The sequence below is a fragment of the Schistocerca gregaria genome, chromosome 3, assembly GCF_023897955.1.
Source record: "Schistocerca gregaria isolate iqSchGreg1 chromosome 3, iqSchGreg1.2, whole genome shotgun sequence".
Taxonomy (NCBI): domain Eukaryota; kingdom Metazoa; phylum Arthropoda; class Insecta; order Orthoptera; family Acrididae; genus Schistocerca; species Schistocerca gregaria.
Window position 1 is genome coordinate 382908863 of NC_064922.1, and position 256742 is coordinate 383165604.

The 256742-nt window shown below is 40.8% G+C and overlaps 1 protein-coding gene across 2 annotated transcripts; it reads left to right on the forward strand.

Moving 5' to 3' along the window:
- The first annotated feature begins 30488 nt into the window (after window positions 1-30488).
- Window positions 30489-227406, forward strand: LOC126355018 (condensin complex subunit 3). 2 transcript variants are annotated; one of them, XM_050005161.1, is made up of 24 exons: window positions 30489-30850; window positions 30929-31111; window positions 38230-38367; window positions 69551-69638; window positions 99782-100009; window positions 105169-105310; window positions 108148-108339; window positions 122547-122657; window positions 122823-123036; window positions 137645-137806; window positions 158165-158305; window positions 159251-159361; window positions 173140-173245; window positions 177132-177307; window positions 184828-184945; window positions 187266-187471; window positions 187564-187728; window positions 192025-192357; window positions 192965-193063; window positions 193357-193458; window positions 205105-205203; window positions 220897-221094; window positions 221698-221810; window positions 227019-227406. In XM_050005161.1, exons 1-24 carry the CDS (start codon window positions 30734-30736, stop codon window positions 227152-227154), a joined length of 3678 nt encoding a protein of 1225 aa, XP_049861118.1. In that variant the 5' UTR covers window positions 30489-30733; the 3' UTR covers window positions 227155-227406. The 2 variants fall into 2 exon arrangements, with proteins under 2 accessions (XP_049861118.1, XP_049861119.1); XM_050005162.1 differs by lacking the exon at window positions 205105-205203 and having other exon boundaries at window positions 30560-30850.
- The last annotated feature ends 29336 nt before the right edge of the window (window positions 227407-256742 follow it).

Sequence of the window (256742 nt, forward strand, 5' to 3'; positions counted from 1 at the left end):
ATATGCACCCTACAAAACGTAGAACACAAAACGCTTTCTGATGTACCACACTATTCTTACCAGAACTGAAGTGGGTGAACACTACTGCTACCTAGCGGATAGCATGTAAAACTCGAGAGTGTGCTCTTTCCAACAGTACATTGTTCAAACACATATCTCAAATAACATAATTGTTACCATTAAAAAAAATAGGGTGATTCTTTATTATACACCCTGTATTATTCAGGGTGGTGAGTGACAAAGTGGATTAGCTGATCCACATTTTGATTCTCCAGTGACAATTTTATACACATTTAATTAAAATGTAGCACAATGTTCAGTATTGTGTGGTAGGATACAAAACCAGTGATTCAGTGTTGGAACAGTGCTGAGACCATCAGCATTCACTTTGTTCATAATCAATCAATGAAGAAGAATATTAACCTGTTAAGGAGAGTAATTACACTAAAGGCAATAATTAGGAATTATGCTTGATGTGGCAGGAGCCCAGATACATCGAATCAGAATAGTGTTGTCACATAGATCTTGGTATTCTAACATCAGTCTGTCAGTAAATACACATGTAAGTAAAAGTCAGAGGCTACCCTGAAACAAGTGAGTATTAAGAAGAGGAAACTACAAATTCTTGGCATGGCCAGACAGTGTAGCACAAATTTTACAAGCCAACTGCACACCAACCACTTTCCATCCTATGTGACTACAGCAACAGAACAATTATTGAACAGTTAAAGAACTACATCTTACCGTGTAATAAACGCATTCACTTCAATATCTGAGTTGCTACCAGCGCTATAAACATTAACCAAAGCAAAACATACATGCCACTCAACATAACTATTGCCAAATACTGTGTTTCTATATGCTTAACCATCACTACATGAAAGGGCTGTAATATCTTACGCCACTTACTCTGTATATATATCTTTGAACCAAGAGCTAACAAAAATTTCTAGTCTCATATTCCTGTTCTTCAACCTCAGTTTGTTTGGATTTTTGTAAAGAATAGAGACAACTTTAATTTTTTTGTATACCTGTCTTGTCACTATAACAAGCTATCATGGCCCACTTAATATTTATATTAATGTGTTCAACTTATGACAGGTTTGAATAATGTGTTGTAATAACTTGCTGCACTACCCTACCAAGCAGAATTGCTTAAATTTATGTGCAGAGGATCCTGACACAAATCCAGTAACTTGCTTGACATTGTGCAGTTGTGAGAATTGGTCTGTGGCTTCTACTCTCTCTGAGTCACTACAGATTCCTTCCCCTGAAGCTATATGTCCTAGAAACTTCATAGAAGAACGTGGAAACTCCACTTTCTGAGGATTGACTGTCAGCCCTGCTTTTGCTAACTGCCTGGACACCTAGTGCAAGTGCTGTAAATGTTCATGAATTGAGCTACTATAAATCACAAGATCATCTATATAATGGAAAACTTACTTAAATTTTGTATTGTAAAACACAGTATCCATCACGTGCCATCTATGTAGCCAATCCAAAAGGTACAGGACTAACTTTGAATAAGTTCCAATTCATGATGTACATGGTAATCTTTGAAGCCTCCTCCAAAGGTATTTGATTATAAGCCCTCACTCCCTCAAACTATTTAAAGCATCAATGCAAATCTGCTAGCGAACTGATTTCAGTATCACTTTTCTGTTCAGTTTGTGGTAGTCTGCTACAGAATGCTGCCCACCATTAGATTTAGGAACCAAGAAAATGGAAGACTATGGGGATTTAGATAGTTGAATTACAAATTGTTTTAGAATCTCTAACCTTCACCCTTAGTTGTGACAATCTCTAGGTTGGTTCATTGACTGGAACCTGATGCATTAATTCGATCGAATACTCTAATAATCTGATAACCAGCAATTGGTCAGTTAATACACACGAAAATTCTCTACACACTTCCTTGATTTTACCTTTCAGAAATTCGTCTAAATGAGCTAAGCGATCATCTAATGAATCTGACTTCCCGACATAACACACACACATCTTAACTCTGGGTTCCTCATAAGCCACCACCATTGTACCTCTTTGCCTGTGCTGGAAAAACTGAAAAATTCTTTATAGCCTAAATTTAAAATGAAACTTCTGGCTCTACCAAATGGGAATTATGTCCACCTTTCCAATGAAGCCAGACCCCAAAATACAGTCGTGGTTAAATTCTCAATAACTATCATCCTGACCTTCCAAGAGAACTTTCCAAAAGTCACTTTGATTTGTAAGTAACCTTAGATGATTATTTTCGACTTATTAGTCATCAAATATCGTCTGGTAGCAACTTCCCCCACTTACAGATTCCCTTATGCTCCATAACAATTTTTATAATTAACTGTCAAGGTCGTACTGCATACAGCCAAAAGGCACGCTATTCAGCACTGTAGATACAAATGGCAACGTGGAATCTCTTCATCCTGAGTCGCACTAATTAATTTCTCTTCCCTGAATTCACTTCTTTCATGTTCCTGCTTACCACAGATCCAACAATTATCTTACGTGAGCTCCTAGCTATCTGCTTTGTGAATCCCAGATTCCTTCATGTGCCTTTCCATGGAAGCCTTACTCTTTCTGTTTCACTCTAACTCATTACTCCTCTGAGCTCCATCTTTTTGTATTGGATACCTCCGTGCAACATCACAAATTCCGTGGGTTGCGTGTGACTCACACTTCACCTAACTGAGCCCGTTATGTAGGGATTTGATAAAATACCATGTGCTGTCTACTCCTGGGATTCAATCCTCCAGACATATGACTCATTATCTGCTCTTCACTATGAGTCAGTTCCAAGATTACCCACTTTTCTTTTAACTGCTTACATTTACTTTATTACTGGCTTATGAGTCACCTGTTCACGCCCACACTGCCGATAAATCAACTCTTGCAAGGCCCTGGGCAGAATAAACTGGCAGATTCTAGTTCTAAACTGTTTCCAGATACTACTTTCTTGTATTGTTTGCAAAACTTCATTATGCCAGTTATCCTTTACTTTATCAGCAATCAGTCTCAAGGCATCTAAATCACTCATTTCAATGGATCTTGCTCTGTTTTGAAACTCCACCGTAAATTATAAAAATCAGCTGAATCCCATGAAAAGTGAGACATGCATTTAGAATTTCCTCTAGTGGGTTATCCAGCACAAGCAATATCTGAAGTGTTGTTTGCCTCGCATCACTATTTTGATTTCACTAATGACCCACTGTCAAGGACCCTTACTGTTGTATTACTGGTCTGGAACCATTCTTGAATAGTATAACTGTATCTTACTAAACCCTGTGCCTGTTCCTTGTCCACACCCACGAGTTCATTCTATCCAGATAATGGTTAAAATCTGCTTGCTGCCTTTGTATTTGATTCAGAAAGCAATTATACTCACTTTTCAGTGCCTGTATCATTTCCTCAAATGCAGTACTAATTCTAGTAAGTTTTCCACACCACCACTATTTTGACATACTTATTCAACCAACTCTCACACAGGGCCTTTAGCCTCTAAATTTTGTTAATGTATTTCACACAGAAATTCTCCATGTCTTAAATACGCCTAATCATTTACATCACCAAGCATTCTTAAAATAACAAGGGTATATATAACAAGAAAATGTTGAAATGTGTGTGAATTCCTAAGGGACCAAACTGCTGCCTGCGTCTCGTGGTCGTGCTTTAGCGTTCTCGCTTCCCACGCCCGGGTTCCCGGGTTCGATTCCCAGAGCAGTCAGGGATTTTCTCTGCCTCGTGATGGCTGGGTGTTGTGTGATGTCCTTAGGTTAGTTAGGTTTAAGTAGTTCTAAGTTCTAGGGGACTGATGAACATAGATGTTGAGTCTCATAGTGCTCAGAGCCATTTGAACCATTTGAAACAAACTGCTGAGATCATTGGTCCCTAGAGTTACACACTACTTAAACTAACGTAAACTAACTTATGCTAAGAACAACACACACACCGATGCCTGAGGGAGGACTCAAACCTCTGACAGGAGGGGCCACACAGTCTGTGGGATGGCACCTCAAGCTGTGAAGCCACTCCATGGTGCAAAGCAACGAGAAAAACATAATCAATCAAGCTCGCTTTGCTACCAAATGTGGTGGTAGACTGACTCATAGGAAAAACAAAAGGGTGGAATCGACTGGTTGAATTAACAGCACAACGATATTCATTTATTGGTAACACATGAGTTTGATTTCATTTACAGTGTATTACATTCCTTAATCTCATGAAAATATATCCCTAAAAGAAATAATGACAATGACAAAGACTAGATAATTAAAAATGTGCAGTTAATTAAGAATATGTTCAGTATTATAGCATTAAACAACAAGTTGCTGCAGCAGACTCAAAACAGCAGTTACATTCATACATAGCATTACCCCAAAATTAAAGATCCAACAAAACACTTGCTATGATGTTCAAAATTTAGCATCATGTTCAATATTATATCATAGGAGACAAACCAGTGCCTCAGTAGCAGATCAGGATAGAACTGACAGCATCAATTTTTGCTTTGTGCATAATCAAACAATGAAGAAAAATATTAACTGACTAAGGAGAATAATTACAATAAAGACAATAATTAGGAACTATGCTTGTCTCGACAGGAGTGCAGATATTTCCAATTAGGCAACAGTTTTCACGTAGGTCTTTGTACTGGAACGTCAGTCCACCAGTAAATACACATGTAAGAAGTGGTCACAGGCTACCCTGAAACAGCTGCGGGTTAACAACAGGGCACTAGAAATTTTTGGCATGGCCAGACAGTATAGCACAGCTTGTACAAATTTAACAAGCTACTTGCACACTAACCACACTCTGTCCTACGAGACAACAGTTACAGAACAACTATTTAATATTTAAAGAACTACATCAAAATATCTGTCCGGTTCATAGAAGGTATAGGTAGCCATGCAACTATCCATCATGTGATGTCTGTTATTTTATAGTACCACAGGGCAAAATGTGTCGTCAAATCCATGAACACTGTTTAAATCGCTCGTTTGGCGCAGTCTGTAAATGGTAACTAGAAAATCGCGATATGTCCATACCGAGACACAGTACCTGTTTCAATCAGAAGCAGAAACGGATTAATTTCATGACCGAAACTTGAGTAGACACACTCTAGTTACTGGCACAAGTTCAGGGTGCACCGCTTCAAGACTTCACACTACTACAGTTCCGAGATCACTTAGTATCAGTGGCCAGACTGTAGACAAACCTCATTGGTGGCTTGTGGAAGAGTTCTTCCCGAGTGAGCAAAACAACTGCCTTTCCTCTTGTGGCTCTGGTCAGTGACCAGCTGATCTCTTCTGTGTTCGGTCCAGTCCCAGATAAACACTTCCACCACCACAGAAGGAAGAGCAGAGACCACTACCGAGCGATGTGGCGCAGTGGTTAGCACACTAGACTCGCGTTCGGGAGGACGACGGTTCATTCCGAGTCTGGCCATTTAGGTTTTCTGAATTTTCCAAAATCACTAAAGCTAAATGCCGGGATGGTTCCTTTGAAAGGCACCGCTGACTTCCTTCCCCATCTTTCCCTAATCCGATGAGACTGATAACCTTGCAGTTTGGTCTCTTCAACCAAACATCCCAAGCCCAACAAACCACTAGGAAGTATAGACTGTTTATAAATTAACTGTATAACCTTTCATTATCAAAAGCGTAAATAACGTACAGAAATCCAGAATGAGATTTTCACTCTGCGGCGGAGTGTGCGCTGATATGAAACTTCCTGACAGATTAAAACTGTGTGCCCGACCGAGAGTCGAACTCGGGACCTTTGCCTTTCGCGGGCAAGTGCTCTACCAACTGAGCTACCGAAGCACGACTCACGTCCGGTACTCACAGCTTTACTTCTGCCAGTATCCGTCTCCTACCTTCCAAACTTTACAGAAGCTCTTCTGCGAACCTTGCAGAACTAGCACTCCTGAAAGAAAGGATATTGCGGAGACATGGCGTAGCCACAGCCTGGGGGATGTTTCCAGAATGAGATTTTCACTCTGCAGCGGAGTGTGCGCTGATATGAAACTTCCTAACAGATTAAAACTGTGTTCTACAAGGTTCGCAGAAGAGCTTCTGTAAAGTTTGGAAGGTAGGAGACGGATACTGGCAGAAGTAAAGCTGTGAGTACGGGACGTGAGTCGTGCTTCGGTAGATCAGTTGGTAGAGCACTTGCCCGCGAAAGGCAAAGGTCCCGAGTTCGAGTCTCGGTCGGGCACACAGTTTTAATCTGTCAGGAAGTTTCATATCAGCGCACACGCCGCTGCAGAGTGAAAATCTCATTCTTGAAACATCCCCCAGGCTGTGGCTAAGCCATGTCTCCGCAATATCCTTTCTTTCAGGAGTGCTAGTTCTGCAAGGTTCGCAGAAGAGCTTCTGTAAAGTTTGGAAGGTAGGAGACGGATACTGGCAGAAATAAAGCTGTGAGTACCGGACGTGAGTCGTGCTTCGGTAGATCAGTTGGTAGAGCACTTGCCCGCGAAAGGCAAAGGACCCGATTTCGAGTCTCGGTCGGGCACACAGTTTTAATCTGTCAGGAAGTTTCAACGTACAGAAATGTTTGATACAATACTGAATGTATATCTTCAAGTCTTATTCCGCCTAACACTATTAGTTCCCGACGTCCCCAGTAGGTGGCATGCCTGTATGTGTAGTCCCAACAGTCATCATGGAATCGTATAATGGGAGAGAGTGTATGCAGTGTTATTTATAATTTCATGGATCCAAATCCGCAACTACAGGTCAGAGACAAACCATATCTAACAATCGCTAGCTACCACATACAAAAACTATTATTATTCGGTAGAATCGTTTCACCAAAATTGGCTGTGTATCACGTAGGAAGCCGGCTCAGGGTCGGCCAGCAGTTTCTCATTTAGCAGTTGAACAACCTTGGCAGTCGCAGTCTTACATTTGTAGTCTGGGTAAATCAACGAGGTGCGCCAACTTCCAACTGAATATGCCTAGTATTGCAGTGTGGGAAGTATTACGAACTGCCTGTCATTCAAACCCTACAAAGTGGAACAGTTACAAGTGTTAAGAGGAAGTGACAAAAAAAACGAGCTGAATTTTGTTTAACAAAGTGGAGACTAAAGATGATTTTCTTAATCAAATTAGGGTCCGGTGACCAAACCACCTTCCATACCTGCGATAAAGTGAATCGGCTTAGTGTTCGGATTTTAGACGATCAGAAATGACGTCACATAATCGAACAAGTATGAGACTCACCGAAGTTAAATGTTTTTTGCACTGTAAGCTTTTACAAGAGTTAAAGTCCTTCCTTTTTTGCCAAGTCAAATGTAACTTGTATATTGTACCTGGATGTGCTTGAACATTATCTAATGGTTCAGTTACAACAGGATATTGGCACAGAATTTATTTTGCAGCAAAATGCCGTGCCATTACACTATCATCGTGAAGCTGTTGGGTATCTCAGTAGGAACTTGGATTGGATGTGGTGAACAAAATTCTGAACATTACAATCACCTTATTTAAACCCAAGGACATCTGTGTATTGAAGACATTCAAGACAGAGTGTTTATTCCTCCACATCCAAGAAACATCGACAACATAAGCAGTTGCCACCATACACCAAGAGGTGCTTCATGGGAGTTGGCAGGAAACTGATTACAGATGGAACATGTCCTGTGCTACAAGAGGTAGCTATCTGTTCAATTTAGATACTAGCAGGCATTCTGGATTCAATACTACATCAGACTTTTCTGAAAGTTATTTACCTTTTTCATAAGTAAAGATTACGTTTGTATAACTAATTTATGAACACACTTTACAGTCAACGAATGTTTGCTAATATAAAAATAGGCAGTTGTATCGCATACACCACAATTTGTAATTTGTATTGTTGAGGTGCTCACTACTGAAAGAAAAACATAGCAACGGGTTCCTACAATATCGATTCACCACATGGTGACCTTGTTTTTCCTCCACTTCTGGCATGCTGAACCTCAGCTTAGCACTGACAAGTAATAGAGCCTGTATACTTATTGAAATATATTATTCAAAGTGTACAGAAGGCATTTCAACGAAACTGTTTTTCTTTTTACAGAACTTATGTATCTCTAAAAAGTACCTGTGGATTCATGGTTAAAGAGAGGCACTTTTGGGGAAGGAAATTATGGTAATTAAAGTGGTACAGATACCACTAAAGAAGAAATATATACACAAACCAGGATTTCTTCAAATGATAATATTAAAGAACATGTGTCCCGTACTAATAGACTTAAACTGAAGCACGATGAAAGGTATTTAAAATTTGTATTCCCATGTATGGGCGAGTCAGATGCTCCTACTTCAGTGTGTCTTTTATGTCAAACGAAAACTCGCAAACAGTTCTTTGTCCTCAGCCAGACTTCTTAGGCACTTAGAAAAAAATGTGTCCTCATCACAAAGGAAAAAATATTAATTTTTTTAAAAGACAGTGTGACTCAATAGTAATCTCTAAACATCAAATAATTACTTTTGCAAAAAGTGAAAAAAAATGTAACTGAAACTATTAGTGTGTAAGTTACCATATGGGAACTAACGGTGAAGCTCAGGCAACTGGAGAAAAATTGACTGAGCCATGTGTAAAAGACATAGTATAATGTCTTATTAACGAGCTGACTGCCAAAAAGTCTATGTGTTACAATTATCTAATAATACATTTCAAGACATATCAAAATTATTTGTGCTTTAATTTATCAACTTATTTTTAATTTGCAACTCAGGCTTTGCAGTCAGTATGTAAATGTATGAAGTCACTGATGTCACAGGACTAGATGTACTACTAATATTTATTCGTATATATTTGCTGGAACTACTACAGACGATTTACCCATGGGAACATATTTACATGAAAAACAAGCCAGAGAAGACATATTTAATTGTATTAGCGATACATTATGAAGCATGAGATCGCTTGGGAGAAGTGTATTGATATTTTCAGAAATGGGGCGACAGTTATGATCGGAAAAACGAAGAGAACTCTATCATGTACAGTGCAGGAAGCTGCAAGGGCAACCAGCAGTTGCTGTATTTTGTATAGGCAAGCTCTAGCAACAAAGAAAATACCAAATGGTTTACAGTGTCTTGTGTATGAAGTAGTAAAAATAGTGGACTGTGTATGATTTCGAACACTGCAGTCCAAATTGTTTAAAATTTTGTGGACAAAGCAGATAGCTAACACAACACACTTTTATTGTACACAGAAATGAGATCGCTATCCAGAAGCAAACTACTGTTGAAGCTTTATGAACTTTGTAATAAGTTATTGGCATTCTTTAATGTACAAAATAATTTATTACAAAATTTTATCGAATTCTTTAACAATCTTTTATAGTTAATAAAAATTACATATCTGGCACACAATTTACAAAAAGCAACGAAATTAACTTTTCATTTCGAGAAAAGAGTGTCACAATTTCTAATACAAGAGATAAAATTGCGTCTTTTGAGAAAAATTTGGAAGTTTGTATTTTTTCAGTTTTAAGGAAACATTGTTGTTTTCCCACTTTACATCAATTTTGAAGCGGGTGGGGAAGGTTCTAAGCTCTGTTCAAAATATTTTCCAAAGATGAATCAGGAGAATTCCTGGCTTCAAAACTTTTTTGTAGCAGCTAAGCCAGCAAGCTTAAATACAAAGGAATACAAAAAACTCTGATTTAAACAAAAAGCACAAAGATTAGCCATAATGTATTCTCAGGACGAATTTATCCGAAGAATATGTGAGTGTACAGAAACAAGCCATTATTTTTTATAATTATTTACCATTGCATATTTAAGTGAATCAAGATTTTTGTATTATACTGGAAAGAAGATAAAGTTCAGGAACAGGCTTGATTGTGCACCAGATATTAGATTTCAACTTCCTACCATTGTACCTGATAACAAGATGACTTAAAATTTAAGAACAAAATCACTGAAGTCATGGGAAAGCTTATTCCACTTTGTTGTCATATGTTAGGGACAAAAGAAACTAAATAGATTTGAAATAAATAATAAATTTGCTTTTATTTTTTAAATTTCATTTTTATTTCTGCATAATTTGTTATGATTTAAAACTGAAAAAATCATTGAATAAAACAAGTTTGTCTCATTTTTAGAATTTTACTCATTTTATTAATCTTCAAAATAAATAAGATTTTCCATCAATGTACCAGTATTCTTAGAGTGTTCCATCAGAGGAAAAGTTTGAAACCCCTGTCTTAGAGATTAAATGTATTGACATGCAAGTATAAATTTCTTTGAATCCCTGAAGTCAGAGCTGCAAGATGTTCCTTTACAACTTATCACAATATTTTCTCTATACTCACCTGTATAACAAATCCTTTAATTTTAATTTTATGCACATTGCAACAAAAATTATAGCATAGGACAGCAGTAAGTGAAACTATGATGGCAGCTCTGTGTTCAGGAAACGAGGGAGATTTGCAGGTGAAAAGCAGGGGGACTTTTTCGGTTATGTCTGCAACGATTTTTTTTAATTGCATTTTCCTTGTTTGCCGCCTGGTCAACTGCTATTTTTGTTTCTATTAAAGAATCATAAGCAGCTGTCTTCTGAGCTCAGTCACAGTAATTATTGGTTACAACATTCCACAAACATACATGACTCCTGTACAAGTTAATAAATTCTGCAATGAAATCCATAAAGAACTGAAGGAATCCATCTATTTTAGAAATCACTGTGTATGCAAAGACGAGACACACTGTACGGAAAAAACAACTGGTTTAAACATGTTTTGGGTGGGAGACATGGGCCGATGTCCTGTTCATACATCCTGATTTGATTGCACAGATTTGATTTGCACCCACAGATTTGAACAATTTTCCTCAAACCTCCAACTCACTATTTTGCACATATCTTAAAATTGCGAAAATCATGTGTCCATATGCTACAATATGTTTGCACAGATGGATGTGTTGCAGACATTTGCACAGATGGATCATTGCATGTGGATCATCTTTGAAGCCATCATCAAATGGAACAATTTAGCTAACGTTGATGTGGCATTGTATGAGTACTGTGATGTCACTGCTATTTCACGTTGAGGAGCCAGTTCACCATGTGAAACACAAAAAAGTTATGTGATATTTCGAAAATGTGCCGTCTATAGTAGGAACAATAAGAAGCAAGAACGCTCTCAACATCACAAACAGAATTTTAGACATGCCGTTTTGTACTTGACATGTTCAACTGAAGCCCGTGGTTGGTTTTATGTTATAACTTACACCCTATGGGTACAAATATATGATGTTTCTAACCACCAGCACATTGGATCTCTAGAGAACACTTCTTTACTGGTATAATTTGTTGAAATAAAATGACGAGAAACCTGATATTGGTGGTTAAAGAATTTTTGCATTAACTTATTTTCTTGTTATTGCTCGCAACGTATAGAAGAAAGCTGTTTTAAGGCAATGGTACATTGAAAATTCACCAAAAATGTATTGTGCTTGGTTGGATTTGTTATAAAAAAAGTCAGTTAATAACACATTGGCTATGAAAGCCTTCAGAATACCCCAACCTAACGTGCAAGGTTACTCATTGTAGAACTTAAGCGTTGCGTAGTTTGGAGTGACACCACACTACGAAACTATGGGTAGTGAGTTTCTTTCAAACCACTCACGGCCCCTCTGTTTCAGCTAATGAAAACTTAAATGGGTGAGCTAGCATAACAAAGAAATCCGTCTTTTATATTGTTGTGATTGGTTGGAGTCATCCCTTGTTATTGCATCTGAGTGTCTTGATTTATGATAAACAGAGGATTGCAACTTATTTTCTGTCCTCAATTTTCATTTCACACCGTTTCTCTAAAGTGAATTTAATACTATGGTACAGCTGCTTATAAATTATGCACACAATTATATCGTTTACTTAGGTTTTGTTGATAAAATAGTGCTTTGTAATGTAGGTAATAGCTTGAGAATGACGAGAATGTTCGAAACTAGTCACTAATAAAAATATTTTATGCAATTCTGACAGAAACTTTAATTAATAAATTACAAATAATTATTCAGTCACTGTGCCAAAATATCACAATTTCAATTTAGATCAAGAGTAGCTTTAAATTTCTAAAGGCACAAATGAATTTTGTGTGTCTACTTTATTGTCACATTTACACTTTTGTGCACATCCACAGCGATATACATCGCTGTTGTAATGTGAGTGCAATATCTGTGACTTGAACAGCTAGATGATTTTTGTCTTTGGTGTTGTATATGATGTGTGTTTTACCTGTGTACATATTCTTCCAATAAACTGTATATTGTATTCACAGTATAACTGACTTCCACTCACTCAATATCTAACATAAACATTTATTTTAATTATAATAAAATTAAAACACCTTCAATATACTGACTGTTCTGCAGTTATATACACTTGAGCAAGTTCATATTCTCAGAACTCAATTTCATCACTTTGAAAGATGCTACACTACTTTGTAACAAATAAGTAATTATAAGGAATTACTGAAGGCTAGGATGAGGTTCCTATCACAAAATTTAAGAAAAGTTTTGCTAGTTGACAACATATTTATGACAGTAGCAATTCAAGTGCCTAAACAAACCTTTCAAGAATTTTTCTGTCACATGAACGACAGCATGATGAAAGTAGATCAACCCAGCGGCAGTTGCAGAAGCTCTAGGACGGTGGTGAGGCAGATGTAGTTGGCCAGTACACTTTCGATCTTCAATTTTCTGACTGGCATGACAGTTAAGTCGGTAGGGCTATTCGCAGGGCACTTGACTATTCAATGCTATGGTGAGGGGATGCATGTACAAGTTTCCATTGCCTGTGGATACAGGGCTTAAACGCCAATTCATACTAGCCATCATGCCACATCACATTAATTCACTTAGCCCAGTGCCGAATGGCGAGAGTGAGATTGTGAGCTCCCATTTGTGATACAAAAAGTCAGAGTATAAGGAACTAACAACGACAGAGTTTATGAACAGCCAAAGTAAACTTCATAACGTTTGATCTTGGTCATTTTTTGGGGTAAAGTCGAATATTCATGTCGAATTCATCCATGCATACAGTATCAGCACATGCAGAAAGGAGATTATGTCAAGAGGTAATTTCTTATGTTCAAATTCATAAACAGAGTATGATTCATCAATTGATAAATAACTTTCGTGAAAAAGGAAGAGTTCTCTTGACAGAAAACATAGAAAACCCCATACAATACTCACAGAAGAAACAGTGTATAACACTGGGCATCCTCTGGAAAGGTCTCCTAGAAAATCAGTTCGACTTCTTTCTCAGTAAACGGTAATTTTCTATAGCTCTGTCCAAACAGCTACAAAGTTGCTGAAGTTACAGTTCTGTAAAGTAAATGCACTGCAAGAACTTAAACCAGGTGACCCTGCAAAAAGGTTGCAGTTTGATGAACGAATTTTGAGTAGGGTGCATAATGGAGAAATTGATCCTCACCTAACTTTCTTCTTGGATGAACCACATTTCCACTAAAGCATATATGTTAATTCACAAATTAACCGTTATAGGAGTTCTGCAAAGCCTAATATAATACACAAGCACCCTGCATGATCAAAAGATAGGAGCCTAGTGCACTATTAGCAATGAGAGAATTATAGGCCCTATTTTTCAGCAAATAGTTAATTGTGATAAATGTGTGGAAAAGATATTGTGGCCTGTTTCAGCCAATTAATGAAGAGAGAACGTTCTTTCCTGACCTTTCAGCAAATCTCTGTGGCAGCATATACAGCCAACTTCTCATTACAGGAAATTCCTTATGTGTTTCAATATAGAGTTGTCACTAACAACATATGGCTTGCTCATTCCCCCAATTTAACTCCCTGTTGTTTTCATCTCTGGCTAATATTAAAAGAGATTCGTTACAAATCACATCCACACACTTTAGATGAACTTAAAACTAATATTCGTCGATAAATTGCTTCCATTCCTCAGAGGGAACAGCAGAATGTACTATGTAATTTCCTAAACAGGTGTTAGAAATGAAACTTCCTGGCAGATTAAAACTGTGTGCCCGACTGAGTCTCGAACTCGGGACCTTTGCCTTTCGCAGGCAAGTGCTCTACCAACTGAACTACCGAAGCACGACTCACACCTGGTACTCACAGCTTTACTTCTGCCAGTATCCGTCTCCTACCTTCCATACTTTACAGAAGCTCTTCTGCGAAACATGCAGAACTAGCACTCGTGAAAGTGCTTATCTGCCAGGAAGTTTCATATCAGCGCACATTCCGCTGCAGAGTGAAAATCTCATTCTGGAAACATCCCCCAGGCTGTGGCTAAGCCATGTCTCCACAGTATCCTTTCTTTCAGGAATGTTTCGCAGAAGAGCTTCTGTAAAGTTTGGAAGGTAGGAGACGGATACTGGCAGAAGTAAAGCGGTGAGTACCTGGCGTGAGTCGTGCTTCGGTAGCTCAGTTGGTAGAGCACTTGCCTGCGGAAAACAAAGGTCCCGAGTTCGAGTCTCGGTCGGGCACACAGTTTTAATCTGCCAGGAAGTTTCATATCAGCGCACACTCCGCTGCAGAGTGAAAATCTCATTCAGGTGTTAGAAATGTTTGACCAACAAAGGGAGGCAGATCGAGCACCTTCTTGCTTAATATACATTAGTAATTTGATTTTACTTTTAGATGTTTGTGTTTTGTGTGTTAGGAATAACTTATGCCACAAACTATACTATGCTGCTGACTTCCTGTCACCCACATCATGGGCAAAGCATGTAGTCTTGCCATCTAGTTACATGCTATTCAAGTGGCAACATTAACAGTTGACCACTCTGCATTTATAAGGAAATAAATAGAGACTTTATCTCATTCATTATAATTTTTTCTAAGGTAACTAATAACACTTCATGAAACAAATATCCAAATCCTCATGGAACGTTTGCAATTTGGCAGAAAAATAAAGCTCAATAATAAAATAAAGATCAAGATGACACAAAAGCTCAGACTCCACTACCACAAAATGTGTGAGCGTGGTGAAAATAGATTAACTTCCAATGTTAACAGACGATGAGTCAACAAAACTTTCTTCCTGAGTAACCTTGATATGATTGTCAGCGCGAATGCCCTCATTTGAAATGCACTGTTGAATGCCGTGATGTTACATGTCACGATGTGATGGTCTAAAACACTATTACATAGGAGCTCTATGATGGCCAATGTGAACTGGTCTTATCAATGTGCCCGGACGAACCGTTGCATATGCACTAAGGAGATTTCATATGTCTCTACCCTAATGTTGGGGAGTGTCTCATGCTAGTAAAACACCTGGCTGCATTGACGTTTTGGAAACGTCAGAAACTGGCATCACATCACTAGCTATTGCACACTCCTGGCTGCAACGACAGATGAACAGCTAGTGCAGAAATCTATACTCGAGTGGAATCTGACTGTATATTCATATCTATAAGATTCTTCCTCTTTTCCTCATTTTGATCCCTGAATTGTCAATGGACACTAAACAAATTAGCGAGCTAATGAAGAGAAAGTATGGTGCTAATTTCATTTCAGTTGTGCTTACGAACTTTCGCCCGACAGAAACAAAGCATGTAATTGCTATATTTGTAACATATGAGTGACCCTTTTGTGGAAGTACACTCAAGATGAAAAAGCAGTCAACGTTTGTCGTAACATGCATGGTCATGTTAATTATCATTGTACATTAAATACTGAGAAATGTGTTAGTACTGAAGCTTTTCTCACAAAATTGATACAACAAGATAATACTGCCACATTGGGGATTACTTTAAGTACATTAATCGGATATTTTAAATGTAATTATTACTGTATGCCCAAAAATTACTTTAATGTTGTATAATTATTTGTCTAAACCAAGTAAAAAGACCTTCAGATTTTATAAACTCTTCTGTGTTAGCGCTTTGTTATGACACGAAACTCTCGTATTTTTTTAGGCATCTGTTTCACTGGAAAAAGTTCATTGACATCATCCCAGTGACGTTAGAACTACAGTATTACGATTTATTCAATTTAAAAGCAAAATCTAGATTACTGCCATATAGTAGCTGCTATCAGTAGCTCTAGTGGAATGTTGTCTATTCCTGGAGCCCTTTTTTTCCTTAGGTCTTTCTGTGATCTGTCAAATTCTTCATACAGTATCATATCTCCCATCTCATCTTCATCTACATCCTCTTCCATTTCCATGATATTACCTTCAAGTACATCGTTTTTGTATAGACCTTCTATATTCTCCGTCTATCTTTCTGATTTCCCATCTTTGCTTAGGACTGATTTTCCATATGAGCTTCTGATATTTATACAGGTGGGTCTGTTTACTACAAAGGTATCTTTAATTTTTCTGTAGGCAGTATGTATCTCACTCCTAGTTGTATACACCTCTACATCCTTACATTTGTCCTCTAGCCATCTTTGTGTAGCCATTCTGCACTTCCTGACAGTCCCATTTTTGAGTCATTTGTATTCCTTTTTGCCTGCTTCATTTACTGCATTTTTATATTTTCTTTTTTCATCAATTAAATTAAATATTTCTTCTGTTACCCAAGGATTTCTACTAGCCCTCGTCTTTTTACCTACTTGATCATCTGCTGCCTTCACTATTTCATCCCTCTAAGCTACCCATTCTTCATCTACTATATTTCTTTCACCTGTTCTTGTCAATAATTCCCTAATGCTTTCTTTGAAACTCTCTACCATCTCTGGTTCTTTCAGTTTATCCAGGTTCCATATCCTTAAATGCCTACCTTTCTTCCATTTTTTTCAGCTTTGATCTATAGTTCAGAACCAATAAATTGTGGTGAGAGTCCACATCTGCCCCTGGAAATGTCTTACAGTTTAAAACCTGGTCCCTAAATCTCTGTCTTACCATTATATAATCTATCTGAGGCCTTCCAGTGTCCCCAGGTCTCTTCCACATATACAGTCTTCTTTCATGATTCTTAAACCAAGTGTTCGCAATTATTAAGTTATGTTCTGTGCGAAATTCTACCAGGCGGCTTCCTTACCCCCATTCCATATTCACCTTCTCTCGTCTGTTGGCCGTCGTAATTCACTTTAAGCCACTGACAAATCTTTAACACTGGTACACAGATGAATATCAATCCCCTCCAAAAATAAACATATAAATACACAAATACACACACTTTAATTTGCACTTTACTTACTATTTTTTCACTGAAGGTATCTCATGTGCATATGGGTTCGATATTCCGCACAGAGCTACGCAGGATGCTTGCACAATAGGCCGTACCTTTGTTATTTCTCTTTCACGTAATTTTTTTTCTGTTCTACACTTTTTCTTCTCCAGATCTCCTGAAGGTGTGGTTTTATTGTTGTACATGCAAACGAATTCATATAGGCATTAATATTTTACAACAATTAGGCACAAACACAATTACATTCATTACAGTAGAATGCATCATATTGATGGGCCCCCAAAGTTGCGGCGCCAATCCCGCTTCTGTCGGCCGTCGTCATTTAATATATTATTTATTGGTAATGTTAATTGTTGCTGATTCACGTGGTGGGCCTTAATCAATATATTTCATTTAATTTTGATTTACAATTAAATTGTATTGTGAAGTATTCCTTTTTAACAATATTAATCTTAAATTATTTGTTAAGTTAATGAATGTTGGACTAGCTGAATCTTAAAACATGAGCAGATAAGTTGAACAATGGAATACACTTTTCATATTAATTTCCTCGGCTAGACAGTTCACTTTCAAGAAAAAAATTTTTAGTTATTATTTACAATTGAGGCCCACACACTCATGAGAGTATTTTTTCTTACCTCCGATAACCATTGCATTGTAGTCGGAGTCCTGGCTCTGGCTCTCGGCTGTTGTACTGAAAATAAGAATCTTAAAGCTGCGTAATTCCTGCAGCGTCAGGTGACTGTGGAGAAAAATGTATATTATATTAATAGAGGGCGAGTTTTTAGCTTCCCCTAAATTTTATAAGTTAATATCGCCACGTAATGGCGTCGTTGGCTGCATCGGCCGCTGCGATTGTTGAACTGTAAATTACTCAAATGCAGGTTAATTCAAAGGAAGACGGACATGAAATCGGGATCACCTCTTAAAATTAAAAGTGAACAATGATATTAAATCAATATATTATTTGCTTAATTAATACAAATATGCTTACATTTGCCAGCACTCGCAAGATGTCTGTCTACATGCAACTAAGATAAGAGAAGAAGTGAAGACGACTAAAAAATTAACAAAAGAGCGTATCTTGTCGTCTCTTTAGATCATTTTGTTATATTTCTTTGCTCTCGAAACTTACACAGAGAAATTATTATAATACGGATACATGAGAAAAATATATATTATTCAATTTTTAAATGTGTCTGCATTATAAATACTGTTTTTTAAGTCTTTTCTTATTATTTCGCTGGGGACGCTATATAGCCCCCCAAAATGTTTATGTAATAAAAAATGTTCGTGTTTTTTGACATAAATTTTTCCTATTTCATGTCCACAGTGTCCATACGCAGATTTTTTCCTTTACAGTCTACATATGTCACATAGTATGCTTTTGTCATTGTACTTAATGATGTTTGTTGCATAAAGTAATACACATGGAGTTATTTACATAACAATATAATACACAATTGCTTACGAATATAGTCACGTACAAAAGAAAAGGACATATAATACAATTAGTTTGACAGTTACATTATGACCTGTTACATTGGTACATTCATTTTGGTTGCTTCTTTTTTTTGGGTTGCAGCTTATGCAGTGTTCAAAAGCATACAATTACGAGTTAGTCCCAGGGGTGTCAACTGTTCGCTCCCCATTTGGGGCGGCCACAGGGAAACCCTGGGGAAAACCTCGGCAGAGCGACAGACTAACTGCTTTGGTTACTTTTACTTAATTCTTTCTGGGATGTCATTGGAGTACAGGATGTACATACGTTACGAACAATTTTTCGTTGCACTATGCAAAGAAATGAGGTCATTATAACAATTAATATATCGTCGATATTGATTGCAGTGTCGTTGATGATCTACGCCGTGGCGTTTAGCTCGCGTCGGCGCCGGTTGGTGTGTTCGGTGCTCGGCATTCGCGGCTGCTGTGGAGAGGTCAACGCCCGCTCGACGCCAACATGTCTCTCGCCGTCGCAGAACGTCAGAATCAGCTGATCGGCTGCACCATTGGCGATGCGTTTCTGTCTCGGCCGGGCGTGGCGGAGTGGGATGATATCCGCCCCCCGCGCTTGTTGGCAGGAGTCAGCTCTGCTACGCATCTCCGACGTAGTGCATGAAACATACACGTAACCAACGTAATATTTCCCTCCCTCTGCAGATGGTTACGCTAGTGGGAAAGAAGCATATATTAGTGGGGCAGTTGTTGTTAAGTTTTCGCCAGTTTCCGAGTGTCAAGACAGCATTGTCCTGCAGAATACATTACATGGATCTTCTCCCGTGAATGCAATTTTGATGCGATACTGTTACTATTACAGTTTTTTTATAAAACTGTTTGTTTTCGCCCCACTCGCAGGTGCTGGTGAGTGTCCCAATACGAGCTTAGCTCAAACATTCGCCGTTTCTGCGGTCACTGTTTTGCAACAGTCCACGCATCGCATTCAAATCTCGCATTATTGTTCTCACTGAAATTACAGTCTGTCCCAAAAATATTGACTGTGGGTTCACTTCACGTTAACAGTTCACATTTATAAGCAAATTCACAGTTTTTCGTGCATAATATTGGCGTATGGCGTCTTCACCACTGTTGAACGTTCAATACTAGCACTTCACTGTCCGTATCACAGTTTCACCTTCACAGTTTTTGACACTCCTTAAAGTAACTGTTTTGATTAGTCCACAAACATTAATGTATTTCAATCAGCCTGAACTGGATTTTGGCTCTTGCTGGATTTTACCTGTCTCTCGCAGTAATTACCTCTTTCCATTTTCCATCAGAGTCGTGTGTGCCTTCAGGCTTTTGACTATACAATTGTATTTCCATCTCATCTGAAGTAAGTCCTCATATCATGTCTGCCCACTCATTGTGTACTTACCCTCCAGAGCCAGGCTCGACTTTATAAAACTTTGCCTCTCGCATTATTTTACACATTTTGTAATCTACGCCTAGCGTGCAAGTTCCTAGATTAGTGTTACATTTGAGACTTTTGTTTGCATGATAAATTCGTGCAAATCTCTGCCTTAGCAGATGGCAATATATTTTAACAGTGCTTAGCGCTAGTCACTTTTACTAATTAGCTTTGTACCTTGTCTATAACACATGAAGTACCTTAGGTGATGTACACCCTGCACTCATGTTGTATAGCAAATTATGATTGAGCATATTTCAGGATCGGTATAGACACAAATACATGGAATAACATATACACTAAAATATTGAATTTCGTAAATTTCATTACTACTACAGTTCAAAAATATTAATGACAGATTAATGAAAAATTCTTTCATCATTACATGCTGTTGAATTTTTAAAAAAAATATTTTTAAAGGATTTTTTAAAAATGAAATTTTTAAAATATTCTTAAGCCTATGTTCATTTTTCTTTAAAAAAGCAATTGATTAAAAATACTATTATTCCTTAACGTCTACGAAATTGAATCTCACTAATCTTGTGTGCCTCATTGTCTTTACCTGTTACACTAAAATCTAAATATTTACACACAGAAAAAAATACGCTCTAAACTTAACCTGCTACTCACATGTGTAAAAGTTGCTCTGCTGAGCGACGTCTTTAAATCGTTGTAAGTATTTTTTCTTATTTGCTTCGTAACTGCCTCCTTCTTTGACCACAGGATGGTGTAGTTTGCGTAACAGAAAGTATCGTGAGGTACCACTTCGATGTTATAGGTGTAGCCCTCGATAACACCAGGTTTTTCCGAAAACACACTTTCTTAATCTGTAAGTAGCTGAGTCAATTCGTTTTGTTGTGCTTCAGTCAAATGTTCTGACTCCATGACTTTCATGGCTATCAGTTTCCTTTTTTGCACTCTGTCTTCAGTAATAAACTCTTTATAATATGCTTGTCTCGTACTTAAGTCAGAAAATAAATTCATTACCTGTATTCCTTCGAATCTAGACCGAAAGCTCCATCAATATTTACCATGCACTTCCCGTGTCCTCAACAATGGCACAATTACACGTCTACCCTCATTCATAAGGCATCCTTCTCGCACAAGAGGTCAATTTTTACGTCCCTCTGGCGTAACAATTCCATCCCCAGGATGCAAGCAACACCTAATCCCTTAACTACTAGGAACGAGCTTTTCATTGCTTCATTTCCTACCGTAAACTCGACTTGCAACTGGTGCTTTAAGATATGAGATTGTGCACCTACTGCACCTGTTGCACGACAATTCTTTATTGGCAATACTGGTATTCTATTACTTTGACTCAAGTACTTGTAAAAATTTGCACTCATGACATTGGTTGATGCACTGGCATCGACTATTATCTGTATTAGTGCTCCGCACATATCTGCTTGCAATATAGCCTGCACAACACTTTTGTCGGTTCAGTTGCATTTCTGCAGTATGTCTACAAGTTCCTTTTATATTTTTATTCCCTCATTGTGTCTCAGCATACAAAGTTTATGGCTGTCATCTGTGAATGTGCCCTCTCTACACCATCCTGCAGCCAACGACGGAGAATGTATTGTAGCTGTCTTTAGTTTAATGGATGGACATTAGTGGGTTGACAGTGGTCTGTCACTTCCACTAATCTCACATTGTGTTCCTGGTTGTTGTTGTTGTTGCTACGTTGGGTTTGCTGTCCTGCCTCCCCCATTGTGTATTTTGATACTGAGTATGGCTCTGGTTTTGCGGTGGTCGGTTGTAACTTCCTGACATGTTCTGTGACGGACCTGGGTTGGCGTTCCATTGTGGTGCTGTGTTTTGTTGCCACTGTGGTGTCGATTCATTATAACTACGCCACTGGTTTCGGTTGTTCCGTCATTGCGGATTACCGTTACCATTATATCCATTAGCCATGCGTCCATCATGATGTCTCTTCCGATTTTGACGATTATTGCCGTTATAACCATCCCATTGTTTGTGCCTCGATTCTGTTGCCAGTGCTCTTGCCTACTCCTGTTACCATTTGGTACTAAGTTACTACCGTTACTGTTGCTGCCATTGTAATCGGCTTTTTGTTGATTACAGCTTGCATGGTTCCACTTGTTTTCGGTTTTCATGTCTTTGATCAATAAGTCAACAGAATCCACTATTTCCATGAATTGTTCCATATCATATTCCTGCACATTGATGAAATATTTTTTAATTTCACTGGGCAACTTCATTTTTGTTTATCTGATTATGTCACGATCGGACATGGGGTCGTCCCAGTACCTGGTTTTGATTTAATACTTTTCAAAATATTTGTGTAACGTGCCCACCTTAGGATTGTACATTTCTGGTCTGTACAACTCCTTGCGTAGTCTTTCTTGGACGCTATCAGACCAGAATTTTTCCAAGAAAGCAGCTTCAAACTGTTGCATCGTTAGACATTTTTCGTACACATTGATGGCCCACAGTGCCGCGTCACCTTGAATAAAGAAGATCATGAACGGTATTTTTTGTCTTTCTCTCCATGTCCTGTGAAACACATTCCTGAAGCTCTTAATGAATACCACAGGGTGAACATTTCGGTTTTTGCTATTGAAGGGTTGGAATCTCCTATCTTTTATCACATTGTCCTCCTTCTTGCACATCTGATAGCTACCCCCTGTGGTATGCATTTCTTGGTGATGTGCGCTGCACGGTATCACATATTGTCCGTGCCAGTAATTCACATCAGTTTGCAGTTGCGCACTCGCACCCTGCATACCGTCTGCGTTATTATAGTCATCAGTACGCGGAGTCGGATTCAGTATCTGTCCGTCACTGTTTACATTGCTTTCCAACACAGACAGTCTCCGCGCGACCTCCTGTTGCCAATTCGGCAACTCTGCTGTCACACGGGATTTGATCTGTGTTAATTCGGCATGTAGTGCGGCAGCGCTAGCGTCAATATTTACACTCGCGGCCGCAGTCGCTTGTTCTGCAGCTGTTTTTACATCACTTTCAATCTTTGCAAATATCTCGCTATCCTTTACTTCTAGCCTATCCTTAAATTCTTTTTCGACTTTTTGAACTTGCACCTCCAAATATGTATCAATACTTTTCCATGCGTCTATCTCCGAATTATCGACGACGTTGGTCAAAGTCTGGACATTGTCTTGAAGCCTAGCCTGCGATATCTGTAATTTTTGCATCTCGCCGGCTAAGCTTTGCACAAGTTCGGGTATTTCTTTGCAAGCATCCTGCTCTCGTCAAGTTCGCCTTGGATAATGTCTAGTTTAGCTTCACTTCGCTGTTCTTGCTCAATGAGCTTTTGCGTTAATTTTTTCTCCTGCTCATGTAGCATCTGAGCGAGTTTTTTGTCTCTATCTTTTTCCCTCTGTTCTGACATTCTGTCTTTTACCCTTTTTTCTGTTCTCTTTGTTGCTCTTGCTCATAGAGCATCTGAGCAAATTTCTGATCTCTCTCCCTATGTCTTTCTTCTAACCTGCACAGAAATTCTGCAAATGGGTCTGCAATCGGTGAGCATATTGGTGCCTCGCTTAATCTAGCACTCGATTGCCCCCCCCCCCCCCCCTGCCCAGGCAGTGGAGTTGTTGTTATTCTATTCTGTTCTCCTGTGGAGCATCATTCATTGTCCACAGATCCTCGCCCCCCACCCCGGAAATTATTTTATCCAAGGCAGTGGCTTGGGATTTGTTCACGTATTGCAATTGATCGTCACTTTCCATGTTAACAGAATTCTGTTCGTCTGGTATGGATACTTTAGCTTGTCCTATCTTACCCATAATATATTCACTTTAAGCCACTGACAAATCTTTAACACTGATACACACATGAATAATTATTCCCTCCAAAAATAAACATATAAGTACACAAATACACACAATTTAATTAGCACTTTACTCACTATTTTTTCACCGAAGGTATCTCATGTGCATATGCGTTCGATACTCTGCACAGAGCTACGCAAGATGCTTGCACAATAGGCCTTACCTTTGTTATTTCTCTTTCATGTAATCCTTTTTCTTTTCTACACTTTTTCTTCTCCAGATCTCCTGAAGGTCTAGCTTAGTTGTTGTACATGTAAACGAATTCATTTAGGCATTAATATTTTAGAACAATTAGGTACATACATAATTACATTCATTACAGTAGAAACTATCGTATTGATCGGCCTTTAAAGTTGCGGCGCTAATCCCGCGTCCGTCGGCCGTCGTAATTTAATATATATTATTTATTGGCAATGTTAATTGTTGCCGACTTACGTGGTGGGCCTTAATCAAAATATTTCATTTCGTTTTGATTTACAATTAAATGCTATTGTGAAGTTCTCCTTTTTAACAATATTAATATTAAATTATTTGTTATGTTAATTTGAAAAAGAAATAAAAAACATAAATCCAGCTTATTACATCAGCATAAACAGCCATTGGTTAAGAATTTTCAACAGTCAGCAGATATTTTAACTCTACCCAATTTTAACTCAGTCAATGTGAAATGTCAGCTATCTTTATTGCATCAAAATAGAGGACAGAAATGAAATTAATTAATTAACTATCTGCATAGATGAATTAGAGTCTTCAAACCCACCTGACATGATATGGGTCTCTGAACATCATGTGACCACTGGTATAGAAATTTTAACTGTTACAGGCTTTAGGTTAGCGTCTCACTTTTGTAGACCAGAAATGGAGAAAGGAGGAGTTGCCACATTCATCAGGAACTGTCATAAATTTAAGAACATAGACATTCATAAATTTTGCCTAGAACAGCATATGGAAGCATGTGCAACGGAATTAGAATTTCACAAAAAATCTTTCATAATATTAAGTGTATATCGAGCATCTGCAGGTAACTTTAATCTGTTTGTAAATCACCTTGAAGCTGTACTGGCCCATTTAACAACCAAAAACAAAGAAATAGTGGTTGCTGGTGATTTCAATGTAGATTTCCTTAAAGACTCTCCCAATAAGAACTTATTTGAGTTAGTAGCACTATCATTCAACTTAATTCCCACTGTAAAGTTCCCCACTACGATAGCCACTTGCTCACAAACAGCCATTGATAATATCTTTATAGAAAAGTCCAATGAACAAAATTATATTACAAAACCAATAGTCAATGGCCTCTCAGACCATGACATGCAGTTCCTTCTGTTAAATGTTAATAATGAACAAGATATAAAATCTGTTAAATCTGAACTCAAGAGGGTGATCAATAAGCTAAAAATTGATTATTTTAGGACACTCCTCAGAGACATTCACTGGACTGATGTTTACAGTGCTCATGGCATGAATGAAAAATATAACACTTTAGCTAATAAAGTGTTTACCTTATTCAAAGTTAATTAAAGAAGTTGATTTGAGCTAAGTAACTTATTAAGCTATCAGTGTAACCAGTCATTTATCAGTGGAATATTTCCTGAATCGCTGAAATATGCTGAAGTTAAGCCACTGTTTAAGAAGGGAGATAAAGAAATAGCATCAAATTACTGTCCAATTTCACTGTTGCCAGCATTCTCAAAAGTTTTCGAAAAAGTAATGTACAGTCGGCTTTATAACCACCTTATCTCAAATAACATACTGGCAATGTCACAGTTTGGATTTCTAAAAGGTTTCGATATTGAGAAGGCTATCTACACTTACAGTGAAAATGTGCTTAATTCATTAGACAAAAAATTGCAGGCAACTTGTATATTTTGTGATCTGTCGAAGGCATTTGACTGCGTAAATCACAAGATTCTTTTAAGTAAATTAGGATATTATAGTGTAACAGGAAATGCTGCAAAATTGTTGAAATCTTATATCTCTGGCAGGAAACAAAGGGTGTCATTAAGAAAGAGACATGTATCAAGCTATCAGGCATCATCCAACTGGGAACTAATTATATGTGTGGTCCCACAAGGTTCCATTTTGGGGCCCTTATTTTTTCTTGTGTATATCAATGACCTTTCATCAGTAACTTTACCAGATGCCAAGTTCGTTTTGTTTGCCGATGATGCAAACATTGCAATAAATAGCAAATCAAGTGTAGTCTTAGAAAGATCAGTAAATAAAACATTTGTGGACATTATTCAATGGTTCCTAGCCAGTTATTTGTCACTAAACTTTGAAAAAACACACTACATGCAGTTCAGAACTTGTAGGAGGTGTCCCACGAGTATATGTCTAACATACGATGACATGAAGATAGAAGAAGTGGACAGTGTTAAATTCTTGGGATTACAGCTTGATAATAAATTCAATTGGGAGGAGCCCACCACAGAACTGCTGAAGCATCTTAACAAATCTCTGTTTGCAATGCGAATTTTGTCAGACATAGTGGATATAAAAATGAAAAAGCTGGCATACTATGCTTACTTTCATTCCATAATGTCATATGGGATTATTTTTTGGGGTAATTCATCAAGCCAAGCTAAAGTTTTCCAGGCACAAAAACGTGCAGTAAGAGTTATATGTGGTGTGAACTCAAGAACATCCTGCAGAAGCCTGTTTAGGGAACTAGGGATACTAAATACTGCTTCCCAATATATTTATTCCTTAATGAAATTTGTCATTAAAAATATATAGCTTTTTCAAACCAATAGCTCAATTCATGGAATCAATACTAGAAATTAGAATAATCTTCACAAGGATTTAAAGTCACTTAGTCTTGTACAAAAAGGTATGCATTATTCAGGAACACACATGTTCAATAACTTGCCAGCAGCCATAAAAAGCTTAACAACCAATGAAATTCAGTTTAAGAGAAGCCTAAAGGATTTATTGGTGGCCAACTCCTTCTACTCCATTGACGAATTTCTCAGTAAAACCAACTGATTTGTATATAAGTACAATATAACTTCTGCACAATTTCAGTGCAGTAATGTGTTCATTGACCATTTGTCTGTGTGTGTGTGTGTGTGTGTGTGTGTGTGTGTGTGTGTGTGTATGTGTGTGTGTGTGAGTACAATTTAACTTCTGCACCATTTCAGTGCTGTGATGGGTTCATTGTAATTAAGTATTATAATAGTTGTATTACATGTTTATTACCTTATAAATAAGTAAAAAACATTTTAATTTTAAATTCAGTGCAATAGTATTTGTAAAATGACTCTTTCATATAGTGTTCATTAAAAAATGACGATCATTCCACTTAGGACCTGTGGAATGGTACATTAGCTTATTTGTTTTAGTTGTAAATATTTGTCATGTATTGTTGTTTTTATGACATGTTCCACATCCTGGAGGACCTCCTCACTACAGATCAATTGGAATGAAAGTAAATCTAATCTAATCTAATGAATGTTAGACTTGCTGAATCGTAAAAAATTAGCAGATAAGTTGAACAATGGAATAAACTTTTCATATTAATTTTCTCGCCTAGTCAGTTCTCTTTAAAGCAAAAAGTTTTTAGTTATTAATTACAATTGCGGCCCACACATACCTCACAAATTGGTAAGAGATGGAATGGATCCCCCGTGGTACACAAAAAAGGTCCGAACGCTGTTGCAGAGGCAACGGAAAAAGCATGCGAAGTTCAGAACAACGCGAAATCCCGAAGATGGGCTAAAATTTACAGACGCGCGAAATTTGGCACGTACTTCGATGCGAGATGCCTTTAATAGGTTCCACAACGAAACATTGTCTCGAAATTTGGTAGAAAATCCGAAGAAATTCTGGTCGTATGTAAAGTACACAAGCAGCAAGACACAGTCAATACCTTCGCTACGCAGTGCCGATGGTACTGTTATCGACGACTGTGCCGCTAAAGCGGAGTTATTGAACGCAGTTTTCCGAAATTCCTTCACCAGGGAAGACGAATGGAATATTCCAGAATTTGAAACACGAACATCTGCTAGCATGAGTTTCTTAGAAGTAGATACCTTAGGGGTTGCGAAGCAACTCAAATCGCTTGATACGGGCAAGTCTTCAGGTCCAGATTGTATACCGATTAGGTTCCTTTCAGATTACGCTGATACTATAGCTCCCTACTTAGCACTCATATACAACCGCTCGCTCACCGATAGATCTGTACCTACAGATTGGAAAATTGCGCAGGTCGCACCAGTGTTCAAGAAGGGTAGTAGGAGTAATCCATTTAACTACAGACCTATATCATTGACGTCGGTTTGCAGTAGGGTTTTGGAGCATATACTGTATTCAAACATTATGAATCACCTCGAAGGGAACGATCTATTGACACGTAATCAGCATGGCTTCAGAAAACATCGCTCTTGTGCAACGCAAGCTAGCTCTTTATTCACACGAAGTAATGGCCGCTATCGACAATGGATCTCAAGTTGATTCCGTATTTCTAGATTTCCGGAAAGCTTTTGACACCCTTCCTCATAAGCGACTTCTAATCAAGCTGCGGAGCTATGGGGTATCGTCTCAGTTGTGCGAATAGATTCGTGATTTCCTGTCAGGAAGGTCGCAGTTCGTAGTAATAGACGGCAAATCATCGAGTAAAACTGAAGTGATATCAGGTGTTCCCCAGGGAAGCGTCCTGGGACCTCTACTGTTCCTGATCTATATAAATGACCTGGGTGACAATCTGAGCAGTTCTCTTAGACTGTTCACAGATGCTGCTGTAATTTACCGTCTAGTAAGGTCATCCGAAGACCAGTATCAGTTGCAAAGCGATTTAGAAAAGATTGCTGTATGGTGTGTCAGGTGGCAGTTGACGCTAAATAACGAAAAGTGTGAAATGATCCACATGAGTTCCAAAAGAAATCCGTTGAAATTTGATTACTCGATATATAGTACAATTCTCAAGGCTGTCAATTCAACTAAGTACCTGGGTGTTAAAATTACGAACAACTTCAGTTGGAAGGACCACATAGATAATATTGTCGGGAAGGAGAGCCAAAGGTTGCGTTTCATTGGCAGGAAACTTAGAAGATGCAACAAGTCCACTAAAGAGACAGCTTACACTACACTCGTTCGTCCTCTGTTAGAATATTGCTGCGCGGTGTGGGATCCTTACCAGGTGGGATTGACGGAGGACATCGAAAGGGTGCAAAAAAGGGCAGCTCGTTTTGTATTATCACGTTATAGGGGAGAGAGTGTGGCAGATATGATACGTGAGTTGGGATGGAAGTCATTACAGCATAGACGTTTTTCGTCTCGGCGAGACCTTTCTACGAAATTTCAGTCACCAACTTTCTCTTCCGAATGCGAAAATATTTTGTTGAGCCCAACCTACATAAGTAGGAATGATCATCAAAATAAAATAAGAGAAATCAGAGCTCAAACAGAAAGGTTTAGGTGTTCGTTTTTCCCGCTCGCTGTTTGGGAGTGGAATAGTAGAGAGATAGTATGATTGTGGTTCGATGAACCCTCTGCCAAGCACTTAAATGTGAATTGCAGAGTAGTCATGTAGATGTAGATGTAGATGTAGAGTTTTTTTTCTTACCTCCATTAACCATTGCGTTGTAGTCGGAGTCCTGGCTCTGGCTCTCGGCTGTTGTACTGAAAGTAAGTATCTTAAAGCTGCGTATTTTCTGCAGCGAGCGTCGGGCGGCCGTAGAGAAAAATGTATTTTATGTTAATAGAGGGCGAGTTTTTCGCTTCTGCTAAATTTTATAAGTTAATATCGACATGTAATGGCGTCGTTGGCTGCATCGGCCGCTGCGATTGTGGAACTGTAAATTACTCGAATGCAGTTAATTCAAAGGAAGACGGACATGAAATCGGAATCACCTCTTAAAATTAAAAGTGAACAATGATATTAAATCAATATATTACTTGCTTAATTAATACAAATATGCTTACATTTGCCAGCACTCGCAAGATGTCTGTCTACACGCAACCAAGATAAGAGAAGAAGTGAAGACGACTAAAAAATTAAAAAAGAGCGTATCTTACCGTCTCTTTAGATCATTTTGTTATATTTCTTTGCTCTCGAAACTTACACAGAGAAATTATTATAATACAGATACATGACAAAAATGTGTATTATTCAGTTTTTAAATGTGTCTTCTTTATAAATACTGTTTTTTTAAGTCTTTTCTTGTTATTTCGCTGGGGAAGCTATAACCTACTACTTTTCCTTCTCTTTCTTTTCCTACTATCGGATTCCAGGCCTCCACAACTATTTAATTTTCATCTCCCTTCACTATCTGAATAATTTCTTTTATCTCATCATAAATTTCTTCAAACTCTTCGTCATCTGCGGACCTAGTTGGCATGCAAACTTCTGCTACTGTGTTAAGAGTGGGCTATCTTGTATACAATAATGCGTTCACTGTGCTGTTGGTAGTAGCTTACCCGCGCTTCTCGTAAACAATGTAAACCCAGAAACTTATGTAAGCCCCCAGTTAAGAGTTGAGGCATTCTTCCTTTACCACGTGTTTATATTGTGGAGGCTCTATTTTTTTTTTTTTTTTAATTAACGCAATGAGCAAGGGAAAGCATTGTTTAAACATCGTCACCACAACAATGTTGTTGAGCTACTTTCAGAATGACAGAACACGCCCAGTCAGGTGTTCTCTGCACCCGGATGACTATGTTCACGTGATGTTAATTTCATGTCCGAAATGTCAGCTCAGCCAGGCGTTTCACTGGCGCGGAACATTCCCCTTAATGTTGGCAGTTCTGAAACTTTATTAATGTCGTTGACTTGTATGAAGTTCTTGAACTAAAGGCGGGAAGTGTGTCTATGGAAGTCTTTGACGAACGTTGTTGTTTGTAGAAAAGTTGTCTTTTCGTACTGTCATTTGTATACGTTTTGTTTACGATATGGGACCGAGGACTACTGTAGTGGACTTATCGGTCCGTGAAGTTTTCAATAATGCTCAGTTTAGCACGAGAAATCATCAAACTTTGGCGAAGACGCTTATACAGAAGTACAATGATGTAAGTTTGTGTTTTTCGTCATCACTGTTGTTAAAATTCACACTTCTGAATACTAAAAGCTTGAACTTTGTGAAACAGGAAGGGGAGACCTTCTGCCAAGAATTTCTTCAGTGTCTGAAGATAATACTAGTCCAGGATGAGAAGTCACCAGTTGTTGAACGTTCAGTAGATTTCGTTGCAACGTTTTGTGCAGCAATGAATGATGATGGCGAAGAAGAAATGAACGATTTACTGAAAATTGTATTCAACTTCATGCTAGAGGTAAAAATAAATCCTTTAATATACAGTCTCATAGCTTGGTCCGAGGAGGAACTTAATTTACTATGTTCTTGAACTTTCGTGAGCATTCACAAGGAATGATCAAAGAAACAACTGTAGATTTGCGATTGTAGCCAGATTTGTATTCTCGCTCCATGACTTGAAAAAGAAATGTTTAAGCATGATATCACTTAGCTCACTGCTCTTGTTTCAGGAAAAGCGATGAGTGGTGTATCATGTGACAAACAGCAGTCTAATTTCGAGGTCGTCATTTGTAATAGGTCTACGTGATTGAGGGTTTTATTGCAAGTAAACCGACGATTATGCCTGAAGTGTTTTGCAGATGGTGTCAGCATAGTTGTTTCTCCCTGTGGTACATAGATTGGTGACACTATTTTTCACATAGCCATGGGAAACTGGTAGTGAAATATGAAAAGACAGCCTATTCTCTTGAATGAGAGGTGAAATTGAATCTTTTGAACTTCTTTGCTCATTATTAATGGATCAAATGTAGTGAATATTGGATAGTTTGAATTTTGCTCATGAAAACACAGTTGGGTAGTGCACTGGGACGACACTGGACTTGTATTTGATTGAGCAGTTCAAATTCTTGTCTTGCCATAAAGATTAAGTTTCCACAATTTTATTAAATCACTCAAGGCGAAAGCTTGGCTTTACAAATCAGATGCCCTCATCAACCTTTACTGCATAATTGGATCTTTTACTGTTTTTGATTACCCTTTTGTCAACAAGGTGTTAAACCTTAGTCTAGCTGTACACCAGTGAGATAGTCTGTCTCAGTAATCACATACATGATTAAAAACACTACTTATAAGACCTGTAGAATTGCAGGCATGTGACAACTAAGCCAAATCGTGTAATGGAGTTGAAGTGTAGTAATAAAATACTTCTGTTCAGTGAAAGCCATAGGTATGGCTGTGCATGAGTCATTCAGATTTTATACTTGGACTACAGAGCATCAGCAATAGTCTAAAAAATGCTACATTTGGAAGATGTAGTGAAGGAAGCATACGATCTCGTTGGTGACTTCGTAGTGAATGACTTACTGATAGTTGTTGCAGGTGCTAATGATATTAACTAACGAAGAAGAAATTTCAATGCTACAGTTATGGGTGATGAACCATACAGTGCTGATATTATGTACAATACCATATTGATATGACAAGCCAAGTTTTACCAAATCTGTATTAATCCCGGTAACATTTTAATTGCTGGTATGAGTGATAATGTACATGTAATAAATATCAACCATCCACAACAAAGGTATCATTACAAAAACCTTGGGTTACATCTCAATGCAAGAGGAAAATGTAATGTGTGTAAAAACCTTGATTATTCAGTTAAATATATTTAAAAATAAATATATGTAAGAAATGTTGTTTCAGTTCAGAAAAAGGCTTGAAATGAGGTTGGAGTCATAGTGATCAGGCCATGGAATGCACTGAGGCTGTTACCCATCCTCTAGTCCCTCACAAAATTCCTAGCAGAAAAGGAAGACTGCAGAAGCTAGCTCATCAACTGAAAATATAACCTGATACCTCTTTGGTTTTTGCTAAGGTGATGCAAAAAACAAGCAGGCAGACCCTTGTGGCAGCTAACAAGCTTCAGTTTGTGTGTCCTCGGGGGCAAGAAAACTGTCAAAATGGAGTAATGATTTCTTACAGTTAGCCCCCAGAGAACCTCCTTTGTTACCAGCACCCAGATCCAGCACCATCAACAAGTTAGCAGTGTATCTGAGATAGCTGGCTTCAAGGAACATAAGACTTCACAAGGGAAGTTCTCAAAATGATAAACAACTGCAGAACAGTTCACTGCAACCATTATGTAACAATGAATCTTTTATTCATGCGTATAAAAATCATGTACTTAACAAATAAAATTGATCATCTGGGTATTCATTTTGGAAAGAATGAAAACAACATATTGTGTGTTAATGAACATTGGGTAGGCCTAAGGGAAGATCAGTCAGATTTGTGTATACCACTTGGCTTTGATTTAGTCACTGGTTTCTGTAGAACAACACAACAGCATAGTGGAGCTTCGATGTATTGTAGTAATGACCTAGATGTGCAATATAGTGTCTTTAACAGTGCTGATTACTGTACAAAAATGTGCCTGAAGCAGCTGCAGCGCTATTTCCAATGTGAAAACTCATATCAGTGCAATGTACTTCAGATAGTGACAGTGAATTATTTACAGAGGTTCTAGGAAAAATGGTCTTATACTTTGAAAAACTGTGCATGCGTATAATGTTAGCTTTTGGAGGAATAAACATTGATATAAGGCTAGCGACATGAAGCAGCTTTAAACATTGAATATGTTAAACAGATCACATGATCTATGTTGTTTTAATAACAATTCAACAAGGCTGACATCCTGTCTTGATGATGTCATCAGCAATTTTGAAAAACACCTATGTGAGATGGGGTTGTTCAATACTTATTCTTTTAGGCCATGAAGGTATATGGTTAAAATGAAAAATTAACAAGCCTATATTTGACTGCATCAAAGAAAAGTATGTTGGCCCAATATGCGATCAAAATATTGACAGCTGCAGTGACACAGTTGTGGATGATTAGATGGAATGACGTTTTGCTTGAGAGTGAACGTTGGGGATGCATTTGCAGTTTTTATCAGTGTGCACCGAGATATTTTTAAGATCTGATGTCCAAAGGCTCTGAAAAGAAATAAGGCAGCAGCCCAAAAATATGGCTCTACTTCCATCTTTAAGTGGTTCACACCCACTCTCCCAAGGTAGAACATAAATTATGATTTATTATGATAAAGATAAAGATTGTGCTGCATACAAAGCCACTTACATAAAGTTAAAGAGTAAATTCAGAAAAGAAATCTGGTTTGCAAAGTGTTAGCTAATGATAATTAGACTAATAAGTCCCACAAGTGTAAAACTGCTTGGCATGTTGTAAAGATTGAATTGGGAGAAGCAAAGAAAAAAAACGGTGATTATATTGTTAACATGACACCAAATGAATACAGTGCCTAGTTTAATTTTTCTGTCATCAGGTCCTCGATAGCAACTGAGTCGAACTACAAATATTAAAAGAATCCAAAGGATGCTTTCTTTTTCCTACATGAACACATTTCTTCTACACATGTGAATGGAGAGAAGACCAGTTAAATTATATAAAGCAATCAGTTGCAAAATTAAGTGATCCACTAAACTACTGTCCAGTATCATTGACAGATTTGTTGTAGAATCATAGAAAATATTCTGAGCTCCGACGTGATGAGGTATCTTGAACCATTTGACTCAGTACCACACCTATACTTATTGTCAAAAATTTTATCTTATGGTATATAAAGTGAAATTTGTGTCTGAATTGAAGAGTTTTTGGTAGGGAGGTTGCAGCATGTTATTTTGGATGGAGAGGTGGCATCAGATGTAGAAGTAACTTTGGATGTGCTTCGGGGAAGTGCATTGAGACCCTTGATGTTGATGTTGTATAATAATGGCCTTGTGGTCAATGTTAATAGTAACCTCGGGCTTTAAAGATGATGCAATTATCAATTGTGAAGTACTGTCTGGAAGGGGCTGGAAGTATTCAGTGAGATCTTGATAAGATTTCAGTTTGATGCAAATATTGGCAACTTGATTTAAATGTTCAGAAATGTAAAAGTGTGCTCTCCACAATGAAAAAAACGTAGTATTCTTATGACTATGATATCGGTGAGCACTGTTGATACTGGCCAACTCTGTGTGTAACACTTTGTAGGGATTTGAAATGAAATAATCACATAGGATCAGTTGTGGGTAAAGCAGGTGGTGGACTTCAGTTTATTGGTAGAATACTGGGGAAGTGCAATCAGTCCACAACGGAGTTTGTTTCCAAATCACTTGTGCAAACTGTTCTAGAATGTTGCTCAAGTATGTGGAACTTGTACCAAATAAGATTAACATGGACTATTCAAAGTATACACATGAAGGCAGCACGAACACTCACAGGTTCATTTGACCCACGAGAAAGTGTTAGAGATGCTAAAGAAACTGAACTGGTAGGCCCTTGAAGATAGATGTAAACTATGCCAAGAAGTCTACTAACAAAATTCAAGTACTGACTTTAAATGACGATTCTATGAATATTCTGCAGCCCCCTACATATTGCTCACATAAGGACCGTGAGGACGAGGTTAGAATAATTACAGCGCGCGCGCACACGCACACACACACACGCGCGCGCACACGCACGCGCGCGCACACGCACGCGCGCGCACACACGCACGCGCGCGCGCGCGCACACACACACACACACACACACACACACACACACACACACACACACACACACACACACACACACACACACACACAGACCGTGAGGACGAGGTTAGAATAATTACAGCGCGCGCACACACACACACACACACACACACACACACACACACACACATTCAAACTGTCATTTTTCTGGTGATTCACACATGAACAGAATGGGAAGAAGCCCTGATAACTGGTGCAGTGGAACATACCCTCTGCATGCACTTCTCGGCGGTTTGCAGAGTGTGGATGAAAATGTAGACCTGTCTGCTAACAAGATTCTTAGTGATTCTCAATATTGTTTCGGACCTGGTTTATCGAATGTAAAAACAGCAGAAAATATCATTTCATTCACTTTATCTGCATTTGAAGCCAGACCTTTGCTTTTCATAATTTTTGTAAATGATTTGCCCAGTATGATGCTATGTAAATCCATATTATATGCAGATAACACCACCTCTGTTATAGCTGATGGGCTGTTGGATACACTCGAGCGGGAAGGTGTACAATAACTCGGAATATCCTGTGTACGATTCAGAGTAAATGATTTACAAAACAACCTTCCTAAAAGTGTAAATATTCCTTTTGCCCTTGGTAACAATTACAACGGTAATACCACAGTTAAGCTTCTTGGTATTCATCTTGGTTCAGAATTATCTTGGGAAACTCGCTGTGTACGCACGAAGTAAGCCTGGGTCACATATTGGCTAAGTAAACTTAGGACTTGTATGACTGACAAGATATTGCTGAACTCTTTGTTACACATTGTTTCACAATGCTTTTATGGGGCAATTCGTCTGGAGTGAAAAGAATTTTCATCTGATAGAAAAAAGCCAATAGGTGGATTGTTGAAGTAAGAAACGCCATATCATGTAGGAAATACTTTAAAAAAGCTCAAAATACAGACAATTGGATCCCTGTTCATGCTCTGATGCTTTGTGCATAACAAGGAGAACAAAGACAGCCATGGACTGTGAGAGTCTGTTCATAAGTATGACACACATTAAAGGCAGTTGATGGACATCCAGTTACTAGACCAAAAAAAGAAAATAAAAGTTATATATAGATAAGGATACAATTATCTGATATGTTAACCAAATAATATAAAGAGTGGATCACTGAATGTCCTCAGAAATATCACAAGAAGGTGTTTTGAACAAAAAGCCTTCTATATCATAGAAGCATTTAAAATTTGTAATAAAAATTATCCAATTTTCTAAAACTGCTGAATGTTCCGACCACTGTATTATTTGACCTTTTCTTAAAATGTTTGTGTCTTACTCTTATGCTTTATTTTTGCAATGCATTGATACTTAATGATTCACGGATTCAAACATGTCTGATATATTTGTTAAACTATTGTTCTCAGTATGTGTGTGTGTTACATGTGCTGTTTCTCCTTTTCCCATTCTGGGTGATGAATTTATATTTAATGATAATTACATGTGTCTAGTATCAACCACATATATTCCGTTAACATGTTCAAAACATATGACTTATTATGCAGCTGTATTATGTGTGTAAAAAAATACATCAGTTGCATGGAAATGCTTGAAGATGGATCAATAAGTCAGTCTTCAATCCTGAAAAAAAATTGATTATTGTATGTATGTACAGTTTTTGTAATCTGGAAGTCACATGGAACAGAGACAATAAGTGTTTTGAGGTATAAAATTACTTTTGCTTTGTACTGGAAGTAACTTAGAAATTTTTGAATTACAACAATGCAGCACAAGTTGAAAGTGAAAGAAGATTATTACTCTTTGCAGTTTTTTTTTCATATCTGCCAGGTACCTAAATCATTCAATATTGTGTAACTAATTGATAGAAATACTGGTTTTTGAAAAATTGATACTGATTGTGGTGCATCATAAAAATGTGCTGTGTAAAGGCAACTGACACGATTGAGACATGAATGTGTAGTGTAGTTGGTATGAGTGCGAGGTTTCTTATCTTGGAATTAATGTTAGCTGGACGTATGTCCAGTGACAGTCAAGTCACCTTCATACACATTTTCCAGGGCTTTACTGTGATATTTGTTGTTTACATTGAAAAAAAGTATATACTGGTCTCAGAGAAAACAGTGTACAATTTCAGTGGATCATAGAATAATTATACACCAGAGGGGCTATTGATTTTGAGCTGCTGAAGATTGGCTTGTCACATAAAACCAGTTTAACATAGTTTGGAAAATAGCTGTTGTAGGCTCTGCTTCAGTATTGAACATTCGGACCTTTTCTTGAACATTAATGCTACAGATTCCCAATAAGGACAGTCATTGTTCACCTCTTATTGTATCATTGCGTAATGAGACCATAAGTTAATTTTACGTTAAGCATAGGAGGGAGACAAGAAAAGCCCACATCTCGTGGTCGTGCGGTAGCGTTCTCGCTTCCCACGTCTGGCTTCGATTCCCGGCGGAGTCAGGGATTTTCTCTGCCTCGCGATGTGTGATGTCCTTAGGTTAGTTAGGTTTAAGTAGTTCTAAGTTCTAGGGGACTGATGACCATAGATGTTAAGTCCCATAGTGCTCAGAGCCATTTGAACCATTTGGCGACAAGAAAAATTTACAATATTGGAGGAAGAGTGAGGAAAGCAACAAAGGAGAAATGAAATAATGTCAGCAGTCTTGCTGAAAGCTCGTACACTAAGTGCCTTACTATTTGTAGTGCATACCTTGCAAATGTACATTATGGTGCAGACATTACAAAATCCATGTGTTGTTGAGATTTGTAGTATGTAATATTAGGTGATGAACAAGTGTTTTAATTGCATCTTCTGCACTAATTTATGCCAGAGTTTTCACATATTTGTGCTGTTACAGCATCATGAGGCAAAGAACCAAGCTGTACGTTACAGAATCTGCCAGATGATTGACAAGATTATGAATCGATTAGGCCAAGCTGAGCTGGATGTCAATATTTGTGAGAAAATAACAGAGTGCATGCTGCAGCGCTTACTGGTGAGTTTAACTGAAAGTTGTAACATCTCATGAAATTAAGCTAAGCTGTGCAAAATTTATGCTCGAGGTACAAAATATTCAGTTTTTATTGTTTTTTTTTCAGTAGGCACTGTAGAATGTCATGATAACTGTACTGCAGTTATAATTAAATTTAAAATGAAACTAGCAGTGCCATCAGCTGAAGTAACATTCGTATGGAGGGGAAAAATCTCATATAAACATTAGTGAACATCCATTTGTTTTTAATGATAAGTGGCAGCACTATCTACTTTACTTGTGCACGGTTTCTGTAGTTCATGCATCTGCCACTGCAGCAGCACTTGTCATGTGAGATGTGTTAATCAAAGGAGAATACTAGTGTTTGGTCTTGCATCTGTTCATCTGTTACAGAAGTCATTTTAATGTTGATAATGAGATCCTTTTTTGGATTGAGGTGCAAAGCAAGAAATTTCTAAGACTTGATTTTGGTACAAAATAGACTATATTTCACAGTAAGGTAATATTGGTCCATGTTTTGGGTAACTTTGACTCAAAATAATTTTAGTCTGAGTTTTTGTTTATTTTGCTACTTACTATTAATTACATTAAAAAGTGTTGCTCTTTTAAATAGAATTCTATTCTGTCAAGGTAACAAGTATTTCCTGTACTAGTAAATGAACTGATAAAGGGTCTAAAATGGTCAGTGATCCAAAACTTAATCTTTGGGTTTGAAAAGTATGGCATTGTCCCAGTAAACAGGTGAAAGCCAATGAACAAAAATGAAGTTGACATGGTAGGAGAAGTGTTCTTAGAATTGGTAGAAAGGAAAAAGGAAGTAACTATCTATTTTAGATTTTACTCAGTTGATACTGAGATTAATTATTACTGGGAGGGTGTTGTGCAAAATAAACCAAACAGTCTCTAAAGAAACCTATTTTCTATTTTTGAACTGGACAGCTTTGCGTAATCAATTTTGTTAATAATATTAAATTGTATTACGCATTTAAAATGACTGATGACTAATAAAAAGAAACTAATTGGTGTTTTCATTGTTCATTTTCTGTCTTTAAAATTTAGTTATTTGACTCAAGTTTTGGAAATAAATGATTCGTGAAACTTTGGGAACTATCTATTAAATGTGATATTTTGTTACTTTACAATGTCAGTACATTTGTTAGGTTACTGTGATCAGATTTGAATGTGTGGGACAGTCACTCCAAGTAAAAGTAACATTCCAGAATGAGATTTTCACTCTGCAGCGGAGTGTGCGCTGATATGAAACTTCCTGGCAGATTAAAACTGTCTGCCCGACTGAGACTCGAACTCGGGACCTTTGCCTTTCACGGGCAAGTGCTCTGCCATCTGAGCTACCGAAGCACGACTCAGGCCCGGTACTCACAGCTTTACTTCTGCCAGGTAACATTGCTACAATTATTTGGAATAAGTCTTGCAGGCACAAAGAAGTTTATAAAATATGAAAACATCACAATGGTTTGGTCACACAAGAGGTAGCAATAAAAAATGAATAAATAAATATGAATATAATAGTGGGAAACATTCCACGTGGGAACGTACCAACCCTTTCGTTTGGTAAGTTACAGAATCTGTGCTTGGATGTAAATAAATAAATAGATACGTACAGTTTGCCAGTACCCTGTTAAGTAGGCTCAGCTTAGTGGATAAAATGGGACAATGTCATGCTAGCTTGACATTCATTCAAAGGAAATATTTGGTTCAAGTACACTTTTTGTGCTCGGCACACTTAAAATTTGAAGGTTGTGCAATTCCCCATTTTTGTGCTATGTGAGGAGAAGGTTGAGGAACAAAAAGTCAGCCATGACAACTATTCGCCATTTTGTGCCTGCAACAAACAAAAGTATACAGCATGCACTGTACTTGTTCCAGAGAGAAGTTATTTGTTAATTTTACTTAACTACCACAATAACTCGTATTTTGGTACCTATAAGTATGTAAACATGTTATTAAAACTTTTTTACCAAATTTTTGCTAAATTTTTGAGTTTTGTGATGAAATATGCTAAATATTATCACCTTATGTTTTCTTTATTTTTCTTTCATTATAAACGGCAGTGATTTGTACTAGAAAATATTTTGTTTTGGAGACCCTCTGGGTAATGTCTGAAAATTGAGCTTTTGAATACTACAGTCAATCATCTACAAACTGTTATATTTAATGTTTGATAGATTTTCATTTTTAAATGGCATACTTTTGCACATTTTGTAATATTTTCATTATTTATCTCAATCTAATCATAACCAAGAAGTTATTACAGCAATAGAAATAATTCAAAGGAAATTGTCTGTGCTAGTGGTAATCGTAAACTTGTAGTTATCACCTCGAAAAAAATCGTGATGCAACCATGAAACTTGATGATGGTGTTAGTTCTTCACTGCATATCTACCCATCACTGTGATACATGGTTCCCAGCAGTGCATGACTAGGACATCTTCATGGTAGAATTCTGCAGGGGGGTGGTAAAAGTTGCTGCATGCTATGTCAAGAGTGTATGGGGCTGAGGCAAAATTTGATATCCCAAAGAAGCAGCAAGTGTGACTGTCCAGTGCAAGTGTTGTCATGGAGCACATTCACACTGTTGCTGGCTACAGATATTACTTTGCAGTCAAAATGTGTTTGCACCACACTATAAACTGTTGGTCCCTTTTTCCCAGTTGGATATCTAAGGTAGGTTAGGTCCAGTTGAAAGATTTGCACAAAGTCATTGAGCTACTGTGAGAGTCCTGCAAAACACTCGGTATTTCCTTCCCTGATGATGGTTAGTCTTCTCCTTTCCTGGTGCTGGTGAACTCATATTTTCATCACTTGCTTTGTTCCTTTGTCTTGTGGTTATAGTCATACACCCAGTGTTCAACCATAGTGACTAGGCGACTATAAATATGTTATCTGGATTGGTCTGAGAGTTTCAACATTTACTGTGCTGCCTCAGTTCAGCAGGCTTTCGTAATGGCTGTAGGCAGTCGTGTTACATAGTGGTGGATTACTTCCGTCATTTTCAAAATGTCTTGCAAGATGCTGGAAACAGATCAGTGACAGATTTTCACTTTTTCTGCTATTGTCTAGGTTATGATATGCTTCTTCTTGTGATTCCTAGTTTCTCACAGATAGTCTACAACTTCATTTTTTGTCATTCAGACTTGTTTGATCATACTGGAAATGTCTGAACCACTTAACCACTGTTTCGTGTTATGGTGCCTTGTTGCCATTCACTTCCACAATCTCACTATAGGTTGTTGTAGCATTATTCCCCTTCAAATGCAGAAAACAAATTACCACACAATAATCTAATTGATTGAGTTGTTTTGTTTTGGCGCCTATGTAGCTGCATGCTACAGTACTGTGGTTTGGGGCTTTCAGTGTGTACTGGTACTAATGTGCAACATGGTATCAACTTTTTATATTGTACAAGGTGTTTATAAATGAATATTGGGGTTTTAACACTTTATTATATTTATTAAATTAAACTTACAGTTATAAATGATATGTCAAATGAAAGAGCAACTCACAGTTTTACCAAGAACCTTATAAATGTTTAATGTGAGCACCATTTGTCACATGGCACACACAGTCTATTGCCGAGCGCGGGATAGGCCACAAAGGGGCACAATGACAGGGCTTGCTTTGCATGGCATCCACTTTCACCCAACGTAATGCCATGTGATTTTTTTCCTTTGGGGCTTCATCAAGGATCGTGTGTATGTGGCTCCGCTACCAGCAGACCTCTCTGAATTAAGAAACCGGATTGAAGCAGCTCTTGCTACAGTCACTGAAGACGCACTTATCAATGTTTGGGAAGAACTCTGCTATAACACCTTTTGCTGCAGTTAAATGGCTACTTTCTGAAACATTAGAATAATTGTAGCACAGTAGGGTGCATAGACATGAAGATCTGACTGGATGCAGAAAGGCGTTATTGAGTTCGGGTGTTTCCAGTACCTCACAGTGAATGAAGTTAACCGCTTTATCTAAGTATCAATGCAGTCTCTCCAACAAATCTACAAGTGAATGATATAGCATTCACAGCCATCAACACTGTGTAACAACTGTGGTCATAAGGATCCCAGCTAACAGGAACAAAAGAAAAATGTCAAGTCATGTTAATGCCAATTAGGTTCAAAACCAAAATGAATTGCTGCCTTCCCAAGTTACCAAGCAGACATTGCAAAGGGAACTGCATGCGGTGGACAACTGGAGGGGCCAAAGTGGCACATAAAGCTGCATGCCATCAACAGGCCGAACAACACGAACTGGATACTAGCTGACCAGAGGTGAGTAGTTACTTGAGGAGTCAGAATTTTGCCTCTTTGTAAAGTATGCAGGGTGTTGACTGCACTATGGCACAGTATGTGGAGGGTGTATGTAAGGCCAGAGGTGATTCTGCAATGTTTTCGGATTGTTTTTATATATCACGAGTTGAGCCTACTAGTTTAGGTTGCTGTGAATATGAACCGGCATGTGCATTTCAACAGGTTTAACATCCCATCAGCATCGAGGTCATTGTATTTCAATGTTATTGGTTCTCGGGTTTTCTTGTTTTGTCTACATCTCAGTTTTGCATTTGGCGCGGAAACTCCTTTCTTCCAAGATAACAACTGCCTTGTTCACAGGGCATTCCTCATTTTACAAATATTCAAGTACCCTATTGCACCTCGATTAGTCTGCAAAAACACCTAATATTAAACTCTTAGAAAATGTCTGAAACTATTTGAAACAGTAGGCGAAAAAACAATTAAATCCCTGCAGTTTGATAGCTCCATGAGATGTAATCATCAGTGAGTGGCATCAACTAGATATGCAATATTTGAAGAAATTTGTGGGCTCTCTTCCTCCTCGAATTATTATCAAGGCTAGAGGCAGTGTTACATGGTGTTCGTGTGATGTCTCTTGGAGATGATTATACTATCCCCCCCCCCCCCTCCCTCCCCCCCTCTCCAGAGATTACATTCAGCTTTGTTTGGTATCACAACTGAACAGTGTAGTTACTTTCCACATGGCTGTAGTGTTCATTTGTGTCCAACTATTACTGTTGCCATAAGTAATTGAAAAATCTACTACAGTGTGAATTCTGATTGAATACAAAAAAAAGGTAAATCACTCACAATGTAGTCACATCATTGAGTTGTTAACCCTGTAACTGCGGATGATTTTCTGATGTTCCATAGCAACCGAAAAGGATTTGACAGGTAACTAACACCCCAGAGGGCTCTCCACTCTGGCCGGTTCGTGCATGGGGCCCCAGCCTTCGCAGCATTTTTTCCCTTCCGTGCTGCAATACCCAGACACGTTCCCTTGGGAACGTGTCTGGGTATTACTGGGAATGTTCTGCACTCTGTTGCTGATGTGCGAACGGTCTCACCTTCGTTTTTTGCTTCCTTTTCCTTTCTTTGTTTCCCTTCTCCTCTCATTCCTCCGTTTCTGCATTTGGAGATCAAATTGTTTCTTCTTTCTCCCTGTGCACTCCTGCACAGCCAACACGTCTGACACAGAACAGGTGACTGGGTAATGCGTAATTCCCAACCCTGGGTCGACAGGTAGGGTTCGCACGTACCCCCTGGTACAGGCCTGGGCCAGGGAGGGGTAATTGCCTGCGCTGTAACCTTCCCAAATTGCCGATTGATCCCTCCGTCAGGTGTTCGGGACGTGTGACCTGTGGTGTGAACAATCACCTAAGGCGGGTGCGCCCCCTTGTGAAGGGAGACCCCAGTTGGAAGGAGTGCACCCTCGGAGACGCTGGCAATCGTGGGGGATTTTCTCATGAGTCAATCATCTTCCTACTCAACTTCTACAAAACGTAGCCGCAACGAGGCTAATGATTTCAAGACCCTTCTCGCTGCATCACAGTTCCTCATGGTCTCACATATTGAAGATGGTCAGTCCTTCATCACGGTAAATCCATTTATTATTCAGAAAGGTGTAGATACAGTTACTGGCCCTGTGAAATCCTGCTCATTTATGGAATGGCACTTTGCTCTTGGAGACCACTTCTGATTCTTAAGCACAGCAACAGCTTGCTGCCTCGCTTCTCCACGTTTACCCTGCTTGTGTCTAGGCCCACAGAACTTTGAATTTTGCCTGTGGTGTAATTTACACCAGGCTGCTTGATGGGCCTGCCGAGGCCAACATACAATCTTACCTCTCTGATCAGGGTGTCATTGCTGTTCATCGTGTAATGAAAAAGGTGGATTCCACCTTAGTGCCTTAATAAGACGTCTTGTCGACACCCACTCATATGAATCACCTGTGGTAGGGATGCACACGAGGGCAATTGTCCACCTCCTTCTCCCCACTGTATCAACTGCAATGGCGGCCATGCCACCTCATCTTGGTAGTGTCCAGTGAGTGTGATGAGTGGGCTGTTCGAGATCGGGGTAAAAGAAAAGGTGCCCTATCCAGTTGCTCGCAAGTTACTGGCTGATCACAAACCCTGTGTTCTCCCCTCTGGTACCTATAGTTCTGTTCTTGCTAACACTCACTCCATGAAGGGCATGGCCACGCAAACATGCAACCTCCAATTCAGCTATGAGGTTGTGAAATCACTCAGTGTCAAGGTAGCATTGCCATCCCTCCATCCAGCTGTGCAACAAGCCGTCAGACTTTGGCCTCAAGGAGTGAAACCACCAGCTACACAACCGCTAGGCCAGAAAGGACAGGAGCACTCCTGTGAAGACTTCCTCCGTCCCTCCATACAAACAACACGAGAGTCTTCATCTAACCGGAAAGGCTCGAAGTAGTCCTCACGAGGCAAACGGTCTTCCCCTTCGCCACCTCATAGATACTCTTCGATGGTGTCAGCATGTGCTACCTTAGCCTGGCCAGCCTCCGTGTTGCCGGTGTGCACCAACAACCATTTTTCGGCATTGGACACCACAGTCCGACCACACAAGCAAGCCAATGCTTCTGTGGACCCTCTGGAGCAGGATCCTCCTGCTTCTGTGCCCTGTAGTAGTGCCTCTTCCCCAGCTGTTACTCAGCAGCTGCCAAGGTGACACCCCAACATCTCTTCCTCATGACTCTCCTCCAGTGGAATGTTCGCAGCCTTCGGTCCCACAAAGAGGATTTACGGCTGCTTGTAGTGTCTCCTTGTACTCTGCCTTCAGGAAATGAAATTGTGCCCTCGCGAAAGCTTTGAGCTTTCACTTTTCTTACCGATTCATTTTGACCTTCCCCCTGAGGTCAGCAATCCCTCTTATGGGGGCGTCGTGCTGCTGGTACGGGATGACATTCGTAGTCAACCCATCTCCCTGACTACAAATATTCAAGCTGTGACAGTTCGCCTTTTCCTTCCCCACCTGACTTTTTCCCTCTGTACTATATATGCCCCTCCATCATTTGCTGTCACCAGGGCAGACTTCCTTCAACTTATTGGGCAGCTACTTGTCACATTTTGGGGCTCAAGACTTTAATGAACATCATCCCCTTTGGGGTTCTCCCAGGACTTGTCAATGGATATAGCCTGTTCAGGAAATAGGTCGGTGGCAGCAGGTGACCCTGAGGCGTAGACTACCTCATTGAGTGTTTCATGCCTTCCCAGTCTCACGATCACGTCATCCTCCAGTGAAATTGTGGCAGTTTTCTCCACCACCTGGCTGAGCTATGGCGCTGTTAAGCTTTACAACAGCTTTCTGCATTGCCCTCAAGGATTCCTGGTTCCCTGCAACGCGGACCCCTGCCCTTTCGGCTACAGGGGTTATTACAAGAACTGTAGCGACTATAATAGTGTGTCAGGTGGAGTTTGTCTATGTCATGAACTCAGTATGTAGTGAACCTGTGCCCCTCCAAACTCCTCTTAAATACTGGGGCTACCACACATTTCAGTGTGGCTCATGGTAGATACTCGGCCATTGGTTTATCGATTTGCAGCCCAGGACTCCTCCCATCTATCCACTGGATAGTATATGATGACCTGTGTGGTAGTGACCAGTTCCCCATCTTCCTGTCATTCCCCTGGACCTGGAGTCATGTCCGTGGACATCTACACAGATGGGCTTTAAACAAGGCAGACAGGGAAACTTTCACCTCTGCTCTCACTGTTTAATCTCCTCCACACAGCAACATCGAAGTGATGGTTGAGCAGGTGACTACGACAATTGTTTCTGTGGCAGAAAACGCGATCCCTCACTCTTTAGGCTGCCCCCGGCATAAGGCAGTCCCTTGGTGGTTGCTGGTAGTCACTGAAGCAGTTACATGAATGGCTCTGTGCTCGCGTTTGCCAACTTAGCAAACGACAGAAGCAGAAGTGTTGGGAGGGATACATCTCGACTATCGGGTGCCGTACGTCACCTTCCCAAGTCTAGGCAAAGATCAAACGTCTTTTCGGGTACCAGACCCCAAGTGTTCCCGGTATTGCTGTATACAGCGTGTTATCTACTGATGCAAATGCGATTGCCGAGCACTTTGCTGGAGCCTGTGTGTCAGAGAATTACCCTCTAGTCTTTCATACACTCAAACGGTGGCTGGAAGGGAAAGTCCTCTCTTTCACTACACGCCACAGTGAATCCTATAACGCCCCGTTTACAGAGTTTCAGCTCCTCAGTGCTCTTGCACATTGCCCCGACACAGCTCCTGGGCCTGGTCAGATCCACAGCCACGTGATTAAACACCTCTCATCTGACTACAAGCAACATGCCCTCGTTATCTTCAACGGGAGCTGGTGCGGTGGCATCTTTCCATTGCAATCGCGGGAGAGCACCATCATTCTGGTGCTCAAATCCAGTAAAAAACTGCTTTATGTGGATAGCTATTGGCCCATCAGCCTCACCAACGTTCTTTGTAAGCTGCTGGAACGTATGGTGTGTCAGCGGTTGGATTAGGTTCTGGAGTCATGTGGCCTACTGGCTCCATGTCAGGGCAGCTTTTGCCAGGGTCTATCTACCACTGATAATCTTGTGTCCCTCGAGTCTGCCATCTGAACTACCTTTTCCAGACACCAACACCTGGTTGCCACCTTTTTTTACTTATGTAAAGCATACGACACCACCTGAAGACATCATATCATTGCCACATTGTAGGAGTGGGGTCTTTGGGGCCCGCTCCTGATTTTTATGCAAAACTCCTTGTTGCTCCGTACTTCCCATGTCAGAGTGTGTGCCTCCTACAGCTCCCCCGTATTCAGGAGAATGGTATTCTGCAGGGCTCTGTATTGAATGTGTGTCTATTTTCAGTAGCCATTAACGGTCTACTTTGCTCGAGCCTGTGCGTCAGGGAATTACCCTCTAGCCTTTCATATACTCAAACGGTGCCTGGAAGGGAAAGTCCTCTCTTTCACTACACACCACAGTGAATCCTATAACGCAGCTGTCAGGCCCTCCGTCTCACCTTCTCTGTATGCAGATGACTAATGCATTTCATACGGCTGCTCCAGTACTGGTGTTTCTGAGTGATGCATACAGGCGCCTTCAGCTTTGTTTGCTCGACCCATTGCAACAGTGCAGAGTTAGACAAGCGACAGGAGCTTTTAGGATGAGTGACAAGCATACTGGTGGAGGATGGAGTCCCTCCATTGAAGATCAGATGTCAACAACTGCTCACCAGTTACGTTGCACACATTCATAGCTGTCTTGAACAGCCTAATTACCGTAGTGTTTTCCCAACAACGGTGGTTCACCAACCGTCAGAGCTAACAATTTTGGTTCATGTGCGATCGCTTCTGTCTGAACTGGAATCCTTGCCTGTACCACCTCTCCTCGAGATCCATTCACATACACCTCCGTGGTGTAGCTGTAGGCCGAAGCTTTGCAGGGACCTTTTGCGTGGCCCTAAGGACTTTATTAACCCTGCAGCTCTCCACTGTCGCTTCCTCTTAATTCCTGAAGTGTTTCGGGGCCCCGAGGAATCGTTTCTTCTTTGTACTGACTCCTTGAGCAGCCTACAAGCTATCGACCCGTGATACCCTTGCCATCCTTTGGTAGCGTCCATTCAGGAGTCCATCTATGTCCTGGACAGGTCTCGTTGTTCAGTGGTGTTTGTGTGGACCCCAGGACACATAAGATTCCCATTCAACGAACTTGCTGACGGGTTGGCCAAACAGGCTACACTGAAACCACTGCAGGAGATGGGCGTCTCTGAAACCGACCTGCGTTCTGTCTTATGCCACAAGGTTTTTTCGGCTTTGGGAGTCGAAGTTTCATAACAGTATGCACACCAAACTGTGTGTCATTAAGGAGACTGTGAATGTGGGCTTCTCGCAGAGAATTAGTTGTCCTTCTTAGACTCCGCATTGGCCATATGTGGCTCACACATGGTTACCTCCTCTGTCGTGAGGACCCACCTCAGTGTCGCTGTGGCTTCAAATGACAGTCGTCCACCTCTTGCTGCACTGCCCACTTTTAGTGGCTCTGCGGTGGACTTTTAACTTTCCCAGCACCCTACTTGCAGTGTTAGGTGCCAGTGCCTAAGCAGCAGCTTTAGTTTTACGTTTTATTCGTGAGGGTCGGTTTTATCATTTGATCTGAATTTTAGCACATGTTCTTTGTCCCTCTGTGTCCTCCACACTAAGGCTTTCAATGTGGATGTTTTAATGTGTTGCAGAGTGGCTGGCTTCTCCTTTTTTATTCTCATGGTCAGCCAGCCATGGTAATCTGCTTTCTTGTTTTTAATCTCCTCTCACTGTTTCTTGCGTCCCTATGTAGTTTTCTTGCCCTGTTTTGTCCATTGTAGTGTTTGTTGTCCTTCTGTCGTTCTTCTGGTTCTTCCTTTTTCCTGTTACTGTGCCGAACGTCTTGTTTTCTTATTTCCATTGGGTAATTGTTCTACTTGGAACAAGGGACCAGTAACCTCTGTTTGGTCCCCCCCCCCCCCCCCCCCCTCCCCTTAAACCAACCAACCATTCCCCAATTTCCTGCCTGACAGTTGCTGATGATGTCATCGTGAACCTTCTTGCTATTTCCAACACCTTAGGCCACAATTTCCGGAAGAGTCTTAAAGCTCTTTCCACTATCACCTTGCCTTCCTCCATCGGAAAAGAGCGAAGGAGGCTTGGGCGATACCCTCCTCTTCTCCAAAACGTGAGTGCTACAATGCCATCTTTACTATGAAGGAGCTAAATAATGCTCTCAGTTCATCCTGATCTTCCGCCCCAGGGCGGAGGGCACATTTCCTGGATGCTGGCGTGAAGCTACCGTCATACCCATACTTAAGTCCGCTAAGAACAAAAACCTTCTTTCTAGCTATCACCCCATCTCTCTTACCAGCTGTGTTTGCAAGGTGATGGATCATATGGTTTGTACCCGGCTGGTGTGGTTGCTCAAGTCTTGACATTTACTAACGAATGCACAGTGTGGATTTAAAGTGCAGTTTTCTGCAGTTCACCATCTCATCACTTAAGGGTGTATACGACTTGGGACAATCGGGAGATCCGGGAAAAACGCGGGAATTTTTTCATCTGGGAGAAAACTGGGAAAAACCCGGGATTTTTTTAGAATTCCAGGAATGTTTCATTGTTTTAGTTTTCAGTTAAATTTTTGTGATTTTGACAAAGGATGTTACTGTATCCCGCATCTGTAGGATGCAGCAACAAAACATTAACAAGAGGAAGAAAAAGCGAAAATAAAACTTAAGTCGCCATGGAAATCCGCCATATACAACAACAAAACATAGTGCTCATACAAGAGTCTGCCAACAGCAAAGTGTGTCAAAGGCATTAGAAAGACTACTCAATGATTCATAACAGCAAATTGCCTCCGATGAGCGTGATGTGACAGCTGTTGGCATTAGATTCGTTTGAGCAGTTGCGGGCGGCTCTTGTGCATGCGCCATTGAGTAGCATATGGGTAGTACCTTCTCCCACTTGTGGCTACGGATGTGTGGCTGGGCGCCACTATCTAGTATTGGCCCAGTTCGGAAATATTGTAGATTCGGGGCTGATGCACAGAGCAGTCTGAGTTGTGGTCGGGAGGTGGGTAGTCTCCACACGACCTGTGTTTATGTTTAGTGATTTTGCTGTTTCCTCTTCATTTATTACTCTCACATCAAATGAAAACAAAACGGATTTCTGTGGCCGGGAGCTATCAAATGAATTGAATTAAAATACGTTCGCATAATTACGGAAGGCTAAAATGTTGTTGTTTTCAGGTTTTATTTCCACCTTTCTGTCAGTCAGGCATTAATCACCTTGCAGAACAATGAAGTTATTTTTGTCGCTTTGCTAAAGAGATTTGGCTTTTATTAATCCTTTGCACTGAGGCAGTCAATTTATTTGAAACAAAGTGTTTAATTTCACGCTGTTGGCTAGTTTCAACTGTTCACTGCATTTCAAGTGCACGTTTTCCATCTTCTAGCTCGCATGGCATTATGCCATAACAAAGAACCAAACATGAGATAATACAGTACTGGTACTCAAGAAAATTTACATCTGAATCTGGATATACGAATTTGCACTTTAAGCCCAATTATGCATTTTAGTATGGTTCACAAAATTCTGATGAACTTGATGTGTCCTCTGATGTCTTGTTTCTTTTGTGATATAGTGCAAGATCTTTTCATGTTTTACACGTACAAACATATGGGCTTCCTGTGTCATCGTAGCTGCGCAAAAGTGGTTTCATCTGTTATCTGGCACTTTTAGCAACTGCTGAAATAAATCACTTTGTAACAGGTCACAGGAAAACATTGCGGATAGTGGTTTGAAAAGTGTTACTTTCAAAGTAAATTTCCTTTTACACAAGATGAACTGTATGCGAGAATGTACGATGAATGTCTTAAATCATAGTGTTTGACTCTCAATTATAAATCAGCTCTTTGAGGATGACCATCTAGAAGAATTTCGAGCCCAGAAGATCAGACACATCATTATTAAAAATTTTACTGGCACGTTTGTGTGATATAACACACGCAAAAAAAATTAACATTATATGTGGAAGCTTAGCTTCTCTTGCAGCTTATTAATCTTAGAGACTACAATTATATGTGAAACCTCTGTTTTTCTTGTAGCAACACTATGTATATTAATTTAAACCATCAACTTTTCTTATTTGTGTGTTCGCGCTACTTAAGAGTGATCTTGCTATTGGCTGACTACATCACGTGTCCTATGCTGTCATCAGCTGGCAAGATCACGTGACAGGAGCTATGACTAGCTTACAAAAGCACGTTGCAATCTCGATTTCAATGCCTTGGAAAGTAACTTGCAGTGTTTGGAGGAATTTGAATTTATATCTTCGTAATACGAAAATATGCAGCGTACATGTTGCCGCTGCACATCAAAGATCTTTCCAAAACGTGTTTACCCCCCTCCCCGAGTTTTGTTTTCTAAAGTGCCGGGAAATTCTACGTTGGCATATAAAACCATAAACATTCAAGAGACTGATAAGTTTTACAGTGCCGAGGAAAAGAATACTCTCACATAAAAAGGGGACAAATGTAGTTTCATCCTGGAGAAAGTGTATTTTCAACTGAGAAATCCGTGAAAAATCTGGGAATTTTTTTTTCCTTGTCCATGTATACACCCTGTACTATGTCCACCCATGTTGTGAATGGTTTTCTGTGGAAATCCCAGACTGGCTGTGTTTTTCGATTAGAAGAGGACCCACGACACTAGTGCCTGCCCTGTTTTCTTCGGGTATTTTTACTACACCAAGTTTTCAAGGTGCATGTGGGTTCTGCCTTGTCCTACACCTTTGTCCAGGAAAATGGTGTGCCGATTTTGCCATCTATTGTAGTTCTCCACGGACCTTTTTCACTGAGTGGCGCCTTCAGTGCAGTCCTGATCATCTTTGCTCCTGGCCCATCGACAATGACTTCTGCTTTTCCCCTGACAAAACCGTCTGTATGAATTTCTGGTGACGCAAATGATTACTCCCACCATCTCTACATCTTGGGCCTGTTGCTCTTCCGTTCATTGAAACTACGAAATTCTTGGGGTTAATGCTAGATACAAAACTCTCTTGGTCCTCCCATGTGTCTTACCTGGCAGCCTGCTGTACGCGGCCCTCAATCTGCTACATGTCCTCAATGGTACTTTCTGGGGTGCCTATCGAACCACCCTCCTACATTTGTACCGGTCCCTTGTCTGTTCGAAACTCAACTCTGTCGCTGCACAAGCTCTGCTGGATGGTCCTGCTGTTTTCGTCGGTTGTAGACTAAATTTTAGTATAGATATAAATGATACCTTTGGTCATGGTAATGGATGGTTGACTGTTGCCATTGTTCAAGGAGGTACTGGAGTACCAAGTGTTCCCGGACTTGAAAGTATTGTTGACAGAGACATTATTGCTTTTCGTACTTACCATATTTCTGAATTGGCTAATAAGGATTTTGGTAAATCTGCATATGTTTCTCCTTCTTCCTTGTCATTGTATAACACGTGTTCCAACATTTCGACGGAATCCAAACTGATCCTCCCCGAGGTCCGCATCTACCAGTTTTTCCATTCGTCTGTAAAGAATTCGCGTTAGTATTTTGCAGCTGTGACTTATTAAACTGATAGTTCGGTAATTTTCACATCTGTCAACACCTACTTTCTTTGGGATTGGAATTATTATATTCTTCTTGAAGTCTAAGGGTATTTCGTCTGCCTCATACATCTTGCTCACCAGCTGGTAGAGTTTTGTCATGACTGGCTCTCCCAAGGCCGTCAGTAGTTCTGATGGAATGTTGTCTACTCCGGGGGCCTTGTTTCGACTCAGGTCTTTCAGTGCTCTGTCAAACTCTTCACGCAGTATCGTATCTCCCATTTCGTCTTCATCTACATCCTCTTCCATTTCCATAATATTGTCCTCAAGTACATCACCCTTGTATAAACCTTCTATATATTCCTTCCACCTTTCTGCCTTCCCTTCTTTGCTTAGAACTGGGTTGCCATCTGAGCTCTTGATATTCATACACGTGGTTCTCTTCTCTCCAAAGGTCTCTTTAATCTTCCTGTAGGCAGTATCTATCTTATCCCTACTGAGATAAGCTTCTACATCCTTACATTTGTTCTCTAGCCATCCCTGTTTAGCCATTTTGCTCTTCCTGTCGATCTCATTTTTGAGACATCTGTATTCCTTTTTGCCTGCTTCATTTACTGCATTTTTATATTTTCTCCTTTCATCAATTAAATTCAATATTTCTTCTGTTACCCAAGGATTTCTAACAGCCCTCGTCTTTTTACCTACTTTATCCTCTGCTGCCTTCACTACTTCATCCCTCAGAGCTACCCATTCTTCTTCTAGTGTATTTCTTTCCCCTATTCCTGTCAATTGTCCCCTTATGCTCTCCCTGAAACTCTGTACAACCTCTGGTTCTTTCAGTTTATCCAGGTCCCATCTCCTTAATTTCCCACATTTTTGCAGTTTCTTCAGTTTTAATCTACAGGTCATAACCAATAGATTGTGGTCCGAGTCCACATCTGCCCCTGGAAATGTCTTACAACTTAAAACCTGGTTCCTAAATCTCTGTCTTACCATTATATAATCTATTTGATACCTTTTAGTATCTCCAGGGTTCTTCCACGTATACAACCTTCTTTCATGATTCTTAAACCAAGTGTTAGCTATGATTAAGTTGTGCTCCGTGCAAAATTCTACTAGGCGGCTTCCTCTTTCATTTCTTAGACCCAATCCATATTCACCTACTATGTTTCCTTCTCTCCCTTTTCCTACACTCGAATTCCAGTCACCCATTACTATTAAATTTTCGTCTCCCTTCACTATGTGAACAATTTCTTTTATTTCATCGTACTTTTCTTCAATTTCTTCATCATCTGCAGAGCTAGTTGGCATATAAACTTGTACTACTGTAGTAGGTGTGGGCTTCGTATCTATCTTGGCCACAATAATGCGTTCACTATGCTGTTTGTAGTAGCTTACCCGCATTCCAATTTTCCTATTCATTATACACCTACTCCTGCATTACCCCTATTTGATTTTGTATTTATAACCCTGTATTCACCTGACCAGAAGTCTTGTTCCTCCTGCCACCGAACTTCACTAATTCCCACTATATCTAACTTTAACCTATCCATTTCCCTTTTTAAATTTTCTAACCTACCTGCCCGATTAAGGGATCTGACATTCCACGCTCCGATCCGTAGAACGCCAGTTTTCTTTCTCCTGATAACGACATCCTCCTGATAACGACATCCTCCTGAGTAGTCCCCGCCCGGAGACCCGAATGGGGGACTATTTTACCTCCGGAATATTTTACCCAAGAGGAGGCCATCATCATTTAATCATACAGTAAAGCTGCATGTCCTCGGGAAAAATTACGGCTGTAGTTTCCCCTTGCTTTCAGCCGTTCGCAGTACCAGCACACCAAGGCCGTTTTGGTTAATGTTGCAAGGCCAGATCAGTTAATCATCCAGACTGTTGCCCTGCAACTACTGAAAAGGCTGCTGCCCCTCTTCAGGAACCACACTTTTGTCTGGCCTCTCAACAGATACCCCTCCGTTGTGGTTGCACCTACGGTATGGCCATCTGTATCGCTGAGGCACGCAAGCCTCCCCACCAACGGCAAGGTCCATGGTTCATGGGGGGAAGAAAGAAATAGTATCAACATAAATTGAGAGATTTCCACTAAATAAATTAACAAATGATGGAACTTATCCCCCTTAGTACACAAAATGGGTTAGAACACTGCTGCAGAAACAAAGAAAAGAGCAAGTCAAATTTAAATGAATGAAAAATCTCAAAGATTGGCGATCATTTACAGAAACTCGAAATTTAGTGTGGACTTCAGTGTGAGGTGCTTACAACAGTTCCACAATGAAACGTTTTCTCAATACGTGGCTGAAAGTGCAAAGAGATTGTGCTTGTATGTAAAGTATGCCAGTGGCAAAACACGGTGAGTGCCTTTCTGCGCAATAGCAGTGGAAATACTATTGATAACAGTGCTGCAAAAGCAGGTTTACTTAGCACAGCCTTTCGAAATTCCTTCACCAAAGATGAGGAAGTAAATATTACAGAATTCTAATCAAGAACAGCTGCCAACATGAGTAACTTAGAAGTAGATATCTGTGGAGTAGTGAAGCAACTTAAATCACTTCATAAAAGCAAGTATTCTGGTCCAGACTGTATACTAATTGGGTTACTTTCAGAGTATTCTGCTGCAGTAGCTCCATACTTATCATATGCAACCCCTTGCTAGGTGAAAGATCTGTGCCCAAAGACAGGAAAGTTGCACAGGTCACATCAATATTCAAGAAAGTTATTAGGAGTAATCCAGTAAACTACAGGTCCACATCATTAATGTCGAGATGCAGCAGGATTTTGGAACATATATTGTGTTTGAACATTATGAATTACCTTGAGGAGTACACTCTATTGACACACAGTCGACACACATTTAGAAAACATTGTTCTTCTGAGACACAACTAGTTCTTTACACACATGAAGTGTTGAGTGATACTGACAAGGGCTTTCAAATTCATCCCATGTTTCTAGATTTCCGTAAAGCTTTGGACACTGTTCAACAGAAGTGGCTTGAAGTCAAATTGTGTGCTTATGGTCTATTATCTCAGTTATGTGACTAGATTTGTGATTTCCTTCCAGAGAGGTCACAGTTTGTAGTAATTGATGGAAAGTCATTGAGTAAAACAGAAGTGATTTCTGTCATTCACCAGGGTAGTGTTACAGGTCTTCTGCTGTTACTCGTCTATATAAATGATTTAGGAGACAATCTTCAGTTGTTTGCAGATGATGCTGTCATATATTGTGTGGTAAATTCATCAGAAGATCAAAACTAGTTGCAAAATGATTTGGGAAAGGTATCTGAAGGGTGCAAAAATTGGCAATTTACCATAAATAATGAAAAGTGAGAGGTAATTCACATGAGAGCTAAAAGGAATCCATTAAACTTAGATTACATGATGAATCAGTCATATCTGAAGGCCGTAAATTCTACTAATTACCTAGGAATTACTATTACAAACAATTTAAACTAGAAAGAACACACAGAAAATGTTGTGGGGAAGGCAAACCAAAGACTCTTCTTTAGTGGCAGAACAATTAGAAAATGTGACAAATCTGCCAGAGACACACTCTACACCATGCTTGTTTATCCTGTTTTGGAGGACTGCTGTACAGTCTGGGATCCGCACTGGATAGGATTAATGGAGTACATCAAGAAAGTTCAAAGGAGAGCAGCAGGTTTTTTATGATCGCAAAATAGGGGAGAGAGTATCTCTGGCATGATACAGGATTTGGGGTGGGCACCATTAAACAAAGGCAATTTTCATTGCAGTGGAATCTTCTCACAAAATTTCGGTCACCAACTTTCTCCTTGGAATGCAAAATCATTTTGTTGATGCTGACCTACCTAGAGAGAAACAATCGCAATAATGAAATAAGAGAAATCAGAGTTTGCACAGAAAGATATAGGTGTTTGTTTTTTCAGTGCGGTGTTAGAGATTGGAATAATAGAAAAATTTTGTGAAGGTTGTTCGTTGCGCCCTCTGTCAGGTACTTGTGTGATTTGCAGAGTATCCATGTAAATGTATATGTAGACACTAGGTACATCCTCTTTTCTTCATGAGGCACTGTACAGATTAAAAAGAAAGTTGCAAATACAAGGTGTCGTCTTTGATTTAACTAAGGAATTTGATTGGATCACAAAATATTACTGCAGAAGTTGGGATCTTATGGAATAAGAGTAGTAGCACAAATTGGTCCCTCTCATACTTCAAGAATAGACATCAAAAGGTCATTCTCCAGTGACTGGGGCATGTTTAAGTGGGGGGCGGGAAAGGGGGGGGGGGGTTGCCTTTGGAGTCTGTGAGTCTGTGCTGGGACCTTTTAATATGACAGGTGATTCTAAAAATATCTGTTTGTTGGTGACATCAATTTGGTAGTGAAACTGTGGGGTGCATCAAAGGCAATCTATGGAATAGTGCACTTAAAGACATAAATTCATGGTTTGAGGAAAATAAATTTCAACCAAAACTGTCATTTTGATTGTACAGAATGGGCATATGATTGGAGAGCCATGAACAGTCAAAATTAATAGGTGCTCAGTTGATGTTAAACTGTCACAGAAAGCCCATGCTCAGGATTGACAGTTGAAACTTTTCCATTGTGATGATGGAAACTTCAGTTCTGACTCAAAATCTCGAATTCCAATTTCAGAAAATGCAACAATACCTTTCAGAAACTGTTCTCCTTCTGTTAGGTAATGTTGAAGGAATTCTTCTGTGAGACTTTTGTGACCTGCTTTCTGCTCTTCTCTCAGTTCTCTCAGTTGCAATTTCTTCATGTGTTTTTCTTCGATCATCTTTGTAAATGTCATTAACAGTAAACTGAGAGATGTACTCTGTTGATGGTTTTTCATGTCTTCACTTGTCCTCAGCACTTACTCGATCTTCACGGAAATGAGCAGACAACCTTGATACAGTGCTACGATCTACTACAGTATTCCTATACACCTCTCTGTGTTGTAAATTTCTGTTGGGTTGTTTTCACATAGGGATTAGATTTTGGTGTAGGAATGCTGGTCACTACATGTAATCCGACCTAACTCGGTTTCAGCTTCCAGTTTAAAACTGAATTACTCATGACTCAGCCACACAAACCAGCAAACACACACATGGTCATCATGTCTAGTGTCTCATTCGCAACTGACATGAATTTCAAATTAATAACACCACCGTAATGGATCATTAGAGTAGTATGTGCAGTACGTGATGGTCCTACATGAAAATAAGTCTACTTTGCTGACTAATTTGCTTATGAAATAGGGCTTTATATTCTGTGGTAGTTCTTCCCATTTACAAAAAGTATTTTCGGTTCAGAAATGGATTGTTCGAGCAATATGTGGTGCAAGTTTGTGAACATGTTTTCAATCCCTGTTCCAGAGTTTGGGAATTCTGACATTGGCTTCTCAGTATGTTGCTAACAGTATGAGTGTATTCCCAAGAGTTAGTAGCTTTCACTCACTCAATACTAGGCAGAAATCCAAATCACACCTTCTTGACTTTGGTGCAGAAAGATGTGCAGTGTTCTGCTGCAGCCATTTTCAGTAAGTAAACACAGATATTAAAAAATCTTAGGAGTGATCCTTGTTTGTCAACTCTAAAAAGAAGAATTTTGTCATGGTCCACTTCCTCTGTTCTGTCAGAGTTCTTGGAAAAATTTAAACTAATATCTCTGTTACATTGTTGATTATGCAAATATATAGTCAGCAGTCTGTCACCTGCAGTGGATTTTATTTAGTCTGTTGTTAACTTTTTGGGTATTTATTTCATGTTCTGGCTTATTCTATGATCATGGAGATTTGGCCCTAAGTTCGGTTCTACGGAACTAGGCAGGTAAAATTAAAAAAACTGATAGCATGAAGTGAAAGTTAAGATATGGAAGAGGGTGTAATTGTGGGAGTATGTGGCAATGAGGAGTATGGGATCAAAAGATGGGTGTTTTAAAAAAATTTCCACCTACGTAAATCATAAATGTTGGTGTTAAGAATAAGATTTAAATGGCATGAGTTGTAGCAGTGATTGAAGTTGAGACTGCCCTCTGCAGCTTGTTCAGATTCTTGATGGTCACCTGTGTTCTTGGTCAAAGTTTGCTGGTTGCCTTTCATTTGGGTGAACAGCATGTTTGCCATTGTGCCCACAGAAATGGTTGCACAGAGGGCACGATTGCTCTCGCAAGTGCTCTTGCCTCTGATAGGGTAGGATGTGTTTGTGACAGGACTGGAATATTACGGTGCTGGGCAGGCTTTGGAATCTGGATTGCACCAAGAAGATTGGTTACCTTTTAAACGAGCCGTCACCAGGATGCTACCCACGATACTTCTTATCTTAATTATTTTCTTGTACTGCCACTATACTGATGTAGTGGATCTGCTATGCAGTGCCACCAATTCTTGCCATGTGGCTTTGTCAACTTTGCAGAGAGTTTAGGATGGGGAGAGAGTTTTGAACTGTTCAAGCTACTAAATAACATACACACTTTTCAATAACTCTTCTATGTCTCATCTCCTATGTATATTAAAATTTACGAGACTGGGTGTACAGATCTCTTGTGAATTCATGGGCCAGTATGTCACCTCTAAATTCACTCTTAGAGCAGAACAGACATTTCTCTTAAGTTAACTTGCCAGTGAATGGCTGGAAAAACAGTAAGAATTTTCATAAATTTTATGAGGGTCTGACTACATAATGAACTGTGAATACAAAGAAATTTTAGGACAATGAAAGTGCTTTAAGGATGAAGATTTTGGTATGAGAATAATCAGCACACGCTTTTGATAGTGATTCTTCCGTCAAAAATCAAAGCAGGTTATGAAGTTGTCACAGTATAACCATACATTCCGAACCTGATGTGCTGCTACCAGTGTCATCTTAACAACCACACCCGGCCAAATGTGTAACCTGTGATAGGAATGAGCACAATGACAATTGTCTGCCTCCTTCTCCCTGCTGTATCAGTTGCAGTGGTGACCGTGCCACCTTCCTCCACGATTATGCCGTGTTTCTCGATGAGCGAGCTGTCCGAGAGATCTGGGTGAAGGAAAAAGTGCTTTACCTGTCACTTAAAAGTTGTTGGATTGTCGGAAACCCTGAGTTCTACCACCTGGCACCTAACATTATTGTTCTTGCTACACCTGAGGCCTGACGAACACGGTCACACAGACGGGTGACCCCAAATTTAGCACAGCGGTTGTGAAATTGGCCGGCGTCGTGGTAGTGTCCCTGTCTCCTCCTCCAGCTGTGCAACGAGCTACCAGACTTTTGCCTCACGGGGCGAAGTCACCTGCTATGCAGCCGGCTGAGTGGAAAAGACAGAAGACTTCCAGTGTCCCTCCAACCAACCAACATCTGAGTCTTCCTCTGCCAAATGGAAAGGCTCCAAGGAGTCAAACGGGAACGGTACTCTCCTTTGCCGACTCGGAGGTCCTCTTCGATAATGCTGCTATGTAGTGCCTTAGCCCGGGGTGCCTGTGTTGTGGGCGGGCGGCGGCAAACATTTTTCTGCCCTGGACTCCGTAGACTGACAGAGGAGAATGCTGATGTCTCTGTAGATCTCGTGGAGCGGGGTCCTCCTGAGTCTGTGCCCTGTAGCACCGAGTCTTCAAAGGCTGGCACTCGGTAGTCACCGAGGTGACACACGTTCATTTTTTCCTCACTGTGACTACTCCAATGAAATGTTCATGGCCTACTCTGACTTGGAGCCTCTGCTTGTACTCTGCCTTCAGGAAACAAAATTGCCACTTCACAACTGCATTGACCTTACACATTTCTTCCTCATCCACATTGACCTTCCCCCTGAGGATGGCATTCCATCATGTGGGATGATGATCATTGTCAACCCATCTCCCTGACTATCCGGTTCCAGGCTGTTGCAGTCCATGTTTTCCTTCCTCACTTGACCTTTTCCCTTTGTACCATTTACATTCCTCTGTCATTCGGTGTCACCAGGACAGACTTCCTTCCTTATTGGGAAACTCCCTCACCCCTTTGGCTGCTCAGTGACTTTAATGCGCTCCACCTGCTTAGGTTCTACCAGAACCTGTCAGAGGTGTCCTCTTTGCTGACCTTCTCAATCACCTTGACCTCGTCTGTCTTAACATGGGAACACCCACATTCCTTTCAGCCTCCACTCGCACCTATTTGCATTTGAACCTGTCCTTCTGCACTGCCTATCTTGCTTATCATCTCTAGTGGTCTGTTCTCTCTGACAGGTACTTGAGTGTCCATTCCCCGTGTGCAATCTGTTTGCTGACTCCTACTCCACCTACGTGCAAAGGCAAATGGCAGATTTCGGAGGCCGACTGGAGGCTGTACTCCTCCCTGCCTACCTTCGATGAACATTATTTGCCCAGTAGCCATGATCAGTTCGAATCTTACAAATGTTATCCTTACCGGTGCATAACATTCCATACCCCACACTTACCGCGCCATATCCCGGTTCCTTGGTGGACTGAGGCATGCGGTGACACCATTCGCACGCAGAGATGTGCCTCTGCTCATTTTTAACTGTCATTCGTAATGGCAAACTGCATTCATTACAAACGATTGTGCGCACAGTGTCATCGCGTTCCTCAAGATAGCAAAACATCTAGTTGGATTTAATTTACTAGGTCTTTTAACAGTCCCACTCTCTCTTCTGTCATATGGGCCAAACTCTCTGGTCTGACTGTCGCAGAAGATGTCATAGTGGACCCTATTGCTATCTCCAACAACTTGGGCCACAGTTTTGTGGATGTCTGAAGCTCCTCCCACTATCGCCCTGCCTTCCTCCATCAGAAATGAAAGGAGGCGGCTTGGGTGATACCTTTCTCTTCTCAGAATAGCGAGTGCTACAATGCCGCCTTTACTATGAGGTAGCTAGATCATGCTCTCAGTTCATCGCGATTATCCACCCGAGGGCTAAACGATGTTAACATACGGATGGTGTAGCACCTTTCTCTTGCGGGCAAGCATTTTCTCCTTTGTACATACAACTGCATCTGGGCAGAGGGCATATTTCAGACACACTGGTGTGAAGCCACTGTCGTACCCATACCTAAGCCTGGTAAGGACAACACCTTCCTTCTAGCTACCACCCCATTTCTCTCACCAGCTGTGTTTGCAAGGTGATGGAATGTATAATTCACATCTGGCTGGTATGGTGGCTCGAGTCTCTCAATTTACTGATCACTGTACAGTGTGGATTTTGAGCACGCCATTCTGCAGTTGATCATCTCATCACTTTGTCCACCCATGTCATGAATTTCTGCAGAAATCCAAGACTGTGGCCATGTTTTTCAATTTGGGGAAAGCCTATTGAAAGGTATCTTTACAATTATGGGGTATATTTACAATTAATCTGAATATGGGGGTAAAGTGTGGCCTCAATACAACTGCCGCGCAAATGGAATGCAGTAGAATGTGTCACATGTCCCAGGTGGATGAAGCATGGAGTGGAATTTTAGAATGAGAGCGTAAACAAACATTTGGAAGAAGAACATTCACTAGATCTGTAAATAGCACACATGAACGAGTAATGTGAGTAATATGATGGTTGCTTTTGCCTGCAATCTATTAATTGCATATTAATTAACCCTAGAACTTTACTTTGAAGTCCCTTGCAAGGTCTATGATCTATGGAAGAGGAATGTTCAAAGGATGGTTTAATTATGAACACTTGCATTCACAATTATGAACACTTACGTTCACACACACTTGAGAGACTAAAAGGAAGGAAAAGAACTGAAAACCTTCACCACAGCACACATAGGTAGCAAGAGGGGCTGTTCCCTTGATTTCAACATGTGGGGTAAATGAATAAAATTTCTATTTGAAGTGAATTGCTATAAAAATGAAGCATAATTAAGAATCATAATTAATTCAAATACTCACCAGTGAAAGATCACTATGGCCTTGGCACCATAAACTTTCTTATTAAATCATGACCACGTGGTCCTCACAAACAAGTGTGCACAAAAAAAGCTATCAAGTGAGGCAAATTGCACAAAATTCAGCCATAAAATCATGGAAATCATAGCAATTTACCAATCACTGCACAGGGATACGAAACAAAATGAACTAAATCACAGTAAATGCAACATGGGTCCATGTGTTTAACAGTTGAACTGAACAATAGCCTACACCATCCCTGGTTTTTAACGCATTTAACACTCGCAAATTAGCAAATAAAATTTGTCACACATGATGATAAACTATGAACAATGAAGGAAGTATTTACTTTGACTAGGTTTGAAAAACTTACATAAAATACAACATTAGCTTCTCATCAAAAAGGCACACTTACCGCCAGTAGGTCTCCCCTGTCTCGCATTCGCTCTCCAATCAAAACCACTCCCTGTACCTACGGAAGTGGCCAGAGGTACCTGTATTGTGGTGCCAAACTATACTAAAGGTTCGTCCAAGGCAAACAGAAACCTCTTTTCTACCTGGTATGTGTTTCCTACAGTTGGCTGTTCTGACACAGTGGCAGACTACTACACTCCCATGAATCTGCACACTGAAATCCTTGCACACTCTTATTCATACATTCAACTGATTGGACAAGAAGAGGAAAGAATAGATACATTGAAATATACCACTTAAATGTATCAAACCTGTGTGTGTGGGGGGGGGGGGGGGGGGGGTTACTCCAACAAGTACAAATTACCTAATGAAATGTTAAAATGAAATATGGATAATATACTGTGGCCACCACAAACACCTCAGCTGCTCAGTCGTTTCCCTTTTCTTCTTTACATTCTAATCCTGCAGCCTTGACAATCACATTCGTTTTTCCACCGACAAAACTGTTTGTATGAATTTCTGGCAGTGCAGTTGGTTTCTTCCACCGTCTTTACCTCTTGGGCCTGTTGCTCTTCCATTTGTTGAAACTACAAAATACCTGAGGTTCATGCTCAGTAGGAAACTTTGTTGGTCCTCCTAGTTGTCTTACCTGGTGGCCAGCTGTATGTGGTTCCTATGTGTCCTCAGTGGTACTTCTTGGGGAGCAGATCAAACCACCCCCTCCGTTTGTACCCCCCTTCGGCTCTAAACTAGACTATAGATATTTCGTCCATGCATTTGCACATCTGTGCCTTTTACACCGTATCAGTACTATTCCACCTTCTTGATACCTGTTTACCTACTGGCGCCATTTACACTAACCTGGTTGAGAGTCTCTATGCAGAAGACGGCAAATTACTCCTGTACTACTGCTGTGACTTTCTCCACAGCAGATATGCACGCTGTTTGTCTGACATGCGTGGCCACCCATCCTACGCCTCCTTTTTTGATGATTCCTTTGATCACCAGTATGGGGCGCCTATCTCTTCTGTCACCTCCTTGAGTTTGCGTCCGGCTCTTGTCACAGCAGCTTAATTTCACGCTATGTGCAACTTTCCCGGTGGGTGTAAACCTTTCACCACCTTGGCTTCATGGGGTGGCCTGTGTTCACTTTGGTCTTCATTCACTTCCTAAGGACACTATATCAACCTTGCTCTATTGCCTTCAGTTTCACGACCTTCTCACGGAACTTCTCAATAGTACTTTTGTGTACACTGATGGCTCTCGGACTGACCGTAGTGTTGGGTGTGCCTTTGTGATTGACACCGGTGTTTCTCGGTATTGGCTTCCGGAACCCTGCTCAGTATTTATAGCAGAGTTCTTTGCCCTTTATTAGGCCGCACAGTAATCTGGCGATTGTTCTAACAATAAAAACAAATTTGCCAAGTGTTACTATGATCAAGTTGTCTGCGTATCCTTGGGAAAAATAGTATGTAGGATTTAATTCATCACCAGGTTCCGCAATAGTGGGAACAAAATCCCGCCTTGTGAACACCCTCCGGTAATCTTGATAACTATTTTCTGATTTATCATGGTGACTTCTACCTTTCTTCTGCTTAACAAGGCCTTATTTCATCTACTTATGGTGGTCTCAGTATCACACACTTCTGCAGCTCTGCACCATTAAATATCAGGAATGCAGCCATACAGAATCCATTTCTTCCTCTAATATTTCAGCCACATATCTCCTGGCCACCCTTGGAATGAGCCAAGAGACTGTTGGCACAATGCAGAAAGTGACCATATATGTTCCATCACAGTGGCACTATGCATGAGTCAGTGCCACAAATACTGTAGAGCAGGAAAGACATCCGTATTCGCAGATGCATGCTCACTGTGGTAGATGGGGAAACCACTCATGTGATTGAGTCATCCCATTTGATGATGGTTGTAATAGTCATTTTTTGAGTATTGCTTTAGAATTTAATACCTAGATTACAGGTGTACTACTTGACTTATACTTCAGAAAACATTACCTAATTAAACTCACTTAATGCCTTTATTTGGGAACCTCGTTCATTTACTTTATCTTCAGTTGAAATCAAATTAAATATTTCTTTTGATGTACAAATGATTACAAAGGCAAAATTGATCAATTCACATCATCATCATCATCATCATCATCATCATCAACAACAACATCAAACTTAGATGTGCTCTGCTCTGTAGTGAGCTCTTGCATAACAATAGCTGAAAAATCGTTATGTTAAATTTGCTTTCCATCGGCCATTGTTAAATCATCACACTTAAAATCTTTTTCTGTTTAACCTCTATCTGACTAAATGCCTATGACCGTTGTTCAAAAATGTGTCAGGGCTCTGGATATTAAAACATGATTCGCTTTTTTGCGTGTAGGAAACACTGTCTTGCACCCTTACTCAGCAACACAGTGGCAACTTCTCTGCCGTTTAATTTTAGCAGGGGGCCAGATTCCATGCTTCGTCTAAATTAAAGTAACTATCACAATTATTTCATGTTTTGCTAATGAAATCTCCACAGCTTCTTTGAAGACTGTCACAAAATGGAGGTAAGCAATCCATAATGCATGTGATTGGCGGACCTGGCAGTTTTTAATTTCGACAATCTATGGAACTTGGCCTTTTCTAAAATCCTAGAGAATTGGGTACAGTGTTCCTGCCACCGAATGTCTGTTGGTTAAAACTTAACTACATGAGAACTTTCAACATCTGCTACACAGGATGAATATCTGTCAAGACCCAGAGAGCTGGAAGTCTGAACATTCTGAGTCTGAACTGTGTTGTGGAGCAAACTAGTTTGATTAGGTAACATTTAGTGTGTTTTTTATTACAACAAAAGGAAATTTTTTTCCTGGTTTCTAGCCAGCTTCTTGAATTTTCCTTCCTGTTTAGTCTTGTTATCAAACATCCTGAATTTATAATTTTTCAAAGATATAACACATTGAAGTAAACTGTTTGGCCTCACCCCATGGGTTTGTCCATCACTTTTCCTGTTGATTGATGTGTATTGCACATTTTGTTTGGGAAATTTATATGTTAAATCTCAGCCGATTTTCATTCGGGTTGCAGCTACTGATGCAAACACAAGATCCATCCCAATGACAATGTTGCTTAGGAAATAGTCACTTTCATTGTAGTGTGGGTCAGATAATCTATAATTGTTGATCAGTCTGCTGCAGTATATGCATCTGCAGGACTCACCTTGTACAAAATTTGTGATATCTAGCATTCTGTCTATTAAATTGTCTTTGTGAATGAACTTTCATTGCAAGTTTGGTTTGGTTTAATTATGCCATGTGCCGTAGATCATTTTCATGATTATTTTATTGATATGATGTGGATTAAGTCAGATTAAAAGACACACACACACACACACACACACACACACACACACACACACACACACACACAAATAGTGATAATATTAATATTACTGAAATTTTTAGTTCTACATGTGCAATTACATTTAGAAGTACAACTTTTTTCCAAGTTCTGAAACAGAAACATGTCCATGGAATAAGAGTTTTCCAAAAGAAACTGTTTTAAGCTGGATTTAAAACTTGATATGCTACCTGCCAGACACTTTATGTTGTCAGGCAGATGATCAAAGATTTTTGTTGCTGACTAATGTACTCCTTTTTGAGCAACTGACAGCTTCAGTAATGTATAGGGAAGGTCATTTTTTTCCTCTGGTGTTGTACGTATGAACATCACTGTTCGCAAATTGAGATGGATTATTTATAACGAATTTCATTAGCGAATATATGTATTCTGATGGTGCAGTTAAAATACCTAACTCCTAGAATAGGTGCCTACATGACGTGCTTGGGTGAACACCACTAATTAATCTCACTGCTCTCTTTTGTGCAATCAATACTTTGTCTAAATGGTGAGTTACCCCAGAAAACTATTCCTTAAGACACTATTGAGTGGAAATATGCAAAGTACGTTAGGAGGCTGATCTGTTTAGTACCAAGACTAGCGATTATATGAAGAGCGAAAGAAGCTCAACTTAATTGTTTGAGAAGCTCAGTAATATGCTTTTCCTGTTGTCATCAATGTGAACACCCAGAAATTTGGAGAAATCTACCCTGTTAACTGAGCCTTATTCATATGCTACTTTAATTTTCAGTATGACTATTCGGTGTACAGAACTGCATATAGTGAGCTTCTTCAAACTTAACGGAGAGTCCGTTTTCTGAAAACCCCTAATAATTCTTTGAAAGGCATCCTTAACAATATCTTCAGCTGCTTTTTCTGGAATGAAATTTATTATAACACTCGTGTCATCTGCAAAAAGTACTAGTTCTGCTTTCTGAACGTTAAGTGAGAGGTCATTCACATGAATAAGGAATAGCAGAGGACCTAAAATTGAACCCTGTGGGACTCCCTTTGTGATAACTCCCCATTCAGTAGAATTTACCACCCTCCCAACATTATTTGTGTTATTCAGCACTACTTTTTGCTTTCTGTTCGTTAAGTGTGATTCAAACCAGCTGTGTGTGTAACACTCAATTCTATAAAACCTTAGTTTTTCTAAGAGTGTAACATGATCCACACAGTCAAATGCCTTGGAAAGATCACAAAAAATACCAACTGGCAATAATTTGTTATTTAGGGCTTCTACTATTTGATTGGTAAATGTGTAGATAGCATTCTCAGTCGAGTAACCCTTCCGGAATCCGAACTGTGACATGCTGAGTAAATTATTTTCACTTCAATGTGAAACTACTCTTGAATACATAACTTTTTGAATATTTTAGAAAATAAAGTTAGCAATGAGATTGGTCTATAATTATTTAAGTCACTCGTGTCCCCCTTTGTTATGAAGAGATTTGACAATCGCGTATTTCAATCTGTCTGGAAAAATTCGCTGTGCCAGCGAAGCATTACATATATCACTAAGGACAACATTTCAAAATTCTGTTAGAGAGTCAATCAACATCACATGAGTTCTTGTTTTTCAGTATATTTTTAATTCCCGTAATTTCAGTGGGGGATGTTGGTGCTATTTCTAAAGGCCTAAAGTTCTGGTATTACATTTTTAACACATTTTTTTTGTGTCTTCAACTGAACCCTTTAACCCTACTTTTGCTGCTACATTCAGAAAGTGAGAGTTAAAAATACTTGCAACTTGTGAATTATCACTCACATCATCATCATCATCATCATCATCATCATCATCATCATCATCATGATTTAGCTTTATTGCCATGGTATGCTGTGCACTGTCATGCTGCCCTGTCTCTCGTTTGACAATATTCCATATAGTTTTGCTCTTATTATCTGCATTATTAAGTTCTGTCAGAACACACAAGCTTCTTGACTTCTTAATGACTTTCCTTAAAATATTACAGTATATTTTGTAGTAAGCAAGTAATGCCGGATCCTGACTTATTCTGGCCTGTCCATACATTTCCCTCTCCATCTTACACAATATCTTAATTCCCTTAGTAATCCATGGCTTTTTTTGGAGAACGTTTCAGGAAAGGAACTCTCAAATATTGAGAAAAATTTACAGTGGAATAAATTGAATTTGGCATCAGTATCATTTTCTGTTTATACTTCATCCCATTCTGCCTCTTCTAGGCTGCTCTTAAAACTGTATCCTGTTCACATCAATAATCCTCACTGCCTTGTATGTACCTGCCTGGAGCCTGTAAGGTGGTGTGTGTGTGTTATTTCCATTAACTGTGCATCATGATCAGATAGCCCATTAACAACAGGGTACACATTGTTTCTGCCTGAGCACTGTCTATGAAAATGTTATCGATAAGTGACCTCGTATCCTGATGCACACGAGTTGGAAAATTCACAACAGATACTAGATTGAAACAATCAAACAATGCTTCTAGCTAATTTTTCCTATCCGTTTCTTTTAAAAAATTTACATTAAAGTCACCACAAACCACTAACAGCTTCTTTTTGTCTGACAGGTAGCTCAATAATGACAGGTGAGAATAGACAGAACGTGGTTTCTTGTTCAAACCCTGTTTTTGAAATGCACTTTTCATCAGCTTACTGTACTTGCTGCCAATGTGTGGTCTATTTCCATTTTTGTAAAATGACTGGATTATAAAGGGTGCAATTAACTGTGCAATCAGGAATCAGTTACATATTTGTTTTGGAGGTTACTGATAGTTTGTAACAGGATTCGTTACTCTCACATTTTTTTGTTTTTTATCAAATTTGGCAAATAAGAACAGCAGGCATAAATCAAAAGTGATGGAAGGGTTCCTTACCCAGAGACAAGGGTTATCTTTCTCTGTAAAAATGTATTAATAAAGTAATGCAGTAAGAGCAAATCTACGTTGTTCTGTTTTATGACAATATGCATTCACTTTATACACTGAAGTCCAGTATTTTTAAATTACTCATTAAAAAACTGACAATCAGCATTATGGATGTGTTAAACTAATAACTTTTTCACTGTTTGTCTAGTTAAATTACATTCTTATGTTGCATTACTCCTTGCTTGATATTACACAGGATAAAGTATCATCAGTGAGAGCAGAAGCAGTTAAAGCACTTTATCGCCTGCAGGAACCTGAAGATCAAGACTGTCCAATAATAAGAGGTAAGTTCCATGTAAAGAAAAAAAAATTAAAATGAGAAAAATGTGATGACATCCAAATCAAATTAAAGTTTATTCTCTAAGTATTGTTGCTGTTTGGGATACATTTTTTCTGTAATGGCCATTTGATGTTTTTATAGTGTTTGTGGACAAATTTTCTCTCTAATTTTTGATTATAAGATTGTAGGAAAAATATATATTTTAATGAAAATCTGACAAAATTATTTGTAATAGTTGTGTAAAAAGTTTTGTTTTTATGTGGGAAAAGATTTGTCTTTTGAGCGGGTATTTTAATTTTTCGTGGAGGGGACAAGGACAAACACAAAGTGGAAGCAACTGCATATATTTGATGGTTCCAGTTTTATGACAACTTTAGTTCATGCTAGTTTAGGTGGCTGTTAGATCAGTACAGGAGCCAGTGGTGACTCTATGGCTTATCCTGACAACATTGTCAAAAACAATAACAACTGACTGTCACCAAGACACCACTATGCAATTTGTGGTAATGTTAGAAACTAATAAAAGACACTGTTCGCTGCAGCGCGATGGTGCAATAGCACACACAGTGTATAGCACATGTTACACAAGTTCTTTTGGGTCATATCATGGTGATGAGTTACGGCATTGTAAAACTATCTCATTACATCCCCAAGTACAAGATAAGCCAGAAGTTGCACAATCTAAAATTAAAAAAATCCAATTTTTATTAATGTATTTGTAAAGTATACATTCACAATATACATTTTCTCATAGTAGATGCTGGGAATGTCCTCCATGTGCTGCAACATATGCTAAAACATGTTTCTTCACTTTCGCTGCTACGTTTTGGTTGGGCACTACACTTCTGTCGTATATTTCGTCTTCCATGTTGCACTTCAGTTGATTGTGTAAGAATTATTCTTTTAGGTATCACCTGTCAGATGCCTTAATGGAAAAAGTTGCGGGAGGGGGTCTAGGAGGCCACAGGTCACATAAAATGATGTGTTCCCAAAAGAACGCCAGCCGGTGTGGCCGTGCGGTTCTAGGCGCTTCATTCTGGAATCGCGTGACCGCTACGGTCGCAGGTTTGAATCCTGCCTCGGGCATGGATGTGTGTGATGTCCTTAGGTTAGTTAGGTTTAAGTAGTTCTAAGTTGTAGGGGACTGATGGCCACAGATGTTAAGTCCCATACTGCTCAGAGCCATTTGAACCATTTGAACCCAAAAGAACTTGTGTAACATGTGCTATACACTGTGTGTGCTATTGCACCATCGCGCTACAGCGAGCAGTGTCTTTTATTAGTTTCTAACATAGCTACAAATTGCATAGTGGTGTCTTGGTGACATTCAGTTGTTATTGTTTTTGACAAAAAAAATGGGCCTGTAATTATGTTGCATGCAATTGTGCACCATATTCTAACCTTCTCTTGACTATAATTGGGTCTTGTGGAAAACATTAGGATTTTATAAGCTCCAGTATCTGTTGTTTTGGCTGTTTACATAACTGCTTAAAAGGGAAACTCTCTACTGCACCCCTTTCAGATTTAGTTGTAAGAGGGCCCCATGGTCAGCCTGTCATAAACCGAACCAGATTAAGCATGAAAACAGGAAGAAGGTGTACTGGACTGTAAGGCAAAATATAAACAGTGAATGGTCCAAGAACAAGAAGTGCAATATAGAGAAACTGGCTAGAGAAATGGAACCATGGTCTAGTGGTCATGGTCTTGGACTGCCAAGCAGGCGAGCCATGTTCTAACCTCCCTTTTATCCCCCCCCCCCCCCCCCCCCCCCCTCCGCCCTCTTCTCCCATCATTCGCTGTTTGCTTTATTTAAATTTGTCTGTGTTGTGGTGTAAGGTTTGTTTGCGATAGCAAGGTGAAAGGTAGGGTTCTTTAATGTCAGTTGATTTTGCACAATTACTCTATTAGCAGCCGAAAGGAAGTAGCTTTTGAATGGGAATCGCAAATGTTTGGTGACAAGTGAACTGAATCCTCCACTGGAAAACATGTCTGGTGTCATGCATGGCATTAGTGACAGTACGTGTTTCGTATGATAGGAATCTCTTATCGACACACCTATTTTGTACGACTGGAAAGTGAGAGAGACATGACTCCTTGTCACACACACACACACACACACACACACACACACACACACACACACACACACACACAGCTAGCACACCTCATGCATGCAACTGCTACCACCAGCAGCTCCATTTGGAAAGCAAGTGTCATGTGAATAAAAATCTGGAGTGGGGTAACGAAGGGGAGGCATAGCAGGGTGTGGGTGCGGGTGGGAGAGAGAAGAGTGCTGTCTGGCGTTACCGTAGGTTGAGGCTGGGATAGTTTCGTAAGTGGAGAATGTATTGTAAGGATAACTCCCATCTGCAGTGTTGTAAGGATAACTCCCATCAGTGCAGCTAAAAAAAAGTAGGTGGAGGAGGAGAGGATTCTGATAGCTCGAGCAGTGAAGCAGCCACTGAGATCAGTCGCGTTATTCCCAGCTGCTCGCTGTACTGCAGATTAGTCTATTTTGCTCTTAGCCAGTTTGGCGGTGGCCATTAATTCATTCTGGTGGACAGCTGGTTGATGGTCATACCAGTATAAAAAGATATGCATTGATGGGAGCAAAATAAGTCTGATAGGTGGGCTGGATTGGGCAGGTCTTTCCCCTATGGAAAGGGATTGGGGTTGGGAGTGGCACAGGTATAAAATGGGCTCTTTCGGGGGTTGGGTGAGCAATGGAACACCACTTCAGGAGGGTTTCAGAGCATGATGATAGATAATCAAGGCCCCAACGAAGAATGTTGTCCAATTTTCCCAGTCTGGGATGGTACTGGATGATGGAGGGGAGGGGGGGAGCACTCTTTTGTAGCGGGTTCTTGGAGCCTCCCTCCCCCTTCCCCCTGTGTGTCCACGGGTTTGAATAGGTTAGAGGTATTCGTGCCTGTTGTAAGAAGCGACTAAAACAAGTCTCACATTTTCGATCTTTTTGATGGTCCCCTGTAGGGTTTGACTTCCATTTTTCAAAATTTTCCTGAAGAGTGAGCCAATTTGGAAAGGGTGCCTTACACAGTGCCCCATGTGCTGAGACCTTTCGCATCCTTTGTCGACGTGGTTCTGCACTTCGTCTTATTCTCCAGCTGTTGGGTGAGGACACCTTCCAGGGTGTGTTTTCCTCCATCCTATGTGCATTATCGCTTTCTGTGCTGTCAACGAAAATGGACTTCTTAGGTTGTTTGTGCCTGATATCCAGCACAGTAGCCAGTCCGTTGCAGTGGGGCTGCCATGTACCATGGTGGTTGTAGCCCCGTGAGTAGGTGGCATCAGGTTGGATGACATGCCAGGAAGTGTAGTACGTCACATCTTGCTGCTAAGAAATAGGACCCGAAATCGTTCCCCTCCTCTTCACACCCCCCCCCCTCCCCCCCTGGTCACACCATGGAAGGAACACCAGGCTAAGGATGGCAGCAAAGCTTATTGGGGAATATTTCTTCTCAGTGAAACCTCAGTTTATTGTCGAGCATTTGGAGAACAAGTTTGCAGAGGTGGAGGGCTTGTCCAAAATTTGATCAGGGTCAGTCTTGTTAAAAACAGCATCCTCTGCCCAGTCATGGGCACTAATCGCCTGTGACAAGCTGGGGATGTTTCTGTTTCCATCACGCCCCATAAGAGCTTAAATATGGTCCAGCGTATCATACAGGGTGATTCAAAAAGAATACCACAACTTTAAAAATGTGTATTTAATGAAAGAAACATAATATAACCTTCTGTTATACATCATTACAAAGAGTATTTAAAAAGGTTTTTTTTCACTCAAAAAAAAGTTCAGAGATGTTCAATATGGCCCCCTCCAGACACTAACAATATCAACCCGATACTCCAACTCGTTCCACACACTCTGTAGCATATCAGGCGTAACAGTTTGGATAGCTGCTGTTATTTCTCATTTCAAATCATCAATGGTGGCTGGGAGAGGTGGCCGAAACACCATATCCTTAACATACCCCCATAAGAAAAAATCGCAGGGGGTATGATCAGGGCTTCTTGGAGGCTAGTGATGAAGTGCTCTGACACGGGCTGCCTGATGGCCGATCCATCGCCTCGGGTAGTTGACGTTCAGGTAGTTACGGACAGATAAGTGCCAATGTGGTGGCGCTCCATCCTGCTGAAATATGAATTGTTGTGCTTCTTGTTCGAGCTGAGGGAACAGCCAATTCTCTAACATCTCCAGATACTGTAGTCCAGTTACAGTAGCACCTTCGAAGAAAAAGGGACCAAAAACTTTATTGGCTGAAATGGCACAGAAAACGTTCACCTTAGGCGAGTCATGTTCATACTGAGTTGTTTCCCGTGGATTCTCAGTGCCCCTTATACAGACATTGTGACGGTTGACTTTCCCGTTAGTGTGGAAAGTTGCTTCATCACTAAACACAATCTTTGAAACGAAAGATTCATCTGTTTCCATTTGAGCAAGGATAAAATCACAGAAATCGATTCTTTTAATCTTATCAGCTGCAGACAGTGCTTGAACCAATTTCAGACGATAAGGTTTCATAACTAACCTTTTTCGTAGGACTCTCCATACAGTTGATTGTGGAATTTGCAGCTCTCTGCTAGCTCTGCGAGTAGATTTTCCGGGGCTGCGAACAAATGCTTGCTGGATGCGTGCTACATTTTCATCACTCGTTCTCGGCCGTCCAGAACTTTCCCTTTGCGCAAACACCCATTCTCTGTAAACTGTTTATACCAACGTTTAATACACCACCTATCAGGAGGTTTAACACCATACTTCGTTCGAAATGCACGCTGAACAACTGTCGTCGATTCACTTCTGCCGTACTCAATAACACAAAAAGCTTTCTGTTGAGCGGTTGCCTTCTCAGCATCAACTGACGCTGACGCCTAGTCAACAGCACCTCAAGCGAACAAATGTACAACTAAATGAAACTTTATAGCTCCCTTAATTCGCCGAAAGATAGTGCTTAGCTCTGCCTTTTGTCGTTGCAGAGTTTTAAATTCCTAAAGTTGTGGTATTCTTTTTGAATCACCCTGTATTTCACAGGTACCTTCTTTTGCAGTCTGGCGATGAGCTGCTTGCCAATTTAGAGCAACGAGTTGTCATTTTGCCCAGGGCATCCACCGGAGGGATAATCAGGTTGCCACCGGTGCCTTCATCTTGGCCTTCGAGGGTGACACATTACTCGAGAAGGTCAAGGTGATGGTCACTGCTGTGATGTAGAGCCTTATATCCCTCCCCCGATGTGGTGCTTTAAGTGCTGGACGTTTGGCCATATTTCTTCCCGCTGTACTTCCAGCTTCACCTGTCGGGATTGTGGATGCCCTTCACATCCCAATACTCCATGTGTCCTGCATCCCATCTGCATCAATTGTGGAGAGCACCATTGGCCTTGCTCACCGGACTGCAGTATTCTCCAGAAACAAAGAAAAATAATGGAATACAGAACCCTGGACTGACTGACCTACACTGAGGCTAAGAGAAAATATGAGAGGCTACATCCTGTGCATATGCTGTCAACCTTCGCTGCAGCTACGAGAACGGGTCTACTACCTTACGTTCTGGTGCATACAGTTGGCTCTCTGAGCTGTCAAACTCCACCTGCCCCTTTGATCATGGGGGGGGGGGGGCACTTCCCACTCTGTTGCTCCTGCACCACCTATATCAGGAGCAACACCCCCCCCCCTCCCCCTCCCCAAGCACCAGGGATTTCAGACCCCACTTCTCAGGCAGAGGAGCATAAGTCTTCTTTGGCTCCTCTCGCCAGGAAGGGATCCTTTGGGTCACTCCCTTCCCAGGTTCCTATTAGCAGCAAAGTTGACAACTGCCAGTGGCTGAAGCAACCACAGGTCCTTCTCAGTGGCAGAGACTGAATCAGTGAAGCCCTCCCAGCTGGACAAAACCAAGGGGCAGCAAGAGAAACCCAAAAAGAAGACCCCCAAGAACCAAGGCACTGCAGTGGCACCCACACCACCAATACCTACAAGCTCTGTATCTTCAGTATGAGGTGGAGATTCTGGCATCCGCTGAGGACCTAGATCTTGCTGGGCCCTCGGACACAATGGATGTCAATTGCACAGATACTCATCCGGTGGCAGCAGGTGACGCTGAGGCGTAGACTGCCTCATTGAGTGAGTGTTTCATGCCTTCCCAGTCTCAGGGTCATGTAATCCTCCAGTGGAATTGCTGCGTTTTTTTCCACCACCTGGCTGAGCTACGGCAATTTTTAAGCTTCACACCTGCTTTCTGTGTTGCCCTCCAGAAAACCTGGTTCCCAGGAATGTGGACCCCTGCCCTTCGCGGCTACAGGTGATACTACAAGAATCATAGTGAATATAATAGTGTCAGGTGGAGTTTGCATATATTTCCTGAATTCAGTATGTAGTGAACCTGTGCCCCTTCAAACTCCTCTTGAAGCTGTGACTGTCAGGATATGGACGACGCAGGAAATAACTGTTTGCAACATATATCTCACTCCAGATGGTGCAGTATCCCTGAACATATTGGCTGCACTGATTGATCAACTCCCTAAATTTTTCCTACTTTTGGGAGATTTTAACTCCCATAACCTCTTGTGAGGTGGCACTGTGCTTACTGGCCAAGGTAGAGATGTCGAAAATTTGCTGTCGCATCTCGACCTCGACCTCGACCTCGGCCTCTGCTTCTTAAATATAGGTGCCCACACTCATTTCACTGTGGCGCATGGGCACATATTCGGCCATTGATCTCTTGGTTTGTATTCCTAGGCTTCTCCCATCTGTACAGTGGAGAGCACATGACGACCTGTACGGTAGTGACCACTTCCCCATCTTCCTGTCACTCCCCCTGCATCATGCCCATGGGTGCCTACCCAGATGGGCTTTAAACAAAGCAGACTGTGTAGTCTTCACCTCTGCTGTCACCATTCAATCTCCCCCACGTGGTGCCATCGATGTTGTGATTGAGCAGGTCACTACAACAATTGTTTCTGCAGTGGGAAATGCGATCCCTTGTTCTATAGGGTGCCCCCAGCAAAAGACAGTCCCTTGGTGGTCGCTGGAAGTTGCTGAGGCAATGAAAGAGCGTTGGCGAGCTCTACAGTGATTTACACAGCACCCTTCCGTAGAGCCCCTAATAGCCTTTAAGTGGCTCCGTGCCTTCGTTCACTAGCTTATAAAACGACAGAAACAGGAGTGTTGGGAGAGGTACATGTCAACCATTGGGTGCCATATGTCACCTTTCAAGTCTGGACGAAGATCAGACGTCTTTTTGGATACCAGACCCCAACAGGTGTCCCCGTTGATTGCGTGTTATCTACCAACACAAACATGATTCCAGAGCACTTTGCTCGAGCCTCAGTGTCGGAGAACTACCACCCAGCCTTTCGTACCCTGAAATGGCGGATGAAAACGAAAGTACTCTCGTTCACTACACAACACAGTGAACCCTATAATGCCCCATTTAGAGTGGGAGCTCCTCAGCACCCTTGCACATTGGCCTGACACAGCTCCTGGCCTGAATCAGATACACAGTCAGATGATCAAACATCTCTTGTATGACTACAAGCGTCATCTTCAACTGTATCTGGTGCGATGGCGTCTTTCCATCACAATGGTGGGAGAGCATCATCATTCCGGTGCTGAAACCCAGTCAAAACCCGCTTAATGTGGATAGCTACCGGCCCATCAGCCTCACCAACTTTCTTTGTAAACTGGTGGAACGTATGGTGTGTCTTCGGTCCCAGAGTCATGTGGTCTACTGGTTCCATGTCAGGGCGGTTTCTGTCAGGGTCACTATACCACTGATAAACTTGTGTCCCTCAACTGTGCCATCTAAACAACCTTTTCCAAACGCCAACATCTGGTTGCCATCTTTTTTTACTTACGTAAAGCATACAACATGACCCGGCGATGTCGTATCCTTGCCACATTACATGAGTGGTGTCTCCGGGGTCCACTCCTGATTTTTATCCAAAACTTCCTGTCACTCCTTAGTTTCTGTGTCCATGTCGGTGCCTCCCATAGTTCCCCCCATATTCAGAATAATAGCATTACACAGGGCTCTGTATTGAGTGTGTGTCTATGTTTAGTGGCTGTTAAGTCTAGCAGCAGCTGTAGGGCCGTCGGTCTCACCTTCTCTGTATGCGGTCAACTTCTGCATTTTGTACTGCTCCTCCAGCATTGGAGTTGCTGAGTGGCGCCTACAGGGAGCCATTCACAAGGCGCAATGACAGGCTACAGGCTCTAGCCCACAACTTTATTTTCAGCCGCGAAGTCGTGTGTCATGCATTTCTATCAGCATTACATCATTCATCCAGAACCAGAACATTACCTTAATGATGATCCACTTACTGACATGTCAATTCTTCGGACTGGTTTTTGATGCCTGATGGACTTAGCTACCTCACCTTCGTCAGCTTAATCAAAAGTGCTGGCAGCACCTAAATACCCTCTGCTACCTGAGCAACAGCAACTGAGGTGCAGATTGCTCTATGCTGTTGCAGCTCTACAGAGCCCTTATTCAATCTCCCCTTGACTATGGGAGTCTGCTTTGTGGTTCAGCGGCACTCAGCATTGTTTTTACTCGACCCAGTGCACCACTGTGGTGTTCATCTAGCGACGGCAGCTTGTAGGACGAGTCCAGTGACAAGTGTCATGCTGTAGGCCGGAGTCCCTCCATTGAAGGTTAGGCGTGCACAACAGCTCGCCAGTTACGTTGCACACATTTGTAGTTCCCCTGCAGATCTGAATTACCACCTCCTTTTCCCAATCACGGCAGTTCATCTCCTGCATCGGTGGCCCAGGTCAGGGTTTATGATTGCTGTTCGCGTCCGGTCCCTTCTGTCTGAACCGGAGTTCTTTCCATTACAACCTCTCCTCGATGTCCATTCACGTACACCTCCATAGTGTACACCTAGGCTGCAGATTCTTTTGGACCTTCGTATGACCCTAAGAACTCAACTAACACTGCGGCTCCCTGCTATCACTTCCTCTCGATTCTCAACATGTACCGGGGCCATGAAGTGGTTTACACTGATGGCTCGCTTGCTGATTTTCACGTGGGCTTTGTATAAGTTCATGGACATATTGAACAGCACTCCTTGTCAGATTTGTGCAGTGTTTTAACTGCAGAGCTGGCGGCCATATCTCGTGCTATTGAGCACATCTGCTCATGCCCTGTGAGTCATTTCTCCTGTGTATTGACTCCTTGAGCAGCCTACAAGCTATCAACCAGTGCTCATCCTTTGGTAGTGACCGTCCAGGAGTCCATCTCTGGCCTGGAATGGTCCCGTTGCACAGTGGTGTTTGTGTGGACACCAGGACACGTCGGTCTCCGCGCCAATGAACTTGCCGACAGGCTGGCCAAGCAGGCTATTCGGAAACCGCTTGGGGAGGTGGGCATCTTCGAAACTGACCTGCATTGTGTCTTACGCCGCAGGGTTTTTTGGCTATGGGAGACGGAATGACGTAACAATATGCACAACAAACTGCGTATCATTAAGGAGATTACGAATGTGTGGAAATCTTCCCTCCGGTCCTCTCGCAGGAAATAAAGTTGTCCTCTGCTGGCTCCGCATTGGTCATATGTGGCTAACGCATAGTTATCTCCTCTGTCGCGAGGACCCACCTCACTGTCGCTACGGCTCACCAATAACTGTCGTCCACCTGCGGACTTTTAAATTTCCCCGCACCCTACCTTCGGTGTTCGTTAATTCTGCCTCAATGGCAGCTTAAGTTTCGCATTTTATTCATGAGTGTGGGTTTTATCATTTAAGTTTTAGCACATGTCCTTTCTCCCTCTGGGTCCTCCACCCTAGTGCTTTTAGGATGGAGGTTTTAATGTGTTGCAGAGTGGCTGGCTTCTCCGTTTTATTCTCATGTTCAGCCAGCCATGGTAATCTGATCTCTTGTTTTAATCTCTGCTACATGTTTCTTCCGTCTCTGGTTTTCTTGTCTGATTTTGTCCATTTTAGTCTTTGTTTGCGCTTCTATCATTCTTGTGGTTTTCCTGTATCTTGCATCTGTGGTTTGTATGTCTCGATTATTTTACTCCCAGGTTTGTGGAATTATTTTAATCGGAACAAGGGACCTAGCAGTTTTGTTCCCCCCTCCCCATTTTAAACCAGTCAATCTTGGGGGGGGGGGGGGGGGGCGGCGGCGATTGGAGGATTGGAGAGATTGTTGGTCAAATGACATGCGTCTGGATACAAGGTCTACTATCTGTCTGTAAGGTCTTTAGTGAGACGTTCAGCATTTTGGGTACGGCAGTTTCTGTCACTGCAGATAAGCTTTCCCTGAGTGGCCAAGCTGTATAATTGGTGTTGAAGGGAAAACAGCTATCAAAATGCAGACACTGTTGCTCATTGATGGTTTAATGTGGACAGAGGTGCAGATGGAGCCATCAGAGTGGTGGTGGTCAATGTCCAGGAAGGGGGCACACTGAGTTTAGGACCAGGTGAAGGGGATGGGAGAGAATGTTTTAGGTTTCTGAATGGATGAGCGTGGTGTGTTTTGGCCCCTGAGTGCATATCATGAAGATATCGTCAATTATCCTGAACCAGACCAGGGGTTTGGGGATTTGGGAGGCCAGGAAGGTTTCTTGCAGATAGCACATGAGCAGATTGGCATAGGAGGGTGCCACGTCAGTGACCTTGGCTGTGCTGCAGATTTGTTTATATACCTTCTCTTTAAAAGAGAAGTAGTTGCATGTTAGAATATAGTTAGGTAGGGGTGTGAGGAATGAGGTAGTGGGTTTGAAGTCTGAACGATTTTGGGGGAATGTTCAGTTGCAGCAAGAGCATAGGTGTGAGGGATACCAGTGTATAGGGAAATGGCACCAACAGTGACCTGTAGGGAACCAGGAAGTCAAGGAATGGGGACAGTGGGGAGTCGGTGAAGTAAGTGTTTGGTATTTTTGACTTAGGAGGCTAGATTACTTTCAATTGGTTGGAGGTGTTCTCAATGAGGGCCGAAACCCATTCTGTGAGGACACAACTACCTTTTTTTGAGCTGCGTGGATAGGAATAATCCTTACAACACTTCTGAAATTATCCTGGCGTCAACCTATGGTAACCTACTGTCCCCACACCCTCCACCCAACAGTTTCCACCCCTCTGTCTTATCATCACCTCATTTTTCACGTCTCTCCCCCCCACCCCCCACCCCCAAGTGGCTCACGGTCCTTTTGTGAGTATGTGCGTGGTAAGCATGGGGCCCCCAAGTTATTGTAGCCTTCCTTCTTTACTGGTCTGCATTTCCTTTCCCTTCCCCTCCTTTTCTGTTCTTGATCTTTCCCCTCCACCCTCTCCTCTCCCTCTCTTGGTGTCCTTGTTTATTAGGGAAGTGAACTTTACCTAGTGTCTCCGGCATGTGCCCTCCTAATTTCTTCCATCTTTCCCTTCGTGTTGTTACCTGATGCTAGGGTATATAACCAGCACAGTAGCCAGTTCATGCAGTGGGGTTGCTATGTACCCTTTTGGTTGAGTCCCCTGGAAACACAAGGATCACACTTCTGATACCTGAGCTGTGACCATCTCATGTAAGCCTAGGAGTGGTTGCTTGTCATCCTGGAACATCGGAACTCCTGGCAATGGCTGCTGTGCCAGACGGCCCTTGCTGTGGCTGGGTGGCGCCCGAGGGGACAGCCTCTGATCGGAGTGGGTGGTATTAGGGCAGGCGCTATGCAAATGAAATGCATACGGGTCCACAACTCTGGCCGTTCTTCTACGGCCATCTCGTTGAATGAAAATGAATCTTTTAGTGCTCCTTCTTCTGCCCCTTCGGCCTTCCCTTCCATGGCTACCCCCTGGGAGGAGGGTCAGGCTCGTTGTCTAGGAGCGAAACCTTTCCCCCGCTATCTGGTTTGCACCAGGACTGATGGGGATACTTTTACCACTAACAAACCTTTATTTTTTGTGAGACACATTGAAGACAAGTTTGGTGAAGTGAAGTGAAAACTCTGAGCCAGATGTGTTCAGGTTCAGCTGCCCAGTCTGCGGCCCTTTGTGCCTGTGACCATCTTGGCACAATTCTTGTGTCCGTTACCCCCCCCCCCCCCCCCCAGACTTTGAATATGGTTCAAGGTGTAATTTTTAACAGGGACCTCATCCTTCAAACTGATGAGTAACTTATGACAATCTAGGATGATGGGGTGTTCAATTTGTTTGGCATGTTCAGAAGAGCCCAAAGGAAAATCAATTGATACTGGTGTCTTCATCCTGACCTTTAAAGGTCAAGATTATGGTATATCGATGTGACGTGAAGCCGTACATCCCACCACCTATGAGATGTTTTAAGTGCTTGCGTTGTGGACACGTCTTCTCGCTGTTCGCAGACCCCTCTCTGTGGTGACTGTAGACGTCCCACTCCATGAGGTGAGTTCCTGTGTGTGTTAATTGTCATGGCAATCATTCTCCACGTTCACCGGATTGCCTGGCTTATAAGAAGGAAAAGATGACACAGGTGTATAAGTCCCTTGATTGTCTCACCTACACTGAGGCTCGTAAGAAGTATGCACGTTCTCATCTTGTGTCAATGGCATCTGGCTATGCTTTAGTTACATCTTCACCGCTTCCTCCCCCTTCTTGACTCCAGTCCCGAACCCCCCCCCCCCCCCCCCCCCCCCGCGGTTTCCACACCCTTCCCTCCGGGTGCTGCTACCCCTCCCCAGACCGAGTGAGGTGCCACAGTGCTTAGCACAGTGGACTCACATTCAGGACGACGACAGTTCAATCCTGTGTCCGGCCATCCTGATGTAGAGTTTCTGTGATTTCCCTAAATCGCACCAGGCAGATGCTAAAATGGTTCCTACGAGAAGTGCATGGCCGACTTCCTTCTCCGTCCTTTCCTAATCTAATGAGACCAATGACCTCGCTGTCTTGTCTCCTCCTCCAAAAACAACCCAACATCCCCCTCCCCAGCCAGAGTAGTATTCCATTTCTTCAGCATCTGCTGGTCAAGGGCACCCCTCCTGGGACCCCCCTTCTTGGCACCGTCCAGGGCAAAGGTCTGCTACCACACGACAACCATGAGAACCACAGTCTGTGGGCCCCCAGGTTGCTCGCTCTCTTTCTGTTCCAGACCTTGCTGCAGCTGGCTCCTTTTTGCAGCACAGCCCTCTTCAATCTCAAACAGAAAAGAAGAAGAAACATAAGTCCCAGGACAAGGAGCATCTGGTGTCACCACCTTCACAACCTGACTCTGACGTGCTGTTCATGGATGTCACCCCTCCTTGTTGGTGACGGATGGTGACCCGGCGGCATGACTGGCTTTAGCCTGTTTACCTCCTATTTGAGTCATCGTTCTGTGGTTATCTAATGGAATTGTAATGGATATTACCATCACCTTCCAGAGTTGAAATCCCTTATTTAGTTTTACTCTACAGCTTGTGTGGTTCCACAGGAATCTCATTTTGCTGATGATCACTCACCAACTCTCTGTGGGTTTCATGCTTTCTGTTGAAATCGGGTCAGCCCCCTGCAGGCCTCTGGTGGTGTTTGTAAGTTGGTCTGTACAAATGTTGTTAGCACCTGGATTTCTCTTCAAGCTACATTGGAAGCAGTTGCTGTTAAGTCACAATTTGCAATCTGTATCTCCCTTCTGACAGGACTCTTACACCTGATGCCTTAACTGCCCTTCTTCAGCAACTTCCTCCTCCCTTCCTCCTTCTCGGGGATTGTAATGCCCATTATCCCTTGTGGGGCAGTGCATTTCCATCTAGCCGGGGTCTTCTCAGAGACCAGTTTCTCGCAGACCACGACTTGTGCCTTCTTAATGATTGCTCCCCTACCAATTTCAGTGCCGGTCATGGTACCTTTCCTGCCATTGATTTTTCTCTATCTTCTCCCTCCCTTCATTCCACTAGTTGCCATATGACTACCTTTGTGATAGTGACCACTTCCCACTTCCTATTGATTCTCTCGCTCCATTCCCGATCCCCAGTGGACAGATTACCTCTTTGGTCTTTCCAACGCGCCGATTTGCCTTTGTATACACTACAGGCCTTTTTTCTCCCTCTTTGTCGGGTTGTATTGATGACATCGTACGTGATGTGTCTAATGCGATTGTTCGTGCTGCTAGCCTTGCTATCCCACGCTCATCTGGGCCATTTTGCCTCCGGAAAGTCCCGTGGTGGAGTACAGCCATTGCCTTTGCCATCCGTGATTGCCGTTGAGCTTTGCAACAGCTTGAGAGGCACCCATCCGCTGCCAATCTTATTATCTCGAAACACCTTTGCGCCAAGGCCCATTACTTAATCAAATGGAGCAAACGGGTGTGTTGGGAACACTTCATTTCTTCCCTCATTTCTACTGTCCCTATGTCACATGTATGGGCTACACTTCGCTCTCTCTGAGGTTGCCTTCAGCTGTCTACCCTCTAGGGCCTTGCCCTAGTGTATGGCCTTTGATTCTCGTGGAACATCTTGTGACCCATTTTACAACAGCATCAGCATCAACCTCTTATCCTGCTGCTTTCCTTCCCCAGAAACAGCAGGCCGAAGCTTCCGCCTTATGTTTTACCCCTTGTTAGTCAGAATCTTAAAACGCCTTTTACTGAATGGGAACTTCTTTCCGCACTTTCTTCTTCTCATGATAAGGCACCTGGCTCAGATTCCATTCATAACCAGTTGCTTCAACACCTCAGTGCTCCACAACGACAACATCTTCTTCGGCTGCTTAAACGTATTTGGCTCCAGGATGACTTTCCTTCTCAATGGAGGGATAGCATTGTGGTTCCCGTCCTTAAGCCTCGTAAGAACCCCCTATTTCTCAAAAGCTATCGGCTAGTTAGTCTGACAAACGTTGTTTGCAAGTGACTTAAACAGGTGGTAGTCCAACGGCTCAATTGGGTCCTTGAATCTTGGGATCTATTATCTCCTTACCAACGTGGCTTCCAAGAGGGACGGTCTTCGATCGATCATTTACTTCACTGGGAATCCACAGTTCGGCAGGCTTTTTCCCAGCGCCACCATTTGGTTGCAACATTTCTTGACCTTACACTTCATGAGTGGGGTCTTCAGGGCCCACTCCCGATTTTTATCCGCCAGTTCCTGTTCCATCGGTCATTCAGGGTTCATGTTGGTACTGTTTTTAGTTCTCCACGGACTCAGGAGAATGGGATATCACAGTGTTCCGTACTGAGTGTACTTCTTTTCTTTGCTATAGATGGACATACGGCCTCCGTCAGTCCTTCGGTCATGACCACACTGTAACACCACCGCCTCTGAATTTTACTGTTGGCACTACACACACTGGCAGATGATGTTCAGCGGGCCCACACCTTGCCATCGGGTCGCCACATTGTGTATTATGATTCGTCACTCCACACAATGTTTTTTCCACTGGTCAGTCGTCGAATGTTAACATTCCTTACATCTAGCAAGGTGTTATTTGACATTTACTGGCATTATGTGTGGCTTATGAGCGGCCGCTTGACCATGAAATCGAAATTTTCTCACCTCCCACCTAACTGTCATAGTTCTTGCAGTGGATCTTGCTGCAGTTTGGAATTCCTGTCTCATGGTCTGGATAGGTGTGTGCCTATTCCACATTACGACCCTCATCAACTGTCGCTGGTCCCTGTCAGTCAACAGACAAGGTCGGCCTGTATGCTTTTGTATTGTATGTGTCCCTTTACGTTTCCACTTCACTATCACATTGAAGACAGTGGACTTAGGGATGTTTAGGAGTGTGAAAATCTTGCATAAAGCACCTAATATGAAAAAGTATGCTTTTGGGAGTGTCCGAATTCTTTTGATCACATAGTGTGAATGTTCTCAGAACCTTGATCCCCAGAACAATTATCATTGTTTACAAGAACAGTCTGCAGGATGAGCTTCAGCACTTGGTTTTTCAAGCGAATGAATATTTTCCGCAACAGGTACGTAAGGCGTAATGAATAAAACCTACAGTGGACATAAGGAGAAAGGAAGTTGAATCTGTGGCTTCCCTGCCATATGTGGAAAGCCTGTTGTCAGAAAAATGGCGGAACCTCACCAATCACAATGTGAAACTGATTTTAGGCCCTCCAAGAACACAGCAGCATATTCAGCTTCCGTCAAAGGTGCAATGCTGGGGTATACAAAATCCCCTGCAAGTACAGACATCCGTACATCAGGCAAATGCCTTGTGCAGTCCATGAAAGGTGTGTGGAACACTGTAGATACACGTGACCCTTACAGCTCAATAAATAGCCCGTGACAGAGCACTGCATCAACACTGATCACTGTATGGTATGAAAATGTTGAAAAGTGGCGAAATAAGCATTTGAAATAAGTTTTGTAAAGAATTAAGAGAGTTAGTTTCAGCTTGGGCACATGGAATTTGGAAGTTAAAATCACGGAGATGTCCCCACAAAACTCAAACAATGGAAAATCCAGGATGGGAGGTAACAGTATTACGAAAAGGAAAGTTGCTACTCACCAGATAGCACAGATGCTGATTTGCAGAGAGGCACAACAAAAAGACTGTCACAGATAAGCTTTCGGCCAATCTGGCCTTTGTTGAGAATAGACAGCGTGTGTGTGTGTGTGTGTGTGTGTGTGTGTGTGTGTGTGTGTGTTTCGATAAAGACCTTATTGACCGAAAGCTTGTTTGTCACAGTCTGTTTGGTGTGCCTATCTGCAACTCAGCATCTCCACTATATGGCGAGTAACAACTTTACTTTTCATTATATTGTTGAAGATGTCACTATAGTGCAGCTAATAGTGATGCGTAGAAATCCCAGCATCAATTGACAACAAAGCCACAGGTTTAAATTGTGCATACTTCTTTGCTGCCAATCAACATATCTAATGCTTGTGTATCTGTGGCTGCCTGCGTAGTGATTATGTGATCCATGGGTTTAAGAGGGTGGGGTGAGTTTTGTAGTGTTAGACTGTCAGCTTATTCTAAAGATATTAGGACAAGAAATATAATTTATAGGACTGCATGCCCGAAATTTAATGGATCCACACACATTCGGAAACCTAGATTTGGTGTATATTGGAGACAATGGTGGAACATAACGGATTACACAAAGAAAATGCATATGAACTTGGAATTGTGAATGAGTTAGTGGAAGAAGCAATAAATACACACATCAAAAAAGTTTTGCATTGTCTCAGTTCCCAGAAAATCCTGAAAGTAGAAGTTGACTACGGATATTGTATCACAGACACAGTCCCTTTGACTGTTCGGAGCTGTTACTAAACCCACCCAAAGGTGTAAACAACCATGCATGAGCAGCACCTATTAGACAGAGGGGGTCCAACAGCCGATCAGCTCCAGTCGTTCCACCAGGAAGAAGGTACATGGCCTGTGTTGTCTGTAGTTCAGCCATGCCTAGATGGTCAATAGCGCGGTTCGATCATGTCCGCATTGTTACTTTGTGCCAGGAAGGGCTCTCAACAAGGGAAGTGTCCACGTGTCTCGGAGTGAACCAAAGCAATGTTGTTCAGACATAGAGGAGATACAGAGAGACAGGAACTGTCAATGACATGCCTCGCTCAGGCCACTCAAGGGTTACTACTGGAGTGGATGGCCGCTTCCCACGGACAATGGCTCGGAGGAACTCTGGCAGGAACATCAACATGTTGAATAATGCGTGTCGTGCAGCCTCAGGACATCATGTTATGGCTCAAACTGTGAGCAATAGGCTGCATGATGCACAACTTCACTCTCAATGTCCATGGCGAGGTCCATCTTTGCAACCATGTCACCATGCGGTGCAGTACAGATGGGCCCAACAACATGCCGAATGGAGTGCTCAGGAATGGCATCACGTTCTCTTCACCGATGAGTGTCTCATATGCCTTCAACCAGAAAATCGTCGTAGACGTATTTGGAGGCAACCCGGTCGAACGCCTTAGATACACTATCCAGCCAGTGCAGCAAGGTGGAGGTTCCCTGCTGTTTCGGGGTGGTATTATGTGGGGCCGACGTACACTGCTGGTCGTCATGGAAGGTGCAATAACACCTGTACGATACGTGAATGCCATCCCCTGACAGTTAGTGCAACCATATCGGCAGCATATTGGTGAGACATTCATCTTCAAGGAAAACAATTTGCGCCCCCATTGTGCATATTTTGTGAATGACTTCCTTCAGGATAATTACATGGCTTGACTAGAGTGGCCAGCATGTTCTCCAGACATGAACCCTATCGAACGTGCCCAGAATAGATTGAAAAGGGCTGTTTATGGATGACGGGCCCACCAACCACTGTGAGGGATCTAGGCCGAACCACTGTTGAGGAGTGGGACAATCTGGACCAACAGTGCCTTGATGAACTTGTGGATAGTATGCCATGATGAATACAAGCATGATTCAGTGCAAGGGGACAGGCTGCTCTGTATTAGAGGTACCGGTGTGTACAGCAATCTGGACTACCACCTCTGAAGGTCTCGCTGTATGGTGGTACAACACGTAATGTGTGATTTTCATGAGCAATAAAAAGGGCGGAAATAATTTTTATGTTGATTTCTATTCCAATTTTCTGCACAGGTTCTGGAACTCTCAAAACCAAGGTGATCCAAAACTCTTTTGATGTGTGTATTTCACAAGATGAATATTGACTAACACAATTAAGAGAAGACATTAAAGAATGAAGGCCTAAAACAGGTCATGGGAGTATGCCAGTAACTGGAGAAATATTCCAAGCATTAAATGCCAACAAAACAATATCTTCTTCATTAGATCGTCAATGATGCATGAAAAAGAAGTCCCCAGATACAAAAAACATCTTTCCTCATATCAGTACCTAAAGAGAACGCATCAGTCAAATGTTAAGGCTATTGTATACTAAACTCACTAACCCATGCCTGAAAGAGAATACTTAAATAATTATTTATTAAACCAGTTCAGATTTTGAAAGGTGACTGAGTGAGGAAGGAGAGACATCTTATTGTGCAAACCCAAGGGAAGTGTCAGTTTGTAAATTTGGTGGCATAATGCAAAAACAATTCTGCAGATATTTACTAAATGGATCCAGAGAGCACAGATTGATGTCTGCTGTTTTCATTCAATGAATTTAGCTGCAGACATGTTCTTAAAAAAAGGCAAATATCAAATTATAGATTTGGCAGTACTTCAGTTTGGTTGGGTATAAGCTGTTCCATAAGATGAATATTTTTACCAAATTAGATAATTTTTTAAGAAATTTAAGAATTCTCTCTCTCTCTCTCTCACTCTCTCTCTCACTCTCTCTCTCTCTCTCTCTCACTCTCTCTCTCTCACTCTCACTCTCACTCTCTCACTCTCACTCTCTCACTCTCACACGCGCACGTACATGCTAACGCAACTCACACATACATGACTGCAGTCTCAGGCAACTGAAGCCACACGGGGAGCAGCAGCACCAGTGCTTGATGGGAGTGGTGACTGAGTGAGGGTAAGGAGGAGGCTGGGGCGGGCAGGCGGAGTGATAGATGGATAGGGGTGGTGGACAGTAAAGTGTTGCTGGGGAGAGCACAGGGACGAGGTGGAGAGAGGATAGGGCAGCTATGTGCAGTTGGGAAGTTTCACAGTGGGTAGGGGAGACTGGAATGGGAACAGGAAATGGGGCTGGATGGGTGAGGACAATGAATAATAAAGGTTGAGGCCAGGAGAGTTATGGGAACATAGGATATATTGCAGGGAAAGTTCTCACCTGCGCAGTTAAGAAAAGCTGGTGGTAGTGGGAAGGATCCATATGGCACAGGCTGTGAAGCAGTCATTGAAAAAGGATGTCACGTTTGGCGGTGTGCTCAGCAATGGGGTGGTCCACTTGTTTCTTGGCCATAGTTTGTTGGTTGGCATGCCCTCATAAAATGCACCACAGTGGTTGCAGCTTAGCTTGTAGATCACATGACTGGTTTCACAGGTAGCCCTCCCTTTGGTGGGATAGGTGATGTTAATGACTGGACTCGAGCAGGTGGTGGTGGGAGGAGGATGTATGGGACAGGTCTTGCATCTAGGTCTATAACAGGGATATGAGCGATGAGGTAAGAGGTTGGGAGCAGGGGCTGTGTAGGGATGGAAGAGTATGTGGTGTAGGTCGGTGGGCGGTGGAGTACCACTGTTGGAGGGGTGTGAAGGATAGTGCGCAGGACATTTCTCATGACAGGGCATGACAAGAGGTAGTAGGAATTCTGGCAGACTAAACACCTGATTAGTTCTAAAATTGCAGTCTCCTTCCTAGTCATCACGACCAACTACATCCCCAATCACAATTATTTCACATTTGGAGGCATTACCTACAAACAAATTTGTGGTATGGCAATGGGTATCTGCATAGCATCATCCTATGTCAACCTATCCATGGACCATCTCGAGGAATTCTTCCTAACCACCGGGAATCACAAACCCCTCACTTGGTTCAGACTCATTGATGAGAACTTCATGATTTGGATTGAGAGTAAGGACACCCTATCCACATTCCTCCAGAATCTCAGCACCTCCCCCATTTCCTTCATGTGGTCCTCCTCAACCCAATATTCATCATTGTTGACATCCACCTCAAAGATGGCTACATCAGTACCTCCACCCATAATAAATCTACGAACCTCCAGCAATACCTCCAAATTGGCAGCTGTCACCCATTCCATACCAAGAAGTCCCTTCCATACAGCCTAACCACCCATTGCTGACGTATCTGTAGTGATGAGCAGTTACTCTCAAAATATACCAAGGGTCTCACTCAGGCCTTCATAGACTGAAATTACTCTCCCAACATTGTGCAGGAACAGGTCTCACATGCCTTATCTCTCCTAACCCCCTTGCCTCATGGCCCATATTCCTGTAATATACCTAGATGAAAGACCTGTCCCATATATCCTCCTCCACCACCACCACCACCTACTTCAGTCCAGTCACAAGCATCACCTATTCCATTAGAGGCAGGACTATCTGTAAAAGCAGCTGAGATCTGCAAGCTAAGCTGCAGGCACTGTGCTGCACTCTAGTTGACCAGGACAACCAACATTCTATCTGTCCGCATGAATACATCCACAACCCAGGACGGTAACCATTTGGTTATGTAGGTTTAATACCTGCACGGTGGCAACCCCATGACGTGCAGGGATGCACTGTTGGTGCCTGTGCGAAAACCTCCCCATGTATTCCACGGAGTATGTGCCCATCGTGACTGGGGCACAGGGACTCTGAGCAACGGATTACTTGCCAGGTAGTTGTTACTGAAGCCAGGTGGTGTCCCTGGGGAGAGCCCCCATTTGGAGTGGGTGGCACCAAGATGAAGCTTCCTCCTGCTGATCGTCATACGACCCAGCAGTCTCTCCAGAAGGAAAGAACTCATTCATCGCAGAGAGATAGGACCTCAAATGTTTCCTTCCCTGGCTACGGTGTGGGAAGAATGTCCATAAGCTACAAGCAGAGAAGTACTCCTTCCAATACCTTGTTTGTACAAGGACAGATGGGGATTCTCTTTGGCCACAAAGCTTTTATAATTTGTAGATACTATAGAGGACAAGTTTGGGGAAGTTGCAGCCATCTCCAAAATGAAGAGGGTATAGATTTTGATTGAAATAGCATCCCTTGCCCAGTCTGGGTGTTCCTTGTTTGTGACATTTTGGATAACATTCTGGTGACTATTGCTCCCCATAATAGTCTAAACATGGTTCAAGGCATCATCGCCTCCTCTTGCAGTCTGATCAGCTGTGTGCCAACTTGGAGGGGCGATGGCGTGTGAATTTGGCCTATCATGTTGTAGGGGACCAAACGACAATATGGTTTGTATTGCGGCCTTCAGTTTCGCCTTTGAGGGTGATTCATTGCCTGAGAAGGTCAAGGTAATGGTGTACCCATAAGACATGAAACTGTATACTGCTTGCCCCCCCCCCTCCCCTCCCCCTTCTATCTCCACCACCACCACTCCCCCCTACGCAGTGCTTCAGATGTATGAAATCCAGGCATTTGTCTTCACGTTGTAACACTGGCCCAGTCTGTAGGAATGACTGTGACATGTAAATGTTCCTTGTGATCCTCCCCCTGTCTGCTTCAGCCATGGAGAGCACCAACCTCCATACTCACCAGACTGCACTGTGTATCAGAGAGAGAGAAAAAACTACAGGAATATAAGATTCTGGTCAGACTTAACACCCCAAGAGGCCAAGAAAAATTAAGAGTGTCTACATCCTGCATGCGTGATAGTGTCATATGCTACAGTTATCACGCCATAGGGCTTCACGATCTTCCTCAGTTCCCGAAACTAATCCAGGTAAGCCGTCTGTCATCCAAACCCTGTGAGGAGAAAGACGAAAATAAGTCTTTTAATATATAGGACTTACCAAGCGGGAAAGAGCTGGTAGATAGGCACAATAAATAAAACAAACACACACACAGAATTTCTAGCTTTCGCAACCGACGGTTGCTTCTTCAGGAAAGAGGGAAGGAAAGGAAAGGAAAGGAAAGATGAAAGGATGTGGGTTTTAAGGGAGAGGGTAAGGAGTCATTCCAATCCCGGGAGCAGAAAGACTTACCTTAGGGGGAAAAAAGGATAGGTATATACTCCCAACATCATCACAGCCGAAGCCCAGGCTATCCGTGATCTGAAAGCTGTCCGATCCATCATCATTCTTCCGGCTGACAAGGGTTCCACGACCGTGGTACTTGATCGTCGGGAGTATGTGGCTGAGTGACTGCGTCAGCTTTCAGATGACTCTACATACAAAGTTTGCCAAGGTAATCCCATTCCTGAAGTCCAGGTGGAGCTTCAAGGAATCCTCAGAACCTTAGGCCCCCTACAAAACCTTACACCTGACTCCATCAAACTCCTGACCCCACCGACACCTCGCACTCCTACCTTCTACATACTTCCTAAAATTCACAAACCCAAACATCCTAGCCGCCCCATTGTAGCTGGTTACCAAGCCCCCACAGAACGTATCTCTGCCTATGTAGATCAACACCTTCAACCCATTACATGCAGTCTCCCATCCTTCATCAAAGACACCAACCACTTTCTCAAACGCCTGGAATCCGTACCCAGTCTGTTACCCCCGAAAACCATCCTTGTAACCATTGATGCCACTTCCCTATACACAAATATCCCGCACGTCCAGGGCCTCGCTGCAATCGAGCACTTCCTTTCACGCCGATCACCTGCCACCCTACCTAAAACATCTTTCCTCGTCACCTTAGCCAGCTTCATCCTGACGCACAATTTCTTCACTTTTGAAGGCCAGACATACCAACAATTAAAGGGAACAGCCATGGGTACCAGGATGACCCCCTCATATGCCAACCTATTTATGGGTCGCTTAGAGGAAGCCTTCTTGGTTACCCAAGCCTGCCAACCAAAAGTTTGGTACAGATTTATTGATGACATCTTCATGATCTGGACTCACAGCGAAGAACAACTCCAGAATTTCCTCTCCAACCTCAACTCCTTTGGTTCCATCAGATTCACCTGGTCCTACTCCAAATCCCATGCCACTTTCCTTGACGTTGACCGCCATCTGTCCAATGGCCAGCTTCACACATCTGTCCACATCAAACCCACCAACAAGCAACAGTACCTCCATTATGACAGCTGCCACCCATTCCATATCAAACGGTCCCTTCCCTACAGCTTAGGCCTTTGTGGCAAACGAATCTGCTCCAGTCCTGAATCCGTGAACCATTACACCAAAAACCTGAAAACAGCTTTCGCATCCCGCAACTACCCTCCCGACCTAGTACAGAAGCAGATAACCAGAGCCACTTCCTCATCCCCTCAAACCCACAACCTCTCACAGAACCACCCCAAAAGTGCCCCACTTGTGATAGGATACTTCCCGGGACTGGATCAGACTCTGAATGTGGCTCTCCAGCAGGGATACGACTTCCTAAAATCCTGCCCCGAAATGAGATCCATCCTTCATGAAATCCTCCCCACTCCACCAAGAGTGTCTTTCTGCCGTCCACCTAACCTTCGTAACCTCTTGGTTCATCCCTATGAAATTCCCAAACCACCTTCCCTACCCTCTGGCTCCTACCCTTGCTACCGCCCCCGGTGTAAAACCTGTCCTATGCACCCTCCCACCACCACCTACTCCAGTCCTGTAACCCGGAAGGTGTACACGGTCAAAGGGAGAGCCACGTGTGAAAGCACCCACGTGATTTACCAACTGACCTGCCTGCACTGTGACGCTTTCTATGTGGGAATGACCAGCAACAAACTGTCCATTCGCATGAATGGACAGAGGCAGACAGTGTTTGTTGGTAATGAGGATCACCCTGTGGCTAAACATGCCTTGGTGCACGGCCAGCACATCTTGGCACAGTGTTACACCGTCCGAGTTATCTGGATACTTCCCACCAACACCAACCTATCTGAACTCCGGAGATGGGAACTCGCCCTTCAGTATATCCTCTCTTCTCGATATCCGCCAGGCCTCAACCTCCACTAATTTCAAGTTGCCACCGCTCATACCTCACCTGTCTTTCAACAACTTCTTTGCCTCTGTACTTCCGCCTCGACTGACATCTCTGCCCTTACTCTTTGCCTTTAAATATGTCTGCTTTTGCGTGCGTGCGTGTGTGTGCGTGTGTGTGTGTGTGTGTGTGTGTGTGTGTGTGTGTGTGTGTGTGTGTGTGTGTGTGTGCGCGCGCGCACACGTGTATATACCTATCCTTTTTCCCCCCCTAAGGTAAGTCTTTCTGCTCCCGGGATTGGAATGACTCCTTACCCTCTCCCTTAAAACCCACATCCTTTCATCTTTCCTTTCCTTTCCTTCCCTCTTTCCTGATGAAGCAGCCGCCAGTTGCGGAAGCTCGAAATCCTGTGTGTGTGTGTTTGTGTGTTTTATTCATTGTGCCTATCTACCGGCGCTTTCCCGCTTGGTAAGTCTTGGAATCTTTGTTTTAATATGTGCCTCTTGATACAGCTTTGGAGGCTGTGGCTTTTCAGGTAAGAGTCTTTCAGGATTTTACCCTCTCTAATGCTTATCTCCCTCAGATGATGGAGTGCCTCAGAATGTATTATCTGCATTAGTTTCTCAATGTCCTCCACCTTTCCTCATTTTGGGCCATTTCAATGCACACAACACTTTGTGGGTGGAACACGATCGCTGGCCACAGTAAAGACATTGAAAACTTACCTTTCTCAAGCCACGAGCAGCCATCTGGCGCATCCGGAATATCTCAAACATAAATTACCACACCTACCCAAACAGAACTTAATTTACATTTGCATATTATTACTTAAACCTAGTCTTTTGCAGTTCAATTCTCTGCCTTATATATATTTCTTTAAACAAAAACACACACACTCGCAATCTTAAATCATGAACTCCCATTGCCCATGATGTGCATTTGCACTTTTACACATGGTAGACAATATGTGGTGTGTCAAATGTCATAAAAACTGTTGGCCTTCTGCGTCCTCACACTCGAGGAGTTCCTCACAAGAGGGTATTTACATCACTGATGTGTCTTTGGGTAATCTGCACAAATTTTGTCAGAAACTAAACAAAATTCAGTAAATTGAGGTAAAGTTTGATGCTGCAACAGGAGCATAATTGTAGCTGAAAAGGGAGAGGGGGATAGGAAAGATTCTCCAAACAGATATCACATCTTCAGAAGGGATACAGAGATTAAGTGTAGTGGAGTTTTTATGTTAATGCACTATGAATATGCATTCCAATAGATTTTCTGTGACAGTGTGTATGAAATTCTTAGAAAAGATCGGCAGAGCAGTGTGGTGTGCCATGGAGCTCAATCCATGGCAAAGTTCTGTGATCATAAAACTTGGTAACTAAACACAGAACTGGATTTGACTGAGAGGTGTCATGAGAACCTGTTCTTGTTATGGATTTTAAGAAGTTATTGTCAATCAGAAGTTAAACCAGTTTGTAGTTGGAATAATAAACCCTTCTTAGTGAACCTACCAGCACCTGTTACTACGTAATAGCAATCATTTCACAAGAGAGGTGTGGTGAAAGGTGGGATCCTTCCGTAACTAGTAAGAAGATCATATCAAGAAGGAGAGAAGCTTTGCACTTTCAACCACAATATTGGCTGCTAATGGTAATAGAGGCATGACTGGAGGTATCCAATGGTGAGCACAGCAGGAGCCAACATCGTAGTTGCACGGCTTAGTCGACAAGTAACTCACGACGGAGCTACAGTGCCAGTGGTGCTGATACAAAACAGAGCAATGGCAACAATAAAAAAGCAAACATTACATTATGTCTACAACAGCAGTTTCTGAGGTTGACATTTCATCAGAAAGGAACTGAAGCAATTTTGCAGAGTGAGAAAGAAGTGGCAGATGAAATGTTAGTGTTTCTGCAGGTTGAGTCAGCGACTGCTCAGACAATGTACGCGAGGAGTATAGTGATGACTATATGTGCTTAACTAGTGAAAGTGATATCGAAATTGAAACGTGTGTGGAGCCATGTAGTTTATCGTCCTTGGTGGACAGGGAGCCACAAATCCTACCTCTTGTAAAACGTAGTAGAGAACAGTCGCTGTCCAAAGAGAAAGTTCTAAATACTTACATGGAAGGTCATCTGCAGCATCATAAAAGGCAATTATGGACAGGTTTTGAATAAGTCTGTAGCAATATGACTGGGGAATTGCATGAGAAAAACCAGATATTAAAGGGAGGACTAGGTGCACTTCTTACAAAAACTGGTGTTTGCACATTTCAAGGATGCTCGATGTAAGTTACAGGATGTGCATAACAATGACCTACTATGTTATGCACATCAAATTGTGTGTGGTATAGATTACAGTGATTTTGGGGGAAGCAGTGGCTGGTTGCATAACATCAAAAAGTGCCTCAAAATTTAAAGACGTAATATAACATAATTTCAACCAAAGCATCAACTTGACAATGTGCAGAAAACTGCAGAATACGCCCAAAAATGTATAGATGAAGTAAACAAACTTGTTCCATCATTCAGTAAGGAATTTGTTTTCAACTCCGACCAATCGAGATGCGAAGAGGAAATGTGCGTGATAGGAGGCCTGGAAACTAGAGGTACCAAGGGAGTTGTATCAAATCAACCAACATCAGTGCCTTAACACATTTTTATACAATTAAGCCAACTATTAATATGGATGGTAAATTGACTGGAAAGTTATTTATTGTGCTGCGAGAAGTTGGAGATGCTCTGCCCCCTATGATTCTTTCTTGTTTGCCTGATCTTGCAAAGACAATAGGGAATATTTACGTCGCAGTAAGAAAGAGTGGGAACATAGACATTTGTGAACTACAGCCATGGTATGTACGCTACTTTTGGCCAATAGCTGGTCAAAATAACTTGCTTTTGCTTCATTCCCGGTCTACGTGTAAAAATTATATTCCTTTAGAGAAAACTATCCATACTGAAAAGTGTGTGACATTGCAGATTATACCAACTGGATTCATCAGACAAATTCAGGCACTGGATGACCCCCACCCCCTTCCCCCACCTGGTTGCCTATAAAACAAATTTTGTTGCTACACATTACAGGATAGCCAATTTCATGATAAACCTAAGACAGACTCTTGAAATGAGGTTTTCACTCTGCAGCGGAGTGTGCGCTGATATGAAACTTCCTGGCAGATTAAAACTGTGTGCCCGGCTGAGACTTGAACTCGGGACCTTTGCCTTTCGCAGGCAAGTGCACTTGCATGCGAAAGGCAAAGGTCCCAAGTTGGAGTCTCGGTTGGGCACCCAGTTAAGACAGACTGTTTCACCCTCAGTTGTGGGCTATCACATTCAATTAATATTGTTCACCCTGTTACACCAATATGATTCTGTATACATTCTTTAAGAGGGAATACCTAGCTGAACGTCCAACGTCCTGCACAATTTGTAACTCCACGGAGTTTGTCTTTGATCTTGTTGGTGTCAACCTTTGTGATCACTGTGATGTCATTTTTCATTCAGTGTTCATGGTGCAAGTTAATGGTTTGCTTTGAACATTTCTTGAATGTTGACGATGTCCATTTTGTGAAGTGTGATACATGCATCTCAAAGAAGGATGATACCTGCACCTGCCAGACACTCATTTTCTATCGCCCTCCTGACCTGTGTGGCAAACCATTAGCAACTAGTATTTTCATGTCATAATTGTTAACACAACACTTTCAAATGAAGCTTACTAAAGATTGAACTTGTGACCTCGCACTCAGGGGATTCCTTGTTAGTTGAAGTATTCGGACTGATTTAAGTTTGGTCATTTCTTTAAAAAAAAGCTGTACACAGATGCTCTTTCAGGTCATAGTGACCCAATTAATATTAAGGACACAGTGCTTGTAAATCATTAAAAGTGCCTAGAATGTTAAATTTTAGTTCCACTTATTTATGTGTATTTGTGGGGGTTGTACCATTGCAAAAGTGTTTGCACCACTGTTCCCACAGAATTCCTGTACGTGCTAACTTATTTGCTCTTCTTTGCTTCTCGGTCAGATCTGCCATCAAAGTGTAACACTTGTGAGATATGAGAGAATAGTTTCTGTTGCATTATAGCTGGAAAGATGGCTACATGTTTCTGGATCCTCTGGGCTCTTTCTTGATTCATCATAAGATTTATTGTTACCAGCTAGTAATTATAGCAGTTTAAAATAGGCTCCATGTTTAATTTTATGTAATTCTTCCAACTCTCACCATATAAACTCCTTGATGCACAGTGGCAGTCATTTTCAGCTCATTTCTTTGAATATTGTTGTTAAGAAGAGTTTGAACATATTTAATATCATATACTCTGGATATAGCATATTTTGTTGAACTAGGAGTCAGATTTGTAATGTTTGCACTGGATGATCTTCCAGTTTGTGGAAAGTTTCTAAGCTCCACATCATATTTTCGTCTTTTGACTGCACCACTTGCACTGCTTGCTTGTCAATGTCTGAAGTGTCCTCTGAATAAGTTTTAGGGTGAATGCTGTTCTCAATGGTGTGATTTTCCTCTTCAGAAATATTCTCCTTACTTTGAGAAGCATTTACTAATGCTTCCACTTGCTCATCAGAAAGAAATCATTTCATCATGGAAATTACGTAAGATATGTGAACAGTTTCCACACTAAACAGTTGGTGACACGTTACTGGTGGTGATATTGCTGTATGAACATACTGACATGCACTGCTGTAACTTCAGTTACTTCAACAATAAGCAAAGACCTCCATTGTAATAAAAATCCATTAAGCATGCATTCCAGGTCTGTGAAAACAACCTTACTGCCAATTTTTTGTGCCTGTTGTGGATTTTTAAATACATAGATCATAAAGATCCCAGGGATACCAGTGAGGCAAGTAACAAATTAAGCAATAACAAGTGGGTTATTTTTTAAAGACAAATTCTATTCTGTTTCTTATTGAACAGAACAGCAGGGTGAATTGAACCCCTGGTAATGCACCCTTCACTAAACACCTGATGGCCTTATTTTTTATAATTTCACACAAATTGGTATATATGGCAATGTTTATATAGATTGCTACTTACTGTAAAGAAGACATGTCAAGTTGGAGACAGGCGCAATTAAGACACTTACATAAAGCATTCGGCCACCACCTTCATCTGCAAAAAGGGGGGAGGGGCAAGGACCCCACCCCCACGCACACACAAAACTGCCAACTCCAGCTTCTTGGGCCAGAATGTGTGTGCGTGTGTGTGTGCGTGTGTGTGTGCGAACTGAGTTTTTCATTTGACACCACCATAAGTCTTCAAAATGTTAACTGATATTGACCTACACTGGCCATCATAAGAACTGTACTCTGAAAGCAGCAGATGGTGATCAAAGTGACCCATGTTGTGAATGTGCCAAATGAAAGCAGTGTTGTCAAATATCAAATGAAAGTAGAGTAAAAGATTTAGTCAATTACTTTCGTCAGCAATAAAATGCCACTCTTTTGAAATGGCTGTATACTGTCTTGTAATGCTGCATTCTTTCTGTGTAATTTGGCTTAAGCCTTTGCCAGATGATTTCAATTTTTATTTTGTATTCATCTCAGGTTTCCATGGATGTTGCCCAAAAATGATAAAATGAAGTTCATCAAGCTGTTAGAATAGTGTCAGTCTTTCTAACACCCCACTGGTTATTCCTTTTACAGTTTGAGTCTATAATGTTCAAAATTTGTCTGTATAGGAATGTCTCTGGGATTTACTTCCAACTGTTATTTCTTTAAGTATACCATTTTTTTCCAGTCATGTAAATTAATAAAAATGTTAGTGTTTCAGTGGCATTCAGATTCTTGAAATTAATCTTTTTTTATTTTTTCTAGCCTTCTTGTTCCACATGGGGAGGGATCCAAGTGCTGATGTACGGACAAATGTGGTTCGAATTATTGCGCTGAACCAGGTCACAGTCCCTCACATTATTAAAAGAATACTTGATATACGTGAGACTGTGCGTTGTGCTGCTTATAAAACATTGTCTCGTATAAATCTTCGATCATTCAGTATTGGTCAGCGTGAACTGCTGTTAAACCAAGGTCTTCGTGACCGTTTTGGTAAGTAAGGTGGAGTTATGTTAGTTCAATATTTAATTGAATTTGCCACGTTAGGTGACCACTGGATTTGTACTTGTGAAGGATATTGATGTTCTGACACTCTGAGTGAGAGGGTCGATTTGAATTAGTTTTGTTGGAGGTAAGACTTCTCGATTCCATATCATTTTACATATTGTAATGATTACATTGTAATAATGTTACTGTCTTTTTTAAAACTCTGTTATCGTAATGGTGACTTGCCTGGAAAACCAGGAAAATTGGGAATTCTTCAAAAAATTGAATTTACTGTAAAAGCCAGGAAACCCTACAGAATTCTAGGAGATTATAGGAGAAGTGGAACTGTTTGTTGATAGAATGATATGGTGAGAATCATGGAATTATAGGTCATTCAGAGATTTTGCTTGAGAAACAATCTGTTGTGGATTCACATAAGACAAAAAAGTGCACTGAATTGTTGTAATGTTTGTTGCTTGATCATGTGTGCCATGGGTGTGCCTGCCAACCTTGGGAATCTTTGGTATGTCCATTGGTTCTTGGGTTCCAGATCTGCTTCCCATTGCATGATTTAGTGTGCAGTAGAGTGTAATGTGTGAGTGAGAGTTTGTCATGTTAAAATGGAGGGCAGCGTGGAGGGTAAAAATCATAGAGGGAGACCAAGAGATGAATACACCAAGCAGATTCAGAAGGATGTAGGTTGCAGTAGGTACTGGGAGATGAAGAAGCTTGCACAGGATAGAGTAGCATGGAGAGCTGCATCAAACCAGTCTCAGGAATGAAGACAACAACAACAACAATAAAATGGCCCTACCTCCTTCTTTTCTTTGATCCCAATCACCATTACTGTCAGTTAAGACTGTTCATAAAAAGTTGAAGGGCTTCCATAGTGGCCTACAAGTACACAGCAGATACTTTTCCCCACCTTGTCAATTAGCTTCTAAAACCCGAAAGTGCCTTACTGCATGTAATACGTAAAAGTTCTGTAGAAAAATGTTCACCAAAACACCTTATAAGCTGTTATTCACTATGCACCTGTTCATTTAATCCAATCCTAAGCAGACCATTTCCATCCTGAACTAATCTGTCTATCTCTGAAGATGCGGATTTGAACCATCACCCTCCTGAATGCGAACCACTGCACCAGTTCGCTCAGTGAAGACGGAGAAAAATTTGAACGTGTAGTTGGCAGTAAGTTACTATATGGCATATTACAAGAAAGAAATATTGAGTGAATTAAATTCAAAACAAGCATTGTTGGAACTCCAGTAGATGTTTATGGTAATACCAGCTGCAAAATAAAGATAAAAAGAAACAGTTGCGTGGAATGATAGGGTGGATTTACTGTGAAAGAGGAAAGATGAAGCCCTGAAAGCTAGAGATAAATGCATGCAAACAGTTCCAGGGTAAATAAATTACAACAGAAATACAAAGATCAGAAGGCAAAAGTGGAAAGAATTGTGGTTGAAGAAAAATAGTAAGCTAGGACTGATTTCACACACAAACTAGAACACGACAGTAAAGTTACTAATATGCTACTGTACCAACCATATATAAGAGACAATGAGTACTTAACAGCAACAGAAAAACCAGATGGTAAAATGGTTGGGGAAGAGATAGAAATGAGCAAAATCATGCAATACTATTTTGAAACCATGTACAGCAGAACAGGAAAATTCCCCAATGATGTAACCACACAGGTTCGTTTCAGTTGAAATGAAGAGCCTGCTCAAAAGGATCCAACAACATTAAAGGAAGTAGAAACCGCATTTAATAGAATAGTATTCTTGAAGAAAAGCAAAGAGACAGATTTTGATGAGGTCCGTTCAGACACGATTGAAGCAGCTGAGCCACTAGGAATACAGTGGCTTCATAGAGCTATAGCTACAACATGGAAGGACAGGAAAATTGCAATTGATTAGTTCTCTCTCTCTCTAAAAAAAAAACGGGGGGGGGGGGGGGGGAGGAATTACCTTATTCTGTTTTGGTTTCTCAATACTTGAAAAAGTACTTGAGGAAAAGCTAAGGAAAATAATAGAACTGCAACCACAGAAAGTGCAGTATGGATTCCAAGAACACTGTATGACTATATGTCTCAAAATGCTGGCTAGAAGAGTACAGGAAGAAGGGCAAGACTTTACACTTACCTTATAAGATTGAAAAAACTTGATAATGTCATGAGGAGGAATATATGTGAAAGCCCCAGAAAGAAAAAGGTACCTACTAGGCTTATTCAGAAAGTGAAATGGCTGTGGGAAGGCAGGTTGCAGTTGCGAACAGGTAGGAAATTCTGATTGTCCCAGTCAGCTAAGAGTCACCTGCAATGAACATCTAAAAGCACATGAATTAACAATAAATAAATCAAAAACAGTTGCTAAATCAGTAGGCAGAACAAGAAAACAAAAATAAGACTGGAAGGTACAAAGCTAAAAATAGTAGACAGTACAAATACCTTGGGTGCATCATTTTGAGCAATAAGAGGATAAATATATTAAAAACAAAGTTTCAAGACTTACCAAGCGAGAAAGCGCCGGTAGACAGGCACAATAAAATAACACACAAACACACACACAAAATTACGAGCTTTCGCAACCGGCGGTTGCTTCGTCACACACACACACACACACACACACACACACACACACACACACACACACACACACACACACACTCACTCACACGCACACAAGCAGACATTTTTAAAGGCAAAGAGTTTGGGCAGAGATGTCAGTCGAGGTGGAAGTGCAGAGGCAAAGATGATGTTGAACGACAGGTGAGGTATGAGTGGCGGCAACTTGAAATTAGCGGAGATTGAGGCCTGGTGGATAACGAGAAGAGAGGATATATTGAAGGGCAAGTTCCCATCTCCGGAATTCGGATAGGTTGGTGTTGATGGGAAGTATCCAGATAACCTGGATGGTGTAACACTGTGCCAAGATGTGCTGGCCGTGCACCAAGGCATGTTTAGCTACAGGGTGATCCTCATTACCAACAAACACTGTCTGCCTCTGTCCATTCATGCGAATGGACAGTTTGTTGCTGGTCATTCCCACATAGAAAGCGTCACAGTGTAGGCAGGTCAGTTGGTAAATCACGTGGGTGCTTTCACACGTGGCTCTGCCTTTGACCGTGTACACCTTCCGGGTTACAGGACTGGAGTAGGTGGTGGTGGGAGGGTGCATAGGACAGGTTTTACACAGGGGGCGGTTACAAGGGTAAGAGCCAGAGGGTAGGAAAGGTGGTTTGGGGATTTCATAGGGATGAACCAAGTGGTTACAAAAGTTAGGTGGACGATGGAAGACACTCTTGGTGGAGTGGGGAGGATTTCATGAAGGATGGATCTCATTTCGGGGCAGGATTTTAGGAAGTCGTATCCCTGCTGGAGAGCCACATTCAGAGTCTGATCCAGTCCCGGGAAGTATCCTATCACAAGTGGGGCACTTTTGGGGTGGTTCTGTGAGAGGTTGTGGGTTTGAGGGGATGAGGAAGTGGCTCTGGTTATCTGCTTCTGTACCAGGTCGGGAGGGTAGTTGCGGGATGCGAAAGCTGTTTTCAGGTTTTTGGTGTAATGGTTCAGGGATTCAGGACTGGAGCAGATTCGTTTGCCACAAAGGCCTAAGCTGTAGGGAAGGGACCGTTTGATATGGAATGGGTGGCAGCTGTCATAATGGAGGTACTGTTGCTTGTTGGTGGGTTTGATGTGGACGGATGTGTGAAGCTGGCCATTGGACAGATGGCGGTCAACGTCAAGGAAAGTGGCATGGGATTTGGAGTAGGACCAGGTGAATCTGATGGAACCAAAGGAGTTGAGGTTGGAGAGGAAATTCTGGAGTTGTTCTTCGCTGTGAGTCCAGATCATGAAGATGTCATCAATAAATCTGTACCAAACTTTTGGTTGGCAGGCTTGGGTAACCAAGAAGGCTTCCTCTAAGCGACCCATAAATAGGTTGGCATATGAGGGGGTCATCCTGGTACCCATGGCTGTTCCCTTTAATTGTTGGTATGTCTGGCCTTCAAAAGTGAAGAAGTTGTGGGTCAGGTGACGAGGAAAGAGGTTTTAGGTAAGGTGGCAGGTGATCGGCGTGAAAGGAAGTACTCCATTGCAGCAAGGCCCTGGACGTGCAGGATATTTGTGTATAGGGAAGTGGCATCAATGGTTACAAGGATGGTTTCCGGGGGTAACAAACTGGGTAAGGATTCCAGGCGTTTGAGAAAGTGGTTGGTGTCTTTGATGAAGGATGGGAGACTGCATGTAATGTCTCTGTAACATTTACATCAATAAGAGGATAAAGCATGAGATCAATAACTGGGCTGATTTTTGAAATCAGTCCAATTCTATTATCAAGTTTAGAATCTGTTCTGGAATGAACTAGTCCCCTTAAGATAGACCAACAGACCAGCACAACAACCAAACAGCTTGACAACAAACTGAAAGCTGCAGAAATGAAGTTCTTACAAACCCCAGAGAAATAGTGAGGACAGGATATAAAATGAAATAAGGAAATAAACTCGAAAGAAACTGACAAGAGCGTGTTTATGATTGTTTGGACATATCAAACAAATCGGTGAGTGGAGGATAGCAAAACAGTCATTATACACAAATGTGATTGGTAAAAGACCAGTAGAAAGAACAATGAAAAGATGGATGGGCCAAGTGAAGGAGGATATAGGTACGAAAGGAGTCAGCTGGGATAAAGTCTTGAGGAGAGATTGGTGCAGGAACTGACACAAGTGGGGAGCACTTGTAAACAATACCCAGGCAAATGGAGTGAAAAATTAACAATGACAATGAATGTAGACTTACTGCTTTTTTTTTTTCCTTTTGAAACTGAAACCAATGATTTTTTAGCGGAAATCGATGCTGCTTGTTTCTTAAGTTCAGTGTTAGTGTATTGTTTATTGACGAATAATAAGTGTACTTAGGGCTTCAAATGTTTTCTTTAACTGGAGTTTAAGTTGTTGTATATAAATTAAAAATTCTCAAACAAGTAGGAATTGTGCAGATTTTGTGTGTTGTGTGATGGACATATTACTAAACAAATGCTTGTTTCCTATCAGTAAAGTATAATTTAAAACTGTTTTCAATCCTTTGTGTGTGTCGTGCACTTCTTAATCAGTTATGAATTTGTCTAAACTTTAATGGCTTTTATTAATTTCTTTTTCAGATAAAGTGAAAGCTTGTGTGGTTAAAGAACTGCTGAATACTTGGTTTACAAGTACAAACAAAAATTTTATTGAATTTCTTACTGTACTTGATGTTGAGACCTCAACTGAAACATGTACCCTTGCACTTAATGTTCTTTTTGAGTAAGTACAGGTTTCATTAGCTTAAACCTTTGTATTGTTCTCTGTATCTCTGAGGCTCCTGCTTCCTTTTAGTATTTTAACACTTCAAACATTAAACAGTTCTTCTACTCTAACTTCATATTAAAACTGCTGTACTGTCTCTTCAGTTACATTTTACTTCAATTTGTGTTTCGAACTCACAGCTTCAGCTGTTATGCAAGTACCCTTGTTGTGATGTCAGTATGCTACACACACACATCTGTGAGAGTATAGTGTATTATTAATCACAGTTGAGAATTTGTGGTGGAATATATGCAGGCTTCAGTACTCTATTAATTATTGTATCATTGCCATTCTCAAAACAAGAAAACAGTTTCCATATTATAAAAAATATAGGCATAGATGGTATTAAAAAGTTCTTATTCTGACACAGAAAACACAATATTTAAAAGATAATGTTTTATTATTTTTCAAAACCATTCCAACATCAGTGAGCTTGGTTGCTTTTATTTGGCTGTCATTGAGTATAGCATTTCGAATTTTTTTCATTACTTTGTTAGTCATAGGTTTCCAGATCATCTTGGCACTCATAAACTTAAACGGGTGTATGGCCATACTTATACTCACCAGTATATTCACCAGCCCACTTCCAGTTACTGCCACACACAAGCAACTGTGTTTCTCTTCAAAATAATTATGAAAAGGATAGATTACTACTCACCGAAAACATTACATTTGAGTAGCACACAGGTGCAACAAAAAGCATGTTACACACTAAGCTTACAGTCAAAGCCTTCATCAAAAAAGAGAAAAATATATGCATATTCACATAAGCAAGAACAGCTCACACGCACATGATCGCTATTTCTGTCTGCTCCAACAAGAATTCAACTGTAACACACACTACAGGAGCAACAATATGGAGTGGGATGAAGGAGGAGGGGGGATAGCAGGGTAGAAGTGGGGGAGGGAGGGGGGGGGGGAGAGGAATCAGTGCTGTCTGGCACAGCATGCAGGAACTAGAGGTGTCTGCACAATAGTGCCAGGCACAGTGTTGGGAGGCTGGATTCTGTAGGGGACGAATGGGGGATGAAAAAGGACAGCAGAAAGGAGAGGAGCGTATTGGAAAAGAGCAGTGTACAATGAGGGCAAGGGGACGTGAATTGGAGGTGATAGGAGCGGGGGGAAGGGGGGGGGGGCAAAACAATTTGTTGGAGGATGTGGGGACACTAAGTTACCTTAAATTGAGGCCGAGATGTTTTGAGAGTAGAGAATATGTTTCAGGGATAACTCCTATCTGCACAGTTCAGAAAAGCTGTTAGTGAAAGGGAGGATCGAGATAACCCGAGTTGTGAAGCAGCCATCAAAATTAAGCGTGTTATGTTCAGCTGCATGTTGTGCCACAGGGTAGTCCACTTCGCTCTTGGCCACAGTTTGGTGGTGGCCATTCATTCTCATGATCAGCTGGTTGGTAGTCATGCAAATATAAAAATTGGAGGAGTGATTGCAGCAGAGCTGGTGTATGACTGGCTGCTTTTACAGGTGTCCCAGCCTATGATGGGGTGGGTACCCCTGTGCAACTCACACTGTTCCTTCTCATCAACCCTCATAGGATCTAGAATGTGCCTAGCTGATCTTTTCAACTTGCCACATCCCCCAAAACACACTATCAACTTTCCACCAACTCCACACCTTAAATGATCTGACTCTCTCTCGTTAACCTTTCGAACAAAATCCTCAGCCCCACAGAAGTTTTTTTATATTCAATGGCGTCACCCAAATCTAACAATGTTGGACTTGTCAAAGCCCTATTCTCTTTCTCCTGATCTCTGCAGTGGAAACATTCCTTTGTCACCAATATCACCAACCTAATCCCAACATCAAAACCCACCTCTCCCAGTGCATATTGTCATCCACCTGTGGTCCTGCCCCCCCTCTGACCTAGCCACCCCCTGGTCACCCTCCAGATATTTCTTACGTCAAATTTGGCCTCACCATCCTCTCCCCTTCCTGAGAACACCAACCTTTTAGCAGGAGAAAGAACAACCATACACAGCTGGAAAACATACCACCACCTTGTCATCCTACTTGCAGACTAAAAGTTCCACCACTGTCATCATGGATCGTATGTGTTTAGAAGTTTGGCTCTTTTAGTTAGTATTAACCAACCATTTTGTGTCCATCTAATATCGTAGTTTGCGTAAAAGAATTTTGCTGCTGTATTTGCTGTATAATAAAATAAAATTCTTGAAAAATGATCAGTATCCAGAAATGTCCACTGATCTGGTTTCAGCAAACACACTTGCATTGTGCAGAATTCATGTTGCCTCATCCTAGCAGCAAAAATGAACTACGAACTGCAGGTTTCACAATATAGTGAACTGAAACAAACAACTTAACTAATGTGAGATATAATGTCAGATGAGTGGAAGTTCACTTATAAATCCTAACATAGACAGTGATGTATAAATCACAACCTTTACGAAACTGCTTACAGAGCAAATTGAGAAACGTTCATTTGTGGTTTCAAAGTCTTGGAACTGTTGTGGTATTCAGAGTGAGAAACATAGTACACATACAGCACCTGCACTAGTTAACTTCTGATTAATTAGAGATTAGTCAGGCATTCTCTGTGTTACTAGGAATATGTAGTGTAAGAATCCTGATGTATGCCATTCAACTCTTTTGCAGATATGATCCTATGTCTAAAATACTATGTGTTTTATAACCATCTTTATATCTACTAATAAAACAAATGAATTTACTACTATAGTAGCTGATGCTTGTTGAGGATGAAAAATACTGTTCATTTAACTTTTTGTTATTGAAAAAGCATGTAATTTTCTGTTTTGTTACAGACATCAGCCACTGACAGATGTTATTAGTGGAGTGCCTGTGGACAGTGTTACCCACCTTATCCCACACGACAAACTAAACCCAGCAGTTTCATTTTATTGGCGTAGTGTGGCAGTTCACTTGCACAATAATGCCGCTGAAGACCTAGAGAAAATTGTTCCAGAGCTGACTCATTATTGTTCATACATAGCAAGGTGAGAGATCAGTCAGTAATTTTCAGGAAACTGGAATAGTCTAAAATCTTGTGGAATTCTAGAAGACTCTGGGAATTCTGAGTGAGACCGGAAGGAAGTGAAGTGTTCATTGAAGGAAAGAAATATACTAAACCATTTTGGTACAAACCACTCTTGAGGCCAGCTCATACATGACATGCCTGCACAAATGTCTGTGCATCTAATAAATCTCTGCATATCTCGTGTGTGTTCACAATATAGTTCCAATCTACTGCTGGCCTGCCACCTATTGGTATAGGAAAAACTTTCAGTGGCATGTACCAACCCTCTCACAAAGGATATTTCAGTTCAGGACATGAATAACGCAGAAAATTTTGCTGTGGCCTCTGTTCACAGCTAGTCTCAAAAATGTTAGTAAAATGTCAGAGGCAGAAAGAACAATCTAACTGGTCAATACAGCAGCTCCTAAAGCAAGGCAGTTTTCACATAATTTACTTTGCAAGTTAACACGATAAATGCAAATGGAGACGTACAATTATCTATTGATGATTGTAATTCCTTGTGGAACAAAGTGAAATACTTCTGTGAGGAGAGTAATTTCACCATACGAACAACTTATAGAGACATTACAATTCCTAGCAATAGGAAGAAGTTAACAGAGATTTAGAATTTTTGACAGCAATGTCCAAACAAGCATTAAACAATACGAGGCACACATGCTCTGTGGCAGTCCTGGAGGAGGATTTCATGAAATTGTGTAGTACATTATTTATGACAAGTTACAGATCGTCTTTTTACATGTTTGGAAGTGAAGAATAGAAATATTTTAGTGATAAAACAGAGTAAAGTATTTGTAAGAGTTGTCAAACATTTATGTATACAAGATATTTCTATTCTTCACTTCCAGAAAGATTGTATACATATATGTTTGGCAACTCTTAAACACACTTTACTCGGTTTTGTCACTAAAATATCAATTTTCATTAAATGTAACAATACGTTCTGAGCGACGGCCTAACAACACGTCCTCTTTCCACAAGATACATACTAACTGTTCACTTTTTTTAATAAATCAATTGTCATTTTTTTTAGAGTTCATACTCAAAGATTCACAACTACTATCGTTGCAGGCTAATAAATTATAGAAGAGGCCAATGAAGTATCTTTTACTTTGTTTATGAGTGTGCGGGAATTTTCAATTTTTCGTCTGAAGTCCATCAGCAACTTGTTATAAATAGAATATAAAACTCCATTCTGAACTATAGTGTGGATTCCACAGCATATATGAAGAGTTTTACTTGTAGCATTGTGGTAGTGAATTGTATAGTTCCCCTTTAACTCACTCTTATTAGGAACCTTATATTTCATTAGGAAGTAAACATATTGACACACAAGTATAAGTGTCTTTTTATCCCTAGAGAAAGTGTTGCAAGATACTTCATCAGCTTAACACCATATTACAACTGCATAATTGTGTAGAATAACTACTTGTAATTTATCTTTACTGCTGAAAAAGATTACGGCATAGGACAGAACTCCATGTATGTATGTTTGCAATCCTTTATTCATGTCTGCGTAGTGAGAGTTCTAAGCTGCCTGCTTAAATCAGTTGCTGTAATCATTGGTCTTGACTTTACACAAGCACGTGAGAGACCTATCTATTTCAGTAAGTTCAATAAAGAACTCCCTAAAGCACTGACACATATAAACCAATTTAGGTTTCATTTTGTACGCATAGATAAGGAACACTACAGTGAAAACAACAGTTGGTTCAAACACGTTTCACATACCAGATTTGTGGTGATCTCCTGTCTACATGCTATGATCTGTCTGTGCAGAAGTGATGTACACAGAGACTTGTGCAGACCGATTGTGTGTGGACTGACCTTTGTTTGGCTTCATAAACAATCGAATGAAATGCATTGATGTCTTGTTATCTTTGTTGCTCAATCACAGACCTGCCCAGGTAGCCTTGCGTTAACATGACCACTTTAGAGTCGGAAAGATGTGCTGGCCCTGGATTGAATCTGCCCAGTAGATTAATGATGATGAAGGGTCAGTGTACTGGTCAGGCTGTATGTGGCTGTTACGCAGTTTCCCACATCCCATTAGTTGAATACTGTGCTGTGTCCCTTGTTCTACGTCAGATATATGCTATGACTGCAAGCTTTTTGAACACTTTCTCGCACTTGCACACAGGATTTACTCTAAATGCAAATAGATTGGGTACGCTGCTTCTGTCCTGGGGGTGAATAGGAGGTTGATGAACTTCACTATTCACTTTAAACACTTACTCAGCATCAGCAGTTTAACCATGCACTCACTGACTGCTGGAATCTTTACTGGTGCCCATAGGTCTTAGAGGCTCCAAGTCAGTTTCCAGGGCATTATTGTAATTGCAATGATGTGTAACATCCACGTGAAAATTTATCAAGGAGCTGTGAATTTGTCATTCATACAAAACCATGGCAGGTTTTTTAATTAAAAAATGTAATCAGGAATGCATATTTAGACACTCATTTTGTAGATCAACAAAAAATATTCTAACCGGTTCCATTTACTAATTTCAGTGCAAAGTAGTATTTTTCTCACTTTTTTGCAGTATCCTGTTTAGAATTCACAATGACTAGAATGTGAAGAGCATTGGATGTGAAAGGTTGTAGTATGTTCCTGCAACAGTTTCTCATAAACGCTCGAAATGGTTGCTCAGTCTCTTTGCACTGCATGGAATGGTGAAGGTAAAAGTAACAATCACGTTCACAGTGAAGGCGAAAGCCTATACTACCTTTCACCACTGTTTACAGAACTATAAATAGTTTTTCTGTTTTGATTTCTAGCTCAGCCACAAACATCTCAATCAGTGCACTCAGAATATTTAAGCCATGGGGTTTTCTGTTCTGTTTCTATAGTTCATTAATTTTGCCAGTTAGGTTGAAAGTGTGTTCTACAACAGAGTTCGGAACAACCACTGCTTTATTCTGACAAATGTGTCTTGTGCACCTTTATTTGCCAGTGTTGCTGCATGCTTCCAAGTGATTACTCCTTTATTTTGACTTTAGAATGTATTTCATATTGAAAATTTCTTGTATTTTATTTGTCAGCATTAAAAAGAGATGGAATGTGAGGAGAGGCTGAAGGAGGAGAAATACTTTGTTGTCAAAAAGAATATTCGTGTTATTTTCTTACGCTGTAGAACAGCAGTCATTCACTGGTTCATTTGTTGACAGCTTCAGCTTTCATTCATTTATCCTTGGATTGCTTCTGCTACTTCTTGCACAATGCCTAAACCTTTGATACCTTTGCCTACAGCTTTTTTCCGCTCTAGTAACATCCAGCTGTTTTCCATTCATTCTGTGTTGCAGTGGCCAATATTTGACGAAAACACTTTGTATCTGGGATGTAGAAAGAATGTGCAGTTTTCATCCTGAGTAGAAGAAATTTTGGGAGGATTACACTTCCTCACACATCCTGTTGCATGATTGGATCATAGACTTGACTATGTGTGACACCTAATTCTTATTTCATACTGTCTAACAGTGTCTCTGCATTCACATAAAAGCCTTGCTCTTCGATCACATTGTTGGGAGATGGACAGGCTATCATTTTAACTGCATAAAAGTAGTTCACAAATTTTCCATCCAGAGGGTCTCTCCAGAAATGATCAATCTGCTTTACCTCATCACTGTATGGTAATTGCATCACACATTTGTAGACAAATTCTGTTTGTGGGACTCATGCATTACTGTACAATGTGCAGACAGCAAAGTTTATGCTCTTCACGGTATGCTGCCGGATATGATCATCTTCACTACATAATAATTCAGTGATCCATCTGGCCTCCACCTTCAGGTGCAATCACTGAGTGTAGTGAAGATGATCATATCTGGAAGAATACCCGTGAAGAGCACAAACATGTAAGATGGCAGGAAAATCTATGGAATCACTACAGACAGGAAAGTTGATTTTTTTTTTCCACAAATATTGAAAGGTGTTTATCCAGATGCTTGTGGCTCAAATTGGAGGTGGTACCAACCAGGTAACATTGTATTCTTTAAAGAAATGAACTCCCATGTACAAAACAGCTTCGAACATCTTATTACTTTACAAATGACTTAATGTGTTAAATGTAACAATATAATGAAAAGATAAAAAATCTACTCGCAAAGTGGCAGCAGGGGAACACACACACACACACACACACACACACACACACACACACACACACACACACAAAAGGGTTTAACTTTTACAAGCTTTCAGAGCCAGTGGCTCCTTCTGGCAGAAGAGTTGAAGTGGAAGTAAGAGGGGTGAAGGAAAAGGACTGGAAAGGTTTAGGGGAAGGGGTATAGTTCATAAACATCATCCAGAACCTCCAGTCAGGGGAGACTTACCTCCACTATTCCCACCGGTTGCCTCTCCGATAATGCTCTGCTGCTTGCAGTCTGGCTCCAGCTGCCAGATGCTGTGATCGTGTGTGTGTGTGTGTGTGTGTGTGTGTGTGTGTGTGTGTGTGTGTGTGTGTCAGTCCTTTTGTTGTGCCTTTCTACGATGCGGCATCTCCGCTATATAGTGTGTAGCAACTATTCATTTTCATTACATTGTTAGTCCATATTGGGTTTTATATTTTTTAATGTGTTTAATATTTGACATTAAGCATTTAACTCTGAGTGCCAGACAAACACCATAAAAAATTTACCCAAGAAGAGCATTAACAAGGATTTACATTTTAAAAATTTGATCCACTTATAACATTGTAATTTATTATTTTGATGTGTTTTATACAGTAGGTTTGTAAAAGTTCACCTTAACAGCAACAAAATATTAGCATTAATGTGGTCACCGCAGCTGACCATCACCCCATTAAGTACAAGTTCGATAGTTGGTGGTTCAACTTTCGTATGACTTTCTTTTAGTTTTCATGCTACCTCTTGAAACAGTTCTTGCCTGCTCTCAAGCACAAAGGTACTTTGCACACTGAACATGTCCACACAGTTTGGACTGGTGTTTTTCTTGAACTGCAAACTGCACATCATCTGCATGATTACTGAATGGGCTGATATTTATTGCTTTCATGGCAATATTTTTGTATGTGTGTTGTTTGGGTGCCTTGATCTGAAATGATAAATTATTTTTGTATGCAGAGGATGAAGCAGCAGCCACTGAAACTATTGTTAGAGCCAACAAACTTTTTTTTACAAGTACAGCTCTCAACAAAAGTCTTTATTGGAGAACTGATCCATTTCAGTCTTCTTGTGCATTATGAATCCATTTGTTACACTACAGTCTACAAAGTGAAAGAACAGACTCATCCAACAGTTCTTGCTTTTTCGCACTCTAGTGTAATCTGACTTCAGTTAGTCAAAATTATCCACATAGCTTATACTGGAATTGTAATCTTTCAACACTGGAGGGCAAGTGATAATCTGATGGAGCACATCACATAGAAAATATGTTGACTGCCTGTTATCCTTCCCTCTATAGATAACTACTCCATCATTGCTTATTCTGTAATCAAATACCTCTCTCTCAAGTTCATATTTCTTCCTGAGTTTTATCAGATTTTTCCTTCTGGAATTTATTTTTCCACAAGTGTACAGACCATTGGATTTTGTTCTTGATCTGAGAATATGATGTAAAATAATTGTCCATAAAAGTGATATAATTCTTCCCATGACAGTCACTGGTTAAATTTAGAACCACCTTCGAGCCTAACCCTACGACTGGAGACTATGAAACTTTTCGTGCAAAAATATCAAATATATAATAATTCATCACATGACATCCACATTTTGTACCCTCTCTTTATAGGTTTGTCTCTCATGCACTGTTTGAGAGATGATCTGCCTTTGAAGTTAACCATTGTTTCATCAATAGCAAGAATCTGATGTTGTGTGTAGCAATCTTGGAATTTCTTTTTGAAATGACCTAGCAACAAATGTAGTTCGTGTAGTTTGTCATAATTCTGTTTCTGAGCCGGCCGCGGTGGTCTCGCGGTTCTAAGCGCTCAGTCAGGAGCCGCGCGACTGCTATGGTTCGCAGGTTCGAATCCTGCCTCAGGCAAGGATGTGTGTGATGCCATTAAGGTTAGTTAGGTTTAATTAGTTCTAAGTTCTAGGGGACTGATGACCACAGATGTTAAGTCCCATAGTGCTCAGAGCCATTTGAACCATTTTTTTTTTTTTGACTGTTTCTGTCAGTGGCCACAGAATTATCATTGAGGTGCAAGTTAACCAGTAACCAATTACATCTTTTTACTAGCATTAACTTTGGTTTATAACTTTCACAAAGGTCTGAATCAGTACTCTACTAATCTCTGTAGCTAGGTTTTTAATGATTCCCATCTAAAGATTTATTCCAGTCAAAGTTTATATTTTGTGTTGATTAGTGGGGACAAAAGATTTGCCCTTGTGTGGTGCATGCTAATTGGTGTGAAACAATATGTTGTTTATAAGTGTTTCATCAAAAAACATGCAAAATATGTCAACTATCTTTAGGTTTAGTTTGTGCTTTGCTTGTGGAACCACACTGTCCAGTAAATAATGACACTTGGTCAACACTTGTTTCTTGATTTCATTTTATCTTGACTGTTGGTGGTTCAGTGAGTGGCACTGCATTGTTTTCACTTGTCTCATCGCTTTCATTGTTATCCTCAGTCACTACTGCTCAACAAATGACAGTAAATAATTCTAGGACTGGGTCATTGTCATCATTTTTGTCACTGTCAACACTGTTTTCACTAGAAGGAAATTCATCAAATAAAATTAGATAACATTCTTCCTCTGTTGTTCCTGTTTGGTGAGACATACTGGATGAAGAAGGATGGTTGTTACTGCCACTAACCATACAAAAATCTGTACACTCGCACACACACACACACACACACATATCCATCTGCACATACCAAATATGTGTGTGTGTGTGTGCGCGAGTGTACACCTGTCCTTTTTTTCCCCTAAGGGAAGTCTTTCCGCTCCCGGGATTGGAATGACTCCTTACCCTCTCCCTTAAAACCCACATCCTTTCGTCTTTCCCTCTCCTTCCTGAAGAAGCAACCATCGGTTGCGAAAGCTAGTAATCCTGTGTGTGTGTTTGTGTGTTTTGTTCATGTGCCTGTCTGCCGGCGCTTTCCCGCTTGGTAAGTCTTGGAATCTTTGTTTTTAATATATTTTTCCCATGTGGAAGTTTCTTTCTATTTTATTTGTATTAGATTACAATGATACGTGCCCTTGAAATACCTAGGTGAGAAAAAGTTAGCAAATGATAGAAATTATGATTAAAACTTATTTTTGGAAGTTACTAATTGCTCTCATTCCTAAAAAATGGATGAATAAATTCTGAATAATCAGCCTACCATGAATTACACTGCTCCTAACTCTAATACTTGCCTTACTTTGTCAAATCAGACTTCCTGAACACTTTAAATTATCAGACTTTCTACAGCTACATACATACTCCACTAGCCACTCTAAAGTGCGTGGCAGAGGTTGTCTTATACCGCTACTAGTCGTATCTGTTCCTGTTCCACTTACATACGGAGTGCTGAAAGAACTACTGTCTATGCACCTCCATATGAGCCCAAATTTTTGTATCTTGTCTTCATGGTCCTTGAACGAAATGTATGTTGGCAGTAGTAGATTTGTTCTGCAGTCAGCCACAAATGCCGGTTCTCTAAATTTTCTCAGTACTGTTTCATGAATTGAATGTCATCTTCCCTCTAAGGACACCCATTTGAGCTCACAAAGCATTTCTGTAATATTCTTGTGTTGATGGAACCTACCAGTAACCAATCTAGCAGCACACCTCGGAACTGCTTCTTTATATTCCTCTAATCTGTCCTAATGGGGATCCCAGATACTCTAGCATTATTCAAAAATGGTGTGTACTGTTGTTCTATATACAGTCTCCTGTATAGACAACTATACTGTCCTAGAATTCTCCCAATAAACTGAAGTCGACCATTCTATTTCACTTCTACCAACCTTCCTTCCTTGCTTGCTTGTTTCATATACCGTATTTACTCGAATCTTAGCCACACTCGAATCTAAGCCGCACCTGAAATTAGAGACTCGAAATTTAAGGGGAGAGAAAAGTTTTAGGACGCACCTCCAAATCTACACAAAGTTGGTCCATTGTAATATGAGTCACAATTAGGTCGAATAAATGACGATACAGTTACAGTAGCTTGTTTCGAATTGTGAGCTTAGCAGTTAAGCTTTACCAGGTAGCCATTGCTATGTGTCAGGCACTCCATCCGTATTTATACGGGCACCCTTCCTTTTTCATGTGCTTTGTCTGGTTTGAATTGATTGCTTATTTTTCTTTGATCTGATAAGTGCCATTCTCTTTGTTATAGGTGTTTACATCACTCTTAAGTTGAAAATGCAGTACTGTACTGTTTCATGCATTATTTGTCGCATTCAGATAATGAGTGTTTACGGTCTGTCGCCACTCGCGGCATGGCTCAAAAAAAAAAAAAAAAAAGCGTGACGAATCGTCTCATTAGCGAAACAATGGCAAGAGACTGCTATTCGTTGTTACAATGCTGCTCTCTTTGATAATGATCAGCAAGAACCAAATAATAAACTGCGTATGATAGATGATGTTCTGAACGAGAGTTTAGCGAAAAATTTTCTCCGTTTGGAAATCTTTGCAGACACCTCTTTAGTACATTACTTTCTGCACAGAATTTAGAGTCATCGTAGATTTGAAAATCTAGTCAATTGCCGTGCTTGTTTTCTGACTGTATCACTATTAGGCATACTGGCATAAGAATAATACGAATATAAACATCACATGATATGTATATTCTTCCGCGTTTGCTGTTGTCTCACTCTAATTTTGTAGTTTATTAGCAAACAGGATTTAAATGAGATAGCAGCAAACATGAAAGAATACATGGCAAAATGTTTATATTCGTATTATTCTTATGGTGAAGAGAATACTGCATGTGATTCACAATCCATAAAAGTTCCTATTAGCAACCATCTCTTCTCACAGGTAGGAAAGAATTCAGAACGTAGAGTTGGCCATATTGACAAACATCCCAAACAGTCTTGCCAGTCAAATTTTGGTAGTACATCTTCGTTGGATAAAGTATGACAATGCAGTGGTCGAAACTCAGGGCGGAGAAAAAAGCTCGTCTTCCACCTTTTTTTTAAAATTTATTTACTGATGCATAAGATTATATCTCATCTTGTATTGGATTGTACTGTATGGAACTGAGGACCGAGAAACGACGGAGAGGCTTTGTCCCTCCCTTAGCCCTCAGTGGTTCACAACCCAACAACAGGCTACAGCAGTCCACTCACCCCACCGCTGCCGCACACCAAACCCAGGTCACATCTGCAGAGTCATATATCTTTTTACATAATTTCAAGCACTGAAAATCCAGAATGAAATAAAAACTGAAATGTGTAGATTGGTACTCACTACATACCTGGAAGTGTTGAGTGGCAGACAGGCACATGGAAAGAAGATTGCTAGATATTATCAGCTGTCAGACTGAAGCCTGTCAGCTGTAGGCAAAACATACACATCTTCACACATGCGTGACTTGAAACACAAAACCACTGACATCTGGGTGCTAAGGTATGTATGTGTTTCATCTGCATCTGATGAAGCATTTAATCTGATAGTGTCCCACTCAAACATCCCTGATTTCAAGGACCCAGGAGAAAAAAAACCACCGTAGGTACGACAATGAAAAATGCACCACATTGTAGAGCAGCTCAAAGAATTTATATTCCCGCGTAAGAAGTGTCAAGTATCGTCACCAGAGTGTAGCTTGGTCACAGGAAGTGAAAATGGCAACTCCACAGCAGAACACGCAAGCAGTAGTGTGGTTTGCAGAAACAAAATCGCAGTTTACTGTGCAAAGAAATTATTGTCATGTGTATGAATGTGATCCACCTGATGTGAAAATAATTAAGGAATGGTATAGGAAGTTTCAGACAGCAGGAAGTGTTTCTGAATCATGTTGGCGGTGCATTTTGCGAAGTTTGAGAAGAGACAGTGGAGGACATCAGGCAAACATTTCTCAGAAGCCCATGTAAGTTAATTCATTAAGCATCTAGGCAACTTGATGTACCTCGATCAAAATTTGCATCGAGTAATTCACCAGCGTCTTCATCTGTGTGTTTACAAAGTGCAAATTCTGCTACATCTGACACCGAACGGCAAACCTTGCAGACAACAATTTGCTGTGGATATGCTGCAGTGTATTGATATGGATGAAAGCTTCATGGAAAGATGTTTATTCTCAGATCAGGAAACCTGTCATATATCAGAAAGGGTTAATAGGCATAATGTTCGGATTTGGGGTTTGAAAAATCTGGACGTTGTCATTGAGCATGTTCGTGATAGTCCTAAAATAAACGTCTGGTGTGGGCTAATGCACGACAGGATTGTTGGACCTTTCTTCTTTGCAGAACAAACAGTGAATGGGTCAGTGTATCTGGACATGTTGGAGCAGTTTATCTACCCTCAGATACAAGACTTGCAACCCAACATCATTTTTTAACAAGATGGAGCTCTGCCACATTGGTCAACAACTGTTCGCAAGTTCCTGAATAGGAAATTACCAACCGTTGGATCGGACACGGAGGACCCATTGCCTGGCCACCACGTTCACCTGACATTACGCCGCTTGATTTCTTCATGTGGGGATTCGTGAAGGACCGCGTGTATACGACCAAAATGGAAGATATTCCTACGCTGCGACATTGTATCAGTAATGTGATTGCAACAATAACAGAGGAATTCTTACAAAGAACTCGGCAAGAAACTGAAAATAGACTCAAATTCTTCGTGCTACAAATGGTTCAGATGTAGAGGTGTATTGATGATAAATAAATAAATTCTTTGAGAATCTCTACAATGTGGTGCATTTTTCATTGTTGTATCTACTGTGGTTGTTCCTCCCCCCCCCCCCCCCCCCTCCTCCCCCTCTTGGGTCTTTGAAATCAGGGAGATTTGAGTGGTATAGCCCGTCTTCTTTCAATGTGCCTGTCTGCCACTGAACCCCTGCTCTGTGTGCTGAGTAGCAACCTATCCATTTTACATAATTTTTTTGTTATGAGTTACATTACTTAATTTTAACTTAAAATGTTCTTTAAAATTGCCATATTTCTTTGTTTCGTTTTTGACAAAGTTTTTGTTTCATAAAGCTTATACGATTATTACCAGCATTCCTTGAATCTAAGCCCATACACATTCCCAGATACTGCAGCAATCCTCATATGTTGCAGTTAAGCTGATAAGTTATGACTGTATATTGATAATTGCACTGCACTTCATAAGAGCACAAGGATCTCCACAGTTCTGAATGTATTCATTTTTCATAAAATTATTCTAATATTATCCATCTTTACGATTACAGGTAGCACTTGTGAATATAATCATTTTCTTTGTTGGGAACTTGACTCTCTAAATGCGTAGCTGTGCACAACATTCCTCACATTTGTCTGTCAAATATTAAGTACAAATACTGATATAAATTAAGTATAACAGTATTGTTTTTCTTGTCATTCTAAATTATCTTCTCATTATTTGCGTCTGTATCATACAATCAATGCAGAAAACAGACCAAAAAAAACTGAAAAACTATGGGGGAAAACCAAAAAATTGACAGATTAAATATTTACACTTCGCAAAAGTCTGTTATTAAGTCACTGGGACAAGAATTCAGTGATAATAAAACCTCAGTAATTCTCTCCGAATATTTGTCATTTTTTTCCGTTGACTATATTGCCAGTAATTTCAAGCTCAGTGTCGCAAAACAGTAAATGCACTTAAAATTAAAAAATGCCATTCTGTTGTATTTAGTTCCATATATCGTCTTGTATCGCAGGTAGCTGAATGTAGAAGACATATGGGAACACCCACCACCTCTCCCACTTAACAATTCTTTAGATTACCTTTTATTATAATCCTCCTAACAAAGCAGCAAGAGGTTCTTGACAAAGCAGATCCCAATTTCTTGCTGTCATTGGCTATCAGGTAAAACATCATGGTGATCAGCACTACAAAGCTCACCATCCATCGAGAGAAGCTATACTACGTTATGACAGTATCATAGATTCTACTTCAAGCAGAAAAGTGACAAACGGTTTGATTTATATTAAAATAAAGTCAAAGCAAATACTACTGAAATAAAAATTTATAAATGTTTGCCAGAAATTGCTCAGGCAGGAAAAATGTCAGTATTACAGTTGGTTTTTGTAACTCTGAAATATGGAGGGAATTAAGAACTTTTTAAACTGTTTGTATTGCTCTGTGGGAAAGGTAGAGATTCCAGTTTATAATTGTTTCAATAGAAATGAAAACACACAGACTGAAGGCAATACTAAAGGAATGTGCAAAATTATTTACAGACTATCTGCAGTCGGACAACTTCACAAAAACAGGTGATTGATGCAATTGCACCATTGGCAGTCCTGTTCTGAAATTATCTTAGAACATATGCACATAGCTAAGGACATGATTCACGAAGAAGTCTGAAGGAAGCTTTAACTAGCATTGATGTCATGTGGGTGGTGACAGTGTAACAGAACAAGATGCAGACTATCAGTGGAATAAAATAACAGTTCTAAAATGTTTTATTTTAATAATGTTTACTTAGCTTGCTTCTTATCTTTGGACATTAGCACCAAATGTATTACCTATTTACGAGAATTCTATCTTTCAGCCTGCAGACAGTTGCTCTTATGGTCACATATTTATTTTGGTTTTATAACTTCACCTCTTTGTGAAATATATTACTACAGCATGCTAGTAATCAACTATAGTAATGTATGATAAGTAGCTCCATTTTATAACATAATTGTGTGTTCAGAAGAATTTTTTGGAACTGACGTTGGTTGTGAAAGTATATGGCAATACACAAATTCATTATCTGCTCAGTCCTCCTGAAACCATTCCAAATGTATATTGGTAAATTAGAAATACCCTGTATTAATACACGCCAATTTTCAGTATATTATATTTTGATTAAAATAACCTCGTGATTGACATTTCCGCATCAGCAAGTCAACCGGTAGGAATCAGCTGCCATCCAATTGTAATTTACCTTGACTGCCATGGAGTCGCAGTGATTCCTGGTTGGTAGTTATCTGTTGCTACATCTATACTCTCCAAACAACTGTGAAGTGCATGTTAGAGGATACATCCCATTGTCACAGTTGTTAGGAAGAATGATTGCGTAAATGTCTGTGCATGCTGTAATTAGTCTAATCTTGTCCTTGCACTTGGTATGGGAGCAGTATGTCGGGGGTTGTGATACAGTCCTAGATTCAATACTTAAAGGTAGTTGTAAAAACATTCTGGGTAGGTTTTCTCGAGATAGGGTGGCTGTTCAATTCTATCAGCATCTTCTTTATTCTCCCCCATGTGTCAAAAAACCTATTACTGCTCATGCTGCCCTTCTTCGTATCCATTCAGTGTGCCCTATTATAGTCCCATTTGGTTTGGGTGTGACTCCACACTTGAGCAAAATTGTAGGATGTAGGATATATGCTGATCTTAGTCAAGTGTGGCTGACTTTCTAGTGGCAACCTTACCCCAACCCCCCCACCTCAACACTGGATGGAAATTGGGAGGATAGAAATTGAAATTCTCTTCCAGCCGCCCAGCTCCGTGTTTCCTGCGATTTTCCTAAATTGCTTAAAATGGGACACAACAGATTTCCTTGTTTGTCCATTCTCAACTGGAGCTTGTGCTCTGTATCTACTAAGTTCGCCATTAGTGGAGCATTAAATCTCATTCTCCTCCCTTTAATCATTTTCAGATACGTAAACTGTGGGAAAACTTACCCTTACATGCCTTTGTTTCTCATAAAAGAACTGTAGAAGTGCCACGATAGATCACAACCTGATCAGTTGCTATCAAAATATCACTCCACAGACTGAGTTTTTTTTCATGTGAAATGTTACTGTCACTCAGTTACATGTTAGAAGACATTTTCATGCGGCTTTGCCTGCAGGTATGTAGGGTGGAAGTAGATCATATTAATATGTGTGTTAGAGTGTAAGATTGCAACTGTCACCAAAGGATGTCTTTTTCATACGGTTTGCAGAACATTGCACTGAGCAGATTGTAACAATCACCAGTTCATATAAAACATAATGTTTTGTTTGTTGGTAGTTTCACTTACTTTCCTAATGAATTTAACTGTTAACAAATATTAAGATTTAGTTTCTTAATAATTTATTTATTCGTTTTACATTTACTAGCCTTATGAAGAGCAAGGAAAGGGATCAGTGGGAAGATCATGAAAAAGAATTTATTTTGAAACAACTTCTGGAAATTATACCAGTCTTCGATCTTTCGGATGAGGCAGGCAGGTATGTAATTTGGTTTATTTGTAAGCTACGTTGCTCTTCCATGACACATTCATTTTAATGAACTACATGTCATAAAAAGGAATAAGAAACAATAATTGGTGCATAAGCTTCTGATTTGTTAGAAGATTTTTGTCCAGAAAACTAATTTTATGTGATGTTTTGTAGGGCTAACCTCAGGCAGCTTTTGTTAGATCTGCTCCTCAATGACGACGTTCAGGTGCCACTTGTGCCAGTTATTGTATCACTACTGTGTAATGCAATCCCTGACACATTTATCAGACTTCAGACATTGGCTGAGATTGTGTCAGAAATGCATGAACCTCTTACAGTTGTTTGTTCAGAAATGTCAGTAGAAGAAAAACGGAAGATAGAGATAAAAGTAAGTAGGTCTTCTAACGTCTTCCTTTCTTTCCTCAGATGTTATTTCTGATTATGTAGTAGCGATGCATACTAATAATATTCCACTATCTGTCTTAACCAATTGTATTCATGTAAGTATGACTGTATAACAACTGCTGGATATGTATTTTAAATATAATGGTCCTGGCAATATAATAATAAACCTACAGTCTCTTATGAGAGTAATAGTTCAGTTATACTACATCTTCTGGATTGGTTTGTCATGCAATGGCCACACCTGAATTACTCCTCCCCCATTCTCCCTCCATTTTCTTACAATTAAATCCTAAAATTTGAAGAAAGGGAGGGAGAGTCATAAATTACGTCTATACTTGCCCCTTTTAAAAGTGACAGTGCAGAAGGCATTAGAAGATTTTAAATATGTATGTTTATGTTGTTTAATTGTCCAAAATGTATTATCCAGTACAAGATTATGCCAGTTTTGTTCCGTAAAGGTTTAAAAAAAGACATTCCTGCCCTGAATGTAAGAATCTGTGTGAGCACCACTTTCCTTATCCTTTGTTACTTGAGACCCGGTGTGACTATTCTTGTGAATATACTGCATACAAATGAAAGGGACACTATTCACAACTTTAAAGAAGTTATTCATTCATTGCATCCACCTCTCTAAGGGGCTGGCACTGATTGCCTTGTCGATGACCCATGTGTTCATTTCCTGGCATTTCCAGTGAGTTTCCATAGGTGATAGGACTGGAATGGCTTTCACTCAGACTCATGATGCTATTTGAGGAGCTACTTGAATGAGAAGCTGTGGCTCCAAGGTCGAAAAGCTGACTACAACTGGAAGAGTAGTGTGCCAGCTCTATGCCCTTCCATACCACATCCAAATGACACCATATGGCAATGAATGACACAGCAGCCAGTTGGCATCTCACAGTCCACTGTACACGATGGTGGATTTTCCATAATTTTTGTTTATTCATTGCAGTAGTGTTGCTGCATAGCATTTTAAGTATGAGGCGTGTCTGTACAATAAGGCACCCTATATGAGATGAGTGGGCAGGACACCACAAGTTGCAGCAAGAAAATAAAAAGTGGATATTAAAAAAGCCTTAAGCGTTATCAGAAAATATTCTGTTACAATTAAATATACTGTAGAGAATAAGAAACAGGAAAACAACATACCTAGATAGATGTTATGGAAGGAACAAATGGATGTACACTAAGGGGAGAAGACAGCTGGACACTGGATCAAGTGGTGTCATCTGTTAGCACAATATACAAAACAAGAAGCAGCAACCAGAGATGAAAGATGCCTAGGAGAGCACAGCAAAGCAAAAATGACAGCAGTGAAACCCAGAACACCAATTGCTGCCTAGAAACAAGAAGAAGATATAAAAGGAGAAATAAAGAATGCAGCACAAAAATCTCTGGATCCACTACAAAGAGACATTGCCAAACCAGAAGGAACAAAGTCCATCGGGGAGATGGACATATCAAATTAGGGAGACACTTGATCACAGGGGGGGGGGGGGGGGGGGATGCTGGAAGGCAGGGAATGGAGGAAGACTAGACAAACAACGATCCAGGAGATTATGAATACAAATCAGACTAACACAAATTGGGCGGGGAAGGGGGGGGGGGGGCAGCAGCATAAGATAATGATGAGAAGAAGAAATGGACTTGAAAGAAGATGAGAAACAGCAGTGAAATATTGGAAGGAAACAAATTCGGAAACAGTATTTCTAGGAGTAAGGAAAATACAGAAAAGTCAACATAGATTCACCCTAGAATCGAAGAAAGAAGACTGATCTGGAAGAGGCTGTATGCAGCAAGATTGAAATAAAACACCAACAGAAACTGTATAAGAAAATTCCTAGAGAGAAGCAGTATTTGGAGAAATACTGAACGTGAAGAATTCTGCTCATGAGGAGAGTGTAGAATAGCTGTTCCCAGCCTTGGGCCACAGCCTACAAGTGGGTTCTGAGCAGCATTGCATTGGGCTATGAACACTCGTTGAGAGTCAGACAATATATATAAAGATTCCAAGACTTACCAAGCGGGAAAGTGCCAGTAGATAGGCACAATGAATAAAACACACAAACACACACACAGAATTATAAGAAAGAATATAATACATTTATTGCTATACATGGTCCATATTAATCTTTAATTATATATAATAGAGAAGTAGTTGTGGTCATACGGGGGTGCGTTTTTTTTTTTTTTTTCGGTTAATGTTTGTGATTTTTTCTTTTTTTCTTTAAATATTTGAATCTTTTTTTTTTTCTTAATTTTACAAATTTTCAAATTTCTTATTTTTTATTCCTAAAAGTTTTATTCTTGCTTGTTTATTCACATTTTCTTTGTATTATATGTAAGTTTTGTTAAACTAAATGTTCTTATTGCAGTAATTTGATTTAGTTATCAAGTGATTTTGGATTTAGCAATTGATTTTATATATATATATATATATATATATATATATATATATATATTGTAAATAAAATAGAAAGAAACTTCCACATGGGAAAAATATATTAAAAACAAAGATTCCAAGACTTACCAAGCGGGAAAGCGCCGGCAGACAGGCACATGAACAAACCACACAAACAAACACACAGAATTGCTAGCTTTCGCAACCGATGGTTGCTTCTTCAGGAAGGAGAGGGAAAGACGAAAGGATGTGGGTTTTAAGGGGGAGGGTAAGGAGTCATTCCAATCCCGGGAGTGGAAAGACTTCCCTTAGGGGAAAAAAAGGACAGATGTACACTCGCGCGCGCGCACACACACACACACACACACACACACACACACACACACACACACACACACACACACACACACACACACACATATCCATCCGCACATACACAGACACAAGCAGACAAGGGCAGAGATGTCAGTCGAGGCGGAAGTACAGAGGCAAAGAAGTTGTTGAAAGACAGGTGAGGTATGAGCGGTGGCAACTTGAAATTAGTGGAGGTTGAGGCCTGGCGGATATCGAGAAGAGAGGATATACTGAAGGGCGAGTTCCCATCTCCGGAGTTCGGATAGGTTGGTGTTGGTGGGAAGTATCCAGATAACTCGGACGGTGTAACACTGTGCCAAGATGTGCTGGCCGTGCATCAAGGCATGTTTAGCCACAGGGTGATCCTCATTACCAACAAACACTGTCTGCCTGTGTCCATTCATGCAAATGGACAGTTTGGTGCTGGTCATTCCCACATAGAAAGCGTCACAGTGCAGGCAGGTCAGTTGGTAAATCACGTGGGTGCTTTCACACGTGGCTCTCCCTTTGATCCCCTAAGGGAAGTCTTTCTGCTCCCGGGATTGGAATGACTCCTTACCCTCTCCCTTAAAACCCACATCCTTTCGTCTTTCCCTCTCCTTCCTGAAGAAGCAACCATCAGTTGCAAAAGCTAGTAATTCTGTGTGTGTGTTTGTGTGTTTTGTTCATGTGCCTGTCTGCCGGCGCTTTCCCGCTTGGTAAGTCTTGGAATCTTTGTTTTTAATATATTTTTAATATATTTTTCCCATGTGGAAGTTTCTTTCTATTTTATTTACATCATCATTAATTTGAACCCAACAATTACGTTTGTTATTGTCTCTATTGCATTTCGAAATCTTCTCTATCGTCTTACTTTCTCTTTTCGTTTGTACAAGAAGTTTCACTTTGTATTCATCTTCCATTTTTCCGTAATCTACCATACATTTTATCTTGCCTAATTATACTCAATAATACGTAATTTACTTCCAAACCATAACCTCAAATTTTCAACGCTTTCAACCTAACCGCTGCTATAAAATCCATTGTTCCAAGTTTACAAACATTTCGTGTAAACTCGTGAATACTATTTCACAGCTTCAGTTCCTTTCACCCATTACACAACCATCTCAGTTTTTTCCAACAACTTTCGTTTTATTTCCATTCCCGTTTTTCCCACATAACCGATCATTTTTTAGCAGCTTCCCACAGGTTTACACGTTATTATTTCTTCATCAAACAATTGTTAGCCTCATTCTCATAACCTGCCAGTACATAACCAGTACTTTGAACACATTTACACACATATTCTTCGAGATTTTATTAGAAAATTTTTTTCGAATTTTATTTTTTCGGAAATTATTTTTTCGAAACTTTTTCGAAAAAATTTTTTTCGAAATTTTCTTGAATTTCCCCACCCTTTAACGTGATCTGGAGACAACATAACTACCCAACCTTTGCACCCATTGTTGTTCACCAACCTAAGTTCTGCACATGATCAACATAGCTCATCTCAAACCAACACTTTTTCGGCATTTTTCTCACCTTTATCTCTCCCTATATAAATCTCTATTTACTTTCACTTTAACCTCATATTACCCTTTCCACCTACTTATACCATGTCAACCTCACAACATCCCTACAATGACCCCATTAAATTTTATTTACATTCCCTCCGCAAACATGCCTTCACCCTAGCCAGATTACGCTCCCATATTTTATTTACTCTGGCTTGTCTGACATTTGGCATTACTCCCAAAGACCTCACACTTAAAGTTCCCATCTCTGGCTGCAGTCCTTCTTTCCATCAGTCCTTATACCAGTTCCAAACAGCACAATCCATAGCCCTCACCCGCCTAATCCTTCACCTATACATCGACTCGGCCAATGAACACACCCGTCAACTCCTATCCCAAATCAAAGTCCTCAATCTTTCCTCTCCCACATCCACACCGGCTGTACATAGCATCCTCCTACAGGCCAACCGCAAATTAGAACAACATGCCACCCTCCACCTCAAAAAACTATCCAATCTCCTGGTTTCCCACCTCCGGAAAGGCAACTCTCACCCTCCACAACCTTTCCAACAAACGTCACAATCTGGAACCACAACACCCCAATTCAGTAGTTAACCTTTCCTCCAAACCCCTCTCCCAATCCGAAACCTCTGTCCTATCCAAAGGCCTCACCTTCAGCCCCACTCCCAGGTTCAACTAAACTGCCCTCATCAGAGATTTACTGTCCTACACTCGTAGTCTCTGCTGGAAATATCACTTTGCCACGAAGAAAAACAATCCTGATCCCACTCCTAATGATCCAACTCCCCAAGACACTATCCAAATTGAACCCTGCCTGCAACAGTTCCGTCCTCCATCACAGCGGGACCCACCTCCTCTTCCTCAAAATCACCCTCTCAAAACCTTCCAGGAATTTCTCACTTCCAGCCTTGCCTCTCAATAATTCTTGAAAAACCTTAATCCTACTCCCAACATCATCACAGCCGAAGCCCAGGCTATCCGTGATCTGAAAGCTGACCGATCCATCATCATTCTTCCGGCTGACAAGGGTTCCACGACTGTGGTACTTGATCGTCGGGAGTATGTGGCTGAGGGACTGCGTCAGCTTTCAGACAACTCTACATACAAAGTTTGCCAAGGTAATCCCATTCCTGATGTCCAGGCGGAGCTTCAAGGAATCCTCAGAACCTTAGGCCCCCTACAAAACCTTTCACCTGACTCCATCAAACTCCTGACCCCACCGACACCTCGCACTCCTACCTTCTACCTACTTCCTAAAATTCACAAACCCAAACATCCTGGCCGCCCCATTGTAGCTGGTTACCAAGCCCCCACAGAACGTATCTCTGCCTACGTAGATCAACACCTTCAACCCATTACATGCAGTCTCCCATCCTTCATCAAAGACACCAACCACTTTCTCAAACGCCTGGAATCTGTACCCAGTCTGTTACCCCCGGAAACCATCCTTGTAACCATTGATGCCACTTCCCTATACACGAATATCCCGCACGTCCAGGGCCTAGCTGCAATGGAGCACTTCCTTTCACGCCGATCACCTGCCACCCTACCTAAAACCTCTTTCCTCGTCACCTTAGCCAGCCTCATCCTGACCCACAACTTCTTCACTTTTGAAGGCCAGACATACCAACAATTAAAGGGAACAGCCATGGGTACAAGGATGACCCCCTCGTATGCCAACCTATTTATGGGTCGCTTAGAGGAAGCCTTCTTGGTTACCCAAGCCTGCCAACCAAAAGTTTGGTACAGATTTATTGATGACATCTTCATGATCTGGACTCACAGTGAAGAACAACTCCAGAATTTCCTCTCCAACCTCAACTCCTTTGGTTCCATCAGATTCACCTGGTCCTACTCCAAATCCCACGCCACTTTCCTAGACGTTGACCTCCATCTGTCCAATGGCCAGCTGCACACATCCGTCCTCATCAAACCCACCAACAAGCAACAGTACCTCCATTATGACAGCTGCCACCCATTCCATATCAAACGGTCCCTTCCCTACAGCCTAGGCCTTTGTGGCAAACGAATCTGCTCCAGTCCTGAATCCCTGAACCATTACACCAACAACCTGAAAACAGCTTTTGCATCCCGCAACTACCCTCCCAACCTGGTACAGAAGCAAATAACCAGAGCCACTTCCTCATCCCCTCAAACCCAGAACCTCTCACAGAAGAACCCCAAAAGTGCCCCACTTGTGACAGAATACTTCCCGGGACTGGATCAGACCTTGAATGTGGCTCTCCAGCAGGGATACGACTTCCTAAAATCCTGCCCCGAAATGAGATCCATCCTTCATGAAATCCTCCCCACTCCACCAAGAGTGTCTTTCTGCCGTCCACCTAACCTTCGTAACCTCTTGGTTCATCCCTATGAAATCCCCAAACCACCTTCCCTACCCTCTGGCTCCTACCCTTGCTACCGCCCCCGGTGTAAAACCTGTCCTATGCACCCTCCCACCACCACCTACTCCAGTCCTGTAACCCGGAAGGTGTACACGATCAAAGGGAGAGCCACGTGTGAAAGCACCCACGTGATTTACCAACTGACCTGCCTGCACTGTGACGCTTTCTATGTGGGAATGACCAGCAACAAACTGTCCATTCACATGAATGGACATAGGCAGACAGTGTTTGTTGGTAATGAGGATCACGCTGTGGCTAAACATGCCTTGGTGCACGGCCAGCACATCTTGGCACAGTGTTACACCGTCCGAGTTATCTGGATACTTCCCACCAACACCAACCTATCTGAACTCCGGAGATGGGAACTCGCCCTTCAGTATATCCTCTCTTCTCGATATCCGCCAGGCCTCAACCTCCACTAATTTCAAGTTGCCACCGCTCATACCTCACCTGTCTTTCAACAACTTCTTTGCCTCTGTACTTCCGCCTCGACTGACATCTCTGCCCTTACTCTTTGCCTTTAAATATGTCTGCTTATGTCTGTCTGTCTGTCTGTCTGTCTCTCTCTCTCTCTGTGTGTGTGTGTGTGTGTGTGTGTGTGTGTGTGTGTGTGTGTGTGTGTGTGTGTGTGTGTGTGTGCATGCGTGCGAGTGTACACCTGTCCTTCTGTCCTTTTTGTCCCCTAAGGGAAGTCTTTCCGCTCCCGGGATTGGAATGACTCCTTACCCTCTCCCTTAAAACCCACATCCTTTCGTCTTTCCCTCTCCTTCCTGAAGAAGCAACCATCGGTTGCGAAAGCTAGTAATTCTGTGTGTGTGTGTTTGTGTGTTTTGTTCATGTGCCTGTCTGCCGGCGCTTTCCCGCTTGGTAAGTCTTGGAATCTTTGTTTTTAATATATATATAATAGGGTGCTTCAAGGGTTTCACTTGTCCATTGTCAGTCATGAAGGTCAGCAAGTACAGAAAGAAATAAGAGTTGGAATGCCCTACTCGCTATCCTATACCACTCACAAGGCGGCGGTCAATTCTGTAATATCAAAACCTGCCCTGCTTTCTCATTTTATTTTTAAGCAGAAAGAATACTCCAGAATAGGCTGTTAAGAAGAACTGCCAGTATTTTTTTCAACTACTGAAAATTACCATTATCAAGCTACCAACATGAGCTGTCTAATTCAGTGTCTTTTCTTCCAATGATCCAAGAAAACCACATCTAGCTGAAAATGATGGGTCGTCAGCCATAAGCTTGTTCAGTTGAAGTGCCTTTCCTTTTAACAAAGCTCCAGAAATGAGATTCCTTTCTGTCTTGAGTGATCCACAAGAATAAGGTTTCATCGATGTTTTATATGAAGTCATAGTCAGTTTTTGATACTTGTGATGGCAGCAGAATTACAAACTAGAAGCATATAATTTCCTTAATCTTTTATATCTTTTACTGTCGTAAAATGAGAGGTGGTGATAAAGGTGCAGGAGCATAGCTAATAAACACAAAACTTATGTTGTATTATATGAGAAAAAGTTATCGAAACTGTCATTTTAACAGCTTCATTTGTAGCTCACGGTTTCGTTCTGTCTGAGAAGCGTGCTCATGGAACACTAGATTTGTGCTGTGTGTTGCTCATCGACACTTAGGGATCCTTCTAGATCAATGGAGATGATGCGAAGAACATGTACAGTTTACAATATTGTCTGCAAATTCGAGTGAAGTTTCTGTTGCCTTCCAAAATGGATTGCACGTAGTGCTCATTTTTCAAAAGCACACTCCGTTAATTGTCATGCCATGGAAAAGCACTTCTTGAAATATTCTTTCCCTGTATCTAAAACACACAGACTATAATATTTGATAAAATGTGCCAACAATGGATAAAACTAATATCCAGTGGATACAAAAGGCAATACAACTGATGTCTTTGGTAGTGGAGATTCTGGTGGTAAATTAAGCTCCCTTACTTGCATCGTGCAAAATACACTAGAAGATTGAAACCTACACTTCCACTTTCCTTCCCATATCACCCCCAACACTCTTATAATGAATTCCCCTTGAGGATCTGCAACTGCTTGTAGTGAGATTAAATGAAAATGTTTGTATACATAAAACATTGTACCTAGATTTTTTGGACTTTAACACAAATGTGTTTTCTGTCAATATCATTGACTGCATTTGGAAAGTTATGTATGTTATATAAACCATTTACAGTATGTAGAAAATCGTCTTCAAAAAGGCTCTTGCATGTGGAAAGGCTGGAGACAATCCCACGTTTTCATAATTGACTCCACAATTCAAAATGGTTTTGAATCCTATTGTGAACGTCAGGACGGTGTCTCAAAAAATTCTTCTGATTTCTACGAACATGGAGGAATTTTTGTTTCACCATCTGTCAACGATCTTTAAGAAATTACATTATTCCATTGGAAAAAGTCTGTAGTTACTCGTATTACATCGCTATAAACAAGGGAGTTATGTACAGTAACCACATGTTTGCTATTATTTGCCAATATCTTGTTTACATATCACAAATCCTTTATGAGAAAGGGTGTTGCGAATATTTCAGTCTTGTTTTATTGTCTGGGCATATCGGTCAATTTTCTACAGAGTGGAATGAGTTGTGGATGCCATCCCAAGTTTAAAGAGTAGTTCAGTATGTTAGCTATATTTGGTATGCGTCAATGTATGACCTAACATGCATCAAATGGAAATTTATAGTGACCTCTATTTTTCTTTGCAAACTATTAGACTTTGTTGCAGTAGTTTAATTAATTTTGAAATATCACAATAATATGGCTATTAATGAAATTATAAGCAGTTCATTTTGAAGCTGATGAATAAAGCTATGAGATGCATGACAATCAAATTTTTGTACCAAATAGACAAAGCAGCTCAGCGACAGCTCCACTCTGCTCTATTGTGCTGCCCCCCTAAAGTCCAGGATTTAAGCTGGATGCGGAGTGTGGGAGTTCATGGCTTCATGACTAAACTAACATTGTCCTGTACGAATAACAGCACAAGAAAATAGGTACAGTAGCCAGGCGCACAACCCACAAAACAAAACCATTTACACAATCAAGATCAAGAATGTAAAAAAATCAAATGTGTTGAATGTGAAAGTTTATATGTGGAGCAAACTGGTAGATGCTTCTCTGTCAGATTCAGAGAGCACTCAAAAATGAGCAAGAACTGTAAATTCTCTTTTAGTGCACACTACAAAACTACAATAATAACACCATCAGCATTGAGGAATTTATCAAGATACTATATAGGGCAGATTAATCAACGATCTAAACAAAATTGAGATATCAGCGTCTTCATAGAATGACCACAGCGTCTCCTCGGTGAACTAACAGACATCAGAAATAAAAATTATCTGGATTGTCTCGGATATCTACTCTAATGTGTTATAAGTTCACACTTTAGATGTGTAAACCTATCATGATTTTCATAATCCTCTCAAAAATACACTACATAAAACAGTGTCATGATTGATAATGCTCTACTGACTGTTTGTTCATTGATTAGTATACGTTTAGTGGTATTGTCCCTACCCAGCATCAGCCTGCATGTCAAAAATCTTTTAAGAATATGAGTATTGACAAACTGAAAAATTGATTGTATGTACTGTTAATCTCGTACAACGTTGTTCTTGATACTTGTATTAAGACTCGTAAGTGCGTGAGAATGGCCAAAGTACTGGAATTTCAACAATAAAATAAAAATGGTAGTAGGTAAAGGCAAATACGGTGTCATTTAAAAGAGCTATTCGGCAGGATTTGTGACTGGTTGTGAATTACAGAGCTCAAGACTGGTTAAGACTATGGAGTTAGTACATCTACATCCATACTCTGCAAGCCACCTACCGGTGTGTGGCGGAAGGTACCTTGAGTACCTCTATTGGTTCTCTCTTCTATTCCAGTCTCGTATTGTTCATGGAAAGAAGGAATTTCGGTATACCTCAGTGTGGGCTCTAATCTCTCTGATTTTATCCTCGTGTTATCTGTACGAGATATACGTAGGAGGGAGCAATATACTGCTTGACTTCTTCGGTGAAGGTATGTTCATGAAACTTCAACAAAAGCCCGTACCGAGCTACTGAGCGTCTCTCCTGCAGAATCTTTCACTGGAGTTTATCTGTCATCTCCATAATGCTTTCGTGATAACTAAATGATTATGTAACGAAGTGCGCTGCTCTCCGTTGGATCTTCTCTCTCTCTCTCTCTCTCTCTCTCTCTCTCTCTCTCTCTCTCTCTCTCTCTCTCCTATCAACCCTATCTGGTACGGATCCCACACTGCTGAGCAGTATTCAAGCAGCAGGTGAACACGTGTACTGTAACCTACTTCCTTTGTTTTCGGATTGCATTTCCTTAGGATTCTTCCAATGAATCTGTCTGGCATCTGCTTTACCGAAGATCAACTTTATATGATCATTCCATTTTAAATCACTCCTAATGCCTACTCCCAGATAATTTATGGCATTAACTGCTTCCAGTTGCTGACCTGCTATATTGTAGCTAAATAACAAGGGATCTTTCTTTCTATGTATTCGCAGCACATTACACTTGTCTACATTGAGATCCATTGTATTTTAGTAGTTTGTAATTCAGTGTGTTTAAGTGCCAAAACATTGTAGATTAAAGACAATGAGTCAACAATCCTTCTTCCTCTTCGTTGTAGTGATGTTACTGCTCAATAATAATAATAATAATAATAATAATAATAATAATAATAATAATAATAATAATAATAATAATAATAAGCATATATAGTAAAAGTAAGTGTGGTGTGTGTGCGCATACTGCAAAACCTCACAAGCAAATTTTGCAGCCCCAGGTGGTCACATGATGTAGTAACCTCCATCTCCCATCCATGAAGGAGTTTTTGTTTTTGAACTGTGTAGGTTGCTTATGAAGATACAGATGTCTAAAGAGGGCATCTATTTGCGACATTACATTTTGGTGACATCTATGAATTCACCATAAAACTGTTTACATTGTTTATGTAATATAAATATCACTGCTTGCTAATATATGTCCCACAGCTATGGAGAAAGGTGTTTGATGGTATTAAGGAAAACAAAAATTGAACCAATTCCAGATTTGATCTGTGCAGTGCAGATTTCTAGAATTGTTGTAGTAAGTACTAGAATTTCTAGAGTATTCTTACACCAAAGTTTAAATGTTAGACATTGTGTGCCATGCTAATCAATTCAAATTTCAAAGGTGAACCTGTAACAAGAAGTAGTAGTAATTCGGATGTCATAGCAATATTACAGTAATAATTAATAGTGCTATAGAGAATGGTCACAGAATAGACTAGAAATTTAACAGGATGCTGAAATGTAAAAGAGGAAGAATCTTGCAAGTCATGAACTGAAAAGAAGGAAACAAAAAGAACAGCAATGAAATGAAACGAAACATATGAGGAGCGAGAAGCACGTTCAGCTTCATAACCAAAGAGAATGAATAGCTTGAGATAAAACTTAAGACGAACCACGAGAAGAAACTAGAGAAGAGGCTTGAGTGAGACATTCAGCAAGCATTTGTGGAGAAACTGCTAAAGAAACAAGATTACAAAATTAAGTAGACTAACAGTGAGTGAAATAGTGTTAAAATGATTGAAGTTTGAGAAAGACTACACTCACAAGTGTGTGAACAGAATAGTGTAAGAGAAGTGCAGAGCAGAAAAAGCAATGCTTAGGATTTTGCAGGTGCATCATTTTTACGATCCCACTGAAGATTACAACGAATACATACATGTTGTCATTGACAAACTGAATCAAATGTATTGGTAAATACCTCAGAGTACTTAAGACTCTTTTTGAGGGTTAGAAAGTATGTCTGTGCGTGAAATACGAACATTATTAAGAAGTTAATGTTTACGGTGTTCTTGAGTGTTGTAGAGTAATTGGGAATTTTATCAGAAAACAGATGAAAATAAAGTGAAATGGGTCTTTTTGGATAGTTAAATAAGTAAAAGAAGATACAATATAAATAAAATGTCCACCTCAGTAGCTGAATGGTCAGCATGGCTGACTACCACACAGAGGACCTTGGTTTGATTCCCTGTACTGCAAAGAATGGCTTTTGTGGCCGGAACTGTTATGGGGTGCAGAAACCTATTATGTTTTAATTCCATGTTAATGCATGGGACATAAAAAGCCCAAGCAGCTGTCGAATCCAAACCCCAGTATTCTGATTAGTAATTTGAAATTCGAACAAGCAACTGTTAGAGAAGGAAAATATGGCTCATGACAGGTATGCTGCTAAGTTAATTACTTCGAAGAAATAGGAAGGAAATTTTTTAAATACTGTAGTTATATTTAGGTGATGGGGCTGCCAGAGATTGCTCTGGTTTGCACAACTGAGTGTAGAACAATTACTTTTAATTAAAAGAATGCGCTATAGTTAGTCCAAAAGTAGAGCCTTAAACAGACTTTTAAAAGGTAAGTAATTGAGGGGATAAACTGCTGACTAGTCATTTTCTGTTAGAAAGAGATGGTTATTTATTAAAGTGAAGAAAATATGTACATATGGTAATTCGAGAGATTCGAAAGATTGTTGCCTTACGACACCTTGCACATCATAAGTGGATAACTAAGTGATAAAGCATTTTTCTTAATTCTTCTTCACTCTTTTTTTGTTTGTTAATTTATTATTAGTAAAACAGAAACTTCTCAGCTTAAAAAGAAAATCACTTACCAAAATATATGTACTTGTGTTCTCTGTGTGGCGCTATATGGAATGTGGCAGAGGGTACTTAGTGAATTAGAAACATCATCCCCATCCCCTCTTTCTATTCATTGTACACAGTATGTTGGATGGGGAGGGGGATTTTTGGCACCTCTCTGAGTACATATTACCTTATATAATTCTTGCCTCAACAGATTCAAGCCAAAAAAAATGGTACTTTGTGACTTACACTGTCTCTCCCATTGGAAGGTGCTGATGACTTCTGTGCACTTTCACACTAAATTAACAAACTCATAATGAACTTTGTATCTGTTATTTAAGTAATCTCTACATATTTTATAAAATACTGCACATTTAGCAGATGACACTGAGGATCACCATATGTATTCTGGCTACTGTAGTTGTTTTCTGTACTTTACTGTTTTTGAGGTTTTCATGAATAATGTGTTGGAAGCATAATTATATAATCCTTTAACAATATGCTGTCTTATGCTTACATCTGGAGTTTACTTTTAAAGTAGGTGCTGAGAAGTGATCAGAATTATCTGCTGAAATATTGTAAGTTGATTTTTCTGGAAGGAAGGCTGTGATCACAGATGAATAAAACAATGGGACTTCCCATGACTTTGTAACAACGAAGTTTTCACACCATTTTTGTTTCATAATATGTTGTCACTTGTGTGAATGCGTACAAAATTCCAAACTTTTTGGAGCATCTTCCAGCGACTTCATCAGAAGATTGTAATAACACTATTACTGCAAGTTTTACTGTCAAAATGTGAATACTGCTCAAGATAATTTTTCAACATTGAAGATAGCAGTAATAGTTTATTCTTAAATTTTCGTTGATCATAGCTTTCTTGGAGTTGACAATTGGCTATAGATAGGCCAGTCTCTCAGTTTAGTAATGTTTGAGTGACTAAAGTTAACTGTGTACTCAATTTCAAAATTGTTGTGACACAGTGACAGTTATGCAGTCCTCCCCATTTTCTCTCCTCTCATGTGTGAGTGTGCACTTGCAACAATGCTACACCTGTGTTTGGATGTCGTATTAATCACTTTAGTTTACTCTACTTGTAATGAGTACTATATTAATGTGTGTAATTTACTCTCTACTTTTAAACTAAATATTGAAAGTTTACTCAGATGGCTGCTTATTGCATTACTCATTTCACTGTTAATTGCTTGGTACTACTACTACTACTACTACTACTACTACTACTACTGATTATTTCCACAGAGAGCAGAACTGTGTGTTAAACTTTATGAGCAACGGGAAATTCAAGAAGAGGCAATCAAGAGACAGGATTTCATGGAAGCTGAAGCTATGAAACCAGAGATTCAGGCATTAGAGAAAAGAATAGCTGAACTTACATCACAACCTGATGTGCTGACTCAAGAGGTGAGCACTACTGCAGTTGATGTAATGAAAACACTAATTTATATTTCTACATTACTATGAGAGTTGCAGACAGTACTTTGTTTTTAGTTTGTGAAAGTACTAGAGTTCCTAGTGTTTACGCTATTCTCCACATGCGGATCAGGCAGTTGTAATTTATTTCAACATAATATTTTTATATATAAGAAAAACATTCTTGGTTGCGAAATTTATTGTCAATGATGCATTTCACCCTTTTGGGGTGTAAAAGTAGCTGGAAATGAAACACATCTGTCATATAGCCATATAAAATGGAAAGTGGACGCAACAGTATCTGGATGTATAATCCATCTGTCATAAAACACAAAAAATGTAAGCTGGACATTGAACATACCAGTTGACACTGCCATAGTAGTACAAAATAGGACCATTCTTACAAAAATAAAGACAGTATGAGCCGCTTGCAGTACAGTGTTTGTTTGACATGCGTCTACATCTACATCTACGTAGATATTCCGCAAGCCACCGTATGGTGTGTGGTGGAGGGTACGCTGTACCACTGCTTGTCATTGCCCCTCCTGTTCCACTTCCAAATAGAGCGAGGGACAAACGGCTGTCTGTAGGCCTCCGTATGAACCCTAATTTTTTTGTATCTTATAGTCATGGTCCTTAAACGCAGTGTATGTTGGTGGCAGTAAAATTGTTTGGCAGTCAGCTTCAAATACCGGTTCTCTAAATTTTCTCAGTAGTGTTCCTCGAAAAGAACGTCACCTTCCCTCCTGAAGCATCTCTGCAACAGTTGTGCTGTTCGAACCTACCAGTAACAAGTTCAGCAGCGTGCCTCTGAATTGCTTCAATGTCTTCCTTCAGTCTGACCTGGTGCAGATCCCAAACACTTGAGCGGTACTCAAGAATAGGTCGCACCAGTGTCCTATATTTGGTCCCCTTTACAGGTGAACCACTCTTTCCTAAAATTCTCTCTATAAACCAAAGTCGACCATTTGCCTTCCTTACCTCAGTTTTAACATGCTCATTCCACCTCTTATCGCTTTGCAATGTTTTACCCAGATATTTAAATGACTTGATTGTGTCAAACAGGATGCTGGTAATACTGTATCCAAACATTGCAGGTTTCTTCTTCCTACTCATTAGCATTTACTTGAATTTTTTTCTACGTTTAGGGCTACCTTGTATCTTCCTTCCTACAGTCACTCTCACTCAACTTCGACACCTTACCATACACTATGGCTTTACCAGCAACCAACTGCAGATTATTGCTCATTCTGTCTGCCAAATAATGATGGCCGTGTCTGATGAACACTCACTGTCGAGGACAACATAGAGGGTTCTATTATTGAAGAAGTCTTCGAGCCATTCACATATCTGTGAACTTACTCCTTATGCTCGAACCTTTAACAGCCTGCTCTTTGCTAAGAGTGTGTTCACTTGGCCCTTTCAGATAACAATAACCAGTGTTTGTCATGGTACAATGCATGCATGCTACAGTGGTAAGTATAAACCCAAGTCACTGGTCATATACTCGCCGGCCGCTGTGGCCGAGCGGCTCTAGGTGCTTCAGTCTGGAACCGCGCTGCTGCTACATTCGTAGGTTCGAATCCCGCCTTGGGCATGGATGTGTGTGATGTCTTTGGGTGGGTTAGGTTTAAGTAGTTCTAAGTCTAGGGGACTGATGACCTCAGATGTTAAGTCCCATAGTGTTTAGAGCCATTTCAACCATTTGTCATATACTTACCCAGCAGATAGTTGTTACAAATATCAATGTTTCTGACTTGCTATGAATTTTCACCTCCCCCCATGAACCATGGACCTTGCCGTTGGTGGGGAGGCTTGCGTGCCTCGGCGATACAGATGGCCGTACCGTAGGTGCAACCACAACGGAGGGGTATCTGTTGAGAGGCCAGACAAACGTGTGGTTCCTGAAGAGGGGCAGCAGCCTTTTCAGTAGTTGCAGGGGCAACAGTCTGGATGATTGACTGATCTGGCCTTGCAATATTAACCAAAACGGCCTTGCTGTGCTGGTACTGCGAACGGCTGAAAGCAAGGGGAAACTACAGCCGTAATTTTTCCCAAGGACATGCAGCTTTACTGTATGATTAAATGATGATGGCATCCTCTTGGGTAAAATATTCCGGAGGTAAAATAGTCCCCCATTCGGATCTCCGGGCGGGGACTACTCAGGAGGATGTCGTTATCAGGAGAAAGAAAACTGGCGTTCTACGGATCGGAGCGTTGAATGTCAGATCCCTTAATCGGGCAGGTAGGTTAGAAAATTTAAAAAGGGAAATGGATAGGTTAAAGTTAGATATAGTGGGAATTAGTGAAGTTCGGTGGCAGGAGGAACAAGACTTCTGGTCAGGTGACTACAGGGTTATAAACACAAAATCAAATAGGGGTAATGCAGGAGTAGGTTTACTAATGAATAGGAAAATAGGAATGCGGGTAAGCTACTACAAACAGCATAGTGAACGCATTATTGTGGCCAAGATAGATACGAAGCCCACACCTACTACAGTAGTACAAGTTTATATGCCAACTAGCTCTGCAGATGATGAAGAAATTGAAGAAATGTACGATGAAATAAAAGAAATTATTCAGATAGTGAAGGGAGACGAAAATTTAATAGTAATGGGTGACTGGAATTCGAGTGTAGGAAAAGGGAGAGAAGGAAACATAGTAGGTGAATATGGATTGGGGCTAAGAAATGAAAGAGGAAGCCGCCTAGTAGAATTTTGCACGGAGCACAACTTAATCATAGCTAACACTTGGTTTAAGAATCATGAAAGAAGGTTGTATACGTGGAAGAACCCTGGAGATACTAAAAGGTATCAGATAGATTATATAATGGTAAGACAGAGATTTAGGAACCAGGTTTTAAGTTGTAAGACATTTCCAGGGGCAGATGTGGACTCTGACCACAATCTATTGGTTATGACCTGTAGATTAAAACTGAAGAAACTGCAAAAATGTGGGAAATTAAGGAGATGGGACCTGGATAAACTGAAAGAACCAGAGGTTGTACAGAGTTTCAGAGAGAGCATAAGGGAACAATTGACAGGAATAGGGGAAAGAAGTACAGTAGAAGAAGAAGGGTAGCTCTGAGGGATGTAGTAGTGAAGGCAGCAGAGGATAAAGTAGGTACAAAGACGAGGGCTGCTAGAAATCCTTGGGTAACAGAAGAAATATTGAATTTAATTGATGAAAGGAGAAAATATAAAAATGCAGTAAATGAAGCAGGCAAAAAGGAATACAAACGTCTGAAAAATGAGATCGACAGGAAGTGCAAAATGGCTAAACAGGGATGGCTGGAGGACAAATGTAAGGATGTAGAAGCTTATCTCACTAGGGGTAAGATAGATACTGCCTACAGGAAAATTAAAGAGACCTTCGGAGAGAAGAGAACCACGTGTATGAATATCAAGAGCTCAGATGGCAGCCCAGTTCTAAGCAAAGAAGGGAAGGCAGAAAGGTGGAAGGAGTATATAGAAGGTTTATACAAGAGCGATGTACTTGAGGACAATATTATGGAAATAGAAGAGGATGTAGATGAAGACGAAATGGGAGATACGATACTGCGTGAAGAGTTTGACAGAGCACTGAAAGACCTGAGTCGAAACAAGGCCCCCGGAGTAGACAACATTCCATTAGAACTACTGACGGCCTTGGGAGAGCCAGTCATGACAAAACTCTACCAGCTGGTGAGCAAGATGTATCAGACAGGCGAAATACCCTCAGACTTCAAGAAGAATATAATAATTCCAATCCCAAAGAAAGCAGGTGCTGACAGATGTGAAAATTACCGAACTATCAGTTTAATAAGCCACGGCTGCAAAATACTAACGCGAATTCTTTACAGACGAATGGAAAAACTGGTAGATGCAGACCTCGGGGAGGATCAGTTTGGATTCCGTCGAAATGTTGGAACACGTGAGGCAATACTGACCTTACGACTTATCTTAGAAGAAAGATTAAGAAAAGGCAAACCTACGTTTCTAGCATTTGTAGACTTAGAGAAAGCTTTTGACAATGTTGACTGGAATACTCTTTTTCAAATTCTAAAGGTGGCAGGGGTAAAATACAGGGAGCGAAAGGCTATTTATAATTTGTACAGAAACCAGATGGCAGTAATAAGAGTCGAGGGGCATGAAAGGGAAGCAGTGGTTGGGAAAGGAGTGAGACAGGGTTGTAGCCTCTCCCCGATGTTATTCAATCTGTATATTGAGCAAGCAGTAAAGGAAACAAAAGAAAAATTTGGAGTAGGTATTAAAATTCATGGAGACGAAGTAAAAACTTTGAGGTTCGCCGATGACATTGTAATTCTGTCAGAGACGGCAAAGGACTTGGAAGAGCAGTTGAACGGAATGGACAGTGTCTTGAAAGGAGGATATAAGATGAACATTAACAAAAGCAAAACGAGGATAATGGAATGTAGTCAAATTAAATCGGGTGATGCTGAGGGAATTAGATTAGGAAATGAGACACTTAAAGTAGTAAAGGAGTTTTGCTATTTAGGAAGTAAAATAACTGATGATGGTCGAAGTAGAGAGGATATAAAATGTAGACTGGCAATGGCAAGGAAAGCGTTTCTGAAGAAGAGAAATTTGTTAACATCGAATATAGATTTATGTATCAGGAAGTCTTTTCTGAAAGTATTTGTTTGGTGTGTAGCCATGTATGGAAGTGAAACATGGACGATAACTAGTTTGGACAAGAAGAGAATAGAAGCTTTCGAAATGTGGTGCTACAGAAGAATACTGAAGATAAGGTGGATAGATCACGTATCTAATGAGGAGGTATTGAATAGGATTGGGGAGAAGAGAAGTTTGTGGCACAACTTGACTAGAAGAAGGGATCGGTTGGTAGGACATGTTTTGAGGCATCAAGGGATCACAAATTTAGCATTGGAGGGCAGCGTGGAGGGTAAAAATCGTAGAGGGAGACCGAGAGATGAGTACACTAAGCAGATTCAGAAGGATGTAGGTTGCAGTAGGTACTGGGAGATGAAGCAGCTTGCGCAGGATAGAGTAGCATGGAGAGCTGCATCAAACCAGTCTCAGGACTGAAGACAACAACAACAACAATGAATTTTCACTTCCAAGCAACAACTTCATTCAAGCTATGGTAGATGTAAGAGTTGTTTGAACGGTTTTGTTGTTTCTGCTTTCAGTTCTACAACCAGACCTGTAATTGTTAACACAATGTTCTTCATACAGTTCAGTTGCAATATTTATTCAGTTATCTAAATTGAAGGGGGAAGGGGGAGAGTGGCTGCATCAGGTTTTCTTGAGGAATCAACGGCAGCAAGTGAAAATGTGTGCTGGACTGGTAATTAAACCTGGATCTCCTGCTGAGATAGTCAGTGCAGTTGTGATTAACACTGTATCCTGGTTGTGTAGTGCTTAGTGGAAATAAATAAATAAATAAATAAATAAATAAATATGGCATGGACAAAATCTAAATGTGACAGGTGACAAAAAGGGAAAAGTAAAAAACATTGAGTAGGTTAATCCAATGCTTCATACTGATGCATCTGTCACTGCATTGAGATGTATCAGACAATGATAAGAGATGCTCAGACATTCGGTAATGTGCCATGATGTAACAACCTCCCTTCCCCCTATCCCCCATTACTGCCTCTAAAATATAAGTTAGCAAAATTATATTGACCCAATCCCCAGTTCCCCTTCTGAATTTATGCCCATTGTCGTACAGTGGTGAGACTGGAAATTTGACACAGAAGTAATAGTATAGAAGAATTCTGGATGTATATCTCTGATAACAAAAATATTTATTCTAGAACTCTTAGTAATCATTAAAGAACGAAAATACTTTGCACTGGCAAAATGTTGAGGTCTGTTTATTAATGATGAGTAATGTACCATGTTATATGAGGTCTGTTCCTTATTTTTTAAGAATATCTACTCAGTTTATAATTTTGATGCCGTGTAAAGCAATGAATATAGCTGCTGTGAATATTAACTGGTGAAAATCTTATTTAAATGAGTGTACTATAAGTATAGATAGACTGAGAGAGAGGGAGAGACAGCTTGTGATGCTCGAATAAGTAAGTTAAACCTCAGTAAGTGCAAAGGAAACCTTGTGAGTAGTTTGGAACTAAATGCAACAGTGCAAAGCAAATGACACTTTGTGGCTGAGTACAGCTAGTTCACTTTAAAACACTTTGCTGTGGATATCTGCTTTAATGGAAAGGAAAGCAAAAAGAAAGCACACATTTCTAATATGTGTAGAAATTGGATATACGTTATACTCTCCTGTGATGTTCAATCTGATCCCCATTCTCCATCCACCACCACCACCGTCAGACTCTGTCTTCACGTGCTCCTGCCCATTCTCTCTGTCCATATCTTCCTTTCTATTTTCTGTGTCCATTTCCTCCTACCCCTCTGCCCATTTCCTCTTTCCCCCTTTCTCTGATCTTGAGCGTTGTTTATTGTTATTGCAAATTCATAGATAAAACTTTCCTGTTTGCTAACAATATTTTGATATTGTATATTTTAAATATATATTTATATAAATAATGATGTAAATAAAATAGAAAGAAACTTCCACATGGGAAAAATACATTAAAAACAAAGATTCCAAGACTTACCAAGCGGGAAAGTGCCGGCAGACAGGCACAATGAACAAAACACACACACACACACACACACACACACACACACACACACACACACACACAGAATTACTAGCTTTCGCAGCTGATGGTTGCTTCTTCAGGAAAGAGGGAAGGAGAGGGAAAGACGAAAGGATGTGGGTTTTAAGGGAGAGGGTAAGGAGTCATTCCAATCCCGGGAGCGGAAAGACTTCCTTTAGGGGGGGAAAAAGGACAGGTGTACACTCGCGCGCGCACACACACATATCCATCCGCACATACACAAACACAAGCAGACATATTTAAAGGCAAAGAGACTTTTTGCCTTTAAATATGTCTGCTTGTGTGTGTGTGTGTGTGTGTGTGTGTGTGTGTGTGTGTGTGTGTGCGCGCGCAGCGTGCGAGTGTACACCTGTCCTTTCTTCACCCTAAAGGAAGTCTTTCCGCTCCCGGGATTGGAATGACTCCTTACCCTCTCCCTTAAAACCCACATTCTTTCGTCTTTCCCTCTCCTTCCCTCTTTCCTGAAGAAGCAACCATCGGTTGCGAAAGCTAGTAATTCTGTGTGTGTGTTTGTGTGTTTTGTTCATTGTGCCTGTCTGCCGGCGCTTTCCCGCTTGGTAAGTCTTGGAATCTTTGTTTTTAATATATTTATATAAATACATATTAGAAATGTGTGCATTCTCTTTTCTTTCTTTTGCATTTAAACAGACTGAGCCCCAGCAAAGCATTGCTGAGTACAACTAGTACACAATAAAATTCAATGCATTTGCTTCATATTTTTGCAATTTAGTACCAGTTTACTCACAAGGTTGTTGCCTCAGCACTTACTGAGGTTCAGCTTAGTTATTCGTGCCTCTCTCTCTCTCTCTCTCTCTCTCTCTCTCTCTCTCTCTCTCTCTCTCTGGCTCACATTTGAAAAATAGTTGACCAGGCACTGGGTGGTTATGTACCCAGTACAACAGTTCATAATGGGAGGGACCTTCCCTGGTGTACAGTCACTGTAAAGAAACTGAGACTACTGCATAATAGCTGGAGATATGCTGAATGAAACACGTTTGGTTGTCGAGAGGGCAGTGCATGGAGCCTTCAGGGAATACCTTGGCAAAATATTTTCAAATGATCTTTCACAAAACCCAAAGCGATTCTGGCTGCATGTAAATGCTGTTAGTGGCACCAAAGTCAATGTCCAGTCCCAAGCAAATGAGGCAAGAACTGAAATTGAGGATAGCAAAGCTTAAGCTGAAATGCTTACCTCTGTTTCCAACCCCAATTTCACTCTTGTACCACTGAAAAAATGAGAGAAATAATTATTAATGTCAATGGTATGCAGAGGCAGCCGACAATGTTAACATTGAACAAATCTCCAGGGCCCAATGGAATCCCTATCAGTCTATATTGAATTTGCGGCTGAGTTAGCCCATCTTCTAACTAAAATCTGTCGTAGATTCCTAAAAAAAAAGTGGCAGTAGTTGGAAGAAAGCACAGGTCAGACTCATCTTCAAGGAGGGTAGTAGAAGTGATCCACAATGCTACCACCCAGTAATTATGAGGTTGATACTTTTAGAACTTTAGAACATATTCTGAGCTCAAACATAATGAGGTTTTTTTTTTAACAGAATAACCTCCATGCCAGCCAGTGTGGATCGATCATGTGAAACAACACGCAGTTTTCTATCGTGACATACTGGAAGCTTGGGATCAAGACAAGCTGGTAGATGCAGTATTTCATGATTTCTGAAAAATATTTAATTCAGTACCAAACCTGTACTTATTGTCAAAAGTACAATCACATGGATTACCAAGTGAAATTTGTGACTGGATTAATTACTTTTTGGTTGGGAGGATGCAGCATGTTATTGTAGATGGAGAGCCATCCTCAGATGTAGAAGTAAATTCTGGTGTACCCCAGGGACATGTGTTTGGATCCTTTCTGTTCGTGTTTATGTTAATGATGTTCCAGACAGAATTAATAGTAACTTCAGACTTTTTGCAGATGATGCAATTATCTATAAAATAACGAAGTAGTGTCTCGAAAGAAGCTGGTGACTGTCATGAAGGGGCGTTCATGGTCTACAACCAGTTTATGATATTCCTTGGCCATCATGGTGCCTTAGATGAGGTCCAGTAGACCCATGGATGTGCATGTGAATGTTCCCCATAGCATAATGGAGCCGCCACCATCTTGTCACCATCCCACAGTACAGGTGTCAAGGAGCTGTTCCCCTGGAAGACAATGGATTTGCACCTTCCCACCGGCATGATGAAGAAGGTGTTGGGATTCATCAGTCCATATAATGCATAGTTGGCAATTTGGTGTCAACTTTGGCACTTTCAGGGTTATCAGCTGCGGAGGCACATCATTAGAAGTGTTCTTTGTACTGTGTGTATACATTTTCACTCTGCCTAGCATTAAAGTGTGGTGTTAGTTCCGTCACAGTTCACCACCTGTTCTGTTTTACCAGTCTGCCCAGTCTATGACATCAGCTGTTCATTTTGTCCGGCGCATCCACTGGGGTCCAAGGGATAATCAGGTTGGCACTGGTGCCTTGATCTTGGCCTTCAAGGGTAACACATTGACCAAGAAGGTCAAGGTGATGGTCTACTGCTGTGATGTAAAGCCGTATATCCCTTCCCTGATGCAGTGCTTTAAGTGCTGGAAGTTTAGCTATATGTCTTAACAGTGAACTTCCAGCATCACATGTCTGGCTTGTGGATGTCCTTCGCGTCCTAATACTCCCTGTGACCCACCTCCCATCTGTGTCAACTGCAGAGAGCACCATTTGCCTCACTCCCCTGACTGCAGGATTCTCTAGAAAGAAAGGAAAATAATGGAATACAAGACCCTTGACCGGCTGACCTACACTGAAGCTAAAAGGAAATTTGAGTGCCTACATCCTGTACCCTCCCCCCATGAACCATGGACCTTGCCGTTGGTGGGGAGGCTTGCGTGCCTCAATGATACAGATAGTCGTACCGTAGGTGCAACCACAACGGAGGGGTATCCGTTGAGAGGCCAGACAAACGTATGGTTCCTGAAGAGGAGCAGCAGCCTTTTCAGTAGTTGCAGGGGCAACAGTCTGGATGATTGACTGATCTGGCCCTGTAACACTAACCGAAACGGCCTTGCTGTTTTGGTACTGCGAACGGCTGAAAGCAAGGGGAAACTACAGCCGTAATTTTTCCTGAGGGCAGGCAGCTTTACTGTATGATTAAATGATGATGGCGTCCTCTTGGGTAAAATATTCCGGAGGTAAAATAGTCCCCCATTCGGATCTCCGGGCGGGGACTACTCAGGAGGATGTCGTTATCAGGAGAAAGAAAACTGGCATTCTATGGATCGGAGCGTGGAATGTCAGATCCCATAATCGGGCAGGTAGGTTAGAAAATTTAAAAAGGGAAATGGATAGGTTAAAGTTAGATATAGTGGGAATTAGTGAAGTTCGGTGGCAGGAGGAACAAGACTTCTGGTCAGGTGACTACAGGGTTATAAATACAAAATCAAATAGGGGTAATGCAGGAGTAGGTTTACAATGAATAGGAAAATAGGAATGCGGGTAAGCTACTACAAACAGCATAGTGAAAGCATTATTGTGGCCAAGATAAATACGAAGCCCACACCTACTACAGTAGTACAAGTTTATATGCCAACTAGCTCTGCAGATGACGAAGAAATTGAAGAAATGTATGATGAAATAAAAGAAATTATTCACATAGTGAAGGGAGTTGAAAATTTGATAGTCATGGGTGACTGGAATTCGACAGTCGGAAAAGGGAGAGAAAGAAACATAGTAGGTGAATATGGATTGGGGCTAAGAAATGAAAGAGGAAGCCGTCTGGTAGAATTTTGCACAGAGCATAACTTAATTATAGCTAACACTTGATTCAAGAATCATAAAAGAAGGTTGTATACATGGAAGAATCCTGGAGATACTAAAAGGTATCAGATAGATTATATAACGGTAAGACAGAGATTTAGGAACCAGGTTTTAAATTGTAGGACATTTCCAGGGGCAGATGTGGACTCTGACCACAATCTATTGGTTATGAACTGTAAATTAAAACTGAAGAAACTGCAAAAAGGATGGAATTTAAGAAGATGGGACCTGGATAAACTGACTAAACCAGAGGTTGTACAGAGTTTCAGGGAGAGCATAAGGGAACAATTCACACGAATGGGGGAAAGAAACACAGTAGAAGAAGAATGGGTAGCTCTGAGAGATGAAGTAGTGAAGGCAGCACAGGATAAAGTAGGTAAAAAGACGAGGGCTAGTAGAAATCCTTGGGTAACTGAAGAAATATTGAATTTAATTGATGAAAGGAGAAAATATAAAAATGCAGTAAATGAAGCAGGCAAAAAGGAATACAAACGTCTCAAAAATGAGATCGACAGGAAGTGCAAAGTGGCTAAGCAGGCATGGCTAGAGGGCAAATGTAAGGATGTAGAGGCTTATCTCACTTGAGGTAAGATAGATACAGCCTACAGGAAAATGAAAGAGACGTTTGGAGAAAAGAGAGCCACTTCTATGAATATCAAGAGCTCAGATGGAAACCCAGTTCTAAGCAAAGAGGGGAAAGCAGAAAGGTGGAAGCAGTATATAGAGGGTCTATACAAGGGCGATGTGCTTGAGGACAATATTATGGAAATGGAAAAGGATGTAGATGAGGATGACATGGGAGATGCGATACTGCGTGAAGAGTTAGACAGAGCACTGAAAGACCTGAGTCAAAACAAGGCCCTGGGAGTAGACAACATTCTATTAGAACTACTGACAGCCTTGGGAGAGCCAGTCCTGACAAAACTCTACCACCATCTGGTGAGCAAAATGTATGAGACAGGCGAAATACCCTCAGACTTCAAGAAGAATAAAATAATTCCAATCCCAAAGAAAGCAGTTTGGTAATTTTCACATCTGTCAACACCTATCAGTTTAATAAGTCACAGCTGCAAAATACTAACGCGAATTATTTACAGATGAATGGAAAAACTGGTAGAAGCCGACCTTGGGGAAGATCAGTTTGGATTCCATAGAAATGTTGAAAACACGTGAGGCAATACTGACTTTACGACTTGTTTTAGAAGGAAGACTAAGGAAAGGCAAACCTACGTTTCTAGCATTTGTAGACTTAGAGAAAATTTTTGACAATGTTGACTGGAATACTCTCTTTCAAATTCTGAAGGTGGCGGGGGTAAAATACAGGGAGCAAAAGGCTATTTACAATTTGTACAGAAACCAGATGGTAGTCATAAGAGTGGAGGGGCATGAAAGGGAAGCAGTGGTTGGGAAAGGAGTGAGACAGGGTTGTAGCCTCTCTCTGATGTTATTCAATCTGTATATTGAGCAAGCAGTGAAGGAAACAAAAGAAAAATTCGGAGTAGGTATTAAAATCCATGGAAAAGAAATAAAAACTTTGACAGAATTACAATGTCATTGGCGAAGCTCAGAGACGGCAAAGGACTTGGAAGAGCAGTTAAAAGGAATGGACAGTGTCTTGAAAGGAGGGTATAAGATGAACATCAACAAAAGCAAAACGAGGATAATGGAATGTAGTCTAATTAAGTCGGGCGATGCTGAGGGAATTAGATTAGGAAATGAGACCCTTAAAGTAGTAAAGGAGTTTTGGTATTTGGGGAGCAAAATAACTGATGATGGTCGAAGTAGAGAGGATATAAAATGTAGACTGGCAATGGCAAGGAAAGCGTTTCTGAAGAAGAGAAATTTGTTAACATCGGGTATAGATTTAAGTGTCAGGAAGTCGTTTCTGAAAGTATCTGTAGGGAGTGTAGCCATGTATGGATGTGAAACATGGACAATAAATAGTTTGGACAAGAAGAGAATACAAGCTTTTGAAATTTGGTGCTACAGAAGAATGCTGAAGATAAGGTGGATAGATCACGTAAGTATTGAGGAGGTATTGAATAGGATTGGGGAGAAGAGAAGTTTGTGGTACAACTTGAATAGGAGGGATCGGTTGGTAGGACATGTTCTGAGGCATCAAGGGATCACAAATTTAGCATTGGAGGGCAGTGTGGAGGGTAAAACTCGTAGAGGGTGACCCAAGAGATGAATACACCAAGCAGATTCAGAAGGATGTAGATTGCAGTAGGCACTGGGAGATGAAGGAGCTTGCACAGGATAGATTAGCATGGAGAGCTGCATCAAACCAGTCTCAGGACTGAAGACCACATCAACAACAAACATCCTGTACGTATCACATTGTCTTAACACTGCTGCTACAACAGCTCTAGACCATCACTTCTGACAACTCCCGTCACCTCTTTGAGCCGGAACACTACATCTGCCCCCTTGATGGTGGGCGTGAGGTCACTTTCCTCCCTATTGCTTCTGCACCACCTACCTCGGGAGCACTGCCCCCTCTCAAACCATTGTGGACTCAATTCCCCACTTCTCAGCCAGAGAAGCGTCAGTCTTCTTCTGCTCCTCTCACTAGAAAGGGGTCCCGTGGGTCACTCCCTTCCCAGGCTTCTACTAGTGGGAAAGATGACACCCGCCAGTGGCTGAAGCGCCCAAAAGCAGCTGGTCATAGGGCTTCACGATCAGCCTCAGTGCCGGAGACTGAATCACTGAAGCCCTCCCAGCCAGAGAAACCCAAGGAGCAGTGACAGAAATCCAAAAAGAAGACCCCCAAGACCAAGGGAATTGCAGTGGCTCCCACACCACCGCTACCTACAAGCTCTGTGTCTGAGGATGAGGTGGAGATTCTGACCCTCAGACACAATGGTTATAGACTGCTCAGGAAATAAATCGGTGGCAGCAGGTGACCCTGAGGCGTAAACTGCCTCATTGAATGTTCCCTGCCTTCCCAACCTCCTGATCATGTTATCCTCCAGTGGAATTGCGGTGGTTTTTTCATCATCTTGCTGAACTACAGCAATTGTCAAGCTTTACACCTGCTTTCTGTGTTTCCCTCCAGAAAACCTGGTTCCCGGCTATGCAAACCTCTGCCCTTCGCGGCTACAGGTGATATTACAAGAATCGTAGCAAATATAATAGTGTGTCAGGTTGAGTTTGCATCTGTGTCCTGAATTCAGTATGTAGTGAACCTGTGCCTATTTAAGCTGAGGTTGTCTGGATACGGACGATGTAGGAAATAACTGTTTGCAACATATATCTCCCTCCAGATGGTGCAGTACCACTGAACATATTGGCTGCACTGATTGATCAACTCCCTAATCCTTTCCTACTTTGGGGAGATTTTAATTCCCATAACCTCTTGTGGGGTGGCTCTGTGCTTACTGGCCAAGGTAGAGATGTCGAAAATTTGCTGTCCCACCTCGGCCTCTTAAATATAGGGGCCCACACTCATTTCAGTGTGGCACATGGGCACATATTCGGCCATTGATCTCTTGGTTTGTATTCCTAGGCCTCTCCCATCTATACACTGGAGAGCACATGACGACCCGTGTGGTAGTGACCACTTCCCCATCGTCCTGTCACTCCCCCAGTATTATGCTCATGGATGCTTACTTAGATGGGCTTTAAACAAGGTAGACTGTGTAGTCTTCACGTCTGCTGTCACCATTCAATCTCCCCCACGGGGTGCCATCGATGTTGTGATTGAGCAGGTCACTACAACAATCGTTTCTGCGGTGGGAAATGCGATCTCTTGTTCTTTAGGGTGCCCCCGGCAAAAGACAGTCCCTTGGTGGTCACTGGAAGTTGCTGAGGCAATGAAAGAGCATTGGTGCGCTCTACAGTGCTTTACACAGCATCCTTTCGTGGAGCCCCTAATAGCCTTTACGTGGCTCCGTGTCCGTGTTCGCTAGCTTATAAAACGATGGAAACAGGAGTCTTGGTAGAGGTACGTGTTGACCATTGGTTGCCATACATCACCTTCCCAAGTCTGGATGAAGATCAGATGTATCTTTTGGGTGCCAGACCCCAACATGTGCCCCTGGCGTTAACATCAATGGCTTGTTACATACGGATGCAAACGCAATTGCCAAGCCCTTTGCTGAGCACTATGCTCGAGCCTCTGTGTTGGAGAACTACCCCCCCCAGCCTTCCGCACCCCCAAACGGCGGATGGAAAGGAAAGTCCTCTTGTTCACTGCATGCCACAGTGAATCCTATAATGTTACAGTTACAGAGTGGGAGCTCCTCAGCTCCATTACACATTGCCCCAACACAGCTCCTAGGCCAAATTGGATCCGATGTCAGATGATTGAACGTCTCGCATCTGACTACAAGTATTATCTCCTCATTGTCTTCTGCTGGATCTGGTGCGATGGTGTCTATCCATCGCAGTGGGGGGAGAACACCATCATTTCTGTGCTCAAACCCGGTAAAAACCCGCTTGATGTGGATAGCTATTGGCCCATCAGCCTCACCAACATTCTTTGTAAGCTGCTGGAACGTATGTTGTGTCGGTAGTTGGGTTGAGTACTGGAGTCGCGTGGCCTACTGGCTCCATGTCAGGTCAGCTTCCACCAGGGTCGCTCTACCACCGATAACCTTGTTCCTCGAGCCTACCATCTGAACAGCATTTTCCAGATGCCAACACCTGGTTGCCATCTTTTTTGACTGATGTAAAGCATAGGATCCGACCTGGCGACGACATGTCCTTGCCACATTGTATGAGTGGGGTCTCTGGGGCCCGCTCCCCATTTTTATCCAAAACTTCCTGTCGCTCCGTATTTTCAGTGTCCAAGTCGGTGCCTCCCATAGTTCCACCCCTATTCAGGAAAATGGTGTTCTGCCGGACTCCCTTATTTATTGTGTCTCTATTTTTAGTGGCTATTATCGATCCAGTAGCAGGTGTAGGGCTGTCGGTCTCACCTTCTCTGTGTGCAGATTACTTCAGCATGTTGTACAGCTCCTCCAGTACTGGTGATGCTGAATGGCACCTGCAGGGAGACACTCACAAGGTGCAGACATGGGCTGTAGCCGATGGCTTCCAGTTTTCAGCCACGAAGTTGGCCGTCTTGCACTTATGACGGCATCGCACCATTGATCCTGAACTTTACCTTAATGATGGTCCACTCTCTGTAGTGGAGACATACTGATTCTTAGGACTGGTTTTAGACACCCGATTTACTTTGCTAACTAATCTTCACCAGCTTACATGGAAGTGCTGGCAGCATCTCAATGCTCTCTTCTGCCTGAACATCAACAACAGGAACAGATAACTCTACGCTGTTGCAGCTCTACAGAGCCCTTGTTCAATCCTGCCGTGGCTATGGGAGTCTGGTTTACGGTTTGGCAGTGCTCTCAGCGTTGTTTACTCGACCCGGTGCAGGACTGTGGTGTTAGCCTAGCGACGGGAGCTTTTAGAATGAGTCTGGTGACAAATTTCCTGGTGGGTCCAGAGTCCCTCCATTGCAGACCCGATGTGCACAACTGCTCGCCAGTTATGTTGCACACATTCGTAGTTCTCCTGAGCATCCAAATTACTGTCTCCTTTTCCCACCTGCAGCAGTTCATCTCCCACAATGGCGGCCCAGGTAGGGCTAATAATTGCAGTTCGCATTCTGTCTGAACTGGAGTCCTTCTCCTTACCACCTCTATTTCAGGTCCCTTTTTGTGCACCTCCATGGTGTACACCTCATCCGAAGCTTCGTATGGACCCTCTGCATGGCCCTAAGGACTCCGTTAACCCCGCCACTCTTCGCTGTCACTTCCTCTCCATTCTTTATGTGTTCCGGGGCTCTGAAGTTGTTTACAATGATGGCTCGTTGGCTGATGGTAATGCTGGCTTTGCCTATGTCCACAGAGGCAGTGTTGAACAGCATTCCTTGCCCACTGTCTGGTGTGTATTCACTGCAGAGCTTGCGACCATCTCTCGTGCACTTCAGTACATCCGTTCCTGTCCTCGTGGGTTGTTTCTTCTCTGTTCTGGCTCCCTGAGCAGCTTACAAGCTATCTATCAGTGCTACCCTCACCCTAAGTTGGTAGTGACCATCCAGGAGTCCATCTCTGCCCTGGAACGGTCCAGTCGTTCAGTGGTGTTTGTGTGGATGCCACTACACGTCAGAATCGCAGGCAACGATCTTGCTGACACGCTGGCCAAGCAAGCTATGCGGAAACCACTTCTGGAGATGGACATCTCTGAAACTGACCTGCGTTCTGTCTTACTCCGCAAGGTTTTTCGGCTTTGGGAGACTGAATGGCATAACAGTAAGCACAACAAACTGCTTGTCATTAAGGAGACTGTCAATGTGTGGGAGTCTTCCCTGAGGGCTTCTTGCAGGGAATCAGTTGTCATTTGTCGGCTCACAATGGCCATACATAGGTAATACATGGTTATCTCCTCTGTCGTGAGGACCCACTTCAGTGTTGCTGTGGCTCACAAATGACCCACATTTAGCTGCTCTGAGGTGGACTATTAACTTTCCCAGCACCCTACCTTCATTGTTGGGTCACAGTGCCTCAACAGCAGCTTCTTTAGTTTTATGTTTTATTCATAAGGGTGGGTTTTATCATTCGATCTAATTTTTAGCGTGTGTCATTTTTCTCTATTTTCATGGTCAGCCAGCCATGGTAATCTGCTATCTTGTTGTAATCTCTTCTACCTCTTTCTTGCATCTCTCTGTGGTTCTCTTGTCCTCTTTTGTTCTTCGTAGTGTTTGTTGCCTTTCTGTCGTCCTTGTCATATTTCCTTCCTTTCACTATTGTGCTTTACATCTTGTTTGTTTTCTTCTTTCCTCAGTATGATTATTTTAACAGGAACAAGGGACTGATGCCCAGGCAGTTTGGTCCCCACCCCCTTTCAAACCAACCAACCAACCGCCCGCCCACCCAAACTTATCTGGCAGCTTCCTGTAGGCAGTTCCTCAATGCAGCTTCCTGTAGGCAGTTCCTCAATGTTCTACATGTCCTCAGTGGTACTTCCTGGGGGTGCTGATCGAACCACCCTCCTCCGTTTGTGCCTGCGCCTTGTCTGTTCAAAACTAGACTATTGGTCCTTTATGTGTCAACACACCCATCCCTCTTACGCCGTCTCAACACTGTCCAGCACCGTGGCATCCATTTGGCCACAGGTGCCTTTTACACCAACCCAGCTGAGAGTCTGTATGCTGAAGCTGCTGAACTACCACAGTCCTACTGCTGTGACTTTCTCCTCAGCACGTATGCACGCTGTTTGTCTGTCGTGCTTGGCCACCCATCCTATTCCTCCTCTGATGATGATTCCTTTGAACGTCAGTGTGGGACTCGTCCTCCTTCTCTGTTACCTACTGGAGTCTGCTTTTGGCACTTGCTACAGCGACTTAAGTTCTCACTACCTGCAATGTTCCTGGTGGGTGTGAACCCTTCATCAACTTGGGTTCATGAATCGGCCTGTGTTAACCTTGACCATCATTTGCTTCCTAAGTACACTACTCCAGCCTCAGTCTGTTGCCTTCAGTTTCACGACCTTAGCACGGAACTTAGCGATAGTACCTTTGCATACACTAATGGCACTCGGGCTGACTGTGGGGTAGGGTGTGCCTTTATCATTGGCACCCGTGTCTTTAGATATTGGCTTCCAGCACACTCCTCAGTATTTACAGCTGAGCTCTTGTATCAGGCCACAGAGTACATCCTGCGACGCTGCCTTTTTCAGTTGTGTCCTCTGCTCAGTGCCCTTCATTGCCTATGTTCGCTGTACTCCGTCCATCCCTTAATGCAGCTAGTCCAAGAAAAATGTCAACTGCTCACTCTTGGTGGAGGCAGGGTGGATGTTTCTGTCTGTTCCTGGTTATGTCGGTTTGCCAGGAAATGAGGCTACCAAAGCTGCAATGCTAGTACCGCAGCCCGTGAGTACCTATATTCTCTCTGATGATATCTTTGTTGCTGTATGTCAGGAGATGGTGTCCCTTTAGCATCACCAATTGTCCTCCCTCCATGGGAATAAGCTCCGGCTGATTAAGCCTCTCCCAGCAGCTATGACGACCTCCTCACGGCCCTCCTGCCAGGAGGAGGTTATTTTAACTTGGATGCATATTTGGCACTGCCTTTTTAGCCATTGTCATTTGCTAATTGGTGCTACCCACCACTTTGTACACATTGCACCCAAGTTTTAACTGTGCGCCACTTACTCATGGACTGTCCATTTTTTGACGCTTTACGTTCCCGTTTGGGTTTGCTGTCTGAGTTACAGGCCGTTTTAGCAAATGATGCACAGGCTGTTGACAGTGTTTTGCTTTGTGCCCATGAAAGCAATATAGCAAAGGCCATTTAAGTTTTAGTTTTAGACCTCCATTTCAATATGGTGTCTTTTTGAGCCTTTTTTCCACATGCTTGTTTTTAGCTGTCTTCTATTATGTCAGTTGGGATTGACATATAGTCGTTTTTTAACTCCTCTGTCTCAGAGTTCTATAGTTTTGACTTAGGCACAAATGACCCCAGTTGTTTTTGCACCCTAAAACAAGCCAAACGTGAGTGATACCAGGCTTCCCTGCCAAATTCTGCCAGGTTCAACGAAAGGTTTGGGCCGTGATAGAGTTTGTCATTGAAATCCTTGGTACCTCAAAATGGATATTTCGTTTGCATGAAGTTTAAACTCAATTAATGGAATGAGCTTCCAGAGTGGAGGCATTAAGTGACTTTAATTTGGAAATGTAGTCTGAAATGTGAGTCAAGAAGTGAATCTCTCAAGTCAAGATTTCAGTTCTGTAGAAATATGCAGAACAGGTCCCTCACACAGTACCTTGCAAAATCTCTCAAGAATTTTGTAAACCATTGGAGTACGTAAAACCTATGGAAACGACTACTCAAATTGCTTTTGAAGATATGATGACGTGGTATTTCATGTAAAACTGAACAGTAGCACTGTGAGAAGCAAGATAAATTATAGGATTACCGCAGTGATTTTTAGCCTTTTCTTGTTGTTACTCTAAGCCGGTTATGTTGCTACTCGAAATAATATATCAGTATGAATCATAGATAAAAGTTAATGAAAATGTGTGAGAAAGCAAATGCAGTAATTTGAATGTAGCATACACCATTAGTGCGAGGAACAGTCTCTCTCATGAACCATCTTCACATTATAACATAGGAACAGATAGAAAAACAGGGCAAAGGACAGTGGCCTTGGTGGGATTACTGCATCATATATTATAAGCAAAAAATTCAATGAATAGCTTTTGGGGGAATATGTTCAAAGCAGTTGCTGATGGTGTTTGATAAAATGCAAGTGTGTTGTTCTAGAAAATGTGAAATTTGTAGGCAGATGTTATTTTAAAATGTGATTGACTGTTGTCATTCATGTAGTTTGGACAAAGGTTTTCTGTTCAGCTAATAAGGTTGAATTATTGCACAAAAAAATAATGGTAACTTAAAATTGTATGAGACCTACACCAGTGAATTTTATGTTCATGAAATAATTACTGTATAAAATACTGTATTGCAAGTAAGACCAAGAGGACTTTGCTTGGTTGATATGTAATGCAATACATGTTTTGACATTTAATAGATGTTTCCAAAATTAAAATTGTCGTGTAGAAGGATTGCCTACGAACAATTATTTTTAGAGAATGAGAAAAGAAAACTAGATACTTCTTAAAAGAAATTATACTATCTTCGAAATTATCTTGGTTTTAACATTTAACTTGTGGTCACTATGATTCAAACTGGATTTGTGTATAATGTTAATTGAACAGCTATAACACACAGATTTTTTTTCTTTTTTCCCCCTTGATCTGTCAGTTTGTGAAAAATGGTTTGGTCGTCATTTGTTTGAACATAGAGTAATTTTAAATTCCTCATAAACTGCTGAAGATCAGCCAAAGAACATTTTTAATGTTTTCAGGTACGCCAAGTGAAAAATGATCCTTTCACACTCACCAAGTGTTTAACAATTGTGTCAGAAATGATGCAGTCTCCAGATGTAACTGGTCTGACACCACAGCTTCGCAGTCTGCTGGACAATTTTGTTTTAAACAATTTAGAGGTATTGCATCACATTCATTTTTCATTCTGTATTTTTATTTTGTGACAGTAATTTATTTTTGGTAATCGCTTTGAATTAAATAGATAAATGGAACGGAGAATAACTTGTTTCACTGGTAAAGGAAATGGTGCATGATGGTTAGAGTTTTCTTTATATGGTCATTAGTTGGATATCTTGTTAATGTTGCTTAATTGATTAGACACATCTGTTTAAATACCTTAACGTTATTTTACTTTACTGAGAGTAGCACGGGGTAGAGTTAGAATGATTAATTGGGAACCAGTACATAAACCATCAGTGAGTGAATGGAGTGGGAAAACAGTAATATACTTTTAGATTTTGGGGCTCAGTTATTTAAGAAGGTGACAAGCAAATAAAACACTCACTGCATTACTTTCAGAGAGTGGAGTAAATTAAGAACAGATGACACTCTACAAGATGCGTTCTGTGTGTTTGGCCAAATATCATGTTACAGAGTAAGAGCTAGTCATTTAATTTTCCAAATAACTGAGTTCCATTTCTTTACTGCAGTGTTTCAGCTGAGTGAGTATCCTAGGTTAACTTATTAATTTGTATACGGAAGGATCCAGGTTCAAATCCTGAACAAACTGCTGTGGTTTCTCTAAAATATAACTTGATGTCAGTATAATGCAGTTATTACCCCATTTATTGGTCCATTGATATCATTCTGTTTGGAAATAAATTGAAACAAGGTAAAATGTAAAAAATTATGAAATGAATTTGTGAGAGGCACATGTTATAAAATGACCCCAACAGATGTAGTGGAGAAGAGCAGTCTGTACTGATTTCATGTTGTGAAGATTCCTGCCCCTCTTTCACATGTCTTTTAGTATCAGTTGTCTCTGATATTTCGTTATGTATTCATTAACTATTACTTGGTAGACTTACAAATAAAATTTCAAACATTCTGTTTCTTTATTTCAGGTGCCAGATGTGGAAGTCCTGAATGCAAGGATTCGTACTTTGGCTTTATATTCTCTGTGGGATGTAGAACTTGCTAAAAAGTACATGAATCTCTTCATGTTTTATTTCAATGTACGTTAATTTTACCAAATTTCTACAGCAAATTTTTAAAATATTTTGATTGAATTAAATATGATGGTTAAAATTCCTAGCTGAAATATAGTGATATGAAGCAGATTTGAGCAGTGGATAGACCAGGTGTCGATAACCAAAGTGCCTACAGGTCATGAGATGACTGCTGGTCATGAAAGCAATGAAAAGTTAATGAAACTGAGTGGATGGTCATGAATTTTGTTTTATGTGTAAAGCAGATGGGGTTCTAGAACGGAGTAGCAAGTTAGCACTACCCCCAGAAGTGTTGTATCCAGCTGTCTATTTAACAAAAAATTACAAGGGTTGGAACTTAAATAGTGGCAACTATTTATTCACAACCGATACAAAAGAGTTACATGTTTGCACTAGTAACTGTCCTTCAGAGTAGTCACCAGCATTCTGTAGAACCTGTTGCCAGTGATGCGGAAGACATAGTATACCGTTAGCAGAGTCTGTTCTGTTGATGGTGCGAATGCAGCAGTCTAAAGTTAGGGCAATTCTCGTGTACGACTGTGATGGTGTTACCCTAACGCCCCAGATCACGTAAGAAACAGATTGACCGTCCTTACGACGGAACAGGCAACCATAAAAATAGTTTTCCTGTCGGTCAACAGATGTCGCAGGCGACGATACAATGCTAACTGACCTGTCCATGTCGCGGAATTGGCAATGCTGTATCTTCGGTGACGTGAATGACGCTGATTTGTGTTCGGCTAGAGCGCTGCGCGTGAATTGCATTCGTCACGCAGCTGACTGTAGACCACGATTGGCTATGGTTTTTCCCGTGTTTTCAATCGAAGAATGTAGATTAGCTCCTGTAATTCTACAAACCAAGTTTATTTCTACTTTTGGGATACTTCTCACAATCATATGCAAAATGAAATAAATGGAAAGTAACACACAAACATTTCTCTGTTTAAATGCAGACTGTATTGCAGTCGCATAGGTTTTACACTCGCCTTCCATGCCATCTATTTCCTCTGTGTTATACAGCTCTTCTGATTTGGATTATGGTGGTAAGAAAGATCTCCATGTGGAGGTTAACACTAGAAAATTTTCAAAATCTACTCAACGTCTTTGAAATATAATCTGTTAATTTACTGACAAATATTGCACTGAGCAGTGGGTTTCGCTTCCTGACATTACTGACATAATTATTTTCCTACGCCATTTGTTTGCTTTGTCAAAACCAGTGGGCAAAATAATCTTATCCCAATACCAAAGATTTACATCGTAGCTGAAACTAGAAGTCTGCGCGGACAAGAAAAATTCCGCCGTCCGTATGTGCACCGCATCCACAAGATCATTATCCACATCTGCCACGTTGCTTGTCCGCATTCTTAGATATTAACGTATTGTAAAGCAGTTTAACCCACCACTGCTCTGAAGAGAGACTTGTGCATGGCCTGAATTTTTGTCTGCTGATGTCCGCACTTGGTTGTGAAGCGAATTAAGGTTTGACATATTTCAGTGACACTCATTTCAAATTTAAACTCTTTTACTTTGCATGTAACTTATCGCAAATGATGTAAGAGTGGCACAAAACGATGAATTTTGGATTGTTGTTGAAAGGGGGCTGCAAATGCGGCATGTGCAGGTGAAAGCATGTTTTTCGAGCATATTTTCGCGGTGTCAACTTTGAAGAGCCACAGACAGCAAACCATAATTATGTTAAAAATTTACTTTGTACAGTTTAAAGGTAACCCGCAAATATTCGCAACAGACGTACGCTTTTATCTGCAACACAGTTACTACTAGGGATATCCGCACTCGAGCAGACCTGTTACTGTAAGTAGTGTTGTTTTCGGGTGAAAGCTGTATGAGGATTATTAGCGCACAGATAAAAAAAAAATTAAAATAGGCAGCATCTATAGTGTGCATGCTATGCTCGTTATCTTCTATTCTCTTCCCTTCATTCCAGTATAAACGGTTGTTCACATGTATAAACGAATGGCGATGAACATTGGCTAATTTTCTATGAATACTTATTTGCAGCAGTGTAAACGAGGTTTTACACTTGTTCACTTCATTCGCTCTAGTAAATACCAGGATTTAGAGGGACTGATGACCTAGCAGTTAGATGATGGCTATTATTCATTTATTCTACTGTTGCAATTTCAGCTGTAGAGCCATTTTAAAGTACCAATGGAAAGGTCTTGTAAGGTAATGCTTCTTAAATTGTTTACCAAATGTTACCACACTACAGAAGAATACTGAAGATAAGGTGGATAGATCACGTAACTAATGAGGAGGTATTGAATAGGATTGGGGAGAAGAGAAGTTTGTGGCACAACTTGACTAGAAGAAGGGATCGGTTGGTAGGACATGTTTTGAGGCATCAAGGGATCACAAATTTAGCATTGGAGGGCAGCGTGGAGGGTAAAAATCGTAGAGGGAGACCGAGAGATGAGTACACTAAGCAGATTCAGAAGGATGTAGGTTGCAGTAGGTACTGGGAGATGAAGCAGCTTGCACAGGATAGAGTAGCATGGAGAGCTGCATCAAACCAGTCTCAGGACTGAAGACAACAACAACAACAACCACACTATGCTTTGCATTTTGTTATCCATATCTTATATTGGTTTCAGTTTTCACATTGCACACAAAAATGCCTCTACAGTCAAAATTACGATAGTGAAGTGAATACACAGTTTAAAAAGTCCAAATCACAGCAAAGATTTCATTTAAAAATTATATCATATGATTCTTGTACAGGAAGGGCTGCCACGTTATATCAGAATATAAGATCGACAAAATTTATATAGGATCGAATGCTTAGGGCTCTTTATCAATTCTTACTCGTAACTAATTAATTGATTTACCTGAATTTAAAATCCACTTGCGTAACCTTGATTTATCTTTGACGGGAAAGCTGAACATTTTTAGTTCAGGATTTGTTCGTCTTCTCCTTCCATAGTTGATATACTCACAGTCCCTCAGCATGATGACTCGATCCACTACCACCGGTATGTCACAAATAGCTGTACTTCACAGACGCCAAATAGTGGAAAGCTGCACGCGTTCGGCCGATGTTGCCACATATTTCACAGAACGGAGTACCATCTAATGGTTGATTCCACAAGTAAGAGTGTGATGCTGTTGCCGCCTGGTGGCCGTTCCCTGACAAGGGTTGCCTGCTAGACCATGAGATCGGGCAATCTGTTTCTTACGTGATCTGGGCTAACGAATTACGTTCTATCACGGCAGACTTTAAGTTCACAGTATTACTGTTCGTTTTTGGAGCACCACCTGTGATCAGCTTTGCGAAAGAAGCGGTGACACTTTCTGCGCAACCCACACATCATTTTCAACGATAATGTGGAGGTGCATGCAGCACAAGCTGTGGCTTCTCTGCTCGGCCAATGGAACTGGGAAGTACTGTACCATCCACCATACTCCCCGGACTTAAGTCCTCACGACTTTTATTTGATTCCGAAGCTGAAGGAACCACTCCATGGCATTCACTTTAGAACTTTTCCAGAGGTTTGACAAGCATTAGACCGCTCCATTCGCACCATCAACAGAACAGGCTCTGCTAATGGTATACTCCGCGCCTTCCACATCACTGGCAACAGGTTCTCCACAACGCTTGTGACTACTTTGAAGAACAGTAACAGGTGCAAACATGTAACTCTTTTGTATCAATTGTGAATAAATAGTTGCCACTCCTTAAGTTCCAACCCTCGTATATGTGTGCTGAGCCCCTGCTAATGCTGTTTGTAACCTTTGGTGGCAGTTTGGATTGAGATGTGAGTTCAGTGAGCTGTATGTGATGTATATTCCTAATGTAAATGATGTTTAAATTGTAGCTATACCTGTAACAATACAAATGAGTCAATTTTTATTCTTGAGGTAAGGTTTGAAGTTCTGTGTATGCCAACACAAACTACTTCCATTATCATGATTGTATTCAGCCTATAGTGCTAATAGAATCATGAACATAAGTGCACACACATTCATTTCACATTATTTTATTTTTATTATTCTATTGTGTATATTTTTTAATTATTAGTATTATCATCATTATTTCATCTTTTTAAAATTGTTAATGTTTGAAATCTCGGAGGGCAGTTTTGCTATTCATTGCCGCAACAGGTTATGTACACTGTGCAGGACTGAACCCAAGGTACTCGTATTTACACTTAGAAATCTTTAGATTTCGTTGTGGGGACAGAGTGACAAATTAACAATCATTTGAAATAATTTCCCATTAATTTAAAGATTAGTTACACATGACAGTCCAATACATGTCTGTTTCAATACCCTACAAACCACTGTGAAGTGCATGACAGGGTATTTCACATTGTACCTCTTATTAAGGCTTCTTTTGCCTTAGTGCCTCTGTGCATGTAGTAGTTATTTTAATCTTGTCTTCATGATCGCTACGGAACCAATATGTGGGGACTTACAATACATTCTTATTAGTAGGGACTGGAAAATTCACATGCATTTACTTTGTTTGTGAATGATTAGATGCATAAATTTAAACGGTTGTCATGTTACATGAGTGAAGACAGACAGATTATTAGTTCTTTGAAACTGAATGTTAAAAAAAGTGCTTGTAGGAAGCTTTTTGACTGGAATGTTTGCTTTTGCAAAAACTTCAACACCTTTTTCATTTTAAATGGCTCCGCCCCCACCCCTATTGTATTTAAACTTTCTAAAATGATTGTTCTGTTGGAAAGCAGTGCATTTTCCCGCCAGTTAAGTGAGTGCGTCTCTGATATAAAGTATTTCTAAACATTATTTATCTTTTTCTGGCCAAGTTGAAGACTAAAAAATTTGCAGACTACTAATTTTGACCTCTCTTGGGCATTTGTAACCCTACCACCCATGCTTAGCAACACTACAGATAACTGATGAGGCACTTAGCGTAGATGTAAAACCAAATGTATGACAACTTGATTTTAACGTTACGGAAATTTCGGCACCATTGAGAGAAGTTACAGATTTTATTTTTGAATTGCTATAGTGCGGAGGGCTGGTGTTACGGTCTATAATTGCAGATGGCCGCGAGTGTAGACAGATTAGAATTTTGACCATCCCGAGGGAAGGAGTGGTGCTGGTAAACCAATCTCACCTCCATTTCTTTGGGCAAGAGCCTACAGCAGAACTGACACATTGTTACAGGGATCACATGTCTTGTCTGGTGTTGTAAGGTTGGTAATCAAAATCCATGGAGGACTGGGATTAGTCGCTTCACTTATTTCAAAATAAGAAAAAAAAATGAACAACGCTCAATACAAAATATCCCTGAATGGCTATGCATAATTGATTGCTGAAGTAAGCAGAGTATTGTTAACAATGTATTTCAGGCCCGACCTCTGACTGTATTAGATACCACTACAGTTAAAATATCTGCCAACTAATTTGCAGTGTTAAAACTTGTCTGCATTATCTTCTGAGCGTTAGCTTACAAACAAATGTATGTGTTTCTTTCTTATAAAGTGCTAGGTACGATGACCAAGGCTGAGTACTACATTGCATTACGTGACTTGTATCTTTAACAGAAAGTTCAACCATCCACAGTTACCATTGAGCGCATTGATACATCATTGTGTTCGTATACTTTGTTTTGCAAGTTGGCTCTTGCGCACATTTTCTTGTCAAATTGGGCTTCGCCAGATAATGTACAATGCCAGTAACTACTTAAAATATCGATATTGTTTGCAGAAAATAAAGCTATTTCAAATTATTTCTGTTAAATAACTCATCTGGATGCAATTCGCTATAAAACAGTGTCTATTAAGTAATTTTGCATTTTGAGGCTGAATGCACATCTAATTTGCATTATTGCAAGTTGGAATATTTCCATCCCTACTTATTAATTTCCTCACTCAATACTGATCTTTAAAACTTTGGAAGTAGGCTTGCAGGCATGGTTGGCTCTACCATCAAGTATATGCCAGTTAAGATTTTCCAGTGTCCGCATGACACTCTCCCATGGGTTAAATAAACGTATCAGCATTTGTGTTGCCTTTACATCTCAGTCTATATCTATTCTCTGCTAACCACCATAAAGTGCATGGCAGAGTATACAGCCCTTTGTTACTAGAGTTTTCTCCCATTCCATTCATGTATAGAGTGTGGGAAGAATGATTTTTTGTATGCCTTTGTGTGTGCTGTAATTATTCTAATCTTATTCTCACGACCTTGGAAAGTGATTATGCAGGAGTACATTCCTAGAGTCATAATTTAAAGCCAGTTCTTGAAACTTTACAAGCTGCGTTTCTGGGGATAGTTTATAGCCTTTCTCGGATAGTTTGTCTGTCTTCAACAGATTGCCAGTCCAGTTCCTTCAGCATTTCCATGACACTCTCCAGCAGGACAAACCTACCTTTGGTCATTCATGTTGCCCTTCCCTGTAAAAGTTCAATATCTCCTGTTTGTCCTATTTGGTACTTGTCTGACACACTTGAGAAATGCTCTAGAACTGCCTCACAAGTAATTTGTAAGAAATTTCCTTTGTCGACTGATTTCTCTTCCTCTGTGTTATTCTGCCCATAAACTAAAGTCTACCATCTGCTTTACCCCTGTTTCAACCTATGTCATCATTCCATTTCAGATCTCAGCAAAGTATTACAACCATATATTTGTATGAGTTGGCCAATTACGGTAGTGATTCAGTGATTCATTGATATTATAGTCATAGGATACTGGTTTTTTGCATTTCTGAACATTCAAAGTAAGTTGCCAATCTTTGCACCACTTTGTAATCTTATCACGAACTTACTAAACATTTATGCAGTTTCTTTCAGACAGTACTTCATTTTGGATAACTGCATCATCTACAAAAAACCTGATGTTACAATTAAGATTGTCTGCAAGGTCATTAAACTACATCTGAGGATGACACTGTATCCAAGATAACATGCTGTGTCTTCCCTACCAAAAAGTCCTGAGTCCAGATACAAATTTCACTTGGTACCCCCATATGACTGTACTTTCGACAATAAGCATAAGTATGGTACTGAGTCAAATGCTTTTCGAAAATCAAGAAATACTGCATCTACCTCCTGCCTTGATCAAAAGCTTTCAGTATGTCATGTGAGAAAAGTGCAAGTTGGGTTACATGATTGATGTTTTTCGAATTGTTACTGGTTGGCATAGAAGACGTCATTCTGTTCAAGATATCCTGTTATCTTTGAGCTCAGAACACATTCGAAGATTCTGCAACAAATCAGTGTCAAGGATACTGGATGGTAGTTTTGTGGAACTCTTCTACTACCCTTCTTGTAGACAGGTGTGACCTGTGCTTTTTCCCAGGAACTGTGTGTGGCTTTTTGTTGGAGAGATCTATGATATATTATAGTTAGAAGAAGGGCTATCATTGTCTGTGTTCAAATTCTCCTGTTAGTCCTGGTTGGTTATGGTCCCACACACTTGAAAAGTATTAAAGGATAATTACATAGTAAGTAATCCCATTTGCTGACTAATTGCATATATCCAGTATCCCACTAAAGAACTTCTGCCACCTGTTAGATCAAAAACTGAGCCTATGTGATTAATAAATTTCTAATCCTTGCTAATTGTTACACCCCGGCATTTGTACGAGTTGACTCTGTGCAGCTGTGACTGATTTGTAGTCTGCTTGTTATCTGCATTGTGTGACGTGCAGACTTCTAGGTTAATTAACATTTAAACTTAGTTGCCAACCTGGAAACACCACTTTGAAATCTTAGAAACATTTGACTGGACGTTAGTGCAGCTGTCTTCAGATAGTACATTACTACAAGTAACCGCATTGTCTGCTAAAAGTCGGAGGGAATTGTTAATATTGTCCACCAGGTCATGAATGTACAACATGAGCAGCAAAGGTTCCAACAGACTTTTGCGAATACGTTGAAAATATTTCTACTTCTGTCAATGACTCTCCATCTGAGATGCAGTGTTGCTTCCTTTCTACCAAGAAATCCTCCATCCAGTCACAGATGTTTGATACACCGTATAATTATATATTAATCAATAAATTTTGTGGTAATGATTCAGATCCTTTTCAGTCAAGAAATACTACGCATACTTGATTATCATAATCTGTGGCTTTCATGGTATTGTGAAAGATAGGCTCAAGTTCGGTTTTGCAGGCCCGATGATTCTGTATGGATGTCATTCTGTTCAAGATACATCATTGGATTTGAGCTCAGAATAGATTCTAATATTCTGGAAGGGTGAATATAATTGTTATTGGATGGTAGGTTTGTGAATAACTCTGCTGTGCTTCTTGTATGGAGGTATGATGTGTGCTTTCTCCCAGTCACGAGCCACTTTCAGTTTTAGAAATTTCAGCTTTTTCTAAACATCACCAACTTTAAAATTTGTGTTGCTTATTTCTGATATAGTATGAGTATTAATTTGGGGCAGTATTTATGTTCCTTCTTTCATGAAGCAGTATCTGCAAATGGAATTCAGCATTTCTTCTTTTGATTCTCTCTATTTTGGTTTGTGTGTCATCAATGAGTGTCTGGATACTAACTTTGGTTGCACTGACAATGTTCGCTTGTAAGCAGAAATTTTACAGGCATTGTGAAAGAACTGTCCTTCGTTTTACCCTTGTTGAGCATTAGTTGCTGTTCCTTTAGGTGTTTCATTAACATAAACTGTAAACTATGGAAGGTCTCTCCCATCACGAACTGTTGTGCTTGGTAAATCTCTTCTCAGTGCATGTTCAACTGTTATTCTAAACTTTAGCCACAGTTGCTCTATTCACTCCTACCCAGAGCTAAAGGTTTGGATTTCTTTTGTAAGATATGACACAATTGCTTCTTTACCTAGGTTGCTGACAGTATAAATATTTCTACGTGATTTATTATCCATTTGTACTTGTTTGAACTAAGTTAAAATGTTGACAGACTTCTACAATAGAAATATACACATGAAAGGGAAAGAAGTCCCTGTTCATTGAAAGTGCTTCAAATTGTCAAATAACTGGGTAATATCACACTTTTATTTGTTGAGTTGCAGATAGGCACAACGAAAAGACTGTTGCACACTAAACTTTCACCAAACCCTTCTCAGAAGAGAAAGGAACACACACACACACACACACACACACACACACACACACACACACACACACACACACACACACATTCCGCAGCCAGAGATAGGGGTCATGAACGTGTTTTTTCCTTTTTTTCCTGAAGAAAGCTTTGGCAGAAAGCATAATGTGTAACAGTCCTTTCATTGTGCCTGTCTGCAACTCAGCATCTGATCTTTACGGTGAGTATCAATCTTTTCTTCTCATAATTGTTTATATTCCAACCTGGACCTTCCATTGTTTGTTGTGCTTTTATTTGTAATTTTTTGTGTAGATGATGTTGAAGAGCTTTTAGGAAGGTCAGAAATTACCTTATACCATGTGCTACCCAAAAGTTCGTGGAATGCATGTGTAGATGGTGAAGTCTAGCTAGTAGAGTGAAATGCTGCAATGTGGCATGTCATACATCCTTTGAAAGTTAGTGGCTCAGGCAGAGTTGTGCTAGGTGGTCACATTTAGATTTTTATGCGCATTTCCCCATTCTCATGTGTTGTGTGTCTTCCAAATTGACAGCAGTAGGTACCTGGGAACTATGTGCATAAACTTTTGTTTCAGATTCAGAACAACTGCTGCATAAACACATGAAATATTGAAGCAAGCAGTTACTGAAGACGCCTTAGTTCAGTCAAACTTAGGACTGTTTTAACTCTTGAAAATGTCACTACTGCTTAGAATATGATGACAGCAGACCGATCAGGACATATGAAATATTGTGGGGATGATGCACTGGACGTATCGGAGGATTTTGTCAGATTGAGCTGACGCATGGACAAATGGTTCCTCCGTCAAGACAGTTCGAAGTCACACACGTTGATCACCCAGGAGTTTCTGGTGAAAAACAAAATTACAGTTCTTCCTTATCCATGATATTCACCCAACCTGGCACTGCGTGACTTCTGTTTATAACCCCAGAATGAAACTTAAGTTAAAAATATGAAGATTTCACACAGTCGAAGAGTTGGACAGAATTGCAAGGGGTACTAAACAGGCTAATGAGAAATGCATTCCAAGGAGCTTTCAGTTTGTAGAAAAACTCTTGAGAGTGGTGTGTATACACACAAGGGGACTACCTTGAAGGTGGTGATATGTAAGATCCAGGTAAAGCATGATTTTATTTATTGGTGTATTCCCAGAATGTTTGGGTGTCACCTTGTGCAATACACAACCGTTAAATTATTTTTTATTGAAAACAATGGATTTCGGGCATGTCTAAAAGAACAGATACTATCGTCATATACATAAGGCTTACCTGCCAGTGATCTTCAGTGTGGACACCCTCACATTGCTCAAACACTTATGGGAATCAGTAGATTGACTGCCGCGAGTAGTGAGTATAGTGGGCAAAAAACAGGGCACCCATTGATATTTATCAATGCCTGTAAGAAGCTAATGGTCTGGATTTCATTGAAATTTCAAAGACATTCTGGTCATATGTAAGGATGTCAGTGCTGCCAAAGTCAGTTTCCAGACACTGATTGATGACAAGTAACTGAAACAAAGGGTTGCAGAGCAAAAATAAGAGTATGTACTGCTTTTTCAAATATTCGTTTACATTGGAAAATGCAAGAGCTCTGTTTCAGTTTAATTCTCGCACCCATGCAAAAAATGGTCGGTGTCATTGAGAAGCAATTGAAATGGTTAAAACTGAACAAGTGTCCAGTGCCTAACAGAACCCATGTCAAATTCTGTACAGAATTTGAAGCTAATTTAGGGCCCTTTGTAACGACAACACATTGTCTATTGCTTGAACATAAAACTGTCCCCAGTTATTGAGAGAAAGCACAGGTCACACCATCTAAAGGAAACATAACAGAACTGAGTCACAAAACTACTGTCCATACTCACTGATGTCCATCTATTGCATGATATTAAAAAAATATTCTGAGCTCATACGCAATGGAATATCTTGGACAGAATGAGCTTGCAATATTGGTAATCACTTATTTCGTTACTAGGAGCCAGTCATGAACACGTCTTAATAATAATTCTTTCGTCATTTCACCTTTTTTTGTGCATTATTGTTGTTATTCCAAGAACATCATACAGGAGATAGGCAAAATAATGTGAACACCTGTACATACTTGGGAGTGATTTATTAATTAATATTCTCCTTTAAATACTGGCATATAGTAATTGTATAACCTCCAGTGGAATGTTGTGCCCCTGTCCAATCAGAACCTCTTCTAGCTTCTGTAGTGACAAGGGTGGCAGAAATCTGCTCTGGAGTCTGCACTTCAATACCACCCACAAGGGTTCTATAATGTTTAAGTCTGGGGACTGCGCTGGCCAGGGAAGACACTGTAGTTCAGTTGCATGCTCCTCACATGATTATATTGTCCTGGCTGGGTGAATGGGTGCATTATTGTCCTGAAATATGGTATCATTGTTGAGGGAAAACATTTTAATCATGGGGTGCACCTGATTACCAATTGTTCACATAATCATTGGCTGTAACACGGCCTCTGAGAGTAATGATGGGACAAGCAGGATACCATGATGTGGCTGTCCACACTTCCATCTCTATGTTTAACCATTGGAATTAATCAATTGGGTTGTAGGCTTCTTTTGGTGCTCTCCAGATGTAATCCTGGCACAGTATTGGAAATAACGAAAACACTTGACTCGTTGGACCATATGACGTGTTTCCACTGACCAGCTGCCCAGAATTTATGCTCCTGACACCATGTTTTGTGCTTCTTAGCACTGGTTGTCATCACTAATGGTTTCGGTATAGCAGCTTGTCCATGAATATTTGCTTTATGGAGTTCTTGGCAGAAAGTGTCGATAAATACTGCTCTCGAAGATGAATATTGAGCGGTGCAGTCACTTTACCCACTGTGGTTTATTTTGGACACAATTTGTGTTAGCATATAACAATGTCTGTCATTTAGTTTTGATTTAATTACGTTCACGTGATGATGTCTTTCCATGTTTTGTGTAGGCTGTCATGACTTTTTGAAACAGTTGCTTCTGAAACTTTCAATAAGTTTGCTGTCTTGGTTACTGATGCTCCAGCTAGTAGGGCCCCAACAGTTTGCTCTCTTTGGAACTCTGTTAAGTCTTTCATTGCACGTCGACCTTGGCCTCTGAATGCAAATACGAAGTCTGCACTGCTCATAAACAACTTGCACTAATGTCTTGACTAGTCCGTACTGAACACACACAGTCCAGCGCGACACCAGCCTTACCAGAGTTATTGACTGTCCAACACAACCATCCCATTGCTGCCACCATTCACATTATTTTGACTATCCCTTGTATTTATATATACTGATGCAGGGAATGCCAGGTCATTGGATACAAAATCTGAATTGCAATTGTGTGTCCAGAAGGAAATAATAATTAGTTGAATGACAAAGGCATTAGCGCTCTTTCCAGGTTTTGATGAGATTTCAGAAGTGGTGCGAAGAGTCTAAACTACTTATAAATGTTTAGAAGTGTAAAATTGTGTACTTCACGAAACAGCAGTCTTAGTATGCTATAACATCAGTGAATCAAGTTTGGAATCAGTCATCTTGGAAAAGTACTTACACATAACAATTTTTAGGGATGTGAAATGGTCTGAGTAGATAAGTTAGCTGCACTTAAAGGAAAAGTCTCAAGAAAACTATAAAATGATGGCACAGGATTTTTGGCCAATACATATCTTTGGAAGAAGCATTGGTAATGCCAATAGACACGCACAAAAGAAAACACACTGTCCTAGCTTTTGGAACTAATGGTGCCTTCCTCGGGGAGGAAAGAGAAAGAGAATGGGGAGAGTTCTCAACAGGATGATTCCTCTTGTCCTATTCCAAAAGCCAAGATGCTGCATATGTTTCCACATGTGTCTGTTGTCAGTGCTATGTCAGGACTGGTGTTCTATCAGTAAAGAGTGTGCCTGGAAACCAAGAGGTTGCGCCATCAAATCTGTCTCTCCAAGATTTGTCACTCTTTGTTTTAACTTCGCCTTCATCTAAGTCAAACATATTCAGTGCTATTAATTTGCAATCCTGTTGTTTTGGTAGTAGTGGCAAATATAAAAGTTATAACCAAAATTTCATTCGTACATAATTTGCAAGTTTAAATGGTTTTAATTCCCAACACTTGAACTAGCAATATGTCCCAACATGTAGATGTTAAAGATGTATTTCCTCAGTTAATGTGCTGTGCCACAATATTGATATTTTGGATGTAAATTTTGTGTGTGCAAAACATTGCTGTTTTAGCCTTTTTCCACTTCCTTATATCTGTATTTGTGACTATTTTTAAGATGTACAAACATTGTTTATGTTAATGGATGTTTATCTTGTACCTCAGTCATTTAATAACATTGTGACCACTTCTACATCTGAAATATTTTATTATTGAACTAATGTATTTCTACGTCTTGATGCTTCCTGCTTGAGAAATTATTATAGTGCTTACTTGTATTCCACAAGAGCTCAGATCCATTTGTAGCCATATTGACGTGGACTTTCTGTAATTTCCTTAAAGCATTCCATCTGAATACCCAGCTGGCTCTCTTATCAGTCACTGAAAATTTCTACTTCATCTTTGTTTGATTAAAGTCACTGCTCCACTTATAATAATAATAATAAATTGAGCACTGTGGTAATATACACATATAAGTTCAGTTAATGCCATTTTTAAATTATGTTTTTGAGATAAGTAAAAGAAGATTGGCTTGTATAAAATATTTAATTTGAATGGAAGGCTTTTAAATGCATCTTTTTAACAGTTGGAGGTTCAGGAAAACGAGGAAATCTACCTAACAGTCATCAAAGCCATTTTTGATTTGTTCGTTGTACATGGAATAAATACTTTCCAAGTGGATACAGAGATAGGTAAGAAATTTATTATATTAAAAATAGACTAATTCCCATTATAGTGAATGAAATTGTGAAATCTGTTGTTGGCTTTTATTACTTTTGATATGGCATATACTGAAATTATTATCTGTTGTAATTTGATCATTATCTTGAAAACTCTTATGGTTAAGTCTTTTTCTACTTGTTTCTCAAGTTTCTCCGAATTGGTTAGCTGCTATAAAAGTCCTGCTTGCATGCTCATAGTTGCTTGCTATAAGACATTAGGTTTATTTGACTCATTTGTAATGCAACTGATGTTAATTTTCAGTTGCATTACAGTTGAAAGCAAGTAAACCCAGAGAATTATTTGATTTAGTACCTTATCTAAATCACAAAATGGTATTCTGTATGTTTGTAATGAATCTGGAATGTGGCTTACAAATATGACAGGAAATCAGAAATTTTTGAAGTTAAAGTGTAAACAAATACTTGCTTTGTTACTCATTCATAATATATTTGCCTGAGAATATAGGTACTGGGGCTACAGAAGGCACTCCAAGCCTCTGTTGTTACAGTGCATAGATAAGCATTTTCTATAGGTTCTGCATAGTATAAAATAATCATTAATATTGTACTGTAAATCTTGTTTTATTGCCTATATGCCAAGGTTTTACTTCATGACACCCACTTACGAATTAGAAGCATTATTGGCAGTATTTGCAATGCTAAATTAAAAACGTTCATTTATGGAGGCCAACATTAATTACAAGTGATTTGTTTTGACTGAGGCCAGTGTGACAGTCACAGGTTACCAACAAAATCCCAGCACTGGCAGAAAATTTGATATTGTTAGTGGCTGGTTGTTTTGCTGCAGTATGAAAATTGTAACCTTTGACTACAAATGGAAGAAAAGTCAATAAACAGACTACATTCTTATATCCACTATCATTTAGTGTTTGCTTTTGGTTTTTGTATAGTTCATAAATACGAGCGCTATTCAGAAAGAGGGAACATTTTGGCATTTAAAAGAAAAAAAATAATTACAAGAAATGCATTTTGTTATATTAATCAGAAAAAGTGACTGACATACTAATTTTCCAAGCAGTCACCGAACATGTATCATATCGGTGGACAAGCTTCGAAAGACCTTCGTTGTAAAATTCTGCAGCCTGCGACTTCAGCCAGTGAGTCACACCTGCCTGGAGCTCTGCGTTGTCATCAAAGTGCTGCGTTGCATGCCAGTTCATCATCTTGGGGAACAAGTGGAAGTCGCTTGATGCAAGATTGGGCTGTAGGGTGTATGAGGGAAAATTTCCCCATTTGAATGAATTAAGGTGTTCTTTAGTGTGGTTTGGACGTCGTCTTTCTCGGCGTTTGGTTTGAACTGCTCTTCTAAGGCTGTGCAAAGTTTGACTGCACTGGGCAGAATTTAGGGCTGCTCCACGTTCCAGAAAATCAATAAGAAGCACACCTTACCTATCCCAAAACACTGCAGCCATCAACTTCCTTCCGTGACTAGGTTTTGCAAATATTTTCTTGGTTTTTGGGGGGGACCTTGTGTGCCTTCACTCCATGGACTGTAATTTTGTCTCGCAATTGAAATGTTTCATCCAAGTTTTGTCACTGGTTATGATGCAATCCAGTAATGAATCACCATGTTTGTGGTAGGCCTCCAGAAATGTCAACATTGCCCCCATTCGCTATTCTTTATGATGTTCTGTAAGCATTTTGGGCACCCATCATGCACAAAATTTGTGGTAGCCTACTGTATTTACTCGAATCTAAGCCACACCTGAAAAATGAGGCTTGAAATAAAGGAAAAAAAAAATTTCTAATCTAAGCCACACCTGAAATTTGAGACTCGAAATTCAATGGGGGAGAGAAGTTTTAGGCCGCACCTCCAAATCGAAACAAAGTTGGTCAATTGTAATATGAGACACAATTTAGGTCGAATGAATGACGATACTGCTGTAGTAGTTTGGTTCGAGTCGCAAGCTTAAGCTTTACTAGGTAGCCATTGATATGCGTCAGGTGCTCCGTCCGTATTTATATGGGTACTCTTCCTTTTTTATGTGCTTCGTCTGGTTTGAATTGATTGCTTATTTTTCTTTGATCTGATAAGCACCGTATTCTTTGTTGTAGGTGTTCACGTCACTCTAAGCTGAAAATGCATTACTGTACTGTCATGCATTGTTTGTTGCAGTCTGATAGAGAGTGTTTAAGGCCTGTCTCCACTTGGGCCATGGCTTGCTTTTGTGCACGCTACCGCCGCTTAAACACAAGAAAGAAAGAAAGAGAGGACTCGTCTCATTAGCAAAACAATGGCAAGAGACAGCTATTTGTTGTTACTTACACAGCTGCTTTCTTTGATAATGATCAACAAGAACGAAATAATAGGCTGCGTATGATAGAACATGTTCTGAACGAGAGTTAGGCGAAAATTTTTCTCCGTTTGAAACTCTTTGTGGCCGCTTCTTTAGTACATCAAATTCTGCACAGAAATTAGTCATCTTAGATTTAAAAATCTAGTCAGTTGCCATGCTTCATTTCTGACTGTATCACTATCAGGCATAAGAATAATATGAATATAAACATGACACGATATGTATATTCTTCCGCGTTTGCTGGAGTCTCACTCTAGTTTTGTAGTTTATTATGCATACAGGATTTAAATGTGATAGCAGCAAACACGAAAGAATACATGGCAAAATGTTTATATTCGTATTATTCTTATGGAGAGGAGAATACTGCATGTGATTCACATTTCATCAGGTACCTATTAGCAACCATCTCTTCTCAGAGGTACGAAAAAATTCAGATCGTAGAGTTTGCCACATTGACAAATATCCCAAACAGTCTTGCCAGTCGAATTTTTGTACTACATTGAAATTCTGCTACATTCGAAGATGAACAATACAGAATTTGTATTTACTTCATTGGGTAATGTATGAGAATGCAGTGGTCGAAACTCGGGTCAGAGAAAAAATCTCATCTTCCACCTTATTTTTTAAATTTATTTACTGACGCAGAGGTTTTGGTGCCAGTATTTATGTTTGTGCCTACAAAGTACGCCTGTGTAGTGATACATATATTTGACAGCAGAAGTTAGTTGTGGCGGCACCTACCAACAATTTTCAGAACTTCCGCTTGCTTTGCACTCGATTCTAAGCCGCAAGTGGTTTTTTTTATTACAAAAAGCGGAAAAAAGTGCGGCTTAGATTCGAGTAAATACGATAGCTTTTGAGTGATAGTTTCAAACGACAAAGTCCGTGAAACTTGTGGAAAAGCAAAAGCTCCATTATTGTGAAGCGACAGTTTTCACAAGTTGTTTCATCGCCTTTAGCAATAAAATCGTCAGTCACAATGCTCGGGCGTCCACTCTTCTCTTCATCATGATTGTTGGTTCGGCCATTTTTAAACTGAATGCACCATTTCCAGATGGAACATTCACTCATGGCATTGTTTCCATACACTTCACACAGTTCACGATAAATTTCTATAGGTTTTAGGTTTTTTTGCCAACAAAAATCATGTCACAGATCACACCTCACAATTGGTGGCATTTTCGATTGCAGTGCACATTTCAAATTCGAATATTGAAAAAACTAGACACACACAGATGTTCCCGCTGTCACGGATGGATGCTGACTGAGCTGCCGAGCGTGCACATACCAAAATATATGCAATTGGCACATGCCTAGCAGCATCAGATGGAAATATTCCCTACTCTCTGAATAGCCCTCGTAGTCTAGACGTACATAATATACCATTACCTTTTCTATTCACAATTATCTCTGCAGTCACAGGGTTGCATTTTTCTACACTTTTTTTTCTAGTAATTTAATGACTGGTTTGTAATGTTTGGCACAGCAGTATATTGTCTGTTATAATTTTTAAATTGTAATTAAAATTTAATTTCTAGCTGACGTCAGGTTGAAGACAGTTAAAAGAGGAGCTTTCAAGACGAACACTTCAGTTTTAGATAGCACAAGTATTCTCGATACTACTGCAGCAGCTGTATCCAGTGGAGATTTTATAATTGGTAATGAATCCTGTCGCAGCTTGCTCTCAAAGTTATGCAGTTTGCTGAACAGCACTGTAAGTAACAAATAGTGTTGCAGTAAAATAACTGTTGAAGATTGCTTCAAAATCTGGGATGAAATAAACTATATTTTCCACAAATAAATAGGCTTCGCAATAGCTGAGTAACACTAAATGCATTCTGAAGTTTCCAACAGGTACAACTGAAACTTGCACTTTATGTAAGAGGATAAAATAGTATAGGGAAAAGGCTTGATTGAACATGATAACAATGATCTAATATACTTTTTTAATGCTTGGCTGAAAGAAGCAAGTTTCTGAGATGTTATCTTACAGGAAGCATGTAATGAGTACTGACTACAGTAGAATCCTGTTGTTCGGAACTAATTGCAACCAAACCCTGTTTGGTTTAGAGGGATTTCGGGATAGGCAGATTTTATGAATAATATTAACATATTGACTTGTTAAGGTGTAAAATAAATGTAGGGTCATATGCTAGTGACCTTCAACAACTCGCAATGCAGGTGCACAACCTGTCACTCTCCCTCCTGCATTCCAAACACATTATTTTGAAGTCAACTGTTAAACATTAAACATGGCAAGTAAACAAAGTCATTTTTTTAGTACTTTAAAACAAAATCTTGAAGTGTTAAAAAGACTGGACAAGGGAGGAAATGCTACTAAATTATCACTCAAAAATGTTGTCAAAAAATCAGTGATTAGTGACTGGAAGAAATAGTTAAAATTTAGCAGTCTTGTTCTACTTAAAGTGAAATAACTCTCGAAAAATGGCAAAAACAAGACTTTATCTTCATATGAAAACTTGACAATGCCTTATTCTTGTGGTTCACTCAAGAAAGACAGAAGGGAAAAGTCTATGTCTGGACCTTTGGTGAAAGAAAAGGTACTTCAACTGAACAATGACCCTCCATTTTCAGCTAGATGTGGTTTTTTGGATCTGGAAAGAAACGGCTCGGACCTAGACAGCTCAAGATTGCTGGGGAGAAGCTGTCAGTTGATAGCGAAGCAGCTGCCAATTACCTAAAAGAATTTAAAGACCTTGTTTCTTCAGCAAGTTCACAATATGTATGGAACTGGATTGAATTATAAAGCTTCGTGTACTGAAAGTCTTGCTTCACAAGAAGAGAGTTCTCCTCAGGGTTTAAAATGGACAATCAATGTCTGTCTTAGAATGCAGCAACACTCTAACTTCCACTCATGGTAAGAGGCAAATTGGCAAAACCACAAGCGTTCAAAAACATTATCACCATCTCACTTCCTTTGTATTATAATAATTTAAAAAATGCATGAATGAAGCGCAACTTGTTCAAGGAATGGTTCAATCACCAATTTGTCCCTAAAATGACTGTGTTCAGTAGAGAAAATGGAGGCCTAATCATGCTCTTCAGTTTATAGATAATGCTTCATCTCACCCACAAGAAACTAAACTTTTTGTGGAGACATTAAAACATTTTTCTGCCACCTAATGTAACTTCAGTTCTCCGGCCTATGGACCATGGTGTGTTGCAGGCTGTTACACATCTTACTTGAAGAAGAAGAAGAAGAAGAAGAAAATGAAATCACAATCCTGTAAAATCTTAAGAAAATTACAATAAAAGATGTGATTTACTGATTGGCTGAAGCATGAGAACACCACTAAAGGCACATTACAAAAATTATGGGAAAATCTTTGGCCTATGTGGGAATTTGTTGAAACCATTTTTACATTAGCGAAAGGTTGTGACCTCCTTCCTTTAGTCAGGAAAATCCCTGGCTGTGCAGACACAAGAAAGCTGCGTTGAGGAGTGGACTGTTGTTGATGACAGTGACCATCAGGAGTACAGAGACAGACATTGTAGCAGTGGTGTAGGGCTCATCAGCTCTGACTGACTTGGAGGAAAGCACGGATGTGAACGCTCAATTTGAACTCGTACCACACACAGATGTGGAAAATACCCTTGACCTTGCCATACACTACTTCTAAGAGCACACTTCATCAACACTAAATAATGTTATGTTCTTGCAAGATGGTGGGACATTGTATCCTCAGATCAATTTAGTTCTTTTTGACAGAAAAAATGACTGACATTGCTTCTCAAGTGTGTGTAAATTGGTTATTTTTTTATGTTCAGCAGTGATTAAAAATGATTTGACATAACTGTATAAATGGAGCTGACGTGGACTGTATGTATTGTGCTGTAAGTAACCAGCTTCCATTCCAATATTGTTTCAAGAGTTTTCATCAAGGTTAGGCACTATGTAAGCCTCTCTTTAAGTTCTTTGTATAATAATAGTAATAATAATAAATGTACATTTTTTCATGAATCTCTTTTTAATTTCTCCTGCTTTTAAGATTTGAAAGATCGGTATTTTTGAACTTAAGCAGATTTTCAGAATAGTGGGGCTCGTAACAGTGGGAATCTTCTTTACATTGTTCAGCAGTTAAAAGGGTTCTAGTGTTAGGTACAGACAGTTTGCATCCACCAATCTGTTTTCAAAATTTCGGACTGGCAATGTGCCAGACCAGGATCAGGACCTGGGTCTAGGAGCTTTGGTATTGTGGGCAGTGCTCTTACCACAGAAGTGGTGACCATGACCCATAGCTTAAATTCTACCAGATCCTCTCTCCTATTCGATTAACAATTCTGCAAGAAATGATATTTCACAGGGGTAATTCCTACAGTACAGTATGGACAGTTGTGAAACATCCTGACAGGTTAAAATCATGCACCCTGTTATAGGTCCTTGTTAGTTTCTGTTTTAACATATGAAGTAGTTTCAAGGACATTCCATGTAAAGCTACCATAATAACTGCATGTCCGAAATTGGCTAATAGGTACATGATATAATAGCATATAAATGTTGTAATATATTTGCCAGTGCTGCTTGTAGGTTCTTGTAACACTTCTTCCTGCCACCGGGATCTACAGCTGCCGTCACCAGATGTCTTGATCTGGCAGTTCTTCCACATTCTCTTTTGTGTCTTCTCTTTCCATCTCTTTCGGTTCATCCCTTAATCAACCTTTGTAAGGTGGTCCTCTTTTTTTTCTTTCAGGAGGTTGCCATGAGAGTACTCCTTCGGTTATCTGCCTTCTTCCATTCTTTGGACATTTCCTAACCATCCAAGCTATCTTTTTTCTCTTTCGCAGTCTTATAATGGGACTCTGCCCTTTCTCTTATTTCCGCGCTTCTTATACGGTCAGGTTGGGAAATACTACATGCTGTACACAGGTGACAGGTGGCTAATTTCTAAAGCTATAAGTCTCTCTTTATTTTTTTTTCTGTGCATTCCACTTGCTCACATAAATGGTTAATAATTCTGTGAATGATTTGTATAATCACATTTTAACCTTTAAAATCATTTTTAGGCCTAAATTATAACAGAAGTTAATAAATGGAGTTTCTGGAAAGTCTGTGTTACTTTTCCTCATTGTAACATTAGCTTGACATCAACAATAAATACAATACATTAGCTGGCATGTTGTTCTAGTGCAGACAATATATCGTAATCTCACAAAGGCTTATTAAGTGCCTTTATCATTCATAGTAGATAGGCTGACATATTATTCCTCACTTGTATGAATTCGCGATGTCTGTTCTTTCGAATCTGTTGAAAAGAACAGATGCCAGGAATTCAGATAATTGATTCACCTCACTTAGCCATGAATCCACCTCCTTCAGTGCATGTGCACAAATAGTTCCAACCCCCCTGAGGGAATCTCAAAGTTGTAAGTGTGGAGGACCAGGAGAGGGACTGTGGGTGGGTGGCACTTGGGAATGTGGACCGGTTAGAGACTTACCAAGATAGACTGCTCAGTTACAATAAACACCTTGCCCAGATGGTGTACTGTTAAAAAAATTTCCCAGAAAACATGGGATCTCGGGTTGAAATCTCGGCCTTTTCCTTTCATTTTTACCCCTCCATCTTCAATTTACCTAATTTATTACTTGATTTTGAAACATAGATACCTCACCAGATTGTCAGACACCAGCCCTTAGGGGGAAAGCAGATTAATCCTTCTCAGATTTAGAAACTGTGTACCTAGCAACTTTATACTCTGCAATTCAGTTTAGAGTGTGTTGTGGAATGGTATGTCTGGTACAGCTACTATAGTCCCCCTTCCATGTTCTTATCCTGAATGGTGCTTGGTTTTAATTTCTCTGAATTTGTCGGTCGTGGTTATTTCATGAGATGTATTCAGGAGGAATTAATACTTTGCCCGTCTTTTCTTGGAATGTGTGCTCTCAAATTTTAAACAGTAAACCTATCTAGGATGTATGGCAGCTCTCTTGTTGCATCTGCCATTGGATTTGGTTGAAATGCTACCTACGGCTCTCATGCTTACTAAATGAGCTTTTGGCAAAGAGCAATACTCTTCGTTGAACCCTCCCCCTCCCCCTCCCCCTGCCCCTCCCCCTGCCCCTCCCCCTGCCCCTCCCCCTGCCCCTCCCCCTGCCCCTCCCCCTGCCCCTCCCCCTGCCCCTCCCCCTGCCCCTCCCCCTGCCCCTCCCCCTGCCCCTCCCCCTGCCCCTCCCCCTGCCCCTCCCCCTGCCCCTCCCCCTGCCCCTCCCCCTGCCCCTCCCCCTGCCCCTCCCCCTGCCCCTCCCCCTGCCCCTCCCCCTGCCCCTCCCCCTGCCCCTCCCCCTGCCCCTCCCCCTGCCCCTCCCCCTGCCCCTCCCCCTGCCCCTCCCCCTGCCCCTCCCCCTGCCCCTCCCCCTGCCCCTCCCCCTGCCCCTCCCCCTGCCCCTCCCCCTGCCCCTCCCCCTGCCCCTCCCCCTGCCCCTCCCCCTGCCCCTCCCCCTGCCCCTCCCCCTGCCCCTCCCCCTGCCCCTCCCCCTGCCCCTCCCCCTGCCCCTCCCCCTGCCCCTCCCCCTGCCCCTCCCCCTGCCCCTCCCCCTGCCCCTCCCCCTGCCCCTCCCTCTCCCCCTCCCCCTCCCCCTCCCTCTACCCCTCCCTCTCCCCCCTCCCTCTACCCCTCCCTCTCCCCCCTCCCTCTCCCCCCTCCCTCTCCCCCCCTCCCTCTCCCCCCTCCCTCTCCCCCCTCCCTCTCCCCCCTCCCTCTCCCCCCTCCCTCTCCCCCTCCCTCTCCCCCTCCCTCTCCCCCCTCCCTCTGCCCCTCCATCTCCCCCCTCCCTCTGCCCCTCCCCCTTATTTATTTATTTTTTTGGGGGTGGGGGTTCATTCCATGGTTTACACTGCATTTAAGGAACAGGGTGTGAGACTGGATTTTGACTAGGTAAACGGATACTTTTGTGTTTCTGAACTGGTGCAGAAATGGGTTCATTAGCACAGGGATGGTGTTAGAAAATGGGAAATGACACCAGGAAATGGGCAAGAGAAAGTGTTAGTGTTATAAGGAGACCCGGATAATATAGTGTGAGCTGAAAAGTGAAAAGGATGGAAAAAATTGTGCTGGTGGAGATAAGAAGCTTTTGTGGTCTGAGGATATTTGACCGTGTGTAAGTTATTGTCACATGCAGGAGAAAGGAAAGATGTAAAATTCTGGCGGGAGCAAAATGTGAGCAGGGAGTGGTGGGGATTCAATGGTTAAATGTAGTGGTTGGTTGTGGATGGGTGGTGCATAGAACAACGTGTGTCACATTCATAACTGCCACGGCCTTTGCTGAAGGAAGTCACAGAAGTCACACACAATCACACTGGTTGGCGCAAGCGAAGCGTGTGTGTGCAACAAAGGCGCATGGGAGAAGGTAGAAAAAGATGCAGACAGACAATACAGGATAGAGAAAGAGGATGTAGATCAAGGATAGTAGCAAAGGAGGGACAACATGAGGTTTACAAGGAAGAGAGGCACTAGGCGGTATAAATGTCGTAGGAAAGTTCTTATAGAAAGTAAATACTTTTGAATTAAAGGAGACCACTCACTGAAAAGCAAAAGTGTTGAGTTGTTGATAGGCACACAGGAAAAGAAAAAAGCTTGCTAGCTTTCAGAGTTATCCTTTGATGAGCTAGAGTGAAATATACACAGAAAACACAGGCTAAGTTGCAATGCCCTGTTTCTTGGCAGGCATACTAGTTGCAGTGGTGGGGCAGTGTTGGATGAAGTGGGTAGAGGGAGGGGAGGTGGGAGGCAGGGAGTTGGCCTGGGGATTGGTGGTTAGTGGCTTGGAAGGAAGCAGTTGGTTTGCCAGCAAGGAATGAGGGAGGTTGGGGTGGAGGCTGGTATGTGATGTATTGTAGGGGACAGTGGGCAGCACGCTGAAGACCATGTGAGAACGTGAATTGAAAGGGTGTGACAGGATAAAGAAAGGAGAAACTATTGGATGAGGATTGCAGAAACTGTGGATTACCTGAGATTGAGAGCAGGGTGATTACTGAAGTAGAGGATGCGTTGTAAGGATTATTCCCATCTGCATAATTCAGAGAAGCTGGTGGTGCAGGGAAGGATCCAGATGGCCTGGGATAAGAAGAGGCCATTGAAATTGAGCATGTTTGCTCAGCTGCATGTTGAGCCACCTGGTGGTAAACTTTATCCTTAGCAACTGTTTTGGTGATGGCCATTCATGCTGGTGTAACTCTTATGTGATCCTTCTGTTCCCTCCATAAGATTGATACTGCAAACGTTGTGCAGTTGCCTTTCCACCAATTTATCAGTTTAGCATAACAAGTCGCGCTACAAATGTCCTCTTGATTTGGCAGTTCCATTACCAAATAATGTTTTTGGGCTTCCTTTACAATGAGCAAAATCTTCTTCCTATGCCTAGCAAACATGAACTCTCTTTGGATAAAGCACAAACTATCAGGCTACAGGTTGTGTGAGGAGGAATTTTCTAGAAGAAAAGTATGTGTTTGTGAAACTATTTCTATTAGCTGGATTGTGGAAACAAAGAAATAATATTAAATGTAAATTAATATAGACTACTTGTGTCATCTAATAAGAAAGTCAGGATAATCTTATCATTTCACATGCTCTGTGTATTAAAATCTGTCTAGTCTGCTTCTTTATCTGAAGATCTTCATTTCACAGAGAAATCTGCACAGTTGTACATTTTTATATACTACAGCTATATATGTAATATAGTTTAAATATCAGTATTTACTCACAGAAGAAATGTTTCCATCTGTTAAATAACGACAGTTTAAGACTCAATTTTAAAAAATAAACATTAGTGTAACAGTGACTTGCATGCTGACATAATTCTATAGGCAGCAGGTATGGAAACATTAAAAAATTAAAAGTGAAATACCAAATTGATTATTGCCGACTGTTACAAAACAAATTTCACCTACCGTAGCATACCTAAAAAGTTCATTAAATTACCTATATATACTCATATAACAAACAAACTATGCCTGCTAGCGAATTTCTGATTTCAAATTTGAATTTCTCTCATGAAAACCTTTGTAAACACTCATTTCCATATGAGAAAAATTACAGTTGTAGAACAGTGTCATTGTCATGACTATTGTTTGGATGTCAGCATTGAGTTTAACATTCTTTATAGAATTTTTACCATTGTCTGTAGCAGTTCTGAGAGTTCATCTTGTTTATTTTTTAATTGCTGTATGTAGTATCAGATGACATTGGTATTAATAGATGTGACTGAAAATTTTTCAGATTGGAGAAGTACGCAGAGTTATAGCGGAAGGTTTATGCAAGCTTCTGCTCACAGGCAGAATAGCATCTAGCAGGATTCTAACTCACCTTCTTTTGGTGTGGTTTAATCCTGTCACTGGTATGTTCCTATTTTAAGTCTGGTTGCTGTTTGTTTCTTTGCCCATTGTCCATATTAATTAATAAAAATTAAGTCCGCGATGAATTTCGTTTTGTGGGAATTAGGGCTTGGTCTGAGGCATTAGTAGAGTCCAAAGCAGTTAAAAGGGCAGGTCAAGGTCAGATTTGCAGAAGCAAGCAGAAGTGTGTCAGTTGTGCATCGATGATGTTCTGGTCTTTGTTCTGTGTAGTTCTTACTGTGTTTGTAAAGTTTGCTGTTTATTACAGTGCTGAGTGATTACTTTCTCATAGTGTTCATTATGAGTGATGGTAAGCAATAATGACAAGTGCAATACAAGCAAGCCAGAGGAATAGTGTTCTGTGTGTATTGGTACTTTAAAAGAATTGTGTGACCTAGAAAATTTCACGAAAAACATTTTGTGCTGCATAGTGCTCAGCATGTGTGCTAGATGCAAATATTCAACAGCAGAAAAATTAGTTTTTGTATGAAAGAAGCTGAAAATTTTAACAGAAGTGAATGATGAGGAGAAATTACTAATTGAATGTGGCAATGTTGTAGGTGCACGGACTGTGTTTTTGAGAACGATGCACAAGAGCGTAAAGTTGGAACATCTTGAATTCATCATGTAGGTGAAATTTTCATCATTAAAATCCACGCAGGGGCAATATGCTAAAAATTAAGAGGTGGGTGTAATGGATTCAAAGTTCCAGTTGGTAATAGTACTGGAATTACAATGCCTCATGCTGGATCAGCAAAAACTGGCGTCATTCCCCAGAGTAAGCTGATTTTTAAGGTATCGGAGGCTAAGAATTTTGAAAATCATCTTTCTGAAATGATGTCCAGTGTCTTCTAATGGTGGTTTAAAAAACAGTTGTTGCTGTGTATCCTATGTGTTCGGTTATTTTCATGGATAATGTGAGTGTCCACTCAGTGCAAGTGAACAAAGCTCCAACCAGGAATTTCAAGAAGTCTGATATTATTAGTGTTGTCCTCTAATGAAATACCTCATACTTCATTATATATCTGAGCAGCATTGCAAGTTCTTGTCAGTGCCCACAACCTTAGATATAGTCGAAGATAAATGAAATTGCAAAGCAGCATGGACACTGTATTGTTATATTAACTCCAAACCATTGTCAGGCCGATATGGGCTCAGGTGAAACACATTTCAGAAAAGATCAATACATGTAAAATTGTGGATGTTGAATGTCTTACACGTGAGGCAATAGACAACATCTCAACCTCTTCATGGGCTGTCTTGAAAATTTTTCCAAATAGTCATCATGATTTTGTCTCTTTATTTTCTTTCTTGTATGTACTTTAATCATGATGTGCCATTAATCGAGAGTGCAATTGCCTTCCTGATGATTTCGAGAGGGATAGTGCTCTGATGTATTGTTAGTGCACGAGGTGTAAAACTCCAAGTAAGTGGAATCTATTGTTTGCATTGGAAATGCACACATGCGCGCGCGCCCACACACACAAACACACACACAAACACACACACAAACACACACACAAACACACCACACACACACAAACACACCACACACACCACACACACCACACACACCACACACACCACACACACCACACACACCACACACACCACACACACCACACACACACCACACACCACACACACACACACACACACACACACACAACAGAGCAGCAGCCTTCACTCGCATCTTTCTACTGTCACTTCAGTGCTGTTACCCTATCCTGTGCCAGTTCCTGTACCCATCCCCCTATAAAACCTACCACTGTTTATTTCTACTAATTCCCCATTCTTCCTATCTTCTTATCCTTTCAACTATACCATCAGTAACACCACAATGTCAGAAATGTTTGGGTAAAATTTAGCTGTTTAACAGAAGAAAGCTTGCTATATCAGCAGCACTACTTTCTTCTTTGCTCATTACATTGTATTTCAAAAAGCAGTGGTGTGTTTCACGAATCATATTTTACACCCGATTTAGTCTTTCAATTTTAGCTTAAAGGCATGTTGAATTCTCCAATATTCCACCCTTAAGCATTTCCGTAGTTTCAGTAATTTTTGCTAATGCCCATTAACATCTTGTCTGGGAAATGGTCTGTTGAGATTGTGAAACAAGGAAAAAAAATATAGTAACGATTTTGGATTATTATACACTAGATCGCGTGTTTGTGACAATGGTACTAGTCCAAGCTTAAGACTATTTTAAGTCTACATCATGTTTCCGACATTTCATCGATATGCAGATACTTAGTTGCTTGTTTACTTACTTGTCCAATACTATACTTGTGTATTATATCACACCTTTTGTTAAATTTTCAGAACATGATCCAGCTGTACGCCAGATGTTGGGGTGCTTTCTAGAAATGTTTACCTCACATGTTCCTGAAGCAGCAGAATTGCTAGAGGAAGCATTTTTACCAGTTCTTAAAGTAATTTTAGATGCACCAGAGGATAGTCCCTTAGCTGAAGTAGATGAAAATGAGGTGGTGTCACTTCTTATAAATATTATGAAGTCTAAAGGACAGGTAAGAGAGAATTACTTTCATGAATTGCAGATAACTACTTACATGCAAGTATGACCAGTTTTGATTAATGATATTTGCTTTGTTTTTAACAGGCTAATGTACACAACAGCTTGGCGGTGAGACTGTGTACTGAAATCTTAAAACATCCTGAAAACTATTATAACAAAGTTTACCTTAAGACACTTGTCAACCTTTCATTGTCCTTGAATGATGTTCTTCGTGAAGATTTGAAGAACCTTGCTGAACAGATGCATAAGGTAAGATGATGATTAACCATTACTGTCTGTTATGGCCAGAACGACATTCAGAGTATTACTGATGTTGTAAGAACATGTAAAATAAAAATCAAACCATGAAATTTGAAAGTACACCCACTAATGATGCAATCTCAGCTGTAAGAACTTGCGTATACAGTATTAATTTCATATCGTATGTTACTGATGACTGGACCTTGTCTCCAAAGCACTTGGAAAGCGTATCCTACATTAGGAAGCCAGCTGTTGTAAAAATTGTTTTGGGGAAACAAAATGAAATAAGAGAATAGTGTTGTAAGAAATTAATATATAGCTACATAATGAAATTTTCACTATGCAGCGGAGTGTGTGCGCTGATATGAAACTTCCTGGCAGATTAAAAGTGTTTGCCGGACCGAGACTCGAACTCGGTACCTTTGTCTTACGCGGGACAAATGCTGTACTAACTGAGCTACCCAAGCACGACTCACGAACCATTCCCACAACTTTAATTTCACCAGTTACAATTACATAATTGGTTGGTTATATACATAATAGTGAAATTATAAAAATAGATGGAAGTTAAAGGTGACAGACATACTAAACTGCTAAGTCCAATTGCAAACAAAAATTGGTGGAATTAAAGAACAGTACTCATAAGCCTAATTTTAAAAATTACTGACATTCGTGGCTCAAATGTATTTTGCTGACCACAAGATCACCGAGTGCTATAGAGAAGAAATAATGTCAATTATGTTATTAGAAAGGTAATTTAATGCAGGTTTTAAGTAAAATAAGAATGCTGAAAGGTAGATGGAAATGAAGTTGTCATGTGCATAGGAAAAAGAGAGATAAATATTAGGACAAGGCAGGAGAGTTAAAAGGCTTCATGTAGTCAGGCCAGGATGATGGTGCAGAAACGCTACACTTGCGAGCATCAGATAGCGTCTCTAACAGAGGTAGCATGTGCATTACTCAAGCTGTGGGCACATTGACAGCAGATCCACTTATACATCACAGTGGTTAGATGAGACACTAATCACAACGAAAAAATATGTGCTGAAGCCAGAATTGTTGACAAGACAGTGTGTGGGAGGGTAGAGAGGCAGAGCGAGGAACGAAACCTGATGGTGACTGCCAAATCACTGTTATTAAATGAAAGATGTGAAAAGTTGCCTTAGCACTTAAATAGCCTGCAGTAGAAAGAGTATCCTTCTCTCCCCCCCTCTCCCCCTCCCCCCTCTCTCCCCCCTCCCACTCTCTCCCCCCTCCCCCCGCTCCCCCTCTCCCCCCCCCTCCCCGTCTCTCTCCCCCTCCCCCGTCTCCCTCCCCTGTCTCTCTCCCCCTCCCCTGTCTCTCTCCCCCTCCCCTGTCTCTCTCCCCCTCCCCTGTCTCTCTCCCCCTCCCCTGTCTCTCTCCCCCTCCCCTGTCTCTCTCCCCCTCCCGTCTCTCTCCCCCTCCCCTGTCTCTCTCCCCCTCCCCCGTCTCTCTCCCCCCTCCCCCGTCTCTCTCCCCCCTCCCCCGTCTCTCTCCCCCCCTCCCCCGTCTCTCTCCCCCCTCCCCCGTCTCTCTCCCCCCTCCCCCGTCTCTCTCCCCCCTCCCCCGTCTCTCTCCCCCCTCCCCCGTCTCTCTCCCCCCTCCCCCCGTCTCTCTCCCCCCTCCCCCGTCTCTCTCTCCCCCCCTCCCCCGTCTCTCTCTCCCCCCTCCCCCGTCTCTCTCTCCCCCCCTCCCCCGTCTCTCTCTCCCCCCCTCCCCCGTCTCTCTCTCCCCCCTCCCCCGTCTCTCTCTCCCCCCTCCCCCGTCTCTCTCTCCCCCCTCCCCCGTCTCTCTCTCCCCCCTCCCCCGTCTCTCTCTCCCCCCTCCCCCGTCTCTCTCTCTCCCCCCTCCCCCGTCTCTCTCTCTCCCCCCTCCCCCGTCTCTCTCTCTCCCCCCTCCCCCGTCTCTCTCTCTCCCCCCCTCCCCCGTCTCTCTCTCTCCCCCCTCCCCCGTCTCTCTCTCTCCCCCCCTCCCCCGTCTCTCTCTCCCCCCCTCCCCCGTCTCTCTCTCCCCCCCTCCCCCGTCTCTCTCTCCCCCCCTCCCCCGTCTCTCTCTCCCCCCTCCCCCGTCTCTCTCTCCCCCCCTCCCCCGTCTCTCTCTCCCCCCTCCCCCGTCTCTCTCTCCCCCCCTCCCCCGTCTCTCTCTCCCCCCTCCCCCGTCTCTCTCACCCCCTCCCCCGTCTCTCTCCCCCCTCCCCCGTCTCTCTCCCCCCTCCCCCGTCTCTCTCCCCCCCTCCCCCGTCTCTCTCCCCCCTCCCCCGTCTCTCTCCCCCCCTCCCCCGTCTCTCTCCCCCCCTCCCCCGTCTCTCTCCCCCCCTCCCCCGTCTCTCTCCCCCCCTCCCCCGTCTCTCTCCCCCCCCTCCCCCGTCTCTCTCCCCCCCTCCCCCGTCTCTCTCCCCCCCTCCCCCGTCTCTCTCCCCCCCTCCCCCGTCTCTCTCCCCCCCTCCCCCGTCTCTCTCCCCCCTCCCCCGTCTCTCTCCCCCCCTCCCCCGTCTCTCTCCCCCCTCCCCCGTCTCTCTCCCCCCCTCCCCCGTCTCTCTCCCCCCTCCCCCGTCTCTCTCCCCCCTCCCCCGTCTCTCTCCCCCCCTCCCCCGTCTCTCTCCCCCCCTCCCCCGTCTCTCTCCCCCCTCCCCCGTCTCTCTCCCCCCTCCCCCGTCTCTCTCCCCCCTCCCCCGTCTCTCTCCCCCCTCCCCCGTCTCTCTCCCCCCTCCCCCGTCTCTCTCCCCCCTCCCCCGTCTCTCTCCCCCCTCCCCCCGTCTCTCTCCCCCCTCCCCCGTCTCTCTCCCCCCTCCCCCGTCTCTCTCCCCCCTCCCCCGTCTCTCTCCCCCCTCCCCCGTCTCTCTCCCCCCTCCCCCGTCTCTCTCCCCCCCTCCCCCGTCTCTCTCCCCCCCTCCCCCGTCTCTCTCCCCCCCTCCCCCGTCTCTCTCCCCCCCTCCCCCGTCTCTCTCTCCCCCCTCCCCCGTCTCTCTCTCCCCCCTCCCCCGTCTCTCTCTCCCCCCTCCCCCGTCTCTCTCTCCCCCCTCCCCCGTCTCTCTCTCCCCCCTCCCCCGTCTCTCTCTCCCCCCCTCCCCCGTCTCTCTCTCCCCCCTCCCCCGTCTCTCTCTCCCCCCTCCCCCGTCTCTCTCTCCCCCCTCCCCCGTCTCTCTCTCCCCCCCTCCCCCGTCTCTCTCCCCCCCCTCCCCCGTCTCTCTCCCCCCCTCCCCCGTCTCTCTCCCCCCCTCCCCCGTCTCTCTCCCCCCCTCCCCCGTCTCTCTCCCCCCCTCCCCCGTCTCTCTCCCCCCCTCCCCCGTCTCTCTCCCCCCCTCCCCCGTCTCTCTCCCCCCCCCTCCCCCGTCTCTCTCCCCCCCCTCCCCCGTCTCTCTCCCCCCCCTCCCCCGTCTCTCTCCCCCCCCTCCCCCGTCTCTCTCCCCCCCCTCCCCCGTCTCTCTCCCCCCCCTCCCCCGTCTCTCTCCCCCCCCTCCCCCGTCTCTCTCCCCCCCCCTCCCCCGTCTCTCTCCATGAAAATTTATGAGTATCGGTGTTTTTATTCTACTGAATGTAAGTGACAATTGAAGTAGCTTGTATTGTCTGTATTCCACAGACTGTCATCAGGTTGTTTACATGACATTTGCTATCTTGACACATGCAGTGTGCTTGAGTGTGTCGTGTGGGTCTAATGCAAAGCAGATAATGACACATCTGTAGAAGTGATACAAAGGGGGAAAATAAAATGATATCTAAATTTTTAAGTTGAATAGAAGCCCTTTACTGAAAATATGATCTGAATTCAAAGATTGTAGAGGATTGGAATTCAGACATTGTAGAAGATCTCTGTTAAAAAAGGAAATCTAGGTAGGGTATATATAGACAGTCTTTCAAAAGCAATTTGTGAGAGGGTTAATTAAGCTCTTCATCTTTCCCAAGTTAACTTCAATGGATACATATTATAAAAACTGTTTCTGCATGTTTGGGATAGTCAGATTTACAGTCTGAGATGAAAGTAATTAAACAAATTTGTGGTCATTTACAGATCATAAATTCTTCTTGTTACTAATTAAGTAGTCATTTTTTCTTCCTCCTCCTCTTCCATCTTTTTGTTCTTGTCGCAGCATTATTATTATTATTATTATTATTATTATTATTAAAAAATATTTGTTTGCTGTTGTATTCAGTGTTTTCCTAATGCTGTTTACTTTAGTGCAGCAAATATATTTTCTTATAAACTATTCGTTTCAGCTATAGTTTGGTGCAAATTGTAGATAGTTGCACATTTATGTGAACTATTTTCTGCTATTTATATTTTCAGGTTGTTCTTGAGAAGTCACTAATAAATTATGTGAAGAAGTTTGAGCAAATTTTGGAAAGAGGTCCTGACTCCCAATCAAAATTGACTGGTGGTGAAGTAAATGGAAATATGGAACACCCACAAGGCAATGATCTTCTCTCACTCAGTGGTGGCTCAGATGGTGAAATGAGTGAGGAAGAGGGAAAAACGCTGAAGAAGACAAAACGCACTGCAGATGCCACTACAAACAGAAAAAAGAAAACTAGGAAAACACAGAGTTCACCCCTAGAAATCGCAATTAGAGATGCGAGACGAGCCTTGAGTCTTGATAGTGAAGATGGAGACTTTATCGCTGTAAGTTCTTGAGCATAAGTGATACTTGGAATATTTTGAACTGAAACTACTGTATCAATAAGTGCCCAAATAGCTATGTGTTCTCAATCAGACATGAAGAAACAGTTGCCACAATGAGAACAAATGAATAATTATTTACTTTGGGTTATTGCTACCTTCCCCCACCCCTCCTGTTTAGGCGTTCGAGATTTGTCAGTGAACACCGTGGTAATGCACTTTTGATAAACTGCTGATGTAATTGAAAGTTGTGCTGTAGAGGGTTCCAAAACTTATATGCCGGTTGGTTTCAGTAATGTCACTGTTAAACTTTTGTTGTGATTGCCCAAAATGTCACCAGTAGTAGTAAGAAGTTTTAGAGCTAACTGTAGCATACCAGATTTGTTGATTCATTTTGTGTGTGTGATAACAATATTATAGTTAGTGATTTCTGTGTTGTGAAGAGTAGCAATTCTTTCAGTTTCTTTCTCTCAGTTTAGTTTGTTGCTACTAAAATCTGAAATAAAAGTGAGCCCATGGACTAATTCTTGAAATGACAAGATATGTATATCACATCTCTAATTTAGTATATAAGTTCTGTTTACCATTATCTTCATTTCTTTTGTTACAGGAAAGGGAGATGGATAGTGAATGTAATCTGCCTGTTGTTCATGAGGAATTGTTGACAGAAAATCAAAACAACATTTCTCCAGAAGTAATTTCGCCACAAGTGAGTTAATATCCATCTATAATTTCTTCAGACTATGACTCAGATGTATTAAGTGAAAATATCTTTAAATTTAAAGTGACTTATTTTTGTAAAATAATTTAAATTGTTCTAAGAGTAATTTAAGTGAATGCACAATATCTGTACTGCAAATACACATTCACACATGCATTTATATGAATAAGAATGACTGCTGTTTTACATAACCAGCTTCCTTTACTAAGTATATTGAAGACAGTTGGAACTAAGTAAAGGTATAATGTATTTCTCAATAAAGTATTTCTGTTGGTTTTCAGGTCGCAGAAGAAAATGTCATAGCTGATCAACCTGAGGGTGGTAATGAAACTGAAGCTAGCAAGAAAAGCAAAACCCTAAGCAAAAAAAATATTTCACAGCAAGTAAGTTTGATAAAATGCCCTCACATTTGTGTATGATTCAGTACGCACACTGAAATTTGATTTTAGGTTTTCCCAGCATACAGTGATCTTGAACTGCTCTTACATATGCAGCTCAGAAATCAATCGATTCCTTTCAAATACACTGTCATACTTCATACTGTGTCCTATAGAGAGGCAGTGCTCTGCAGCAGCTGGCAATTTTGGCTGGCACTTGTTTCTACTTTCGTTTTGAATACCAGGTCGTCCTTCAGAGACTTTAAAGCTTTGGTTGTGCATATTATGCACGATATTGTTTTTACAGAAAATTCTTCCAGTTTTAGCAAATGTGTTTCTCGTCAACATTAAATACGCTATTAGTATAGGTGTTTTACTCCTGTTTTTCCAAATACATGAAGGATATTCTCCTTTGGTGTCAGATTTGGAGATTGTTACATCCCTTTCTCCCAGAAAACTGATTTTAGGTGTTTTAACTCAGTAACCAGTCTGGTTTGATGAGAGCTTTCATAATCCCCGTATAGTAGTTCATTTAGAACACCTTCACACTGCAGTGGGTGAAGACAGTTGAAGTCATTTGAATTCAAATACAAATATGTATCTGCATATGGATTTGTTCCTGGGTGTCTTCAACTGGAAAATGTTGCAGTTGTCCATCATAAGAACAGTGGAAGACCTAGCATGAAAACTGAATGGGGCACTGCATAAGTATGCTAGCAAAGCAGTAACATTAGGAATATGGTGCGGTTTTTTTATCTGGCCATAATTGGAAAGCTTATAGTCCTAAAAAGTTTTTACTCAATCTGCAACTGTACAGTTACCAGTGCGTCCCAAAGACCTGCGGTAGGGCTGAGCATTTTTTTCAATAAATGAGGTGTGGCTATAAAATAACGTGACCAATGTCACGCATATGCCAGAGATGAAAGACCAATAGCTGTGAATCCTCCTCAGTCCAATGTGGCATCTGTGTTGTCCGTAGACAAATCATTGTAACACTGACTTTAATTTGTGCAAGAGCTGTTATTTTGTTTTGACAGAAAAAAATTATAAGTGCAAAAATAGAACAATAAATTGTCGTCAGCTTTACATGAAACTTGGAAAAACTGTTGCTGAAACCTGCCTTTGACTGTCAGTTAAGTACCTCATCAATTGCTAAAATTTTAGGAATTGCCAAAGAATGCGTAAGGCATATTTTACGTAGTCAATTTAAAATGAGGAAAGTGTGTGTGAAACTGGTGTCAAAAATTCTCACAATTAAACAAAAAGCAGCTCATGAAAATGTTTGTATTGATACTTTGAATATCATTGAAAATTATTGTAGTTTCTGGGCGAGAGTGATGATATTGGACTAACTTTGGGTTTTCACTGATGATGCAGAAACTAAATGCCAATCCATGCATTGGCAGGGCCGAATTCAATGAAAAAACCTCGAATGGCGAACAAAGATTCACAGCAATGATGGTAGTTATTTTCAATACGAATGATACTGTGTAACTCACTGAGTCCCTGAAGGTCAAACAAATAATCAGTATTACTACCTTGAGGTTCTTGCTCAACTCTATGAGCGAGGGGGGAAAAGAAAATCTGACATGTGGAAGAATGAGTCATGGGTTCTGCATCAGACAACACACTGTCTCATGCTACAAAGTCTGTTAAGAGGTTTCTAGTGACATACAGCATCACTGTGTTAGACCACCCATCTTATTTGTGTGACCTAGTGCCATGTGACTTCTATGTATTCACCAAGGCCAAATCTGCAGTAAAACGAATAAGATTTCAGTCCACTGAAGCAGCGAAATAAAAAGCTATGCATGTCATCAAGGAGCCCACAGAGAAGGACCTCCAGCATGGTTTCCATGAACGGAAAATTTATGTGAAGTTATTTTATAGCCACACCTTGTATTGGGTGCTTAACTAAAAGTACAAACTCTGCGAGGCAGTTCGCCGCACAGAGTTACCTCTATTTTAACTTGTAAGCATCTTACCACTCTCGATAATAAATACCTTTAAATGGTTTCAGCTGATGGCCTGCGTGAGGCGATATTCTGTGAATGATACTGACGTTAGTTAAGACTTGAACCCAGCAGTTAGTTGTAGAGTACTCTCCTTCTGCATTGCAGAAGGCAGTTTGTTCTGTATGAGGAGATAGTTGTTTGGTCACCTGTGGATTAGTAACACTAGCTTGATGGTCAGATTGACAATATGCAATTAGTTCGTAACATGGGGAATAGTAAATACTTTTAAAAAAAGCAGTGATTACCCCTTTCAACAGTTACCATAAAGCAATCATGCAGACACATATGTGACAGACAATTAAGTACTTTCTCTGTTGTGTCAAAAACTGATTATTGGTCATATTGCACCACAGTTACATTGTGTGAGCATTAAGAGGTCTGACATCTTAAAAAGCAGTAAAGTAGTCATTCACAGGAAATATCGTCATTGAATAACTATAGAGAACTTGAGAATGATTTATACAAAACATCTAGTTACAGGGCATGAGAATTGTCATCAGCCTGGTTAATGAAAAGTACTTCACGATGTTGTTGCTGTGGTCTTCATCTCCCAGTACCTACTGCAGCCTACATCCTTCTGAATCTGCTTAGTGTATTCATCTCTTGGTCTCCCTCTACAATTTTTACCCTCCATGCTGCTCTCCAATACTAAACTGGTGATCCCTTGATGCCTCAGGACATGTCCTACCAACCGATCCCTTCTTCTTATCAAGTTGTGCCACAAACTCCTCTTCTCCCATGTTCTATTCAATACCTCCTCATTAGTTACGTGATCTACCCATCTAATCATGAGCATTCTTCTGTAGCACCAAATTTCAAAAGCTTCTATTCTCTTCTTGTCCAAACTATTTATCGTCCATGTTTCACATCCGTACATGGCTACACTCCCTACAGATACTTTCAGAAACGACTTCCTGACACTTAAATCTATACCCGATGTTAACAAACTTCTCTTCTTCAGAAACGCTTTCCTTGTCGTTGCCAGTCTACATTTTATATCCTCTCTACCATCATCAGTTATTTTGCTCCCCAAATACCAGAACTCCTTTACTACTTTAAGGGTCTCATTTCCTAATCTAATTCCCTCAGCATCACCCGACTTAACTCGACTACATTCCATTATCCTCATTTTACTTTTGTTGATATTCATCTTATATCCTTCTTTCAAGACACTGTCCATTCCGTTCAACTGCTCTTCCAAATCCTTTGCCGTCTCTGACAGAATTACAATGTCATCGGCGAACCTCAAAGTTTTTATTTCTTCTCCATGGATTTTAATACCTACTCCGAACTTTTCTTTTCTTCCCTTCACTGCTTGCTCAATATACAGATTGAATAACATCGGGGATAGGCTACAACCCTCTCTCGGTCCCTCCCCAACCACTGCTTCCCTTTCATACCCGTCGACTCTTAACTGCCATCTTGATTTCTGTACAAATTGTAAATAGCCTTTCGATCCCTGTATTTTACCCCTGCCACCTTCAGAATTTGAGAGAGAGTATTACAATCAACAGTGTAAAAAGCTTTCTCTAAGTCTACAAATGCTAGAAATGTGGGTTTGCCTTTCCTAAATCTTTCTTCTAAGATAAGTCGTAGGGTCAGTATTGCCTCACGTGTTCCAACATTCCTACGGAATCCAAACTGATCTTCCCTGAGGTCGGTTCTATCAGTTTTTCCATTCGTCTGTAAAGAATTCGCATTAGTATTTTGCAGCTGTGACTTATTAAACTGATAGTTCGGTAATTTTCATATCTGTCAACACCTGCTTTCTTTGGGATTGGAATTATTATATTCTTCTTAAAGTCTGAGGGAATTTAGCCTGTCTCATACATCTTGCACACCAGATGGTAGTGTTCTGTCAGGACTGGCTCTACCAAGGCTGTCAGTAGTTCTAATGGAATGTTGTCTACTCCTGGGCCTTGTTTCGGCACTGTCAGTGCTCTGTCAAACTCTTCACGCAGTATCATATCTCCCATTTCATTTTCATCTACATCCTCTTCCATTTGTATGATATTGTTCTGAAGTACATTGCCCTTGTATAGACCCTGTATATGCTTTCCCTTCTTTGCTTAGAACTGGATTTCCATCAAAGCTCTTGATATTCATTCAAGCGGTTCTCCTTTCTCCAAAGGTCTCTTTAATTTTCCTGTAAGCAGTATCTATCTTACCCCTAGTGAGATAAGCCTCTACATCCTTACATTTGTCCTCTGGCCATCTCTGCTTAGCCATTTTGCACTTCCTGTCTATCTCATATTTGAGACTTTCGTATTCCTTTTTACTTGCTTTATTTACTGCACTTTTGTATTTTCTCCTTTCATCAATTAAACTCTATTAGCCCTCGACTTTTTACCTGCTTCATCCTCTGCTGCTTTCGCTATTTCATCTCTCAAAGCTACCCATTCTTCGTCTACTGTATTCTGTCCCCCATACTTGTCAATTGTTCCCTAATGCTCTCCCTGAAACTCTCTACAACCTCTGGTTCTTTCAACTTATCCAGGTCCCATCTCCTTAAATTCCCAGCTTTTTGCAGTTTCTTCAGTTTTAATCTATCGTTCATAACCAATAGATTGTGGCCAGAGTCCACATCTGCTCCTGGAAATGTCCTACAATTTAAAATCTGGTTCCTAAATCTCTGTCTTACCATTATACAATCTATCTGATACCTTTTAGTATCTCCAGGGTTCTTCCATGTATACAACCTTCTTTTATGATTCTTGAACCAAGTATTAGCTATGATTAAGTTATGCTCTGTGCAAAATTCTACCAGGCGGCTTCCTCTTTCATTCCTTGACCCCATTCCATATTCACCTACTATGTTTCCTTCTCCTTCTTTTCCTACTATTGAATTCCAGTCACCCGTGACTATTAAATTTTCGTCTCCCTTCACTATCTGAATAATTCCTTTTATCTCATCGTACATTTCACCAATTTCTTCGTCATCTGCAGAGCTAGTTGGCATATAAACTTGTACTACTGTAGCAGGTGTGGGCTTCGCGTCTATCTTGGCCTTTTTATTCATTATTAAACCACCTCCTGCATTATCCCTGTTTGATTGTGTATTTATAACCCTGTATTCACAAGAGAAGAGTAAGGATTTCGTCAGAAATAGCACACACACACACACACACACACACACACACACACACACACACACACACACACACACACACACACACACACACACACTCGTGCAAATACAACTCACACACGACTGCAGTCTCAGACAACTGAAGCCACTGTGCAAGCATCAGCCCATCAGTGCATGACAGGAAAATGGTAACTGGGTGGGGGTAAGGAGATGGCGGGGGCGGGTAGGCGGGGGGATAGTAGAGCAGGGGTGGCAGAGAATGAAGTGCAGGGGAGTGCACAGGGACGAGGTGGAGAGAGGGTTGGGCACCTATGTGCAGTCGGGAGGTTAGACATAGGGTGGGGAGGGGATGGGGATTAGTGGAAAAGGAGGAAGTAAAAAGACTGGATGCAATGGTGGAATGAGGGCTGTGTAGCGCTGGAATTGGAACAGGAAAGGGGCTGGATGGGTTAGGCAATGTCTAACGAAGGTTGAGGAGGCCAAGGTTGTTACAGGCTCATAGAATATATTGCAGGGAAAGTTCCCACTTGCGCAATTCAGAAAAGGTGGTGTTGATGAGAGGGATCCATATGGCACAGGCTATGAAGCAGTCATTGAAACAAAGGATGTAATGAATATAAATAATGGTTATAAATTAATAATGGGACAAATGTTTTGTTTCACAAGGTAGTATAAGATTCATCTGGGGTGGTAGTCAGAAAAAACACTGATGCATTTGAAGTGAGATTGTCATCAACAGCATTGTAGTGGATGGTGAACTCTGTATAGGGGTAGAAAATGTGTTTGAAGAACTTGAAGAACCCCACAATTATAAGGACAAACCTAATGTGTCCTCCTTGGCTTCATGCAGCTGCTCTTCAAGAGGTAACAGGAATTTAGCTTTCAGTTCTTTTACATGTTATAAAGTTTCCTGAAATCAGAGAGCATAGGCTAAAGTCATCCATTCAGCATCATCATTGAGTGACTGCTAGTATATTTTCACCTTTTTTTCAGTCAGTTGGCAAATACTTTGTTGACATCTTTCCTATTGGCTTCTGCCTCCGAGGGAAGTTTAATTGTACTGTGTCATAGTCAACCACATCACATATTTCTTCCAATGTATCACAACGTGCCAGTTTTAGTTTCTGTGGTAGTCAGTTGTTCACTAGAGGCTCCCATACAGGAAGGCCCCTTCGTGTTCAAGCGAAAGAACGATAGGTTGGGGTAGAGGGGTGACAAATAATGGGTTTCTTAAGTTTTTCCTAGACAGATTTCTGAGGCTTCAACAACCTTCCAAAAGAAGTACTGATGTTTTCCTTTGTTTGTGGCAAATCTGTTTTGAAACTAAAGCAAATACAAAGAAGATATGTCCTTAAAAATGACTTAAGTTTATATCTGTTTCTGTACTTGCAAAACATGACATGTTTGTGGTCATATAAGTTAGCGGGGTTGTAACATGTAGAAGCTCTGCAAATTTTCCAGTAATTTGTATTACTTTATTAATTTCTAGTACAACGTCTCACGAGTAAATACTCATTAACTATCATTGCAGGTATTTGGCTTCAGCAGGCAGCTTTCAAGACCTAGCTCTTCAATTTTACAGAGAAAAAGGTGCCATCAATAACATTGTTTGATCAACATCTGAAGATTTCTTGATTCGTCTTCATTCAGTATTTATGCCTGTTCAGGATCAATGTATGTGGAAAGTTTTTGCAGATCAGTATGCCGAATTGTGGAATTGCCAGACTGTCAAATAATCTCGAACCACAAGCTACAAAGGTTATTTTTCAATTGTGGTGATGGCTGTCGCTGATGCTTATGGCATGTTTATGCTGGCCGATGGTGGGAATCATGGAAAGAACAGCAACGAAGTGATACTTTACCACTCTTCATTTGGTTGATATCTCACAGAACATAAACTGAATTTTCCATATCGTACTTCTTCGCCAGGAAATTCGAATTATGAGATATTTCTCTACTACCTCATTGTGGAAGATACTTTCTCCTTTAATATCATACTTAACGCAGCCATTTCCTAAAATTGTTGAATTATGCAATACCTAGTTTTCAAATATGTACAGATCAGAAGTGTCAAATGCACTGTCGGGATGTTAACATTCAAATTTAGTGTGTTTGAGGGGTCAGCCGCATAAAACAAGGACTGCATTGTAACAATAGTAAAATAATGGCTTGTGTGCTGCATAACTTTATTTGCTTTCGTGAAGATAAGTTCAGCACCCATTAATTTTTATCAGGTGTCACGCGGCTGTGCCAGCAATGGCGGGAGTACCTTGGAGGAGCCATCATCACAGTCACAGGCTGTTGATTTATAAATCAAGTTGGTTGTTTGCTGCTATGCTTTTTACGGGTATGTTCAAAATGGTACACTAACGGGGTGCAGGGCAGCAGTGTTGACGTTTCGTATGCAATATGTTGAAACTGCTAGGTTGGCAATGTCGTTAGTACATGTATAGGGACAGTAAATGTGCAGATGCATGTGCTCCAACAAAGAGTGCCAATTGAAAGACTTCTTGTGGCCGCCTGTTTTCATTAAATTGCAAGGCTCAAAATAATTTTAGAGGCACTGTATTTGTGTCTACACATCAGTAATAAAGAAGAGGAAAATATCCACATTAATTTATTATTCTTTCCTCACTTCACAAAAATTGTTTCTATGGTAGAACACAGGAATAAAGGCCTCTAGGTTCACATCCATCTCCTTTGCCCAGCATGAACAGCGGTAGAGTAAAGACTGTTTCACAGATGCTTGTCACGTGGTGCAGCGCAGGTTTATCAGACCAGCTACTCATTACAGTGCAGAAAAAAAGAGGTGAGGGTGGATTGATTTATTGTATTTATCACTCTCAGATTAATTTTCATACACTCTGAATGTATACACTGCTGCAAACTACACCATGATACTTCATTTTTTTGTGTTGATGAGGTGGTTCACTTGAAAGGGAAAAAATAAAATTATCCAAACAATTCCAAGATTGTCCAGTGATAGTTATAAAGCTGTGTGAACTTCTGAATCCCATTTTCTTGAGTTCTATTACACAACATTTTCAGAATTTTTGCACCATCATGGCAGTCAATGTTTAAACTTTAAGTATAGTCCCATCCGTTCTTCTGTGCAGCTCTTGGAAAATTACTTTCTAATATGCATGTTTCAGTGTACTGCAACAAGGGCTTACTCAGTTTGTATACTTGCAATTAATTTTCCCAGCTCGTTGCAAAGGACAATTCAGTTTCAAATGAATGAATTTGAGCATATGATCAGTATTTTACAATCACAGACCAAAAACGTACATTTTTTATGTGACATAGCAAAGTAAAACAATGAAGATACGGAATTAAAAACAAAAGTAAAGATTCTACAGTAAATTCGTATTCTTTTTCCCTCATTGTGACCTTCCTGTACACCAGGCTGATCATACTTGCCATTGTGTATAGTTTTATTATGTAATTACATAAACAAGCGCTTTTCTAAACAAAATGGATGAAGACTACCATTTTTGAACAGTCTTTCAGTGTTCACTAGCAGGTGTATCGCACTAACTTTGCCTGGAGTGATCTACACTAAATGTCACCAGACAATAGTGTTTTAACAGTTCCAAAAGTTTTGCTGTCTACAGCTGAGTGTATGTTTCCTACATACTTGTTTTGCCAGAGAATACTTTGTGAATGCTTCAATGACATTTTGATATAACGGGCACTCTTGTCTTGGCCATTTGCAGATGTGTGATTTCTGAACACTATTGGAACACCTGGAAGAGAGTTCAGTGTCACATTGGATTTCTCAGAATTTTATGTCCCCTAAAAAATACATCTTATTTTTAAACAGCTGCAAAGAGTATGTGATTTCTTCATCCAAAACCCACATTTTAGTATGAATAAAAATCATTTTTTAAGGTGGCTATTTTAACAACAATGTAAACAAATTGTGGCAGATGTTAGTTGCTTTCCCTCAGTGTTATTAGCCAAAAAGGCAGAAAAAATAAACATAAACATAAACACAACTTCTGGGTTAAGCAAATATAGTTAGTGTAATTGCTGTTGCTCTTTATGTTTATCACCTTGTCCAGTAACCTCAACAGATACAACAAACAGGAGAGCTAGTTGATAAGCTTGAATTTTGGTTGGCATCTGTAAAACTCCCGTTCATGAAGTGACATTCTTTTAGCAAAGTGATGTCTGTACTGTTGGCTCCTGCAATTAAAGAGCTGAAGAGCCTATTTCCAGCCTTGTCAGCTCAAATACATGAGATTTCATGAGCATTGCATGTTATATTAAGATCAGAAGTAACTGGGGAAAGTGTAACAGCATTTGTGTGCTGTTGAGTGGGTTTATAATGATGCGGATAACATTTTTGACATGTACCCTGTGAGTTGATGGCTGTCATGGTGCATGTGCACCAGCACTGCACCAATGGGATACTGGGAGATGTTGGCAGCCAATACTGAAGATGAATGACTTGGGTGGCTCGTGGAATGAAATTGGCACAGCAGTTGCTATTTATCTGATAGTTCAAATTCATTTGTTTTGTAGGACTCAGCTTTTCTCTCTTGTCTCCCCATGGTTTGTTGTGGGTAGGACACCATCTTTTTCAGTATTCATTCTTGAGACTTTATATGATTAAAAAGAAATTATCCAATTTGAAATGTAAAATTAAATTCTTCAAAACATTGAGTAATGTACATGTATTTTGTAAATGTTTCTAAGGAGACTCCTGTTGCTACTTGATCATCAATGTGGTTTGCATGTAAAACAATTTGTTCTGTTATTTGTTGTAAGAATCTCCAGAATAATAGGAGAATGCTGGCATGCCCAATGGGAATATCGATTATTGGTACCTACCAGGAGGAGTATTATTTTTTACTATTAATTATTGTGAAGATTTTTAAAATGATAACGGAACGTATCGGCTAAACCAACCTTGAAAAAGTACTCACTGCCCAGTAATTCTGTTATAATTTACACAATGTTTAGAGTCATAAATTTGTCGAAGTGTGACTGGGTGTTCATTATTGCTTTAAAGATGTTGCGTAAATAGAGAGCACTATTTAGCTTCTTTCATTTAATATTTATGAGGGCTAGTTGCTAGACATTAGAAAATCACACCATCCTGACTTGGTACCTAACATTGGCTTATCACAAAAACGAAATGGCGGCCACACACAACAAACTTAGTTTGCATTCTTTAAACATTACATGAACTTTGTGTACACATCCTAGTGTAGACAAGAATACAAGTGTCATTGTGGATACAATCAGTTTACTGGAAATAAATGGCACTGGAAACCATATTTACTTTGTCTGGAATTGAAAAGCTGAAGAGGGGATACATTTTCTGCTGCCAGCCTATTTACAACAATGAGGGGCACTGTGTGGAGAACCTGTTTATATTATACTTTTCCCTTGAATTGTTCATTTATAAAATCTGTTTGTTATCATACATGACTAATTGTCATAGAGCTGGGAACAGTGGTGGTGAACTCAGGCAAAAATATGTATCCAAATTTATATGCGTGATGGACACTTCTATGTTGACTTGGAATCTAGCTTCTTGCTGTTGAATCTATAGCATTATGAATATCTTGTTGTTGAGCAGCCTATGTTCAGGAGACAGTGCTGTAATTTGGAACATGCCAAATAATGAGGCAGGCACTTCGCTTGTTCTGGCAAATCACAGAGATGTGACCCCTCTTATTGCATGCTGTGCGACAAGCCCCAACAGTGTGAACCATCAGACCTACTACTAGCTTAAAAAAAAAAAAAAATACTGAATGGTAGTGCCCACCTGAGCTGCCATGTCAAAATGCCTTACAGGAAAGCCGAATCTCCTGTTTAATGGTTGCATCCGTACAAAAGCCAAATCTCTTGCTTCAAGCAGAACAAGCATGCAGAATGAGATTTTCACTCTGCCAGGAAGTTTCATATCAGCACACGAAGTTTCATATCAGCACATGCTCTGCTGCAGAGTGAAAATCTCATTCTGGAATCATCACCCAGGCTGTGGCTAAGCCATGTCTTCGTAATATCCTTTCTTCCAGAAGTGCTTTTGCATTGATCACTGAAGAGCATCTGTGAAGTTTGGAAGGTACTGGCAAAATTGAAGCTGTGAGGATGGATCGTCGGCCATGCTTGGATAGCCCAGATGCTAGAGCAGTTGATGCAAAAGGCAAAGTTCCCTGTGTTAGAGTCTCGGTCTTTCACACATTTTTAACCTCCCAGGAAGTTTCAGAACAAGCATGGTTTCGTAATATGATATTACACATCATCTGTAAACTTATAGACACAAAATAAACCAATCTTTGTGGTTATAATTTTGTTCCCATTTGCTGTTTTATAGGAAAATTAGTTAAATTAATATTTTCTACCTTACACTTATTAGCACTACAGAGGCAGAAGTTAATATCCATTCATAACATACCCTTTTCTTGCGCCACATAAATTTTCTGTGACTGGAAACATCTCTGGATCCTGTCTTGTGACACAACCTTAACTGTTCACCACACATACCTACATGACCTCTGTGCTGTTATTACAAAGTTTTTTGTTTTGTCATAGCAACAGAAGAAAACCTTGGAATCTAATCTTTCTGATGTCAATGGACAGAAAGTCACTGGAAGAGAAACCAGAGCTAGCAAACTAAAATCATTGGAGACTGTAAGTTAACAACAAATCAACACTTTGCAATATGCCTCTTATGTATTAAGATCAGGTACTGTCTTTCTTCAAACCATAAAAAAAAAATATTTATATTTATAATGTGCCCTGTTTTCAGTTGTATTAAAATTGACATTCCAGTCTGAATTGAGATATTATGTACAGTAAAGTTAGAGTTCACTGAAGAGCTTACATGGAAATGACAGGTTCAAAATCTTGTACCAAGTCCAAAATTATGTATCAGGATGTCACTGTTTTTAATTGTCGGATTTGAAGAGGTGAATATTTCTCTTCTCATGCCCTGTTCCATGACGTGCTATAATTCTCATTTCTTGCTGAAACAAATGAGTCAGTATGTTACGTGAGTCCATGTATAAGATTGCATAGGGCAATTTCCTTGGGTTTTCAATAGAATCAGCCTCATTATACTTTCAAGGGTGCAGCCTGGTATCTATGAAAATGACAGCAGTAGTTTGCTTCAGAAGATCCCATAACCATTGATTGCTCTGACTTTAGTTTCCAGGAAACAAATGCTATGAGTAGTCAACTTCAGAATAATATTATGAAAAGGATAGTTGCTGCTCACCATATAGTGGAGATACTGGGTCACAGATAGGCATAACAGGAAGAATGTCAGAAAGTGAGCTTTTGGCCAAAAGGCCTTTGTCAGAAATACTCTCTCTCTCTCTCTCTCTCTCTCTCTCTCTCTCTCTCTCTCTCTCTCTCTCTCTCTCTCTCTCTCTCACACACACAGACAGACAGACAGACACACACACACACACACACACACACACACACACACACACACACACACACACACACACACACACACACGGAGAGAGGGAAAGGCAACTGATTGGTGGGGGTGAGGAGGTGGCTGGAGTGGGGTGGGATAGCAGGGTGGGCATGGGGAAGTGCTGCTTGTGGGAGCATGCAGGGGCGAGGTGAAGAGAGATTAGGGCAGCTAGGTGCAGTCAGGGGGTTAGACGGTGGCCAGTGAGGGGAGGGGGGTGTAGCAGAAAAGGTTAGAAGTAAAAGCACTGTGGGTGCATTGGTGGAATAGAGGGCTGTGTAATATTGGAAGGGGATCAGGGAAGGGGCTAGATGGATAAAGACAATGACTAACGAATGGACACCCACGTATCATCATCCTGTGCCAACCTATTCAAGGCCCAGCTAGAGGAAGCCTTGCTAAACACCCAGAATCACAAAGCCCTCATCTGGTTCAGCTTCATTGATGACATCTTTGTGATTGGATTGAGGATGTGGACACCCTATCCACATTTCTCCAAAACCTTAACACTTTCTCCCCCATTCGCTTCACCTAGTCATACTCAACCCAACTAGCCATCTTCCTTAGCGACAAATGGCCCATCTCTAAATGTACCGAGGGTTTCACTGAGACCTTCACAGTCTGTAATTACCTTCCAAACCTTGTAAAAAAAACAGATCTCCCATTCCTTATCTCTCCAGTCACCCAGCACTTCCCAAAGTCCCACCATCTGACCACAGAGGAGCATTCCCTTTGTGACTCAGTACCACACAAGACTGGAGCACCTGACTCACATTCTCTGCAAGGAATGTGCTATTCACTATCCCTCCCACCCCTCCCACAGTGGTATTCTGCCACCCACCGAAACTACACAATATTGTTGCCCATCCCTACACAAACCCTGCTGCCACCACCTTGCCTCATGGCTCATATACTTATAATAGATCTATATGCAAGACTTGTCCCATATATCCTCCCCCCACCACGTACTCCATTCCAGTCACAAGCATCACCTATCCCATCAAAGGCAAGGCTACTTGTGAAACCAGTCATATGATCTACAAGCTAAGCTGCAACCACTGTGCCACATTCTACATGAGCTTGACAGCCATCTAGCTGTCGGTTTGCATGAATAGTCACTGACAAAAGGTGGCCAAGAAACAGCTGGACCACTCCATTGCTGAGCATGCCGCCCAACATGACGTTCTTCATTCAGTGACTGCTTCACTGCTTGTGCCATCGAGGTTCCTCCCACCAACACCAGTTTTTCTTATTGCACAGGTGGGAACTCTCCCTGCAATGTATCTACGTTCTTGTAACTCTCCTGGCCCTACCCTTCGTTGTTCTTACCCATCTAACTCTCTTCCTGTTCCCATTCCAATACTACACAGCCCTCTATTCAACCAACATATCCACAGTCTTTTTACTTCTCTCCTTCTCTGCTCCCCTTCCCCTCCACCCTCCATCTAAACTCCTAACAGCACCTAGCTGTCGTACCCTCTCTCCACCTCATCCCTGAATGCTGCCATTATCAGCAATTTACTGTCCCCCCGCCTCCCACTCCTACCCTGCTTACACCTACCACCTAGGTACCTCTCCCATCATGTGCTGCTGCTCACAGTGTGACCTCAGCAGCCAGAGACTGTGGCACTGTGTGTGTGTGTGTGTGTGTGTGTGTGTGTGTGTGTGTGTGTGTGTGTGTGTGTTCGTGTGTGTGTTCGTGTGATGGAGGCTGTGTTGGTCGAAAGCTCACTTTGACAGACTGGTTTTTGTGCCTATCTGTGCTTCAGCATCTCCGCTATATGGTGAGTAATAACTATCCTTTTCTTATATTGAGTAATAACTATCCTTTTCTTATATTGTTCCACTTCAGAGTAACGTGTGTGTGTGTGTGTGTGTGTGTGTGTGTGTGTGTGTGTGTGTGTGTGGTTTTTTTATTATTTTTAAAAAAGAGCGTGTAGCATCCTTCAGTCTGTTCTTTGGAAGAGTACTGACATAGTTGTTGGGCGGTTCTTTTTTAAAAAAATGTGGTTTACGAATTCATTTCTTACATTAGCTGTTGTGAAAATTACCATGAGCACTAGTGTCCTCTTGATTCCCATTGATTTTGTGACTGTTGTTTGTTGTGACCACTTCTTTATTAGTCGGCCTAAGGTTAGGCACGCAGGCAAGCGGAGAAACCAGTAACAGCAGCGCCGGCATGTAGTGTTAGCACACAGTGTTTAGTTTAGTTCAATGCCTTTGTTCTAAACAAGCTTCTGACAAGGAGTGAATATTATTTGTATTTTTGTCTCATTGACTAGTGTTTATTTACATGTAGAGCCTGCATATTTACTTCCTGCAGTAGCTTTTGTGAAAGCCAGCTCTCTAGTGGCAAGTAACTATTTATACATCTGTTGCCAGCAGAGAAATTTAAGTCTGTTTTAAGAACTTATGGATATTGCAATCTTGCGCCATAATGGAAAATCTTCACAGCAGATTTCAGTGTATGTTTATTCTTCTCTTTTAAGTCTTGTGTCCACCTTATCTTCAGTAGCACCAGTTAGGTAACTTTCTCATTTGGGAGATCTGTTTGTTCTTTCTCAGTTAGTCAAGATTGTTTTGTTTGTATTTTTTGAAATTTCATATAGTGATTTTACACGTAACAATATATCTTACCATGTGCCAATTACCTAATTGGCCACTGCCCATAAACAGATGGAAGCTGTGTTGGCCACAGTCAACAGGCTTTTGGGCACTGTTCAAAGCTGCAACATTAGGACACCAGAGACAAGACTTGATTCCTTTTATGCTGTTGGAATTCCCTGGCAACCCATTCATCACTTTGATTTCAAATACGAATTTCTAACCAGTCTGTCTTCAGTCAAGAATGAGTGGCAGACTTAGTGGGTTCGCATCTCTCTGGGTGGAACGGTGAAAGTGGGAACTGGCTGCACAGCTCACCCCTTACACCTTAGCAACAGGTATGAGGTTCTACCCAGTGTTGTTAACAGTTCTGAGCCAGTGTGAGATTCCTCTTCTTTTGGGCTAGTGGTCTATTTATTTTATCCAATTTGGATAAGTGCAGAAGGCGAGTTTGCTAGTCATTGGGAGCCCCAACATTAGGTGTGTAATGGAGTGCCTCATGGAAATAGCAGGCAGGTCAGGAAAGAATGCCAGTGTGCACTCAGTATGTTTGCTGGGGGTATTGTCCTAGATGTGGAGGAGGCTCCGCTGGTGGCAGTCAAGTGCACTGGGTGCAACTGGCTGCAAATCATGGCTCATGTCAGCACAAATAATGCCTACCGCTTGGATTGTGAGGCCATCCTCAGTTCCTGCAGATGGATGGCTTATTTGGTGAAGACAGCAAGCAGAGCACATGGGTGTAGGTGAAGCTCACTATTTGTAGCATAATACCCAGGGCTGATCATGGTCTTCTCGTTTGGAGAAGAGTAGAACAACTAAGTCAGAGGCTCAGAAGATTTGGTGAATGTATTGCATGAGAATTTCTCAACCTCTGTTATCAGGTGAAGAGTTGTAGTGCTCCCCATAATAGGTCAGGCATGCACTACATGCAGGAAGAGGCTACTGGTGTAGCAGAGTGTGTGTGGCGTGCACATTGTGGTTTCTTAGGTTAGAAGAATCCCCCCTCGAGGTGAGAGATGAATTGCCCGCTAAAATCTAATATACCTCTGCCGAATTATTTCCAGAGAATGCTCATCCCCATAGATCATAAATAGAAAAGTTTGATATGATATTAGCAAACTGCAGGAGCATCCATGGAAAGATCCCAGAATTTGTATCTTTCATTGAATGGTATATTTCCCAGATAGTATCAGTAACAGAAAGTTGGTTGAAACCAGAAGTGAATAGCAACAAAATCGTAAATCCAAAATGGAAATTTTTTATAAGTGTAGCTTAGTCACCACTGGTGATGACACATTTATTGCAGTAAAGAAATTGATTATTATCGTGAGGTTGATTGATTGATTGGTTTTATCGGGGAAGCAAGCCCAGTGCTGCCCGCACCGAAACAGGTTTTATTTTTCGGTACCATTCCCTGTGCCTCTAGTAAAGCCAACCAAGCCCTTCAACAGTGCAAGGAGATCCTTAACCAGTGCTTTGCTAGACACAATTTCTTCAGGTCTGGTTGATCTGAATATTCTGTGTCTTTTAATCTCCAATACCACACATTCAAAGGTCAAATGTAATGCGGTTTCCTCGCCCACAAAACATCCAACATTTGGGGTCTTTTTCTATTATCCCCCATTGTTTGTTGGTGCTTTTTGAAATTCCCATGGCCTGTCAATAGTCCAACTATGAGTTTCATTTCTCTCCTGTTCAAGCCCAGGATTGAGAATCTTCTCTTAGAACATGGCTTTGGCATCAATACCTTTCCATGTTTTTGCTTTTGGACCTTATCCCAATATTCTACATGCTGTCTCCTTGTCTAGCCTCATAGTTTTATTTTGATCATCACCTTGGTGATTGTCAGGAAACAGGTTCTGGTCCAATAAATGGTGTCATTGCCCCTATCTTGGCCAACCTATCAGCTTGCTCATTGCCAATAATCCCTGAGTGACCAGGGACCCACAATAGGTTTACCCTAATGCTTTCCCCTAGCTCAACAAGGACTTTGTGGCATTCTGCCGCAATCTTTGATCTTGTTGCAGAGGCTGCTTGACTGTCTGAATAAATGAAAATGCCACGACCTCTGTAGCACCTCCGCAAATTCTCCTCCACACACACCCTGATAGCAGATATTTCTGCTTGAAAGACAGTGGCCATCTTCCCTAGAGAGACTGCACTTTCCAGCCTTGGCTGCAACCCGTATACACCGGCCCTGACACCTTGGTCCATTTTCGAACCGTCAGTGAACCAGACTATGTCCCCAAGTACGGTGTCGAAATTCGTTCTTGCAGAGCTCTCTACTTCCAATTACTACATTCAAAGACTTGTTGAAGCAGCTGGGAGTTATTATATGTGGCCAGCATTTCCCCAACCAAACCTATGTCTACCTCAGTCAGTATTTTAGTGTGAGGTCCTGGATACCCCAGTGAGTCCCAGTTTTTGCCAATTTTTAACCTGTGTGCTCCAACTGCTGCCTCCATCTTTACCCACAAGTGTAATGGGAGCTTGTCCATCATGGTTTCCATGTCAGCAGCAGATGTGCTGCTAATTCTACCTGTAATGGCTAAGCAGGCCAATTTCTGCTACTGTTGTGTGTATCCAGTTCATACTCTTGGGGCTTAAGCCCCAGTTTTTACCAAAAGCTCTCTGGGTACTCATTAGAGTACCTTTCGCCTTGAAACAGGTGCTCCTTACATGAGGGGTCCACAATAGTTTCTCATTCAGTGTTACCCTAGATATTTCGCTACTCCCTTCACTGGTAGAGTTCCATCGAGAAGCTTGAGATTCCAGTTTGTGTTGTATCTGCTTCCTTGTAAATGGTACTCAGTCTTCTTAGGACTGACCCATCTTGTTTGCTGCACTAATTTTGCACAACGTTCAGTGCTCCTTGTGCCATAGCTCTGACTGTACTTGTGGTTATCATGGATCCCAAATGCGGTTTAATCTAGATAAAATTAAGCATCAAAGGCAGGTTAGAAATAGTAATTGCATGCTTTTATAGAGCACTGGCACCAGGAGCTGTAGTGATAGAGCACATTAGAGAGAACTTGCAGAATTTTGTGAAGAAGTTTCCTTATCATGCGGTCGTAATAATTGATTATTCAACTTCCCAGGTATAGACTGCGAAAGTGTCGCTATCAAAATTGGTGCCAGAGACTAGGTTTTGTGTGACATTATTATGAATGTCTTGTCCAAAAATTACTTATAACAAACAATCAAACTGCCAACTCATGAAGGTAATGCTTTAAATCTCCTAGCAACACACACATCTGAACTACCCAAATCAGTTGGCATATCACTGGGTATCGGTGATCGTAAGGCTGTGGCAGCATCGATGACTTTGGGTTTTACATGGAATGTTAAGAAGGGTAGGAAAATGTAGCAAGAGTGACAGGATACAAATTGGAGAGTACCTGAAGAGTCAACATCAAATATTCAGTGCTGGGGATGAAGATTTGGAGCACAAATGGAAAAAATACAAAGCGTCAATCAATATGCTTAGACAAGTATATTCTGAGCAAGGCCTTCGGGGATGGGAAAGAACCACTGTGGCTTACTAGCCATGTTAAAAACCCACTACATAAACAGAGCTTCATCATAGATTCAAGAGAAATTGAAACCTAGCTGATAGAAAAAAGCTAAATGAAAGGAAAATGAGTATAAGCAGAGCAATGAGATAAACATTCTATGACTTTGAAAGTAAAATTTTGTCAACCTTTCTGACTACAAACCTTAAGTAATACGTTTTGGTCCCAGTAAAATCAGTGTGCGCTTCAAAATCGTCTATTCAGTCACTCTGTTAATGACATTCAAGCGGAAAATGGAAGAGAGAAAGTGGAACACTAAATTTGGTCATCTGAAATTGTTTCGGTGTGGAAAATCGTTGTATGGTCTTTCCTTCCAGTCATCGCACATACTTTGAAATGGCAGATATTCAGATAAACAATCATGGAATAGAAAAACCACTACAATCACTTTGTAGTGGGAAGACGTCAGGACCCAGATGAGATACCCTTAAGATTCTACAGAGATTATGCAAAAGAACTTGCTACCCTTCTAGCAGCAGTTTACCGTATATCTTTGGAGGAGCAAAGGGTACCTAGTGACTGAAAAAAGCTCAGGTTGTACCAGTTTTCAAGGAGGATTGTAGGACAGTTGTATATAATTATAGGCCTTATATCATTGACATTAATCTGCTATAGAATTATGGAATGCATTTTATGTTCATTTATTATGACGTTTTTGTAGAACAAATATCTCCTTCATAAAAATAAACATGGACTACATAAACATACATCTTAGAAAACTCGGCTCTGTTCCTCTGTGGGATCCTCAGTGCCCTAGACATCTGTGCTGAGATTGATGCCATGTTCCTCAACTTCAGGTAGGCATTTGATACTATCTCGCTCTGCTGTTTAGTGAAAAGAATATGAGCCTACCGAGTATTGGACCTCATTTGCCACTGGATTCTAGACTTCATTGTAGATGGGGCTCAATAGTTTAAATGGAACAAAATCAACTGATGTTGAGGTAATTTTAGGTGTACCCTTAGGAAGTATGTAAGGAGCATTACTGTAAAGAATGTGCATAAATAATCAATTAGAAAGTGTCGGAAGCTCTTACAGACTGTTCACAGATGGTGCCTGTCTACAAGAAGGTAACAATGCCAGAAGACAGTAACGATTCGCAGATGGACTTACAAGAGTATAGGTGAATGATGCAGAAACTGGCAGTTGACCTTGCACTTAAAGAAATGTAACACATTGCATGCACATAGGAGAAGAAAGGAGCGTGGAATGTCAGATCCCGTAATCGGGCAGGTAGGTTAGAAAATTTAAAAAGGGAAATGGATAGGTTAAAGTTAGATATAGTGGGAATTAGTGAAGTTCGGTGCCAGGAGGAACAAGACTTCTGGTCAGGTGACTACAGGGTTATAAACACAAAATCAAATAGGGGTAATGCAGGAGTAGGATTAATAATGAATAGGAAAATAGGAATGCGGGTAAGCTACTACAAACAACATAGTGAACGCATTATTGTGGCCAAGATAGATACGAAGCCCACACCTACTACAGTAGTACAAGTTTATATGCCAACTAGCTCTGCAGATGACGAAGAAATTGAAGAAATGTATGATCAAATAAAAGAAATTATTCAGATAATGAAGGATGACGAAAATTTAATAGTCATGGGTGACTGGAATTCGATAGTAGGAAAAGGGAGAGAAGGAAACGTAGTAGGTGAATATGGAATGGGGCAAAGAAATGAAAGATGAAGCCGCCTGGTAGAATTTTGCACAGAGCACAACTTAATCGTAGGTAACACTTGGTTCAAGAATCGTAAAAGAAGGCTGTATACATGGAAGAAGCCTGGAGATACTGACAGGTTTCAGATAGATTATATAATGGAACGACAGAGATTTAGGAACCAGGTTTTAAATTGTTAGACATTTCCGGGGGCAGATGTGGACTCTGACCACAATCTGTTGGTTATGACCTGTAGATTAAAACAGAAGAAACTGCAAAAAGGTGGGAATTTAAAGAGATGGGACCTGGATAAACTAAAAGAACCAGAGATTGTACGGAGTTTCAAGGAGAGCATAAGGGAGCAATTGACAGGAATGGGGGAAAGAAATACAATAGAAGAAGAATGAAGTAGTGAAGGCAGCAGAGGATCGAGTAGGTAAAAAGACGTGGGCTAGTAGAAATCCTTGGGTAACAGAAGAAATATTGAATTTAATTGATGAAAGGAGAAAATATAAAAATGCAGTAAATGAAGCAGGCAAAAAGGAATACAAACGTCTCAAACTTGACATCGACTGGAAGTGCAAAATGGGTAAGCAGGGATGGCTAGAGGACAAATGTAAGGATGTAGAGGCTTATTTCACTAGGGGTAAAATAGATACTGCCTACAGGAAAATTAAAGAGACCTTTGGAGAAAAGAGAGCCACTTGTATGAATATTAAGAGCTCAGATGGAAACACAGTTCTAACCAAAGAAGGGAAAGCAGAAAGGTGGAAGGAGTATATAGAGGGTCTATACAAGGGCGATGTACTTGAAAACAATATTATGGAAATGGAAGAGGATGTAGATGAAGATAAAATGGGAGATACGATACTGCGTGAAGAGTTCGGCAGAGCACTGAAAGACCTGAGTCGGAACAAGGCCCCTGGAGTAGACAACATTCCATTGGAACTACTGACGGCCTTGGGAGAGCCAGTCCCGACAAAACTTTACCATCTGGTGAGCAAGATATATGAGACAGGCGAAATACCCTCAGACTTCAAGAAGAATGTAATAATTCCAATCCCAAAGAAAGCAGGTGCTGGCAGATGTGAAAATTACCGAACTATCAGTTCAATAAGTCACAGCTGCAAAATATTAATGCGTATGCCTTACAGACGAATGGAAAAACTGGTAGAAGCCGAACTTGGGGAAGATCAGTTTGGATTCCGTAGAAATGTTGGAAAACGAGAGGCAATACTGACCTTACGATTTATCTTAGAAGAAAGATTAAGGAAAGGCAAACCTACGTTTCTAGCATTTGTAGACTAAGAGAAAGCTTTTGACTATGTTGACTGGAATACTCTCTTTCAAATTCTGAAGGTGGCGGGAGTAAAATACAGGGAACGAAATGATATTTACAATTTGTACAGAAAGCAGATGGCAGTCATAAAAGTGGAGGGGCATGAAAGGGAAGCAGTGGTTGGGAAAGGAGTGAGACAGGGTTGTAGCCTCTCCCTGATGTAATTCAATCTATATATTGAGCAAGCAGTAAAGGAAACAAATGAAAAGTTCGGAGTAGGTATTAAAATTCATGGAGAAGAAGTAAAAACTTTGAGGTTCGCCGATGACATTGTAATTCTGTCAGAGACAGCAAAGGACCTGGAAGAGCAGTTGAAAGGAATGGACAGTGTCTTGAAAAGAGGATATAAGATGAACATCAACAAAAGCAAAACGAGGATAATGGAATGTAGTCGAATAAAGTCGGGTGATGTTGAGGGAATTAGATTAGGAAGTGAGACACTTAAAGTAGTAAAGGAGTTTTGCTATTTGGGGAGCAAAATAACTGATGATGGTCGAAGTAGAGAGGATATAAAATGTAGACTGGCAATGGCAAGGAAAGCGTTACTGAAGAAGAGAAGTTTGGTAACATCGAGTATAGATTTAAGTGTTAGGAAGTCATTTCTGAAAGTATTTGTATGGAGTGTAGCCATGTATGGAAGTGAATCATGGACGATAAATAGTTTGGACAAGAAGAGAATAGAAGCTTTCGAAATGTGGTGCTACAGAAGAATGCTGAAGATTAAATGGGTAGATCACATATCTAATGAGGAAGTATTGAATAGGATTGGGGAGAAGAGAAGTTTGTGGCACAACTTGACCAGAAGAAGGGATCGGTTGGTAGGACATGTTCTGAGGCATCAAGAGATCACCAATTTAGTATTGGAGGGCAGCGTGGAGGGTAAAAATTGTAGAGGGAGACCAAGAGATGACTACACTAAGCAGATTCAGAAAGATGTAGGTCGCAGTAGGTACTGGGAGATGAAGAAGCTTGCACAGGATAGAGTAGCATGGAGAGCTGTATCAAACCAGTTTCAGGACTGAAGACCACAACAACAACAACAACAACAACAAGGAAAAAAAATCCACTACAGTACAACTACACTATTGATGACAAATTCTTGGAAACAGTAACCACCGTAAAGTAACTGGGAGAGTGTATGCGGAGCACCTTACGTGGAATGACCACATAAAAGAAATAATAGCAAAAGATGATGCCAGGCTGAGATTCGTAGGAAAGACCTTAAGGAAATGTAATTCATCCACTAAAGAAGTGGCTTTACGCGACACTTGTTTGAGTAATTCATGAGTATTGTTCTTCAATCTGGGACTTTTACCATGTAGGAGCGGTAGAAAAGAGCAAAGATGCAATGAGAGGTGGCACATTTTGTCATTGGAACATTTGAATGCTGGAGAACATTACGGAGATGCTCAGCGTACTCCAGTGGCAGATGCTGCAAGAGAGGCATTGTGCATTATGGAGGCTTACCCTGAACCATGGACCTTGCAGTTGGTGAGGTGGTTTGCGTGCCTCAGCGATTCAGATGGCCGTACCGTAGGTGAAACCACAATGGAGGGGTATCTGTTGAGTGGCTAGACAAACTTGTGGTTCGTGACGAGGGGCAGCAGCCTTTTCAGTAGTTGCAGGGGCAACAGTCTGGATGATTTGACTGATCTGGCCTTGTAACACTAACCAAAATGGCCTTGCTGTGCTGGTACTGCGAACAGCTGAAAGCAAGGGGAAACTACAGCCATAATTTTTCCCGAGGGCATACAGCTTTACTGTATGATTAAATGATGATGGCATCCTCTTGAGTAAAATATTCTGGAGGCAAAATAGTCCCCCATTCGGGTCTCCAGGTGGGGACTACTCATGAGGATGATGTTATCAGGAGAAAGAAAACTGGCATTCTACAGATCGGAGCGTGGAAGGTCAGATTCCTTAAACGGACAGGTAGGGAAACGGATAGGTTGCAGTTAGATGTAGTGGGAATTAGTGAAGTTCGGTGGCAGGAGGAACAAGACTTTTGGTCAGGTGAATACAGGGTTATAAATACAAAATCAAATAGGGATAATGCAGGAGTAGTTTTAATGAGTAAAAAAATAGGAGTGCAGCTAAGCTACTACAAACAGCATAGTGAACAAATTATTGTGGCCAAGATAGACACAAAGCCCACACGTACTACAGTACTACAAGTTTATATGCCAACTAGCTTCGCAGATGACGAAGAGATTAATGAAATGTATGATGAGATAAAAGAAATCATTCAGACAGTGAAGGGAGACAGAAATTTAATTGTCATGAGTGACTGGAATTCGATAGTAGGAAAAGGAGTAGAAGGAAACATAGTAGGTGAATATGGAATGGGGTTAAGGAATGAAAGAGGAAGCCATCTGGTAGAATTTTGCACAGAGCATAACTTAATCATAGCTAACACTTGGTTCAAGAATCATAAAAGAAGGTTGTATACATGGAAGAAGTCTGGAGATACTGGAAGATGTCAGATAGATTATATAATGGTAAGAGTGAGATGTAGGAACCAGGTTTTAAATTGTAGGACATTTCAAGGGCAGATGTGGACTCTGACCACAATCTATTGGTTATGAATTGAAGATTAAAACTGAAGAAACTGCAAAAAGGTTGAAATTTATGGAGGGTGGGACCTGGATAAACTTAAAGAACCAGAGGTTGTAGTATGTTTCAGAGAGAGCATTAACAAATTATTGACAAATTCAGGGAACAGAAATACAGTAGAAGAAGAATGGGTAGCTGTGGGAGATGAAATTGTGAAGGCCTCAGAGGATCAAGTAGGTTAAAAGATTTGGGCTAGTAGAAATCCTTGGATAACAGAAAAGGTATTGGATTTAATTGGTGAAAGAGAAAATATAAAAAATGCAGTAAATGAAGCAGGTGAAAAGGAATAGAAACATCTCAAAAATGAGATAGACAGGAAGTTCAAAATAGCTATGCAAGGATGTAGAGGCATATATCACTAGGGGTAAGAAACATACTGCCTACAGAAAAATTAGAGAGAACTTTGGAGAGAAGAGAACCATCTGCGTGGATATCAAAAGGTCAGATGGAAAACTAGCCCTAAGCAAAGATGGGAAAGCAGAAAGATGGAAGGAGAATATATAGGGTCTATGTAAGTGCGATTTACTTGAAGGCAATATTACGGAAATGGAATAGAACATGGATGAAGGTAAGATGGAAGATACGATACTGCGTGAAGAATTTGACACAGCACTGAAAGACCTAAGTCAAAAAAAAGGCCCCATGAATAGACAACATTACATTAGAGCTACTGAGAACTTCAAGAAGAACATAACAATTCCAAACTCCAAGAAAGCGGGTGTCAACAGGTGCGAAAATTATGGAACTATCAGTTTAATAAGTCATGGCTGCAAAATACTAACACGAAATTTTTACACATGAATGTAAAAACTGGTAGAAGCTGAACTTGGGAATGATCAGTTTTGATTCTGTTGAAATGTTGGAACACTCAAGGCAGTACTGACCCTACGACTATTTGAGAAGATAGATTAAGGAAAGGCAAACCTACATTTCTAGCACTTGTAGACGTGGAGAAAGCTTTTGATAATGTTTACAATGTTTACTGGAATACTCTCTTTGAAATTCTGAAGGTGGCAGAGCTAAAATACAGTGAGCGAAAGGCTGTTTACAATTTGTACAGAAACCAGATGGCAGTTACAAGAATCGAGGGGCATGAAAAGGAAGCAGTGGTTCAGAATGGAGTGAGACAGGATTGTAGCCTCTCCCCGATGTTATTTAGTCTGTATATTGAGCAAGCAGTAAAGGGAATATAAGAAAAATTTGGAGTAGGAATTAAAATCCATGGATAAGAAATAAAAATGTTGAGGTTTGTAGGTGGTATTGTAATTCTGTCAGAGACAGCAAAGGACCTGGAAGAGCAGTTGGATGAAATGGACAGTGTCTTGAAAGGAGGATATAAGATGAACATCAACAAAAGCAAAACGAGGATAATGGAATGTAGTTGCATTATGGTCGAAGTCGAGGGGATATAAAATATAGACTGGCAATGGCAGGGAAAGCGTTTCTGAAGACGAGTAATTTGTTAACATCAGATACAAATTTAAGTGTCAGCAGCTGGTCACTGTGGCCAAGCGGTTCTAGGCGCTTCCGTCTGGAACCACGCTGCTATAACAGTCGCAGGTTCGAATCCTGCCTCGGGCATGGATGTGTGTGATGTCCTTAGGTTAGTTAGGTTTAAGCAGTTCTAAGTCTAGGGGACTGATGACCTCAGACGTTAAGTCCGATAATGCTTAGAGCCACTTGAACTGTTTTAAGTGTCAGGAAGTCTTTTCTGATAGTATTTGTATGGAGTGTAGCCATGTATGGAAGTGAAACATGGACAATAAATAGTGTAGACAAGAAGAGAATAGGAGCTTTCGATATGTGGTGTTACAGAAGAATGCTGAAGGTTAGATGGGTAGATCACGTAACTAATGAGGAAGTACTGAATAGAATTTCAGAGAAAAGGAAATTGTGACACAACCTGACTAAAAGAAGGGACAGGTTGGTAGTACACGTTACGAGGCACCAAGGGATCACCAATTTAGTATTTAAGGGAATTGTGGAGGGTAAAAATCATACAGGTAGATCAAGAGATGAATACACTAAGCAGATTCAGAAGGATGTAGGTTGCAGTAGTTACTTGGAGATGACTCTGGACTGAAGAAGACTATTACTACTGATATTTTGAAAGAGTACTTTGTGGGAAGAGTCGAACAATGTATTATTTCCTACGGCCATAACGAGAAATTAGCGTTAATACAGAGGCTTACAACCAACCATTCCACAAATGGAATAAGCAAGGGGGTTCAGTTAGTGGTCTAAAAGTACTCTCACCACACACCAGCTGGTGTGTTTCGGAATATCGATGTTGATGTTCAGTAAAAATTCTTAGTGTGTCTGGATGACTTCATAAGATGCTAACTCAGGATTTACATTCCTAGGTAGCACCTTCACCTGTACAGAATGCTGTTTACATACCAGATTATTTTGAATCCGCATAATGTACATCATGTTTAAGGTGAGAATGTTCTATCCAAAGACAGGCTTGGTCCCAAAACTAATTGCAGACAAATACAACATTCATGGGGTTATATTGTGAAATTATTTTCTTGGTGTTCTAATCAAACAGTTACATAGATCTCATTCATCATGACTGAACTAATTTACTGGATATATCTAAGACCTAAGAATAGAATCAATCATCATTTTATGGCTTCATGCACCGCACATCTGTCCACCGTTGCTGAGTGGTCATTGTGGCCGACTGCCACACTGAGAAACTTGGTTCAGTTCCCTATACTGCCAGGAATTTTTTCTATGGTGGGAGGACAAAAATTAGTTCCACTTAGCCTCCTGACACCAAATGTAGAGCTACTTCAATGAGAAGTAGTGGCTAAGAGGTCTGCAACATCCAGGAGAATGATGCGTTGACCCCACACTGCATCTAAATTAATGAAGTCAGTGGCTGAGTATCTCACAGCAGTCAGTTGGTCCCAATAGGCCCACCTGAAGCCATAACGGCAGATCTTAAACTTTACCTTGTACCTTTGTCCCAATTACAGTGTATGTATCCCATGTGAAAAGTATGGTGTCTTACAGTGTCACTTTATATTCACTTTAAAAAAAATACAAATATTCTTACTATTGTTCTTGAAGGTATTTTATACTCATACATTTCCTTTTTTAACTAGCCAACAGCACCTGTCACTAAACCACAAAGGGGAAGAGGTCGAAAAGCTGCAGTTAATTCAAGATCAGTAGCTATGATGTCTGTACCCAGGAAAGTACGTACAAAGAATACCGTGTGTGAGCAGACACCTCAGCAGGAGCCCCCTTCACCAAACCCAGATGAAAGCATAGCCAAGAGCAGACCGAGAAGAAACGTCAAGGTGAGAGCCATTGAAGCCATAAAGTAGTAAATAATTGGTGCATAAGACAAGCCCATTATATAATTTATGATGCTCCTGTTGCCTAAAGTACAGTTTAACTTAATATTCTTATGTAAATAGAGTAATAATATCCATTTATCATGTTTTAATGTGCTTCATGTCTCAGTGTGATGAATATTTAGCAAATTTTGGCATTTGCATGAAATGTCCGTTAAGCATCACTTGGAATCACTTTGCATACTAGCCCTGCTATTAATTTCTATACATCCATTCAAGATGTGTACTGAAAGAGAGTTAAATTATAGTGATATTTAGATGTTAAATATGTTGAACCGGTTATATTCAAAGACCTACAGTGATTGGATAGCACTTAGAATGCTTGTGAAGTTTCGATACTTCATAACAAGGTAGTTTCCAATAGCTGCTTCACAATGTGTGTCAACTAAATACACTGCTAAATTTTGTACGGTAGTATTTTTCTCCCTTTCCTGTTTTGATGCCACACTTCATAATTTACAATGTTAATTTGTTATTGGTATTATGGGTTTGGTAAATCATTTGCCAGAAACAGATTTATATTTTTAAGAGCTTTGTTGCTTGCAGGTATCTGTACTTCAGACCTTCGATGACTCTACTGATGAATCACTAGCTACTCCAGATTCAGACAAGAAGAACGTGGTTATCTCGGAGACATCTGATTCGGAATTCTCCTGCAGGTGAGATGAATATTGCACATTTGCATTCATAAGCTGAGGAATGGAGATCCATGGAACATTGTAAGGAAAGGAAGTGCCGAGGCATCATGACATGTGATCCAGTAATAGAGGGTATGCAGGAAAACCATTAATGGAGAATGGGCGGCTCTTACTGTGTGTGATGTCCTTCCACAGTGGCATACCGAGCATCAATATGAGATGCAAAGCTCTCAGCCCTCACATGGCAGTGTAAGATGTACAGATTCTCTACTTATTGTAGGTCAGACTATCCAGTGTGGTTTTCGGTTATGCCTCCTATTGATGAAGTTTTCGGTTATGCCTCCCATTGATGAACGTGCATCCTCTTGAGATCAGCAATAGTCCATGGTGGCTGTGTCACAGATGTAGACCTACAACATAAGAGTATACCATGCACTTTCAGTTCTATACAAATCCCGAAAGACTGTCTACTACATGCGTATTTTGCAAGTAGCCATCTGTCTGACCAAATGTGTACCCCTGTTTCATATGCATTATGAAAAAGGTGTAAACATTCTTCTGTTGCACAGTTGTCATCCCTATAGACTACAGCTGTCAAGAGTATGTTCTGGAAACTTGTGCAACAGTTCAATGTAAAATAAAAAAATTCATGTTAAACACTTAGTATGGAACATCACTTAACAAGAAATAATACTATGGTCCCAACAAAATACTTCATATAACTTTTTTTCTTTTAACATGAAATAAAAATTATGACAAAAAGATTTTACCTCTGATATGAACAAATATACCTGTGTTCTCCAATCTGTGACCATTTTTTTTTAATTTCTGCCTCCCCCACCCCACTTACCAAACGAAGTAAACACTGGTTTCTACTTTTGCCATGTTATTGCTTGTCCTTGGATACTTCCATTATCAACACACTTAAGTCAGTTTACGAATTATATGGGAGAGTTGAAATTCGCAAATGTGTGTCTGAATTAGTGACTTTTGTGTCATAATCATTTTGTGGCTTTTTTTTTTTTAATATAGGAATTCTTAATTCATTTTATTATACACAATGGCTGAAAAATCGGGAAGCGACCAACCCGCTATTTCACTTAGAATTTAGATTGTGCTTCTTAAGGCAGCTGATGAAAAATGGAGGTCAAAAACAGAAATCTTAGAGTGTCATTACTAAATCTGTACTATCAATGGCAATTAAAAATAAATTTCAAATTGGAACAATATTTGAGAGCAGTATGTTTCGAACCAGAGTGAGAACATGTGGTAACAGTTACACAAAGAATAGACTCTGTTGTTTATTTGGTCCAGGCCTGCTAGGGTTCTCTTACAAGACCTTAATTAATGTAAACAGTGGTATCAATAAAAGGAACAGCATTGTTGTATGTTTCTTACAATGGAGCTAACAAAGCTACAAAGAAAAGTCTTATTTCATGTTTCAGTCTTCAGATCATCTTAAAGTATCTTATAGTTATTTACAACAGCTTTCATGTGATAGATGGTAACGTGATGTAAAATGAAACATAAAAGCCATCCTGTGTCACCTATTATTCTTCAGCTGCTGTTTTTTGTCTGATTCCACATTTTTATCTGTAGACGTTCTACATATTGGATCAGTTTACCACTGCCTGCCCTTCAATCTCTAAGGAAAAGTTAGTGTTACTAGGATGTAATGTCGATAAGCCCTATATTGTTGTAGGGACCAGTTTAAAACTATGGAGTTTTAAAATGAAAGAAAATCACTGTACTAGTAAAATGTACAGTGAACAAAAAAAATGTAGATGGTGACTACTATGTTCACCAATTGGACACACTTGTGGAATAAGTAATATTTGTGAGAGAAATGTAAAGATGCAATTATTGTTGATAGTTATGAGTCACACAATCTATTGGTTATGAACTGTAGGTTAAAACTGAAGAAACTGCAAAAAAAGTGGGAATTTAAGGACATGGGACCTGGATAAACTGAAAGAACCAGAGGTTGTACAGAGTTCCAGCAAGAGCATAAGGGAACAACTGACAGGACTGGGGGAAAGAAATACAGTAGAAGAAGAATGGGTAGCTCTGAGGGATGTAGTAGTGAAGGCAACAGAGGATCAAGTAGGTAAAAAGACGAGGGCTGCTAGAAATACTTGGGTAACAGAAGAAATATTGAATTTAATTGATGAAAGGAGAAAATATAAAAATGCAGCAAATGAAGCAGGCAAAAAGGAATACAAACTTCTCAAAAGTGAGATAGACAGGAAGTGCAAAATGGCTAAACAGGGATGGATAGAGGACAAATGTAAGGATGTAGAAGCTTATCTCACTAGGGGTAAGATAGATACTGCTTACAGGAAAATTAGAGATAACTTTGGAGAAAAGAGAGCCACTTGTATGAATATCAAGAGCTCAGATGGAGACCCAGTTCTAAGCAAAGAAGGGAAGGCAGAAAGGTGGAAGGAGTATATAGAAGGTTTATACAAGGGCGATGTACTTGAGGACAATATTATGGAAATTGAAGAGGATGTAGATGAAGACAAAATGGGAGATAGAATACTGCGTGAAGAGTTTGACAGAGCACTGAAAGACCTTAGTTGAAACAATGCCCCTGGAGTAGACAACATTCCAGTAGAATTACTGACGGCCTTGGGAGAGCCAGTCCCGACAAAACTTTACCATCTGGTGAGCAAGATGTATGAGACAGGCGAAATACCCAAATACCCTCAGACTTCAAGAAGAATGTAATAATTCCAATCCCAAAGAAAGTAGGTGCTGACAGATGTGAAAATTACCGAACTATCAGTTCAATGAGTCACAGCTGCAAAATATTAATGCGTATGCCTTACAGACGAATGGAAAAACTGGTAGAAGCCGAACTTGGGGAAGATCAGTTTGGATTCCGTAGAAATGTTGGAAAACGAGAGGCAACACTGACCTTACGATTTATCTTAGAAGAAAGATTAAGGAAAGGCAAACCTACGTTTCTAGCATTTGTAGACTTAGAGAAAGCTTTTGACTATGTTGACTGGAATACTCTCTTTCAAATTCTGAAGGTGGCGGGGGTAAAATACAGGGAACGAAAGGATATTTACAATTTGTACAGAAAGCAGATGGCAGTTATAAGAGTCGAGGGGCATGAAAGGGAAGCAGTGGTTGGGAAGGGAGTGAGACAGGGTTGTAGCCTCTCCACGATGTTATTCAATGTGTATATTGAGCAAGCAGTAAAGGAAACAAAAGAAAAATTCAGAGTAGGTATTAAAATCCATGGAGATTAAATGAAAACTTGAGGTTTGCCGATGACATGTCAGAGACAGCAAAGGACTTGGAAGAGCAGTTGAACGGAATGGACAGTGTCTTGAAAGGAGGATATAAGATGAACATCAACAAAAGCAAAACGAGGATAATGGAATGTAGTAGAATTAAGTCAGGTGTTGCTGAGGGAATTAGATTAGGAAATGAAGCACTTAAAGTAGTAAAGGAATTTTGCTGTTTAGGGAGCAAAATAACTAATGATGGTCGAAGTAGAGAGGATATAAAATGTAGACTGGCAATGGCAAGGAAAGCGTTTCTGAAGAAGAGAAATTTTTTAACATCGAATATAAATTTAATTCTCAGGAAGCCGTTTCTGAAACTATTTGTGTGGAGTGTAGCCATGTATGGAAGTGAAACATGGTCGATAAATAGTTTGGACAAGAAGAGAATAGAAGCTTTCGAAATGTGGTGCTACAGAAGAATGCTGAAGATTAGATGTGTAGATCACATAACTAATGAGAAGGTATTAAATAGAATTGGGAAGAAGAGGAGTTTGTGGCACAACTTGACTAGAAGAAGGGACCGGTTCGTAGGACATGTTCTTAGGCATCAGGAGGTCACATATTTAGCATTGGAGGGCAGCGTGGAGGGTAAAAATTGTAGAGGGAGACCAAGAGATGAATACACTAAGGAGATTCAGAAGGATGTAGGTTGCAGTAAATACCGGGAGATGAAGAAGCTCGCACAGGATAGAGTAGCATGGAGAGCTGCATCAAACCACTCTCAGGACTGAAGACTACAACAACACCACATCACTCACACATTGGTATTAATAGCAAAAAGCTTATATTTTGTCTCCAAACACAAGTGCTCTGTAAACATGTAATCAGATTATTAGATGCTTTACATTTTTTGCATTCTCTGTGGAATATTGTCATGTCAAAGACAACTGAAAATTGTTTTCACCATGCAGGATTCTCCAAAGTATCGGATTATTTGGTGCTGCAAGAATTGGTGGATATTGAAACTGAGCTGATGTTGGTGAAACATATGTAACTGTCCCATGTTGCCAATGATAAATTTGGTGCAGTCACTGATGGTGTGGTCACAGTTCCAGTTAAAACAGTTGAAGACGCTGGGGATCATTCAGAACTCAAAAATTCATGTTGCTGTAGATGATGATAGTGAGCGGGTTGAATATGACAATAAAGTCAATATTGCAGTTCCTATCCCTGCCAAGCAACTATTTATGTGTGCACTTCAATGGCGAAAAAACTAAACTGTGGTCATTGTGCTCATGCCCGGTCAACTTTTTCCATGCAGACAGGTAAGCTGAAATGCCTGTTCTGTACATAAGAAGTTGTCAGGGTGCCCAATGGATATTATGTCTTAAATTATCAGTTGCAGTTCAATAAAACATTAAATTAATACTCTGGTCAAGCAACTAATGTATGGCATATAATGATATATTTATTACAATGTCTAAAAACCAACAAAAATAAGAATGAAAAAGTGATGTGCAATTCTACACTGAAAGAATTTTTTAACATATGCGATAGTATTCCACTAGAAATGAGCTGAGGTGGCTGTAAGTGGCCAAAAAAAGTCCTACATGCACAGCATTCATACAGTTGGGCGGATTGGAACAGTCTGGTGTAAAAAGATAATTGGTTTTATTAAGCTTTCACAGACAGCTGCAATAAAGTACATAATTCTGTTTTAATTTGCTCATTATCACCACTTGTAACATTATTCATAGACATATGCTTGCTGATGCAGCAAGAAATGAACAACTTTCAGACAGTTTTACATTATGTAACAAAGCACTAATACATTCTCAAAAACAGGTTTGTTAAGACATATTTATAATGCAAATAAAAGATTAATAGTAGCTTTATCCATTCTAGTTTGCAACTGAAGCTGTAAAAATTCATTCTTTATGCACAAGAGTCTGTTAAGTAGATTAAAAAAGTATTTATTGCTATGTTACAGTGATGGTGGTGGTGATGATGATGCAAGTGATTCAGACGAGTTCACGATACAGAAATCAACGAGATCAAAGAAACAGTCTAAAGTGGACCGGGAAGTTCAGAAAGTGCAAGAAAAATTCAAGAAATTGGGGAAGTGATTAGATGATGAGCTAATTAAGAAGCATATCCCATTTTATAACAGATTTTTCATTAAAAAATTTAATGAATCCACATTATTTTAAGGAGCCAATGATTTGCAGGTTTTTATTTGACTGGAACTTGTAGTTTAAACAAACTGATGTACAGCTATTGTGGCACATCATGATTGTTCAAAAGTGTTTTATTAATGTTTTCTATTTGCAGCATTTTCTAAATGTAAAATGGTTTTCAAAGTAAATATTTTTGCTGGATGCAGAGTTGTTATTGTATTCCATGTATGTGTTAGATACGGACTGTTTGGTGTTGTAAATACATGCTTCCCAAGGAAAGAAGTCCTTTGGAATTAAGGTATTTAAATGGGAAATTGCCACAAGTATTTTCAAAATGAATATGAAGATGATGAAGAAGAAGATAAAAGATGATGATGATTGGGGGGAAAAGGAAAAAAGTGCAATTAGTAGACCACAGTGGACAGTCAGCTTTTATTCTGCTTGAGTCCTTATTGTAAGATCCAGAGAGTAACAAAATTGTGCTAGGGAAATAATGAGCAGCTAACTCTGTGTGATCCCAATAGATAGAGAGATACTTTCTGGAAGTATGGAGCCTCAAGGCCTGATAAGAGCCCCCAGGGGCTCAGCATTCACTTGCTGAGTACGGGCTTGGCGACCCCGGGGTCCTGAGCTGGGGACTGGTCTGCGCCGCCAGTGTCCTGTCACCGTAACCCCCGGACATGCTTCAGCGACCACCGTACGGCGCGGCGGTGAAACGTTGTGTGCTGCGGGGAATGGTAATCTTGGCTTGACCGCCTGGGTTGCGAGGAAGGCCAACCTCTATAAAAACCCCTCAATCTTTCGGTGTGCTCCGCGCCTAGAAGATGCATGGCTGTTGGGGTGGAACAGTCGTAAGCGGGCAACCTCTGGGGCACCTGCCGCACCCCAGTTGTATAAGGCTTACTCAGGCACGCGGGGCTCTGTCTGAGCGGACTTTTAGTTCCCTAGCTGCTCGTGGGACCACAATGGACCTTTCGACCTCTACTTTTCCCCCTACCAGTGGCTTGGGTGGGCCACTGGTAGGAAAACACACCCAATCGAAAAAGCGGCTACGCGCTGCGAGTCCTCCAGCGCCTGGTGTTGCTAGAGATTTAACAGAATGTAGTAACGGAGCACATGCTGATAATCAGAATGTGTTTTTGATTATTAAAAGGAAGGAGGGTAGCTTTGAGAGGGTTTCTCCCTTTTACATCCACAAGGGTCTTGAGGGAATTGCAGGAACACTGAAATCTGTAAAGCGACTGCGCAATGGGACTCTGTTAGTTGAAACTTCTAGTTCCCGTCAAGTCGCTGCCCTTCGGAAAGCAAATTGTCTAGGAGAGTACGCTGTCGAGACCGAGCTCCACTCCACTTTGAACTATAGTAAGGGTGTTGTGACGTGTAGGGACTTGGTGGATATCCCCATAGACGTGCTAAAATCTGAGTGGGCTGACGAAGGAATTGTTGACGTGCAGCACATTATGAAATGAGTCAATGGGGACCTCGTCAAATCTGACTCGTTTATTCTCACATTCAGTTGCCCGAGACTCCCGGAGCATGTTAAAGCGGGGTTCTTACGTTTGTCCGTACGGCCATATTTCCCCAACCCAATGCGCTGTTTTAAATGTCAGCGCTTTGGGCATACTACGTTGGGGTGCAATGGAATAGCCACGTGTGGTAAATGTGGTCAGCCTGCCCATGACGGAGCCAATTGTTCATCGCCTGTGAAGTGCGTGAATTGCTCTGGGAGTCACCCTGTCTGGAGCCGGATCTGCCCCATCTATCTCGAAGAGCGGAAGGTACAGGAGATTAAAACATCTAAGCGCATCCCTTATGGTGAGGCCAAGAAGCTCTTTAAGGCCATGCAACCTCCTGTGTTTTCCACATCTTTCGCTTCCGCTCTCAAAAAACCGGTACAACTGGCCACTGTTGCTACACAAACGGATGTTGCTAGTGTTAGCACTAAAACCTGCGCTTGCCAGTGCACTTGTGCTGCTGCGGTTGTTTTGCAATCTGCGGCTCTCCCCGCTACATCGGACAAGGCCGTGGTTGCTGACATTGAGGTACTTCCAGCCTCCCCCCATATGGCGCCTTCTGCCCAGGCGAGTCAACCTCCAACTGTTGACAAGGCTCTGCATTCCAAGCCCCCCAAGACAAAGCCTCAGAAGATGAAGGTTCTGCCACCTGAGGAGACTAGTCAGTGTCGGTCCGATGATGATGCCATCGTACTGTCTGACATCTCCCGTGGGTCGTCATCGGATCTTATGGACATTGATGTCGACCGGGGGCGATCTTCTCGCCCCAGGAATAAATCTCCGGCCAGTACGGTCTCTCCTCCAAAGCACAGAGGCAGGGTGAAAGTTCAGCCACCCTGATCACTGGCTCCCATATTACAGTGGAACCTGAATGGTTTCAGGACGCATGTGGCCGAATTACAACTCCTCATACGAGAGTGCCCTTTGTGCTTATGTCTCCAAGAGACACATTTTCGGGCCACTGATTCTCCTTCTTTACGCGGGTGTACCGCATATCGAAAAGATGATCTGACGGGGCAAAGGGCAAAGGGTGGTGTTGCAGTTTTTGTCCGTGCTGTGCACCCCTCATCTGAGCTCCCTCTCGTCACCGACTTGCAAGCAGTTGCAGTTGACATTCTTGTGGGTCGGAGGCTCACAGTCTGTTCTGTTTATTTACCACCTCCGGATGCGATAGACACTGAGGCTCTCACGGACCTTATTAGCCAACTCCCTCGCCCATTTCTTCTTCTGGGGGACTTCAACGCTCATAATGTCTTATGGGGCTCTCCGACTACTTGCCCCAGGGGTCGCATTCTGGAAAGCGTCATGATGTCTGAAGAACTGTGCCTCCTCAACTCTGGTGCTCCCACTCATTTCTGTACTGCTTCCGGATCGTCATCGGCTATTGACCTTTCCTTTTGCTCTCCAGCACTCGCGGATTCTGCTCTGTGGGAGGCTGCAGCTGACCTCCATTCTAGTGACCACTTCCCCCTCTGGATTCGCCTCCTGGATGAGGCTGTGGCATTACCAGTGCCGCCCCGGTGGCACCTTTGCAGAGCTGACTGGACACTTTTCAGCCAACTGGCTGTTTTGGAACACCGTGCCAGCGTCCACGAATGGGTAGACCATGTTGCAGCCGTGATCTCTCATGCTGCTGAATTGTCCATCCCACGGTCATCCGGTCATCCCAAGAGGCGTCCTGTCCCTTGGTGGACCACTGAGTGCCACTCAGCCATCCCCGCCCGCCGTGCAGCACTGCGCCGCTTCAAGTGCCGTCCCTCAGCTGACAATCTTGCGGCCTTTCGGGTGGCAAGGGCCAGAGCGCGGCGGGTGATTAAAGAGAGCAAACGACGGTCATGGCAATCGTTCTTGAATTCCATCTCTCGCTCCACTAGTTCTACGAAAGTATGGGAAGCCATCAGGAGGATTTCCGGGAAACTCAGCCAGCTACCTGTCACGGCATTGCTGCATCAGGGATGTCTCCTCACGGCGCCGAGAGACATTGCCCAGACACTGGCCATGCATTTTGCGGAATCTACCGCCACTATTAACTGTGATCCAGATTTCTGCCGCTACCGCACTGCCGTCGAAAGGGGTCACTTGGACTTCCGGTCTCTAAATTCTGAACCCTATAACTGCCCCTTCACAATGTGGGAACTGGATTCTGCGCTGTCTGTGGCTCATGATACTGCGCCTGGTCATGATCAAATCCGGTACAGCATGCTGCGGCACCTGTCGCTGCCATCCAAGGAAGTTCTCCTGAACTGTTTCAATATGATATGGTTATCTGGCACGTACCCTGACTCGTGGAGGGAGGCAATTTTGATTCCCCTCCTCAAACCAGGGAAGGACCGAACGCATCCCAGTAGTTATCGGAGTATTGCCTTGACGAGCTGTGTTGGGAAGACGTTGGAACGCATGGTCAACCGCCGCCTGGTTTGGCTGCTCGAGACCAGGCAGCTCCTTAGCCCCTCTCAGTGTGGCTTTCGGAGATGTCTTTCCACTATAGACAACTTGACCCTGCTTGAGGCCGCCATCCAGCAGGCCTTTCTACGTAACCAGCATTGTCTAGGGGTCTTCTTTGACATTAATAAGGCGTATGACACTACTTGGCGCCGCCTTATCCTCAATCAACTCCATGAGTGGGGCTTTCGTGGCCGTCTCCCCATCTTCATTCGGTCCTTTCTTTCTCACCGCCTCTTTCGGTATCGGGTTGGTAATGTGCTATCGGATTTGTACGTGCAGGAGAATGGTGTTCCTCAGGGCAGCGTTTTAAGTGTCACCCTCTTTGCCGTTGCTATTAACAGTATCACGTCCACTATCCGGAGTCCTGCCCAATGCTCATTGTTTGTGGACGATTTTGCTGTTTTCTGTTCTTCCTCCAGTCTTGTCAGTGCTAGTCGGCAGTTACAGCTTACGATAAAGCGCTTAGAGGCATGGACTGCAAAGACGGGTTTTACCTTTTCTGCAGACAAATCTGTGTGTGTTCATTTTAATCGTTCTCGGCGTCTTTTTCCCTCCCCTGAATTGCGTCTGAGGGACACCGTTCTTCCTTTTAGAGATACTGTGAGGTTCCTGGGCCTCACTTTTGATTCCAAGTTGTCGTGGTTGCCTCACCTTAAAGACCTCAAGGTGCGGGCCCTGAAGGCACTGAATATTTTGAAGTGTCTGAGCCATCGGTCCTGGGGAGCAGATCGGGCACGTCTGCTGCAGTTTTATAGGGCTTTCGTCCGATCGCGTCTTGACTATGCTTGCACCGTGTATGGGTCAGCAAGGCCTTCGTATCTGAAGATCCTTGACGCAGTACACCATGAGGGTATCAGGCTGGCCACTGGTGCCTTCCGTACCAGTCCCATCCCCAGCCTGTGTGCTGAGGCAGGGGAACCGCCGCTCGCCATCCGGCGGAAACTCCTCATGGTGCGACGGGTGTGTCATTTCCTTGCCTGTCCTACCTCCCCTGCGTACCCTACCGTTGCCCGACCGCCTATGGAACGTCTCTTTTCCTGTCGTCCCAGGGCAACAAAACCATTTGGGATTCGTGCCAAGCATTTGCTTGAGTCCCTTGGTGTGGAGCGTGTGGCCCCCCAACGACAAGGTTTTACTCGCCTGCCTCCCTGGTTGCTCCAGAGGCCCAGCATCCTTTTAGACTTGTCGGAGAACCGGAGGAACTGCACTCCGGCGTTTGTTTTTACCTCCTTATTTTACGATATTTTAAACCAGCATCCGGACCATGTACCTGTATTCACAGATGGCTCTAAACAGGGGGACACTGTTGGTTGTGCTGTTGTTTTCCCTGATCGAGTCGTCAAGTTACGGCTTCCTGCGGTGTTTACCATCCTCGATGCCGAATTGTTTGCAATATTGCGGGCATTGGAGCAGATGAGATGTGTTCCCAGTATTAAGTTCCTCATCTGTTCTGACTCCCTGAGTGCCCTTCAGACCATTCAACACTTGTACCCAGCGGATACGGTCGTCCAGAACATCCATGATGCCCTACTCCACCTGCAACGGCAGGGGAAGGAGGTTTCTTTCTGCTGGGTGCCGGGGCACGTGGGTATTAGGGGAAACGAACTGGCGGATGTGGCTGCCAAAGATGCATGTTCCCTCCCTCACGTTGTTGAATGTGCCGTCCCCCTCCATGCTGTAACCTCCCTTTTGCGTTTTCGTGTTATGCATCAATGGGAAGAGGAGTGGTTGGCAGTTTCTGACAATAAGCTGCGTCTGGTAAAGGCCACTACGCGACCATGGCGTACGTCCTACCAGTCATACAGGCGGGATGAGGTTCTCCTCACTCGCCTCCGCATTGGACACAGTCCCTTCACGCATGGTTTTTTACTCCGGCGGGAGGACCCCCCAATCTGCAGTGCTTGTGGCGTCCAGATTACTGTCCGCCACATTTTACTTGACTGTCTTTTATTCTCTGACCAGAGGGCGGTGGTTTCCTTGCCACCGGATTTGCCCTCTATTTTGCAAGACGACGCAGCGACTGTGGTTAAGGTTTTACGGTTTTGTGTCCTGTCCAATCTGTTGCCTCGGATTTTAGGGAGAAGGTTTTAATGTGCTGCTGGGTGACTGGCTCACCCAGTTTTTAGGTAAGAGGTCCGCCAGTCACGATTACCTCCTTGTTTCACTTCGGTATCTGTTCTCTTTTCCTTGTGTTTCCTTTCCTTTTTTAGTGTGTTTCTTCTCCTCTTGTTTTGCCTCTGTATGTGCGCATTTGGAACTGCGTCAGGCCTGTGTCTTTTAGCCGTTCTCCTTGTTCGGCGTCCGTCTTCGTCCCTTCACCGCCTGTGTTCCTGTTTCTATGCGCTTGGGCGCTGATGACCACGCTGTTTAGCGCCCGTAAACCTCAAACACACACACACACACGCCTGATAAGAAACAGTCTGGTCACAAAAACATGAATGCTATACACATTTCAAATGTGCTTGACAGCTGGTTATTTTGTGAGACTCTTTTAAATATAATAGTAAGATTGAAAAAAAAAGTAGTTCCTCGTTTGAGGCTGAAAAGACTACAGTGGAACTTCGGTTTTACTTTCTCCGATTATGTTTTTCGTAATTCTGCACCATAAATTCATAGCCCCTGTGAAAAACCCGTAAGATCAATGCTAAAAATTTCGGGCTTTTATGTTTCTTCCTAACAAGATTTACTCAATTCTAAGAGTTGTGTCACAAAAGATACAGTTCTCACTGTGGGTGAGGGCAAAGTTAAGTGAATACTTTAGGCCACTGTGGAGAGGGGAGATGAGAGAGGCAATGCTGAAATAATCCACTATTGGTGTTGCCAAGACAACTTGCACAGTGCTGTGATGATGGGTTGAGTATGTTTCACACTCCTTTTTCGATAAACTGACGTAATTGTAACGTGGTGATGCTGTGTAGGCGACCAGGAACGAGACTATAGATTTGTCGATTGCTTTATCATTGCTATTGCTCATCGTTTTGCTTGCAAAAATTTAAGCCGTCCCCTTAGTTTAGAGTCTAACCACACTCTCGGAAATCCCCACATATACAGAAATGAACAGTGAAGTATTTGTGACAAGGAACAATGTGAATTTTATTGCTGCTCGTTTCACTCGCTGAAATGGAAGCTATCCTCTTAGGTTTATGTGTACCACACTCTCGGGGAATCGTCACACATTCAGAAATAAACAGGCAAATATTTATTTCATCCTTTGTTCTCTAGCCAGCCAAAAATGTTTATCAACATCAAATATTTCAGAACATATTGTATTACAATAATAACGAATGTGATAACAACGCTAAGTTGAAAAAAAACTTATAACCTCTAAGCCAGCTAACCAAGATGTAATTCATTATGCTACAGGTCACTCATCTGAATTTTTATCATGCATTAGTTGTCATAAAATCACTTTAAGCTTACATCATTGATGCTTTATTAATAGACATTTCATGGTTTGTGTGACGTATTTGTGATATACTTTCAATTACCATCACTTTGAAACAACATACTGTGCACAAATGTTGCACACTACGAAGGAAATGAAAAATTGAAATGCACACAGTTCACACGTGTTGTTCACGAGTGCTCACAAATGTCAGAAATTGAAAGGCCACTAGTGATGTCACAACTGCAAAGAGTAGTGTGAAGTTGTGTCCACACTGCAACTGGAAACATTTCCTGTAGTGTGTCAAAGCTGTTTCTCACTTTGTTGCATTGTTTTCATATTGTTTGACATGCCATGTCTAGAGATGAGGAAACGGTGATAAGTACTGCTGCATTATTAATACTCAAAGTTGAAGGAAATACAGTGAAAGATGAAAGATGTGTTCGTCATTCAGAGTTTCTGTTTTTATTTATCGTGGCTTGTGACCTAAAAGTCATAAGTATCTATGTGTTTTGTGATTTTACAGAATAAGGTTGCATTTATGAAAGAATTTCGTGACTGGTATTAAAACTACGATGATATTTGATGGAGAGTTGTATAGTAGTTGGTAGTGGTTGATAAAATTGGATTAGTTATTGTAAGAAATAGATTTATTGGTTTGAATTGGTGTGGAAAAACATTCTATAGAACTACTGGTGAGGGGAAAAACTCACAACGTATGCGAACTAAATGTGGAAGACATCTCTATTTTATGTAATTTCACTTTGATATCATCTAACGATTTTGAATTTCTGGCAAGTGTGGTATCACCATTTCTTAAAACAAGATAGAAATTTCAGGAAAGAAATTAGTTTTTTATCAATGGGAGATTCATTCTAGAGCCTTGAGGTTTTGTTTCACATTTCGAAGCAAGCTACGACAAACGACATTATTTTGCTTTCTACACAGTACTTCTCAGTATTCTACCAAATGTAGAAGCAGTTTTCTGCAGAGCATTTATTTTTTTCCAGAAAAGCTTACTACAGCAAGAGAAAACAAAACACGTAACAACTCTATACAGCGGTGACACAATGCAATGTATAAACATACGATAGTGCCTTGCAGTGGTGACATGCAGTAGCTGGCCAGAAACATTGTTTCCTTTGATCAGTACTGACACCGCTACGGATATAATAGAGGTTTCTGTCTTTTGAAAGATGTTTCCAAAGAGTGGCCACATCAAGTAGCCAGAACCATGTTTCAAGCTTAGTGTGTGTTTGGCTTGAAGTCTACTTGATCCAATTAAACAGCCATTGGCTACAGAAGGAAAACACACCACCACATGTTAAATTCTAATGCCTTTCACCATACTTCACAGTTTTTGGTTTAAATCACCATGTTCATCTAATTTTTATTTTTCTGGATCACCTGAAAGGAAAGGTGTCTCAAAAATGTGGGTTTTGACACTGATTACAAAAAATTACTGTGTAAAAATCGTATTGTACATTTAATTTTCATTACTTATACAGATTTTATACATTTAGTGAGGATTATGATTTTTAATCATATGTGCCAATTACCTATGCTTTCGCTCATATTTTGGGCATTTTAATATATTTCTCAGTTCTGTATTTTCCTCAGTTTTACGGTTTTTAAGTCTGGACACCACAAAAATGTAAAATAGGGGTTCCATTGTGTATAATCCCTGTTTGTTGCTCTAGTTGAGCTATGAATGTCGCAATAGTTTCAAAATATAATAGTGCTGAAGGTATACTAAGCACACTCAAGATGACTATATGCTGCTGAAGTTGAAACTTTCAGATTTATAAAGTAGTATGTAGTAGAATAATTATATCAATTTAATGATTATGGAAGAAGATCAGTTCATCTTCCTCAGTTAGCCATTGGCAGCAGTCAGTTTATTAGCAAATATTTTTATAAAATAAAAAAATTATCTAAATATTGCCATACTTCCACAGATGACACAGTAATGGTTGTGGAAGAAACAGATGAGTAGTTAATGTTATACAATGTAAAATGTTTAATAAGAAAATGCTTCATACAACAAAATTTATCACAAAATAGTACTGCAGTCCTCACAAATTACTGCGTCATTTCAAACACTTTTTTCCCTCTTAACACAGAACAAAAATTATAACAATGAGAACTATCAGTTATTGACAAAATTATTTAATTGGACAGGTAAAAAATCTACTCACACACATGAGACGGTTGTAATTGACAAGCTTTTGGAGCCAGTGGCTCCTTCTTCAGGCAGAAAGGTTGAAGGGGAACGAAGAAGGGTGAAGAAAAAGAACTGCAGAGACCTAGGAAAGGGGGTAGATTTCGGGAAAGTCACCCAGAACTGTGGGTCAGATTAGATTAACCATACAGGATGAGAAGGAAAGACTGATTGTTGTGGACTGCATTGGATGACATTTGAAAACCTAAAAGCCTTTCAAATATCGTCCAATGCAGCCCCCAACAATCAATCTTTCCTTCTCATCCTGTACAATAAGTCTCCCCTGACCTACGGTTGTGGGAGACTTTCCCGAAAGCTACCCCTTTTCCTAGACCTCTCCAGTCCTTTTCCTTCACCCTTCCCCTTAAACCTTCCTGCCTGGAGGAGGAGCCACTGGCTTTGAAAGTTTACCAATTATAACTGTCTTTTATGTTTGTGCTCTGTCACTGCTTGGTAAGTAGATTTTTTATGTATACAATAGAACAAAAGTTATTTATCATATAAAGGCTTTATTTCTTGGATACATACTTTCAGGTGTCAGTATGACCCAAATGTAGTGACATGATCCAGCTGTATTGGCTTCTCCCCCTCCCCACCCCTTGATCTTTCCAGCAGAACAAACAGAGTTTGTTCAGTTTCTATGCAGCCACTTGTCTTTGCTTATAATTTATTAAGGTTTCCATCACAGTTGTGTATAATTGTTTTTGTTGGTGTCTAGGCTCAAATACTTGCGTTAATTTTCAAACCAGTACCCGCATCTCTAATGCTTGACTGCACATAATCTGAATGGCATATTAAAAACATTTGTTTGTGCAATAGATCAGTGTAACAAATTTGATTTGACTGTGATATAATTCCAATTGTACATTCAAAACTGGACAGGCATCTTTAATTACTTATGCAGTCAGCATTTGGCAGGCACCTTCAGTTGTTTGTTCAGAACCAGTTACCAATAGAAACATTTATAAGCAATTATGGTGGAAATCCTAATAAATGACGAATAAATAGTTACTGGCTCTTAAACCAACACAGTGTTGGAATTGCACGAATTTGTCTTTGTGTACTTGCACTGTCAAAACACTTTAGTTAGTTTCCGTACTTGGCACTAGGTGTGTCAAAGTTGATAACTTTGTGTGAAAATCAATGTGTATCTTGTCAAAATCGTTTTATGTCCTGCTGTTTTGCTCAAAAAGGAGGAGGAACTGCTTGTAACAGGTGATGAACAATTATCAAAAATTACCATCTGTAAAAAGTTTGGCATTGTTAACACTCCGCTGTTGACAATAATTAAAAACCGAGATCAAATTACAGCAGTGCTTGAATGCAATGTAGAGCCTGAGAGAAAACACGACTGCCTTACAAATGGGTACAGAGACTGCATTGTATGATTGGTTCAAATAAGCTAGGTTTTAAAATGCCCCATTATCATGACCTTCTTTACTAGGAAGAGCTGATGAAATTGTGCAAGAAATGGGTGTTCAATTTCCTGCATAGCCAAGCATGTTGGAGTGTTTCAAGAAAAGGAATGGTTTACTAATAAAAAAAATTGTTAAGGTAAGCTGACCAAGTGGCTGCACTATGTATTGCCTTTAGTGCTTATACAATATGATATGTAGGGTTTCTTCAGTGCCAATAAAACTGGTTTATTTTATCACTGCTTACTCAATAAAATTTCTTTGAAAGGGCTGTCATATCCAGGAAAGAAAATCTCTAGGAAAGAAATTACAATATTAATAATATTCAATTTGGATTGATCTAAAAAACTACTTTGTCATTGAGAAAATGTTAAAATCATGGTGTTTTAAAAATGAGAGAACATTACCACACCAGTCAGAAGATACTGTACCAGACAAATGTACAACATTAAAATAGAATGAACTGTAGCAGTTGTGTTCACTGAATGCATTTTCACTTCGGATGAGTGATTTTTGTGAGAAAAGTGTTACGTCGCAGTTACTGTTGACAACTGCGTGGCACATCTTGACCTCTAATAACTGTGACATGTTAACATAATATTTTCATTTTAGTGAAAGGAATATATTACAAGGTTTACATTCTCAGCTCTACCGACTGTTGCCACTGAAATTGATGTTGAGTGATGATATTGACATACACTCAATTAAGCCCTATCTTCAGTGAAACTCAGCTGTGTTCTGGTCTCATTTCATTGCAGACCAGAGATGTAATAGTCAAGGCATGATGTAATTATATTGAAACCAACATCTTGATCAGCTGGAGGATAGGTAGCAGTCGAGGGCAGTGTTGTAAATGATAATTTTTCTTTATTTTAATGTTTTCATTAAAGATTTTTTTTCAGTCTATTGTTGAAGTCATTGATCTGATTACGTGAAAAATATCTGAGAGGAAATAAAATTTTGTTACACAATAAAGATTTTTTTATTCCTTCAAATACCAACATTGTGCTAGTGTGTATTACAAGATCTGTGTATGTAATAGGTTGAAGCTAAAGCGTGTTTGATGACAGGTATGGGTAGTCTTCTATTACAATATGTATTTATGTATAATTGTTAAAAATTTATTGAGAAAGGTCTTAAAATATGGGCATCACAAACGTGTGTGTGGCAAATTAATAAATATTCATTACATTGACTTGCAGCCACAGAAACTCTGCCTCTTCTAGTGATAATTCAGCTATATATCTTTTAGCAATCTTAAAAGTGAGCAGACTGACTTTAGGTCCCTGGTTTAAAAGAACAGGAGCGAGTGCTGTATCGTTGCTCTGTTGACTTACTTGGAAGATGACCTAAAAAGTGTACAGGTGGACAATCAGTTGAAGAAATTGTGTTTCTGATGCTGCATTAGTTCCTTTGGTAATTATTGGGTAAGTATACTATATTAATACATACAAAATGCAGTAGAAACCCGCTTTTACGTTCCAGGAATTCACATTTTTCTACTGTTAACATTTTTTATTGCACTTTTCAGAATTCCTATGTTTACAATGTTAATTTACACACATTTTGCATTAACATATTTACAATATTTCCACAATTTACACTTATGAAACAATGTTTGTAGAGAACAGTTGCGTTAAATGACGTTGGTCTTAAAGCAGTGTTCCCAAATGTTACACAATTTACTTTCTTGAGTCCATGGTGTCCTACTCAGTAGATATGAATTGGCAAGTCAGAACAGTCCACTGCACTAGTGCTTCGTCTCATGTCACTGCCAAGCTCTACTTGACTTGGTGGCATACAGGAGTTATTCTTTCGATACAAGTCAGAAGATGATTTCAGACCAATGGAGTTAGAATTTATCATCAGCTCCTCCTTTCAGACAAACATTCACTTGTTTCATGCCACTACAAGCCCTTGCTTTCAATGCTGTGTACCATAGAAATGATAGTATAGTAATGATAATGTAGCTGTATTGTTTCAGTGTTATCTTTGCCCTGTGATTATAATCATATGCTCAGGATGAGAAGTCAGTCATCTTTCTCAACTTTAGACTCCCTTTTTTTATTATTATTACACCATTTTAAATTTTTTCACATCTTTTTTGCTTTGTTATGAAGGAAAGAAGTTACGTACCTTTGTTTCCAAGTTTCTGTGTTCATTCATTTACCTTTTTGGAGAGCTCCAATGATGAAAGATGAAAAATATAAAAGCTAACCCGAGGGGCTTCTTAAATTTGAGGGATATGGTTTCTTTCTGATTTTTTTTGAGTGTTTTTTGTATTTTTTGTGTAACTTGATTAGTGTCAAATACTCCTCCATTACAACTGCTGCTTTTTTTGTTCCAGTTTACAGTTTTGCCACAGTAACGAAACTGCTTCTGAGATACTTTGTTCAGTTTTGAAAATATACTTTTCTAGATGACAAAATGTAAGTTCTTGAAAAGCCATTGAGTTTGAAAAGTATTCTCTCTGCACAGGGGAAAATTTAGTGAAAACTAAGCACTTTGCTGTGTATGTTCTTGCTGTGCTAATTTTGAGACAAGGTTTTAAGGCAGTTTACAACCTTACACTTTCAACAAAATGTATGTGTTACTTGGAAATTAAATGTGGACCACATCAGTTACATTTAGAATTTCAGCTCAGACACAATCTGCAAGTATTGTATGTGTGCCAACAATATAGACATTAAGAACCAAAGACAGTTCCACCACTGCTGAATTGATCTGAGCAATGACGTCAGTGACTTCCAATTGCTCTGTGGTTCAAATGGCTCTGAGCACTATGGGACGTAACATCTGAGGTCATAAGTCCCCAAGAACTTAGAACTACTTAAACCTAACTAATCTAAGGACGTCACACACATCCATGCTTTGAACCTGCGACTGTAGCAGATGCGCAGTTCTGGACTGAAGCACCTAGAACCGCTCAGCCACCAATTGCTCTGTGAAATCGTGAAATGAATGTGTCACCTGATGGTGTTCATGAATATTTTTCAATTTTGTCTAAGAGGATCAAATATGCAATAATTGATGCACTGGCACCATATTTCTGGGAACATACCTTAAAAGAAGCATTTCCGTCATATTACACATTGAGCTTCAATGAAACTTTCAGTGTTAAAGAGCAAAAAGAATTGCAAACACCCTTTACATTTTGGTCACAGTAAGTGTTGCACAAAATGTGTCACCTAAGAACTTTCTTTATCAGCAAAGCAGATGGTGAAACATTTCATCAGAAATTACTTGAGGCACTTTCTGGAGCCAACTTGCCTCTAAATAAAATGCTTAGGTTTTCAAATAGTGGTGCCCAGAAGACGAGAGGCAGACAACATGTGAACATCAGAAACCTGCAACATTCATATAATGCTTATAAAAAGGCTTTGAAGTGTTTAGGTGAAGAAGCATCCAAATTTCTGGATAATATTTGCTGTTACTTTGATGGGTGGTCAGTTTGCTGGGAAGAATTTGGAGGGATTAGTCTAAGTTTAAATTCCATATCACAAGGTTTTGAGGCATACAACCACAAGATGGCTTACTTTAGAACCTTCAGCCAATAAAATTTGAAACAATGGGAAGGTATTCAATATTGCTTTCTTAAGAATACATCTCTAAAAAGAACTCTGCTACTGTTGAGTCCGAATCTGACAATTCCACTGTGATTGCCTTTCAAAAATCTTGAATGAAAGCGGAACTTCATAGCCAATTTAATCTGCAGAACTGCTCAGTAAGTTCACACAATGTTTTCAAAGTTACACACACTGATTCATAAATTGCGCACATAAACACAAAAGATACTTCAAACCTTTTTGGCTCGTAGTTTGAAGGTTTCTGCTTCTGGAAAAAGGAACTAATTCTGAAGTTTTTCATAATGAACTTTTTATATTTGATTACTGCTTCCTATTGAACAACTAGTTGTTAGTGAGCATGTAACTGAACAGCGTAGTAAAATCGAAGAACATGATGAGTTGTTGTTTACAAAGAATGCCCAAAAATATTACATTGCAGCTTGCAAACATGATGAAAAAAGTCATGCTTATCAAGTGCACCACTGAAAAGTTTTAGGTTATCAGACCCCCAAAGGACGAACAAAGAACAGAAGCTGCAGTGATATATTAAAGTTGCAAAAATGATGCTGTTGGATATCTGGCAAGATAAGTTAAATGACTGGAACTTTATGCAATTTGAAAAAGAACACCCAGCCCTAGACAACAAAGGTATTGAGAATTATTGGCAGCAGTATATCTCAAAAAGAGACTCATCATCCTTAATTAATCCAAATGTTTCAAAACTTATTAAGGCTTCTCTTACTTTCTCACATGGAAATGTGGGTGTAGAGTGATGACAGTGCATTTCAAAGCATGTATTAGAAGAAAACAACTGCGGCAGTGATGACCAAAGGATTTTCAGACTGTGAGGAATCCATTGAGACAATGCTGTCATTTACTCACAGCTCGTCAGGTATGGACAGCAAGCATATGCAAATTGTACTGCTTGTAAGGAAATATGTGAAAGGATTACAGAAGTGATATTAAGTGTAAAGCATGGCAAACCCAGGGCCAACTTGAGAAAAGAACTCGTAAAGTAGAATCAGCTTACATGTGTCTAGAGTCGGAGGCCCAAAGCCAGTCGTGCGAAAGTTGCATTTTCTTGGGACATAGAGGGCCTTGTAAGAAAGTGAAACCAGTTGTGTGTTTTGCGTGTTGTAGACCAGGGCACGTGGCTAGAGACTGCACTGAGAATGGGAAGTATTCTGTGAAACATAAAAAGCAGGGAAACAAAAGAAAAGCATAAGATTACAGTTGCTTTATGCTGAATTGAGAAAGCTATTTAAAGTCGATTGTGAAAGTAGAAATCAGTTGGTAGGATTGAATTGCCTGCAGAGTACAGAAATAACACTGCTGATGGATAGTGGAGCACTGATTAATGTGCTCAGTATGAAACATATGTAAAACCAGGTCAAGTGTAGACCTGAAGAAAGTATAAACATTAAATGTATTACAAGTCTGGTGACACACATTTGATGGCACTTTTAGATTGGGAAATAAAGGTGCAACGTAAGTTTCATCTAGTAGGAGGAGGATAGGATTTTCTACATCCTGGTTTTATTGGTAGAGACTTGTTTACAAAGTGTGATGTAGTAAAGGGAATTCTGTGGCCAGGAGTAGACCCATTAAATGTGCACAGAGATAGATGTGCAAGTACACAGGAGCAGGAGCTTAGGAAATCACAAAAATATTTTTAAACTGCAAAACATGTAGACAGTAGAGTCTGCAATTCCCTGAATTGCTTATAGGAGCCAGTAAACGAAAATACACTGGGGAAATGGAAAATAAACATATTACATACAGGTAGACATGTCATTGATAGGAGACGTATGCTACAGAACCTAAGGCACGATGGGCGGCTAAAATAACGTTGGCTTCTCATGAGGAAAGGAGATTGAAAGTGAAGGTTGCAGATACTAGTCAAAGAGAAGGCATTGTTGAAAAGCAAGAGTTGCAGGAAGGCATGTACCTACCAGAGGTGCTGATTAGAATAAGAAAAAGCTCTTGTTTAAATACAGAAGAGGAGGCAGTTTCCATTGGGATGCCTCATATTAAGTTGGAAGAAGTTCAGCAATTTAGCACAAGGTAGAAAAGGTCGTACACGAGAAACGAACTAGAACCAGATTGTATGATGAAAACCTATGGTTAGATCATTTAAATACCATTGAGAAGCAGTCCATAAGAGATATGTGTTCAGTTTATGATGATGTAGTTCATCTGCTAGAGATAAGCTGATATGTACAGATACAATTCGGCATCAAATAAAATTGCTGTCTGAAGCAGTCAGTCGAGTAATATGCTCTCGTCTTTACAGAATACCAAAATCACAAAAAGAAGCATTACAACAGGAGATAAATCAGACATTGGAGGACGATGCAGTAGTACCTTTTAACAAGGGTCTTGGTTTTTCCTTTAACCATGGTTCCATAAAATATGGATGCACCTGGCAAAAAGAGGTTTTGGGTGGTGGCTGACCACGGAAAACTATGTGACTTTACTGCAAACACAATCTCCCACGTAACGATGAAATTTGGGATGGATTTGACAAGAGAGAATATTTTTCAATGCTTGTTTTGGCTAAATGGACACTGTTATGATTGAATGAATGTACCAAAATGCTATACTACGTTCGCCACAAAAGTAAACCTCATGTAAACATTGCACTATGTACACTTCAGCGTTTGCTGGAACAACATTAGATTTAGTTTCATGTAGAGCAGAAGCCAAGCTGTCTTGAGTACAGTCAAGTAAGTTCGATAATGAGGATACATTTTATGGGGTGCGTTTCGTGTACCTCGATGATAAGGAACAGCTTTACCACAGTCTAAAATACCAGTCGCGACACTTCGCCTCGATTTTGTTGCCTTCAGCGCCCCAAGCAGCCAGTAGGTTGAACTGTGAGTTCGGCGCGATCGTGAAAGCGAATAGTGATTGTTTATTTTGTTTTACACAATGGTTTTTACCATCGGGAGCATTTGTAGCGCAATAAATTGCAGCAGCAACAGGAAGAAGACACGACAGCTGTCTTTTTTTAGGTTGGTTGGTTGGTTGTTTGGGGAAGGAGACCAGACAGCATGGTCATCGGTCTCATCGGATTAGGGAAGGATGGGGAAGGAAGTCGACCATGCCCTTTCAGAGAAACCATCCCGGCATTTGCCTGGAGTGATTTAGGGCAATCACGGAAAACCTAAATCAGGATGGCCTCCTGAATGCGAGTCCAGCGTCAAACCACTGCGCCACCTCACTCGGTCTCTTTTAGGTTTCCTAAGGATCCTGAAAGGTAAATACCATCATGTTACTAAACTGTATCGTCAGGATTCACTTGCAAACTGTATGTGTGTAAATGATTACTGTATCGTTTTAGGAGCAGAAAATGGATAGTTAATAGCAGACGAGAAGACCTTATGAAGGAAGACCCAGTTTACCCGTATAATAATATTAGGTTTTGTTCGCTACATTTCAAACAAAACCAGTTCACGAAGGCAGACAATAACAAACTCGTGTGGAATGCAGTACCCACACAGTTTGACATTCCAAATAAGCCACCTGAGCTGACGATGAAGAGGAAAGTGCCAAAAAAGATTCGACAGTCAATGTAAAGCTGTAAAACAGTCCTATGACACAGAAGCAGCCAGTTCTACTCTCCATGTATCAGTGCCAGATTCGTGTGAATCATCAACACAGATCTGCCTTGACGATGAAGTGGTGAGATTAAGTGCAGCTGTTCGTGTCTTACAAAAGCGTGTGAAGAGTCAGAATGTGCAGATCGCTAGACTTCGAGCGAAACTATTAAGAGACAAAGAAAATGCCTACAGACAGATTGTTTGAAAATTATTCAAATATTTGGTTTTTCGTGAAATGTAATGTATTCAGCTTATTATAATGTTTTCAGTATATTTCTCCCACTATCTTGCAGTTGCTTGTCCCACTTAGAATAATATAAAGATGAAGGTCGTACGTGTGGCGACAGGCGACAATGACAAACACAGTTGGCCTACAGAACGACAAACGAGCTGTCGATCGCTTTTGCATGTAGAGGTACATGTCTGTGATTCTTACACGTGAATCTGTGTGTTTATGCTCTTTTGATATCAACATGGTAAGCTGCAATTCTGTCCAATGTCACAAGTGTTTCTTCACGAATGTGTTTTTAGCTTGCTACTCTATTCATGGTTTTTGTCCATACTTGCGCTTATTTTAGAAAAAAAATGCCTTCACAAACTATTGGAGGCAAGAAAATAACTCGAACAATTCGGAAATTACGTAGGAAATGGATGCAAACAAACATTATGCATACGACGCGTCTGAGGTTCACCTTACCTGCCGCTTGGAGCGCTAGTGTCAAACAACTTTCACTGCAGTGAGTGTCGCGAATGTTATGTTAGACTGTGGCTTTACCGGCGCATGTAACTTGGAAAGCACTGGCCAACCACCTGGTCCAACTAATCTACAGTGATATGAACAGCTGTAATAAAGACTCAAAAAGAGATGAGCTGAGATAAATGTAGCCTTGACTGTCATTTAAATTTTGAACAGAAGGAAATAATGGTAAAACTAAGGCGATATGCTTCTTAGGTGATCTGCTGGAAAACATAACATGCTTTCTATCTTAGCTAACATAGTAGAGTAAGTAAAAGCGAGATTGATGAAAATTTCTGACTTTAATAGTCGTAAAAATCATGGAGATGGCCCTATAGACTTACGCTGTACGTTGTTTCGAAGCAATTGGGCGGGGGCTGCCGCCATCTTGGATCCCCCAAAACATTAGCAAACGAGTGTTTACAATTGCTTCTTGTTCGTTCGTGTGCAAAATGGCTCTGAGCACTATGGGACTTAACTTCTGAAGTCATCAGTCCCCTAGAACTTAGAACTACTTAGACCTAACTAACCTAAGGACATCACACACATCCATGCCCGAGGCAGGATTCGAACCTCCGACCGTATCGGTCGCGCGGTTCCAGACTAACGCCTAGAACCGCTCGGCCACTACGGCCGGAACTGCCGTGTGCACGCGATATTTGGTTTTATATAGTAAATGTTACACTGTTTTATTGAACAACACAGCATAAGGAACGCAACTTCAAACGTTTTTCTGGTCATAAACGCGTATTCGATACAGTAATACGATACGAAAATATGACGCTTCTGGCCTCAGTACTGTAATTCTTTTTTCGTTTATGCACTTCGAATAACCGAGAAGTATGTGCTATAAAAAACGTGCTTTCGTAGTTCATTTCCATTCATTTTCATTGTGTTTGTGACGATAATTGATAAAGCCAGACCTCCAAAAGCAATGCTTGATAGTTTAGAGGCTCCGATTTGTATTCGTTGCATTTTCAAGTTAAATGCAAATTTTAAATCCTTAAGTTTACAAGAAGCTTACCTTATTTCCTTTGGTGTCAAATAGATGTATTCAGGGATGATATAAAAAAGCCGGCTGTCATGTCAACAAAGTGACAGATTCGTTAAATTACGAAGGAAAAGAACTGAATATAAGATTATCAGGCCCATTGTAGTTTAGACATCTGCTTTGTTTTTAAATTGTACCTACCAAGTGACATTGTGTGGCAAATAGCAGCAGTTTACAGGGCAACACGATAACTCAGTGATTAATGTAATGATCTAAATAGCCTGGACTTGGATAGGGAACTTTGCTTTAACAAATACGTCAACCTTTAAGTACTTATAATTTAATCACTGTAACAGGTGTTCCACACATTTTACTGAAGTTTTAATTAACTACATGTAGTTACATTTACATTAAATTTTTGCATTTTAAAACATTAGTCCCCATTTCAGTTCTTGGGAATAACCAAATAATGAAAACCAAGTGTATTATTGCTCACCTCCAGAGAGCTCTTCGCGTTGGATTGATAGGAAGTCTTAAGTCAAATCACAGAAATAAAACCATACTGTAAAACTTTACAGTGCATCAGAATTTCAAGTATATATAAGAAAATAGCGCTTAAATAAGTCCACTTACGAATGAAATGTGATTTGTTTAAACTTTAGACTACAATCAGAATGATTAATACACCCGTAAGCGACCCAAGGCGGCATTTTTTTTTTTTAATCAAAACACTTCACTACTACATGGAATGAAACCACCAGAATCTAATGTTTTGGGGTATGTAACATCTCGGATCTTCACTTGGGTCAGCTTCAAGTTTGTGACGTCATGACAGCTCCTCTTTTTTTTACCTCCATGGTAAAAATGCACTGCTGGAATTTTACCGTCTAGTTAAATGTGGGAGTCACTGAAGTATTACAGTTAGTCGACTGGTAACCTCCGAACTTCTTCCATTTCGGACTCTGAGGAATGCGGTATATTTTAGTACTGCTATGTTGAAACGAGAGTATCAGCAATAGAATCTCAAGCCACCAAAAGATTAACGTTTCCTCCTCCTCTTTTATGGCGTGCTGTTCTGCAATTCGCCATTGCTCGGCAGTGACATGTCAGTGCTCGTGCATTAGTCCCAGTAAGTTTGGCACTATAATGTCCTGTTATTTCTCGTGACATGTCCGTTAATTTTGCTCCAGATCAAATCTGTTGGGTTCAGATTGCAGTGTTAAGGTGACAACTGTAAAAATGCAGCATTTGTACAGCGTGCTCGACTCCATAAAAATTATTTGAAACTAGAAAATACATTTTTCTTGCAAAAATTATGGTTAAGTATAGGTTAATTACCACATATTTGATAAATTAGGTATTCGAACCGAACAAAAACAAAGCGTAAAATTTGTTTGGTTTTAATAACTAAATCATTTAAATATGAAATTTTCTAGTTTCTGGATCTATGGCTTCTTAACCAATCACCGCGTTTGTGTTTGTTTACATCAGGTTTATTCTTATGATGAACGGAATATAGTCCAGAATTCGGGGCCTGGTCGTAACTCTCGATCGCTGACGTAAGTAACTGAGAAGTGAGACGAACTGGCAGCAGCAGCCTGCCTACTTGTTTAAATAATGCTGTGTGTAGCATTTACTACTGGTTCAGTGTGTGGTAGCCAGAGGCAAGACTCACTTCGAGGTCGCAATGGTTCGCCCTGTATTGGACGTATTTAAGTCTGCCTGTGTGGAGAGCATGCAAGTCTTCGCCACGTACTGTGGCTAGTGCTTTTGTTGTTAATCTCTCTGCTGGACTCGCCAAGGTAGCTGTAGCAGGATCTTAAAAGAATGCCAATTGGATTTCGTTACACATTCTTCACATACCAGAAACTGATGAATTCAATTCTAATGGGTTTATGCGGTAAAAAGTGTTCATGGAGATATGAAGCAATTTTGGTCAATTTCTGGAAAAGCATGACGACAGACTGTGCGAGGTTTTCGAGAGGTTGAGTCAACACAATTTGAAGTAGTAGGTGGATAAAGGTAATTTTTAAGGAAATATCACACATATCTGTGATATGTCTATACCAAAGATGTGTTATACCCAGATCCAAACAATCTAAAAGAAGTGGTGGAATATCCCCAGCCCAATACAATAAAAGCATTATAAAGTTTTCTCGGATTAACTAGATATTATAGACGCTTCCTTAGTAGTTTAGTAAACTGGAAAAACCACCACATTAGTTGTTGAAGAAGGGTGTTAAGTACGAATGGGTAGCCAAGCATGAGAATGCATTTGAAGTGATAAAAGAAGCTACCAAACCCCAGAGTTTTCCAAAAGATTTATAGTTATGACCAGGAGGCACTTGGCATGGTTCTTAGCCAAGAGGAGGTAGATAAGGACCTTCCAGCTGTATAAACTTCCAGTACTCTGAAGAATGCAGAGTGAAACTATAATACATTGAGAGTGAGTTTCTGGTTGTCACTCCGGCAGTCAAATACTTGAGACAATATGTCTTTGGTCATAAGCAGGGCTGGTTTTGCCATGAGACAAGACTAGGTGTCCGCCTAGGGTGCCAAAATTTTAGGGTCTGGCAAAGGGAGGAAAAAAATTAATTTTAAATTAAAGAGAGAAAAATTGAGAAAATTAGGAAAAAATTCCAAATTGGAAAAATGAAAACAATGAAATGTTTTGAGAAGTATATGGAACAGTTACTTAATACGTCATTACTTACTTTGACAAAATTGAACACAGTGCCTCTACTTCAAAACTAAAGCAGCTGCTACTGGGTATAAAATGGAAACAAACATGACCTTGACTCATTTATGTTGAGTGCTGGAGAAAGGCTTATGTGCTGGTTTACGATGATGTTGCAACTTGATACCATACTTCTCTCGATCCCTGTTTCTGTTTTTGTCTCTGCAGATCATTTATCCTGAATCAGTTGAATTGAGGACAGTCCCCAGACATGAAGACACCTGGTCACCTTAGTTTAATGATTAAAAGTATAATAGGAAATTTGCATTGTTGTGCCATTGTATGTTGGCGATTGTGGAGGGGGTGGGATATTGGGGAGACCAATGGTCTCTGCCTAGGGCTGCAAAATACCTAGCAAAGGCCTTAGCCAAAACTTTACCATTTGTACAGATCATAAATCATTGCACTGGCTCATAAATATTAGGGACCTGTCCACATGTTTAATGAATTTCAGATTGAAATTAGGAGTGTGATTAAAAAATTGTACAGAAAAAGGACAAGAATAACTTATTAGCTCTTGCAATGACTTCAATAAGTACAGTCAGCTGGTATCAAAACAGGGTAAATGTAAGCAAGGAAAATCCTGTAGTCGACACAGATGAACTGCAGGTGGTATCTGACGATGAAAAATCGGGAATTGCTTGATGCACCTCTAGGTGGTCATCAAGGGATCATGAGAACATTCGACTGAATTAGTATATTACGACTATGGGCTGGTACAGAGAAGAACATTGAGGATTATACCAGAATATGTGATAGTTGTCAAAAAAAGGTAAAGCAGGTTAAAATAAAAATACCACTAGTTGTAACATGAATAACAGGAGGAGTGATTGATGTGTGTGATACTAATATCGTCGGTCCACTGACGGTAACAGAGAGAAACAATAAATATATACTAATATTCCAGGATACTCTAACACCGTAAACAGTAGCAGAACTGATAGAAAATAAGGACTGTGATACACCTGTGCCTTGGTGGAAACAATAATTCTGAGATTTGGATTACCTTGGTAATACTCTGTGACAATGGTATCAATTTTTTTGAGTGTCACACTAAAGAGAGTATGCAGAGTGTCAAGGATTGGTAGGGTACAAACAGCAGAAACCGTAAGCTATACATGTGGTGGCGTGCCCTTTAACTAGGGGCTTGGATTATGATACTATTGGCAAGGTACAGTTATATGAAACTGGGGAAACTTCAGGGAAAAGCTGATGAGACAGAGAGACTGGCACATTTATCAAAAATGGTTTAAATGTCTCTGAGCACTATGGGACTCAACTGCTGTGGTCATTAGTCCTCTAGAACTTAGAACTATTTGAACCTAACTAACCTAAGGACATCGCACACATACATGCCCGAGGCAGGATTCGAACCTGCAACCGTAGCAGTCGCACGGTTCCGGACTGCGCGCCTAGAACCGCGAGACCACTGCAGCCGGCCCGCACATTTATCAGTAGGATATTGTAAAGAAAAGTTAAAAGTTCGGGAATAAGCGATCAAGAATGTACAGCTGTAGAGCAAGCCTTAGAATGGCATATGAAGTAGTTCGTGAATTCGAGAGGTGCTACTGGAAAATTAACAAGGCATAGGACATATAGGAAATAAGGTATCTATAATTAATATTTGAAATTAGTAAAATATTGTCTGAGACATTAGATGAACAGGATGCCTCTTATTTCAAATCAAAGATAGATTTATCCGAAAATGGAAAGAGGCAGTTGCTTATGTTGACCAAAGTGCAACTAACAGTAGTAAAAAAACTTTAACGAGTTTTTCAAACACTAGCTAGACATACACAAAATGGGGAAATAATGCGTAAAAACATGGAAACGCTTCATAGGTACATGAATGAATATGTTTATAGCACTATACAGAAGATACAGCACTTAGCTGTGACCGGTACTGTTAATGAATTATTGATGATGATGAGTCCCATACTTCTTTACAGAGTGTAGGGGAGCAATGTGGGAGACCCGCGCCACCTTACTAGGCAAGGTCCTAGTGGAAGTGGTTTGCCATTGTCTTCCTCCGACCGTAATGGGGATGAATTATGATGATGAAGACGCCACAACAACACCCAGTCATCTCGAGGCAGGAAAAACACCTGACCCCGCCGGGAATCGAACCCGGGTCCCCGTGCTCGGGAAGCGGGAACGCTACCGCGAGACCACGAGCTGCGGACTATGAATTATTATAAATCAAAAAGGGATTCTTTGTTTTACGGGTCGTTTTGTAAATAGAGAAAGATGCGATCTCTGCTCTTTGTTGCTGTCACCTCCATTGATTGTTCTACACAGCTAGAACATTATCATGCCATTTCTTTAATCAGAATCACAATGTAAGAAGAGGTACCACTGTGTGTTGCACAACAAATTATAATCAACTTTCTCACAAGAGAGGGTGTAAAACTATCCAAACTTTCGAAAAGCAGTTGGGGAAAAATCCCTGAGAAAGATGCAGGTGTACGCATGATACAAACAGTCTGCATGAGGATGAGAAACAGTTGAGAATACAACTCAACAACGTTGCTTGAAAAGCAGAGTGATTGAGGAGAATATTTGCATTGTGAGTCAGCTTATTGAAGTCGATCGCACAATGGGATTTAGCTTCTGAGGTCATCAGCCCCCTAGAACGTAGAGCTACTTAAACCTAACTAACCTAAGGACATCACACACATCCAAGATCGAGGCGCCAAGTAATAGTTATGGAAATTGTTACTGAGGTTTGCATCAGCTCACGGCATAATTACTCACAATCTTGTATTTCAGAAAGAGCCCAGAAGGTGGGTTCTTTGTCTTCTCACCATTTATCATAAATTACATCGTCTTGACGAGCGCAAGCGGTTGCTAACGCATTACCAAACTGAAGGGGAACATTTTTTGCGCCGGAACGAGACCTGCGTTGAAATTTGTGTGCACTATTACACCTCAGAATCGTAAAAAAAAAAGCATGGAACAGGGAAGAAAGGACGAATCGGCAACTGTCGAAGCCAAAAATAATCTACTGTTTGGAAGGTTATTGCAACAGTCTTTTTTTTTCCCCTTCTTGTTTCAAAGGAGTTCCTATCATCAGTTTTCTCCACGAATTTCGTGCTGTAGCCCTGCATACTATTATCAACTTTTAGACCAAACTAAAGACGAAAAGTGCATATTATCAGAAAAGACATACGTTTCTTATCTGGGCTGTTATAGTGTTTCGTGATAACTCTTGACCTCACACAGCTGCCCGAAATAAACAAAAAATTTACGACCACACTAGAACATCCTCCCTAAAAATTGAACTTATCGCACTGCGATTTTCATTTGTTTGTGCCACTAAAGAAAGCACTTGAAGACTACAGAATTGACAAAGGTGGCACCATCGAAGAATTTGTGCACAACTGCCTGCTGTCACAGCCATGTTAAATAGGATCAAGGAAGTGTCTATCTGCTGGGATAAATATTTCGTATTCGGGAGACTATGCAGGAAAATAATTTTATGAGTTTGAATTTTGCTGAATGTCAAATAAACTTATTAATACACTGTTTTATATTGATTCATCCTCGTGATGCAGCTGAGTTGGAAAGGGAATATTAGATATGAATTTCTGCCATAGTATGAGCATGGGATAGTGTACTGGAGCATCACATAATTAATCCATTCCAAAATGTTAAATGCTTGCATTTAATTTGGGATGATATTAAGCACAAGTTCCCAATTGCTCCCACAGACCAGAGTGGATACCAGTTATCACATATGTTGGTGCATTTATATCTGGACATATATTTAGTTATGTATTGAATATACCATTAGAGGGAAATGAATTAATTTGTACACAGTATTCCCCATACCTTCCATAGTTAATGGTAGTCAAAGTTCGTTCACATACATATGACCAGAGAAAGATTCAGCATTGTGAGAATCAGGACATCAGCCATTTATCAGCATTGAAATAAATCAACGTTGAAAGTTGAAAATTTGTGCTGAACTGGGACTTGAATCCAGATGCCCCATTTCTCGAGAATGGTTGCTGTTACCATCTTGGCCATCTGGATGTGCTTCACAGTCAACCCAAATTATCAACCTATCACTCACAACTAGTATCCCCTTCCATTAGCCCCACTGCTTCTATCATTTGCTAAGTCTTACTGCAGTTCAGAAGATATACTGCATCTGCACTGAAAGTACCTACAGCCATCCTTGCTTTATATATATATATATATATATATATATATATATATATATATATATATATATATATATATATATATATATATATAAAATAAGCATGTTTGTGGTTTCTGTTCTGTCAGATAAGTCTGTCACAACAGACACCAAATTTCAAAATTGAAAAAAATATCTGTTAACCAATGAATCCAAGTGATGTTATGCAAAACTGAGTAATGAACAACTATTATGGAAAGAGATAGATCATATTCACAAAAGTTTCTTTTAATGCCCACTTGTGAAGCTAGGATTTCAGAGAAATTCTCTGGGATTGATTTAAGAAGTTTGCAAAACTAAATAATATTATTTTCACTTCAGTGAGCCAGGACCAATGGTTGGTTGTTGGTCTGAAAGATAAAGGCTTGAAAATTTTGGGTTATGACAAGTCACCATATCCACTAGTCAAGGGTACAGGCAATCTAACATTTATGGCAAATGTGAAGGATATACTTAGTAGATACACAGAATGGGAAGTTATACCACCATCAGATTCTCAAAATTTCAGTAAATGAATTTACTGCCCTCCAGGTATGTCCTCACATTCAAATTATTCCTGAAACCAAGAGCTGGCTGAAACCTAAAGTGGAAAACTCTGAGATAGTTAGCAAGTCGTGGAACCTATGTAGGGAAAGAGAGATTAGACACCATAAGGGGGGGGGGGGGGTGTACATTGCAGCTGATGAAAATATTGTCTCTATTGTGGTCTAAGCTGAGTATGACAGTGAAATTGTCTGGTTGCATGTAACAGGTCTAAGCGAAACCAAGTTAATTGCGTGTTACTGACCACAGTTCTGGCGTCAGCCAAAGAAGATCTATAATCGACGCCAAAGAAGATCTATAATCAGTAACACATAAATAAACAGTGATGTCTATGGATTCACTGTGTGTGTGTGTGTGTGTGTGTGTGTGTGTGTGTGTGTGTGTGTGTGTGTGTGTGTGTGTGTCCTTTTGAATACATTTTCTGAAAATTGTATTGAGGAGCTAGTTTGGGAGCCCACTCACAATGGGAATATCTTAGACATTGTAGCTATAACTGGGCCTTATCAACATCTTTAGTATAGTGATGGGGATCAGTGAACATGATAGCGTTATAGAAACTGTGGTTACAAGACTTAATAAATCAGTCAAGAAGGCAGGGAGAGTGTTTCTGCTACAAAGAGCATGTAAGTAACTGTTAGCATCTCAAGTAAACAGTGAAATCACTTAGTTCCAGTAAAATGAGCATAGAAGAATTATGGACAAAGTTTAAGCAGTTCGTAAATCATGGTTTGGAGAACTGTGTCTAGTAAGAGGAATAAGGATAGAAGAGATTCACCATCGTTTAGCAATGAAATTTGGTAAAAGGCTGTGGAAGCACAAGCTGTTGCACTCTCAGTTCAATCGGCCAGGTTTGCTACAGTAGTTCAGAAAAAGCCAGGACTATAGAAAGTGGCCTGTATCTTGAAGGTGAGCCTGTATCTCCTTTTTATGTCTTAGAACTACCCTAAACACCTTAAGCTCATCGGGAAAATGTCCCTCAGCTATGCACTTTTTTTTATACAATACGTTAAGAGATACACAATACACTCTATACTTTCTTTATTATGTTACAAGATATGTCATATATGTCTATACTGTTTCATGGTTTTAGCTGTTTTACTATTGTTAGGACAAGACTAGGAGAGACCTTGGAGAAGGCAGACGTGTGTATTAGCTGGTATTTACAAACAGTTTTTCCAAGAATTTCTAATGAATTAATATCAGGTTTTATAATAAAATTTCCTACTTCCTCAACTGATTTAGTTTTTGGGGACATATATTCATTTTCTTGTTTCTTTCATTTTTAGCAATACTATTTATTATTTTTCAAGTGGCTTTGCACTTATTGGTGAAATTCTCAATTTTGCTGAAATTGTGTGCTTTTTTGGTTTCCACAATGGATGTTTGTTGTACTCATTCCCATATTTAAGATAGACTGATCTGGCATTCTCAGTCGTGAGACTTTTATATATATTGTGCAATAACATAACTTGATTTTTCAGATTTGATAGGTCTTCACTATACCAAGGATTTTGTTTATTTGTGGCCTTGTTTTTGAAGCCTTTGTCAATTATTTTCCATTGCTTTATGGGAATGCTGTCATTAAATAGTGTCAAAAATACTTTAAAGAACCTTTCAAGTGTTAGCTTTGTTGACAAATCATTACATAAGCTGTAATGCATGTCACCCTAACTCTGGCCAAATCAGTCTCTATCTGCAGGGGACTTTCAAAACCTGACAATTTTATCATTTGTGACAGGCCTGGTAATTACAACTTTTGGAGCAGGCCTTGCAGTGTTACTCTTATGAACAAAGAATCTAGTTTTTCAACTTAAGGATGCAGACTCATGGTCCTAAAATGCAAATAGTGTTGCATCACGATTCTTCTGTAGTTTAAAATTGACAGAAATGTTGACAAGGCTTGCTTCACTTTTTGTAGGTCTGTTATTGATAAAATGTAAATTGCACGGTTGTAGAACTTTTTCAGCACTGTGGAACAATGCTTGTGTGTTGTTACATCAAAATCCGACTTCAGATCTCCACTTATTACAATGTCATAATACAACCATTTTGGCTCACTAAATACATGTAACGGCATGTCCAGTTATTCGAGAAGAATTAGTGGAATAACTGAGTGACCGGTTAGTATAGATTGCTTCACAACCTCTTATTTGCAGTTTTCTACAGCAACTATTAGCT

Coding starts and splice junctions, on each gene's coding strand:
- LOC126355018 (XM_050005161.1), top strand. CDS start 30,734: ATGGGACCGAGGACTACTGTAGTGGACTTATCGGTCCGTGAAGTTTTC. Junction 108,340..122,546: donor TATTGTTCATACATAGCAAG/GTGAGAGATCAG, acceptor TACATTTACTAG/CCTTATGAAGAGCAAGGAAA. Junction 193,459..205,104: donor AAAAAAATATTTCACAGCAA/GTAAGTTTGATA, acceptor GTTTTGTCATAG/CAACAGAAGAAAACCTTGGA.